This window comes from Gobio gobio (genome assembly GCF_949357685.1).
Source record: "Gobio gobio genome assembly, chromosome: 16".
NCBI classification, from domain to species: domain Eukaryota; kingdom Metazoa; phylum Chordata; class Actinopteri; order Cypriniformes; family Gobionidae; genus Gobio; species Gobio gobio.
Genome location: NC_137109.1, coordinates 8,240,342 through 8,528,699, shown reverse-complemented (window position 1 = coordinate 8,528,699; position 288,358 = coordinate 8,240,342). Strand labels below are relative to the sequence as shown.

General features: G+C 40.1%; 3 protein-coding genes and 1 long non-coding RNA gene across 4 annotated transcripts in view; 3 read left to right on the top strand and 1 right to left on the bottom strand.

The window, feature by feature from the left end:
• zdhhc15b (zDHHC palmitoyltransferase 15b) overlaps positions 1-12,459 on the top strand; it is a 17,779-nt gene extending 5,320 nt beyond the window's left edge. Inside the window, exons 6-12 of the mRNA XM_079838647.1 lie at positions 58-90; positions 1,785-1,905; positions 5,431-5,563; positions 5,753-5,879; positions 6,047-6,159; positions 8,305-8,368; positions 10,328-12,459. Coding sequence (XP_079694773.1) covers positions 58-90; positions 1,785-1,905; positions 5,431-5,563; positions 5,753-5,879; positions 6,047-6,159; positions 8,305-8,345 — 568 coding nt within the window. The 3' untranslated portion in view covers positions 8,346-8,368; positions 10,328-12,459. The remainder of the gene's footprint in view (positions 1-57; positions 91-1,784; positions 1,906-5,430; positions 5,564-5,752; positions 5,880-6,046; positions 6,160-8,304; positions 8,369-10,327) is intronic.
• Positions 12,460-52,304: 39,845 nt separating this feature from the next.
• On the bottom strand, positions 52,305-55,926 carry LOC307139674. The gene is made up of 7 exons (XR_013818156.1): positions 55,087-55,926; positions 54,423-54,496; positions 54,133-54,180; positions 53,966-54,049; positions 53,610-53,815; positions 53,283-53,442; positions 52,305-53,184 (listed from the first exon to the last, which is right to left on the bottom strand). It is a non-coding gene; the product is annotated as an uncharacterized lncRNA (long non-coding RNA).
• Positions 55,927-62,061: 6,135 nt separating this feature from the next.
• abcb7 (ATP-binding cassette, sub-family B (MDR/TAP), member 7) lies at positions 62,062-130,803 on the top strand. Its single transcript, XM_079839800.1, has 16 exons — positions 62,062-62,241; positions 66,600-66,680; positions 66,814-66,888; positions 69,946-70,065; positions 75,205-75,337; positions 85,883-86,151; positions 92,091-92,179; positions 92,274-92,361; positions 101,324-101,498; positions 105,327-105,484; positions 107,302-107,465; positions 110,158-110,287; positions 113,213-113,384; positions 113,515-113,618; positions 116,665-116,772; positions 130,121-130,803. The coding sequence occupies exons 1-16, from the start codon at positions 62,092-62,094 to the stop codon at positions 130,334-130,336; spliced, it is 2,232 nt and encodes a 743-aa protein (XP_079695926.1). The 5' UTR covers positions 62,062-62,091; the 3' UTR covers positions 130,337-130,803.
• A 17,193-nt stretch (positions 130,804-147,996) lies between these two features.
• On the top strand, positions 147,997-275,901 carry nexmifb (neurite extension and migration factor b). Its single transcript, XM_079838165.1, has 3 exons — positions 147,997-148,394; positions 245,141-245,262; positions 269,659-275,901. Exon 3 carries the CDS (start codon positions 269,936-269,938, stop codon positions 273,626-273,628), a length of 3,693 nt encoding a protein of 1,230 aa, XP_079694291.1. The 5' UTR covers positions 147,997-148,394; positions 245,141-245,262; positions 269,659-269,935; the 3' UTR covers positions 273,629-275,901.
• The last annotated feature ends 12,457 nt before the right edge of the window (positions 275,902-288,358 follow it).

The window sequence follows — 288,358 nt, the reverse complement described above, 5'->3', positions numbered from 1 at the left end:
AGGAAGCAGTTGAACATGACCTGGATTCACTGTGTTTTTTACCCTGTGTTTTTACAGATGTGTTTTGAAGATGGATCACCATTGTCCATGGTATATTCAATTTTATTATATTATGAATCAATTAATTTATTGTTTTCGGTTCTGTTAGGTACACTATGTAACTTTTTTTTTGTTCAAAGTTAACAAAATGTAAATGAGTCAATACATCATATCAGTCCTTCTTTAGGCCTTCATGAAATCCGTTTTATTTTTCCCAAATTTATTTTTTCTCTGTACATTTTTTGGACTCCATTTAATGTTTAAATTTAAATGTATAATTAATTGAAATCATGAAACTAATAAAATGTAACAACAATTTATTAAAAGTTTAACAAAAATGACGAGCGGGCCTTATGAACTAAGTCCAACCTCAAAGTCCTCATATTCAACCGGTTTTTTTTTTTTATACCAAATTCTGTGTTTTCTGGATTAAATTTGAATGGTTTAATTACATTTTAATAGTCATAAAGCATGTCTAATTAATTGAATTCATAAAAACAACAATTTATTCATTTGAAAATAAAATTTCATTACTTTTTCAGAAATGTTGTGTTGTGTATTTAACATTTTCTGGCAATCAAATGAAGGCATAAAACATTCATTTAATTTATCTTTTAATCATATGAAATTATTTATTATTTTAAGAATGTATTATTATTAGGGTTAGTATTATTATTACATTGAGACGTAGCAAAAAAAGTTAAACCGAACTTTTATTTTGATGGGTTGCCGTGAATACCTTTTGATTTCTGTGCGTTTACCCATATTCTTCATGCCGATTCGAAAGACCGCTGTTCGCCAGCTTCTTTGTTTTCCAGAAGCACGCGGAACCGCCGTAACTCTGCCGTCATTATGTTAAGCCGGCACACCGACTCTATACATGATGTGATACAGCTGGCACGCCAACGGAGAGTTGCTAGACTACCCTGGCTGCAAATAAGATTTGCTGCCGCTAGGGTGTGTCTAGATTTCTAGGCTATATTTTAGTTGGTTTTCATGAGAAATTGTGTATATGCGTCACTCGCCTGTGTGTCTCGCTAATTCCGTAAATAGAGAAAAGTTGCTTCGTCTACTTTGACGTGTGCCTGGTGTGAGAGTGGCTGAGGTTAGTTGTCACAATGAGTGAGAAAGGTTGACATGGAGCCGCTAAATCTCCTTCAGGAAATCACCCGTTTTAAACAAACGCCGAACAGAGAGTCTGCTGGCAAAAAGAGAACGCGACAGAGCTCGTAATAAAACAAGAATCAACATTTTTATGGTGAGAACTGAGAGATTTGAAATGTTGTAAAAGGAGATGATGGTGTTTTTATTACTCAACAGACGAGTAAGGTGTTTTATTGAACAGATAAACTGCCATAAGTAGCTCTTTAGGATTAGTAAAGTATTATCAATTGTGACGGCTCATTTCATCATGGTTATTGTAGTGCTGTGCTGGAATTTACTGCATCTATTAATGGGTAAAGCTACAGTAACGTCTTCAGCTAGTCAGCTTGAGATCCTTTCCATCTAAACTGGTTATATCTAGTATGAGCCTAGTATGTTTTATGAGCAGTATGATAACCAAAATCATCCGTACAGTCACACAAAACAATGTTCTTCCGCAGAATGCAGGCAGTTTTGTTTTTTACGCTGCTTAAGGGCTGAAAGTTACATAGTATACCTTTGAATGCATCTCATAAGCAACATTATATTAATGATTTGATTTTAAATGTATATGTGGCGTTTTTGTCGTCTGTACTCTTTAGGGTAAACAACTGTGTCGGATTCTCCAACTATAAGTTCTTTCTGCTGTTCCTGTCTTACTCCATGATCTACTGCGTCTTCATCGCATCAACAGTGTTTCAGTACTTCATCAAGTTCTGGGTGGTGAGTTTCAGCAAGCAGATTTCGCATATTTCACACATTTGCAAAATAACCACAACAATGCTGTTTTCTAAATGAAAGGTTAAATGTTTGGGCATGGACATTTGGTTTTAGTTGGTCAAAAAGAGTGTGAACCCTGTAGAAAACTAAGAGTTCACAATTTGAAGTAATAAGGTGGTTAAACTTAAAAGGCCCAGTATGTAAAACAAAGGCGGATCTTGATGACGCCGCGAATGAGTGTGGGAAATTATTGATTTTCTCCCTCTCATGTCATTCTGAAACTTTATGCATTCCTTTTCTCTGTGGAACACAAAATCATTTTTTGTCCATTCAATGAAAGTGTTGTTTTGGACACTTGCTAGCTCTACAAACGAAAAATAATAATTTGAATGATATCTGGTTGTTTGTTAGCGTGAAAAAAATACAAAAAGTCACACTCAATGTGTTCGGGGTCTCCAGAGACCCCAGACAATAAAATGTGATTTTGAATCATCATAAAATTATGAAAATTAAAATTATCGAAAATTAAACAAATGTAATTTCACTCACTGTGTTAATGTTTTACTCTACATTTGTGCAATGTCATGTCGAGACTATAAAAATAGCTTTTTGTAACGTAATTTTTCAAGAAAAACCGATACAATGCAGAAAACTGAAAATGAAGGGGCGATACCACAACTCTAACCTGGATGCCAGCTGAACTTAGCCCCGCCCACAACATTTGAGGTCGGGCAGTTCGGTCTGGACTTGATCCGTTGTGGAGGAACTATGCTGGAACCAGAGCTGTTCAGACCAATCAAATTATCAGGGCGGGCTTTATACGATGATGGACAGACGATCAACGTTATCATCCACGTCACCAAAGAGCGCTTGGGTTGAATTAGTTTACTAAATGGAGAACTTGTTCGTATATGCATTCACCTTTGCTATTTCTCTCAGAAATGATGATGGTGTTTGTAAATACTCTGTGTATCCTTAAATTCTTTTTTACAACACCGGCAAAGCTCGTTTACACTCATCTTCTTCTTCTACTTCGTCCAGCGTGTGTGCAGTTGAGTTCTGCTGACAACTATGCGTCGCTCAACATACGTCACTTACTCCGTGGCTCTGATTGGTTGTAGGTCTATCCAATTGAGTGCAGAGGCATTTCTTTCCTGGTTCAGTTGAAACACGCCCCATAATCACAGCCCAATGGAGCAGGAGCAGACTCATATTCTGACTAGAATCTAAGTATGATGAAGTCAGGCTACCACAACACATCCCTGATGGAGTAAACGCATCCAACAACCCCGACCCACAAAATCACTGTGAAAATGAAAATAGGCTGCCATAAATTGCTCTCTGTTACATAATTTGTCAAAAATAAATCAGCTACAATGCAGAACACACACAGAAATGATGGAGTGACACCAAACACATCCAAGATGGAGAACGAATGCAAACACGCATGTAACACACATATATAACACTGTGTTCAGTTTTGACTGTAATAATGTGTCACAGCAAAAGATCATACTTCAAAAATGCTAAACGAATAAAAACAAAAAAACATTTAACATTTTTGTTATAATAATTATTTTAAGAATGTCTAAACATAAAGCTACATAAAAAAAAACTTGTGAAAGATGTATACTCATGAGGAAATGGCAAATGAGCCATTGAGTAATGCTTTGAGGCTGCAGTTGAAAGTGTTTGTTCTCCCGTAGATGGCAGCAATCTTCCATTAAACCATGGCACATTGTTAATGTTATCTCCATGAATGGAAATGAGGATCTTTTTTAAAGTGCAATTTACATATTTTTATTTTATTTCATAAAAACCTACACTATATTGCTATGCCACATTTGTATAAATCAAGCACTAGGCATGCAGACGCTTCTACAGACATTTGTGAAAGAACGGGACGCTCTCAGGAGCTCAGTGAACTCAAGCGTGGTATGGTTGTCAGTGCATGTGACACTACATATCATTTTGGTTTAAGATTTTCCCAAAAATAGGGAAGAACAGACCTGGTGTCCTCCATGATTCCTGTTCATTCTGACAACAAAGCACTTGAAGCTTGTAATCACGACTTTTGAAGTGGGATTGAAATTTCTGATAGGACAGGAAGGCAGCATTCATGAAATTTCCTCACTACTAAATATTCCACGCTCAACTGTTAGTGGTATTATAACAAAGTGTAAGCAATCGGGAACAACAGCAACTCAGCCACAGGCCACTTAAAATCACAGAGCGGGGTCAGCGCATGCTGACGGTCACAGTGCGCAGGAGTCGCCAACTTTCTGCAGAGTCATTAGCTACAGACCTCCAAACTTCATGTGGCCTTCAGATGAGCTCAAGAACAGTGCGTAGAGAACGTCATGGAATGGGTTTCCATGGCCGAGCAGCTCATCCAAGCCTTACATCACCACGTGCAATGCAAAGCATTGGATGCAGTGGGGTAAAGCACGCCGCCACTGGACTCTAGAGCAGAGGAGACGTGTTCTCTGGAGTGACCAATCACGCTTCTCTGTCTGGAAATCCAATGGACGAGTCTGGGTTTGCCGGTTGTCAGGAGAACTGGACTTGCCTGACTGCATTGTGCCAAGTGTAATGTTTGGTGGAGGGGGGGTTATGGTGTGGGGATGTTTTTCAGGGGCTGGGCTTGGCCCCTTAGTTCCAGTGAAAGGAACTTTTAATGCTTCAGCATACCAAGACATGTTGGACAATTTCATGCTCCCAACTTTGTGGGAACTGTTTGGGGATGACCCCATAGGTCCATAAAGACATGGATGAGCGAGTTTGGTGTGGAGGCACAGAGTCCTGACCTCAACCCGATAGAACACCTTTGGGATGAATTAGAGCGGAGACTGAGAGCCAGGCCTTCTCGTCCAACATCAGTGTCTGACCTCACAAATGCGCTTCTAGAACAATGGTATGAAATCCCCATAAACACACTCCTAAACCTTGTGGAAAGCCTTCCCAGAAGAGTTGAAGCTGTTAGAGCTGCAAAGGGTGGGCCAACTCCATATTAAACCCTACAGATTAAGAATGGGATGTCATTAAAGTTCATGTGCATGTGAAGGCAGGCGTCCCAAAACTTTTGGCAATATAGTGCATTTAAAAAAGTATTTTTAATTTATTTATATACATTTTAAAAAGTAACTTCCATCCCCCAAACACTGCACAAATGTAGAGTAAAACAAAGTGAGTGATATTTCATTTGTTTAAAAATCTAAATCACATTTTATTGTCTGGGGTCTCTGGAGTGCACATCCCAAACGAATAGCTTATAAGGGTTAAGGGCAAGTAGAATGATATTGGCTTTTCGATGATAGCCAGTTTTTGCACTGGAATGAAGTTGTGGTATGTGCACTTGTACAGGTTGATGCAAAGAGATGCATTGAAACCGTGCTTCGTCATTATAACCTGGGGAAATTATTGCAGTAAAATAAACATATTTATCTTTTTTTTTATAATAATAAACATGTGCATTTGTTAGTTTTGTTAAACGCATACATTTCAAGTCTCTTTGCATTTGTTTGTTAGGGAGATCTACCCAACGGCTCTGCCAAATTCCACGTGCTCTTCCTGTTATTTGTGGCGCTCATGTTTTTTGTCAGTCTCATGTTCCTGTTTGGCTACCACTGTTGGTTGGTGGCTAAAAACAGATCAACACTAGGTGAGGAAGCCTTCACTTCTTTTTGTACCGAATTCCTTGATTATCATTTATCCTTACATTGTGTTTCTGCAAGATGTATAAAGGTCATACAGCTTATACCGCTTGCTTGACCTTTGGTTAGCAGATGTGATATATGTGGCTCATGATTTTGGTGTCCGTTTGACCTCCGTGAACGTTTCTGTTTTCCAGAGGCGTTTTCTGCACCAGTGTTTCAGAACGGGCCTGACAAGAATGGCTTTAATGTTGGGCTCAGTAGAAACCTCCAGCTGGTGTTTGGGGAGGATAAAAAGCTCTGGTTTATTCCAGTGTTCACAAGGTGAGCAAAACTGATCGCACTGAAAGCTAGTTTGGCTCAAGCACAGATGTCACACTGACTAGATGTAGAAATGGATACAAATTTTCAGAATACATGAACAGCAACCGCACTATGAAGTACGCCTTATGTAAATATTTTCCATATTTCCATCTGTTTGTATGTCATAGTCAGGGGGATGGGCACTATTTCCCGCAGAAGACCCTGCGCGAATCCGAGAATCCGCTATTGGCCAATGAGGAGAAATGGATGGAGGATGGTGGATCAGATGAAGAAAGCGCAGGTGAGATCAACATTGTATCTAAGTGGTTTTAATTGTGTGTTATACATTTATGGCCAGATTTACTAACAGCGTGCACCAGCGCAAACTCTTTTGGCGTAACTCTCTTTTTAAAAAAAAGACACGTTTTGCGACTGATCTTATTGCATATGCATTTGTAGGAGTTTCCCTTTCAGGCGCAAAATTAATGGGAGGAAAGTATTTAAATGAATTATGCGAGGTGATTTACTAAGGTTCGTGCTCGTCAGTTTACCGGTGTTTACGCAATTTACTGCCCAAAAAAAGCTTGTCTTAAAGGGGGGGATCACACACAGTTTCAGCCAATCTCATGTTAATCTTGAGGACCTATAGAGTAGCATTGCATCCTTCAAATCTCCGAAGAGTCTTTCATATTTATATTTATAAAAGACAGATACACTTTACCGATTCTTTCTGAAAACGAAGGAGTGCAGTGGGCGGAGTTAAAGAGTCACGAGCGCACACACACATGCCCAATACACTCTTGGTATTATCCCTCCCTGGATAACTTTCGATTCACTATATGTTGGTGTTGTTCATATTATATGCACTTACGCGCTGGTTGCCAACAAAACACAGACATTTGATGCAGTTTCACTCACTGCCTGCGGTTTCGACTCGTGACCGGGAACAAACAAACACACTTGCAGAACTCCATTGCTGCTCCAGAAAAACAAACTGCATCCACTGTTTGATGCTACGTTCACACCAAACGTGAATAGAGCGGCAGGAGCGAGTGTTCCTTTAATTTGCGTGTCGTCAGTAGATCACGCTCTGAACTTTCCTCTCCCATTGGTGCTTTTATGGGATTGCACTCACACTAATTCACCCTGTTTAGTAAATCAGGCCCTTAATAGAGATGAAATATCTTTATATGCAGTAACTAAAGCTCAGTGCGTAGTTTTGTACTTTAATGTACTATCAGGTTCATCTGATATACTTTGGTGCCAGTAAATGTCAGTTGTTCTATAACTTTGTTATAACTTAAAATAGTTCATTCAAAACTGAAAATATTGTAATCGTTTTTTTCACCCTCATGTCGTTCCAAACCTGTATGATTTCTTTTTTTATACAAAACACAAAAAAAGATACTTTTAATTTTTCAACTGTTTACGTCCATACAATGAAAATGAATGGGGTCCAAAATTACATTAGACACCATGGAATTCATGGAATTTTTTTTATTTATTTTTTTTATCCTTGTATCTTGTAGGAACCAAACTTTCCTAATATTTTGAGTTAAAAGAGCTTCTGCTGTGCAAACAAATCTGTCCGAACTGTGTAAAAAAAAAAGATTGGTTATTAAAACTATGCTGCAAAAACAACTTGTTCTGAACTTTTTGACATGTCAGTAAATCAACACATATCCAATGGGGGGTCAGAAACATGGCCCACCCAGCCACTGTAATGTAATAGGAAGAAAGCAGGATATATTCTATTTATTCGTAACATCAGAAGAACTAATGATTTGAACAAAAATGTGTCGAAGACGGTAAAACTTTGCACTGTTTCTTGCTTCCGGCTGTGTTTAGCACCTGCTGCTTTGCATGTTCTTCATATGAATACCAGCGTTAGAAACGAGCAGCTGGGTCCAAAAATGAAAATGAAGTCATCATTCACTCACCCTGGTGTTATTCTATAAAACAGCACCATGCGGAGTAGATGATGAGTTCATTTTTGTTTTTGGGTGAATTAACCCTTTAACTATATGTATTATCATTTCAGGCAGATTGGCAGATTGCATTGAAAAAAAAAAAAAATCTTTATTAAATGTAATAACATTATAAGTGGACTAAAATGGATTAAAAAGCCATTTAAATGACTCTCTTTAAATTATTTAAATGATACTGCCTAAAAAAACAGGTAATTATAAAAATCTCTCAGTGCTGGGTCGTGTCAAGAAGGCATTCGGTGTAAAACCTGTGCCAAATCAAAATGTGTGTGTGAAGCGGACCCTACAAATTAGCGGGAATAACCCTAGGAAGATGGATATAATGCACTTCTCAAGGTTTAGGGATGTGTGGGTTCAGAATGAATTGACATTTAGTAATTTATTCCCAGGTCAGATTGTTCAAATAAGTGTGAAAAATATTGCGTCAAATTAATCTCTCCAATCCAATGTTGTTTCAGATGAAAATGGACCTTCAGTCATTATCAGGACTGAATCATAATCCCTGGAGTGGACGAACCCTTGGTGAGTAGGGATTTTAGCGTCGCTATCACAATTACTGTCGCTCATATGTGGTTAAAGAGTGTTGAAGTTAAGTGTGTAACTCCTGCACAGTGTGTACTATGATACCTCAAAATGGGAATTAAATATAGTAACAGCAACACTCAATGACTACGTTTACATGGACCGCAGTAATTTGATTATTGACCTTATTCTGAATAAGACAATATTCTGATTAAAGTGTTAACATGAGTTGCTTTTAGAATATTCCGTTCATGTTCCTGTTTTACATGTTATAGAACATAGCTCAATTAATGACATGTCATTGCTGTCCGATGTCCAATCGTAGCGCGACTTTCGTGGGTCTGTTAAAGTCAATGGGCTCAGGCAACCCGCTGTAACTTTACCTGCAGGTGTCGCTGTTGGACAGTGTTACTTTATAAAAACGAGTGATTTTTATACTTTTTAATATATATATGCTGTTTGGTCACAATTATGAATATGGGTTTACAGATACAAACATATTATATTTTACTTTTACAATGAGCAGAATTATTACAACACAAAGAAAAAAATATAGAGGAGGCAGTGTCAGAATGAGCAGTCAAGCAAGACACGCACCATAGTAACGCGTCATGGCAACGACATTTCAGACTGACAGATACGTAAAGGATAAACAGGAATTTTCAGACATTTGAGCGCTTTGTTACTGTTTTGTATGCGTTATTATATTAATTATAATTCAAATTCTGTTTTATTGGCCACAATATTATTGATGATTGTTGAGAGGGGCACTTTTGATAAATTTTTAAAAAGGGCAGGGGCTCGAGCCCCAAAAGCCCCTCCCCTCTGCACTTGCCTAGTGTGTGTCCTGTCACAAAATGCGGCGAAAACTCCTACACAACGTTTATAGTTTGATTAAGGTGTGTACATGTCTGTAATGATCTCCGATAATGCGACTAAAATAGGCATACTCCACATGTCTTAATTCGATTTGCGTTTACTTCGAGTATGACTTTAACCGGATTAAGGTCGCTGTTTACATGGAAGCTTCTTAATCAGAGTATTGTCTTAAAGGGATAGTTCACCCAAAAACGAAAATTTGATGTTTTTCTGCTTACCCCCAAGGCATCCAAGATGTGGGTGTCTTTGTTTCTTCAGTAGAACACAAATGAAGATTTTTAACTCCAACCGTTGCCGTTTGTCAGTCAAATAATGCATGTGAATGGGGTCTAATTCTATTAGAGTAAAAAAAACATGCACAGACAACTATATATTAAACCCTGCGGCTTGTGACGACACATTGATGTCTTAAGACATGAAACGATCGGTATTTATGCTATTATTTCACCTCATATCAGACGAATGTCATCAGCTCTCCAGACCGGCATAACTTCCTGTGAGTGAGGTCAAAATACCCGCAAGATCATAAAAATATATACGTAGATTCCTCATTCGAGCGATCCACGCATGCACTAATGAGGAATCTATGTATATATATCTATGACTGCGCCGGTATTTTGACCGTGTTCACAGGAAGTTATGGCGGTCTGATGACATTCGTCTGATATGAGGTGAAATAGTAGCATAAATACTGCTTCGTGCTATCGTTTCGTGTCTTAAGACATCAATGTGTCGTCACGAGCCGCAGGGTTTAATTTGAAGTTGTCTGTACATGTTTTTTTTTACTCTTAATAGAATTAGACCCCATTCACATGCATTATATGACTGACAAACGGCAACGGTTGGAGTTAAAAATCTTCATTTGTGTTCTCCTGAAGAAACAAAGACACCTACATATTGGATGCCCTGGGGGTAAACAGAAAAAACATCAAATTTTCGTTTTTGGGTGAACTATCCCTTTAATCAGGTTAATATCGGAGTATTGTTGTCCATGTAAACGTACTGACTGAAAAACTCTAGTAAACATCTAATCTATTCACTGTTTCTACACTAACATTGGTTTCTTATTTATTTTACCAGTGGGACCCTTAATTGACTTTAGCATCAAGAACGGTTTAAGAAAGCACCAATCGTCGAACGAGACGACTGCATTCCAAATCCTGGACCATGCCAGAAAAGCATGTTTTTAGAGAGCCAAATATATTGGGAACAGTGAGGACTTACCTTGCAATGCTGAATACGTAGAACTTATCACGCTGAATGTTATCAAGTATATTTCTCATCTTTTATGAAAGCCACAGGACAATCACTGGCGTTTGCAGATGTCATAGACCTGTTGGACTGTTTACTATCATGCTTTGATGACAACATACGGACTCATCTCTGATCAAATATATCACTACCCATTTGGAGGTATTTCTTGGATGTTTCTGATTGCGGTTTTCTGAGTTTTTATTGTTATTCTTTTTAAACCTAGAGAACCTGTCCAGACCATATTTCACCCAAAAACAAGTATGTTACATATCAAACATTTGCGCAAAAAGAAAGACATTTATTTTCAGTGGTTTAAACTATATTTATACATTTTGGTGGTATTTGTTATCCTGTCTTTAATTTATGCTGATTTTAATTAAACACATTTTATTACAATAAAAATGTATGTATAGCAACAATGAGAAACCATTGAGAATATTATGGGTTAAAGCAAAACTCAAAATTAAGATGGCTGGACGCATTACAATGATGAAAATTGGGATGTCACAAAGTAAAATAGGTTTCTTGTTTATTTATGCACAATATAATTCCTTTAATGAATTTCCCTTTTCTTTTGTTTTTGGGGCGAATGTTTTATGACATTCACCTTATGGTGCAAACAGAAGTACAGAGTTCTGTCTGTCTGTCTGTGTGTGTGTGTGTGTGTGTGTGTGTGTGTGTGTGTGTGTGTGTGTGTGTGTGTGTGTGTGTGTGTGTGTGTGTGTGTGTGTGTGTGTGTGTGTGTGTGTGTGTGTGTGTGTGTGTGTGTGTGTGTGTGTGTGTGTGTGTGTGTGTGTGTGTGTGTGTGTGTGTGTGTGTGTGTGGTTTATGAGGACACAAATGTTTATAATGACATGGGTATTAACCAAATGGCTTACTAAACTGTGTTCATTTTTGTTTGTCATTCCAAAAATGCCTGTAGTTTTGTATGATAGGTTTAGGGGTAGGGTTAGGGTTAGGGCAGGGGTGTCCAAAGTCGGTCCCTGCAGAGTTTAGCACCAACTTGCCTCAACACATGTCTGGAAGTTTCTAGTGTGATCAGATGGTACAGGTGTGTTTAATTGAGGTTGGAGCTAAACTCTGCAGGACAGTGGCCCTCCAGGATCAGAATTGGACACCCCTGGGTTAGGGGATAGAATATACAGTTTGTACAGTATAAAAACCATTACGCCTATGGAGAGTCCCTGTAAACCACAGTCAAGAGTGTGTGTGTGTGTGTGTGTGGCCACCATCAATACGTGTTTCCATATTCAGTTGGTAAGAAATCTATCCTATGCATTTATCCCCTTTATACTTTGGCATTTTTATGAAGCTTTTTTAATCCTTAATGACTAATTCAGACTGTTTTCTTGTGGTCAGTAGAGAGTAGTCTGGATTCAGCCGATTTCTTTTGCATTGTGATGCAATATGAACACGTTTTGATACCTCTCTCTGTATATATTTAGGAAGAGACTGCTGAGGTTGGTATTCATTAGGACTTCTAGCATGTAAAACCTAATACGGGATATGTTTATTACCAGGCTGTTTTCAGAGTCTTGTGAGATGTTGGAAAAACAATTGTTTTCCTCTAGTACAAAAAGAGTAAATCTGGAATAGCAGTATCGTATTGTAAGTGGGTGAGTAATCCTTTTGAATTTTGTCTTCTTTTAAAGTTATTGTATGTTTGAGCCCTGTCCGTGTGTCCCTTTTCAGATACTGTAATTGTATACATAATTGTGATATGGTTCTCTCTTACGAGGATCCTATTAGCCAATGGTTATTGTTTTATTTGCACTGACCCTAATTTTGGGGTGATCATTGCTTCCTTTGACTGTGTATGTGCTCAAACACTTTTATTGAACTCCATATCCACTACGTGTTCAAAGTCATTACATGCCAATGTTTTTCCAATGGTACAAAATATGTATTGTTTGAAAGTTCTGTTCGCTCATTAAATATCAACAATCTTTATATTCTTTACTTATTTGGTGATCTTCATTTCTTCATTTTTTAAAGATTTTGCACTTTATAATTGGAATATTAATATATTTGTCTTTCAAAATGTTTCAGGTTTTAAGGTCAAAGCAAAAATGGCTGACAACAGTCTTAACTAGCAAAGATTATCACACCACATGGTTTATATGCTACACTCGTTCTTTTTGCCAATTCTTATCAGAACTGAAATATTATCAAACCCATGTACGAGTAACCAAAATTAACTAAATCTATCTACCAAAAAGATCAAATAATTATTTTTAAAAGGGCAATTTAATAAAAAAGCATTAAAAATAGAAATAGCTATAAAGACTTAGTCTTTTATTTAGAGTTCACTTTAGTAAGCTGGTGTTCTTATTTTTAAAATTCACATGCCTTCACATGCACATGAACTTTAATGACATCCCATTCTTAATCTGTAGGGTTTAATATGGAGTTGGCCCACCCTTTGCAGCTCTAACAGCTTCAACTCTTCTGGGAAGGCTTTCCACAAGGTTTAGGAGTGTGTTTGTGGGAAATTTTGACCATTCTTCTAGAAGCGCATTTGTGAGGTCCGACACTGATGTTGGACGAGAAGGCCTGGCTCTCAGTCTCCGCTCTAATTCATCTAAAAGGTGTTCTATCGGGTTGAGGTCAGGACTCTGTGCGGGCCAGTCAAGTTCCTCCACACCAAACTCGCTCATCCATGTCTTTATGGACCGATGCAGGGCCGGCCCAAGCCCTTATGGGGCCCTAAGCAGAATTTGATTTGGGGGCCCCTCGGCGCCACCAATACGATTTACTATTGTCAGTTCTTGATAATTCGCACATCAATGTTAGTAGTTGTAGCTGTGCTGCTTGCATCATGTCTGGCTGTCATGTTTTTACCCTTATACGGTTTTAAATTGTGACCGTAGCAAACCCACAAGAGTTGTCAAGTGTTAATATTCAAAGCCTTATAGTACTACAGTTCAGACTGGGATATGAATATTTTTTATTTATTTTTATTCTTTTAAGTAGCCAAGTCTCTTATGCTGAATATGCTCACTTTTCCCCAGGATTCTTTGATGAATAGAAGGTTCAAAAGAACAGCATTTCTATGAAATAGAAAGCTTTCAAAAAACCTAAAAATATTGAACACCACTGTTTTTAACACTGATAATCATAAATGTTTGTTGAGCATCAAATCATCATGAGAATGATTTGTGAAGGATCAAGTGACACTGAAGACTGGAGTAATGATGATAAATTCAGCTTTGATCACAGGAATAAATTACACTTTACTCTATATATTATATTTTAATCAAATAAATACAGCCTTGCTGAGCAGAAGATACTTATTTTAAAAACAAGAAATGTTGATTTCTTTCAAACATTAAACAGAGCTTTTATTTTGGCTAAAATAAAATTTTATTTTTTGCATTCCATTCGACTGTGTAGAAAGAACCTTTTAATTTTCTAAATAAAAATTCCAAAATGTACACAACTTATAATTCCAAGGGGACGATATAGCACTCGCAGAAAAAATATTTACTCTTAGAAACTGGAAGCTATGCTGTACTCCGTCCAAAACATGCAGCACGTCAGACAAGATATTCACACTAAACCAGCGCATTCTCAAACCCATCCATTCATAAAAAGGTTACCGGACAACTGACGAGTACGTTTTAGCGCTGGTTTTCTCGCACTTTGACCCCTGGCTAACAAGCGAATAGTGTCCGGCAGATGGCGCCGCCAGCTCGTGCAGTGCTGTCAGAATCAATCCGTGCTTATATTAGGAAACTTAACTTTTGCTGTTTATTTAGTAATTGTTTAAGGCCATTTCGCGATTTCAATAATCATAAAATAACATATAGGATACAGCAATAAGTCATTTCATGTGCTCTCGGGGGCCCCCTGCTGGCCCTTAGTTCGCTTATGCCTTGGGCCGGCTCTGGACCGATGCTTTGTGCACTGGTGCGCAGTCATGTTGGAACAGGAAGGGGCCGTCCTCAAACTATCCCCACAAATTTGGGAGCATGAAACTGTCCAAAATGTCTTGGTATGCTGAAGTTCTTACAGTTGGTGGTGGTTGAGGAGATTCCCCCCTTCTATGTAAAGCGCTTTGAGTGCCTAGAAAGCGCTATATAAATGTAACAAACTATTAATTATTATTAGTTCAGTGTAGAATATTTAGTAGTGAGGAAAATTCACAAATGGACTTATTGCACAGGTGGCAACTTATCACGGTACCATGCTTGAGTTCACTGAGCTCCTGAGTGCGACTCATTCTTTCACAAATGCATGTAGAAGCGTCTGCATGCCTAGTGCTTGATTTATACACCTGTGGCCATGGAAGTGATTGGAACACCTGAATTCAATGATTTGGAGGGACGTCCCAATACTTTTGGCAATATAGTGTGTGTATATTTATATATACCATGCCAACTATTAGTACATATGTTAAATGATTTGAAAGATTACTGAACATTTCCAGACCTGCAGAGTTTGGCTCTCTGACGCTAATAAAACATCTGAAAAAAATGTCACCAAAGTTCTCAGGATTACCTGAATATTACAGACAGATGTTGTTCTTTAGGGTTGGAGCTGAACTCTGCAGGACAGTGAGTTTCCCAACCCTGCATTACTAAGTAAACACCATCAGTAACATCTCTAAGTACAAACTAAGATTTCAGCAATTAATGTGATTGTTACCTTTCCTGCGTGTACAGTATTGTGCACATGAAAGTGTCTAACCCTTAGTCATATTTTTAATTAAATTCATTTTTTTTAAAGGAGAAGCTGAAGGACGGAGCGTTTCAAATCGAATCCTCACAGAATTATTAGGTGGAAAAAATGACAGCCGTAGAATGTCTATTATTGTGCTATTTTGGAGGACCATCTTTGTACCATTCAACACTTGTGACTTGGCTAGCTACCAAGCACTGTGTAATTTGCCTAGGAGGTCTGCAATTATCACTGATGGGTGGATGTTGAATGAGTTTGAAATGTTGAACAGAATGCAAAGGTCAGCAGGAACAGAACAGAGAGGTGGAGGCTTTCTGATTTCACATTTTTAATGGCAAATAATTACATGACTTCTCAGCAGGCCACAATGGACAGAATATTCAGAGAAGAATACCCCCCTTCACTTTATCTGTCTATCTTATCTATCAAGATGGATCGTCTAGGTTACTAAGGTAAGTGGCGAGTGACTGACGAGTAACAGAACAGGCCAATGGAGCTAATCCCCGGCAGGAAGGCCCCCACTGTAGGCCACAGATCACCCTTACCCCTTTTCCACCAAGGCAGTGCTGGTGCTGGTTCGGAGCCAGAGCCTAGTTTCAAATCGGTTCTTTGTCTTTCCACACCCAAAGCACCAGCTCTTAAGTAGCACCAAAACATTGCTGGTCTAGAAGTAAGAACCGCTTGTGTTAGGGGCTGGGGGCGGGGTTACCATGACCAACAAAGCCAAGTTTCCAACCAAAATTACCCGGAACAATTTGTACCAGGAACTTTTTTTACAGGAACTTTTTTTCACCCAGACCTGCTGCTGTCTGCGTTTCCACTGCGGTCTAAAGTACCGAGAAGATTAGGCAAATTAGTCTGATGATGTAGGACTGCGCGCGGCGCGACTGCTCCTCCAAGTCAGCGACGGACAGTAATAATTTCTGTGCCACATTGTCTGCAACAATAACAAGTATGGAGGAGATGCAAGCAGCGCTGCTTTTGCTAGTTATGTATTGGTTTACTAAAGATGTAATTAACAAAACGGCGGAAAAGAGACAAGCACTGATACTAAAGCGTATTCTGACAGCTCGTAAAGCTAGATTTAAAACAAGACAACGTATGTTATTATCAGCTATTACGGACATTGACCGTGCGACCGTGCGATTGCTGAGGTCAATGCCCAGGTCAGGAAGCAGACAAACTGGCTAAACCGACCGTCTGCTAGCTGTCTCACGTTACCGGAGTCAGATAAATCCCAGCACATAGAGACTCTTTCACCTAGATATTATCATATAGAGACTGTGTCTGTTCCCCGAATTAGTAAATACAAAAAAACATCAAAACCATTCAACAGTAAAAATTTAATTGACGTCCAACAAATAAACAAAATATATAATACAGATGAACAATTGATAAAGCTTGGGTTGCTGAATATTAGATCCCTTTCCCCAAAAGCGCTTATTGTTAATGATATTATTACAGATAATAATCTAGATGTGCTCTGTTTGACAGAAACCTGGCTAAAACCTGACGACTACATTACCTTAAATGAGTCCACCCCCCAAGATTATTGTTATAAACATGAGCCGCGTCTGAAAGGTAAAGGGGGAGGGGTTGCTGTAATTTATAATAATATCTTCAGTATTACTCAGAAGTCTAGTTTCAAATATAATTCCTTCGAAGTTTTGGTGCTTTATGTAACGCTATGTAGTGTACATGATAAAACCCGTTCAACATTTGTGTTAGCTACTGTATACAGGCCACCTGGGCATAATACAGACTTTATCAAAGAATTTGCTGATTTTCTATCAGAGTTAGTACTGGCCGTAGATAAAGTACTAATTGTTGGTGATTTTAATATCCATGTTGACAACGGAAAAGACGTATTGGGATTAGCATTTAAAGACACACTAAACTCTATTGGAGTTAGGCAACACGTGTCAGGAGCCACTCATCGCCATAATCATACTCTGGACCTAATATTGTCACATGGAATAAATGTTGATACCGTTGAAATTCTGCAGCAGAGCGATGACATCTCAGATCATTACTTAGTATCATGTATACCTAATTTAGCTAAGGTTGCAAAGCCGCCCCCTCGCTTTAAAAATGGCAGGACAATCACTGCCGCTACTAAAGATTGCTTTTTAAATAATCTCCCTCATCAGTATCATCTGCTCAGCATCCCAGATAGTATAGAAGAACTCGATGTTGCAACAGAAACTATTGACTCTCTCTTTTGCAGTACTTTAGACACAGTTGCTCCTCTGCGCTTAAAGAAGATTAAAGAAAATAGTCCAACGCCGTGGTACAACGAGCACACCCGGGCCCTTAAAACAGCAGCCAGAAAAATGGAGCGCAGCTGGAAGAAAACAAAATTAGAGGTATTTCGTAATTCGTGGAAAGAGCACATGATCACATACAGAAAGGCTGTAAAAACTGCTAGATCTGCTTATTTCTCAACTCTCTTGGAAGAAAACAAACACAACCCAAGGTATTTATTCGATACAGTGGCTAAATTAACCAAAAATAAAGCTTCAACTTCTGATGATTGTAAACAGCACAGCAGTAATGACTTTATGAACTTCTTCACATGTAAGATTGATAATATTAGGAAAAAATTTTTAACCATGCAGCCGTCTAATACAGCATCACATCAGACAGAGCATTGTAGTGTCACTGAGGAAAAATTACACTCATTCACTGCTATAGGAGAAGAAGAATTGGCTAAACTCGTTAAATCATCAAAATCGACAACATGTATGCTCGACCCTATACCAACTAGGCTATTAAAAGAGATGCTACCAGAGGTCATAGATCCTCTTCTTAATATCATTAATTCATCTTTGTCATTAGGATATGTACCGAAAACTTTTAAGTTGGCAATTATTAAACCACTTATTAAAAAACCGCAACTTGATCCTACAGATTTAGTCAATTATAGACCAATCTCAAATCTACCCTTTCTGTCAAAAATACTTGAAAAGGCAGTGTCTTCACAATTATGTTCCTTTTTAGAAAGAAATGGTATCTGTGAGGATTTCCAGTCAGGATTTAGACCGTATCATAGCACTGAGACTGCTCTCGTCAGAGTTACAAATGATTTGCTCTTATCATCCGATCGTGGCTGTATCTCTCTATTAGTGTTACTCGATCTTAGCGCTGCATTTGATACTATCGACCACAACATTCTTTTGAATAGACTCGAAAATTATGTAGGTATTAGTGGAATTGCATTATCATGGTTTAAATCATACCTATGCGACCGTTATCAGTTTGTAGTAGTAAATGAAGATATGTCACACCGATCGCAAGTTCAGTATGGAGTACCGCAAGGCTCAGTGCTAGGACCGCTACTCTTCACCCTGTACATGCTACCACTGGGAGATATCATTAGGAAGCATGGCGTTAGTTTTCATTGTTATGCTGACGATACTCAGCTCTATATTTCTTCACGCCCTAAAGAAACTTACCAATTCACAAGATTAACGGAATGCATAGCTGATATAAAACATTGGATGACTGGTAATTTCCTGCAACTCAATTCAGAAAAAAATGAATTTTTAATTATTGGACAAAAAAGCTCCACAAGTAGTAACCTAGAATACTGTCTAACACTTGATGGCTGTTCTGTCAAGTCCTCGTCGTCAGTGAGGAACCTGGGTGTGCTCTTTGATACCAATCTTTCGTTTGAAAGCCACGTTTCTAGCATCTGTAAAACTGCTTTCTACCATCTTAAAAATATATCTAAATTACGGCACATGCTCTCAATGCAAAATGCTGAACAGTTAGTTCATGCGTTCATGACCTCAAGGTTAGATTATTGTAATGCTCTACTGGGTGGTTGCCCTGCTCGCCTAATAAATAAACTCCAGCTGGTCCAAAACGCAGCAGCTCGAGTTCTTACTAGAACCAGGAAGTATGACCATATTAGCCCAGTTCTGTCAACACTGCACTGGCTGCCTATTAAACATCGCATAAATTTTAAAATCTTACTTATTACTTACAAAGCACTAAATGGTTTAGCTCCCCAATACTTGAGCGAGCTCTTAACATATTATACTCCATCACGTCTACTGCGGTCTCAAAATTCTGGCCAGTTGATCATACCGAGAATATCCAAATCAACTGCAGGCGGTCGATCGTTTTCCTATTTAGCACCTAAACTCTGGAACAGTCTTCCTAACATTGTTCGGGAAGCAGACACACTCTGTCAGTTTAAATCTAGACTAAAAACACATCTCTTTACTGTGGCATACACATAAAACACTTTTTCAATGAAATGATTGTTAGGCTGCATTAACTAGGTCAGCCGGAACCGGGAACACTTCCCATAACACCTGATGTACTCGTTACATCATCAGAAGAATGGCATCTACGCTAATGTTAGTCTCTCTGTTTTATCCCGAGGTTTACTGCAGTCAGCTGGATCCGGGCCGTATCCAGATCAGATGGTGGACCTGCGCCCAGAGAAGACCAACACAGGACCCAGAAGTGTCTGGGAGACCGTGATTAGACTCCCCCTGAAACTGCCTCATCGACACGGCATCTCAATAAACCCGTCTCCTGCGTGTTGCCTCCGATCATTCGAATATTGCACTTTAATAATTATTTAATCAACATCATCCTCAATAAACCCGTCTCCAGTATGTTGCCCCCGGTCCCTCGAATATTCTGATCTATTATGACCTCCGAGCTGTAAAACTGCCAGAATAATAATAATAATACGCTGTTTGTTAATTGGCCAGAGGAGAACTGGCACCCCGACTGAGCCTGGTTTCTCCCAAGGTTTATTTTTCTCCATTAGGTCACCTAATGGGGTTTTGGTTTCCTTGCCACTGTTGCCTCTGGCTTGGCGTGCTCAGTTGGGGACACTAAATTTTTCAACTAAACATCGAAATACATCTAAATAATAAACTAAATTAACCATTTAAACTAAATTACTGATCAAATTATTGATCTAAAGCCCACACTGTCACTGTATGATACTTGAAATTTTTCCAGAATGGCTATACAGCTGAATAAAATTATGCTGCATTATTTTCCTATTTAACACTGTAAAGCTGCTTTGAAACAATCTACATTGTTAAAAGCGCTATATAAATAAAGTTGACTTGACTTGACTTGACTGAGACGAACGCACGCCACCGGACAGAAAGAGCAAGACGGATATTTGGTGAACGCAGAACGAACCTCGCAAAAGACTTTTAAAAATGCCAGTTGAAATAAAATGCTGCGAGAGCTCAACTAATCAGCATGTTCAGCGCACAAGTACCACCCCCGAAAGTTCCCGAACTTTGAAAAAGTACCACCTCGGGAGCAGGGCCGTTCGGAGGGGGAAATATTTACCCGGAACTTCATTTAGACCCTGGTTCCTGCGGTCAAAACACACCTAGTACCACCCAAAGTTCCTAGGGAAAGTTCCTGCGGTGGAAACACGGCTCAAGATGAACACAAACTTGAGATCCGCCATTTTTGAAATAGCAGCTAATGGAGCTAACAGCTGCTGCTCGTTTGTAATCTCTGTCTATACAAATTATGGCGAGCTGAACAAATGCGTTGGATTCGCTGTGTTTTTATGCCGATGTAGGATCGTAAAGCCATGAGCATCAATAGTAATGCAACGTTCGCCATTGTAGAAGGAAGGCTTGTTCGAGATGCATCGGTGCTGTGCAGACCAATCGCCATATGACAACGAGAGCATACAACTCATGTTTTTGAATTGCTCTTGCGGTGTTTTGATATCATGGCCTGATCGGTCTGCGCAGCGCCGATGCATCTCGGACAAGCCTGGTGTGTTTCTGTTTCCCGCTGCCTCGCTAGCGTTGCTGAAAGATGAGATGTATACAGTGACGTAAGACTTGGCTCTGTGGCGGCTCTCTAGCCCGTGGAAAGGCAAACCGGTTCTTAGAAGACTTGTCAGTCGAACCAACTAAGAACTGGCACTAGCACTAGCTCTGAACTAGCACCCGGTTCATTCTGGTGGAAAAGGGGTACCTGTGTATCAAACAAAGTAGCCCTCTCCTGGGGAAAGGAACTAGATTGGGTGATGGTAGAGGGGACTCCACCTGTTTCATGGGTACTAGAGTCTCGATCTCAGCATCGCGTTTGTCATCTTCCCGCAGTGGGTACATGACTCGTGTCCGGGGCGGCAAACAGGTCTACCTGTGCGGCCCCGAAATGACTCCAGATCAGCTGGACCGCCTGGGGATGGAGTCTCCACTCTCCCGGGTGCACTGGCAACCATGACAGCTCGTCGGCCGTACGATTGAGCAGGGCCGGAATGTGAATGGCATGAAGCGACCTCAGATGCTTCTGACTCCATAAGAGGAGATGGCGGGCGAGTTGTGACATGCGAGGGGAGCGTAGACCACCCTGTTTGTTGATATACGCAAAGGCCACAGTGTTGTCCATACGGACCAGAACGTGCCTGCCTAGTAGCGCCGTTTTGAAGCAGCTCAGCGCAAGACGAACTGCTAAAAACTCCAGGCAATTGATATGCCATTGCAGTTGGGGCCCCGTCCACAGACCCGAAACTGCATGCCTGTTGTACGTGGCACCCCAGCCGGTGGATAAGGCATCCGTGGAGACAACAGCATGCCTGGACACTTGTTCTAGGGGCACTCCTGCCCGTAGAAATGAAGGGTCCGACCACGGGCTGAAGGTTTGGCGGCACCTCTGTGTCACTGAGACACGGAGGGAAGCTGCTGTGCCACGCCCATCTTGGGACTCGGTCGTGCAGCCAGCGTTGAAGCGGTTTCATATGAAGCAATCCGAGCGACGTTACTGCGGCTGCGGATGCCATATGCCCCAGGAGCCTCTGAAAATGTTTCAGTGGTACCGCTGTCCTGCCTTTGAACGAATTCAAGCAGTTCAACACCGACTGGACGCGCTCCTCGGTGAGGCGCGCTGTCAGGGCAACTGAATCGTGGGGGCAGAGTTTGCTCTTCTCCAAGTTGACTTGAAACCCCAACTGGCTGAGGTGCCTGAGCACCATGTCGCTGTTTTCGCACAACTAGTAATGGCCGCCTCTGCGACTTTCGTGAAGACACGGGGCGACAGGGACAGCCCGAAGGGTAGTCGACTCTGTACTGATATGCCCGTCCCTCGAACGCAAACCATAGGAACGACCTGTGTCGAGGGAGAATCGAGACATGAAAGTACGCGTCCTTCAGGTCGATCGCTGCAAACCAATCTTGGGGACGGATGCACCTGAAGATGCGTTTTTGCGTTAGAGATCGGTCGTAACCCGCCACCTTTCTTGGGTACAATGTACTGTAGAACCCGGACTTCATAGCGGCTGGATGGACCGGCTCTATCGCGTCCTTCGCCAGTAGGACTGCGATCTCCGCCCGGAGCACAGGAGCGTCCGCCTTTGCCACGGAGGTGAAGTGAATGCACCTGAACTTGGGGGGACACCGGGCGAACTGAATCGCATAGCCGAGTCTAATGGTATGGATGAGCCAGCGAGTCGGGCTGGGGAGAGCTAGCCAGGCTCCCAGCGACCGCGCAAGCGGGACCAACGGCACCACCGACGTACCCGGAGCGGGGCAGCGTAGCGGCGTGCAGGGACCCGACTCGGACGGCATGGGAGCGGCCCGAAGTGGGGTCTGAATGTGCTGTGCAACACATACCTGCTTCCGCTGAGGGGGTGTGCGAGTGTGCCCAGGTGGAGGATGCTGCTGGGCTTTGGCGGGAGCGGAGGCGGCGGCGGGTGGACGTCCTCGGTGACGAGCAGCCGGAGGCGCTGCGACCGACGGCGGGGTGGAGGCAGCAGCAGGCCGCCGGGGCAGGATGTGTTTGATCGTCTCCGTCTGCTTCTGGGCGGCCGAGAACTGCTGGGCCGAACAACCCGGCCGTGGAGATGTGGGAGTCCAGGAACCGATATTTATCGGTCTCCCTCATGTCGGCCAGGTTGAGCCAGAGATGACGCTCCTGGACCACCAGAGTGGAAATCGCCCGGCCGAGGGAACTTTCGTCGCCCGTAGGGCAAGGTCCGACGCCGTCCGGAGTTCCCGGGGGAGCTCTGGGTCAGGCCTATCCTCGTGCATGTCCATGAGTGCTTGGGCTTGGTGCACCTGAAGCAGTGACATAGAATGCAAGGCAGACCCGGCCTGTCCACAGGACCTGTAAGCCTTCGCGGTCAGACCGGAAGAGAACTTACAGGCCTTGGACGGGAGATGCGGGTCACCAAGCCAGTTGGAAGCGGTCGCCGGACACAGCTGCATCGCGACAGCCCGCTGTCGCTCAACTGGTGGGATTCCCACGTAACCCTTGACCTGCCCGCCGTCGAGGGTAGTGAGGAGGAGTGGTCATACCAAATGCCATAGATATGCTCCTCAAACATATTTATACAATTTTATCTATACATAAATAGATATATAGTTTTACCTACCTTTGATGTCGCTGATGGTGCGGCACAAACGTGGCCGTCAGCTCTGGTTTAGACTCGGACAATGTTAATCTCCCCGGAGGAGGTAATACAGCTGAATCTTCATCCCTAGAGGACTCTAGGCCACCCTCTGATGCAGCAAATGAGATGCTGTGTCCCCTATGAGAAGGATCAGCACCAAAACCTGGAAACTCCTCAGCATGCGATGTGATAGAGTGTGGGGGCTATCTATCTATCTCACCTACCTACCTACCTATCTATCTACACCCTCCTCCTTCACTTGGAAGGACAATATTTATCTGTCTGTCTGACTACCTACCTACACACCTACCTACCTACAAACCTTCACTTGGAAGGACAAAATCTATCTATCTATCTATCTATCTATCTATCTATCTATCTATCTATCTATCTATCTATCTATCTATCTATCTATCTATCTATCTATCTATCTATCTATCTACCTACACACTTACATACCTACCTACACAAACTACCTAACTATCTATCTAGGCCCACCACCACCCCCTTCACTTGGAAGGACAATATCTATCTATCTCACCTACCTACCTATCTATTTACGCCCACCACCACCTCCTTCACTTGGAAGGACAATATTTATCTGTCTGTCTGCCTACTTACACACCTACCTATCTATCTACGCCCACCACCACCTCCTTCACTTTGAAGGACAATATCTATCTATCTGTCTACCTACCTACACACCTATCTATCTATCTATCTCACCTACCTACCTATCTATTTACGCCCACTACCACCCCCTTCACTTGGAAGGACAATATCTATCTCACCTACCTACCTACCTATCTATTTATGCCCACCACCACCTCCTTCACTTGGAAGGACAATATTTATCTGTCTGTCTGCCTACTTACACACCTACCTATCTATCTACGCCCACCACCACCTCCTTCACTTTGAAGGACAATATCTATCTATCTGTCTACCTACCTATCTATCTATCTATCTATCTATCTATCTATCTATCTATCTATCTATCTATCTATCTATCTATCTATCTATCTATCTATCTATCTATCTATCTATCTATCTATCTATCTATCTCACCTACCTACCTACCTACGCCCACCACCACCTCCTTCACTTGGAAGGACAATATCTATCTGTCTGTCTGTCTGTCTACCTACCTACCTACCTACCTACCTACCTACCTGTCTGTCTGTCTGTCTGTCTGTCTGTCTGTCTGTCTGTCTATCTATCTATCTATCTATCTATCTATCTATCTCACCTACCTACCTACCTACCTACCTACCTACCTATCTACGCCCACCACCACCTCCTTCACTTGGAAGGACAATATCTATCTGTCTCTCTGCCTACCTACCTACACACTTACATACCTACCTACACAAACTACCTAACTATCTATCTAGGCCCACCACCACCCCCTTCACTTGGAAGGACAATATCTATCTATCTCACCTACCTACCTATCTATTTATGCCCACCACCACCTCCTTCACTTGGAAGGACAATATTTATCTGTCTGTCTGCCTACTTACACACCTACCTATCTATCTACGCCCACCACCACCTCCTTCACTTTGAAGGACAATATCTATCTATCTGTCTACCTACCTACACACCTATCTATCTATCTATCTCACCTACCTACCTATCTATTTACGCCCACCACCACCTCCTTCACTTGGAAGGACAATATTTATCTGTCTGTCTGCCTACTTACACACCTACCTATCTATCTACGCCCACCACCACCTCCTTCACTTTGAAGGACAATATCTATCTATCTGTCTACCTACCTACACACCTATCTATCTATCTATATATCTATCTATATCTCTATCTATCTATCTATCTATCTATCTATCTATCTATCTATCTATCTATCTATCTATCTATCTATCTATCTATCTATCTAAGACACCCCCCCCCCCTCCTTACCAAATGCCATATATATGCTCCTCAAACATATTTATACAATTTTATCTATACATATATAGATATATAGTTTTACCTACCTTTGATCAGGGTTACTGACTATGGGAAGTGAGCACACAGGAAGATACCGGCTCTACACGGAGGCTATAGAATCTAGCGAACGTGTTAGGTGTCGCCCAGCCCGCAGCTCTACAAATATCTGTCAGCGAGGCGCCACAAGCCAGCGCCCAGGAAGAAGCTACACCCCTAGTGGAGTGGGCTCTTAACCTGAGCGGGCAGGGCACGTCTTGCGTTTCATACGACAAGACGATGACATCCCCTATCCAGTGGGCCATCCTCTGCTTGGAGACAGCCTTTCCCTTCTGCTGGCCTCCGTAACAGACGAAGAGCTGTTCTGAAGCTTTGCATTCTGTCCACGTATGTCCGCAGGGCGCGGACGGGGCAGAGAAAAGCTAGGGCTGGGTCTGCCTCCTCACCACCTGGTCCCGGAAGGGAGTGGTGGGAACCTTGGGCACATATCCAGGCCGGGGTCTCAGGATTACATGAGAGTTACCAGGCCCGAACTCCAGGCACGATTTGTCGACCAAAAATGCCTGCAGGTCCCCTACCCTCTTGATAGAGGCCAATGCAGTCAGGAGTACTGTCTTCAGAGACAGAATTCTTATCTCTGCTGACTGCAAAGGTTCAAAGGGCGCTCTCTGTAGTGCGGTTAGCACCAGAGTTAAGTCCCAAGAGGGTATAGAGGGAGGGCGAGGCAGATTTAGTATCCTCGCCCCCCTCAGGAACCTGACGATCAGATCGTGCTTTCCAACAGACTTACCATCTACCGTGATATGGTTTGCGGCGATCGCGGCAACATAAACCTTGAGGGTGGAGGGAGACAGCCTTCGCTCCAACCCATCTTGTAGGAAGGAAAGCACTGAACCGATCAAGCATCTCCGGGGGTCTTCTCGGTGAGAAGAACACCAATCAACGAACAGGTTCCACTTCAACGCATAGAGGCGCCTCGTAGAGGGAGCTCTAGCGGAAGTGATGGTGTCTACCACATTCTGTGGTAGGCCACCTAGAACCTCCGCGTCCCGTCCAGGGACCAAACATGGAGTTTCCAGAGGTCCGGACGCGGATGCCAAAGGGTGCCCCGTCTCTGAGTCAGGAGGTCCTTCCTCAGAGGAATGGGCCAAGGAGGTGCTGTCGCGAGGAGCACTAGTTCCGGGAACCAAGTCCTGTTGGGCCAATACGGAGCGACCAACAGGACAGGACCTGCTCCTCGTCCTCCCTGACCTTGCACAGAGTCTGTGCGAGAAGGCTCACTGGGGGAAACGCATATTTGCGTAGGCCCCAGGGCCAGCTGTGTGCCAGGGCATCCGAGCCGAGGGTCCCCTCGGTCAAGGAATAGAACAACTGGCAGTGGGACGTGTCCGGGGCGGCAAACAGGTCTACCTGTGCGGCCCCGAAATGACTCCAGATCAGCTGGACCGCCTGGGGATGGAGTCTCCACTCTCCCGGGTGCACTGGCAACCGTGACAGCTCGTCGGCCGCACGATTGAGCAGGCCCGGAATGTGAATGGCATGAAGCGACCTCAGATGCTTCTGACTCCATAAGAGGAGATGGCGGGCGAGTTGTGACATGCGACGGGAGCGTAGACCACCCTGTTTGTTGATATCCGCAAAGGCCGCAGTGTTGTCCGTACGGACCAGAACGTGCTTGCCTAGTAGCGCCGTTTTGAAGCAGCTCAGCGCAAGACGAACTGCTAACAACTCCAGGCAATTGATATGCCATTGCAGTTGGGGCCCCGTCCACAGACCCGAAACTGCACGCCCGTTGTACGTGGCACCCCAGCCGGTGGATGAGGCATCCGTGGAGACAACAGCATGCCTGGACACTTGTTCTAGGGGCACTCCTGCCCGTAGAAATGAAGGGTCCAACCACGCTGAAGGTTTGGCAGCACCTCTGTGTCACTGAGACACGGAGGGAGCTGCTGTGCCACGCCCATCTCGGGACTCAGTCGTGCAGCCAGCGTTGAAGCGGTTTCATATGAAGCAATCCGAGCGGCGTTACTGCAGCTGCGGATATCATATGCCCCAGGAGCCTCTGAAAATGTTTCAGTGGTACCGCTGTCCTGCCTTTGAGCGAATTCAAGCAGTTCAACACCGACTGGACGCGCTCCTCGGTGAGGCGCGCTGTCAGGGCAACCGAATCCAGCTCCATCCCGAGAAAAGAGATCCTCTGCGTGGGGGCAGAGTTTGCTCTTCTCCCAGTTGATCCGAAGCCCCAACTGGCTGAGGTGCCTGAGCACCATGTCCCTGTGTTCGCACAACTGTTCTCGCGACTGGGCAAGAATCAGCCAGTCGTCGAGATAGTTGAGGATGCGAACACCACGCTCTCTCATGGGAGCAATGGCCGCCTCTGCGACTTTCGTGAAGACACGGGGCGACAGGGACAGCCCGAAGAGTAGTCGACTCTATACTGATATGCCCGTCCCTCGAACGCAAACCGTAGGAACGGCCTGTGTCGAGGGAGAATCGAGACATGAAAGTACGCGTCCTTCAGGTCAATCGCTGCAAACCAATCTTGGGGACGGATGCACCTGAAGATGCGTTTCTGCGTTACCATTCTGAACGGTAGCCTGTGCAGGGACCGGTTCAAGAACCGCAGGTCCAAGATCGGTCGTAACCCGCCACCTTTCTTGGGTACAATGAAGTACGGGCTGTAGAACCCGGACTTCATATCGGCTGGAGGGACCGGCTCTATCGCGTCCTTCGCCAGCAGGACTGCGATCTCCGCCCGGAGCACAGGGGCGTCCGCCTTTGCCACGGAGGTGAAGTGAATGCCCCTGAACTTGGGGGGACACCGGGCGAACTGAATCGCATAGCCGAGTCTGATGGTACGGATGAGCCAGCGAGGCAGGCTGGGGAGCGCTAGCCAGGCTCCCAGCGACCGCGCAAGCGGGACCAACGGCACCACCGACGTACCCGGAGCGGGGCAGCGTAGCGGCGTGCAGGGACCCGACTCGGACGGCATGGGAGCGGCCCTAGGTGGGGTCTGAGTGTGCTGTGCAACACATACCTGCTTCCGCTGAGGGGGTGTGCGAGTGTGGGAAGGCCGCTTGTGTGCGTCCCCATAGCCGGCACCCCCTGCTGGCGATTGGAGAGCTGCTTGAGGGTGACAAGGCATGAGAGCGTCGAACACCGCCAAGCACGCTATTGGAAACTGCTCTTTTATTGAGAATTTGGGAACAGAACTCAATCAAGAAACAAGGATTCTCCCCCGGCCCTCCTCCGGGGGAAGGAGTGGAGCTGCGGCCATCTCCTGAAGAGCAGTTTCCTCCATCTCTGGGCGGCCCGTCTCAGGGTCGCTTGCAACGGCACTTGCCACCTGGCTTGGCAGCGGCCTGAGCGGGCTGGATGTCCTTCCCACGACCGACTCCACGCCGACGCCCAGGTGGAGGATGCTGCTGGGCTTTGGCGGGAGCGGAGGCGGCAGCGGGTGGACGTCCTCGGTGACGAGCAGCCGGAGGCGCTGCGACCGACGGCGGGGTGGAGGCAGGTGGAGGCAGCAGCAGGCCGCCGGGGCAGGATGTGTTTGATCGTCTCCGTCTGCTTCTGGGCGGCCGAGAACTGCTGGGCCGAACAACCCGGCCGTGGAGATGGGGGAGTCCAGGAACCGATATTTATCGGTCTCCCTCATGTCGGCCAGGTTGAGCCAGAGATGACGCTCCTGGACCACCAGAGTGGACATCGCCTGGCCGAGGGAACGGGTGGTGACTTTCGTCGCCCGTAGGGCAAGGTCCGTCGCCGTCCGGAGTTCCCGGGGGAGCTCTGGGTCAGGCCTATCCTGGTGCATGTCCATGAGTGCTTGGGCTTGGTGCACCTGAAGCAGTGACATAGAATGCAAGGCAGACCCGGCCTGTCCACAGGACCTGTAAGCCTTCGCGGTCAGACCGGAAGAGAACTTACAGGCCTTGGACGGGAGATGCGGGTCACCAAGCCAGTTGGAAGCGGTCGCCGGACACAGCTGCATCACGACAGCCCGCTGTCGCTCAACTGGTGGGATTCCCACGTAACCCTTGACCTGCCCGCCGTCGAGGGTAGTGAGGAGGAGTGGTCATACCAAATGCCATAGATATGCTCCTCAAACATATTTATACAATTTTATCTATACATAAATAGATATATAGTTTTACCTACCTTTGATGTCGCTGATGGTGCGGCACAAACGTGGCCATCAGCTCTGGTTTAGACTCGGACAATGTTAATCTCCACGGAGGAGGTAATACAGCTGAATCTTCATCCCTAGAGGACTCTAGGCCACCCTCTGATGCAGCAAATGAGATGCTGTGTCCCCTATGAGAAGGATTAGCACCAAAACCTGGAAACTCCTCAGCATGCGATGTGATAGAGTGTGGGGGCTATCTATCTATCTCACCTACCTACCTACCTATCTATCTACACCCTCCTCCTTCACTTGGAAGGACAATATTTATCTGTCTGCCTGCCTACCTACCTACACACCTACCTACCTACACACCTACCTACCTATATATCTAGGCCCACCACCACCCCCTTCACTTGGAAGGACAATATCTATCTATCTCACCTACCTACCTACCTACCTACCTATCTATCTACGCCCACCACCACCTCCTTCACTTGAAAGGACAAAATCTGTCTGTCTCTCTGCCTACCTACCTAAACACTTACATACCTACCTACACAAACTACCTAACTATCTATCTAGGCCCACCACCACCCCCTTCACTTGGAAGGACAATATCTATCTATCTCACCTACCTACCTATCTATTTACGCCCACCACCACCTCCTTCACTTGGAAGGACAATATTTATCTGTCTGTCTGCCTACTTACACACCTACCTATCTATCTACGCCCACCACCACCTCCTTCACTTTGAAGGACAATATCTATCTATCTGTCTACCTACCTACACACCTATCTATCTATCTATCTCACCTACCTACCTATCTATTTACGCCCACCACCACCTCCTTCACTTGGAAGGACAATATTTATCTGTCTGTCTGCCTACTTACACACCTACCTATCTATCTACGCCCACCACCACCTCCTTCACTTTGAAGGACAATATCTATCTATCTGTCTACCTACCTACACACCTATCTATCTATCTATCTATCTATCTATCTATCTATCTATCTATCTATCTATCTATCTATCTATCTATCTATCTATCTATCTATCTAAGACACCCCCCCCCTCCTTACCAAATGCCATATATATGCTCCTCAAACATATTTATACAATTTTATCTATACATATATAGATATATAGTTTTACCTACCTTTGATCAGGGTTACTGACTATGGGAAGTGAGCACACAGGAAGATACCGGCTCTACACGGAGGCTATAGAATCTAGCGAACGTGTTAGGTGTCGCCCAGCCCGCAGCTCTACAAATATCTGTCAGCGAGGCGCCACAAGCCAGCGCCCAGGAAGAAGCTACACCCCTAGTGGAGTGGGCTCTTAACCTGAGCGGGCAGGGCACGTCTTGCGTTTCATACGACAAGACGATGACATCCCCTATCCAGTGGGCCATCCTCTGCTTGGAGACAGCCTTTCCCTTCTGCTGGCCTCCGTAACAGACGAAGAGCTGTTCTGAAGCTTTGCATTCTGTCCACGTATGTCCGCAGGGCGCGGACGGGGCAGAGAAAAGCTAGGGCTGGGTCTGCCTCCTCACCACCTGGTCCCGGAAGGGAGTGGTGGGAACCTTGGGCACATATCCAGGCCGGGGTCTCAGGATTACATGAGAGTTACCAGGCCCGAACTCTAGGCACGATTTGTCGACCAAAAATGCCTGCAGGTCCCCTACCCTCTTGATAGAGGCCAATGCAGTCAGGAGTACTGTCTTCAGAGACAGAATTCTTATCTCTGCTGACTGCAAAGGTTCAAAGGGCGCTATCTGTAGTGCGGTTAGCACCAGAGTTAAGTCCCAAGAGGGTATAGAGGGAGGACGAGGCAGATTTAGTATCCTCGCCCCCCTCAGGAACCTGACGATCAGATCGTGCTTTCCAACAGACTTACCATCTACCATGATATGGTTTGCGGCGATCGCGGCAACATAAACCTTGAGGGTGGAGGGAGACAGCCTTCGCTCCAACCCATCTTGTAGGAAGGAAAGCACTGAACCGATCAAGCATCTCCGGGGGTCTTCTCGGTGAGAAGAACACCAATCAACGAACAGGTTCCACTTCAACGCATAGAGGCGCCTCGTAGAGGGAGCTCTAGCGGAAGTGATGGTGTCTACCACATTCTGTGGTAGGCCACCTAGAACCTCCGCGTCCCGTCCAGGGACCAAACATGGAGTTTCCAGAGGTCCGGACGCGGGTGCCAAAGGGTGCCCCGTCTCTGAGTCAGGAGGTCCTTCCTCAGAGGAATGGGCCAAGGAGGTGCTGTCGCGAGGAGCACTAGTTCCGGGAACCAAGTCCTGTTGGGCCAATACGGAGCGACCAACAGGACCTGCTCCTCGTCCTCCCTGACCTTGCACAGAGTCTGTGCGAGAAGGCTCACTGGGGGAAACGCATATTTGCGTAGGCCCCAGGGCCAGCTGTGTGCCAGGGCATCCGAGCCGAGGGTCCCCTCGGTCAAGGAATAGAACAACTGGCAGTGGGACGTGTCCGGGGCGGCAAACAGGTCTACCTGTGCGGCCCCGAAATGACTCCAGATCAGCTGGACCGCCTGGGGATGGAGTCTCCACTCTCCCGGGTGCACTGGCAACCGTGACAGCTCGTCGGCCGCACGATTGAGCAGGCCCGGAATGTGAATGGCATGAAGCGACCTCAGATGCTTCTGACTCCATAAGAGGAGATGGCGGGCGAGTTGTGACATGCGACGGGAGCGTAGACCACCCTGTTTGTTGATATCCGCAAAGGCCGCAGTGTTGTCCGTACGGACCAGAACGTGCTTGCCTAGTAGCGCCGTTTTGAAGCAGCTCAGCGCAAGACGAACTGCTAACAACTCCAGGCAATTGATATGCCATTGCAGTTGGGGCCCCGTCCACAGACCCGAAACTGCACGCCCGTTGTACGTGGCACCCCAGCCGGTGGATGAGGCATCCGTGGAGACAACAGCATGCCTGGACACTTGTTCTAGGGGCACTCCTGCCCGTAGAAATGAAGGGTCCGACCACGGGCTGAAGGTTTGGCAGCACCTCTGTGTCACTGAGACACGGAGGGAGCTGCTGTGCCACGCCCATCTCGGGACTCGGTCGTGCAGCCAGCGTTGAAGCGGTTTCATATGAAGCAATCCGAGCGGCGTTACTGCAGCTGCGGATACCATATGCCCCAAGAGCCTCTGAAAATGTTTCAGTGGTACCGCTGTCCTGCATTTGAACGAATTCAAGCAGTTCAACACCGACTGGACGCGCTCCTCGGTGAGGCGCGCTGTCAGGGCAACCGAATCCAGCTCCATCCCGAGAAAAGAGATCCTCTGCGTGGGGGCAGAGTTTGCTCTTCTCCCAGTTGATCCGAAGCCCCAACTGGCTGAGGTGCCTGAGCACCATGTCCCTGTGTTCGCACAACTGTTCTCGCGACTGGGCAAGAATCAGCCAGTCGTCGAGATAGTTGAGGATGCGAACACCACGCTCTCTCATGGGAGCAATGGCCGCCTCTGCGACTTTCGTGAAGACACGGGGCGACAGGGACAGCCCGAAGAGTAGTCGACTCTATACTGATATGCCCGTCCCTCGAACGCAAACCGTAGGAACGGCCTGTGTCGAGGGAGAATCGAGACATGAAAGTACGCGTCCTTCAGGTCAATCGCTGCAAACCAATCTTGGGGACGGATGCACCTGAAGATGCGTTTCTGCGTTAGCATTCTGAACGGTAGCCTGTGCAGGGACCGGTTCAAGAACCGCAGGTCCAAGATCGGTCGTAACCCGCCACCTTTCTTGGGTACAATGAAGTACGGGCTGTAGAACCCGGACTTCATATCGGCTGGAGGGACCGGCTCTATCGCGTCCTTCGCCAGCAGGACTGCGATCTCCGCCCGGAGCACAGGGGCGTCCGCCTTTGCCACGGAAGTGAAGTGAATGCCCCTAAACTTGGGGGGACACCGGGCGAACTGAATCGCATAGCCGAGTCTGATGGTACGGATGAGCCAGCGAGGCAGGCTGGGGAGCGCTAGCCAGGCTCCCAGCGACCGCGCAAGCGGGACCAACGGCACCACCGACGTACCCGGAGCGGGGCAGCGTAGCGGCGTGCAGGGACCCGACTCGGACGGCATGGGAGCGGCCCGAAGTGGGGTCTGAGTGTGCTGTGCAACACATACCTGCTTCCGCTGAGGGGGTGTGCGAGTGTGGGAAGGCCGCTTGTGTGCGTCCCCATAGCCGGCACCCCCTGCTGGCGATTGGAGAGCTGCTTGAGGGTGACAAGGCATGAGAGCGTCGAACACCGCCAAGCACGCTATTGGAAACTGCTCTTTTATTGAGAATTTGGGAACAGAACTCAATCAAGAAACAAGGATTCTCCCCCGGCCCTCCTCCGGGGGAAGGAGTGGAGCTGCGGCCATCTCCTGAAGAGCAGTTTCCTCCATCTCTGGGCGGCCCGTCTCAGGGGCGCTTGCAACGGCACTTGCCACCTGGCTTGGCAGCGGCCTGAGCGGGCTGGACGTCCTTCCCACGACCGACTCCACGCCGACGCCCAGGTGGAGGATGCTGCTGGGCTTTGGCGGGAGCGGAGGCGGCGGCGGGTGGACGTCCTCGGTGACGAGCAGCCGGAGGCGCTGCGACCGATGGCGGGGTGGAGGCAGGTGGAGGCAGCAGCAGGCCGCCGGGGCAGGATGTGTTTGATCGTCTCCGTCTGCTTCTGGGCGGCCGAGAACTGCTGGGCCGAACAACCCGGCCGTGGAGATGGGGGAGTCCAGGAACCGATATTTATCGGTCTCCCTCATGTCGGCCAGGTTGAGCCAGAGATGACGCTCCTGGACCACCAGAGTGGACATCGCCTGGCCGAGGGAACGGGTGGTGACTTTCGTCGCCCGTAGGGCAAGGTCCGTCGCCGTCCGGAGTTCCCGGGGGAGCTCTGGGTCAGGCCTATCCTGGTGCATGTCCATGAGTGCTTGGGCTTGGTGCACCTGAAGCAGTGACATAGAATGCAAGGCAGACCCGGCCTGTCCACAGGACCTGTAAGCCTTCGCGGTCAGACCGGAAGAGAACTTACAGGCCTTGGACGGGAGATGCGGGTCACCAAGCCAGTTGGAAGCGGTCGCCGGACACAGCTGCATCACGACAGCCCGCTGTCGCTCAACTGGTGGGATTCCCACGTAACCCTTGACCTGCCCGCCGTCGAGGGTAGTGAGGAAGAGTGGTCATACCAAATGCCATAGATATGCTCCTCAAACATATTTATACAATTTTATCTATACATAAATAGATATATAGTTTTACCTACCTTTGATGTCGCTGATGGTGCGGCACAAACGTGGCCATCAGCTCTGGTTTAGACTCGGACAATGTTAATCTCCACGGAGGAGGTAATGCAGCTGAATCTTCATCCCTAGAGGACTCTAGGCCACCCTCTGATGCAGCAAATGAGATGCTGTGTCCCCTATGAGAAGGATTAGCACCAAAACCTGGAAACTCCTCAGCATGCGATGTGATAGAGTGTGGGGGCTATCTATCTATCTCACCTACCTACCTACCTATCCATCTACACCCTCCTCCTTCACTTGGAAGGACAATATTTATCTGTCTGTCTGCCTACCTACCTACACACCTACCTACCTATATATCTAGGCCCACCACCACCCCCTTCACTTGGAAGGACAATATCTATCTATCTCACCTACCTACCTACCTACCTACCTATCTATCTACGCCCACCACCACCTCCTTCACTTGAAAGGACAAAATCTGTCTGTCTCTCTGCCTACCTACCTAAACACTTACATACCTACCTACACAAACTACCTAACTATCTATCTAGGCCACCACCACCCCCTTCACTTGGAAGGACAATATCTATCTATCTCACCTACCTACCTATCTATTTACGCCCACCACCACCTCCTTCACTTGGAAGGACAATATTTATCGGTCTGTCTGCCTACTTACACACCTACCTATCTATCTACGCCCACCACCACCTCCTTCACTTTGAAGGACAATATCTATCTATCTGTCTACCTACCTACACACCTATCTATATATCTATCTATCTATCTCACCTACCTACCTATCTATTTATGCCCACCACCACCTCCTTCACTTGGAAGGACAATATTTATCTGTCTGTCTGCCTACTTACACACCTACCTATCTATCTACGCCCACCGCCACCTCCTTCACTTTGAAGGACAATATCTATCTATCTGTCTACCTACCTACACACCTATCTATCTATCTATCTATCTATCTATCTATCTATCTATCTATCTATCTATCTAAGACACCCCCCCCCCCTCCTTACCAAATGCCATATATATGCTCCTCAAACATATTTATACAATTTTATCTATACATATATAGATATATAGTTTTACCTACCTTTGATCAGGGTTACTGACTATGGGAAGTGAGCACACAGGAAGATACCGGCTCTACACGGAGGCTATAGAATCTAGCGAACGTGTTAGGTGTCGCCCAGCCCGCAACTCTACAAATATCTGTCAGCGAGGCGCCACAAGCCAGCGCCCAGGAAGAAACTACACCCCTAGTGGAGTGGGCTCTTAACCTGAGCGGGCAGGGCACGTCTTGCGTTTCATACGACAAGACGATGGCATCCCCTATCCAGTGGGCCATCCTCTGCTTGGAGGCAGCCTTTCCCTTCTGCTGGCCTCCGTAACAGACGAAGAGCTGTTCTGAAGCTTTGCATTCTGTCCACGTATGTCCGCAGGGCGCGGACGGGGCAGAGAAAAGCTAGGGCTGGGTCTGCCTCCTCACCACCTGGTCCCGGAAGGGAGTGGTGGGAACCTTGGGCACATATCCAGGCCGGGGTCTCAGGATTACATGAGAGTTACCAGGCCCGAACTCCAGGCACGATTTGTCGACCAAAAATGCCTGCAGGTCCCCTACCCTCTTGATAGAGGCCAATGCAGTCAGGAGTACTGTCTTCAGAGACAGAATTCTTATCTCTGCTGACTTCAAAGGCTCAAAGGGCGCTCTCTGTAGTGCGGTTAGCACCAGAGTTAAGTCCCAAGAGGGTATAGAGGGAGGGCGAGGCGGATTTAGTATTCTCGCCCCCCTCAGGAACCTGACGATCAGATCGTGCTTTCCAACAGACTTACCATCTACCGTGATATGGTTTGCGGCGATCGCGGCAACATAAACCTTGAGGGTGGAGGGAGACAGCCTTCGCTCCAACCCATCTTGTAGGAAGGAAAGCACTGAACCGATCAAGCATCTCCGGGGGTCTTCTCGGTGAGAAGAACACCAATCAACGAACAGGTTCCACTTCAACGCATAGAGGCGCCTCGTAGAGGGAGCTCTAGCGGAAGTGATGGTGTCTACCACATTCTGTGGTAGGCCACCTAGAACCTCCGCGTCCCGTCCAGGGACCAAACATGGAGTTCCCAGAGGTCCGGACGCGGGTGCCAAAGGGTGCCCCGTCTCTGAGTCAGGAGGTCCTTCCTCAGAGGAATGGGCCAAGGAGGTGCTGTCGCGAGGAGCACTAGTTCCGGGAACCAAGTCCTGTTGGGCCAATACGGAGCGACCAACAGGACAGGACCTGCTCCTCGTCCTCCCTGACCTTGCACAGAGTCTGTGCGAGAAGGCTCACTGGGGGAAACGCATATTTGCGTAGGCCCCAGGGCCAGCTGTGTGCCAGGGCATCCGAGCCGAGGGTCCCCTCGGTCAAGGAATAGAACAACTGGCAGTGGGACGTGTCCGGGGCGGCAAACAGGTCTACCTGTGCGGCCCCGAAATGACTCCAGATCAGCTGGACCGCCTGGGGATGGAGTCTCCACTCTCCCGGGTGCACTGGCAACCGTGACAGCTCGTCGGCCGCACGATTGAGCAGGCCCGGAATGTGAATGGCATGAAGCGACCTCAGATGCTTCTGACTCCATAAGAGGAGATGGCGGGCGAGTTGTGACATGCGACGGGAGCGTAGACCACCCTGTTTGTTGATATACGCAAAGGCCGCAGTGTTGTCCGTACGGACCAGAACGTGCTTGCCTAGTAGCGCCGTTTTGAAGCAGCTCAGCGCAAGACGAACTGCTAACAACTCCAGGCAATTGATATGCCATTGCAGTTGGGGCCCTGTCCACAGACCCGAAACTGCACGCCCGTTGTACGTGGCACCCCAGCCGGTGGATGAGGCATCCGTGGAGACAACAGCATGCCTGGACACTTGTTCTAGGGGCACTCCTGCCCGTAGAAATGAAGGGTCCGACCACGGGCTGAAGGTTTGGCAGCACCTCTGTGTCACTGAGACACGGAGGGAGCTGCTGTGCCACGCCCATCTCGGGACTCGGTCGTGCAGCCAGAGTTGAAGCGGTTTCATATGAAGCAATCCGAGCTGCGTTACTGCAGCTGCGGATGCCATATGCCCCAGGAGCCTCTGAAAATGTTTCAGTGGTACCGCTGTCCTGCCTTTGAACGAATTCAAGCAGTTCAACACCGACTGGACGCGCTCCTCGGTGAGGCGCGCTGTCAGGGCAACCGAATCCAGCTCCATCCCGAGAAAAGAGATCCTCTGCGTGGGGGCAGAGTTTGCTCTTCTCCCAGTTGATCCGAAGCCCCAACTGGCTGAGGTGCCTGAGCACCACGTACCTGTGTTCGCACAACTGTTCTCGCGACTGGGCAAGAATCAGCCAGTCGTCGAGATAGTTGAGGATGCAAACACCACGCTCTCTCATGGGAGCAATGGCCGCCTCTGCGACTTTCGTGAAGACACGGGGCGACAGGGACAGCCCGAAGAGTAGTCGACTCTATACTGATATGCCCGTCCCTCGAACGCAAACCGTAGGAACGGCCTGTGTCGAGGGAGAATCGAGACATGAAAGTACGCGTCCTTCAGGTCGATCGCTGCAAACCAATCTCTGGGACGGATGCACCTGAAGATGCGTTTCTGCGTTAGCATTCTTAACGGTAGCCTGTGCAGGGACCGGTTCAAGAACCGCAGGTCCAAGATCGGTCGTAACCCGCCACCTTTCTTGGGTACAATGAAGTACGGGCTGTAGAACCCGGACTTCATATCGGCTGGAGGGACCGGCTCTATCGCGTCCTTCGCCAGCAGGACTGCGATCTCCGCCCGGAGCACAGGGGCGTCCGCCTTTGCCACGGAGGTGAAGTGAATGCCCCTGAACTTGGGGGGACACCGGGTGAACTGAATCGCATAGCCGAGTCTGATGGTACGGATGAGCCAGCGAGGCAGGCTGGGGAGCGCTAGCCAGGCTCCCAGCGACCGCGCAAGCGGGACCAACGGCACCACCGACGTACCCGGAGCGGGGCAGCGTAGCGGCGTGCAGGGACCCGACTCGGACGGCATGGGAGCGGCCCGAAGTGGGGTCTGAGTGTGCTGTGCAACACATACCTGCTTCCGCTGAGGGGGTGTGCGAGTGTGGGAAGGCCGCTTGTGTGCGTCCCCATAGCCGGCACCCCCTGCTGGCGATTGGAGAGCTGCTTGAGGGTGACAAGGCATGAGAGCGTCGAACACCGCCAAGCACGCTATTGGAAACTGCTCTTTTATTGAGAATTTGCGAACAGAACTCAATCAAGAAACAAGGATTCTCCCCCGGCCCTCCTCCGGGGGAAGGAGTGGAGCTGCGGCCATCTCCTTAAGAGCAGTTTCCTCCATCTCTGGGCGGCCCGTCTCAGGGTCGCTTGCAACGGCGCTTGCCACCTGGCTTGGCGACCGACGGCGGGGTGGAGGCAGCAGCAGGCCGCCGGGGCAGGATGTGTTTGATCGTCTCCGTCTGCTTCTGGGCGGCCGAGAACTGCTGGGCCGAACAACCCGGCCGTGGAGATGGGGGAGTCCAGGAACCGATATTTATCGGTCTCCCTCATGTCGGCCAGGTTGAGCCAGAGATGACGCTCCTGGACCACCAGAGTGGACATCGCCTGGCCGAGGGAACGGGTGGTGACTTTCGTCGCCCGTAGGGCAAGGTCCGTCGCCGTCCGGAGTTCCCAGGGGAGCTCTGGGTCAGGCCTATCCTCGTGCATGTCCATGAGTGCTTGGGCTTGGTGCACCTGAAGCAGTGACATAGAATGCAAGGCAGACCCGGCCTGTCCACAGGACCTGTAAGCCTTCGCGGTCAGACCGGAAGAGAACTTACAGGCCTTGGACGGGAGATGCGGGTCACCAAGCCAGTTGGAAGCGGTCGCCGGACACAGCTGCATCGCGACAGCCCGCTGTCGCTCAACTGGTGGGATTCCCACGTAACCCTTGACCTGCCCGCCGTCGAGGGTAGTGAGGAGGAGTGGTCATACCAAATGCCATAGATATGCTCCTCAAACATATTTATACAATTTTTTCTATACATAAATAGATATATAGTTTTACCTACCTTTGATGTCGCTGATGGTGCGGCACAAACGTGGCCATCAGCTCTGGTTTAGACTCGGACAATGTTAATCTCCCCGGAGGAGGTAATACAGCTGAATCTTCATCCCTAGAGGACTCTAGGCCACCCTCTGATGCAGCAAATGAGATGCTGTGTCCCCTATGAGAAGGATCAGCACCAAAACCTGGAAACTCCTCAGCATGCGATGTGATAGTGTTGGGGCTATCTATCTATCTCACCTACCTACCTACCTATCTATCTACACCCTCCTCCTTCACTTGGAAGGACAATATTTATCTGTCTGTCTGCCTACCTACCTACACACCTACCTACCTACACACCTACCTACCTATATATCTAGGCCCACCACCACCCCCTTCACTTGGAAGGACAATATCTATCTATCTCACCTACCTACCTACCTACCTACCTATCTATCTACGCCCACCACCACCTCCTTCACTTGAAAGGACAAAATCTGTCTGTCTGTCTACCTACCTACCTACCTATCTATCTCACCTACCTACCTACCTACCTATCTACGCCCACCCAGGGTTTTTCCTGGGTCAAAAATGGTCTTCGGTGGTGGCTGACAGACATGGTCATCCATACACACACACACACACACACACACACACACACGCACGCACAGTAAAAAAAGTTCCCTACCCACGTGATCTGCAAGTGCAATACTGACAAAACATTTTAAATAAATTCAAAGAAAATTTGTAATTTTTGCTTATCTTATTTTGATACCTTGATGTTTGTTTTTGTTCCTCATTTTTACACTATTTACTGATAGTTGTTTTGGTATATAATCATATCAATATTAAAAAGTAGTATTAAAAAATGAACAAATAGCCTAATTTTCTGCTATATACAATTTCATAAAATTATCAGCTAGCTAACCACAACTTTGTTCTGGGTTCACTCCAGTCTAAACTAAATGATTTTAGGCTATTTATTTTACTACACATTGTCCAAATAAATAAGCTGAAAGACTGTGGATGATTAAAGCTAATTCTTTCTATCCACTCTTGCTAAAGTGGGTAAGCACACTTGTGTTCTCATTTCAAGTGTTCTGAGTAAATGATTCAACTGATTCATGAGTTCAGTGTTGGACTGATCCGTTCTAACCAGTCGTTAAAATGATTCGGTTCAAAGGAGTCATAATGTGGCGAATCGGACATTGGCTGACGCGCTGTGTGTGAATCCCTTCTGTTAGAACATCGCGAAAGATTTGTCAACACACAGAAAACACTTCATAACCGGATAGGATTTGTTTCACGTTTATTGAAAGTATGCTTTATGTCAGCTGGTCAGAGAATCAGTCAATGTTTTTTGAGCGCATTTCACACCCAGCGGTAATTAAAGGAAAACATCGTCTGATAGCGCCACGTGCAACATGGATTCGGTCTTCCGACCTTTTGATTTTGATTAACGTAATATGTGAAATATTAGAAAGCTAAGAATGCTTATTTTGAAGACAGAGAGCATGCGAGCGGGGGAGGAGCTCTCTGGTCGTTCTCTCTGACACTCATTTAACGCAAGGGCAGCGGTCATCTATTCTACATCACTCCTAAATCACAATAACTCATCAAATAAGGCTTTGGCGGGACAACAATTTGTTTTGGCGACCACCACCTCCTTCACTTGGAAGGACAATATCTATCTGTCTCTCTGCCTACCTACCTAAACACTTACATACCTACCTAAAAAAACTACCTAACTATCTATCTAGGCCCACCACCACCCCCTTCACTTGGAAGGACAATATCTATCTATCTCACCTACCTACCTATCTATTTACGCCCACCACCACCTCCTTCACTTGGAAGGACAATATTTATCTGTCTGTCTGCCTACTTACACACCTACCTATCTATCTACGCCCACCACCACCTCCTTCACTTTGAAGGACAATATCTATCTATCTGTCTACCTACCTACACACCTATCTATCTATCTATCTATCTATCTATCTATCTATCTATCTATCTATCTATCTATCTATCTATCTATCTATCTATCTAAGACACCCCCCCCCCCTCCTTACCAAATGCCATATATATGCTCCTCAAACATATTTATACAATTGTATCTATACATATATAGATATATAGTTTTACCTACCTTTGATCAGGGTTACTGACTATGGGAAGTGAGCACACAGGAAGATACCGGCTCTACACGGAGGCTATAGAATCTAGCGAACGTGTTAGGTGTCGCCCAGCCCGCAGCTCTACAAATATCTGTCAGTGAGGCGCCACAAGCCAGCGCCCAGGAAGAAGCTACACCCCTAGTGGAGTGGGCTCTTAACCTGAGCGGGCAGGGCACGTCTTGCGTTTCATACGACAACAATCTGGCAAGAATCAGCCAGTCGTCGAGATAGTTGAGGATGCGAACACCACGCTCTCTCATGGGAGCAATGGCCGCCTCTGCGACTTTCGTGAAGACACGGGGCGACAGGGACAGCCCGAAGAGTAGTCGACTCTATACTGATATGCCCGTCCCTCGAACGCAAACCGTAGGAACGGCCTGTGTCGAGGGAGAATCGAGACATGAAAGTACGCGTCCTTCAGGTCGATCGCTGCAAACCAATCTTGGGGACGGATGCACCTGAAGATGCGTTTCTGCGTTAGCATTCTTAACGGTAGCCTGTGCAGGGACCGGTTCAAGAACCGCAGGTCCAAGATCGGTCGTAACCCGCCACCTTTCTTGGGTACAATGAAGTACGGGCTGTAGAACCCGGACTTCATATCGGCTGGAGGGACCGGCTCTATCGCGTCCTTCGCCAGCAGGACTGCGATCTCCGCCCGGAGCACAGGGGCGTCCGCCTTTGCCACGGAGGTGAAGTGAATGCCCCTGAACTTGGGGGGACACCGGGCGAACTGAATCGCATAGCCGAGTCTGATGGTACGGATGAGCCAGCGAGGCGGGCTGGGGAGCGCTAGCCAGGCTCCCAGCGACCGCGCAAGCGGGACCAACGGCACCACCGACGTACCCGGAGCGGGGCAGCGTAGCGGCGTGCAGGGACCTGACTCAGACGGCATGGGAGCGGCCCGAAGTGGGGTCTGAGTGTGCTGTGCAACACATACCTGCTTCCGCTGAGGGGGGTGTGCGAGTGTGGGAAGGCCGCTTGTGTGCGTCCCCATAGCCGGCACCCCCTACTGGCGATTGGAGAGCTGCTTGAGGGTGACAAGGCATGGGAGCGTCGAACACCGCCAAGCACGCTATTGGAAACTGCTCTTTTGTTGAGAATTTGGGAACAGAACTCAATCAAGAAACAAGGATTCTCCCCCGGCCCTCCTCCGAGGGAAGGAGTGGAGCTGCGGCCATCTCCTGAAGAGCAGTTTCCTCCATCTCTGGGCGGCCCGTCTCAGGGTCGCTTGCAACGGCGCTTGCCACCTGGCTTGGTCCGTCGCCGTCCGGAATTCCCGGGGGAGCTCTGGGTCAGGCCTACCCTCGTGCATGTCCATGAGTGCTTGGGCTTGGTGCACCTGAAGCAGTGACATAGCATGCAAGGCAGACACGGCCTGTCCACAGGACATGTAAGCCTTCGCGGTCAGACCGGAAGAGAACTTACAGGCCTTTGACGGGAGACGCGGGTCACCACGCCAGTTGGAAGCGGTCGCCGGACACAGCTGCATCGCAACAGCCCGCTCAACTGGTGGGATTCCCACCTAACCCTTGACCTGCCCGCCGTCGAGGGTAGTGAGGAGGGAGTGGTCATACCAAATGCCATTGATATGCTCCACAAACATATTTATACAATTTTATCTATACATAAATAGATATATAGTTTTACCTACCTTTGATGTCGCTGATGGTGCGGCACAAACGTGGCCGTCAGCTCTGGTTTAGACTCAAACAATGTTAATCTCCCCGGAGGAGGTAGCGCAGCTGAATCTTCATCCCTGGAGGACTCTAGGCCACCCTCTGATGCAGCAAATGAGATGCTGTGTCCCCTATGAGAAGGATCAGCACCAAAACCTGGAAACTCCTCAGCATGCGATGTGATAGAGTGTGGGGGCTATCTATCTATCTCACCTACCTACCTACCTATCTATCTACACCCTCCTCCTTCACTTGGAAGGACAATATCTATCTGTCTGTCTACCTACCTACACACCTACCTATCTATCTATCTATCTCACCTACCTACCTAACTATCTATCTAGGCCCACCACCACCCCCTTCACTTGGAAGGACAATATCTATCTATCTCAACTACCTACCTACCTATCTACGCCCACCACCACCCCCTTCACTTGGAAGGAAAATATTTATCTGTCTGTCTGCCTACCTACACACCTATCTATCTATCTACGCCCACCACCACCTCCTTCACTTTGAAGGACAATATCTTTGCATTCACACACAGTGATCGAACAGCAGCGCAAAGGCACCAGAAAACCAGCGAATGGCCACCAGGCTAAAACTTAACGAAAAGGAAACAAAAGTATCACACAATCATACAGTGAGACGAGCGCCATAATATGCAAAGTGTTCAGGAGGCATACTATAAGGTTTTGCGAGAAAAAAAACTTATTATTCAGTCAAAATACTTAACGTTACTCTGTACGCGTTCTGTGAATGTGCGAGTCATCAGCAGCGCTCATGTTTACTATAAACTCGCACTGTTGTCATGGTAACGTTACCCAGCACACACACCATTTTGAGAAATCAGGCTCAATAGAAACAAACGCGACTCTCGTCTTTTCTATAAGGTATATGATAAGAAATAATGCACTAATGCTAATAATAAGGTAAACCTCTTGAAGTGAATGTTGTGTAGCGGTTGTCATGACAACATTGCGTGAGCAGCTGCTGACGGCTCACGCACTCACTATCGATCTTCTATAGTGCAGGGTAGAGCCCTGCGCGGGACTGTTTTCTTCATCCCGCTCCCGCCCGCACCCGCCGAATTTCTGACCATTACCGCCCGCTCCCGCAACGTATGTGTTACACTCCCGCCCGCACCCGCAAAACTCCGAGAATTTATTCCCGCACAATAATAGAGATGAATTGATTTTGTGTCTTCTCCCGTCCCGCAGGGGGAAAAAAACACGTATTTGTATTGATATTATTAAAGAGATTCATGGGGTTGTTTGTTTCGTTTCCCTGGCCTGCATGTAAAAAAAAAAAAAAGACAAATACATTCAAATATAATTTCGTTTTTATCAAAAACTTTGCACATAAAAATAGACTGCTTTGCAAAACAGAAAACAGAAAACCAGATTGAGAAACAAAAAACAGATCCCAATTCCGTCGAACGTGACCGACTGAAAGGAAACCTGAGAAAACATGCTTCAACAGAACGTAATGTGAGCACAAAATAGCAAACGGACATTTAGAAACAATCCATTTCCACTAAACTTCTATGTATTGTTTGTCAAAAACACCAAACAGTCAACTTGACCTGCAGGGAGTGCTGAGCGTTTTTGGTGAGGTATGATCAAATACCTATGTATTTGCCAGCTGCGCAATATGTGGATACATATAACGTTATACCGCATGACTTTGCCTACCAAAACAATTGAGAAACTTCTCCAAATGTCAGACTTTCCTTGCTTAGCTTTTGTGCTGTAAATACCTCGTTTGAGGTTCTTTTCTACATCATCTATTGACATCTTCTCCATCATGTCGTTAGGCAACCTCCCTATCCCGCCGATTCCCGCTGTGTTTTTTTTAGCCGCCCATTCCCGCCGGCAGCAAAATTCAAACCGCCCGCTCCCGCGAGATTTATGTTGGGTCACGCGGGACCCGGCGGGACTCAATCCCAATGCAGCCCTCTAGTGCAGGGCTCTCAAGTCTCACCACACACGCATTTCACACGCTCACACACCACACCTTGTATTTCTCACGCAGAGAAATGTCCAGGAGAAGGATTCCAGGATTAAGAGGAATCAAGTGAATTCCACATAAAGTTCAGAAGGCCCTGCCACGCACCAGCCAATCAAATAAACAAATATAGCTACCGAACAGCCAATCAGAAAATAGCATTGCTGTATCCGGGTAAGATTTAGATATTCCCGCAACAAGGTTTACATTCTGCCACCTACTGGTGGTTTAGTTTCATGTTTTCTTTCCAACATTTCTTATTTGTATTTTCAAAAATATTTAGAACAATCTCAATCATTTTTCAGTGTAAATGATTTGATTTGATTGACAACAGCCCTACAGTGTCTTATTCTAATTTAATTTATAGATCAAATTTAAGAATATAAAATTAAAGCTGAAGCATAGCCTATATTTAATAAGATTATGGGAAACTGCCCTTCATAAAAGGTAAAAATATCAAAGATATGCAGATTTAAATATCTCAAAACTGATTGAACACTGTGAGACTATTGCTTCAGAATACATTATGTTTACAACACAGTAAATTCTGGAGAAAAAAAAAATATATATATATATATAGGCTATTCCAAATTATTGTGGATTATTAATTTGCCTCTTCCCTGACATCTTTGAAATAGAGAAATACAAGAATTAATACTATGCACACACACACACAGAAATGTTGAAATAAATAAAAAAATATATTATTATTTATTTATTTATACAAATTAGTGTAATTTTTCAGATCAGAACCTGGTCCCCGCCCAAACCCCTGCTGCCGTCGCCAAAACCTCACTCTGAACTCAGTTCAAAACTTGAGAGCCCTGATAGTGCCTTACAGCAATATAACAATGCAATTAATAATCTGACAGACATAAAAAAGACTAAATCTATTAGGAGCCTGAAGGAAAGTGCCCAGAAACAATATAGCCAGGCCTAATATGCAATTATTAGCCTAATACGAGAAATTGTCCTTTAATAAATTATAGTCAGCAATTATAAATGCTAAACATGATATAACATCAGGCTTCTAAAAATAACACATAAAGCAATAATCTGCGGTATATTTATTTATGTATCAAGTCGACAGACTGCAAACCAACAACCTCAACATATGTAATAATCTGCAATAACAATATGCAGTAGGCCGATATCCATCTATCTAGAGTGCCATGGAAGCAATTAATATAATAATATCCTCCTGAGACCCAGATGTGTGTGTGTGTGTGTGTGTGTGTGTGTGCGCGTGCGTGCGTGCGTGTGTGTGTTTAGTTAACTGCAATGAAAAAAGAAGTGTAATAATGGGATTAATAAATTGTAACGTGAAAGTCATATTCTGATTTGAAACCTCATAACGTTTTTTTCTGCGATGTTTGTTTACTTGGTCAGAAGTTTATTTATTAAAATGGGAATTTCAAATTATTATCATATTTTCGTGCTACATTTGATCATTAAGTCAGAGTCAGTCATTTTTAAAGACCAATGAGAAGTCGTTGTCATGGTGAAACGCCCAAACATTTGATAAAGCCCTGAAAGTTCATGCTCTTTATTAAAACTGTGACATGTATCGTCTCAGAGAAATTCGCTAACATGTAAGTTCCTCTACAAAGGGAAAAGGGGATATAATGCGAGAGAAATTGCTTAAATATCAGCTAAACAGATTCAGGTTTGGCATTTTATAAAGACACGCCCCTTTACCGAATGCCATATAGGATAAAGATGCTCCCCAAACATATTTTTATAAGTACAATTTTATCTATACTTATATAGATATATAGTTTTACTTACCTTCGATGTTGCAGATTCACTTCTCGGCACTGCATTCCCTCAGTCAACGAGTGATTATATGACGTCATAATAGCGGAATTATGGAGCGGATTAAACGAACGATCGACTCGAACGTTCGATTTTCTTGATTTCTCATCTCTGAACAACACTTCCAAAATCAATTGGATTAGACAGTTTTTGTGTAATCCAAACTCAATTTGGAATTTTATCCCTAATTATTTATTTTTCCCAAATTAGGTGGTCTCCCTTTCCTATTGATCTGCAATTATAATATTGCTAGAATCCCTTACAATTTATCTAAATTCCATAAGCAAGCATTACTTGCATGGTCATTCATTTTTAAGCACAACTTTTCCCCTCACCGGTACTTTATTTGGAACAATCGAGATTGCAGGGCTCGACATTAACGCTTGTCCGGGACAAGTGGATTTTTTGAAGGGGCAAGTGAAAGAAAATTTTACTTGCACGACGGAAGTAGCCTGATAAAACGTCATTAACAAAAAATAACTAGGGAATCACCCAAATGCAAGAATGATTCTGCATTCATTACTGTAAGTGGCGATTGACAGTGAATGATAATAATGTATAATGACCTGACGGTAACTAACGTTGCACTGTTGACGCTCGCGCAGCCTCTCACAACAAATGTGCGCCGCTCACACAGAGAAACTCAGTTAACACTGCCGTAAAAATGTAGAAATGTGGAGTTTATTTATATTTATAACATGATACAGTTGCAACGTCACATTACCAAGAGTGCTGTTTTCCTGAATAACATCACGACTGAAAATGACACTGATTTCATATGACAGTTCCATAAACAATTATTAACATTAAGTCACTTACATTTTAGATGCAATATTGAGTGTTTTTGTTCTATTTCAGCAGCGAAAATAGTTCCAAAAGATGACAGCAGAACGCGAGTCACAGCAACAGCGTGTGTTAGTGAATGATTCAGCGTTTTGAATGAATCGATAGAATCAAAGATTCAATGAACTATGCGTAAACGACCGCCTCATTCTTGAATGAATCAGCCGTTTGAACGAATCGACTCAATGACTCACTCATTCAGACGGTCACCTGCTGCCACCTACTGGTGGTTTAGTTTCATCTTTCCAACATTTCTTATTTGTATTAAAAAATATTTAAAACAATCTCATAACAATATTTAAGCAAGTTGTCATTTTTCAGTGTAATAGCCAGTGTCGTCTTCTAATTTAATTTATTGATCCAATTTAAGAATATAAAAGGAAATCTGAATCATAGCCTATATTTAACAAGATTAGGGGAAAAATGCCCTTTATAAAAAGGTAAAAATATCACAAATATGCATATGTCAAAGCTGATTGAACACTGGTGAGAATATTGCTTCAGAATAAATTTTATTTACAACACACAAAAATTATTATTTTTTTTTTTCCGGACAAGCACATTTTTTACTCGGACAAGTGGATGACAGATTTACTTGTCCGAAGGACAAGCATGTGAACATGCTTAATGTCGAGCCCTGTATTGTATATAGGAATAAGTCCTTGTTTTTTGTTTGAGGACATAAAATTGACCGTTTTCCAGTTATTCAATTCAGAAGGTCGTATTTTAAATTATGAAGAATTTGTATGTAAATCTAATTTCCCAGTAACTCCCAGGGAATTTTCCATTGTAATGGACGCTGTTCCTAAAGGAGTTATTATGCTTCTAGAGTCTGTTAGATCATCTCAGACTTTACCTTTATCTTTAGACCCTTTTGAACTTCCAGTAGGAAAACTGTGCTTTCTGTCACATCCTTCATCACGTAATTATAGAATCAGATGATCTCTCTTTCAAAAGGAGCTTGTAACAGTTCCATATGTGGCATCATATTGGAAGAATTTGGTCGATCATATTGATTGGACAAAAGTATGGACTCTGCCTTTGAAATACATAATCACTAATAAGGTTAGAGAAATTTAATTCAAATTATTACACAAATTTTACCCTGCTAAAGTTTTTTTAAAAGTCAGATATAGACACAACTTGATGAAACTTCTTTTCATATTTTCTGGGATTGTCCTCACACACACAACTATTTTGGGACGAATTCTCTAAATGTATCAACTGCAATGTGCTTCCAGGTTTCTCTTTGTTTTTAAAGGATTAGTTCTCTTTTAAATAAACTTTTGCTGATGATTTACTCACCCCCATGTCATCCAAGATGTCCGTGTCAGTCGAAAAGAAATGAAGGTTTTTGATGAATGGCCACTAGGCTAAAACTTAACGAAAAGGATACAAAAGTATCACGCAATCAGGGCCGGCTCTAGCTCTTTGGTTGCCCCCCCCCCCCCCCCCCCCCCCCCCCAGATCTATAGTTTTTAGTATAAAACATAATAAACATAACATAATAAATTTGATTATGAATAAAGATTGATCTGTTGAAAGCAGTTATTTTGAGTTAGATGCTAAATGTTCTCCTCTTATTCATATTTGACATTGAAGGGGTGCATACAACATATTTGCCCACCGGCAACTATAGTTGCCACAGATTCAAATACGATTTTCAAGAAAAAATACAAAAACCTGGGGAAAATAAATGCAGAACATGCCATTCAGAAAAACTTGGGCACAAATGGGTTAAGTATTTATAAAAACTATATAAACAAACATGCTCCTATTGTTACTCCAAGACTTAAAAAGCTAATTATGACTTAAATGATACACTCTAATAAATTGCACATACAAAAATGCTACAAAGAAAGTTGGAGGATATTTAACTAATTATGACTCAAACTATGGATGAACAAACAAAAATGCTTTTATAGTCACTCCAACACTTAATCAAGAAAATTAAGACTTGAAGGATCAATTGCAATAAATTGGTCATACACAAATGCTAGAAAGAATGTTCAACGATATTTACCAAATATTAACTACATAAACTGTGCAAAAACTCTCTTAAGCACCTGTAAAGACACTTAAGCAAATTATGACCCATAAACTGGATTAACTATACCCTCTACAAACAAAAGTGCTATTATGGATACACTGTACTTACCACTACAAAATTAAAATATATAAGTTCTTGTTGCTCTATCCCTATCTTAAATAATAAAAGATGAACAGTTGTTTCTGGCATTTCTATTCACCTTCAAAATTGACGCAGCATTAAAATTTGGCTCGTCTGGATTTCCTTATTGTCAGTGAAATGCGTAGTAATATGTAGATAACTAGCTAGCTAGTGATAGCTTAGTGACAGCAATAAAATGTCCAATGCCGTCCAATATTATTAGTTGATAATATCGATAATACGAAGTAAATTTACTTAGTTTGACACCTTTATGGCTGAGATGAGAAGACTTACCTCTATACTGGGCTTTCTTGTGATCGTCTGCCTTTCTCTTTTTCCGTCCCTGTGCACTCGAGGGTTTAGACCGCTTCATTTTTGAAGAACGCGCCATTGATGAGCTCTTGCCTGACCTAACGCCTGAACGCCTGTGCTCGACAATACTCACTATCAATTCAATCTAATAATCAGGTTAAGTAATTAAACGTGCGGCTGAGGGGGCGCCCAAGGATGATCATGTTTAATAAACAGTATGTTTTATTTCGCTTGTTTTAATTCTATGCTTAATGGGAAGTAAGTTTAAGGGCGCCACTAGAGGGCGCCTGGCTGCGCCCCCAACACATTTGTCGCCCTAGGCAACCGCCTAGCTCGCCTATAGCAAACGCCGGCCCTGCACGCAATCATACAGTGAGACGAGCGCCATAATATGCAAAGTGTTCAGGAGGCATACTATAAGGTTTTGCGAGAGAAAAAAAACTTATTATTCAGTCAAAATACTAAACGTTACTCTGTACACGTTCTGTGAATGTGTGAGCCGTCATCAGCGCTCATGTTTACTATAAACTCGCACTGTTGTCATGGTAACGTTACCCAGGATAAGCACACACACCATTTTGAGAAATCAGGCTCAATAGAAACAAACGCGACTCTCGTCTTTTCTATAAGGTATATGATACGAAATAATACACTAATGCTAATAATAAGGTAAACCTCTTGAAGTGAATGTTGTGTAGCGGTTGTCATGACAACATTGTGAGCAGCTGCTGACAGCGAGACACACGCATTTCACACGCTCACACACCACACCTTGTATTTCTCAGGCAGAGAAATGTCCAGGAGAAGGCCCACCAAGTTGTGCCTGAGGAATCAAGTGAATTCCACATAAAGTTCAGAAGGCCCTGCCACGCACCAGCCAATCAAATAAACAAATATAGCTACCGAACAACCAATCAGAAAATAGCATTGCTGTATCCGGGTAAGATTTAGATATTCCCGCAACAACGTTTACATTCTGCCACCTACTCAGGGCCGGGCCCGTGGCCCCAGATAGCAATGAGTCGGCGGACCACCGGCGGTGATCCGGCGGCTGTAGAAGCGTCAGAATTGCGTAATCGCAAACATGTTTGACGGCGCACCGCCGGCGGCAGCCGCTTTTTAAAAGCGGCAGCCGGCTTCCTACCGCCTTCGTACCGCCGCCGGCCCGCAGGCAAACCGCCGTTCCGCCGCCTTTATACCAGAAGGCGGCCCGGCGGAGGCAAACGCTTTTTTCGAACGATCTGCCTCCGCTTATTGTGTAATAAATAATATATATATTTATTTATTATTCATATATTTGTAACATGCAGTTTATGATGGATAATAATTGAACAAACCAGATAAATTCCCATTTGGCATTTTTATTCCACATTTCAAAGTACATTAACTGTCAATGATACAAGATAATATAAATTAAATATAACAGACAATAAATAAGCTTAAATAGGCCTATAAATAACAAAAAACATTTACTAAAGAACCTGCATGTTTCCAATTAAATTTTGGTTTAAAAAAAAAAAAAAACAGCCTTACAAGCAAATTATAACACTTACAATATTTGTTAATAACAAATAGGTCAGCTCTGGGATGAAAAGAATTACCATTAAATATTATATCAAATAATGAGGATATTTGGTACCAAAGAATGTGCAGGATACCAAATAAATCGAGGTATAACATCACATTTAACAAGCCATTTCTAACAATAGCATAAATGGTAATAATTTAGAGTAAAGCTCTGGAGAAGAATAGAACAGTAGTAGAACAGAACATTATAACAAGCCTGACTATGGGTTCTCCGGTTTTCCCCGACCTCCAGAATGAGGCAGCGCAAATTGGCTTATCTTCAGTGATTTCTTGTGCGCCTATATAAAGGACAAACAACCTCGCCATCCCATATCTATCCAAGGAGCTGCCTTCAAGGCAGGGTCACAGGGAATAAAAAAAAAGTAATTTCCACAGTGAACAGTGTGGATTGGGTGAGTGTAGCCTGAAACTTCTGGCTTCTTTAGGGGTCTTGATGTTACTGACTGCAGGATAAAGAAAGGGTTCCAGGTGTCAGTAGTCAGCCTAGGTGTAAGAGGTCGGCTGTGGGTCCCTCTCAGCTGTGCGGCGTCTTTTTCCACCTTCACGATCAGATGCTCCTTTCAGGTAACGCATAGCGCTAACCTGGACCGCCTCATCAGTGGCATCCTGGGTCGCCGGGTTCTTCCGGATGGCTCCTGTAGAAAATACAGATCTGTCATTCCATGTGAATGTCATAAGGCCACACACATCTACTTAAATATATAACAAATTTATATATTTATATATATATTACTTTGAACAATGGTCTTCAGGAACATGTCTCTAAAACATGCTTTATCCCCTACACCCGTCCAGGTTGTATTAATGGAAAGGTGATTAGAGAAGATACTCTAAAGCATTCGCCACACGGTTGTCTTTAGGTCCCTCCCACATTTGATTGCCAAAAACCGAAGCTGAAAATACAAAAAAGTGTTACAAATTACATATCTCTGAAGCTTCTCATACATAAATATAAAAATGTGACAGGCTGTGATTCAGACTGTAGAATATGCAGTGTACAATCTTAAATTTTACTTTTTAGATTACCCTACAGCATTATAAACAAAATCAGCACACTTACTGGAGCTCTTTATCCTGCCTCAAACTGTTGTCAAGCAACGCCAAATGGGTTGTCTAGGGGGAGTAACAGACCCCCTGGCAGGGATAACTCTCCAAAAGACACATTGGCACTGAAATGTTGCAGCATAGTGTCCATTTTGTTGTCCATGCTATGCACAACATCGCCAAACTCTCCAAGACGTCGCAGCATTAGGGTCTGATCTGCACCTACAGGGGTTCACAGAATAAAAGAATAAAGCAGTCAGTCCTGGTCCCTCAACTACTAAACTATGACATTTACAACTAGGTCTACTACATGTACAGGTGGCCCCAGTGGGAATTAAACCAACAACCACAGGTGTTGTTTGCAAGTTGTACCTGATTGCCCAGTACGAGCAAACGTCGTCAACATTGTCCCAACTTGCTTCACCTGCTCATGAAGTGAGCCGCTGTCATCCGAAGCTACAAAATGAAAGGCATTTGGTAATTTTGGACCTACATCACAGTCAAAAAAGTAAAATTTAAGAAAGAGTGCATGTTCTCACCTGCTCGTGCATTGCTTTCCCTCAGGGCTTGGTTCTCATTCTGGAAATCTACATAAAAAATATTTTATTTTATATATATATATATATATATATATATATATATATATATATATATATATATATATATATATATATATATATATATATATATATCAACAACTACAGGCACAATTTTCCATACTGTTAAAGTTTCCAACATCTGCAATTTCCTGTTTGTCCATCTCAACTCCTTTCAATATTCTTCTCCTTATAGCCCAGTAACTAGACATTGTGACTAACAATTTATTTACCTTGAAAGCCGAAACGATTGTCCAACAATAGGTCTCTTGGATGAAGATAACCGATTGTGCTCTGGTCAAGGTATCTGCAAGAAAATGTGAACAAAACCGCATTAACGTTAAATACAGAATATACAGTAGCTATGCTGTGGGGGGAAAAACTGGTCAGCCAAATGTGGAACAGTAAAATGTATTCATTCAGTGTAGTGATTCAAGTAAACTGCATTGTCCTCAAACATAATAAGTACAGCAGTTCAGAGAAATAACTCATAAATGACCTTAAATGCTAGAAGAACAGTAGCAACACAGCACATGTTAGCTAACACTTGCTAAAACTGACCTAACGTTAGCAGCATGCTTGTTCGGACTAACAAAATAATTTAAATAACCTATATACATCATTCTGTTTTGTTAGAAAACACCAAAAGTTAAACTTAAGTCTTTCTAGATGTAAAGCTTTGGCTAACTTACCTACAGTAGCTAGATACATTTTAACATGTAGAACATGCTTGAACTCAGTGTGTAAAAAAGGCGAAACAGCACGTGTTAGCTAACACTGTGTATTGTGCACTATATCAGCGTGCGTGTCTGAACAAACTAATTAAAACAACCTACCGGTATATACATCAAAAATGAACATAATATTGTGTGACACAAAAAGGAAACATGTACTTACTTAAACGCTCGTAGTCGAGGATATTTTCTGATCTCCTCTCTTCAAATACTAAAACCATGTGATGAGCGGCCGCTGTTGGTAAATCTGTATGTTTTACCGGTTTGTCTTCCGTCTTTTTTAAGTATACTGCCCCTCTCGGCCGGTGGAGGTACTTCTCTGTTTTTTTTATTTTATTTTTATTTAAATTAGTACATGTATAGACAAGTACAATACAAAAAGTACAATGAGAGAAAAATAAAAATAATAAAGCATTGTGGTACAGTTCCGAATATGTAGAACAAAGAATAACAACAAATGTAACACTGTATATAAAATAAATAATAAAAATAAGAATTCTGAGATAGAAAATACTTTATAATATTAAGGCAGTCACATGAAATTGAAAAGCTTTCAGGTTTCTGTTTTTGTAAGCTTTTTGTTTTGCGACCTCATGTTTGAGAGGGTTTCAAATATTGTAAAAATCAGCTTTATAAGAGGTAATATTAGAGGGCTTCTTTTGAGTTATTCTTGTCTTATGAATGTAGAATTTTTCCTAAATAATTAATAATATATTTTTGTTTTTCAGAAAAATATGGGTTTTGAAAACAAAGTAAAATGTCATGAAGTTAGTTCTAATTTTTTGTCATGTCTATTTTAAAGTCAGTCCAAAAAGAAATAGAAAAAAGGCCAATACAAAAATAAGTGTTATCCTAAAATGAACTTTCAAACTTTCTTAACCCTCCTATTATGCTAAAAAAAAAAAAAGTATTACATCCATTATGGGTCAAATTGACCAACACTGTTTAAACACACTCGACATGCAAATAATCAAGTGAAAATTTAAATGTAATTTCCTAAACCTAACCTTATCATGGAATCAAGAGTCAAGAATCTGTTATAAACCCTAATGGCTTTGGAGCAAAAAAAACTAATATTTGATATAATTCACATATAGGCTATTATGATTTTATAATCGCTTCAAATGTGAGAACTAGTTAAAATGCTGTCAGTTCCACTCTATTTCCCAACAAGCCAAACATAGCCAACGTGGCTGGTCGAATTTGAGAGTAGAAATCCTTGTATTTCACAGCGGCTTGCCGCCAGCCGGCCGCGGTCCATTAGGCGGAGGCAACCGCCAGAGAAAATGAAGCCGGCGGCCCGCCGGCTAGTCGGCCGCGGCATCTCGCAAGAAATGGGAGTGACGTATTCGGCGGCAAACGTTTCATCACCGCCAGCGGGACGCACCTATAGCCGACAGCTTAGGGCCGGCGGCAAAAAGAAGCCGTGCCGATATTTTTTGCTATCTGGGGCATAGGCGGAATAGGCAAATGCTAGGGGTGCCACTCATCCATAGGGGCACCAAAATGTATTACTGATAATATTTTATTAATATTCGAAATATTACCAAATAAAGCGCAAAAAACTTAACTAAGTCCACCGCCTCTTCTCGATCCGCCTCATCGATCTCCCCCGCCGAGCTTGAAGTGCGTCAGAAACAGAACGCGCGATCAGTTTAACGTTAGGGGAATGTGTTGTGTCGCGTCGCCTCTCGCCGCATCCAACAGATCCGCAGACAGCTTTGCTTTCATTTTTTAGGGTGCTTGACCGCTCGCGCCAGGTGTAGACACAGTGAAAGTTGCCTGATTATTTATGACGGATGGCCGGATAGTGTCAAAAAAGACAGAAGCCTCTGATGCAGGAAGGATACGGGATACATTGCAAACAATGCTCTTCTTACTAAGTATTTTTGTCTTGTTTCTAGTCTAAATATCTAAAAGTTCTTAAATCAAGATGCATTTACTATAAGTAAAATGACATAAGATATATTTTCATTGACCAAATTGAGTGAGTTTATGCTTAAAACAAGCTAAATTATCTGCCAATGGGGTGAAAAAAATAATCTAGTTTCTGTTTGAAATCTTGTTTCTTGTTTCTGTCCAAACAGAAATAAGATAACTTTTCTCACCCCATTTGGTAGATAATTATGCTTGTTTTAAGATATAAAATATTGTAAATACATCTTGATTTAAGAATTTTTAGATATTTACTAATTAATAAGAGCATTTTTTGCAGTGTAAAGACAGGTAAAGTGATGTAGGCTAATGAATAAAGCAGAACTAGGCTGTAGTGTAGAAAACAGTCTTTCTGACCCATTTTGTTTGTTTTCATAAATGGCTCCGAAATGTAATAGGCCTACTTAATTTTAAACTACAGTTTTAGTAAATTTATAAACTGTTTAATAGGTTAAAGAGTGAAGAATAATGTTAAATAATTGAATAATATTCTCTGGAATATTGGAATAGCCTATAACAAACAAAACATCGTATTTTATTGCATTTCTCAAATGGTATGTTAAGTTATATCAGAATTATTAATGTTTTTGTCGTTTTTGTCGTGTCTGACAAACTGATGTTTATCTATGCATTTACACAGAACTACTCAAACTGCGATCGTTCGCGGAGATCATGAATAATGTCCATAGAGTTGTTTACTTCGATGTTTATTAGCGAATTAATGGTTAAGTAAATGTTTATATAATTAATTACGGTGTTTTAAACAAGTGAATCTTGTTTCACACACACATGATCTTATTATTTAATTGCAAATACTATCACTTTTTTAATAGCCTAATGTTTTTACTCTACAGTAGTGCAGTTTTAAGGGGACATATGGACATTTTAAAATGTATTTGCCGAAATTAGTAATGATATTTATATAGGCCTATACAGACCAATGAGAAGTCGTTGTCATGGTGAAACGCCCAAACATTTGATAAAGCCCTGAAAGTTCATGTTCTTTATGAAAACTGTGACATGTTTCGTCTCAGAGAAATTCGCTAACATGTAAGTTCCTCTACAAAGGGAAAAGGGGATATAATGCGAGAGAAATTGCTTAAATATCAGCTAAACAGATTCAGGTTTGGCATTTTATAAAGACACGCCCCTTTACCGAATGCCATATAGGATAAAGATGCTCCTCAAACATATTTTTATAAGTACAATTTTATCTATACTTATATAGATATATAGTTTTACTTACCTTCGATGTTGCAGATTCACTTCTCGGCACTGCATTCCCTCAGTCAACGAGTGATTATATGACGTCATAATAGCGGAATTATGGAGCGGATTAAACGAACGATCGACTCGAACGTTCGATTTTCTTGATTTCTCATCTCTGAACAACACTTCCAAAATCAATTGGATTAGACAGTTTTTGTGTAATCCAAACTCAATTTGGAATTTTATCCCTAATTATTTATTTCCCAAATTAGGTGGTCTCCCTTTCCTATTGATCTGCAATTATAATATTGCTAGAATCCCTTACAACAGTGGTTCTCAAACTTTTTATACCAAGTACCACCTCAGAAAATATTTGGCTCTCCAAGTGCCACCATAATGAACCACCATAATATATACAGTAGCATAGGCCTAACTATTCAGTTACAGCTCAGCACAGTTCAAAAACTAGGCAGTTTACTCCTAATAAGAATATTTATTGTTGTCAGCCACTTTAACATTGTCAATACACTGTTTGTACATTAACACTGCACTGTGCTTACATACAGGTAAATAGAATAATTCAATAATGATAACTTTTTTTACCGTTTTTCAGTTATTCAATTCAGAAGGTAGAATTTGTATGTAAATCTAATTTCCCAGTAACTCCCAGGGAATTTTCCATTGTAATGGACGCTGTTCCTAAAGGAGTTATTATGCTTCTAGAGTCTGTTAGATCATCTCAGACTTTACCTTTATCTTTAGACCCATTTGAACTTCCAGTAGGAAAACTGTGCTTTCTGTCACATCCTTCATCACGTAATTATTATAGAATCAGATGATCTCTCTTTCAAAAGGAGCTTGTAACAGTTCCATATGTGGCATCATATTGGAAGAATTTGGTCGATCATATTGATTGGAAAAAAGTATGGACTCTGCCTTTGAAATACATAATCACTAACAAGGTTAGAGAAATTTAATTCAAATTATTACACAAATTTTACCCTGCTAAAGTTTTTTTAAAAGTCAGATATAGACACAACTTGATGAAACTTCTTTTCATATTTTCTGGGATTGTCCTCACACACACAACTATTTTGGGACGAATTCTCTAAATGTATCAACTGCAATGTGCTTCCAGGTTTCTCTTTGTTTTTAAAGGATTAGTTCACTTTTAAATATACTTTTGGTGATGATTCACTCACCCCCATGTCATCCAAGATGTCCGTGTCTTTCTTTCTGCAGTCGAAAAGAAATGAAGGTTTTTGATGAAAACATTCCAGGATTTTTCTCCATATAATGGACTTCAATGGCCTCCAAATGGTCCAAATGACAGTTTCAGTGCAGCTTCAAAGGGCTTTAAACGATACCAGACGATGAATAAGGGTCTTATCTAGCGAAACTATCAGTCATTTAATTTTTTTTTTTTAAAGTTTAAGTTTTAAAAAGCACAAATTACGTCACGTAATACGCTATCATGTTGAAAAGGTCACTCTTGACGTACGCGGAAGTACCGAATCAGTGTTTACAATTGTGCGGAAGGAGAACCATATACTCATATTCAAATGTCTTTGTGTCAGTTTATCATTTAAAATGCCCATTTCGTGTGCGTATCCTGGGTGGTTTAATATTAGAAAGCCTAAAAGAACATTTTCGTCAGGACAGAAATTTGTGACTTTTCATAGATTTCCTAGAAACAATCCTGAGCGATTGAAACTGTGGTTGCTCGCGCTGCACTTGAATGACGTCACGGACGCGCATCGCAGAACACAGCAAGGCGAGCATTTGTGCTTATAATATTTGTGCTTATTTTTTTTTTATTTCGCTAGATAAGACCCTTATTCATCGTCTGGTATCGTTTAAAGCCCTTTGAAGCTGCACTGAATCTGTCATTTGGACCGTTTGGAGCCCATTGAAGTCCATTATATGGAGAAAAATCCTGGAATGTTTTCATCAAAAACCTTCATTTCTTTTCGACTGTAGAAAGAAAGACACGGACATCTTGGATGACATGGGGGTGAGTAAATCAGCAGCAAAAGTTTATTTAAAAGTGAACTAATCAAGGACATACTGTTTGGCTTCTTGAATGCACACAAAGCTCAAAGTAATGAATACTTTATTATTAACCTATTATTGCTCCTTGCAAAATTTCACATTCACCGCAGTAATTTACTAATAAAAAATCCTTGATTCATTGTTTTTACAAAAGAGGTCCAACAATACATCCAAAATATTTCATCATCTAAGAATCTTAAAGCTCTTAAGACAACAAATTTGTTTCAACCTTTTAATTTATTTCATTAACGTTTTCTGTTCTGTTTTATAGGCCCTATGTATGTATGAATTTTGTTTTACTTTTATTATTATTTAATTGTAAGTCCTTTGCAATTTTGCTTTGTACTTGTGTTTCTGATACCTTGGCATTTAATTAAAAAAGTTGCGGAGCAAACCACATGGAATCTCCTATTGGTCAAGGTTTATTGGACTGGCTGTTACCTAATAAATATATTATTACATAAGGTCAAGGACATTTCATTTAAGATATTGCAAAACTTTTACCCTGCTGAACATTTTCTATCCAAGTTTAACAAAGATACAGATGTAAATTGTTCATTTAGATTTTTGCAACTCATATTTTTTGGCACTGTCAATATACAAAGAGATTATGGTGGGAAGTTTCTAAATGTATTAATGACAAATTGGAATGCAACTTTATTTTGTTATACGAACATGTCATATTTGTTTTTTTGTTTTGTTTTTTCAAATATGAAAATAATCTGGAAAATGAAGCATATATTATTAATCTTGTGATTATACCTGTTAAGTTTAATATTGATCGGTGTAGATTTAGTAATCAGAAACCTCTTTTTTTATGTGGTTTTGAAAGAATTAGAAAAATCATGGTTTCTATTAAGGACAGTACAAACAAAAAAAGCTGTTCAAATTGAATACATTTAAGATTTTGTGAAATATAAGTCTTTTATTGTTTGTCTGGTCTATTATTTATTTATTTTTTTACTCACTTTCTTGTATTTTATATTTTTGTAGACATTTGTAATGTTGCAAACGCTTTATATGCTGTTTGAACTTTCTATTTATTAAATAATCCTGAAAAAAAATTTGAACATTGATAATAATAATAATAATAAATGTTTCTTGAGCAGCAAATCATCATATCAGAACGATTTCTGAAGGATCATGTGACACTAAAGACTGGAGTGGCCTAAAGATGCTGAAAATTCAGTTTTGATGACAGGAATATATTGCATTTTAAAATATATTCACATAGAAAAAAAGTTATTTTAAATTGTAAAAATATTTCACAATAATACTATTGTTGCTGTATTTTTGATCAGATCAAATAAATGCAGCCTTGATGACTTCTTTCAAAACCATTTGTAAAATAATAATAATAATAATACTACACGTAAAAATATATTAATTTGTAAAAAAAAAAAAAAAAAAAAAAAAAAAACTACAAATAATACAAGAATATATTTGACAACACAGCCTTTATGTCTTTTATTTATTGGAAAGTTTCACATCCATAAATGTAAATATATTAAAACTAAACCCCACTTTAACTTCTTCAAAGAAGAACTGAAGATGTATTTAAATACAATTTCAACTTCTGTTAACAAAAAAAGCTATGAAAACATCCAGAATTTGTGCCATGTTTAATATTCATCCATAATACTCTTATTTTGGTGCCCTCTTCCTTTTTCTTTTCATCTCTTTTCTCTGTTTCCTTTTTCTTTTAGGTTTATTGTTCAGGTGATTTTTTTTGTCTTCTACATTTCTCTGTAAAATTATTGAATCATACTTTCCTTTTGTCTTTGAAAGATTGTTATATTTGTTATATGTGTTGATTTATTTTGTTTATTAATATTGCAAAAAAAACAACAACAACACAGCCTTTATGTATTTTGATGCTTACGAAACCCACGGTGGTGTTTCTATTGGCTACCGGAGGCGGCTGAGCGGAAATGACGCCTCGCAGGACGTTCCCCCAGCCCTTCGGTTCAGCATGGCGCCGCTCTTGGTCCCGCTGAAGTGTGGATTTCACATCCAAAGGCGTAAATTGTCACTCTTGCTCCAGCAGAGCATCGCGGCTCACGCGTGGATCTGTCACGAGCACCGAGCGGCGAACAAGCGCAAACAGCGGAGCACATATCAGGTACATTCACCTCTGTCACACACACTTATGACACGACACCGGCACACAAGGACAGAGCCGCAAACTTTAATAACACAAATGCAACTGTGTACACTAGTGGCACATACAGTAGAAGTATTGACAATACTCCTTTCAGTTGTGTTGTGTTGTTTGCATGCTGTTGTTTGTTTGCTTAAGTAGGAAGTTGACGTGGTTCACCATGACTAATGAAATTGTCACTAGTTCTGTTGTGTAAATGTGATACTGTATGAACTTGATCCAGTATAATTTCTGCTTCCTAGTATGTAGGTGCGTACAGTAAATGCTGATATATAATGTCACGTGACAAGTCGACTAGTTCGTAGATGAGTGTTGGTTTTAGCTGTTGTTTTGGAGTTCACTTCTTCAGCCTGTAGGTCATATGATATATAGACAGTCGCACACACAGCATGTTTGCGTAGATAAGACTCAATCCTGCCCTCTTTTTAGCTCATATCAGGGTGACACGTGACACGAGACTCCACTTACACCGGTTTCTGAGCCACAAACACTCACCATATATTTTTGCTAAATATATGATTTACGGTCAAGACATGGATATTATAGTGTCACGGAAAACTCTTTTTGCATATGCATTAAAAAATTAACCAAGTTTGCATGATGTGAATGGTTCAATACTAGGGTCTATATAGAGGGTGTGTGTGTGTGTGTGTGTGTGTGTGTGTGTGTGTGTGTGTGTGTGTGTGTGTGTGTGTGTGTGTGTGTGTGTGTGTGTGTGTGTGAACTATAGATTACTCTCACTAGTTGGTGAGTTGTCTGAACAATCTTATAGGGATCACAAACTGATTTTTTTACTTTATTAGGTGTTCTGAGGTGCGCGTATTATGTCAGTACACAGAACAAATGGTCAAAATTGTACCTTTAAGGGTACAGGAGCTTGTCACTTGGGACAGTACCTTTTTAAAATGACATCTTTGTACCTTTTTTACCTCAAAAAGGTTCAAAGTAGTACCTTAAGCCAGTGGTTCCCAACCTTTTTTACTCCAAGGACCCCCTCCTCTCCGAATCAATACCGCAAGGACCAGTGACAAGCTGTTTTACCCCTATAGCTACAATTTTGACACTCTTTTTCTCTGTGTTTATGATTTTATTTTACTACAAAATCTGTCATAATTTAGAAATAAAAGGCCGTTTTCTAAACCTCTCTTCACTATAAAGAGCGAATGAAATTACGAGCATGCAACGTCATACTTGCATTGTCAGTTAGTATATCATGGAATTACCAAAAAGTACCAATAAATTGCGTAACTTGTACGTTGTGTGTTAGCTGGGAAGGATTTGCATGCAGGTATGAATTCTTTCGGATCAGTGTCCATATGTTTTATTAACACAACCCTCTACGCACAGGGTGCGAAAGCAAAACGGCTTTTGCTTTCAGAGTTTAATCAGCATTCCAGATTTATTTACAAAGCTGTTCCTGAGCAGTACAACCCAAAAGTGAGCTTATCTGCATGAGGCATTTTACAGAGGAACCCGGGAGAGCACAACGATGGCTATAAACATACCTTGAATGTCCCGTGCTGTTCTCAAGGATCGGTATCAGGGCCGATAAAGCATTTTTTAAGCTGTCCTGTGTCGGCTATCCTAAGCCTGATCCTTTATTTTGCATGATCTGTCATGCAGGTATCGTGGAGTAGGTGGCACTGCCAGTGTGCTAATTGTGACCACACAGTCTGTTTACAACATCTACCAATGTCTTTATACAATGTGTGTGTGCGTATATATTTATGGTCAAAAGTTTTGGAAACATTAAAGGGTTAGTTCACCCAAAAATGAAAATTCTGTCATTAATTACTTACCCTCATGTCGTTCGACACCCGTCAGACCTCCGTTCATCTTCAGAACACAAATGAAGATATTTTAGTTGTAATCTGATGGCTCTGAAAGGCCTCCATTGGCACAATGCACTTTACACTCTCAAGACCCTTAAAAGGTACTAAAGACGTCGTTACAAAGTCCATCTCACTACAGTGGTTCTACAATAACTTTATGAATCGGCGACAATAGTTTTTGTGCGCAAAAAAACCCTAAATAACAACTTATATAGTGATGACGATTTCAAAACACGGCATCATGAAGCTTCAAAGCGTTATGAATCAGTGAGTCGATTCAGCGGTTTGAATCGCCAAATTTCAGCAGTTTGGTGGTTTGACACGCGATCCGAATCATGATTCGACTCACTGATTCATAACGCTTCGAAGCTTCATGATGCCTTGTTTTGAAATCGTCATCACTATATAAGTTGTTATTTAGGGTTTTTTTGCGCACAAAAACTATTGTCGCCGATCCATAAAGTTATTGTAGAACCACTGTAGTGAGATGGACTTTGTAACGACGTCTTTAGTGCCTTTTAAGGGTCTTGAGAGTGAACCGTGCCATTGTGCCAATGGAGGCCTTTCAGAGCCATTAGATTTCAACTAAAATATCTTCATTTGTGTTCTGAAGATGAACGGAGGTCTGACGGGTGTCCAACGACATGAGGGTAAGTAATTAATGACAGATTTTCATTTTTGGGTGAACTAACCCTTGAATTCATTTGAGTATTGAGTATTTTTGGATAAAATAAATGCAGCTTTAATGAGATTAAGAGACTATTTTAATAAAAAATAAAAAAAAGCTTGATGTTTCCAAACGTTTGACAAACTCACAAAATATTTGATCAGGACATTCCTACTACTTTCCACTGTGAAATAATCTGCTCAAGTTGTGCTGGGAAAATTGGTTCGATTCGATTGACTTGATCAATTAGGCTAAATATATACAAATCATTTATATCATATTTCACAAAGCATGACAGTTCCAACTTTCAGAGAAATTGATTGTGTTTTGAATCCTGAACAATTAAGCCCCGTTTCCACCGAAATTACTCAGAACAATTTGTCCCAGGAACTTTTTTCCCCTCAGACCTGCTGCGGTCTGCATTTCCATCGCGGTCTAAAGTGCCGTGAAGATCAGTCCGTTGACGTAGGACTGCACGCGACTTTCCAGAGCCCATGTATTTCATCCTCCGCAAATACACTTAATAAAGCATGAACCTTGTCATCGGTCGTATTTTTTAAACTCCATTGTTGAATAGCAAACAGCTCTTACTGCACGCATCGCAACACACTTTTAGGTTGAAATAAAATGCTGCGTGTGAACTCAACCAATCAGCATGTTCAGCGCCCAGGTCCCACCCCCAAATGTTCCTGAACTTTGAAAAAGCACTGTAACAATCGGTCTTCCTGGTTGAAGTTACATGTATTAAAATGGGGTCAGATTCTACTGTGTGAGATAATGAAGTGTTTAAAAGGATTAGACAAACAACAGTAGTAAAGTGGAAAACCAACGGTGTATTTACAATGTACACAAGAGACTTAAAACAACACAGTAAAACTAGGAAACTTCAGTCTGTTAAAAGCATAGAATCCATAATACCCTACCCTAAAACAGTCCGAATGAGTCCCAGTGCGCTGATAGTCCTTATGCAAGTGTCCAACCGTGTATATACAATCCAAGTGAGAGTGAATCCAAATGCGTGGAACTGGAAAGGTGAGACAATAAGAACTCCACAGTCCAGGTTAGGTGATCACCAGTGCATTTGTAGCCCCCCTCTTGGTTTTCCATGCTGCCACCTTTATGCTGGTCTACTTCCTGTTTCCTGTCATGGGATCAGTCACATGACAGGTGGACCCCGTAACATTTAAAGACATACACACATTAAAACAGATAAGAGGACTAAAATGGACTAAAATGACTAAGACAACATGTAAACCTATTAAAACTCTAATATACATAAAATCATTATAATATATAGAGTGGTAAAACAAGCGTCTTGTGTGACAGTGTCACAGTACTACCTCGCAAGCAGGGCCGTTTTGAGGGGGGAATTTTTACCCGTAACTTCATTTAGGAAGCGTCCTTAGGTTGAAACACACTGAGTACCACCCTAAAGTCCCTAGTTCCTGGGGAAAGTGAAATGCGGCTAAGGCCTGGTTTCACAGACAAGGCTCAGATTAAGCCAGGATTAGGCCTTGGTTCAATTAGGACATTTAAGTAGCTTTTATAAACGTGCCTTAGAAAAAAGCATTGCTGGTGTGCATCTGGAGACAAAACAATGGCACTGACATATTTTAAGAGATGACAGTGCAAGTGTCTTTCAGTTAAAACAGCTCAAACATGCAATTTAGTCTGGGACTAGTTTAAGCCTTGTCTGTGAAACCAAGGGTAAATGTGCTTATGAGCTGATTAGGGTGAAGTAGAGATACATTGTGAAATAAATCTTATTGATTCACTTTTCTTTTTTCATATAAATGTACAATTTCTTCACTCTCATTTAGCTATCAAGTCAAAGAAGTGCGTCATCATCATGGACCAACAGCAGAGGTCAGAACAGCAGGCAGATCTTAGAAGCGGTGAAAGTAAGTCTTTATTAAAATAGTGGATAATTTGGGCATTGTGATTGATTTTTTTTTAGTGTGAAATTGATACATGTTTAATCTCAATAACTTAAATATTAAAATATACTAAAATATTTGAGTTGGTGTGTTCCAGCATTTACATCTTCCAGAGAGACCGTGCTGGCATGGGAATGCAGGTGGAGGGCTCAATGCAGATCCCAAAAATGTGGTAAGGTTTTTTCTTTTTACTGAAATCATGGAATCCAGTGCAATTTATTGTCTAACATGGAACGTCAAAAACTCAAAGGTCTTCATGGCTTAATCAAACACAAAGTTTGATTAAACATGAAGAAATTTCACTGGCCATTTTATTAGGTCAGGGCCTGAATTTCATTTTGGAAAATGGGGGGGGGGGGGATTTCCCCCTTAGGTGATTCTTATAGGGGGTTGCATTTTTAGACTTCATCTTTTTTTATTACATTCATCTCACCTAAATGTTTTTACAATGGGCTATTTTTGTTGCTCAAGAGTTTACACAACACAAGGAAGCTTAATTTCAATCTTTGAATAAAATGTAATCAAATGTAAAATAACACTGGATAGTCTTTTAGTCCTGTAATAATTAAAAACATTGGCGGATTCCTGAATCCTGAATCCTTACAATTAAAGGTATCTTTATCAGCATTAATGACATGCACATATTACACATTGCTGGGTTAGTCCATTTTCAACCCAACTTGGGTTATTTTTAACACAGCATTTTTTAGAGTGTTGGCTGCTGTCACTTTAAGAGTTGTAGAAGTTTAAGGTAAAATATATACAAATATAATATTATATATTAACATGTTCAACTCTAAAACTACAAGAAAATCTACTTGAAACCAAGTGAACCATGAAGTTCTGTGGCAAATGTTAGGATGATATCTAAAATGAACTTTTAGTCAGATTTTTTGGGCGCAGTACAAAACATTTCCATTAGATAACATCCAGGCTCCACTGGTGACGATACAAGGACACACTCATTTCCATATATGATTTGAACCATATATTTCCATCACTTTCATGATTTTTATGAAGTAGACATCCTATTCAGAAGTAATGTTAATATTTGATTTGAATTCAACCCCTAAAACCCACATAAAAACATGGAAAGAACCAGAGCGTGCGTTGTAATTCGGCACCACATCACAAATGGAGAATATTTTTCTATCTATCTATTGCTCTGTCATTTCTTTTCAAAATCACCAAATATGAAAACTAGAGTCTGAAAGCTTTCAAATGATATATAGTTCATCAAGATTACTTTAGGTTTAGACTAAGGGCTTAGTCAGCATGTTGTCAATTCGGCGGGTAACTTGTCAAGAATAAATGAACAGATGCATATCATTTCCACTAGTGAACAGTGCGCATTGCTTGACTATTTCTTTTAGTTTCTAGCTTTCTATACACATATTTCTCATGTCTGTGAGGCAAGTAGTCGGGAACAATGTTTGTCTGCTTTAGCCTATTTGCTTCTTATTTATTAAATCCAGGCAATTATCTGATTAAACGTTGATTCAAATTAAGATACAATTTATACAAAACGAAATTCACTTTAAAGAAAGGCTTTCTACAAAACTTAATGAAGTGGTCAAAATCATTTCTGACCTTTTGTATTCTGACATATTGCGCATCTTTACACTTTTCATAAACAATATAGCCTAGATGAAATTTAAAAATAACATTATAATATTTAAACATCAACAGGAACTTCCTGTAAATGGTCTGAAAGTCCGAACCATACAGAAAATGCTTTCACACTAGAAACGAAACCGAACCTTTGTTCAGTTTGATCTGGACCGAGACTACCTCTTTTCGTTGGACCAAATTTCGTCTGTTTGGTCCGGACCGTTGTAAATTTGATTCGGACTGAACTGAAAAGTCCGAAAATCCGGACTAAACAAGGTAGGTGTGAAAGGGAACTACTATATTATTGTTCTATATGTGTAATGGAAAACATCTCACACGTGTGGAAGAGGGGCCGTCTTAAAAATAGTGCTTAAAAAACTTTTTATTAAGCATAAATTCAGATATTTATTATTTGTAATGTGTGAAAAGTATTGATATTAAAAGTTTGCGCCTAATCATTTGCACCTGATTCAAAAAAATGTTTTCATAGTGTGATTTTTGGGGAATTGTATTGAATCCGGTTGGGGTCAATTTGACTCACTCCAACAAGATCGTATGCAGAATTCAAACATAACATGAGGGTTAAGCGCAAATGGACAATATTTTTTTCAGCTAAAAAAAACGTGTCTCTTCCTCTTATAGCGTTGAAACTATCCGAGTGCATTTGCGTATGATTGGATCATTTGGATATGGTAAAGCTCAGATGTAGCTTATTTTAAGTGGATTTTCATGTTCCCATACCATACTAGTGAGAACTTACCTCACAGGTGTCCGTGGTTTATGCTTTTCTTTGCATACAATAACCTCATCTTCACTTCTAGTCAAACGTGACAAACTAGAATTAGTGTGCTTGCAGAGAGCTTTGATTGTAATGTGGACAGTCTGGTTTTGTCCATTGTGCTGCTCTTTTGACGTTTGGATGGGTTGAGTAACTTGTCATTAGGTTGACTGAACTGACCAGTCATGAGCACCGAGCAGGAGTTGCTTTGTGGATCTCTGCTGCCCCCTCCTGCAGATGTTGATACAGCGCCACATAATAATGTACATTCACCAACATTACAACTTGAGTATTTAAAAAAATGCTTGGGATGTTGAGATGCACGCAATTTAAACACGCAGGTTTTAAGAGTTTTAAGCTCATTTTAGGTTGAGGGCCAGATGGGAAAAAATTTAACCATGTGCCCAAATTACCTTTTTTAAACCTTAGTTTGCTGACAATTAGCCTACATTAATGTTAAAGGCACAATATGTAAGATGTTTAGATTAAAATGTCCAAAAACCACTAGAACATTGTTCTCCTCTGTGCGCCTGTCTTCAGCGTGTCCCGTCTCTGGCCTGTGTTAATGTCACGTTTACAGACTTTGCAATCATTTCCCAAAATGTCATTTGTGTGGGAATATTACAAAGCAGTTTGTGCACGTCTGGAATAGAGATCAGCCAAAATAAAACTTAAAACCGTTCCAATTTATGGCCGGTCGACTGGTGCTTTTCTGTTTATTTAAGATAATGAAATGTATGAGCTGTATATGTAACCTTTTCTTTCTTTTTTCAGGTTTATTTTAAGATTTATGATTTTTAATCTGGGAAACCGTTAAAAAAAATATTTTTTTGTTTCCAGCTGAAGGAAGTGAACTCATCGAAGATTCTTAGAGCCATGTTGATGTATGTTTGGCCCAGGGACAGACCTGACCTCCGTGCTCGAGTGGCCATATCATTGAGTCTGCTCGCTGGATCCAAGGTGTGTTCACTTATCATACCACCACATTATCTCTTAATGCCTCAACAACAACAATAATACATTATTATAAAAAAAAAAAAATATATATATATATATATATATATATAAATTAGTGCTGGGTAAATTAACGCGTTAACGCAGGCAATTTATCAGGGAGTCGGCCACATTCATGTACACGATATACTGATTCACCACCTAGGAAGCTAGGGAGCTGACATACACACACACACAAACTCGACGCATGCGCCAGTCTAGTGCACACATCGAGTTCTCTTTCGCTCTTGAACAAACAATAACAACAACACAGAGAATGTTGCCAAAATGGCAGTTTTGTCGAGTATTCTCATAATGGGAGTCTTAAATTAGTTAAATAACGAGAAAATTAGATGCGCGAGACCGCGTCATGTTCGGCAGCAGCTGATCTTAACGTGACAGCAGCGCTGATGATGTCTGTCATTAATGTTCATCAAAGAACAACGGGAACAGAGAAAAGTGTAGCTTTAATGATCATCTATATTTCATTTATTATTTGTGCAGTTAAGAAAGGTGTTTGATAACTTAATTCAATTTCTGTGTAGACTATGTCTAACAGGGAAGACCATGGGTAAATATAACATTTATTATAATGGGTTTATGTAAAGATTATTTTAAGTTCAATTAAATTAAAAGTTATTTTTTAAAGCCTAATAAATGTTGAAATTGGTAGCTTTCAGTTATACTGTAGTGTAATGTCATTAATGTTTTTATAGAGACATTATCAGTGATACTGGCCTTCATTCATAAAATACTCCCAGGGCATCCAATATGTAGGTGTCTTTGTTTCTTCAGTAGAACACAAATGAAGATTTTTAACTCCAACCGTTGCCGTTTGTCAGTCAAATAATGCATGTGAATGGGGTCTAATTCTATTAGAGTAAAAAAAACATGCACAGACAACTTCAAATTAAACCCTGCGGCTCGTGACAACACATTGATGTCTTAAGACATGAAACGATCGGTTTCTGCGAGAAACCGAATGTTATTTATGCTATTATTTCACCTCATATCAGACGAATGTCATCAGCTCTCCAGACCGGCATAACTTCCTTTGAATACGGTCAAAATACCGGCACGGTCATAGATATATACATTGATGCCTCATTAGTGCCTGCGTGAATCGGTCGAATGAGGAATCTACGTATATATTTCTATGATCACGCCGGTATTTTGACCTTATTCGCAGGAAGTTATATCAAATTTTTTTTTTTACGTATTTCACAGGACCCTAAACATGTAATTTTTGTTAAACTTTTAATAAATTGATGTTAAATTGTATGTTTCATGCTTTTTGATTACTAAAATTTTATTTTTGTCAATTAAAATTAATTTAAAATTAAAATGGAGTAAAAAAAAAAATATTTAATGAGGAAAAAAAATGGAATCCAGAAAAATTATTAAAAACGGAATTTGGGGAAAATTAAAATGGATTTCAAAAGGCCCTACAATGGAAAACAAACTATCGTATACACATAGTTTACAAATGTAGACATCTCATTCATGTTATCTGTGGTGCTTTATGAAAGTGGTTTGTCACTTCTTAAAAATATTCACTAAAGAGATTTTATTTCATCATAATTTTTTATATAGATACAGTATGCTCTGCTTCTGCAGCTTTTTGCACTTATCCAGTTTTCATGAATGCCTGGAAATGTTTTGTACACTCACTGGTCAAAAGGTGCAAGAACTGGAGTTTGGGTTGAGGGGTTTTAGAAGCACCCCGGCATTTGGATGGGTCTCTTCTGGCAGTGATTTGTCCTGCCCATGTGTGCCTTATCTGCCCATGTAGGTCACCAGAGGTCACACGTGGAGACACTCTATAAACGGATAACTCCCTGTTTTATCAGCTTGTCTGATCCTTGTCATGTGAATTCAACATGGAGGGAATTATCCACTATTATTGAACCAAAGGAGAAAAGCCTGACTAAACTTCATCTTCCTTGCAAACAGGTTTTGTTAGCCTCTTGCAGTACATTAGAGGCTGCTTTTGTGTCATCCTGTGTGTGAGATTGGTAACTAAAGCTGCTTTATAACCACTTGCCTCCTGACTCTGTCCTCTTGGAAAAGGGCATTGCTATGGATGCGTGCTGTTTGAATGCGAATTATCACTGAGGTGTTGGCAGCTCATTTTTATCTTCCACAAATGAAGCTTCTGTGTAGTAATTAGTATGTTACGGATCCCTGATTTGCTTTGCAATGTTATTATTACTTCCTGCAAAAGCAAACCTGCATTACTTTCTTTTTTTTCTGCAGAAAACACAAAAGTTATTTTGAAAGATCTCAGTTTTTGTACTTTCAATGAAAGTTAGCAGGGTCCAATGTGTTTAGACCCCAACCGTTTTTTTTTATTTTTTAATTTAGCCGTTATTTAACCTGGAGAGAACCTCACTGAGATTAAAATCTTTTTTACAGAAGTCTCCTGGCCAAGATAGGTGGCCCAATTATACAGAAACCCATATAACAAACAACAATACAACACACAATCAAATATCATTAAAGGTGCAGTGTGTGAATTTTAGCAGCATCTAGTGGTGAGGTTGTGCAACCGTCTACCGTTCACCCCTCCCTTTCGGAGCACATAGAGAAGCTACGGTGGCCGACACAGGACAAAGATGTCGTCGTCTGAGACAGCAGAGAGTGACTAGCGCTCTGTAGAGAAGTTTGTCCGTTTAGGGCTACTGTAGAAACATGGCGGCGCAAAATGGCGATTTCACTGCAAGGGACCTGTGGTGTGTGTAGATAAAAATGGCTCATTCTATGGATATTCTATTGCATTTCTGTCAATAGATCCTCATAAATACTACACACTGCACCTTTAAAAGTACAGCCTTAGAAGCATTTGTAAATCACTAAATATTTTTCTAATGCGTTTTCTAATAAGTGTTTTAAAATTACTAAAAGGTAACCGATTTAGCCTTAAATTCATTTGAAGAGAGTTCCAGTCTGAAGGGGCAGCATATTTGAAATTAGTTTTACCTAGGTTAGCTCTAGCAGGACAGAGGAACCTGGAGCAGTGTTAATTTTGACAGCAAATTTTGATTTAGTTTTAGTCATAGTCTTTGACTAAAATGCTGTTTAGTTTTAGTCATATCTTAGTCACCTGAATTGTTTTTAGTTTTAGTCTAGTTTTAGTCGACTAAATCTACAGTAGATTTAGTCTCCTAAAATCTAATGAGTTTAGTTAAATTGTAATACATTAAGCATTTAAGCATTACATAACCGACTGTCACTTGAACTGACATTTTGACATCATTTTGTTTTTGACATTAAAAATACACGAAAGAGCTCAATTCACTTTTTTGTTTGTTTTTTTAAAAACATCTATATAGTTTTTATAACTTTGTATTTCTGTTTTAGTTAGTAGGCCATATCAGGTTAAGCTAAAGCTTCAAATAAGTGTTTTTTTATTTGATTTCAAATAACAATTTATTTAATTTCAAGTAATAAAGGTTTTTTTAATGGTTTTAGTGAACTATTATAATCCTGATACTTTATTGAATATGTGTCAAATACAGTTTTTTCCTCCTGACTATGAATTCAATGGGAATTCAATTAAATACAGTTTGTGTAACAAAAAATGAATATATAATGCGTGCCTTTTAATGATAAACAAGCTCGAAATACACCGGGACTCTTATTTTGAAATGCGCCTTACTATTGCAGTTGCAGGAGCTCATTCAAGTTCAGGAGATAAAATATGCATTGTTACAACCGTCTAAAACATATTACTATATAAACATGGTAAAGTAAACATTGTCATTACTCATCAGCAGTAGTTCATAAACAATTGCCAGGCATAAATGTGCGCTATTCAATGATTGTGAGCCGCTCTGGAGCGCTGGATTTGGGATGTGTGAGCCTGTAGAAGCGCAACAGCGCCATGTTTTCCAGCGGTTGGATCAGCACGTTCAAATCAAATGTGCGCATCTGTTACACAGGACATCAGTTCTGACTGGATCTCCTCCCTAACATTTTCGTCTCGTTTTTATTTGTTGCCGAAAATGACAGTTGATTTTCGTCATAGTTTTTGTCATCCAACACTAGTTTTTATTTAGTTATAGTCTAGTTTTCTGACCTGGAGGATAGACTTGGTCGGCGTCGTGGCGTGGGGACGAAGTCGACGTGGGGGAAAATTCCCCCACAATGTAAATGCATGTGGTTAACCCAGTTTAGCCTGTGTGAATCACTTGAATCACCGTCCTTGTGCCGCGGCGCGGCTGGTATAAACAGTAGGATTGACTTGAGTGGATGCGATCAGCTCCAGTAGCCGTGTCGGAGCCGTAATGCGCCGCAGACGGGGTTACACATTACAGCCTCACGTGTGAGCCATGTCCCTGGGTGTAACCGCCGTAAATTACTGTTTTTTTCCCCCACAGACAATCATGCTGCATGCATATTGGCCCACTGACGTTGACGAGACTAATCCCTTAGGTATCGAAATTTGGTATCGAACGACAAGATCTTTTATGATTCTCGATAGTATTGAGGCAATTCGGTACTCGATACCCAGCCCTAGTTGTACCCTAATGATATTTCCTACTGACACACTACAGCAAAAGATATACATAACTGGCTTAAGACCGTTTTTGTGGGTGTGTGTGAAAAATACTAACGTGCCTAAGACTTTTGCACAGTACTGTATGTTTGGGAATTGGGCTATAAAATTCTAAATGACTTCCTCAGAGTGTTTTTTTCAGAGTAAAGTACAACCAGGACTTGTTTCGTGAAGTTCGCCTTTGAGATTCATCATTGTGTGGTGTAGAAGTGTGTAATTCACCTAAAATGAGTCGTATAAGATAAAAAAAGGGGTGAGCAAAAGTGAGGCCAAATTCAAGGGAAATGTTGTCCGGCTAATGTGCTGCTGTGTTTATTGGCACGACCCAGCAGCTTTCCGCAAGCTTTTAATTAGCTTTAATAACCATTTCAATTCCATTAGCGGATGCATCAAGCAAGTCATTTTCAGACCTGTCTGCAGGAGGACACGCAGCCTGCTGTTAATGCAGTGCCGCGGCGCTGAGCTTCTGCCCATCAGTGCACTCACGGACATACAACAACATTTGGTGTGCTCAAATCAACCTTTCCTTTTTTCTGCTTGTCCTCCAGATAACCAATGTGATGGTGCCCTTCATGTTTAAATATGCGGTGGACGGCCTGAACCAGATGTCGGGACACATGTTGAACCTGAACGATGCGCCAAACACGGTGGCGACCATGGCAACGGCTGTTTTGATTGGCTGTAAGTTCTGCCTGCTCCTGTTTGGCAGGTGTTTGACTTTATTTTGGGAAGCGTGCTGCATATTAAGTGCCAACTGACCTTTCCTGAAAAGTTTGTGTCAATATTGCTTTTTAGATTCATTGTAATGTGTTTTTTTTAATGCACGCGTCTGCTCTTGGTTTCATTTGCCCCTCACTTTGGCAGCACTGACCTGAAATTCCTGGCTAAAATATAACACTATTTCAGCCAAGAGAAAAACTGATTCACATAGGACTGTAAAGGTAGCAGCTTTTTTTACCACTGCGGTGATAGAACAAGTCCAATACTTTCATTTAGGGCTGCCCCCTAATAGTCAAGGCTTCGCCGACCAAGATTTTATAAGTCGGTTAGTTACAGAAAAAAAAGGACTGAACATTAACGGCAGATCCTTGTGGTAATTACAGTATGTCGGCCAGGAAATCCAAACGTTCACCTATCCCCCATCAACCTCAGATATGGCTTTTGATTTGAAACATACAAGTAGCAACTTTACATGGACTGAACGCTCTAACGTTAACCTCAAGTCTCAACCCTTTCCACTACAGAGTAGCCCAGAGGGCTGTACATTAAAGGGTTAGTTCACCCAAAAATGAAAATTCTGTCATTAATTACTTACCCTCATGTCGTTCGACACCCGTCAGACCTCCGTTCATCTTCGGAACACAAATGAAGATATTTTAGTTGAAATCTGATGGCTCTGAAAGGCCTCCATTGGCACAATGCACGGTTCACTCTCAAGACCCTTAAAAGGTACTAAAGACGTCGTTACAAAGTCCATCTCACTACAGTGGTTCTACAATAACTTTATGAATCGGCGACAATAGTTTTTGTGCGCAAAAAAACCCTAAATAACGACTTACTTAGTGATGACGATTTTAAAACAAGGCATCATGAAGCTTCGAAGCGTTATGAATCAGCGAGTCGATTCAGCGGTTTGAATCGCCAAATTTCAGCAGTTTGGCGGTTTGACATGCGATCCGAATCATCATTCGGCTCACTGATTCATAACGCTTCGAAGCTTCATGATGCCTTGTTTTGAAATCGTCATCACTATGTAAGTCGTTATTTAGGGTTTTTTTGCGCACAAAAACTATTGTCGCCGATTCATAAAGTTATTGTAGAACCACTGTAGTGAGATGGACTTTGTAACGACGTCTTTAGTACCTTTTAAGGGTCTTGAGAGTGAACCTAAAAAGATCCTGAAAGATCAGTAGTAATGGAAAAAAATAAATCAACAGTTAAAAGCCATAGAGAACAAGTATGTTTTCAGTCAAGCTTTAAAAGTACCTATTGAGGGTACAGATTTGATGTCAGATGGAATGGTCTCGGACCAGCAATAGAAAATGCCCCATCTCCTTTAGTTTTCAGGCGTGTTTTAGGAATTGTGAGTAGTAGGCAATTTAATGATCTTTGAGGTCTACTACTAGAATTCATATCAATCAGATTCATAATATATTCTGGGGCCAGACCATGGACAGCTTTACAGACATAGAGCAACACCTTATAATGAATCCGAAATTTAACTGGAAGCCAGTGCAGTTTTTCCAATACTGGGGTAATATGCTCCCTTTTCTTTGTGCTCGTGATAAATGTGCTCTATTATTAGTGTTTGTGCGGAGTGTGGAAGCTGAAGTATAAAGCACTTACTGCACGACATGGAGGCGCCGGCGCGATCACTTGCATTTTTTCAACTTAATACTCCACCATTTTTAGTCAAATAGATAAGAGTAATACATCATTCCAAATGGTAAACTTGTATCTGTGTACTCTCCCGTGTTAATTTCATTGACGAATAATTTTCGTCATAATTTTCATCAACGTCCTTTTTTCACTGACGAAAACGAGATAACTAAATAAAAGCTAGTTTTGGATGACAAAAACTGCGATGAAAATCTACTGTCATTTTCGTCTAGGAATTAAAACGAGATGAAAATGTTATGGAGGGACGCTTAGGGAGATCCAGTCAGAACTGATGTCCTGTGTAACAGATGCGCACATTTGAATTGTAACGTGCGGATCTAACAGTGGGAAAACGCGGCGCTGTTGAGCTTCTACAGGCTCACGCGACAGCGCTTCAGAGCGGCTCAATCAATGAATAACACACATTAGTGACAGGTTATTGCCTATGAAGTAATGCTGAGGAATAATGACAGTGTTTACTTTAAGATGTTTATATAGTAATATGTTTTAGACGGTTGTAACAATGCATATTTTAACAGCATATTTAATCAGATTAATCTAGATTAATTCCCAGATTACAGTGAGATTAATCTAGATTAAAAAAATTAATCTATGCCCACCACTACATTTTACCCATCACTTCTGTCTACTGATACTCAAGTTATGAACAGAAGACAAATTATGTTATATTGAATCCAGTTTTGAAGGTCATTTTTGTTTTTCTCTCAAATATCTAAGATGATCAAGCCTTATTCACCCATGCATTAGAAAAGAAAGGTTGTATAATATTAAGCGTCACATTCCAGCAAGCATATTCATAGACATTTGCTGTACACTTGGTGGCCAGAGCATTTAATGTCTCAGCCTAAAACAGGCAAGGGAAGGGAATTCACTACAGGTGTGATCTGAAATTGATAAACATGAAGAACTTTTCCTGTCATGGAGTTTGGCCATTTCAGACTAATTAGGGCCCAAAAAATGATAATTTTTCATCAGTCGATATTAGGGCTGTGCGATATTGAAGAAAAAGAAAAATGCGATATGCGATATCCTTGTTAAATAATGGGATATTCGATATGCGATACGATATTGCTTTAATTGTGTAAAATCTATTTCTTTCCCCAACTGATATCTTCAAGCATAACCGACTTTGTTTACATGAACACTCATCAAGACAGTAATTTTGACATAACTGTGTGTGTATTTGACAGTTCGAGTGTGTAACAAGACACGAAAAAAAGAACGGCTTGTGCGCACGTTTCGGTGTGTGTGTCAGACAGCAGACAGCGCGAGACTGCAAGGAGTTGTTTTTCGCAAGTTATTGCGTTTAATAACTCTTTTTAACGTCAAGCAAGTCACATAAGTAACCGTCGTATGCTCAGTCTATTCTCTGCTAAATGCATCAACCTAAAATGTACACTTTTCACAATGTTGTTGAAGCAGCTTATTAAAATCATTCAGATATTGCGTGCCCTTGCGATATGCATATTGCGATATGTACATTTGCGATAATTTCGATATATTGCACAGCCCTAGTCGATATCATTAACTGTCACGATAAGTGTCAAGTCTTTATTTCTTTCAAGTTTAAAAGCAGACGTTTGAACCTAAGTGAAAGTCATAGAAACCAGACTGTTAATTGGTTTTAAACTACTCTTTAGTCAGAACGTGTCAAGCGCTTCATGTTTTTGAATTCTTTACACTTTTCAGTAATTTTCCCCAACAAATATGTTAAAAGAAAAGTAAATTTCTTAGTTTCTGCATGTGCTAATGGATGACATTGTTTCAAATCATGAAACAGGTTTGTGTCGGCTGACTTTAATGCGTACCTTCAGCACAGTTTGCAGTGCAGGCTGCAATGTCAATAATATTGTTTTAGGGATGCACCGAATGTTCGGCAACCAAAATTATTCGGGCGTAAATAGCAAAAATTGCACTTTTGGTGTATAAGTGAAAAGGCTGAATAAATTTTACCGAACAATTACGTTTTTGATGACGCGATCAAATATAGCAACCAGCGCGTGTGAGAGGCGTGCATGCTTCTAAATGCAGCAATGCAGCACATGTATGTGTGAAAGCATTACGTGTCCGAGATTGTCTGCAAACGGCCATTTTTGCGTCTCTGTTCTGCTGAATTGTCTAAGCACCCTCAAATGCAAGCAAGAGCATCCTCAGTTGATAGTGTAATAATATATTGCCAAATGTTCCAGTGCATATTTGTGTCTGTAGAACGTCAAATGTATCCATTTACAATGTGTTTCTGCAGCGGTGACATAGTTGTTGATCTCTTGTGCGCAATGACCAATGTGTTTAAAGTTAGTCAGACTCCACTCACTGCTCAAACCGCCAGAGTTTTTATTCAGTGCTGAGTTATACAAGCTCGCAAAACCTCTCATGAAAAAACAAAACGAGTGTAGACACGAATCGACGTAAGTAAGATATTTATTGTGCATTGTTTGCAGCTTCATTGTAATTTGTGAGATTGTGATGAACTGAGATAGCGACAGCGTTTAGTGATCGTGAATGGAGCGGTCTTGGCTCACTTTACAGTCTACAGTCTAACACAGTCTATAATACATTGAATAAAACTATTGTTTTTCATGTTGCAAAAAGGATTAACGGCCAATTGCAAGCTGCAAAGTTTTGGAAGTGACAGTGAAATAGTAACGCATTAAAGTAATGTAAAGGCAGACTAATAGATTAATAGAAAAATATTAATTGCAAAATATTTGTGAAAATGTAAATATTATTAAATGTCAGACTGTACACTCAGTGCTGTGGTGGAGCCATTGCTTAGTCTACATCTGCACTTTAATAGAGCACCCTCAGTGATTAGATTTTGATTTAATTATGATACCTGTAGCCTTAATAGGCCAAAGATCAGATAAGATGACATAAGAAACTTTATATATATATATATATATTAGGGGTGTAACGGTTCACGGGGTGAGTTCCAAATGGAATCAGTATTCCCTATTTGATCATCCCTATGTGAGCAGGACACGCGTGTGCCGTGCCGTATGTAGCAGTTTGGAATGCACTTGGCAAAGGGAGCGGAGTAATTTCCTCATTATCTTCAGCTGGGATTTTCCTGTGACAACGCAGCGCCGGCATAAATAAATATATAATTCATATTTTTAAGAGTTATATTACTTTTTATATACAGCAGCCTATTACAAAGCATATTTTTATAAACTCTTTAAAATAAAAAAATATTTTTATTTGCAACAGTTAGGCTAAAAAAAAGAAAAGAATTATGCAGATTAGTGATGCACCGAAATGAAAATTCTGGACCGAAACCGAAAATTTAGTATGCACTTGGCCGAAAACTGAAACTGAAGCCGAAAATGTTTGAAAATCCCAGCTGAAGATAATGAGGAAATTACGCCGCTCCCTTTGCCAAGTGCATTCCAAACTGCTACATACGGCACGGCACACGCGTGTCCTGCTCACATAGGGATGATCAAATAGGGAATACTGATTCCATTTGGAACTCACCCCGTGAACCGTTATATAATATATATAATTTTTTTTTAAGTTATATTGTGCTTTGTTTGTATAATGTCTGCTGGAATTGTTTTTAAATTGTAGTTTTGTAATGTATTTTTCTTTTTAAAAGCAAAACAAAATGGTAAAAAGCTAATTTTTACTATTTAATTTATGCAATGGCGAAAAAATTGCCAAAATAAATGGAAAAAATTCGATTTGGTATTGGACTTCGGCCTTCGGCCAAGAACTTTAATTTCAGTGCATTCCTATTACGTTTTGTCACTTAGAAATGCACTTTTGACAGTGAGTTGGCAGTGGTCGTAGCTTGAGTTTGGATGCAGATATAAATTTATGTTCATTAACAAACCTTGACATCTGTAAAAATTGTAATAACCTAATTTTTATATGGTAAATATTCGGACTGTTTAAAGCTGCAGTCCTTAACTTTTTGCGCTCTAGTGGTTAATATGGTAAATGGTAAATGGACTGCATTTATATAGCGCTTTTAACAGACCTACGGCCATCCAAAGCGCTTTACATTTTGCCTCACATTCACCCATTCACACACCGACGGCGGTGTCAGCCATGCAAGGCGCCATCCAGCTGGTCGGGAGCAGCTGGGGTTAGGTGTCTTGCTCATGGACACCTCGGCACTTGGTCTGGTGGAACCGGGGATCGAACCACCAACCTTCCGGTTTGTAGACAACCTACATGAACCACTGAGCCACTGCCGCCCCCTAATAAACAGAACTGCATGCGTCGTGCGGAAGAACATTGCAGCCGGAGCTACTTCTCTCTGTTTATGTCTATAGCGAGTCCCGCAGGGACTGTGCTCCTCCGCAGCGGCTCCTACCAGAACGGCCTGAAATAGTCCCAATATAAACACTTATTATAAGTGTACCATAATGATTCAGGGTAAGACAAAAACACGGTTTGGAAAATGGATTCATGTTTTACATTCTCATTATATAATTTTTGTAAATCTTGAACACAAAAAAAGTTATGGACAGCAGCTTTAAGTTTTATTAAAATTAACCATTGGTCTTCCACAGTAGCATACATTTAGATCATGATAAGGTAAAACCACACATAACACCCCAGTATCATGGTGAAATGTCACTATATGGTTTCTATGGTGTTTGTATGAAAAACTAGCCTAAATAGGTTACATTTAGAATAAATGCACAAATGCTATAGTTTAATTACAAAAAATACAGTAATTATATTCCATTACTCCTTTATTACATGTCTACATTAAAAATATAATACAAATCGATATGAATATCCCACATTTCTGCCATAATACCATAGTGCAGTTAGTGTTACTACAGTAAATCCATGTTAAATGATGGTAATTTGTAAATTGAAAGGCCTTGTGGCTGTATCATTGCACACAGTGTTTGTCAGCTCTGTTTCATCTGGCTTTAAACTAGTCACGTGTTACAAAATCACATTTGAGTTCTTCACTGAATTCAAGCTCATCTCACTGGATCTCACAATGCTGTTTAGTGATCACGTGACGAGACTGATCGTTTAAAATGAGTAGCGCTGTTTCGTTTCGCTTTTGGCACATAAACATTATATCAAACATTTATCGAACTCTTGTAATTGTTTTATCAAGGAAAATTATATCTCGATTTTATCGCCCAGGCTAATTTATTCTTACAATATATTTTAGTCAGTTTGCTTTTGTTGAGGATGTCAGTGTGCAGAGTGTACCACCGAATGGAGCCCAAGTGCATGTTTAAATAAAGATTAATGAAGATAATGACTAATGGAAACTAACCACTTAGCAAGTCTTTGTGTCTTAAAATGAAAATTCACTGTCTTCCCATAACTGCGTATTTTAATGAGAGCCATTATGTCCTGTGCACACAGACCATTAAATGCTTCTCCGTGCTGCTGCTTGTGTGATTTGTGCGCGCTGCAAGGCACAGATTATCTGTTCAGAATTTCTGTTGATTGATATTGTATTCAAGGCACTATTCATCCTGAAGCTGAGAATTTGATGCACTTGGAGCAGTTTTGTATGCCACAAGCAAATGGATGTTCATGTCAAGTTCATTTTTGACCCTTAAAATCTCAGTTGTGACATCATTTTACAAATTAACTAATCAATAGTCATAAACAAGCCCTGTGTAAGTACACAGCTTTAGGGTCATATGTCTCTTTTTTTATTCACAAAAAAAAAATCTTATTTACTTGCATATAAATCAACTGACTAGTTAACCTCATTAGTCAACTAGTAGGTTGTTGGATGACTATTTCACCATCCTGACTCATCCATAGTAAGTGTGAGCTATAATAGAAGGGTATTTTATATTTATAGCTATTCTTCATTGATACACACAACTGATTAACCTCATATAGAATATGGCATATAATGGAATATTTTACGGCTTTTATGACGTATTGCCTATTTTGAGACGGAACTTGCCAAACATCCAAAACATTGCTGTGTGCTGGGATAAATGCGCTCTTTGTACGAGCGTAGCTACACATGATGGTATTTTGACCAGCTGAGAACTCATGAAGAGTCAAAACAGAGACAGGAATCCCTCCGTCACACACACAAACCAAGATCTGCTGCGAGGAGATGCAGTTCTGATGCCTGTACCGAACTGTGTTTGGCAAAATCACGACTATGATGAGAAAAAACAGGTGTGCTTGAGAATTCTGTCCTTTTTAGGGTGTAATTTTCTTCCTTTTTTTAGTTTGTTTACATGTCTTTGGTCAGTGATGCGTTCATAAATCATTCGACCCGCACCAGAGTTCGTTTTGGAAGCGGAGCTAGACCCATCTTTCCAGCAGTCTCGGTCCTGGTGCGCACCAGGGTCCGAATGGCAGCGTTCACACATGTTCAAATGAACCGCACTAACAGAGCAATCGCACCAGAGTTTGTTTTAATTGAACCAAACATGCCAAGTGATAACGTGATCACAAACATGCCAAGTTTTCGAGAAAGTTTGCAATGGGGGAGCAATTTTGAACAACCATCACAAACTCCAAATGGACTTCCTCAATTTTGCTTGAAGTTATATCAGGCACTTGTTACCTAAGCCACTTTCCCACTGCGTGGTACGGCTCGGCTCGGCACGACTCAGCTCACTTTACTTTGGCTTGGTTTGCTTTTTCACTGCAGTTTAGTACTGCTTCAAAGTGGGTGAGATTATAGACTGATCGTTATAGTTGCACCTTGACTACAGACCACAATACAGCTATTTGTTTTTTCAAGTTGCGTGTGTCAAATCGTTTCAAGCAAGTGGTTTCAAGCAGTTATGCAAACAAATGATTTTGTTTGCTGACTATTTAAATCTAGCGGGTTTGGTGTCTTGTGTTGCGAATCCAATGACGCTGGTAGTGACGATTCTCTCTGACCAATCAGTGCAGCGTTTACACGTCACATTTTAGTATCGGTACGCCTCGCTTGGAACCGACGTGGCACTAAAAAAAGTACTAGGTACTGTACACAGTGGAAAACCCCCCACAATTTTGTCATACTGAGCCGTACCATGCAGTGGAAAATTACCACTAGACTGTGTTGATGTTGGAAAGCTGCTATACAGATTAGTGTGTTTAATAAAATTAGTAATAAAATCGTGATGTGAGCATGCACGATTTCTAAACCGTAGAACAGAACGGAGCGGGTTCAGCGTTGGAAGAAAGCACAGAAACACGGACGGTGAATTCAGGAAAGGGTCTGTGGTTTGGGAATATTTTGAATACAGGAGAGATGATGTATCATAGATCCAGGTAATTTGCAAGACCTGTTAAACTATCGTTGCAGCAAAACAGGGTAGGAGTCATTCACACAGAATTAAAAACAACATTAAAATCGAAAACACAATATTGATCAAAATAGTATTATTTTAAATCGTATCGCACATCCCTTCTATACAGTAGCTATGTTCCCATCACTTTATTTTTATGCACATTTTGCACAAGTATCAAAGCAGAAACAAGTGATGGAAACAGCAAATTTCGAAGGAAAAAAAATCCCTTAATTCGCAAAAAAGTTTTAACGCTCGTTTGACTTGTGCGAAAAAGAGTTAATGCGAATAATGGGAGATGGAAACAAACATTAAACCCTCATGACTAATCGACTGTTTCCGCTAATGGTGTTTTGTTTACTGTTGGTTACCAGGTTCCCAAACCACCGTCATCCTCTCGAACAACTTGATTGAAACGCACCTAATTCACTTTTCTTTTTTGTGGTGAACTTTGAAAAGATTTGCTTCACGTTTGGAGGGAAACCCAGCTAGTGAGTCAGATATACTCATGGGTCAAGAAGAGTTTAAACGGTACGCAGGTGTGATGGCATGCTGGCTGTTTTAATGAGCTTTAGGTGCTCTTGAGTGAAGAAGTACACTGTTGTCATGTAGACTGGTGTGTTTCCAGCCTCTGACTGTGTGAATATATCCCCTGAAGCTTGTTAACATGCATACATCCCCTGAAGCTTGTTAAAGGGATAGTTCACCCAAAATTGAAAATAAAGTCAGTAATTACTCACCCTCATGTTGTTCCAACCATGTAAGACCTTCGTTCATCTTCGGAACATAATTTAGTATATTTTTGATGAAATCTGAGAGCTGTCTCACTCCTCCATAGGCTTTCAGAGGGAATGAAACTTGATGGCCCAGAATAGTAAGTAAAAACGTCATTTAAGGAGTCCAAATGACTACAGTGGCTCTGTATTAAGTCTATCATGCGACGAAAATACTTTTTGAGCGGAAAAACAACAAAAATAACGACTTTATCCCACTATTATTGTTGTTCAATTTTAGCCTCTGACGAGAGTTCGCGGGAGTGCCACGACGCATGCGCGAGAACTGAGATTACGGCGTTCTTCTTCTACTACTTGTTACTGGCTGCTCACTCTTTCGGAGTAGGGTTAATCTCAGTTCTCGCGCATGCGTCGTGGCACTCCCGCGAACTCTCGTCAGAGGCTCGTACTATTCTGGGCCATCAAGTTTCATTCCCTCTGAAAGCCTATGGAGGAGTGAGACAGCTCTCAGATTTCATCAAAAATATACTAAATTATGTTCCGAAGATGAACGAAGGTCTTACATGGTTGGAACAACATGAGGGTGAGTAATTACTGACTTTATTTTCAATTTTGGGTGAACTAACCCTTTAACATGCATACATGCAATGTTAGGCTCTTCATTTTTGTCACTGAAAAGAGTGCTACGATATATTAGGATTTATTGGAAGCAGTCGCAGCGCTCTCAGTGGCGCCCTCTGTTTATCCAACTATGTGAATGAACTGGCACACACTTGATGTAATTTTTCTTTTCTGTACTTCTACGTTTTTATTCTGTTGGCAGAACTTCAGTGAAAGTGTGTGTGTGTTTTCAGACGGTGTTTCCCGTGCCGGAGCAGCTCTCTTCAATGAGCTGAGGAACGCTGTGTTTGCGAAAGTGGCTCAGAGCTCCATCAGGAGGATAGCCAAGAACGTGTTTCTACATCTACATAACCTGGATCTGGGCTTCCACCTGAGCAGGCAGACTGGAGCGCTGTCCAAAGCAATTGACCGTGGCACTCGAGGAATTAGCTTTGTGCTCAGTGCTCTGGTCTTTAATCTGGGGCCTACGCTCTTTGAAATGTTACTAGTCAGCAGCATTTTGGTAAGTCCAAACTAAATCTTCATATGTTTGGAAATGAAAAAAAGCCACAATTTTACCACATATAAAGGCTGTTCTTGGGCACGAAATGGGACCTGTGCTGGCAAAATGAGTGGGACTGCGCACGGGCTAATTTTGAGCTACAGCCAAAACAAGTGAAAAATTAACATTTTGGTTGAATTTGAGGTTTTCACAAAATAGTTTTCATTAAGCTCTCGTCTAGTGATCCCAATGCTCCACATAGCAATTAAACATCTAAAAGTATCTTTATTTGTACGTTTTCTGAGAGGAGTATCTTTCCTTTGTCCATGAAAAATGCAGTTTTTCTTTTTTTTTCTTCTTTTTTCACAAGTTGGGTATCGTTTTAAAGCGCAACATCCCAACTTTGTGAATATTCATTGTGAATTTTTGATGGCATGAGTCTCTGAACCAATAAAATGTGATCTTCAAACTGATCTGACACGTGCGCACAAAAGACGCCTTTACACGACAAAAGCAGAGAAGAGGGCCTGTTTACTCCAGCAAGTGATCACATTTTTTTTTATTTTTTTTTTATGTATTAACACCACACAGCTGCTTATACAAAGTGAGAGACAAGGCACAAACATATACACACAGTTTGGGGGAGAAAAAAATGCACATATATATATAAAAAATAATTAACAATAAGAAAGAAAAACAGCACAATATATAGATGTATAGATATTATATTTTATACAGGTACTTTATAAGTTTAGGCAGTAGGTTCATCTAGTGTGATTTGTTATTATTAGTGACTTAACTATTTATTTATTGAATTATTTTTATGAATACAGGGTCACTGACTGAGAAATCAATTTCGAAACAATGTAAAACAATACAAATAATAATAATTGTAGTAAAAGTAGTTCTAATAATAATAATAGTAGCAATGGTACTTGCAGCAGCAGTATTAGTAGTAATAATAACAATAACAGCAATAAAAATAACAATATTATTATTCATAATAATAATAATAATGATGAATCATCAGTTTTATAGTTTTTGGATATATATCACTCTCTGGGTCTGGGAGCCACTGCTCCACCGACGGAGAGAAAACCAACACCCCCCCCCCCCCCCCCCCCAACACAGATGCCATTCTCACCTCTAATCAGCCTGACCTCCCTCCCCGACACCGGCAGAACCCATCCCCCATGCCAGCAGTTAACCTTCTGTGCTCTGCTGCCTAGTGTTGTTTTTGGCGGCCTGTTTTAACGATATTTAGTCATATTTTTTGTTGACGAAAACAACACTACTGCTGCCTCTTCCTCCACCAGGGATGCTGGGGCACCACAACAGGCACCTACAAGCCAAGCTCACCTGCTTTGACTGTGACCTGGGAGATAGAATCATTTGGTTGCCCCTTTGTTTTTGTTTTTTTTGTTTTTTTGTTTTTAATCTGTGGTTGAAATCATGGTGTACCCCAGTCGACTCCCCGGCCAGAGACACCACATCCAACCCAGACAGCTCTCCTTCACCGTCACTTTTAATGGGAGAATGGCCCGCCGGCAAAGATGGCCAAGGGAGGGACCAGGCAAACCAACAACCAAACCGGAGATACCCATGCCGAAAAGACCCTCCAGTCACACCCACCGACAGCATTAGAGTCGCCGCCAGACCCAGACAGCTTATCGAGAGTATAAATTATAATTGTTTATATATATACAGGGAGTGCAGAATTATTAGGCACGTTGATTTTCTGATTTTCCGTGCAAAACGGACTTCAGGATGGACTAAAATGAACTCCCAAAACGTACTGCCAGATTCTGAAAGATGAATTCTTCAAACAGTGGTACTAGAGGATGTGGTGCTGGTCCTTCAAGAGTCACTCTCAACCTATCTGTCCATAAAGCCTATAAAAAACCTTCTTCATGTATTTTACAACACTTCAGCTTGTGATTCTTATCTAGTGGGGGTCATTTTTTAGGATTCTTTTCGCTAACTGAAGTCTCTGAGATCCTGACACCTTGCACTTCTGGAGACTCCAGGTAGGTTGCAGCTCTGGAAAATGGTGGCGCTGGAGACTAAAGGGTTCCTGATGGTTTCACCCTTAATTCTTCACCTTAATTCTTAATTCTTTTGCAGTTAACAGGTGTATATATACAGGGAGTGCAGAATTATTAGGCACGTTGATTTTCTGATCATATTTTTTGTCCAGGCACATTTGACCAATTCCAAATCACAGTAATCCTAATAACTAATATTGATATATATACATATATATATATATATATATATATATATATATATATATATATATATATATATATATATATATATATATATATATATATATATATATATATATATATATATATATATATATATATATATATATATATATATATATATATATTAGGGATGCCACAATTCTCAATATAATATTGAACCGTTCGGTACGGCATTCACGGTTCAATACGCGCTTGTGAATTGTGTTTTTTTCGGTTTCGCATTTAATTAATTATTTTTCTACAAATTCTATAATTTGCCTCCATCCCAATACTGAACAACGTGACATACATTCACATCACACGTTAGTGGTGGAGTTATACTCACGGAACACTATAGTTATTCACAATCACGAAAGTTCATTATCTGCATGCGTTTTAAAGCCTTGTTGGTTTCATTCGCGTGCGCGGTTTTAACATGCGCTTTTCAGAGCGCGCGCACTAAAAGCCTGTCAAACACGTGAATTCTGAACTAAGTAGTCGTCTTACTGCGTTAATACTGTCAAATACACACAAGGTTAACATAAACACAGTCGGTTATGTCTAAAGTGAAAGTAAAATCGCAATCGTGTCTGTATATTAGATGTGTAGAGGTCTTAAACTGACAGCAGCGCAGCCAGTGAACACGCGGTCCTTATAGATAGATAGAGACAAATATGTTTTATGTTTTTTATGTCTGATATGTTTAGTCTATAAAGCTTGGGTATTTAAAACAGAGATGTTGTTTTTAGTGGAGATGGACAAGCATTTCTCTGCCTGTGCATTATGTATGTGACAAAACACTTTGAGTTTGTGTTTACAAGCACACTGCAACTGCACAGATGCTATGAGACAGTCAAGTACAGATGTTATGAATACTATCTGGAAATGACTGTTTTTGTTGACATTCACCGGACCATGTATACATTAAATCACAGTGAATATATGGAATGAAAATCAATCTGTTCCCAGGGCTAATGTGAGACATCATCATTAGTATAACACTCTTGAGTATAACACATCATTATCCCTCATGCTATTGCATTTGGCACTTCCATGTTCAAGAATGCGCTCGGAAGGCCCGCTCGGTTTTCCTAATCTAATGAAGTCAAATGATTTGTGATTTGAGTAAGGAATAGAATGAAATGCAAGTTATTTATTCTCTGATAATCATCTCCTTCAATGAACAGTTAATTTGAATATTGAATATTTTCAATATAAAAAGTGGACTAGATATTTTTTTTTACCTTTTATCACAGTATTGGAAATGTGAAAGATTACTCCATATAAAAGCCAGAAACTAAGCTTTTTTTTAGCACAGGTCTATCTAAAGGGTTAATGGTGCCACCTGGTGATCAACAGTAAAAATTACAAATTTTACCTCTTCCCAACAGGGAAAACCACCAACAATCAGAATGCATGATTATATGGTGTCATGGCTTTGCAATCAAAAAATGTTGTTCTAATGGAAGTCAATGGGGCAAAAACAGCCACAAACAGTAAATGAGGGAGAAAAAAATAAAATCTAATGCTGCACAAAAACTAACAATGCATCAACGCCAATGTTGTTACTAATCTTTCACATGTCCAAGACTGATAAAAGGTATAAAAAAAATCCAGTCCACAATCACTTTTTTTATATTGGAAATAGGTCATTTTGTGTGCCCCTCCCCACCAAATCAGTTTTGAATCAGTTTTTTTTATTTATTATAATTTATGAATTTTGCAATTAAAGAGTAAAAATCCAGAATTTTTTAAAAACATTTAGTAGTTTTGATCAGGACTGAGGTTGATTTAATAGATTTATGCAAAACAAATTGAAAAAAATATTTATCTGATACATTTTACAGCAGTTTAATTTAGTGGATGTTTTCATCCCGAACATAACGAAAGGCTAGTGAATTTGCCCACAGTGTATTAAGTTTTTGGACCTTTTCAAAGCATTTTCCCAAAATATGTGTCAATAAGACTCTAACACACGCACACGCATGCACGCACGCACGCACACACTGAAGCACGCATGACACTCACTGTGTTTTTAGCCTCTGCTGCCTCACTATGAGAACATGAACGCATTAACTTAATCTCCAGAGCCACTCTGAGAGTCACTTCATCAGCATTTTACCGGGCATATAAACGCACAGAATTCAAAGGTCTTCACGGCAACCTGTCAAACTAAAAGTTCGGTTTAACGTGAAAATTACTATTGTTTTGCATTTTGTTAATAAGTGCAGTTACTAATAATTAATGAAATTAATATTTAGACATGCTTTTTCGATTATTAAAATGTAATTAAACCATTAAATTGGAATCCAGAAAACTTAACTTAAAACCAGAAAACACAGAATTTGGTTAACAAAAAAAACTAAACAAAAATAATAGTGCCCGAAACATTACATTTTTGCTTATCTTTTTAATAAATGTAATAATTTTTAATACGTTTAATAAACTTTTAATTAATGTTGTTAAATTGTATGTTGCATGATTTCATTTAAATAGACATGCTTTTTGATTACTAAAATGTTTATTTAATCATTAAAATGGAGTCCAAAAAATTAACGGGGAAAAAAAAACCTCATCCCAAAAAATTAAATGAAAAAAACGGATTTTGGGAAAAAAATTTATGGATCTCATAGCACATATAGAGAAATGTACAAAATGTCAACTGTGCATTGATGTTAGGAGTACTGAAGATGTCAGTCATGTGACGTGAAGCGCACGCATCCAAAGATCAGCTCACTAGCTATGTTTCCATCCAAAGTTGCGAATGTAATTTATGCGCAAAAATGCAATATCGCTTAAAACATTTGCGAATAAAGCACCGTTTCCATCCAGTGAGTCGAAGAGAACATAATCGTCACTTCCTGATAAACTACAGCTAAAAAATCTGTAAGAAACATAGGAGAACCCACCATATATAATCATTTTCGTGTATATAGTAAATTATTTGTGTCTGAGAGAAATGCGTGCGTCTCAATAAACTTGTTGTCATGCTTTCAGAGGCAGACGCTGCTATTTGGGAATGCAGTTATGTAAGACAGGAGGGAAATATACCAAGCATCTTTGATAACAGACTTCTGAATGACCAAAACAGCATTTCAGATGTTTTGCAAACAAGATTTTTCTGCTGGTTAGTACAGTTATGCTGTTACATCGCGAAAGTCGTATTATAATTTTTTTATGCGCATCAAGGAATTTATTCGATAATGCATTTCCATCGTAGTTTATGCACGTTTTCGTATCGGATAGAAAATGTATCCGACTCAAACGAACGTATACGTTTTTTTAATGCGCATTTTTAGAATTTATGCGCATCTTGGCGTTTCCATTCAGCATTTGTTAATGCGATATCCCAGAATGCGCATAAAAATAGGTGGATGGAAACATGACTATTGACACAGATTTAAAAGTCATGTACAGTATGAAGTCAGAAACCCTCGCGCAATGAAGGTATTGTCAGCAGGAGCCTTGATGATCTACATGCTGATGTGCCTGAGTTTCACCTCCGCAGGTCATTAACGCCAAATCCTTCAGAAACACCAGCTCTAACAGAGCATTTCTCCATTTGTAACACTCCATTAGATGGTGAAATGGTGAAAATTAATATGAGTGCAGATTATGAAGATGAATGTAGCTGCTCTCCAGAGATTCAATGTATGTCATGAATATAAAGACATGTCGCTCTTTCAGTAACCCACTGCTGTTTCTTTGCAGTATTATAAATGCGGAGGTCAGTATGCCCTGGTCACTCTCGGGACCCTCTCAGCGTACAGCGCATTCACAGTCGCTTTTACACAATGGAGGTACTGTATTAGAAAAAGCTATTGCCTTAAAAAACTGCATTTTGTCCTCACTTGATTACTACTGCATTAATCACCCGTCTTTGTCTTTGATCAGGACGCAGTTCAGGATCGAGATGAATAAGGCTGATAATGAGGCTGGAAATGCTGCTATCGACTCTCTCCTCAATTATGAGACCGTTAAGGTGGGTCACATCATAAACTGCATTGTCACTGCAACATTTGTGATCTGCCTGAGTAAAGTCTACTTTTTGTCATGTGTTAGAGAGGCACATACGAGTGTCTAGTGAGAGTTGTGGGTTTTCATGTGTGGTTTCGGTTACTTACAGAGAAGAGCTGTATGCATCATTCAGAGGTTTCATATTCATGCACTCTCTCCACTGGAGCTGCTCCAGTCAGTTTTGTGGTCTGCACGCAACTCAAATCCTCCACTAAGATTAGGGCTTAACTGATTATTTTGCTCAAATTATAATCGCAATTGTTCTCATTTGAACAGGGCCGTGCAGAGAGTTCTTCAGGGGCAGGGGCTCAAATGTAAAAAAGGGGCAATATTTAAATATATATATATATATATATATATATATATATATATATATATATATATATATATATATATATATATATATATATATATATATATATATATATATATATATATATATATATATATCCTTATGCTCATCAAGCCTGCATTTATTTAATCAAAAATACAGAAAAAAACAGTAGCCTAATATTGTGAAATTTTATTACATTATGTTCTTTTTAACTTTTTATTAATCAAAGAATCTTGAAAATAGTATCACAGTTTCAATCATTGACATTAAATCCTCATATTAGAATGATTTCTGAATGATCATGTGACACTGAAGAGTGGAGTAATGATGCTGAAAATACAGCTGTGATCACAGGAATAAATTATATTTTAAATTATTTTAAAATAGAAAAACATTATTTTAATAATATTTCACAATATTGCTGTTTTTTATCAAATAAATGCAGGCTTGATGAACATAAGAGACTTTCATAATGCTGCATAATATTCAAAAATGGTAATATAATAAAGTCCTTTCACGTATCTTCACATAATAGGCCTGTATGCCGGTGGCACTTGGTTTTTGTTAACTTTGATAGTTTCATGAAATGGTAAACGGTGTATCAATATACATAAATACAAGTGAATTTAACACTTACCATTAATGCGACGTTTGCTGCTGCTGCTGCTGTGGTTTTGTGCAGGGATTTGTTTGTTGTCTGTTAAAATCCATTTTGTCAGTGATGCAATTTATAAAATGAGACAAACCGCAGGAAATCGTTCCAGAAACGTTAGTTCTTCTGTCCATGTAATTTTCAACCGATTTATGAATAAGAACAGAAAATTACCGCTCCACTTCACATCGCCCAATGGAATTTGAACTTGCTTTGCCAGATCACGATTGGTTGGTGTATATACATGACAAACGGGCATTGGTGAATTGTGTAATACTTTAAAATATATAATATATAGATTTGTAATTAAATCAACACATTAGCTCTGATTATGGATGAAAAAAAGTATTGGTTTACTTTTTTTCCGTAAGGCCACACACTCTCTGAAAGGACCATATTTGGCTAGAGAGCCGCTTCCGAACAGAGGAAAATCAGCTGTCAATCAAAACGCACGCGATCCATAGCAACGCGTTATGGCAACGCCTCAACAGAAATTGTCCGACTTTTGAGCCGTTCGTTACTATTGTATACATTGTCATGTTATAATAATCACATTTATTTAGTTTTGTTGACCACGATATTATCATTGATATTTGTCTGAGAGGGGCACTTTTGATTCATTTTGAAAAAGGGCAGGGGCTCGAGCACCCAAAGCCCCCCCCTCTGCACGTGCCTGCATTTGAATATACAGTTGCAAATCAGGTTAATTTTCAAACTTTACAGACTTTCAGCTGTTTGCAATCAACAAATCAAACAAAAGTAATTGAAATGGCTCAACACAACAAATGTTTCAAGTGGTTTCCCCAAATTCAACTGAAAATGCAAAGTCGCGATTCCACCTCAGGAACTTTCCCCAGGAACTAAAGACTTTGGGATGGTACTCGGTGTGTTTCGACCGCAGGGACCAGGGGCCAGTTGCATAAACTAAGCCATTATGTTAAGACAGTGCGCGAGTGAAGTTGAACTGATACACGTCTATCCGTCACGTCACATTATAGAGCGTTAAAACGGCATTTATCGTTTTAATTTCGTGATAAAATGGACTGAATACTCAATATGTTCGTGTGGGAACTAGGATTGAAGTGTGTTCAACACTTTAAACAAGCCTACTGTTAACTGTTAAAGATTGCATTCATAACCGTTCGGTATCTTTTTTATAAACAATGTTTACTTTTAAACAGCATACAGTCTTTTAAATGTTTTTATTATTTACTTATAATGATTATCGTCATAAATAATAAACTTATTGAATTGAATAAAAAAAAAAAAAAATTATAATAATAATACTTTTGCTGTGGTACCGAAATTGGTACAGAGTACCGTAACATTTTTATGGTATTGGTACCGACTGCTGGAATTTTGGTATCGTGACATCCCTACTTCTAAATATCTTCCTTTGTGTTAGGCAAAAGAAAGAAATGTATACACGTTTGGAACAACTTGAGGGTGTGTAAATGATGAGAGAATTTTAATTTTTGGGTGAACTATCCCTTGAAGTTGCATTTTCAGTTGAATTTGGGGACACCACTTGAAACGTTTGTTGTGTTGAGCCATTTCAATTACTTTTGTTTGATTTGTTCATTGCAAACAGCTGAAAGTCTGTAAATTTTTTGCCAATAAACCCGATTTGCAATGGTGGTTGAATATAACTGTATACTGTATATATTCAGTTGCAAATATGAGAGCCCTATTTGCATTTGTGGAGCGATGTGAATCTGTGGTTTGTTACGATTCCTGTGTTGAGTAACCGGCAAAATACCGAAAGTGGCACATTCCACGGATGAGGAAATGCTGCTCCACATGAACGTTTATCATTATACTTATTGTCTTTTTTTTTTGTTGTTGTCATTTTCATAATAGAAATGGCTAAACATTACAAGCAGACGGCAGCTATGTAGTTTTCAACTGCTTTACATTATGAAAACTGCTAAAAACTAAAAGAAGCTTCTTTCAAAAGCTAAAACGTGAAACATTTAATTGCTGATATTAATTCCAATAACTCCAAATGGTAACACTTTATTTTACATGTTACATGTCCTTTTTACATGTTACATGTACTTACCATAGTAATAACAGTAAATTATTCATAATTACATGCAACTAACCTTCAACCAAACCCTGTAGTAAGTGCATGTAGTTAATCAATATTACTCAATACTTAAAAATATAATTACACTGTAAGAATGACACGTTAAAATGGTGTACCCTCGACACCTTGATTCATGTTTGCATTTATTACAGTTCGTCAGAAAAGGTTACGCAGATTTAGTAGCAGCGAATCACATGAGGCATCGTGAAGGGTCGTATGGTACTTTCATTCGAGCAGAATTTTACAATGAACATCGCTAAACTCCAACATGTTTGTCAGTTTCATCAGATCATTTAGCGTATTTTTTCAGCGCAGAGAGAGCATGCGTGTGCATGGTTGCCAGATTATGAAGAATAAGTAAAACCCGTGGCAGAAAATGTATCCTTTTATGAAAAAAGGATGAGAAAAAAAGCCCATTTTAGGCATTTAATCTCTTAACATCACGCAACCCCAAGCAGGAAAGATAGTGGATAGTGCCTTGATCCCAATGCAATATAATGTAAATGTCTAAATTAGAAAACCTTTTCAGGACAAATAATCAGCGGGGCAAATATCGCGACAATTCTTTTTAATTAATCGAGAAACAGAAATCAATATCACGATTAAAACACGATTGATCACGCAGCCCAAACTCGGATATAAAAGCTGCTCTTAATTAAGATTTGACTGATGAACTTGTACCTTGATTGGACTCTTGAGTCTTTTGTGATGAGGCTTTCCAGTTTTATGGATGTCTTCAATACTACTGTAGTCACCTATGATTATAAACTATCCCTTTTTAAATGACGTCAATGCAATTTTACTTTCTAATTTAATGAGTGTAAAACGTTACAAATATCAGGTTTGCAGATGTAGCCTAAATGTATGTAGTCACGTAGCAGGGGCTTGATTTAATTTGGGGCTACTTTTACTTGCATGTTTTAAATGCTTAAGCTGTCAACATGTGTGGTCATGTAAACGTGTTAATCCCTTTTCCGTTATCGGAGCAAGGTCATAACACAGCTAGATTTTTGCTCATTGTCCCAATTTCGCCCTGCCTTTCAAACGGCATTCTGTTGAAATATTGAAGTGCGCACGTCTGACTATGAAAAGCATCCTTACTGCGTATTTGAGTGCAAACAAAATGAGAGGAGTATATAGTAGTAGAAGTTTCCCGCTCACATTTTGGAGCACACTGTTTTTAATGGATTGTCTAACATCGCAACTCGCCAAACAAGTGAAACACTAGCAGTCGGATTCATGGATGATTATTCATTCATGTCACTAATAGGGAATACAAGTTTAAAAACAGAGTTTTTTTAAAAGTTTTTTTGCATTACCAGGTTATTGGTTTGCACTTAAACCTGTAAAACATTATTTCAATAAGCACATTTTTAGTCATTCTCACCGTATTGGTGTGCATGTAACTGTGTGGTGTGTTTAAAACTACTGTAGCCACTTTTCATGTATGTATGCTGTATTTTTATTTAGCATTTTTAAAGAAGTGTCTTACAAGTTAACACCGCTTTGGCAATGGCACATAAAAGGCAAACTAGAAAACGGCACTCTAATTTTTGTATTAAAATATCCAAAAACCACTAGAACAATGTTATATATTTTGTTGACTTGTGTACTAACATTATCCCAAAAATTTCCAAGAATGTTTAAATCCAGAGAAATAAGCAATTGTCATCTAAGCAAAGATGACAACTCCTGTGATTCTGTGAAATCAAGCCGTCATCAAGCTACGCCTTTGCTTTGAATAAGCGACCTCTAGCGAATATTACATATTGTGCCTTTAACAGGACATAAGTCAGTGCAGGTTGTGAAACGCTGGTTTTTTTTTGTAAATGTAGTCATATATAATATGTGCTAATCAGCTAAATGTGCTGTCAGGAATACTTCAGGCACCTATACATACAATCATCTTATTTCCTAACAGCTGTTTTGCTTGGTTTCTGCCTCAACACTCAGATCTTCTGCCCTTCAGCTCAATCTGTTTTGTGTTCATGTTAAGAGCTGGTATATTTTGTGCCAAGCTTTGTTTTTTCGTCACTGGTGTCATTGAATGGGGATTTAATGTCACTTTAAGCTAGTGTGCATGCATAATGAGATCTCCACCCACTCCAAATCCGTTACACTAGCACATATGTCTGTCTGTTTCTCTCTAAACACACTTGCTGACAGCACTATGCACGTCTTTAAAGCAGCCACACTCGTGAAACAATCCTCCAAACATTTCGCTTGCTCTGATAATTGGCACAGGAGTCTTCACTGAGTTTGATGAGCTGTAATGTGATGTTTTTAATGTCATGGCAGTCCAGGAGAGCTGTCCGTTACGTGTTCATAAAGGAGTTCAGATTATCGTAATGCTAACACGATGCACCATCGTTCTCATTGACACCACAGGGGGAAAAAATATTGTTGAATATATGCCTCATGCGCTGTGATATTCAGACTAAACACAATTGCGAGCGATATTGCTATTATATAACAGTCGATAAACACGAAGTTAGTATTCGGTAATTTACATTTTAGACATAACTTTAACAGTTACTTTGTCTATTTTTGTTTGTATGAAAACCAAGCTCTGCATCTTCAAGCTACACACAGTAGTGGGGATTTGTAGCTAAATTACAGTTGAGTAAAATTGATATAAAGAGGTCGACCGAATTCTCCCGATAACAATAACTAGGTTGGACGTATTAACCGATTTAATAAACTTGTACTAATAAAATAAATATATAAATATTCATATGTGAATTATACCTTTTACACGTTTAGCTCATATCTCCTTAATGTTAACAAAATGTAAAAATGCATTATTAAATGTTAAAATTAATGATCCATCAATAAACAATACTTAATGTTACAGATGGACTCTTATTGTAAAGTGTTACCATTTCATATACAGTCATGCTTAAAGATGGCCATCTTTTTTTCATATTTAAGAGCATTGAAGCTAGACACACATGTATATTGTATGTTATTTGATTCTATTTTAGAACACTTGATTATCTAATCAATATAACAAATTATGTTACAGTGCCGATAAAACAAGAACTGAAATCGGATGCATTTCTGATTTGTTTCTGTCGGCTGCATGAACATACAGTGTCAATTTGCTTTCTCACGTCACTAGCTTTTAAAGGCACACTATGTAAGATTTTTGGATGAATATATCCAAAAACAACTAGAACAATGTTATATATTTTGTTGATTTATGTACTTGCATTATTCCAATAAGCAATTTTAACCTGGACACGGACCTTGTCTGTGCGTCGCCTACCAATGGCATCATACCCATGTTACCCTCGATTTTGTTTTGTAGAAACCATGGAAACACCAAAGACGCTTTAAATATATCATGTGTTTTATTAGACATTTGAGCAACTGTTTGGATACATTCATCGACAGATAACTAATCATTGTTATACAGCTTAGTTGTACAGTCTTATTTAGGTCTGCAACAGTCGATAAAATCAATAATAATCGATAATGAAAATCATCGATAACGATTCTCATTATCGATTAGTCGGGTCGGCTCTCTGCACACAAAGCTTCCACCAGTCGCGCCAAATGACAGCACTGAATATCGCATTTCTATGGACAAAATGTGCATGTAGAAATAGTGGAGGAAGCCGAGTGATCTGATGCAGGAAAGGTACGTGATTCAAGTGCCCAAAACATGAGAATTGTTTATTTTAAGCTTCAAAAGAATGCATTAGCTCTTAACATACCCTGTCATGCACTTAAACAGATATGTGTGTGTGCGTCTGCATCCTCGGCGCAAAACGTTCATTTTACAGGTTATAGCCACTGATCTATATAGAGAACAGCATTTATATCCTCATCTGTAAATGCTACTAATTCACGCGAGTATTTCCAGTTAGCATGAAAGCGCGTCCTGACAGTCTGTGGCAAAAATTACCTATTGTGTAAATTAAAATGACCTATATAAGGGTCAATGACAAATAAGAAAAATTATATTTTTTTAAGACAAAAAATTATAATTTTAAGCAAAAGAGTTTTAAAATGCATTTTTATGTCCAAAAAATGTATGGTGTTGATTCATATTGGTTTTTACAGCTTTTAAGACAGCATTAATGAATTATTAAACAAGATTTCTGATTTTACCACCCAGAAAATGTCAGGTGGTGTGACCATATATTCATTTAAAATAATATACATATGAATTATTGTAAAATGCATATCACATGGTAAATTCCCTTTTCTGTGTATTGCCCTTTTAGTCCAATTCATATAAACGGACACTTTTCTATGTTTTCAGAACACAATTTTCCATAATGAGTTTTTTTATTTATTATTATTATTATTATTATTTGTATACATTATATAATGGTTTACATTTATATTTCTTACTTCATTTTGCAATTGCAGTGGGAATTTATACTTTTAAAAGTAAATTTGCTGGTCGCACCACCTGACATTTTAGGTCTTTGAAACGCCACAACTCAAAAAGTTAATTGAATTTCAAAAAAATTTAAAGAGTATCTTATAAAGGAAATATTGTAGATCAATTTGATATGTGACATGTATTTATTACATTTTTTGTGTGGAAAATAATGAATTCGGACACAAAAAATACATGTCATGTCATTGACCCAATAAACTAATGCAAACAGATGGTAGCTAGCAAGTGACATTCAACATTTGAGTCGGGCTTGCGTGTGTTTTTGTCACATTGTTTAACCGCTTGAGGTACTAATGTTAGCGCCCTCTCAGCCTCGGCGGCAAACATACTGCTGTTCTTTCTCCACTAATGCAGCATCTAGTCAAAAAATGAATTACTTTATAATGATATGAACACATGTTCTGTAGTGTTCTGGATTCATAAAGTTTCGTTGTCCGTTTTAAATCTGCATCTGAAGAGTCCCGCTCTGTGCAGCGCTCAGCCTCACGTGTCAAAACAAACTCCACGAGGCATCAAACCCTTCTAAGCCACTCCAGCAATGGACCCAACCCGGATCGGTGTGGGTTTTTGCCAACTAATCAGCAAAACCGATCAAGTATAAACTTTATTGTTAGGCCAAATCTATGGGCATATATTTATATGTTGGGGCGGGGAAAGTAGTGCTCAGTTATACATTTTTTAAAATCTTTTTTGCTCTGGTGCTCTTTATAATCCTGTCACTGCCATCCACACAAACAACAGTCGCTGTTTATCCATGCACCCTTCTTTGTCACATTTCAGAGCGAATTAATTGCGGCACACTTCCTTTTCAGAGCCACGCGCTCTCTGTGCAGCTGTCTTCACTCCCATCATTCTCCCTGCTCAAGAGTCTCAGATGTTTGAGCCACTCTGTGTCATCTTTGAGCCTGTGAAGGCATTAGCCTTTGGTTTACTCAGCTGGTGATGTTTGGAGAGATGCAATTGTATATTTAATGACATCTGGATATGTGATTGAGGCATCAGCAGCATGTGGCATGGGTGCTGTTACACGCTCGATTTCACGTCCCAGAGGCCTTTAACTGCTTATGAGAAGACAGACACTTAAAAAGGTGTTGTTTTGTTAAATAAACAAATTGTCTCATGTTACTTGTAGCACCTTGGCATGTAAATGTCAGTATACGAATGAATATAATCATATTCTATGGTTATCATATGGTTAATGCCATATTACCATTTGATATCACCACTGCAGTTTTTTTGTAATGGGCATTGAATTAATTGTATGTGATTCCAGTCAATTATACAATATCAAGTACATTTTAAATGAATGATTTTCTTTTACAGATTATGCCTTTTTATTTGATCCCTTGTTCAAACAGGTCATTGTCATGCCCTTTCTTTAGTAGCCGTTCTGTTCTGCTCTTTTTCCAATGTCTTTTTCTGTTTCTCTCTCTTTCAGTATTTCAATAATGAGAAGTATGAGGCTGAGCGGTATGATGGTTTTCTGAAGGTGTACGAGTCGTCCTCGCTGAAGACTACCACTACTCTGGCCTTGCTCAACTTCGGTCAGAGCGCCATCTTCACCGTCGGCCTTACCGGTATTATGGTGCTGGCAAGCAAAGGCATAATGGCAGGTGAAAATCAGTGAAGTTATATTTTTATTACAAGTTGCATGAAATAGCTTTAGGGCTATAGTGAATTATTTTACCTTCATGGCGTCAAATTCTAGACCCTTGTAGCTTTGATGTTCCCGATCCGACCAATAAAAGCAGGTGTAAAAGTCTCAGCTGGCTCAATCAGTTCTTCAGTATTATCTTCTGCTGGGTTCCAGGTCATGTTGGACTTTCAGGAAATGAGCAAGCTGATGCTACTGCTAAAGAAGCTCTTAAATGGATAGTTCACCCAAAATTATCCCATGATTTACTCATCCTCAAGTCATCATAGGTGTATATGAAATTCTTCTTTCAGACGAATACAATCTGAGTTATATTAAAAATGTCCTGGCTCTTCAAAGCTTTATAATGGCAGTGAATGGTTGTGTTGTTTTTGAAGTCCATAAAAGTGCATCTATCCATCATATAACTGCTCCACACGGCTCCGGGGGGTTAATAAAGGCCTTCTGAAGCGAAGTGACGCGTTTCTGTTGGCACGTTCAGGAGCATATCAAGCTTTGACGCCTCTCATGGATTGGGCTGGGCAACAAACTCAAGCCCCTCTTCTTATATCGAAATTCTCTGCCATTTCTCTTTGAAAATTCACGTTTTAGACTCTAATTCATGACCGGTGTTTTGTTTTGCTCTTTCCTCTGCGCTTCTGCGTTCGTCAATACGCATGCATCAAGGGTCAAGGGTTACTCTTTCACCGTAAAGGCTGATTTATACTTCTGCGTCGGAGCTACGCCGTATCCTCTACGCCGCAAGTTACGCGTTGGTTTTCATTTATACTTCTGCGTTGTTGTCCGCGTCAATGTGCAGTTACACATGCAGATGCTAGTAGGCATCTCCAGTTGATTAGTAGAGTTAAATAAGAGGCGATCTGGTGCTGGAATGCGTTTTTGAAATCATGCAGAGCTCGTGGTGCTGTTTTCATTATCAGTAGCTCGTGCACAGACAAGCGCTTCAATCGATTGCTGTTGCGGAGACTTTATTCACGAAATCCTAATGTGTCCATGTTCTTGATATACAATCACTGATTAACATCTTTAGTTTTAATGAGAAAATAAATAAAATATGCAATGGTGGATTAGAGCCCAGAACCACTGACACGCTTAACAAAAATTCTTCCACTAGACCAGGGGTGTCCAAACTTTTTTTAACTGGGGCCGGATTCGATATTGTGGACATACCCGGGGGCCGGTCCCTTTTCTAGCCTATTATATATATATATATATGACATGTTTTGTTTCTTTGAAACATGACAGATTTAACAAAAGCTTGAGCTGACAGTAAAGTAGCTTGAGATAGGACACAGGAAATGTATAGATATTTAACAATATCTGTAAAACTTTCATCAACCAAAAAGTTTTAATGGGTGAAATGTAATAATATTAAAAGAGTTAGAACTCTATTCTTATTTAAATTTAATAAGTGCTCTATTTAGATCACCACAGGTAAAACTACACTACAAAACATGCTTTTGTTGTCTTTTTTCCAGTCCAAATATCTAAAAACTCTTAAATCAAGATGCTTTTACTAAGGAAAATTACATATTTTTTCTTGATTCCTGGGGGAAAAAATCTAAATGAATTGAGTTTTTGCTTGAAACAAACTAAATTATCTGCCAATGAATTAGAAAAATAATCTTCCAAAATCTTCCTTAAAGATTCCAAACAGAAACATTATTTTTCTTACCCCATTGGCAGATATATTTGCTTGTTTTAAACAAAAACTCACTGCTATTTAATTTTATTTTCCAGAAAACAAGAAAAAATATCTAATGTCATTTAACTTATCTCGTAACATCTTGATTTAAGAATTTTTTTATATATTTAGACTAGAAACAAGACAAAAATACTAAATGACAGCATTTTTTGCAGTGCACACAAGGCAAAAACTAATACATACATATACATATACATATACATATACATATACATATATATATATTTCTATATCTAGAATGGTATTTAGTCTACATATAAATTCAAATGCAGAAAACGGCAAGTTTATGACAAAAAATAGTCTGCAATTTGGCCTTTATTACTCATTTAATACATGTCAACATTACAAATTAAATAAAATTAGATATTAACCTACATTTCTGACAAATTACCATGGTTACAGGTAGTGTTATTACCACAGTAAATCCATGATAAATTCGAAATAAGAATTGTTGTTTGAAAAGTATTTTGAATCGGCTCAGCTGATTTGCACGTTAGTGTTGTTGATTAAGTCAGTGCTGTTTAACTGGAAATTAAATAAAATCACCGAGAGATTCGCAGCTCGTACCGGAGACCTCTGCGCCGGACTCGAACACTTCTCACGGGCTGTTTAGTGGGCGCGTGATCGAGACACTCAGCAGGTAAACACATTTGTTCAGAGTCAGAGCTCGCGAGTTGCGCAGAGCACAAGCAGCGCTGTTTCGTTCTGCTTTGGCCGCTGTTTCCCTGGCCTAAAATCTAGTACTGCCACCTCGCGGTGACATCGTGAAACTGCATGATTTGTAAATGATCCGTGGCGGGCCACATATAATTCATTTTAATAAACGCGCTGCAGGCCGTTTGAAATTCATCTCCGGGCCGCATTTGGCCCGCGGGCCGGACTTTGGACACCCCTGCACTAGACCATCAAGAGTTTACACACTCATAGCGGATCTATGTATTTATTCACTAACATAAAGAATCTCTGGACTACAAAATATTGTGTTAGATAGCAGATGTATGGATGAAACTATCATCCCATTTCCGGACACACACACACTTCTATCGCAGATTTTTATTTATTTTTTTATTCTGGCAGACCAATCACAGCTCTTGCAGTCCGCTTAGCATTGACGCGGTGTTACATTTTTGGAGAGGTACGCGTCAGGGTACGATGTAGGCTATGCGTGCAACACAACCTATGACGTAGCTACAGCGTACACTCGACGCAGACGCATAAATTGGGCTTAAGTTGACTTGTGTACCACTGACGGAAGCTAGTTATTTTAGTATATAAAGTTTTATATATGGATATTTTTCTCACAAAATTTTATTATTTAAATTAATTTAACCTTAATTAAACCCTCGGAGCCATGTGGAGCAGTTCTATGATGGATAGATGCACTTTTATGGACTTCAAAAATTACCCAACCATTCACTGCCATTATAAAGCTTGGAACTTGGAAGAACATTTTTAATATAACTCAGATTGTGTTCGTCTGAAAGAAGAACATCATACACACCTAGGATGACTTGAGGGTGAGTAAATCATAGGATAATTTTCATTTTTGGGTCAACTAACCCTTTAATCAGGAAGTTAATGAATGTCAAATTCCTCCCTCAGATATCAGACCTATTATTAATCGGTATATATTGGATAAGTGGCAAGAGGAGTGGAAAACATTTTTAATGTCACTCTTAAAACTAGGACTGATCAAGTGGTCTTCACCAGATGTTGTATAGGTCATACAAGTTTGACTCATGCTTTTTTGCCTAAAGGTGAATGTGCATGTTTTGTAAGATTCCCCTCTCTGTTAAACATATTTTATTGGACTGTCCTGGGTTTGATACAAGTAGAATGCTCTTTTATGAAGTTATTTCACTTAAGGACTTATTTAGTAAGATTATGCCTGAAAAGGTTTTGGATTTGTTAATTTAACAAATCTTGTATAATATGACTTGCTTGGTTTTATTGTATTTATAGATTTGTATTTTTGTGATTTGATTTTTGCCATGAAAATAGCCTTATCCTTAAATAAAACAATCTGAATCTCAGCTGGCTCAGCTTTTGTGTTATAGGTACTTTGCCTTCTTTCTCCTGTAGGGACCATGACTGTGGGTGATCTAGTGATGGTGAACGGGCTGCTCTTCCAGCTCTCGCTGCCACTCAACTTCCTGGGCACCGTGTACAGAGAGACCAGACAGGCCCTCATAGACATGAACACGCTCTTCACGCTGCTCAGCGTGGACACTAAAATAAAGGTGTGTTAGGCTTTTCCTGCTTTGTTGCTTTACAGAATGGACTGCTTGGGAGTTTCCCGGTAACAGCGTTCATTGCACCTACATGCGATGCAGATTATCACTACATTTTATCTCTGCCAATTAGGGCTGGACAGTTAATCGAAAAGTAATCGAAACCTCTAACCAACGTAGTTTTCCCATGACGATTATTCTGTTTTTTAATCCTGTTAATACTTTCCCCTTAAAAACATACTACCGCATGTGTCGTCAGCGCACAATGCCCAAAGCGATTTTTACCTTGTACTATACAAATTAGAGATGCGCTAAGAAATCTTATCTAATAAGATATGGTTACATGCACTACTTTTCCAATCCGATTTCAGATTCTTAAAGGGTTATATATTAGGGGTTTGTATAGTACAAAGCACTGCACATGTTATCATGTTTAAAGCTGCACTATGTAAAATGTTTGCAGTAAAATATCCAAAAACCACTAGGCCAGTGTTATATATTTTGTTCAATTGAGTACTTACAATATACCAAATGTTTCCAACTATTTGTAAATCTTGAGAAAATCGCTATTTTAACTGAGGAACCGGGACGTGTGAGGGAGTGGCCTGTCGATGGCGTCATATTTGCGTTCCCCTCGGTTTCCGGTTTTATTTTGCAGAAACGCTTTACTCTCACTGCCATAGTCATAGCAGCCGCAGAGCGAACGCACAGAGTAACGTCATAACTTCCTTTTCAACCCACTCAGATGTGTCTAATATGATAAACAGAGCTGCGTTACCTCATATTCATGACCGGAAAAGCGGAAATTTCGCCGGTGACTGTGGCATAATAAAAGTCCTGCAGCTCGCGAGGCATGTGTTGTGTTCATCTCATTAACAATCGCTCCAGCGGCCTTGCTCAGCTCCACAACACTCGGTCCTGCTTTGCTTCACACTACAGTAACGTTAATAATCACATCCATCAACATGATTTCTGCCCGATTCTTTCCCACCGGCTGTGAGGTGAAGACCACATGTCCCAAGATTCTGTGCTCAAATTTGGCGTCATCAAACTACGCCTTTGTTTTGAATAGGCGACCTCTAGCGGACAGAAAAGTTACATAGTGCACCTTTAACACAGCTGTAATAACTCATCAGCTGATTAGTTTAGTACTCCATGACCTGAGCTGGGTGTGTCCAATAAGGGAGGCATCCAAAATGTGCAGTGCTGGGGATGCTTTGAAAACCCCTGTACGAGTTCAAAACAGATGTGTGTCACCAAGCTCAGTGCAAGTAGTCCATTAAGTATACAGAGTTATTTTAATGTGAAAATAATACCCTGTGAATGGTGTTGTATTATTGGCTTTAGCCGTTGTAAAATGTCAGAGCTTTTTAAAATACCATGACAAGAGCTTCCTTTTGGATTTGAATATTACAAATTGAAGCTTTAAAGCATGTCATTTGTCCTAGTATTTGTTTTAATTCTGAAAACATTTGACAGTTTCGCAGTCTTTAATAGCGTTAGTGGGGGAGGTTGATGAATCTCATTCTTCGTTTGGCTAATTTTGAATGCGGCTTGTAATTACGGTGTATAAAATCTGTCCGATTGTTCGCCGTGATCAGTAATGGTTTTCACCGCATGACAGCACTGCCCATCAAGCCATTATAGTGAGACCCTAATTTGATTTCTCAAATAACGCATCTGTGTGTAGAATGGTGTAAATGTGCTGAGTGCTATTGTTTTGACGCCATTACAATCGATTGTCGCCGCCATTCTTCTGTTTCAAGCCTCACGTAAGCGTCAGACTGTTAAATTTGTTTTCCTTTTTTAACCTCTGTGTACCGAAGGAGAAAGAAATGGCCCTGCCGCTGCTCGTTGCACCCCAGGAAGCCACCATCAGGTTCGAGGATGTGTATTTCGAGTACTTGGAGGGACAAAAGGTGCTTGACGGGGTTTCCTTTGAAGTACCTGCAGGGAAAAAGGTGGCCATTGTTGGTGGCAGTGGATCTGGGTAAGTGCTCCAGGAAAGATTTACTTGCATTATATTACCTTCAGGTTTCACTGAACTTGTGACCTTGGCACAAAAGGGTACAAATTGTAGACCTGTTACTTAGAAATACAGCAATAAAGGCAAAAGTTCTGAGAACTATTAGATAAGTTTGATTATTGCCTTTTAACACATATTTGAACCTAGGGCTGGGCGATAAAATGATAATTATAATTTTTTTTCTCGATAAGTTCGATATAATGTTTATGCACCAAAAGTGGAACGCAACTCATTTGAACCGCGGACCATTAATCCACTCGGCTCGAAGTTCAAACGGCAACGCGAGCTTACAAGAGCAGATGCGTTTACTCTGATCGGTCTCTTCACGTGATCACTAAACAGTGCTGTGAGATGCGCTTGAATTCAGCGAAGAACACATGTCTTAGTGATTTAAACTAGTTTAAAGCCAGATGAAACAGAGCTGACAAACAGAAGAAACACTGTGAGTAGGGGTGTCGCAATATACCGGTATTGACGATAACCGTGATATTCAAAGCACGAAATATTGACATCGTGTTAATTTAGGGTGTGGCAATATACCGGTATTAGCGATAACCACAATATTTAAAATGAACAGGACCGGTATGATAACATGACGCGTAAGTCCGACTGTAGCCGTGTTTTTTCCTCTCTCTCTATTACACACTGTTGCAGCCATAAAAATAATTCAGCTTTGTTTGTAATGTCAAATTTGTTATATCTCGTTTCGTTTCTTTATTAAGTTAATTTAGAAAAAATGTTTGGGGCAATTTTTGTTTGTTAAATTCAAGTTTTATTTTTTTGAAATGCAGAAATGTGGGATATTCATATCGAATTGTATTATTTTATCAATGTAGACATATTAAAAGGGTAATGGAAAATAATTAGTGTTTTTGTGATTTAAGCTTTAGCATTTGTGCATTTATACTAAATGTATTTAGGCTAAACATTTTCATACAAATTCCATAAAAACCATATAGTGGCATTTCACCATGGTATTGAGGTGCTATATGTGTGGCTTAAACTGTGGTTATCATGATCCAAGTGTATGATACTATGGAAGACCAATGGTTAATTTTAATAAAACTCAAACAGTCAGAATATTTACATTTTACCATGTAAAAATGAGGTTGTTACAATTTTTACAGATGTTACCGCAGTGTGCTGAAGATGCACAAAGTCAGGAGACACAAACCTGATCATGATTTGAAACAAAATCACTGTTAACACATGCAGAAACTAAGAAATTAACTTTTCTATTAACAAATATATTTTGTTAAGGAAAAATTATTAAAGAGTTTAAAGAATTAAAAAACTTAAATAAAGAGTAGTTTAAAACCAATTAACAGACTGGTTTCTACAACTTTCACTTACAGGAGCAAACATCTGCCTTTAAACTTGAAAGAAATAAAGACTTGACATTTACCTTGATAATTATCGATATCAAGCTTAAATGGTTAGTTCACCCAAAAAATGAAAATTGGCCCATGATGTACTCACCCTCAACTCATCCTAGGTGTAGATGACATTCTTCTTTCAGACGAATAGAATCAGAGTTGTATTAAAAAATGTCCTGGCTCTTCCAAGCTTTATAATGGCAGTGACTTGTTGTGTAATTTTTTTATGAAAATGTGAAAGTGCATCTATCCATCATATAACTGCTCCACACGGCTCCGGGGGTTTAATAAAGGCCTTCTGAAGCGAAGCGATGCGTTTGTGTAAGGTAAGTCGACTTACGGTGAAAGAGTTACCCTTGACCCTTGATGCATGCGTATTGATGAACGCAGAAGCGCAGAGGAAAGAGCAAAACTAAACACCGGTCATGAATTGGAGTCTAAAACGAGAATTTTCAAAGAGAAATGCTGGAGGATTTCGATATAAGAGAAGAGGGGCTTGAGTTTGTTGCCCAGCCCGATCCACGAGAGGCGTCAAAGCTTGAGATGCCCCTGTACATCCCGTCAGGGGTCACTCTTTTAGAGCAAGTATCGCTGACCGCCGGAAGCGAGTTATTTTAGTCTATAAAGTTCGAAATAGGGATATTTTTCTTACACAAACACGCCTCTTCGCTTCAGAAGGCCTTTATTAACCCCCCGGAGCTATGTGGAGGAGTTGTATGATGGATAGATGTACTTTTATGGACTTCAAAGCTTTATAATGGCAGTGAATGGTTGTGTTTTTGAAGAGCCAGGACATTTTTAATATAACTCAGATTGTATTCGTCTGAAAGAAGAATGTCATATACACCTGGGGTGACTTGAGGATGAGTAAATCATCGGCTAATTTTCATTTTTGGGTCAACTAACCCTTTAACCCTGTTACCAGAGTTTTGAGAAAAAAAAAATTAACTAATGTATTTATTTAATTTGTGGGAAATTAAGTTTATCAGGAACTGCCAACCGACATTTAAAGCTCTGATATACTCTCTGCAAAGTTCAGGGATGAACAGAAGTTTGAAACAGACTGATTATGCATTTTCACAGTTAATAATATCGTAAATTTGTTAAAAATGTAATGTACATTTAAAACTATATGCTCATAGCTAATATAAAGTACGCTGACCCTTTGTTGAAACAATAGAACAATAAAAAAAAATCCTAATTTGTACCCAGTTTGTGTGAACTGTCTTTGTTGGTCACAGTTGAGACGGTGCTTTAAGAATGTTTTTCATTTTCTCTAGGAAGAGCACAATTGTCAGATTGCTCTTTCGTTTCTACGAGCCACAGCAGGGCAACATCTACGTCGCAGGCCAGAACATCCGTGATGTTAGCTTGGAGAGCTTGAGGAAATCTGTGGGTGTCATACCGCAGGTGAGGGTTTGGTTCTGATTCTATTGTCCCGTTCACACCGCCATCGACAAAGCCAAATGATCCCATTCATTTCAATGTAGAGCTGCCGATTTCTGCCGACAGGATGTAGGTGTGTCCAGCGATGTGACAAAGTTGAGATATTTATGCAAATGAAGAGCGACTTCTGGGACCGACAACCAATAGGAGTGAAGTCAGTGGAGCGCCATATCTGTTTCGAAACCCCAAGATCCAAATACGAATTCCCCAGTCTACTTCACGTCTGAACGGTTATTCAAATAAAGAGGCTCTGTTACTTTACAGCCTTATAAACTTATGACAATGTCAGATGTATAGGCTATTATGGACATTATGGCTACATGATTGCGCGGACAACATTTTATTCTATTATACAAATTACACCCTTTACAAACAATGCTACATACAAACTATGCGAGGAAAAAACTAGGCTAACATACTACTGTTCTTTTTGTCATTGTATTTTTCAATTCTGGAGTAACAATCAATAAAACTGTGTGATATTTGTAGAACATAGTGTAACACTGGCTAATTTACCTGGTCGGTGGGTATGGTTTCCAAACGAGGTTTCTGCATTCGCCGCTTCCGTGAGCTTGGTTAATAAACTCACATGTATTGCACTGCCCACGCGAAGCTTATACAGCGACAGTGTTTACGACACTAGTAACAGACAATAGCGCTTATCAACCACATGGTGGAACCGTGAGCAAATGTTACATAGTGTTGCTTTAAATGTAGTCCCAGATTAAAATGCATGTTTAAGCTGTTTTAATTGAAAGCAACTTGCACTGACAAGATGCACACCAGTAATGTTTTTTTTCTAAGGCATGCTTATAAAAGCTGCTTCCTAATTGAATTGAATTGAGGCCTAATCCCGGCTTAATCTAATGCCTTGTTTATACTTTCGCCTGCCTCCGCTGACATGAGAATAAAGTGTATGTACACATGTATACAACTAAATTAACAATCTCTTAAATATTTCCTAATTTCATTAAACGTTTTCATTTAGTTTTGTGATTTTTTTTTTATTAAACATGGATCTTTATTTTCAATAAAAGGGCTTATTTATGCTTTTGTAGGCTCATTTTGTAAATATAAGCAACTAATTTGTACGTGCAAACTAGGTGCCGGTGTGATGAGACGTCATGCTCTGCTAGATTCGCCTAGAACTCGTTCATCTTCGGATGCGGAGCCGCGCGGAAATGTACAAAAAATGCACTGCACACCTCCACGCGAAATGGGGTCTCGCGCACTACTGCCCACTGCGTGATGACGTCATTTTTGCTGCGCGCACCCATGCGCTCGTGCAGACGCGTCGAGTATCAACAAGGCAAAAGCCCCGTCTGTTAAACCAGGGGCCAGTTGCATAAACATAGCTGATAAGTTAAGACTATGTCTTAAGAACTAGTCTATTAGCAACTAGCAATTAATGTCTTTAGAACTAGTCTATTACCAACTAGCAAGTAATTAGGGCTAATCGGTCTTACTTTTGGGATTCAAATTAGACCAATCTACCATTTTATGTAGCTTATTTTTTAAAAATAAGAAAAAAATTAGATGACTAACGACCAGTCTAAGAAGTTTATGCAACCAGCCCCAGGCCATATTTGACCCTACACTTGACTAAACAAAAACAGGACAAAGTTGAATAAATATGATACAAACTAAAAACTACATTTTATACAGACAGGACTAAGACTAAAATACAACCCCAAATCAGAAAAAGTTGGGACAGTATGGAAAACGCAAAAAAAAAAAAAAGAAGTGATTTCTAAATTTACTTTGACTTGTATTTCATTGCAGACAATATGAACACAAAATATTTCATGTTTTGTCTGGTCAACTTCATGTCATTTGTAAATATGCATCCTTTCCTGTCATTCAGACCTGCAACACATTTCAAAAAAAGTTGGGACAGGAGCAATTTAGGGCTATGTTTAAAAACAATGTTCCTCAAAGAAAGATAGGAAGAGATTTGGATATTTCATATTGATATTGTTTTTAAACATTTCAATAATTTTCTCAAGTATTTGTTGGCAAACTGTCGATCCTCGGCCCATCTTTGCTCCTAAAGGATTAGACCTTAAACACATGTTTATAGCCTGGTACAAATTGTGGTTTTGGTCTATACGGCTAATTTTGCCCTTCATGACGACTGTGAGGGGGGTGAATTGTTTTATAACTAATTTGTTTACATTATATTAAGCCTTAAAGTTCTGCATAATTAAGGGCGTGGCCAGCTCGTCCCTACTTTACGCTTCAAAACTGCTCTTCAGAATCCTATGGGTGACGTCACGGATACTACGTCTACGCATGCCCATGATGTCACCAGTTTCACAAATACATGTTTTTGTTGTTTACATGGAGACGTATGTAACAGTATCGTTTTCAAAAGCTTGCGTTTTCAGGCCACCAAAACGCTGTTGTCGTGTAAATGAACTTCCAAGACGCATAACAAGTTTTTCGTTTTTAGCTGAAAATGGTGTCATGTAAACGGCCCCTTACTCTTTTCCCTCCAAAATGTTTGTTTTTAGCGGCTTTAAAACTTGATTTGATGTCTAATATCCTTGAATGTCATACACAAACATTACTACGCAACCAGGAGCGAGAATGCCCACTATTGACATCACCTCCAGCCGCGGGGGACATGCAGCGGCAAAGTTGCTGGCAGTGTGAACGCAGCTTAAGAACTATCAGATGTAATTATCACCTACTTAAAAAAAAAAAAAATTCCCTTTATTAAAATAAATCTCTATTACAATTTTTTTTAAAGTAACGTACCATGGGAACCAGAATCTTAATCTTAAGACTTAATTCGAGGCTTTGAAAAAATAAACTCATCAAACTTGTATTTATGGCATGTTGGTTAAAAAGCATTTACTGAGAAATCAAATGTAAATGTAATTTCAGGATGCTGTGCTTTTCCACAATACCATATTTTACAATCTGCTGTATGGTAACATCAACGCCACAGCAGAGGACGTGTACCGTGTGGCCAGACTCGCTGGAATCCATGACGCCATTCTCAGAATGCCTCATGGGTATGAGACGCAGGTCGGAGAACGAGGCCTGAAGCTCTCAGGTACACTCCTCATTCTGTCTCATGAGTATTTCAGAAAAGAAAGTGAATAGCATTAAAGAACACCTTCAGTTTAGAGGAATAGAACGGCTTCTTTTTTGAGTGATTTGGTGCATGTTTTTTCTTGTGACAGGTGGAGAAAAGCAGCGTGTGGCCATTGCACGGGCGATCCTTAAGAACCCTCCCATTTTGCTTTACGACGAGGCCACATCTTCACTAGACTCAATCACTGAAGAGGTAAGTTCTGTCACCGCTCGTCAATGTCAAAATATTTGAGAAAAGCAATCAAATCGGAGTAGGCGGGCTTTATGCTGACACAGAAGCTACTGAGGCTGAGTGCGAATTTTAGCAGCAGGACTCAACGTCAAGTGAGAGATATGTAGCGAAACTAAACATTTCATATTCGACAGCTGCTTCTTTAAGTCAGAAATGTTAAACAAATGACAAAAATATTCAGCCAAATTAATAAACTTTTGTCTAATTTCGCCATTTTGATTTGAAATAGGCCTATGTAATGTCATTTATATAACAAACAAGAAATATTAACAAAGCCGTTTTCTTCAGATTAGGCATAAGATTAATAGTAATGAATGTGTGCATATTGTAAATTAATAAGTCCATTTGTAGCTCTCAGTAAATAAAAAAGTTCAGCTTTTTTTCAGCCTCTATTGGGCATATGATTAGTAATGAATGTGTGCATATTGTGAATTAATTTAATACATTTAGTTACCTAGCTTTCCCGTTAGCCTTCGAAAATGGACCAAATCTGAGGTGTGGTCATATTTTGGCTTTTACAAAAGTCCTAAGGGAAACTTAATCAAGGACTTTTGTAAAAGCCAAAATATGACCACACCTCAGATTTGGTCCTTTTAGAAGGCTGAAAAACCTCCGGGCGCTGTCACTGCCTTCTGCCTTTTATTCTCATAAAAAAAAAAAACAGCGTTGTGCGCTGCGTCTGCACTAGACTGAGGCTGACTGGACAGGATTTACTGCGAGGTTTTCAAAATCTTGATAATCACGTTTAATGATCATTTTTACCAAGGTAGCGTTAGGCTACTGTGTCATATACGTTTTCACATTACCATAATGGGCGTGCAAATGTTGTTTTCCTCAGCGTCTCAGCATAATGACAATTCAATGACCCACCTCCTCCATATGCGCTAACCTAACGTTATACTTTGCACGAACATGCATAACTTTTTTCGACTGTCATGAATATTTGAAATGTCCATTTCAAAAACATTGTTAGCCAGATGAACCTTACAGTTACCTGTCCATGAGGAAATTAGCAACGTTGGCATCTGTCTTCAAATACTTCTCCGTTTTCAGCCGTTTCTCCATCTTTCAAAGGCATCTCTTATACAAATCCTTGTTTGATCTCGGACATTGTCACAACGTTTTTCTGATTCATAACGAGGTCTTTTAGGTTTCGTAAAGTTAGACATTTTATATCCAAAAAGTTTAGCTGCAGCTGTGGTAACTAGAGCTGGCAACCCGGATGCCGAAACACTACTGACTTCGTGATTGGTAGATAGGCGGAGGGTGGCGCTTCAGGCCAAAACACAACATGTCAACATCAACATCAGTTGAGGGCTGCAACTTCACTTTTAAAATGACAATATCCTGGCCGGACAACTGTTGTCAGTGATCTAAGTATTTGAAATTAACATGATTTCTTAATGTCTAGTGACATATCAGGGCCATTTTATGATTAATTGAGATACATTTCTTACATACAGTTCCTTTAAATTTCAAACGATGTTACTAACCGTCACTACATTTTACCGTGGTTTATCGTGAAACCGGTAATCGTCCCATCCCTAGACACATCTCCTGAAAGAGTACGGAATCTCCTGATCAAAACACATGCGAAGAAGATGCCGAAACCAGCGATCTCATATGTAATCATATGTAAAATAATGCAATCATCAACATTTAAACCCCATACAAAACTGCCTAGTGTTACTGAATGAAATGCCCACCCAGGACGAGCTACAGGACTGTGAAGCTTTGGGGGTGTTGATGGACTCGATCTACTCCATCTGTGTAAGATCATCGCTCTGAATCTGATCCAGACGTAGTCTTTGACAAATGTGTGATTTTTCTCAACTTTTTGCTCAAAATGTTGCTTTTTTTTAATGAATCTTACCCAACATTAAAGTGTTGATAAAAAAGAATGCTTGAATTTGTTTTGAGATGTTGCATGTTCATGCAAAAAAATATTCTGGGGGCCATGACATTTTGTGAAAATGATCAAAAACGCTGGCGGTGGCTGGCAACTTTTTTGAAAAACGTTTGCGGGGAAAGAGTTAGCTATTTTGGATATTTTGGGTCGTAAAGGTTAAGTTCACCCAAAAATGAATATTCTGTCATTAGTTACTCACCCTCATGTCGTTCCCAACCCGTAAGATTTTCGTTTATCTTTGAAACACAAATGAAGAACTAATCCAAATGAATCGAGTTTCTGAAGAGACTCTATCGCTTTAAATGATGAACAGATTTAATTTAGGCTTTTATTCACATGTCACATATGTCTTAAAATGTTGGTGTCATACTAAGTGTATTTATTAGAATACAATGGTACAATGAAAACCACCATTTCATTCACTCACACATTCACTCACTCTCACGCAATCTCTTACTCTCACTCACACACTCACTCGCTCACGACGACTTTGCTCTTTGGTTTGTTCTTTCCAATGCTGCATATATGTCAATCACTCACCAAGTTAAATTTGTTTCCTCGAGTCGTGACATGACCCCTTAAAAGCCAGCCAGTCAGACAGGATATTACCAGATCGAGAAGGTTCTTGCTCCTTTTGTGCGCTGGAAGACTAAACCCATTTAGTTTATCTGCCTAGTTTTTGAACTATTTAGCAGTGTAGATCACAGATCTTTGATGAAAGAATATCTGCTCAGTACTGCTAGTTTTCCCCTGATGTTTTGAGAACACTTTTCATTTGATATTTACACTAAGCTTTTTCATTTTCATGAGGCTTTATGCCTTATTATAGCCAAGGAAGTGTTTGCTCTGTTGGCTTTCTACCGTTTTAATGTATCTTATTGTCAGAAGGTCTTCATATAAATCCTGTCAATCATATCAGCGCTTGTTATTGCAGAGAAATGTTGCTGTCATGAGGCAGACGGTTTCTTAATGAAACCTCTCAAAAATATCACTAAAGCTTTTTCAACCTTGCAGACTCATTCAGAGTGAGGATAAAAGAGAAACAACACTTTTCAAACGCACCATGATTTATTTTTTTTTGCCTCATCTTCTTTGCAGAATATTATGACTTCCATGAAGAAGATGGTGACTGACAGAACATCTGTCTTTATTGCACACCGGCTGTCCACCATCGTGGATGCAGATGAGATTATTGTACTAAATCAGGTAAGCTCGCCTGAAACCTCTAAATGTGTGTGACAGGTGGTGAAGGGTACAGAAATCATGTAATTCAAGAATAAAGTGTTAAATCCAAAATGCGATAACTATATCACTATATCACATCAACATTTTGTAATGCATTCGACTCTGAAGCTACAGCGTTACCCCCCCAGTTCAAAAGTTCAGTCAATTTTAAACTTTGACCCCAGTGGCTGCTGACCTTTTAAAGGGCAGCCAATGATTATTGGTCAATTTATAACCATCACCTAAATAGCGAGTTACGAGTCATTATTATGTACTTTACAATCTGTATGTTAATATTATAGCTATAAATGAATATAAATGTCCACTCCTTTTTATTATGTGGTTTGAATGTATGATGGAAATGTTTATGTGACAAAGTGATATGAGATTAGTTGAACAAAATAAACTGTGACGTCACCCATAGGTTTCTCGAGAGTTTTTGAAGCGTAAAGTCGGACGTCACTCTCGGATAACTGACAATGGGCAAAGAGGCAGGATGTGGGTGGAGCTGAGGTGACGGGATAACTAACAGACAGCAGACAAACGGCAATCCACCTGTCACTCAAAGTGACCACGCCCTTAATTATGCAGAACTTTAAGGCTTTATATAATGTAAACGAATGAGTTATTAAAAAATGCACCCCCCTCACAGTTGTCATGAAGGGCAAAATTGGATATATAAACCAAAACCACAATTTGTACCAGGCTCTAAACATGTTTTTTTCTGCTGTAAAGTTGGGCATTTTAACATGGGGCTCAATGAGATTCTGCTCCCTTCTGGAGCCTGCCTCTCGACGCGGCCAGTCGATGAATTGCAGTTTAAATCCCTTCCGTATTGGCTTCAAGAGAAAATGGGGGAGGTTGCTGCTTTGTTGAACCCAGAGGAAATGTTCATCTGACGTGTCAATACGAGGCCTGTGCCGAAAGTCAAAACAAATTGATTTATGAAAGCGGGACTGGCATTTATTAGGGATTGCATGACTATTGAGTGTTATTTGTGTGCTAGTTGTAGTATTAACATGCAGCATCAGCAGTCTGTCCTGTTTCTGGTGAGTCCAGCATGGCGTTGATGGAGAGTGTGTTAGTGGAGAGATGATGCAGGCGAGAAACAAAAGCTCACGTATCTCCATTGAAGGATTCATGCTGCTTGTGTTGTCATGAACATTGCAAAGAAACAGCCATGTGCCACTCGCTTATTGTGTCTATCAGCCTGTGGGCGTGTTTGTTTCAGGGCGGTTTGCAAGAACCCAGGCTTGCTTTGTATGTTTGACTATTTCAGGTTATTATAGAAAGAGAAGGACATGCATTTACATTGGGATGGGGTTTGTGAACAAATGGTGTTACTTCTGCCGTCACCTTGTATAGAGCAAGTGTGTAGTATTTATGATCCTCATAAATACTACACCCTGCACCTTTAACATCAAGGGCTTTGTTTACATGCAACCAAATTATCCATTAGTAATCGAACTGGCGGCTCAATCTGACTGAAAAGCCTTGTAAAAACCTTAATCGATCCGATTGAGCTCGATCCGAATTAAATTTAGATTGGATTGAAAGGGGTGGTTTTATTTATTTTCTAATCCGATCGAGGGAACATATAAACACTTGATTGGATTGAAAACCAAAACTGAAAGTACTGTGCATGTGCAGTGACGAAGAAATAGCATAATGACGCGTGGAACGAGCTGTTCTTCCTGTTGAATAATCGAAATGAGTGTCACCTCATTGTACAATTCTCCTTTCACTCAGCATCTGTGAAGTGGAGCAGGACAACATTTGTCTGGCTATCATCAGACCAACCTCAATTTAAGATTGAACATTGGTCTGGGGAGTCTGCTCTGTATTTTCTACTGCACAAGAGGCATGATAAACAAGCATAAATTAAATGACTCTGTATGCAATTGGATAGTCCATCAACCAATCAGACCGCAAGAGGCGTGATAAACGAGCATAAATTAAATGACTCTGTATGCAATTGGATAGTCCATCAACCAATCAGACCGCAAGAGGCGTGATAAACGAGCATAAATTAAATTACTCTGTATGCAATTGGATAGTCCATCAAGCAATTGGATAGTCCATCAACCAATCAGACCACAAGAGGCGTGATCAACGGGCAACGACCCATCGCTTCTCTATCCGTCATCGTGTTAAACCCACCAATGGCGCCAGGTGGATGAGCCAGTCTGTGATTGGTTCCTGCAAAAGTGTAACAGAAGCAGTAGAAATGAGTGTACAGGTTTCCAGACTGAGCTGCAGGGCGAAATCAAATTGCCGGCAGATCAGGCTGGATTTTCCCGCCCTAGCACAACGTCCCATCAGTCCTTGTTTCAGATTCTCATCCACAGACGACAGCGGGATGGGGCATTTATACTGCGTGATAAATACAAGCAGCACGGCAAAACGGTTTATATGCTCATTGTACCCAAACGATGACCAGAATTGGATAAATATTAAGTATGCTGTTTAAAGCAAATAAAGAACCAATGTAGGAGAATGGTTATTATGCACAAACAGTCAAAAAATCTATTCTGATTTGAATCTTGTGACTAGGCATGTGCCGGTATCAAATTTTCATGTTGCGATTAATTGCTGAAGCTTTTATCATGGTATACGGTATTATCACGATATTGAAATTTGTTGCAAAAAAAGTGTTGTCATACTATAACAGGTTTAATAACTTTCTTATTACAAAAGAACCAAACATTTAAATACAATAAAGCAATACACAAAAATGTATAAAAGTAAACAAATATTTAAAACAGATTAAGTGCAAAAGAATTATAAAGAACAATAGGTAACACTTTACAATAAGGCCTCACTAGTTAATGGATTAACATCAGCAAAGAGCGAATAACTACATTTTTACAGTTATTATTCTTTGATAATGTTAGTTAAAAAAGCAACTGTTAGTCAGTGTTAGCTCAGGTCCATTAAATAATACAGTTACAACTTTTGATATTAATAATGTGTTATTAAATGCTGGCTAACTAAGATTAATACACGTTTTAGAAGTATTTTTCATTGTCAGTTTGTTAATGAATGAACTAATGTTAAATAATGGACCCTTATTGTAAAGTGTTTGACTGAACAAAAATCAGAACATATTCAAACAATATCTAGGGCATGTAAGATTAAAATATAAAATGTTTAAGTTTGAAAATGAATAGCCTTAAGTCTTTAAGTATTAAGTATTTGGTTTTGTTTCCGAGAATTACCGGGGAAATGGCTGCGTTTCTGCTGTTCCGTCAGCGCCATCTGCTGTCAGAGAGTGAATGTGCATTTTCATACAGCACATCTCCTTCACTCATTCCGCCATGTGCTCGGCTCATGCACGTTGAGTTTTGTGTAAATCAGTGCGCTGTCCTCTTTGACGTATTGTTCATTTTAAATGGTTGATGGGTAAAGTATTCTTAATGCATTCTAAAAATCTGAATAATTCGTAAGAAATAATTATTCACAATATTTTGAAGTGCCCACGATAACAATATTGTGCATGTTCATTATCGCGATATATCGTATTACCGTTTACCGGCACATGTCTACTTGTGACAAATAAATGTGCACATCAACCCTGATTACTCACTTTTATTTAGAGTCCATGTAAACTACATTCAGATTTATTAGTCAGAATGAATTCAGTCCGATTGAAACAAAAGTTTGGCATGTAAACTAAACAAGAATCTATTTAAATACCAACAACTCTTTGCTCAACTTGGTAATATATAGTTATATCAACATGGAAACGTATCAAGCACATCCAGGAAAACAAAAACCCTTTAAGAAGTCTTTATTGTGCTTTAACTCGTTTTAACATCAAGAAAGTCACACGTAAGTAACATTTGCGTGCCCTCTGTCTCTGCTATAAATGATTCGACCTAAAACTTAGATTTTTCGCAACGTTTTGAAGTAGCCTATGAAATTTATTCAGATATCCGTTGTAATATGCATATCGCGATATGTACATTTGCGATATTTCAGTAATATATCGTGCAGCCCTACCTCTTTTCACATGGAGGTCAAAGCAGCTCGTGTTAAAGCCTTAAAGGCCCCCTGAAATCAAAATGGAAGTTGTTTAGCTTTTAGTATGACTATGTTAGCCTCAAGGTTATGAATAAGCTGGTGTGTTCCAAAATTAGCATTTAGGAGATATAAGCATTCAAAACTTACAATCTCTCACTTCCGTTAAAATGATTGTAAGTTTTGATGACATCATCGCAGACTTCATCTTCTCATCACATTTTCTGTCCAATCAAATGCTCTCTAGAATCTGAAGCCCCGCCCCTACACTATAAATAGATGCTGAAGCTGAGCTGAAATCGGTCAGCTGTTCACACATTTACTATTTTCTACATGGTGAAAGGCACATGGCGCACTATATATGCGATAGGAAACGATTCAGACAGTGTAAATATGTTTTCAGTTGAGGCGAACGAAGTCTGGTTTCACGCGCACCACAGCAGCGCACACACATAGCCTAGACCAGAGCCGTTGACGAGATGAGAGCGCAGAGCGCGATTTGGCGCAGACAACAAAACATATCGGACCCATTTAAATTCTGCACAGAATGCTGTATTTCAAAGCGATATGGAGGAGATTATGTAGTTAAACAATTAGAGATTAGGAGGAAACTCTGGCTTTACCAAACAGAAAGGCTCTAGTCAAACTGTGGTATTAACGAAACGCTATTGGCAGTTTCAAAAAAGGGGAGGAGCTGCTAACAGCTGGAGCCGTTTCAGGGGAAACCACGTCAACACATTGAATAATGCTGCATGTTTCAAGGCACTTCAGTGGGCCTTTAATGTGAGTCATGTGACGGGGATCCTGAGAAACATTAGCATCCTTTGCATATACTGTAATATTTTGCATTGAGGTGCAAATGTTTTTCGTGGTCCTTCTTGAATTGCTGATCTTCATGGAAACAATTGGTGTGATCCGTTTAGTTTCAGATGAACTGGACGAAAGCATTCACATCATTTGAACGTCTCTTCTGTGTCCTTCATTGCACTGAAGAAGAAAGCTCTCTCGCTGTTGTCAATGCCCACGTGACTTTGTACATTCAGTCTGTTTGTGCAAAAGAGCTCATGACACAGACTTTATCCTTCAAATGTGCCCTTGAAATGGGTGTGGAGTTTGTCAATGATGTACTGCATTGTCTCTTATGTCTTTTCGAATCAACATCAATGCATTCATGGGAAAAGAAGGTTCCCACTTGAAATAATTGGTGCTACACAGTTAGGGTGACCAGATGAGATTGGCTGGTGATATTAGACTGCCTATAATAAAAGATAATGAATTTCAAACCTGAACCAAACATATTTTTATTCAAAGATCAACAGTCTGTCATTAGTCTTTAGTCTGCCACAAAAGAACAACATTAAGATCATGAACTCAAATGTCATTGTGAAAAGAAAAAAAACCAATGACTGTTGTAAGTAACAGTGCGTAAATCAGACCTTTCTGTATAGCCTACCGCTAATAAGCTTAAACGAAAATAATGAAATAATTGTGTAGTGAAGTATTTTTTTGTACACAGTGCCACGAACAATCAGTCACTTCTTTACGCGTGCATCACTGTCCTCCTCGCGGCTGCAGCAACTTGCGCTCTCTTCATCAAGGCTTAAAACAAAAAGGGGACAAAAAGGTCGTATTGTCTTTACTTTCATCGCTTAAGGCTGTGGCAATCCATGGATACTTCCCTGATTCTTCCCCACCCACTCCTCCCGATACCTGCAGAGGCGTTTTTAGCTTTTTAGCAGCGTGTTGGGGTTCACACTACACCAGCCATGCCAACGGAATTAATGAAAATTAGCTTATCAATGCATATCTAAATTCGCGCCTAGCCAGTATTTTTTTTTTTACTTAGAAAAAAGATGCTGCAGCCAATGAGCAGCCGGCGGGGGCTGGTTGCAGGACGACTCAACCTCTGCAGACAGTTTTTAATGTTTATCAGACAATAACTACTCAAGATTTTGCTTTAGTATAATTTTCGAGACAATTAGGGCCAGATTTGGGATTCGGGACAACAGTTTAGATTTCGGGACTGTCCCGAATTTTTCGGGACGACTGGTCACCCTATACGCAGTACTGGGTAGTAACTGTTTATATGTAATCAGATAAAAAAAAAAATGAAGTACATTTTCTGGGGGAAAAGTAACTTTGCTTTTCCTTCATTACTTAAATCTGGGGCTTCGATACCACAGCAAAACTCTAGTTTTTAATATTTAAACATTATTAAAGGCAAGTGAACAGTCCATAACAAAATAAGAACAAATACACAAATTACAAGCATAGATAAATACAAAATAACAAAGTTACTAATAAAGTAAGGTCTAGCAGTAGTATTCACAAAAATGTAATCATTAAAGGGTAACTAAACCCCTGCTCAGAGCTTAACTCCACCCACTGGCAATTTTCAAAAAATGCTGGAAAAGTGGGCAGAGCCCGGCGGAGACAGAGGGGACGAACCGAGGGCGGGGCTGAGCGGAGGGCGTGCACCAGAGACCCGCAGTGACGGATTGATTGACAGCTGTCAGACTCGCGAGTCGCAAAGATGGAGAATGACTGGAGTGACGCCAGCTTTGCAACAGAGCGGTCATTCTCCTACCTTCACCTGAAGTGGAGGAGGGTGGATTGTCTGTAGACATAAACCCGGAGCCTTATCAATGCGAGCCGCTGCTCAAACTGCGTTAACTCCCGATGCCGACGATGCCAGTGAAGCAGCCGCGCAAGAGAACTGACCTAATCTATCTGCGTCCGCGGCAACCACTTGTCAGGGTTTGAAAGCGCGTCTCATGTATGAAAATTATCTGTACACATGACGGGCGACAATAATATCGCAAGAAAAGCCTGACGTGTACTGACAACTTCATTATTTAACCGTATTTTCTTCAATACAATGTTAAAGCAAGTGTCAAGTCAGTTTCATTCATAATGTTTCTACTTCATGTAACATGACAGTTCATACTGGAGTGAAGCCGTTCTTATCATGTGATTGGGGGAAACATTTCTGAGGGCGTGGTGAGCTCGTGCCAGGGGCGCGGATAGAGAGCCGTTGGAGGTACCATCCTACGTCACGATGTACCACAACGTACAATGGGAAAATTCATCTGCAGTAGCCACCGTTCAACCTTAAGAGGGCAGCACTTTGGCGGTTTTACACCATATTTTATAGAATTAAAACACTTTATACTCAAATGTCAAAACATTTACTCGAATCAATGAACAGCATTAATAAAGCCCCAGTATTACAGATCATTAACTAAAAAAAGTTGGTTTAGGGTTTAGTTACCCTTTAAATGTAATCAGTAAGATTAATAACTTATAGCTGCTGTCACTTTAAGCCCAGTATAATAATACACATCCGATTTCTTTCTCAACTGTTTGCGTTCAGGTAACACGTAACTGACTGCGTTTATGAGAGAACTTGCAGAGACGGGTATTTTAACATAATTTTGTGTATATGTCCGTTCAAGTGCAAGGAGATGTGAACGAGGAATCTCTCTCTCTCTCCCTCTCTTTTTGCACTTAGGGCGTATGTGGCAGTGCACACAGATAACAGTGTTAACACACAAAATTATGTTAAAATACCGTCTCTGCAAGTTCTCTTTCGCCTCTTCTTCCACTTGAATAGTTTAAAATCGCTTAAATGTGTAAATTGTCAAGAACAAACACTTGCAAATGATAAATTTTCACTCTATGATGGTTAAAATTCATAATTAATCCGCAAATCACCTGCGTCCGTATGGATCACGGATCAACTGCATTCGTTGTACAGCATACCCTAAAAAGATACATTCACTATAATTATATTACACATGGTTTTGAGGACAACATTGGGCAGGATGTGGAATAACATTGTTTAAAATAATTCATTTTTATTAATATTTTAATGTATAATGCATTTTAGATTTTTCTTCTGATTAATCAAAAAATATTAGACAGATTAATTATCAAAATGATCGTTAGTTGCAGCACTAGTTTCTTGCTGCTGTCTTGTTGTCTGTCGCTTTAAAGCTGCATTATGTAAACATTTTTAAGTAAAATATCCAAAAACCACTAGGCCAGTGTTCTATATTTTGTTCAGTTGAGTACTTAAAATATCCCAAATGTTTCCAACTATTTGTAAATTGTGAGAAAATTATGAAATATTGAGAATATTTTAATCAGGGAACCGGGACGTGTGAGGGAGTCGCCTGTCGATGACATCATATCTGCAGTCCCCTCGTTTTCCGGTTTTATTCTGCAGAAACGCTTTACTCTCACTGCAGTGTGAACAAGTGTCATAGCAGCCGTTGAGAGAACACACAGAGTAACGTCAGAACATCATCAACACACTCAGATGTGTCTAATATGATAAACAGAGCTGCGTTACCTCATACTCATGACCGGAAAAGCGGAAGTGGTGCCGGCGACTGTGTCATAATAAAAGTCCCGCTGCTTGTGAGGCGTGTGTTGTGTTCATCTTATTAACAATTGCTCCAGCGGTTCCTCAGCTCCACAACACTCGGTCCTGCTTCTGCTTCACTACAGTAACGTTAATAATCACATCCATCAACATGATTTCTGCCCGAGTCCAGCGCCCGATTCTTTCCCACCGGCTGTGAGGTGAAGACCACATGTCCCAAGATTCTGCGCTCAAACGTGGCGTCATCAAACTACACCTTTGTTTTGAATAGGTGACCTCTAGCGGACGGAAAAGTTACATAGTGCAGCTTTAAATGCTCAAGCTCTTAAAAAAACTGAATGGATTCTGATTGGTTGTCAATGTTTTTAGCATTCATTAGCTCGTAAAAAATTGTTCTGTGATTCCGACAATATCGTTCAATTGTGCAGTTATCGTTATAGTTGTGGACTCTGCTATTCTGTTACATTTAGAACGTTTTTATAACTATATCTTTAGGCCGTGGGTCCACCAAAGCGTTTTTTGACGTGGGTGGCGTATTTTACCAATTGTTTTCAATGGCAGCACCGTTTTTTTAGAACGGCATGAGCATAACGAGACGCTGAGCATCTATTTCACGCTGAAGCGTTCGCAGTTTTTACCAGTCGGCGAGGGTTGAAGAATGTTCAACTTTGAGTAAAACGCAGAGCTCATCACTGTCACCGTTTACCCAGCCGTCCAATCACAGTGGAGGAGGGGCGGGACAAATACAACACCGACCAACCGCCACATTCTGCTTGTACAATGTCATCAGATGAAAACAAGCAGTATAATAACAGAACAAAATCATTAAAAACAAGAGCCAATACTTTATATTGTATCTGTATTTTTGTATAGGATCAATACAGAAACAAACTCTATGTGAAATGAGATACTAGTAACACTTCCGCGGATATTACTGATCATAACAAAGAGTCTCAACTGGAAAAACACTGAAGCGCCCACAACAAGGCTCCTAGCATTTCCAGCTGGCTAAAAACGCTTTGGTGGACACGCTGCCTTATTGTCCTTGGTGTGAACGGGCCTTTACCGTGGAAAGACTGGTTTGGTACTGAAGTTCCAGCATCCCTTTTCAAAAGTAGTATTCCTCCTGTTAGTGTGTAGTAGAAGTATACAAGTTTACGCGCTCTTCTGAAGCCCGGCGTTGTGCGCTCATGACTATAAAGAGCAGTCTCTCGGCGTCTTCAGCTGTGTGCGGGGGCTGTGCCGTTAGGTTTTTAGCTCATTAACAGTGGAAATACCTTTTGCCCAATGCTCAGCGACACCTTTGTTTGTCTCCCATGTGTGGAGACCTTTTCAATCTGGATGCGGGTGGGGGGTGGAGCACGTGATGCAGTTGCAGCTGGGAAAAAAAAGCACTTTAAACGAACCTCCACTGAACAGAAGCAAATATTGTTGTGAAACGTCGCGTTCGCCCAGCAGTATCTAAAATGGGTTGTAATTGCACCGCATCCAAGCTGTAAACGACACCGCTGCTAAAAATACTATCGGTGTTTGAGTCTTGCTTGGCAAAAGTGCCGTCGTAATTGATGCAAGTAACTAGCAAACAGCCGGGAGACACATTCGCTTGTCATTGTTCAAGCTCATTTCATACTTTGCTTTGTTGCTGGCAGTCTTTTAAGAGCCAGTGCTGCATGTACGCCCACACCGCTCTGTGTCTCAGCTCTCTTTAGACCTTCCTCAAACATACACACGCTCTCTCTCCGTCAGTGCCCCTTCATGGCCCTAAATCTCTTGTTTTGCCCAGTTCTTCCAATTTGGATGCAGCTGCACAGTCTTTCTGTCTGCAGGCAGCGTTATGCTGGTGAATATCAAGGCATCAATAAAAGAAACGAAGCTTTAAATGCTGAATAACACCCTCTGGCCTCATGAAACAATCCTAAGGCAAAGCCTGCATGAACGCTCAGGGTTTTTTCCTCGTGTGTGTGTTCTTCAGAACGTTGCTGTGCATCGGTGCTGTTCTCACACAACGACCCTGGTGGAAAAATAGATATTTTTATTGTTAACCTTGTGGGGTCTTAACGAGTCTCATTGAAAGTTAAATGAATGTTCTGGGTTCAGAACTGGTTAAGCTGCATCTGCCGATTGTCAGGCTTAACTCTGTTCGCAAAAACAAAGAAATGTTCATTTATAGTAATGAAATAAAGTAACAGGATGAAAAGACTTTCAATTCGGCGAGCGAGTCATATGTTGATTTGTCAATGGCTTTAATGGTTTCAGTTCAGTGAAATAATTCAAACTCATCCTTTTGAATTATTCATTAAAGGGGCCATGAACTGCATTTTTTTGTTTTATAATGTGTCCTTGGGTGTTCTTATAATGTTAGTATGATTTTTACATCAAAAATTGTCATCATTTAGAAATAAAAGGCATTTTTCCTAGCCTGATTTCAGCCTCTGATTTGAACGCTCTATGTCTGAAGGGGTGTGTCTGCTGTGAGACTTCAGTGTAAACGCCCACTGCTGTGATTGGCTGCTTTGAGCCTTCAGTGTAAACACCCACTGCTGTGATTGGCTGCTGTGAGTCTTCAGTGTAAACGCCCACTGCTGTGATTGGCTGCTTTGAGCCTTCAGTGTAAACGCCCACTGCTGTGATTGGCTGCTTTGAGCCTTCAGTGTAAACGCCCACTTCTGTGATTGGCTGCTGTGAGCCTTCAGTGTAAACGCCCATTGCTGTGATTGGCTGCTGTGAGTCTTCAGTGTAAACACCCACTGCTGTGATTGGCTGCTGTGAGACTTCATTGTAAACGCCCACTGCTGTGATTGGCTGCTGTGAGTCTTCAGTGTAAACGCCCACTGCTGTAATTGGCTACTGTGAGTCTTCAGTGTAAACGCCCACTGCTGTGATTGGCTGCTGTGAGTCTTCAGTGTAAACACCCACTGCTGTGATTGGCTGCTGTGAGACTTCAGTGTAAACGCCCCCTGCTGTGATTGTCTGCTTTGAGCCTTCAGTGTAAACGCCCACTTCTGTGATTGGCTGCTGTGAGTCTTCAGTGTAAACACCCACTGCTGTGATTGGATGTTGTGTAAACGCCCACTTTTGTGATTGGATGTTGTGTAAATGCCCACTGCTGTGATTGGCTGACATCTTTGCATATGAAATGGCTAGAATTACATGTAAACTGTCTCAAACTTTTAGCACAATTTTACTGTTACAGCTCTCAAGGTTAACTAATGGTGAAAGGTGTTAATTATAGCATTATATTTAGATCGTGGCATACTTGTGCAGAAATTGCGACTGATTTACTAAAGAATCCACAGTGAAAAGTACTGAATGCAAATAAATAGGCCTAATGCTCACTTGAGACATTCACATTGTTGAAAATAAATAAGCACATTCCTAGCATAAGGATCCTTTGGAAGGTAATGCTATTTGTAGTCCAGTGATCCTGTTGCTCTTCTCTCCTCGTCATCTCACTAACACGCCAGTAGGCGGGGCCAAAGTTGCAATAATGAAGTAGGCACATTCCACAATGAGTCGTTGGCTGGGTTTTGTTACAATAAAAGCTGTTTTTGGGCTAACAAGGAAGTTTTTAGTTCTGAAACTTACAGGATATTCTTATAGTATGATGACCTCTTATGCTGCGTTCACACCAAACATGAATAGAGCGGCAGGAGCGATGGAAAGGCGAGTTGACGCGCGTCTCCTGCGGCGTGATGGACGCGAATCGAGGCTCTTGTGCGATACGCGTGAATTTGCGTCTGATGCCCGAGTTGAACATTTTAAACTTTGGCATCAATTTGTGCCGTGTTAACCAATCAGGAGCCTGCTTGCTGCTGTCACGTGGTAAAGTGACGTGATGAGAAGCCCGCATAATTTATAAATACAAAATGTAGTTTTAAGACTTTTTCAGGTGAGAATGTAGTAGTTTAAAGCTCAAATCTGTGGTTTATTTATAAAGAGAGCGCCTATTTAAAAAAATGATCTTGCGTTTTTGGAGTTGTGAGATCCAGGCGTTCACCGGGCGCTCATTAACCCCGGCGAGAGCAGCCTTTCCTCTGCCAGTCCTTCTGCCGTCTGCCGCTGGCTCTGATGTCCTGCAGTGGTTAAACATGAGAGAATTCGTCTTGTGTGGATCTAACGGGCGATCTTTGGTGTCCTGAATCTATCATTTGTTGTCTGCCAAATCGTTTTGACTGAGGGCAAAGAGAAGTTTCATAACTTAATTTTTTTAAGGATATTTAAATATACATGCAGTGAAGGTAATGTCGGTAGTGCGTTGCCTGGACCACATTTGTGTGGCTATTAATGTTTAATATATATTTTTAATGAAAATGAAAAGAGTCAGAGTGGTGTTTTATGACATATTTCTCCTGGAGCACCTTAAACGCGCATCTATTTCACTTCAAACACTCGATTTATACACGCGTCCACAGCGAATTGATTCAAAATGTTCAAGCGTCCAATTAGACGCGATTTAGGCGCTACATTCGTGTTTGGTGTGAACGCAGCATTAAATGTCGAAATTTGATTTCTCACTTCATAACCCCTTTAATACATTAGCTCATCTATCAACATGATATCATCCTATTGGATGACGACAACTCCCATGATTCCACGCGTCATCAAGCTAAGTTGTTGTTTTGAACAAGCAACCTTTAGTGGCGATACTTCAATACTTTGCTTTTAACAAGGATAGCAAAAGGAGACGTGACATAAAACAAACGTAACCAGAACCGTCTCTGTAGATGCTGTGATCCAAGTAGCTTTATGTGAAGAACAGACTGGAATTCAAGTCATTGTATGTCACAACCAATCGAGGTTGTTCTTGCAAACCGAGGGACAACTGAGTTATTTTATTCTGTGGTAATCGAGAGCATGCCACACATTTCCCTCCTGTCTTCCTCACTCAACTCTCCCTTTTCTCTTCTCGTCCACGTGACACAGGGGAAGGTGGCAGAACGCGGCGACCATCAGACTCTCTTGAACACACAGGGCAGTCTGTACGCCGAGCTGTGGAACACACAAAACAGCAGAATTCTGTCTGACGGAAGCAAGCCTGAGCCTGCAGCCGAGCGCGTGTCGCAGAAAGAGGAGGAACGCAAGAAACTGCAGGAGCAGATCATGAACAGCGTGAAGGGCTGCGGGAACTGCTCGTGCTGAGCTCAAGCCCAGACCCGCTTCAGAAACCACCTGCCAGCCTTTAAAATCACCGGGACTGGACTGTTATTTAATCCTAAACTGAGGGGGGTGTCCTTCCTTTTTGTGATCTTTGCATAACCTCGAGGGCCAATGTCATGCCTTTATTTACACACGCCATCATGGTGATTGGAACCCCGTTTTAAAAGATTTGTGTGTGTCATCTGGAACTCTTGTTTTTATTATGGGTATGTACATATTACTAATGCAATATTTTTGTCTCGGAGTGCTAAGCACATTGTATAAAGCACACATATCATCAAATAGATTTTTTGTCTGTTGAAATATGTTAGATTTGGACCATTTGGGATTTTTTTTCTGTGAACATTGACGCCTTTTGATGTCTCATATTTAACCAACATTAATTTATACCAAATCTGAGTCTGAATGTACATTTAACAACTTGTATGAAATAAACTCACTTCACTGAGTGTCTGAGGATCGTTTCTTGCAGCTGATCATGCTTGGTTTCATCTACAAAACTTCTAATTGTCAAATTGGCTGAAGCGTTCACTGGATTGTTTCAGGCCACAGGATGTCTGGAAATCATCAAAAAGCTGCGAGTCGTTATTTGTGGGATGTATATTTTTGTGTAGAGGTGTATTTGAAAGAAGTTGTAACATTTCTACTGCCAATAAATGTGTTTCACTCAAATACATTCATTTGTAAGTTTGAGATGAATAAGGTACGTTGGGTGAATAAATGGGTCAATGATGACTTGGAAAAATACATTAAAATGAATTTCATACATACAATATCTTGAATGGACCTCTGTAATGAACCTTTTATCATTATAGAGTTTTTATTTTTGCTAGCATTTTAGTTTAGGGTCCAATTTTCACTATTAACTAGCTGCTTATCATGCATATTACTAGGATATTGGCTGTTTATTAGCACTTATAAAGCACATATTAATTAGCCTGACAAGCCAGACCCACATCAAGATGTTGGGTCTGGAAACTCACCATTGGCAGGACTCAATCTGAGGGGCGGGATAAACGCTTGTCTTTCAAATTCCCTCTGCATGCAATTGGATAGCGCCATGAGTGCCACAACCAACCAGAGCAAAGAAGAAGGTGAAGCCGAGCTAACGCTAGTTGATAGACTTTCACCGTATCCGGTCTGCAAAACTTCGAACATATCTTTTCTTAAGAATGACTTCAGTGCCGTTCTTTGTTCTTTTCTCAAAGAAAAGCTTAACTCCAAGTCTTCCAGAGTCGCGGCCAAAGCTGATTCGAAAGACCGCTGTTTGTCAGCATCTTTGTTTACGAGTAGCTCGCAGAACCTGTGCCGTCATTATGTTAAGCCCGCCCACCGACTCTACACACGCTGTGATTGGCCTGACCAGAGTTTTTTTTTTCCAGTTCTCGGGTCTACCGAGAGTTGCTAGACTACATATTAATGCATTATTCAGCATGATCTTATTCTACATCCCTTAATTAGGCCTGTCTCAATAATCAATATATCGCACAATATATGTACATTCCCTCAATCATTTTTTGTGATGCAATATATCGGCCATTATGTTTACATGATAATGAATATCGCCAACATTTTACTCGATTGTGCTGTCATCTTGTATGTTTTCCGTGACGGAGGCGAAAGTGGTTCTCGGGCAGTTCCTTCATACACAGAGCGGTTATCGACAGGTGAGGAAAAGGCGCCATTTGAGGCGTTTTAGTGTTTTCCTGACAACTACTGACAGTTTGGAAGAATAAGCCCAAATGGACTCGATTTCAAAGCCGCAATCCCCTGATCCGGTGCACATATAAATGTCAACGCAGAATGACGAGTGTTAAAGCCGTTTCACAAGGGAAAATCTTTATTTACTATTTATTCAATTTTTTATTTAGGATAATTTTTTTTTACCCTTAATATCCATGATCTAAAGAATTAAAAGCTTGTCATTTGAAAGTGTGTAGGTCTACTTGCATTATTATGCCGTTATATTAGGATTATATATTCAGTGGCATAAAATAGTCTTAAAATGACAATATCGTTTTTCGCAATTATTTCTGGGACAATATATCGCGAAACAAAAATTAGTTATCGTGACAGGCCTACCCTTAATCCACTCAATATCTAAACTTAACAACTACCTCACTAACTATTAATAAGCAGTAATTAGTTTATTGATGCAAAAGTCGTAGTTAATAGTTAGTTTATAGTGAGAATTGGCCCCTAAACTAAAGTGTGACCTTATTTTTTTTGTTTAAATTGTGGGCTGGAGCTGGTTGTCATATTGTCTTATGATTTCATTATAAAGGTATGTGTCAAAGTAAAATCCACATGGATGGAAGGACCCAAGGTTTCCCAGCAGAACATTGCCCAAAGCATCAACACTGCCGCCGCCGCTTTGCCTTCTTCCCATAGTGCACCTGGTGCCATGTGTTCCCCAGGTAAGCAACGCACACGCACCCGGACATCCTGATTCATCAGACCAGGCCACCTTCTTCCATTGCTCCGTGGTCCAGTTCTGATGCGCACATGCCACTGTTGGCACTTTCTGCGGTGGACAGGGATCAGCATGGACACTCTGACTGGTCTGCGGCTCTGCCGCTCCATCCGCAACAAACTGTGATCCACTGTGTATTCTGACACCTTTCTATCAGAACCAGCATTAACTTCTTGAGCAATTTGAGCTACAGCTCATCTGTTTATTTGGACCACACGGGCCAGCCTTCGTTCCCCACTTGCATCAATGAGCCTTTGCCGCCCATGACCCTGTCGCCGGTTCTCCACTGTTCCTTCCTTTGAGCACTTTTGATAGAGACTGACCACTGCAGACCGGGAGCACCCCACAAGAGCTGCAGTTTTGGAGATTAAATTAGATTTTTCCTGCTTCTAACACGTCAACTTGAGGAAAAAATGTTCACTTGCTGCCTAATATATCCCACCAACTAACAGGTGCTGTGATGAAGAGATCATCAGTGTTATTCACTTCAGCTAAACTGTAATAAGTTGTAAAGCATATGTAAATTAAAACTGAAATAAAATTAATTAACCTGAAATGGCAAAATTTAAACATTTAATTTAAAGGGTTAGTTCACCCAAAAATGAAAATTCTGTCATTAATTACTTACCCTCATGTCGTTCGACACCCGTCAGACCTCCGTTCATCTTCGGAACACAAATGAAGATATTTTAGTTGAAATCTGATGGCTCTGAAAGGCCTCCATTGGCACAATGGCACGGTTCACTCTCAAGACCCTTAAAAGGAACTAAAGACGTCGTTACAAAGTCCATCTCACTACAGTGGTTCTACAATAACTTTATGAATCGGCGATAATAGTTTTTGTGCGCAAAAAAACCCTAAATAACGACTTATATAGTGATGACGATTTCAAAACACGGCCTCATGAAGCTTCGAAGCGTTATGAATCAGTGAGTCGATTCAGCGGTTTGAATCGCCAAATTTCAGCAGTTTGGTGGTTTGACACGCGATCCGAATCATCATTCGGCTCACTGATTCATAACGCTTCGAAGCTTCATGAGGCCGTGTTTTGAAATCGTCATCACTATGTAAGTCGTTATTTAGGGTTTTTTTACGCACAAAAACTATTGTCGCCGATTCATAAAGTTATTTTAGAACCACTGTAGTGAGATGGACTTTGTAATGACGTCTTTAGTGTCTTTTAAGGGTCTTGATAGTGAACCGTGCCATTGTGCCAATGGAGGCCTTTCAGAGCCATCAGATTTCAACTAAAATATCTTCATTTGTGTTCTGAAGATGAACGGAGGTCTGACGGGTGTCGAACGGCATGAGGGTAAGTAATTAATGACAGATTTTTCATTTTTGGGTGAACTAACCCTTTAAATATAATGATATTTAAATATTTAATAAAATGACAAAAGCACATAAGGAAATTACAAAAAGTGAAACTAATATATATATATATATATATATATATATATATATATATATATATATATATATATATATATATATATATTTTTTTTTTTTTTTTTTTTTTTAACTAATCAAAATATTAATAAAACTAACATAAAAACACTGATACGCCAGCAGTCAGGGAAGATGTTAAATGTGAAATTGTTTTAGTAAAATTTAATAAGGAAAATTCATTTGATTATCAAATTTATATCTGGATTTTTTAAACATTTTAAATTTTCATCATCTTGACATCTTTGTTTCTCATTGAATTCTTTTTTTAATAGTATTTTAAGTCTTTGTGACAATTTATTAGAGTTGATGAATTTATATCACCTTATTTAATGACTGATTGTGCTAATATTCCTGATAACACGAGCTGTGATTGGAGGCGGACGCTGTGCGTAGGTGCAGATGTTCTGTGCTTAATCAAAGCGACCTGCTGGAATCCATATGTTTACAGAGCAAAGATGCGCTCCATGAAAGAGAGAGGGGAAAAAACGCAAAGCAAAATAATGTGATAAAGGCCGACAATAGGGAAACGATAAGCATATCTTCATAGCATGACATGCATGCAAACATTGACATGGGTTCGTGGAAATTACACTGCATTACAATGTAGATCCTGTCATTAGGAGTTCATTATGGAAGCTGCTTTCCTCTTAAATGCACAGCTCCTCATTAGATGAACTGAACTGTCCTTGTGGTTGAGCGCCATTTGGTCTGAACATTCTCACTCGTGCTCTCACTTGTTTTTCACAAATGGAATCTGCAGGTTTTCCATTGTGGCGTCTCTGGGCACGTAAAAGCCTGACGAGGCCCCCCTCTCAGCTTTTGTGCGAGCAGCACAAATAACACATCCTGCTTTACGTCTGTTCAAGCTGTTCCCATTAATGTCCTCACCACAGCATACATCCTGTTCATGAAAAAAAATATGATGAGCTACACTGGAAATATATAGCGCGAGACGAATCATATGCAGATTCAAATTTAGATGGCATATACGTGGTCCATTTGAGCATTAGCAGCTGAGATTTCTGGACATTCTGTGACCGGCTGAGTGCGTTCTTTGGGTTGTGCTTAGCCCGGGCGAGCTCTTGTGTTGTCTGAAAGGAAATAAGAGGCTCTCAGCATCTACAAGTGCCTTAACTAGAACGGCCTTCCTCAAATCCTGCTGCCACTCAGATGGGGGGGGTTTGGGGACGTGACCGAACCTAATGTGCTTCGGCATCATATTCGCTTTCGCCTTCTCTTTAAAAACAAGAAAAAATGCTCTGCTTTTAGTTTCCCGCTGTTCAGGGCATTGCAAAAGACAGGCTTACAGAACTGTTGCATATTACGGGTGCTAAAAAATGATTCTGTGATGAAGTCAATAATGAAAAAGTTAGTTCATAAACAAAGTAAATGCTATTTTAGTGCTCAATTCAAGCTTTTAGAAATTAAAGTGTAAATATCAACGTTATAAAATTGAGTAAAACTACTCAACTTTTGTGATTCTGGTGTTCCCATCATGCACTGGGGCTTGAATAGTTAATAAGGTGCATTTTTCACTGTTTTCCAGTTTTATCATTGCTTTTGCTTTCAAGTCACTTGCCATTTTGTGAGATTTGGAGTATATTTTCCACTCAAAGTGACACATTCATACTCAAAAACACGATCCATTGAATGTTACCATCACTGTGTTCAGATTCTATTATCTGCGTTACTTCTATTATATAGATATGCTATCTACACAATAACTATTGTATTATTTACTTAGATGTTTCTAAGTAAAGCATACACTTTAAAAGCGTGGTTTCATTTGCAAAGTAGAAATTACTCAAGTTACTTATGTTCTTTATTAAATTTACTTAACCCCTTAACTGTCACCTGCTGCTCTTTTTTTTTGATCGCCTTTTTTTCGTATCATATATTTTAGGAATTATCTAAATTAGATATAGAGTAAATATAAATAAGGTATCATTCGAAAGATTACTAACTCAAAATTCATCCTGTGGTTTTGAAATCGGACGTTGCGTTACCATGGCAACGGTACTCTAAATTATTATAGCGGGCTCCTCCCCTAGTGGGCGGTGTCATATTACAAAACTTATTTGAACTATTGTCAAAATCTTTTCTAGTCTTGACAAAACACACATCGTCGGAAAGAGTCTCAAGGTTCCATATTTGGTGACTGTTTTGTGATGGAAGTGATATTTGGACAGAAATTTTGTAATTTGTTACAGGAAAATGCATTTAAAAAAAAGATATGGAATGTGTGACACCCGGTGGCTATTTTTGGTTCAGCGCTTAAACAAAATCACATGGGAACTTCAATTTTTGTGATATAAACTTCAAATTTGGAACACAACTTGGTTAGACATATGGCTTTGATTTTCATTATCATGTCTATTCTCAAAGGGGGGGGGGGTTAAGGGGTTAACTTAGTTAAGTAGAGTTTACTTAATTCCATATGTGACAAAAACCTGCGTGCAAAAACTTGCAAAGTAAATTTTACTTAAGCCCCGTTTCCACCGAAATTACCCGGAACAATTTGTACCAGGAGCTTTTTTTTCCCCAGACCTGCTACTGTATGCGTCTAAGATTAGATTAGGCAAATTAGTCAGGAGACGTGGGACTGCGCGTGGCACGACTGCTCCTCCCAGTCAGCGGCGGACAATAATAATTTTTTTGCGATACTGTCTGCAACAATAACAAGTATGGAGGAGATGCAGACAGCGCTGCTTTTGCTAGTTATGTATTGGTTTACTAAAGAGGTAATTAACAAAACTGCGGAAAAGAGACGAGCACTGATACTAAAGCGTATTCTGAAAGCTCGTACAGTTTGATTTAAAATAAGACAACGTATGTTATTATCAGCTATTACGGACATTGACCGTGAGATGGCTGAGACGAACGTGTACCATCGGACAGAAAGAGCAAGACTGATATTTACTGAACGCAGAACGAACCACGCAAAAGACTTTTAAAAATGCCGGTTGAAATAAAATGCTGCGTGAGCTCAGCCAATCAGCATGTTCAGCGCCCAAGTCCCACCCGCGAAAGTTCCCGAACTTTGAAAAAGTACTACCTCCGAGCAGGGACTTTCGGAGGGGGAAATATTTACCCGGAACTTCATTTAGACCCTGATCCCTGCAGTCGAAACACACCGAGTACCGCCCCAAAGTCCCTAGTTCCTGGGGAAAGTTCCTGCGGTGGAAACGCGGCTTTATTGTTTTTTTCAGTGCATATGCAATTTCCAAAGTCACAACCAATTTGTACGTATTTTACGAGGTGGCTAATTCGTACGGATTTGTACTTTTGTCTAAACCCCAGTGACGGGTAGGTTTAGGGGCGGGGTTAGGGAGAGGTCATTCGTACGAATTTATATGAATTTGGCAGCTCGTCAAATACTTACAATTTTGCAAAAATCGTACGAATTTGTACAACCTCACTCATAAAAATTTGCCACCTTGTAAAATATGTGCGAATTGCAGTGAGATGGGATTGTTTCCAGTTTTACAGAGCAGCCGTGCAATAGCATAAGCATTGGTAAAATAGTTTTCACATTCAGAAAACAGAAAGCAATATAGGGCATAAATCAACATGAATTCATTGGTCTGATTCATCAGTGAATGTTATTGAAAATCGAAATGTTTTATTTCTTATGAAATGTTTTCCTTTACTACCACGTCATTAAGCTCCATCAAAGGACGTCTCAATGATCCTTTGAAAGCAGCCTTCGTTTCGCCTTCTTCACTCGGCTTGTTTTGAAGCTACATACTTCACCTTTAATTAATTAAAATTAAATCCATAAAATGATGATCCCATGATGGAGCCTCTAAAAGGTTCTATATATGAAGACTGAAGTGCCTGACAGAACCCTTTAAGGTTCTTTTAGAACCTTTTCTTCTAAGAGCTCAACATTAATGCTCCCTTCAAGTGCACCTGGGAAACTCGTCCCTCTTTGACGTCACGTATTTAAGTCGGAAACATAACATGGAAGGAGATGAAATTTGTGGTCTCGATATGCCTGATTTTATTGTACATTTAATAACACTCTTAAAATTAATTGGGCCTAACTTTATTTTTAAATCTCTCCTCTGTCTGGAAGTCCCACACTACATTTTCTCTCAATTTTGTTCACTTTATTTTTTTGTTCATTTGCAATTATAATGTTGAAAAAAATACCAGCTAAATTATTTAAATTTCATAAGCAGGTACTTCTCACCTGGTCAATGATATGCAAGAAAAACTTCTCTCATAAATATTTTATTTGGAACAACTGCATTCTGCCGCAGTAGCGAACCATGACTCTTGAACCTTGGCCCTCTCACCCCCTTCCCTCGTCGGGAAAGAGGTAAACAGCCTAAAATCAGCCTAGCTTACCGTGTCCTCTTCGACTGACAAGAATGCAGCAAGCAATCACCACAGTGAGTTTGAGAGTTATCACCACAATAAAACAAAATGTAATAAAAAGCAAATCCTCATTACAAATAATTGCATCATCACACAATCGGCGTGTGCATTTCAGCGGAATATGGTGACAACAGGCAACCGTTGCAAAACGTATGACACACAAAATGTAACGTTAGCTGACACATCATGACAGCACCCAGACCAAAGCAAATTAGCGACATACATGATAATAAATAATATCATTAGACTGGCACAGCAGACGATTAAATGAATGCAGACTGTGATATACTTATGGTTTATTAGGGGAAAATGTAGTTATTATGCAAAATTACAGCTAATGTGCATAATGGTCGCTGAGTTGGTACAGATTGACTGATAATACTGCATTTTGAGCCCATACACTCATTTTCCTTTAGGGAACCAACTTGTACCCACATAGCCCATCTGGGTTTTTGCATGTAACTGTCATAGGCCAGTAAGAGCTGTGCATGTAAACCTCACTCCACTGGCCTCAAGAGGTGCACTGGTGGCTGCAGTCTTTATTGTCCTTGCTAGCGCACCTGCCTCACACGCCGGAGAGACCCCGGTTCGAATCCTGCTCGGAGCGGGTCGTGTAGGACCGGTTACATATGGCGCCGTGACCCGGATGGGAGTGAGGTTTAGGGTGAGTGTAACGGACGTAGTCCAATAAGAGCTGTGTGTGTAAACCCAGTGACTGACGCTAGCAGCTGTGGTCTTAAGCATCCTTGCTAGCGCACATGCCTCCCACGCCGGAGAGACCCAGTTTGAATCCTGCTCGGAGCGGGTCATGTAGGACCGGTTACATTTGGTGCTGTGACCCGGATGTGAGTGAGGTTTAGGGGGGTGAGTATAAAGGACGTAGGCCAGTAAGAGCTGTGTGTGTAAACCCAGTGACTGACATTAGCGGCTGTGGTCTTAAGCATCCTTGCTAGAGCACCCACCTCCCACGCCGGAGAGACCCCGGTCGAATCCTGCTCGGAGCGGGTCATGTAGGACTGGTTACATGTGGCGCCGTGACCTGGATGGGAGTGAGGTTTAGGGGGGTGAGTGTAACGGATGTAGGCCAGTAAGAGCTGTGTGTGTAAACCTAATGACTGACACTAGCGGCTGTGGTCTTAAGCATCCTTGCTAGCGCACCTGCCTCACACGCCGGAGCGACCCCTGACGAATCCTGCTCGGAGCGGGTCATGTAGGACCGGTTACATGTGGCGCCGTGACCTGGATGGGAGTGAGGTTTAGGGGGGTGAGTGTAACGGATGTAGGCCAGTAAGAGCTGTGTGTGTAAACCTAATGACTGACACTAGCGGCTGTGGTCTTAAGCATCCTTGCTAGCGCACCTGCCTCACACGCCGGAGCGACCCCTGACGAATCCTGCTCGGAGCGGGTCATGTAGGACCGGTTACATTTGGTGCTGTGACCCGGATGTGAGTGAGGTTTAGGGGGGTGAGTGTAACGGATGTAGGCCAGTAATAGCTGTGTGTGTAAACCTAGTGACTGATGCTAGCGGCTGTGGTCTTAAGCATCCTTGTTAGCACAGCTGCCTCACATGCCAGAGAGACTCAAGTTAGAATCCTGCTCGGAGTGGGTTGAGTAGGATCGGTTACATTGGTGCCGTGACCCGGATGAGAGTGAGGTTTAGGGTGAGTGTAACAGACGTAGGCCAGTAAGAGCTGTGTGTGTAAACCCAGTGACTAACGCTAGCGGCTGTGGTCTTAAGCATCCTTACTAACGCACCTGCCTCCCACGCCGGAGAGACCCCGGTCGAATCCTGCTTGGAGCGGGTCGTGTAGGACCGGTTACATGTGGCGCCGTGACCCGGATGGCAGTGAGGTTAAAGGGGGTGAGTGTAACGGACGTAGGCCAGTAAGAGCTGTGTGTGTAAACCCAGTGACTGACATTAGCGGCTGTGGTCTTAAGCATCCTTGCTAGCGCACCTGCCTCACACACCGGAGAGACCCGGTTTGAATCCTGCTCGGAGCGGGTCATGTAGGACCGGTTACATTTGGTGCTGTGACCTGGATGTGAGTGAGGTTTAAGGGGGTGAGTGTAAAGGACGTAGGCCAGTAAGAGCTGTGTGTGTAAACCCAGTGACTAACGCTAGCGGCTGTGGTCTTAAGCATCCTTGCTAGCGCACCTGCCTCACACGCCGGAGCGACCCCTGACGAATCCTGCTCGGAGCGGGTCATGTAGGACCGGTTACATTTGGTGCTGTGACCCGGATGTGAGTGAGGTTTAGGGGGGTGAGTGTAATGGACGTAGGCCAGTAATAGCTGTGTGTGTAAACCTAGTGACTGATGCTAGCGGCTGTGGTCTTAAGCATCCTTGTTAGCACAGCTGCCTCACATGCCAGAGAGACTCAAGTTAGAATCCTGCTCGGAGTGGGTTGAGTAGGATCGGTTACATTGGTGCCGTGACCCAGATGAGAGTGAGGTTTAGGGTGAGTGTAACAGACGTAGGCCAGTAAGAGCTGTGTGTGTAAACCCGGTGACTGACACTAGCGGCTGTGGTCTTAAGCATCCTTGTTAGCGCACCTGCCTCACACGCCGGAGAGACTCCGGTTTGAATCCCGCTCAGAGCGGGTCGAGTTGAACCGGTTACATTTGGTGCTGTGACCCGGATGAGAGTGAGATGTAGGGTGAGTGTAACAAACGTTGGCCAGTAAGAGCTGTGCGTTTAAACCTCACTCCCCTGTCCTCAAGAGGCACACTAGCGGCTGTGGTCTTAAGCATCCTTGTTAGCGTGCCCAAGCATGTGTTGTAAAACCTAGTGTGCTGCCATTTTGTGCACCACAGACTGAAAACCTACATTGACAGCATTTTGAAACATCATAATCTCTAGAGCTGCCTAAATTAACATTTTTGGGGGACATCATATGGTGTCAAAAAACAGCCTACCTTGAAAAAATTTTTTGGACATGCCATTGGACATTGGCATTTTTGGAAGTCTTAGTTGCTTACCTAGACAGCATTTTTGGGCAGCATGGACACATAAGTGGACTGCTCACTTACATGGCATGTTTTCCCCACCATAGGCACAGTTTTAAATGATGCTATAGGTAGGTAGCTCATTAGGTTTTTCGAACCCAAAGTGTTGGATCATTCAAAAGTGTAGATCAAACAAACAAATCTGAGGTCATTTTCAAAAGAAAAACTGTGAGCACTAAAATACATTATGCTTGTGTCCCTTCAAGATGCATAATATCTCATTAACTTATTGTCATTATTCAGTAACAGTATGGACATTAGTGTTTGTTTCATCAACCTCACATTCTTTCGGTTTCAAGAACAATCTCATGCCTGACAATTAATGACTGACCTAGACAGCATGTCCTTGTTAGCGCTCCCGCCTCCCACGTCAGAGACCCCGATTCGAATCCCACTCAGAGCGTGTCAAATAGAACACCCATTTGGGACCTACCCAAGTAGCCCCAAATAAAATGCCCATTTTGGGCCCATGCCAACTTGGTACCCATGTAGCCCAAGAATAGCCCATACACATGTTGGCTGGGACTAGAGGTGATACAATGCCCTGTATATCAACCCATCTCAACTCTGAACTTACTAAAATCTGTGATTAAATCATTGGAATGTTAATTTGGACATTTTGCAGGATTTAGCTTGTCTTCTAGTCTAGTTTTCTGACAATGAAAATGGACATTTCTAAATTGGTTGGGCTGATTCTTATTCATTTGTAATTGTGACGAAGAACAACGTCCTCGCCATTTCTCATAGTATATTTGGCAGCGTGTCACACGCCAAGCTGAAGTAGAAGCATTTGTTAGTTGTGCTGGATTGTGATGGAAGGCCAAATGAACCTTAGCATCCACAGATGTCCATGTCTACAGTGATGTGTGTGTGCTGCTTCCAGAGATCAGAGCTTAATGAGGACTGTATTTCACTGTTTACCAGGATAATGTCTCTACGTAGGCTGGGAATCACACAATGGAAAAGGAGACGGCAGGAGGGCAACGCTTACACAAAACGCAGCTTTGAACAATTCCCTCAAATATGCTGCTTTGCTCAACACCACAGATTGGTCCAGAGACACGATAGATAGCACAGAGTGGATCTTATGCGCAAGTCGGCGCAGACCAGAAAACATATCGTACCCATTTGAATTCTGCACAGAATGCTGTGTTTTAAAGTGATATTAGGAGGTGAGATGGTTTGAGATTAGGAGATAACTGTGGCTTTACCGAGCTCAGCAGCTGTGTTGCCAGATTGAATCGATGTTTTCCAGCCCAAAAGCTCACCAAAACCCGCCCACGCCAAGAAAAAGACACCCCAAATTTTAGCTGCCAAAATAATGATATAATTTTATTGCCATGTCTGTCAAGGTTGACAAAATAAAATAAAACTAAATAAATTTCCCAGGAAATCGGATCAAAACAGGGCAAATAAATTAAAGAGAATTAGCAAACATGACTCAAATGTCCAGGTGGAAACTGTCAAAACTGCAATCAAGTAATTAACCGATGACTTTAACCCTCGGAAAAACACATGCATCCTGTCCACAGTAAGAATGATTCAATGTAAGTGCAAAAAGTGCCCAATATAAGTGATCGGAACAAGCAACATAATGAGCAGGCATTTCACACACAATGCACACACCACAGCCAAAATGTGTCATTCATTGATGAATTCAGATACAATAATCTGACAATGAAAAATAACAACAACAGCGTCCTTACTTTTGTTACCTTACCTTACTGTGCTCTCAGAGTTAGCTATATAAAGAGCCTTCAAGTCATCTCCCACCACAGGTGTAGGGTCACTCTCCCACTGTTTACTGTAGATACAACTGTATATTATGCCACTTTGGCATATCGATCACTTGAATATATCGTCGCTGTCCGATGAAAACCACGTATGTCCATTTTGCCGATTTTGAGATTTTTCGACGGATTGAATGTCCAGGTTCATTTCCGTATACAGTATGCTTCACATATCTAAATGGCCAATGAAAAGTTGTGAAATCATGTCATCTGATTTTCACGTAAATCCATTTGGTGTCAAAGCTGTCAATCACGCCGCGTATCTCCCGCCCTGTGGAAGCATCTCGCCGGTCTCGTGAAGTTTCATCGAAGCTCAGCACTGGATAGCTGAATAACACTGTGAGGTAAAGTATCAGCAAACGTTTGTTTTTGACAACTGTTCTCAAGTTTATTATATATTCACAACTATTATTTATCGGTAAATGGTTCTAGACGAAGTAATTGTCACCAAATATTTTAATTTATTTTTATATTTGTGAACCTGGCTGACGAAAGTACGACATTGAAGCTCTCCACAGTTTAGTTCTAATCTAGTTCTTCACAGATTAGTTTTTTTATCTAGTTCTTCACACGTATTCCTCTGTCAATATGAAACGCGACTTGGCCATTCTAATTAATGATCGGAAGAACGCGTATCGACCACCGTCACTGTAAAATATGCACATATGTCCATTTAAACTCAATTTTGGTCAAATGTGGATCATATCATTACACTGGCAAGAATATGGTTACATGTAAAGATGCCGTACCAAGTATGACAACGCTACATTCAACTGCTTTTGAAATACTGTGTTTTTTTCACTTCCTGAAAAGTAACCGTTTTGGACATACGTGAGTTTATCGGGCAGCGACGATATGTAACGGAGGCCAGCTAGTAGTCGCTGTGCGATTAAACCTCACTCCTCTGATCTCAAGAGACGCTCTAGCGACTGACACTAGAGGTTGCAGCCTTTAACCTCATTGTTAGAGCGTCTGACTCTCATGCCGGCGGACCCGGGTTCGAGTCCCGCTTGGAGCGGGCGGTTCGAACAGGAGGGGTTACATTGGTGCCGTAACTCGGATGGGAGTGAGGTTTTGGGGGGTGAGTGTAACGGAGGCCAGCGAGTAGTCACTATGTGAGTAAACCTCACTCCTCTGATCTCAAGAGACGCTCTAGCGAATTACGCTAGAGGTCGCAGCCTTTAGCCTTCTTGTTAGAGCGTCTGACTCTCATGCTGGCAGACCCGAGTTCGAGTCCTGCTTTGAGTGGGCGGGTCGAACAGAAGGGGTTACATATACAGCTACAAATTATCGCGCTAAAAACCTGCCGTCAATCATGAATGATCACGTCTGCCTGCTGATCGCTGATTGGCTAAAAGTGCATGCTCGTTGGCGACGTCAACACCAATGCCAGCCTACTCTGCGTGGCCCTGTGTAGTAACGTCATGATGACTTTATTGAGTACATCCAAACATGAGTTTTGTTTATTAGCGAATTAGACAATACGGTTTGAAAACCACTGAACTGACCCCAAACCAGCCCAAATTTTGTCCACTCACCCAAACCCATTTTAAGCCACACAATTCAATTCAAAACCGCCCAACCGGCCGAGCTGTGATAAAAACGAAATGCTATTGGCAATTTTTTTAAAAGGGGAGGAGCTGTTCGATATATGTCCCGCCCTGTCTTTCAGTGGAAATTATGTCAAAATATTGAATAAGGCTGCGTGTTTCGGTGGGCCTTTAATATAAGCACGCGCTGCAATTTTATCTACTGCTTTAAATGATTGGCTGTCAATGTTTTTATCATTCATCAGCTGTAAAAAAAAATTCTGGAAGTGATTCCATCGATATTTCAGGGTCATTATCGTTATAGTTGTGGTATAGCTATTAATTTATATGTAGAACAATTTTTACATTTAATATCGTTATTTTTATAGTTATCATCCTTGGTGTGAAAGGATCTTAAGAGTAATTTATTTGACAAGGTTTCAATATTGTTATATTTGCAATTAACACGTGTTCTGCCAAGTAACATAGCATTCGATTTTGGAAAGTAATTTTCATTAGTGAAAACTCACCCCTGTCTGACCTCCCAATAAAACCTTAACGTTATTAAATGCAAATCTAATCAGAAGATTCATCATCTGCATGTCACTGATTCTTGAGATAAGGGACAAAACATGTCCCGCACACAAAAGCCCTATTTATGTTAAAAAGTAAGAATGTCAACACAATTAAAATCCTTAAAAAGTTACATCTAAGGGAAATTTGTATACTCAGGATATTCATTGCTTATTCTTTTAAATAATTTATTTAGTATTATATAAAGGTTTTGTCCTCACTTTGCGTCAACTCAGGATATTTTTATAATTCTGAATAAATCATGCAGTGTCATGGGCAGCTTTAACTCTGAGGAGTATTTGCTATTTCCTGCTCATTGTGGATCTCACAATAGAACTCACAATAAACTCAGTTATAGATTTTTTTATATTTTAAACAAACAATATTGAAGTCTCTGTGGTCACAGCCTTAAAGGTCCCCTGGCATGGATTTTTATTTAATTGTTTATGTTTTCTGAGGTGTACTTATATTGTTAGTATGTTTTTTACATTGAAACATGTCATAATTTAGAAATAAAAGGCATTTTTTCTATACTGATATTAGCCCTCTGGCTTGAATGCTCTGTTTCAAGGGGCGTGTCTGCTGTGAGACTTCAGTGTAAACGCCCACTGTTGTGATTGGCTGACATCTTTGCATTTGAAATGAGTATTAGATTATGTGGCAGAGGGGGCGTGGTTTAGCGAGATCTGCAAACACTGCCAGAGAGACGGACTGCAGAGAGACGGACTGCAGAGAGACGGAGAGCAGGAGAAAGATTGCTGAGAAGGTTTTATTGTACTGAGTTGTTGAAAGCGCAAGTTATTTTGCTTGCATTATTTATATCACATGAAAGGCTGCAGTGATGAGCATTGTGTAGACAGACAGTCTGTTGATCGCGTGAATGCAGTGATCTCGTCATTGCAGTGCTATTTCTCTCACAAAATCTTTCACAAACGATGTGAAGTTGATCGTTTTAGTCACTGGCTTGATTCACGGATGCATTACGCTTAGGGCATCAAGACGGCCAGCGGCGGGACTGACAGTATTAAACGATTTAGAAAGAAACTCTATGTGAACTTGAATGATTAGCTACACATCAGAAATCACTGATCACAGATCAGGCATTAATGAACACTGTTACTCACTGTTTGTGGCGGGGCTGTCGAATCCATATGGTAAAAGTCTGTTTGTAAAGCCTGTGCTGACGTCCATTTTCTCCAAATTCACTGGGCGGGCAAAGCAGAGAAAGGGGAGGTAACCGTTCCCCGTATGACGACATACAGGGAAGATTCCAGATCGGCTCGTCTGAGCTCTCATTTTCTCAAAGGCAGAGCAAGACAGCCAGAACTCGGTTTACACATATCGAAATTTTTAGCCACTTTGGGACCAGATACAGGCAAGGGGAACTCATATTAATGTTAACAAACCTCATAAAATGAAAATGTCATGCCATGGGACCTTTAACATGTCAACTCCGTCAACGCAGCGTAATAGTTTCTGTAAATAGTTGTGGGATAAATCTTGCCATTTTGATATGTTTATTAAGGCATTAAGGCAGCTACAACTGAGGAAAAACATTAAATTGCTCCACTGTGATTAAGGTGGAAAAACATTCAATTTTGTCAACTCATTTTATGTCTGATAGTTGACAAATGCTCTCAAAAAGTCTGTATAATGTGATTTAATACGGGTTTTTTTGCAAATTGGGAATTCTTCTAATGCTGTTTTATGATTCTATTCTGGTCTCAGCTCAACCTTTGTCAACTCCATCAGTATTTTACACCGTCAGGTGAAGGTTTTTGTTCGTTTGGAAAAAAAAATCGCTTATTCTTTTTTCAATTTATTGTGTAAATATGTTAAAACATCAATGGAACTACAGGATGATATGTCTTAATTATCTAAAAACATTGGTGATATATGTTTAATATTAAAAGGAGGGAGGAGAATTAAGGAATTTTGAAACTGGGTTGTTCATAATAGTGTGAAAACAAACAAAAAAATAAACAGAGAATGTATTTTATGATTTAGCTCCTTTACTGAACACTAGTATTAGCTACATAACTGAAGATTTGACATTGTTTTTGGATATTAGCATGCTTATTAGTGTGTCTGACGGAGTTGACACAAATTAAGTTATGGACTGAATAAATATAATTTTTCAGAAAAAAAAAAAAACTGTTCCCTTACATGGTACTGAGATCGTTGTCTACAAAAATACCAATTTTTAATAATGTAGTGTTCGTTTTTTATTTTTTAACATTTTAAAACACGTTTTGTCCCTTATCTCAAGAATCAGTGATGTATCAGAATTATGTTTATGTTTATGTATTGTCTTTATGGTAACGTTACATTTGGCTAAAAGGAAAAACAAAACTTTGTGGCCTTTTCACCTGTAGCACCTCCCCTTCACGCACACGTCACGAGCCTCTGAGCTCCGAGGGCGCGCGCACTCTCACGAGCCGGAGAGAGACGCGCGAGGGGAGCAGCGAGTCACCGAGCGAGCGCGCTTACGAGACTGCGCCCATCACACCGAGACCCAGCAGCCCGAACAATGGCAGCATCCAGCAGCTGATTTGCTGATGGAGACACGCTGGAGCTGATGAGTGGTCTTCAGCGGAGATTTTAAGACGCGGTCCTGCTGTCCATTAGAGATGGAGCGATAGAGGAGAGAGAATCACGGGCTGTTCTCCATCACTGACGGGAGGCGCGTCCACCTGCGCTCTGACTGGAGGCCCGGGATGCGCGAAAACATGCACAAGTGCCTCTGATTAAAGGAAATTATTGCAACATATGAGCTGTTTGGTGGTGAAAAGCACCCGGCGTTCAGAAATAAACACCAACTGGCTGCACAAAGAATGGGTAAGTGCTGTTCCGCATGAAACACGGATGAAAACGCACCACTTTGTCAATATGCATTGCATGACTGTTCTTATACAGTGCACATTGGTGTTATGAGATACGATGAGGAGGTGTTCATTATGTTACTTTTGGCTTCTTGAATCCCTGCTCACTTCGGACACTTGTCTCAAAACCAAGCATTTTGGGGGGGCATGTGTCGTAAAACCCAGTGCGCTGCCATAGACGGCACGTTTGGGCTCCGGCTGAAAACCTTCATTGACTGCATTTTGGAAGATTAAAATCTCTAGAGCTGCCTACATAGATTTTTTTTATTGGGGGTGGACATCATATGGTGTCAAAAAACAGTGAGCAGCCTACCTTGAAATCGTTTTTGGACATGGTTTCCTATATCATGGTTTCATATACCCAGAGGGCATTTTTGGGGGACTTAGTTGCCCACCTTGACAGCATTTTTGGGCATCATGGACTCATAACTCACTCAGACAGCATGTTTTCCCCATCATAGGCGCAGTTTTAAATGATGCCGTCTAGGTAGGTTAGTGTTGGATCATTCTTGCCAAATACTCTTAATTTCTTGTGCCAAAAAGTGTATATATGAGGTAATTTTCAAATGTCCCTTCGAGATGCATACTAGTTCATTAACGTATTGTCATTATTCAGTAACAGTATTGGAAATGCAGTGTTTGTCTCATCAACCTCAAGTTCTTTGGGTTTCAAGAACAAACTGTGACAATTCATGACTGACCTAGACAGCATTTTTGGGCGTCCAGTTTCTGCCTGAGATATCCGAATGGATGTGTCAAAGATGCTTGATTTGAAGAATTATACGGACGGAGGGCCTCAAATCTGGTGACGGCTGTGTTTGTTTGTAGTCATGTAAAAGAACTGAATCGCATTCGGATTGAATACATTGGCAGTTTTGAGCACTATGTCAGTCCAATCTGTGCCGCTCACTCACTGAGTCACAAGTCTATCAATGGGCTAGTGTGTTTCTTTCCTTCTTTTTTTCCCCAGCGTTTAGTCATAGCGTCTGCTGGTTTTCTTCCCTATGGTCATCAACACAATGCCCTCTGAGATGATGGCTATAAGGATGAATGTTTTCGAGGTGACCAGATGGCATCACAAAGTATTTGTTCTCAATCATTTTTGATTTAACGGCATTCCAGTTCTGCTTTCTACATTTTGGTGTACCCTTCATTTTGCAGCGTTCCTTTAATTCCACTCTTTATGATGTTTTTTCATGCATCTTTTCACAGCTCACTTGCGTTGATTTGCCTTGGACTGCAAGCGCTGTCGTTGTGAGCGTATTGTTTTTGTTCGTTTAATTGAAAGACCTTGGCCTAAAGGATTTCTGAAAGCTTCTTTATTACTAAGCCACTGCAGTGGGAAAAATCCCTTATTAGCCACATTACAATAACAGTTTTGCTGAGTGATTATGTAGTGAGAAGAGAACATACCTTGATGATTCACGGGAAACTTGAGTATGTTTCAATTAGCGAGACTAAGTTATAGCCCAGGCAGATTAACCGGCTGTGGTTTTGAGATTATCAGCATTAGCTGGTATTTGTGCCTGATTAACTGATCATTGCACCGAAATGTTGTCCGTTCCAATAGGGTCGTCTAATAAACGGGATTTCTGTTTTTCAATATTTCGAGTGGAATTTGGCATAAATATTGTGCAAAATACTGTTCATTTAAATTCAATATTTTATTATTTGATCATTTATCTGTTATCAGCTATCTATATTAGGGCTGTCATTGTTAAAGCATATTAAAACTAATTCAAAACCCTGAAAGGAGTCATTACACACACGGTTTCTGCCAGTCTCATGTTAATCTTGAGTGCCTAAAGAGTAGCATCGCATCCTTCATATCTATATATTTATAAAAGACAGATCCGCTGTACCGATTCTTTCAGAAAACAGCCGAGCTTGTGTAGGCGTGCAGTGGGCGGAGCTAAAGAGTCACAAGCACACACACACCTATGACACACACAATACATCACGGCATTATAACTTTCTATTCACTATACATCTGTGTCGTTCACATTATATTGCCAGCAAAACAGACATTTGATGCACTTTCACTCACGGCCTGTGGTTTCGACTCGTGACCAGGAACAAAAACACACACACACACTTGCAGAACTCCGTTGTTGCTCCGGAAAAACAAACTGACTCCACTGTTTCCTTAACGCTGGGTTATGTGGGAAGCTGAACAAGGTTATCTTTCCCTCACAACCGGAAACACACTTCTTTAGTGACATTGTTGATTTTGTGGTCTAAAAACAAAATGGCAGCGCTGCCGACGGCTTCCGTAACCTGAGCAAAGCTCGTTGATGGGCGCGCTCTTGCTCTCACTCTGGTTGATGTGTGTGTGTGTGCGCTCATCCGGGAGAAGTGCCCATACAAGGAATTCCACACTTTATGACATCATACAAGACCATACTCTAAAAAAAACTTTACGAAACTTCTGAAGGAGTGTATTTGGCACAGAAATACTTCATCATACGTCCAACTCGATTTTTAAAATGTTTGGAATGGCAGCTAGTGGTTGAAATGGGTACTGCAGTCCACTTTCAAAATATTGTTTGCCCCGCCCCCTCCTTCTCAGACTAGTTGATGAGTTGATTTATCCGTGATTTAGGCCCCGTCCACACAAAGCCAGAGCTTTCCCTATCCGATCTTTTTCCGATCTATCCGAAGAAATATCTGCGTACACACGAGAGCAATGAAACCGACTCAAAGCGATGTAGTTTACATGCCAGGCCAGTATGTGGCGCTGTAACTCTGCCACAGAAATACACTGAAAAGTTGTGGCTAGAAGGGGTACAGCAACAGCTGGACGTGAGGCAAATTCTCACAATTCTCACTTGCTACATACCAGATTGTGTTTTATTAATGCCTACACCCTAAACCTACCCTAAAACAATAATGCAAATACAGTAATTAAATGACGCAATATTGATGTGTGCATGTCCAGTGCCCGTTGCTGTATCCCTTTCTAGTCTTTACCGTGCGAGACGTGGTGTGACGACATCACCGTTTCACAAAATATACGGATTGGCTGTACATACAAAAACGCAAAGCTGTCGTTTTCATTTATCCACTCTGGGACCCGGTTTAAAAAAATATCGGTTTTATGCTCCCAAAACGGCAGATCAGTGTGGACGAAACGCTGATACAATACAAAATGTTTACGTATACAGCTAAACGCGTCTCCATGTGGACGGGGCCTTAATGTGCCAAGGCTTTTTAGGTCGGGTAGAAACATGCAATCTCTGACCCAGTTTGTTCGCTGGCTTCCGTGTCAGCAATACGCTGGGTTTTCCGCCAACTGGCAATCTGTGCTGTCGAAATACTATTGGCTAAACTGACAACGTGCAGACAAAAACAAAAATAAAACGATTTGGGTGGGGTAATTGGGGTTGGTGATAGGCACAAAAATCGATTTTGATCTTGATTCAGTATCAATTCATATGTACATAGCCTACTGTACATAAAAGGAAAAATAAGTTCCATTTTAAATTATATTTCCTCGCATTCATTAATATTCACTTGTGTGTGCTTATATAGGTATCATTAAAAAGTTATTTACGTTTTAAAATTTCACATTTAAAGAAATCTAGTGTTTGATCATGTCTAAATATGTATTCAAATGCAAAACCTAAAAATAAGTAAGCAGTTATGATCTGCAATATTTTTTTGAGCAACCAGACTAGATACATGTATATTTAATAATGAGCCATACAGGCACCCATAGTGGGTAAACCATGGCATTACAAATGAAATCTATTATTTAGGGCTGGGCAAATGAACGCGTTAACGCGGGCGATTAATTTTTTCAGCTTAACGCATTAAAAATATTTAACTCAAATAACGCAGCGTCCGTTTTTATATCCATTTTTGCTTAGCGTTACATGATCATCACGACACAAGAGAAGGCGCTGTATGCCAATGTCCTGTCTGTGTGGATGCGTCTCATATCAGCTACACACACACACACGACGCACAGACACACTCGATGCATAGATAGACTTGCGTCAGTTTCCTGCTCACATCGAGTTCTCTTTTGCTCTTGAACAAACAATAACACAGAGGATTTTGAGTATTCACATATTAGGAGTCTTAAATTAGTTAAATAACGTCTTAAATGAACTTAAAGAGTTGTGAGGAAATGAGATGCGCGGGACAGCGTGTCAGATCCGCGGCTGTTCTTAAAGTGGCAGTAGCACTGATGATGCCTATCATTAATGTTCATCACAGAACAACGGGAACAGAGAAAATTGTAGCTTTAATGATGATTCATCTATATTTCATTTATTATTTATGCAGTTAAGAAAGGTGTTTGATAACTAGTACATTTCTGTATAACAGGGAAGGCCATGGGTAAATATAACATTTATTATTTCGGGGTTTATGTAAAGATTGTTTTAAGTTCAATTAAATTAAAAGTAGTTTTTTTAAAGCCTAATAAATGTTGAAATTGGGAGCTTTCAGTTATACTGTAATGTAACGTTATTAATGTTTCATAGAGACTTTAGTATCAGTGATACTGGCCTTCATTCACAAAAAGATGACAATACAACACATATTTAAATAATGCTGTCTTTAAATTGTTTATACATTAATTTGGAGAGTAACTGAAATTATTACAATATCAAAATATTAAAAACTTAAAATATTAAAAACTTGTGATTAATCGCGATTAATTACAGAAAAAAATGTGATTAATTAGTACCCATTTTAACGATGCCCAGCACTGCTATTATTTTTCCAGCCACATAATGACTCTAATTTGCATTGGATTTCTCCATTTTAACCTTAATTACTACACTAATTGTAATATAAAAAAGAAAACATATTAGAAGAAAAATATTTTAATTCATTAAATGGTAATTAATGGACCATAATTATTGCACAAATAGTAGGCCTATTTAGTACCAAAAGATCTTCTCAAAATATTCAATCAATATTATTAAACTAAAATATAGAACATTTATTTAATTGAAAAATAGTTAAGGTATATGGTCACATTTGACCATCAATGAGTGAGGGTGACCAATTAGTAAGGAATAGCTGAGGGCTAAATACAAGAAAAACATTAACATTAATGTTATCAATGTTGAATCTCCATCACTCTCCATAATAACATGATACTGTAAATATGGTTGACGTAATAATCAATGCACACTATGCTGTCATGTTTACCAAAAATAGCTGCAAATACCTGTATAGTGAAGCTGTTGTCTTATCCACTGAAGCCATTCAAATGCATTGACACAGCGCTGGTTTGTTTGGAACTATGGAGAGCTCCGTGAACCACGTGACCGCGCGCCGCCGGGAGAAGAGAGCAGGTCGCAACTCTGTTTTTCAACGGCTCTGGGTTTAACTGTTATGCCACATTAGCACCAAAACGCTATTTATTGCGTTAATTTATAACAAAAGCAATTTATTCATAACAAAAGCCAGTTTGGCCATTTGAGAGCGAGAGACGCACGTGAGTGACAGAGAGACGGAGGGAGAGCAGGGAAAGGAAGTGCAGCTGAACGAATACGCTGCGTGCTTAAAATAGCGTAAAACGACATAATGACACGCAATATGTGGCGGCTGGTGTTGATTCTGTGGCGCACCGCAACGAATTAGTCTATGTGTGGGAAACACTGACAGAGATGATAACGGTATCGGTTTCAAAACTCGTTTTAAAAAAATGTGCACTTTCAAACCTATTTCAAAAGTTTGCGTTCTCAGGCAAAACAGTTTTCCTCACTCGAAACATTAAAAGTCTGTTTTCAGTTGAAAATGGTGTTGTGCAAGCGGCCCCTAAGTTAATAACTAATTAACGGAAATGAATCAATTAAAAACTTCCTTGAGCTAGACTAGAGCTGCTGTACAGCCATCTTTGCTGCATTAATTTCCTGTTATCACTGTAAAGCTGCTTTGAAACCATTTGTATTGTAAAAGCGCTATAAATAAAGGTGACTTACACTCACCTAAAGGATTATTAGGAACGCATACTAAAACTGTGTTTGACCTTCAGAACTGCCTTAATTCTACGTGGCATTGATTCAACAAGGTGCTGAAAGCATTCTTTAGAAATGTTGGCCCATATTGATAGGAGAGCATCTTGCAGTTGATGGAGATTTGTGGGATGCACATCCAGGACACGAAGCTCCCGTTCCACCACATCCCAAAGATGCTCTATTGGGTTGAGATCTGGTGACTGTGGGGGCCACAGTTTAGTTCAGTGAACTCATTGTCATGTTCAAGATACCAATTTGAAATGATTCGAGCTTTGTGACATGGTGCATTATCCTGCTGGAAGTAGCCATCAGAGGATGGGGACATGGTGGTCATAAAGGGATGGACATGGTCAGAAACAATGCTCAGGTAGGCCGTGGCATTTAAACGATGCCCAATTGTCACTAAGGGGCCTAAAGTGTGCCAAGAAAACATCCCCCACACCATTACACCACCACCACCAGCCTGCACAGTGGTAACAAGGCATGATGGATCCATGTTCTCATTCTGTTTACTCCAAATTCTGACTCTAGCATCTGAATGTCTCAACAGAAATCAAGACTCATCAGACCAGGCAACATTTTTCCAGTCTTCAACTGTCCAATTTTGGTGAGCTCGTGCAAATTGTAGCCTCTTTTTCCTATTTGTAGTGGAGATGAGTGGTACCCGGTGGGGTCTTCTGCTGTTGAAGCCCATCCGCCTCAAGGTTGTGCGTGTTGTGGCTTCACAAATGCTTTGCTGCATACCTCGGTTGTAACGAGTGGTATTTCAGTCAAAGTTGCTCTTCTATCAGCTTGAATCAGTCGGCCCATTCTCCTCTGACCTCTAGCATCAACAAGGCATTTTCTCCCACAGGACTGCCGCAGACTGGATGTTTTTCCCTTTTCACACCATTCGTTGTAAACCCTAGAAATGGTTGTGCGTGAAAATCCCAGTAACTGAGCAGATTGTGAAATACTCAGACCGGCCCGTCTGGCACCAACAACCATGCCACGCTCAAAATTGCTTAAATCACCTTTCTTTCCCATTCTGACATTCAGTTTGGAGTTCAGGAGATTGTTTTGACCAGGACCACACCCCTAAATGCATTGAAGCAACTGCCATGTGATTGGTTGATTAGATAATTGCATTCATGAACAGGTGTTCCTAATTATCCTTTAGGTGAGTGTATATCATTTGGTGATTTGGCGTCCTTTTGGAGTCTCCAAGTGAACTTTTTTGGGAAAACACCTTAATTTACCTTGAAAAAACCTTGCAGAAAATAGTTTTGTGAGAATCATCCTTCAATCTGATAGTTAGCGAGAAATAGCAAATGATGACAGAATAAATGCGTTAAACAAGATAAATGGTGTATGCTTAATTTCACGATAATTGTGCGATACAATTTTTTTATCTATTGACAGCCCTACTACATATAATTCCATAACACTGGTATCAGTACCGCTACCATCCTACCACTCGCTCGGTACATGTTTCATTTTCAACGACTGTGATTTTCTGTGTTTGACTCATATTGCAGCATGTCTTTCTCCTGGAGCGTGGATAAGCTCGGTGAGGCAGCTGCTGCGGTGAGACGGCGCTGTAATTAAACTGCGAGGTGAGGTCCAGGGGAGATTGTTCAGCTCCTTGATTGCTTTTCATGGCCGGAGGGGGAGAGAGCTCAGGCTGCTCCTGAGGGACAGAGCCGGTGCACAGGCCTCAACGGCAGGCTTCCTGAGATCTACACACACCGATAGCGCAAGACACTCTCCTGACGGCTCACCTGAGGCCAGAGTTCAAGAGCCAGTCTAGCGTTTCAGCTCAGTGAATGAAATCACAGAGATAGTAGTAATAATGAATGCTTGGCCTGTTAAAAATGTCTCCTTTTTGATTTGACATGTTCTCTAACTGACAATATAGTGCAACATTCGGGCTCCGGACGTTAAAAAAACCCTCGTTTTTTAACCATAACTTTACAAAACCTTTAAAAGACAGAACCTGTCAATCAATGATAAATGCTTTTCATGAAGCCATCATTCTTTCAACTTAAGTTTAAAATAATCGTGTTAAACAGTGGAATTTGTGGTGGAAAACTACATTATCCATGATGCTTTACAGAAAACTCCACCAATGAGTCACGACGAGCAAATCGCGCCAAAAGAGGAGATTCCCTCTCTCATGATGCACTGCAAATGATGTGAACCCCGAAGACTAATTCACTGCTGGTTCCTTCAAGATTTTTCCTGTGGGGTTTTATAATTGCACTCTAAAAAATATTGGTTTCTTTTCTACCCGAATCCTGGGTTGCGCATTTTGGGTAATTTTTTTTGGTTATTTTTTCAGTGTTTGGAAAGTGTTTGTGTTACCAGATCCTGGGTCAGACATAACAACCCAGTGTTTGGATAGTTTTTGTGTAACCCAGATCCTTGGTCAGATGTAACAACCCAGTGTTTGGGTAGTTTGTGTTACCCAGATCCTGGGTCAGATGTAACAACCCAGTGTTTGGGTAGTTTTTGTGTTACCCAGATCCTGGGTCAGACGTAACAACCCAGTGTTTGGGTAGTTTTTGTGTAACCCAGATCCTGGGTCAGATGTAACAACCCAGTGTTTGGGTAGTTTTTGTGTTACCCAGATCCTGGGACAGACGTAACAACCCAGTGTTTGGGTAGTTTTTGTGTAACCCAGATCCTGGGACAGACGTAACAACCCAGTGTTTGGGTAGTTTTTGTGTAACCCAGATCCTGGGTCAGATGTAACAACCCAGTGTTTGGGTAGTTTGTGTTACCCAAATCCTAGGTCAGATGTAACAACCCAGTGTTTGGGTAGTTTGTGTTACCCAGATCCTGGGTCAGATGTAACAACCCAGTGTTTGGGTAGTTTGTGTTACTCAGATCCTGGGTCAGGTGTGACAACCCAGTGTTTGGGTAGTTTTTGTGTTACCCAGATCCTGGGTCAGACGTAACAACCCAGTGTTTGGGTAGTTTTTGTGTTACCCAGATCCTAGGTCAGATGTAACAACCCAGTGTTTGGGTAGTTTGTGTTACCCAGATCCTGGGTCAGATGTAACAACCCAGTGTTTTGGTAGTTTGTGTTACTCAGATCCTGGGTCAGGTGTGACAACCCAGTGTTTGGGTAGTTTTTGTGTTACCCAGATCCTGGGTCAGACGTAACAACCCAGTGTTTGGGTAGTTTTTGTGTTACCCAGATCCTGGGTCAGATGTAACAACCCAGTGTTTGGGTAGTTTTTGTGTTACCCAGATCCTGGGTCAGACATAACAACCCAGTGTTTGGGTAGTTTTTGTGTTACCCAGATCCTGGGTCAGATGTAACAACCCAGTGTTTGGGTAGTTTTGTGTTACCCAGATCCTGGGTCAGACGTAACAACCCAGTGTTTGGGTAGTTTTTGTGTTACCCAGATCCTGGTCAGACGTAACAACCCAGTGTTTGGGTAGTTTTTGTGTTACCCAGATCCTGGGTCAGACGTAACAACCCAGTGTTTGGGTAGTTTTTGTGTTACCCAGATCCTGGGTCAGACGTGACAACCCAGTGTTTGGGTAGTTTTTGTGTTACCCAGATCCTGGTCAGACGTAACAACCCAGTGTTTGGGTAGTTTTTGTCTTGCATACATTTTTATGATTTTATTCAAAAAGATACAGAATATAAATACTTAAGATGTTAAAATATGTTCTCAGGGATATCAACCTATACGTGTATATAATCAACTTAATAATTCAATGTCCTTTACAGTGCTTCATGGGATTGCAGTTCTTCTCATTAAAGCTGTTAAGTTCACAGTCTTGTACCTTTTTCCTTTTGTCTGATTTTCAAAAACTTTTTTGCTTCAAATCAAAACCTCATAGCTGGTTTGGGTGATTTGTGGCTTATAATGCTTTTACAAAGACTTTCATTAAAATCCCTCTGGGAAAACTGAAAGGGGAAAAATACGGAAACAATGCCACTGGAAACTAATGCACCAATGCACTCTGCTGAGATGCTTCTAGTAGTTTCGGGCATTAGCCATGCTTTTCTTGTGGTGTTGCAGTGTAAGTGAACCCTTCAGTAGAGCTGCCTAATTGGACAGTATTTTAGGGAATCACGGTCTGAAAACCTAGTGAGTTGTCTAGACATCATTTCTGGGCATTTTTAGTATAAAATACCATGTCAGCTCAGCTGCCTATGTAGAGTGGATTTTTGGGGATCACAGTCTCAAAACCCAGTAAGGTGCCTAGCTAGACTGCATTGTTAGCTGCCAACATAGACAGCATTTTGGGGCATCATAAAGTCTAGTGAGCTGCCTACTTAGAGGACATTATTGTGCGTCATGGTTTAAAATCAAGTGAGCGGTCAATGTATATGGCATTTTTAGGGATCATGGTCTTAAAATCTAGTGAGCAGTCAATCTAAACCACACCTCTGGACATCATGGACTCAAGACACAATCTGTTTGTCTAAACCACATTTTAGGGTAACCTAGGTGGGTTTCAAGTCAGCTTAGCCATGTTCTGATAGTATTTTCAGTCATGCTTGACTTTTGCTGCAGTTTCCCATGCTGTTACAGTGTAAGCTTTTCTCTTTCTGGCACACAACACACGTTTCTACTCATTCTTGGCACATGCTAATGTGCACGTCTTTGTTTCCCTCGCATTTAAAGCCATATTAAAATGCGATGCTCATGGAATACACTCTCTCTGGTTTGACTATACTGCACTGAACAGAAAACACACATCTTTCTGCATGAAATGGTAATTTGGTGTGGAAGCACACATCTGAATAAGCAGAGCTGTTCGGCTGAAGTAGCTCTTGATGGAGCGGGGGTTTTTTCCCATTGTGAATGCTGTGGTGGTTTTACGCTACATGTAAATTGCTGGGTTGTAGTGGCTGTGGTCAAGAGCTCTTTGATGAAATCATATTCCAGCCATGTGCGACTCAGACAGTTGTCAACAGTGCGGTGATTCACAGAGGGATGACTGCAGGTGCAACGCTTGATTTCATCGAAGCAGGAGGCAAAATCACAAAAGGAACGGTCCTCTCCACACGAAATATTATTGTAATTGCATTTTTGTCGAGATAAAAACAGTCGACCAAATAAAAGTTCAATGACTGCTGTGCGGTTTGGGGAAACGTCACAAACTGATGTTTAGCTAGGAAGACGAAAGTGTTTTTTATTTTGTTTCTTTGTCCTAACTGTTATAAATTGGACCAATGCCTCCAGAGCACATTCTTGATGTTATGCCACCAAAACAAAACTCAGTGAAATATTAGCATACAAATGACAGTTTATTGGCCAGCAGGAAGTATTAATGTCTAGTACATTTTCTCAATTCAGAAGATTTTGGACTTGTACATGTTCTGAGGGTAATATATTCATTCAATGCTCACCAAATAATAGTTATAGTTACACCCAGATCAACATTAGTAGTCGAGCTGTATAGGTTTTTTTTGTATTTATTGTTGGAATTTCTTGCAAAAATTGTCTTACATCTCTCAGCGTTTACTCTCACATTAATTCACATCAATCCAATTCAAACTATATATCTGTCACAGTTCTGTTTGTGTTTTGGACTTTTTTGATTCATTCCTTTGTTCAGTTTCCCGCCACTCCTTGTTTCCATGGTCACCGTCCTTATGAGTTCATTTGGTTCAGCTGTGTTTAGTTAATTATCTCGTTTCTGTCTGCTATTTAAGTTCCTCTTGTTCGCTCAGTCTTTGTCTAGTCACTGTTATGTTGGGTCGTGTTTCTGTCTGCGTGTTCTTTATGAAGTTTGTGATCCTCTGAGTCTTCAGCCTGTTCCTGGTTCACCCGACCGTTACAATATCCAATTTTTGGTTTGATATCCAATTCCAACTGTAGAGCTATCTATATTTCCTCAAAATTCTTTAAAATCCAATTGTTTGTTTTCAGTAATAAAATAAGAGCAAATAATCAAATTACGAGTAATAACACAAATACAATAGCCTGACAAGCCAGACCCACCTCAAGATGTTGGGTCTGGGAACTCACCATTGGCAGGGCTCAATCCCAGGGGCGGGATAAACGGTTGTCTTTCAGATTCCCTCTGCACGCAATAGGATAGCGCTACAACCAACCAGAGCAACGAAGCTAGTTGATAGATTAAACTTTTGCCGTATCCGGTCTGCAAAACTCCGAACACATCTTCCTTTTTAAGAATCACTTCAGTCCTATTCTTTGTTCTTTTCTCAAAGAAAAGCTTAACTCCAAGTCCACCAGAGTCGCGGCCAAAGCCGATTCGAAAGACCGCTGTTCGCCAGCTTCTTTGCAGGGATGTGACGGTGAGGAAATTTTCCCACCGGTTAATTGATGTGACAACACCGGTAATACCGGTATCACCGGCGGAGGCTTCTAAATCACTAATTCTATCTAACCGAAAGTAACATGACCGCTCTGAACTGAAAACGCACCAGTGCGCACACACTGTGAATGACAGCTCGTCTGTAAATGCGCGCTCTGTGAGGCCATGGGTGCGTCTCAATCAGTTCCCTAGTTCAGTAGTCAGGGCACTGATCAAGCATTGATCAGTCTATGATTGAGATGCACGCCATGAATGAATAACAGTTCATCCGTAAAGCCCTGTTTATACTCGACGCGCCCGCACGAGCGCGAGGGTGCGCGCGGCAAAAATAAATGCGCGCAGTCAGCGTAGCGCGGAGGCTCGCACTGCGGAGCCAGGCGAAAGTAAACAATGCGCGCTCTGTGCGGCCGTGCACATTTTACTTTCGGTTTTGAATTAGCGCCAATTCGGCTGCGGGTTGCTTGAATTGTGGGTTCATTAGCCTATTATTTTTAATGAAAAACACAACAATAAAACAAATGACAAACTCCCTTAAATAGGCGCTTTTACGTTTCGCTTTGAAACCAAATCTTCCGCGATCATCTCAGTCTGCTCCTCACTCTTAAATCTGATGAATGACTTCTGCCGCTGCCGAGACTCACGGTCGGATTCTGCTTTATTAAGCAGATACGTTCAGTTTTTATTTCTATTGTCTGTTCTCTAACTGAACTAAATTATTTTATCACAAAAAGACGGTTGGCGGTAACACGGTGGGCAAGTGATGTAACCGGTGTTGAGTCTGGACACCGGTAACACCGGCAACACCGACTATCGTAGCAAGCCTACTTCTTTGTTTTCAAGTAGCATGCGGAACCGCAGCAACTCTGCCATCATTATGATAAGCCCGCCCACCGACTCTATACACAATGTGATTGGCCTGACCAGAGTTTGGTTTTTCCAGCTCGCAAGCCGACGGAGAGTAGCTAGACGACCCTGTCTTCAAATGACATTTGCTGCCGCTAGGGTGCGTCTAGATTTCTAGGCTACAAATACAATAGAACAAACATCATAAAATAAACACTGCTTTTCATGTTTTTCAGGTAAGTCTACCAGTGATTTTCAGGTAAAGAAAATTAATAATCAAATCATGTAAAATAGCACCCGATATATTGGCCGATAAATCTAAATCCACATTTTTATAGAATTTTTGAGAGCCTAATTACAAAAACAAAAGTCTCACCATTGAAATCTATGTCCCAAGCACACAATTAAAATGTTTCCATTATAATGTTATGTAGTCTATATGACAGACTTGTGGTGTGCATGTATAATGTGATTTCAATCATATTTCAAGCAATGTGACGAACAGTGTGCATTTGAAGTGTCTCAGCTGAAGGAAATAATCCATTATTTATCGGCTTTAATATATCAGCCAAATTTTCTTATCGGGCTGATAAAAAATGAACATATATCATCCGATATCGATATGGTGGCCGATATATTGTGCATCCCTACACCGTTTCTAGCTGTTCTGACGCCCTTGGCGAAATCCTTATTGGTGCCCCCAGTCAAATTTTAAAAAGCAAAATTGGTATTATTGGTATTAATTATCAAATACATGCATACATTCTAAATATAATTGTCAATAAGGATTAAAATTAATACCAGTAATACCATTGTGTAGCCAGATGGCTGTATAGCCCTTGGCCTATATAATATATATATATATTTGTGCAATCCCTAGTTGCTAAGAAATTGTTCTCAGACATGACTACATAATTATTACGTGTTATTTTTACATTTCACATGAAAGTATTAAGGATAAATACTGATTCAGTGCGGTTTTTATTACTCATTGATGCTTGAACGTCCCCTTTAAATAACACAACGCTATGCCCTCTGTGTTTATGACACTGAATCGATTCAGCATTCAACACCATCCGTAAAGATACGTTAAATTTGACAAAGGGATTTAATAAAGGATGTATTAATGTTGTGAATTAGCACATTTTATTATACCATTTTTAAATGGGCCGTTAAAGTTTTATATGGGACAATTACACAACACACTGATCCTTTAACAATGCATTGCCGCAAAAACCTTTTGGAGGTGCAAGTAAGAGAAGAAAGCTTTATAGAGTCAAAATAATACTGCACACTCACTTCATCGTGAAATGCTGAAGTGAGTGTGCAGTTAGATTTTACCTCTAACAACATACACACCGAGCAATGCCATCTGTCCATTTCACAGCGTGATTTCTCGGCTACCACACAAAATACAGATTTGTGCACTTTTTACTGTACCTGTTTTTTAATTGACCTTTAGTTTGAATTTAGCTTTATTGCATGGTTAAAAAAGCGTAACCTTGCCAAAGCATTGATCGAGCTCTTTGATCTAACGGTGTTGTTGAGCGCTCCAAACGCAAACTTTTTGACAGTAATTGACAGTACTGATCCAATGGTCAGATTGACAGTACTCTGATCCAGGGTGGGGGCGGTAATAACATTTTAGGGTGGCCATGACACCCTTCGCACACAAAAATCTAGTGCCAGATATGTGCTTATATGTGCCCCCCAACTGATGGTGCCCTAGCCTAGGCGATCGCCTAATTTGCCTATGCCTAAAAACGGCCCTGCCTAAACTGCATAGTCTTCTTCACTGTATAAAATAAATATAGATTAATCTTTATTACAGTTTTGTCTTTGTCCTTTGTTGTTTGTTGAACATTAAAACACAGACAACAGCAGGGATATTAGGCTGCTGTCACTTTAAGAGCTGCACGGATCCGATATACTGATATACTGTTTATGTTCACTTAAGATATAACACTGTGTTTAGGATACTCTCTGCGACTGGCAATTTTGATGCAATTAGTAAGAAGTCGTAAAAGAGAGCTTAATTCAGCATTCGCGCGCTGTGTGAGAAGCTGCTTTCTGGTCACGCACTATGGGATGTGCACACACTAACAGGGTTTTTCCTGGGTCAAAAATGGTCTTCGGTGGTGGTTGACACACACGTGATCTGCGTGCGCAATTATGACAATACATTTAAAAAATGTTAGTAATTTTGATTATTTTGATATCTCATATTATGTGTGATCTCTTACATCGATGTTTGTTTCTTTTGATCCTCATTTTTTACACCATTTACTGATAATTGTTTTGGTATATAATCATATTAATCATATAATCAATATTAAAAAGTAGCATTAAAAATGAACATACTATGGCCGTTCATGTCGAGTGCGACGAACTGCTTCCCGTTTTGAGCTTCTCTCTTCCAGAAATGACTTATAGGACTCCTGAGAGTCCCTGCGGCCGTTGTCAATTGCTGCACGCCAGTTGGGTCTGTCAATTGCAAGTGCCTCCCAGTTGTCCAGGTTGATGGAGAAGGCCTGAAGATCCCTCTTAATGACATCTTTAAAACGTAGATGGGGGCGACCATGTTTGCGGGGGGCATTTGCCAGCTCGCCATACAGCAAGATTTTTGGGAGGCGGGTGTCCTTCATTCGATAGATATGTCCAATCCAACGGAGGTGGCGTTCACGAAGGATGGTGTACAGGTCACTGGAACCAGTTCTCCCAAGTATGACAGAGTTTGGCACATGGTCCTTCCAGCATACACCCAGTATGGAGCGGAGGCAGCGAAAATGGAAGGCGTTGAGGCGATGTTCGTGCCTCCTGTAAGTTGTCCATGTCTCACTTGCATATAGCAAGGTGCTAAGTACACATGCACGATACACACGGACTTTGAGGAGCAATGAGAGGTTCTTGTTGTGCCAGACACGCTTGCTCAATTTTCCAAACACCGATGATGCCCTCCCAATGCGCATGTCAAGCTCTGCGTCAAGGTTATTGTTGTTTGATACTGTGGAACCCAGGTAGGTGAATTTGTCTACCACAGATAGAGGTGTGTTGTTAATGTATACTGTAGGGTTCAGGGTTGCAGGTTGGGCAAGGATAACTGTTTTTTTTAAGACTGATCTGCAAACCAAACTCTAGACATGCAGCGGCAAAAGATGAGCAGAGTAGTTGTAGATCTACCTCTGAGTGGGCAACAAAGGCAGCATCATCAGCATAAAGCAGCTCACGTACCAGAACATGGCGTACTTTAGTCTTTGCCCGCAGTCTGGCCAGATTGAACAGCTTTCCTGAGCTGCGGGTGTGTAGCAGGATACCTGAGTCATCAGGGAAGGCACGGCGTAGTAGGGCAGAGAAGAAAATTCCGAAAAGGGTAGGAGCAAGGACACATCCCTGCTTTACTCCACACCTTATCTGGAACTCTTCAGAGCAAGTGCCTTCAGAGTGTACAGTTGCCTTCATGCCCTCATGAAACTCAGTGATCACCTTCAGTAACTTTGGAGGGCAGCCAAGTCTTTGTAGGATGAGGAAAAGTCCAGATCGACTAACGTAGTCAAAAGCCTTGGTCAAGTCTACAAACACCAAGAACAGAGGTTTATGCTGTTCAATACACTTTTCCTGTAGTTGACGAACACAGAACACCATGTCTGCTATGGAGCGGCCAGCACGAAACCCACACTGGCTTTCAGGGAGGATACGGTCAGCAAGGATTTGTAGACGTGGTAGAATAGTGCGAGCAAATATCTTCCCAGCAAGACTGAGCAGAGATATTCCTCTGAAGTTGTTACAGTCTGCACGGTCCCCCTTGTTCTTATAGATGGTGATGATGTTGGCATCTCTAAGGACATCTGGGAGATATCCACTCTTCCAGCACATCACAACCAGATGATGTAGGACAGAGGCAAGAACATCACCGCCTGCCTTATAAGCCTCAGGGGGGAGGCCGTCAGCTCCAGGAGACTTGTTATTTTTTATTGCTTTAATTGCAGATTTGATTTCCTCAATGGTAATATCTGCATCCAGATCAGACATAGGGGGGAGCTCAGGAACAGCCGCGGTTATTGCCAGTGTGTTGGCTGTGACAGGCTGAGCATAGAGAAGGCTATAGTGCTCTGCCCATCTCGCCAATTGAGATTCCAAATCAGTCAGAAGTTCACCTGATAGGGAACAGAGTGGAGACGATTTTTTAGGGATTGGGCCCAAGGCTTCTTTCAGTCCTTCAAAGACTCCTCGAATGTTTCCAATGGATGCACTTGACTCAATACGGTCACACAGTGTGCTCCAGTAAGCCTGCATGGCTGTGCGAGTGACCCGCTGGACATTGCGGCATGCCTGCTTCAAAGCTGCCTTATTTGAGCGAGTGTTATGCTGCAGGTAGGACAGTCTGGCTGAGCGCTTAGAGTCAATTTCAGGTAGGAGCAGGCTGGCATGGGTTTTGAACCAGTCAGGCTGGGATCTGGATCGCTTTCCAAAGATGGAAAAAGCAGCCTTTGTGGTAGTAGAGTGGAAGTGCTGCCAGGCAGCCGTGATGTCTGCATGAGGAGGTGAGGAGTCAAAGCTGGAAGCAAGTAGTTCAGTAAAAATGAACAAATAGCCTAATTTTCTGCCATATGCAATTTAATAAAAATTATCAGCTAGCTAATAACAACTTTGTTCTAGTTTCTCCAGTCTAAATGATTGTAGGCTATTAATTTTACTTCAAATTGTCAACAGAAATAAGCTGAAATACTGTTGATAATTAAAACTAACTCTTACACCCACTCTTGCTAAATTGGGTAAGCACACTTGTGTTCTCATTTCAGATGCGTTCTGAGTAAATTAATAAACTGATTCGTGAGTTCAGTGTTGGACAGATCAGTTGTTCTAACCAGTTGTTAAAATGATTCGGTTCAAAGGGGTCATTAGGTCACGAATCGGACATTAGCAGACGCGTTGTGTGCGAATCCCATCTGTTAGACCATCGCGAAAGATGTCAACACACAGAAAACACTTCATAACTGAATATAATTTGTTTCCCGTTTGTTGAAAGTATGCTTTATGTCAGCTGGTCAGAGAAGAGTCAAGGTTTTTTGAGCGCTATTCACACCCAGCGGTAATTCTAGGAAAAATTGTCCGAATGTGCCACGTGCAACATGGTTTCGGTCTTCCGACCTTTTTGATTTGGATTAATATGTGAAATATGAGAGAGAGTTAACAGCTAACACAGTGAATATTATGAAGACCCAGCGAGTGTGCGCGGGGGAGGATCTCTCTGATCATTCTCTCTGTCAATTTAAATGCAGGAAAAACCCTGACTAAACCTCCCACACCATTGAATTGAGTTCTCTTTCACGTCTTCTTGCGCTTGAATATTTAAATCGGCAAGGCTTAAAAACACATGCAAATGATTTCGTGATGCAGCACTGGCCCGATCGGGACAGTTACAGTTGGGTCAACTGTCCCGGCAGTCCTTATTACAGAGCCCTGGTTCACGTCTACCAATAGGAATATGATGCCCATCACAGCGTGCATATATAAGCTCCTTCAGTATCATCAGCTGCTATCGCGTTTCTCCGGAGCGAATTACCCTCCTCCATCCCCAGCTCCTCCTCTAGTCAGTCAGGATTTGCCATTCTGATTCCCCCTGAATCAGACTAAATTCCCGAATTAGGTTGTATCTGTCCAATCTAAACTGTATGCAAATTGTCTATCACTTTGACGATAGTGATCCTGACAGAACGTGAAAAGGTTATTTTTCAGTGTTATGATAATGGTTAGATTTGTACATAATTCCTTTCATAAAAGGTATGCATATGCTATGGCCTCAGAACACTTTTACCATAGTGATTTGTGAACGAATACATTTTGATGTATTGCAGTACATCACATAATTAGCTCCATATGTGTGGCTTTTCTACTGTAGTAAACTTACTCGAAAGCTCACCTGGGACAGCATTGCGCTGTGAAGCGAGTCCTTTGAAACACAAATCACATTAAAAGAGCTCAAAGCTTTATAGAAGCAAGATAAAATGGCATGGTTGCTCCAGCAAATGTGTTGTTTTTATCTCTCGTTTGCTTTTGTTAACACTATGGGTTAGGTTTAGGGTCGGGTTTAATGTAGGTGGTATGTTATTTCCCGATGTAACAGAGCTTTAATCTTTTAGAGCCACTTAACCAGACGTTTCATTTCCTAACTGCAGCAATACTTGCAACAACCAACATAATTAGTGTAATGCATGCTATGTGCCATCGTAATATATTAAAATAGCTTTATAATGCATTATATATAGATGCTTCGCAGAAAGGCATCGTGCTTTATCTTGGGGGTTTTAATTGTGTGCTCGGTGGCGTTTTCATTACCCCACCCCCCATCATCAGTGGACCGCAGTGACACTAGAGTCTTTGTGTCTCTGGCGGCTCTGGTTTCAGGATCTGCCACTGGAGCAGAGAGGCCGTCTTTAAACACCACCAAATGAGCGGCAAAAAATGAGTAATGTAACAATGTTTCATGCTTGTTTCTTTCATCAAGTTTTTAAAAGGCATGGGGCTGTTAACTCAAGGGTACTAGGTTCAAGCCCCCATAGGGTAAGTTTAAACAGGTTAGATTTTGTATGTAATTATTAGATGTCAATCAAAAAATGGGAATTAGTGACCATTTTAGATTTATTTAATAGGTTATATTTTCAATGCATGTAAAGTATGATCTTCCCATTGGTGGAAGACCAAAAACAATCAAAACCTTGAACAGAACATTGTTTATTTTAGTATATATAGTAAGATTATTGGGTCCAACTTTACATGAATTGCTATACACTAACATTTAAATGAATTATATGATACAATGCACTTATTGTATACATGCATGTTTTTGCTTTGTACTTATATATAAACTTACCCATACCACCACACCTGTCCCTAACTTTAGCCTTGAACTTACCCATACCACCACACCTGTCCTTAACTTTACCATTAAACTTACCCATACAACCACACCTGTCCCTAATTTTACCCTTAAACTTACTCATCCCACCACACCTGTCCCTAATTTTACCCTTAAACTTACTCATCCCACCACACCTGTCCCTAATTTTACCCTTAAACTTACTCATCCCACCACACCTGTCCCTAATTTTACCCTTAAACTTACTCATCCCACCACACCTGTCCCTAACTTTACCCTTAAACTTACTCATCCCACCACACCTGTCCCTAACTTTACCCTTAAACTTACCCATACCACCACACCTGTCCTTAACTTTACCCTTAAACTTACCCATACCACCACACCTGTCCCTAACTTTACCCTTAAACTTACCCATACCACCACACCTGTCCCTAACCTTACCCTTAAACTTACCCATACCACCACACCTGTCCCTAACTTTACCCTTAAACTTACCCATACCACCACACCTGTCCCTAACTTTACCCTTAAACTTACCCATCCCACCACACCTGTCCCTAACTTTACCCTTAAACTTACCCATCCCACCACACCTGTCCCTAACTTTACCCTTAAACTTTAAGGTTTAGGTTAAGCGTTAAGGCCAGGTGTGGTGGGATGGGTTAGTGTAAGGGTAAAGTTAGGGACAGGTGTGGTGGGATGGGTAAGTTTAATGGTAAAGTGAAGGACAGGTGTGGTGGGATGGGTAAGTTTAAAGGTAAAGTTAGGGACAGGTGTGGTGGGATGGGTAAGTGTAAAGATAGGGACAGGTCTGGTGGTGGGATGGGTAAGTTTAATGGTAAAGTTAAGGACAGGTGTGGTGGGATGGGTAAGTGTAAGGGTAAAGTTAGGGACAGGTGGGATGGGATGGGTAAGTTTAAGGGTAAAGTTAGGGACAGGTGTGGTGGCATTTACCCTTACACTAACCCATCCCACCACACCTGTCCTTAACTTTACCATTAAACTTACCCATCCCACCCCACCTGTCCCTAACGTTATTCTTAAACTTACCCATCCCACCACACCTGTCCTTAACTTTACCCTTAAACTTACCCATCCCATCCCACCACACCTGTCCCTAACTTTACCCTTACACTTACCCATCCCACCACACCTGTCCTTAACTTTACCCTTAAACTTACCCATCCCATACCACCACACCTGTCCCTAACTTTACCCTTAAACTTACCCATCCCCCCACACCTGTCCTTAACTTTACCATGGAACTTACCCATCCTATCCCACCCACCTGTCCCTAACTTTACCCTTAAACTTACCCATACCACCACACCTGTCCTTAACTCTACCCTTAAACTTACCCATCCCCCCACACCTGTCCTTAACTTTACCCTTACACTTACCCATCCCACCACACCTGTCCTTAACTTTACCATTGAACTTACCCATCCTATCCCACCCACCTGTCCCTAACTTTACCCTTAAACTTACCCATACCACCACACCTGTCCTTAACTTTACCCTTAAACTTACCCATCCCCCCACACCTGTCCTTAACTTTACCCTTACACTTACCCATCCCACCACACCTGTCCTTAACTTTACCATTGAACTTTCCCATCCTATCCCACCCACCTGTCCCTAACTTTACCCTTAAACTTACCCACACCACCACACCTGTCCTTAACTTTACCCTTAAACTTACCAATCCCACCACACCTGTCCTTAACTTTACCCTTAAACTTACCAATCCCACCACACCTGTCCCTAACTTTACCCTTACACTTACCCATCCCACCACACCTGTCCTTAACTTTACCATTGAACTTACCCATCCTATCCCACCCACCTGTCCCTAACTTTACCCTTAAACTTACCCATACCACCACACCTGTCCTTAACTTTACCCTTAAACTTACCCATACCACCACACCTGTCCTTAACTTTACCATTGAACTTACCCATCCCACCACACCTGTCCCTAACCTTACACGTCAACAATTACAAATCTGCAGGGACCAATCACAAACCGGCGTATCCACCTGGCACGCTATTGGCGGCTTTAACACGATAGAGAAGCGACGGCAAGCAGCTTTTTGTTTACATTCAACATGGCGGCCACTGAAGTGCAGTAACTCGTTGATGCTGTTTTAAAAGATTTCAAAGGCAAGTTTTTGAAACAGAAACTTTCCCTGGAACAATTCCTACAAAAGAAGGATGTGTTTGCCTTACTACCGTCTGCTCTGCACAGTACGTCACCTAGATCGTTGGTCTGATTGGTTGAAGAAGGACTATCCAAATGCGTACAATAATTTTAACTATGCCCATTGATCACGCCTCTTTATTATATAAATATATATATATATAATTCCACCAAATCAGCTTATCCTTGTTAATATCTGAATGTACACTTAACATCAAGCATTATATAATGATATTATGTTAATCAAACATTATTTAATGATATAACTTTAGTAATTGCAACTAAAACTTGGAGACCATGCATATATGTCATTTTAACTGAACTTAGGACTGGTGGTGGTGCTCATTCAGTGTTTCTGTAAAAAAAAAGAAGATAATAATTATTAAAAGATAATAATACTGTGACGACTCCTCTGAGTGGGGTTTCCCCAGGCTCAGGTGGATGATTGGCTGGCTCCGCCCTTTCAAGTGGTTATTCCGTACACCTGTGGTGGACTTCCTGTCGAGCGTGTTGAAAAGGAGCATGAGGAAAAGGCCAAGGAGGGCGACAGACTGGACATGATTTTCATTTACGTTTGGGTTCCTTTAAAGTTGTTTTTCCTTTGACACATCCAACACTAGCAACAGCACATTACTTTTCCATGCATTCATTACATTACACCACTGATTCCTGACTGTTACATTTATATAGTGTTTTCTTTCTGTATAGGTCTATTTTTGTTAATAAATTTGGGTATTTTTTCGACATTCTTGTGTTCCTCTTTTTGTTGTGTCCCTTTTTGAGCTACGGGACGTAACAAATACTACTATTCATTATAATGCAAACAACAATATACACCACACCAAGGAATGATGTGCTGCTGGGTTCATGAATATTAATCACTTGAACACAATGAATGTGCATTGCACCAAAAAATAGTTTGATGTAAGTATAAAGACGCCTAATATATTAGTGTGACTGAATACTGTGTATTCTTGGTATAGTTTAATGATAGTATAATGCTATGTATTGTAGTGTGGAGCAGAAGGAAAGTGTTTTAGTCTGTTTCATTTGGTATGGCTGTCAGATGATAAGCTTTAAACTCGTTTATTCTCAGAGAGGTTCGTGTTTTGAAGTCCTTTGACTCTTTACTCAGTTCTGAATGACTGAAATCATTTGAGGCATAGAGAACTTTGAAGGATGTTTGGATTTCCATGAGGTTGAAGCCTTTATCATTTTAAACACTTTTAACACAAGACAAATGCTTTCTTCATGTTTTTATCACAGCTGCCGATGCCAAACGCAGCGAGAACGTTTCTTAATGGCTGTAAAACCGCTTATGCGTTGTATCGCATTATTTGTGTACTTTGCACTGCCCATTTTTCCTTTCCAGTATATAACGGCACAGGTTATGGGATCACTTGCAGCCGCATGTGGGTGATTCTAGAATTGGAGATAAATCTGGCTTTTCAAAAAGTTAAGGAAAAAACTGTTCACTCACAGAAATTCCTTCCAGTATCCTATTGAAACACAAGTTACTTCTTTTTTTACTTTTAACAAAAAAGTAATTTATTCATAGCATTGTTTGTCAACTCTGTACAGACAAATTAGGCAACATTGTTACTCTATCATGGTAACAGAGTTTGACGGTAACAGAAATGACAACTGTTTAGCCAAAATGTTCTATTTGCTAGCATAAATGCTAAGAGACATTAATGAAATCATGATTAAAAGACTTTAAATAACCCACTGTGTCATCAGTGATACATTCTGATGTCGTCCTTTTGAAATTGTGGGAACAATTTTGACCATTTACGACATAACTATTGGTGTAACAACTTTTTAGATTACAATGGCTGTTTCCGAAATCGCCCCCTATACCCTCATTCACTATTCCCTACATTAGTCCACTGATATAGTCCACTTCGAAAACGAGTGAGTGATTTCGGACACTAAGTCGCCGGAAAGGCAGCCGTTTTTGCAGTTTGTGCTTGCTGTTTGGCAGCTCCAGTAATAATGAAAAGATTTATCCTGAACTAGCATGTAACCTTAATCAAACAATATAATAATCATCTTAAATAGGATCATTTATACCTGTATGCATGATATTGGGCTGGACCAGTGCGGTTCGGAAGATGGATGGATGATTGATTCAGCTGTGGGCACTATTTGAGGGAACAGCCATTTAGTGGTGTCCGAAACCATAGTGGACGTTATTAAGTGCACTCATACAATCCCACAATGCACCACAATAACGAGTTTGCAACCGATGTATGCTCGACGGCTAGAGAATACCCATAATGCACTGTGAGAGTCGCGCCGTGCATTGAATGAATTCCCGCGTTTCGCCAGGAGATGGCATCGACTCACACACTTTTTAAGACCAATGATATTGGGCCAACTCACTTATCGTCTCTAATTGAGCACGTCTGTTTACATACCCTGATAAACACTGATTAAACGCGTTAGTAGCTTTATTTTCACTTTTCTAATATTTTCTTCATATTCATAGAAAATAAAATCCTTTCCGATCTGATATATGATGGAAAAAAGGATCAGTGCGAGTTTGGCAAAAGGCGAATTCGAACCTCTGATCGATTTGCGTCAAATCTTATCGTCAAGCCTCTTACCCCTACACTATTGCTGCTGATGAAGATTGTGTATCCCGTAGGTGTGTCTTCCTCAACCAGACGTTTAAACAAGCCGATATATTTAAATATATTTTTTGTAAATTGCATCTACTCCAGTAAAATGTTTCTGTTAAAGGACCCACCGACATTTTTTTTGCTTCTGACGCCCATAATATTAATAGTAGCCTACTATAAAGTATGAAATATATAGGCCTACTACAAATATTATTATTATTATTTTTAATTAAATGCTTATTAGTTACTTTATTATTCCCCTTTCCAAGTAAGTTCAGTGCCACACAAGTAAAGAGTTATAGGGTTAACTTTAAGCTTGTTGGCTCGTTTTTGGAGTAGTGGAGTAATGGAGAATGAGGGTACATAGGGCGAATCGGACAGCGGTAAGTTCATTCATTCAGTGCGCGACTCTCAGTGCGTTGAGAGTACACCGTCTGGTTGAGTGAGAGAACGTTTCAAACGCATAAGGAGTTGTTTCTCGTTTGCTCTCGAAATGCTCTCGCGGGACTTTGCTGTCATACGCCGATCGGGCATCGAACAAGCATATTCTCCAGCGCGTACATCTAATGTACACTCGTTATTGCGGTGCATGGTGGGATTGAATAAGTGCACTCAAAGACGTCCACTATTGTTTCGGACACCATTAAAAATGGATGTTCACTCAAATAGTGCCCTATTTAAGGGTATAGGGGGCGATTTCGAACACAGCCAATGTTTTCTCAGAGAGAGCAAACACACATGACATCATGACAAGTGACATCATTTCCTGTATCTTACATAGTTGTGGGAGATAATTCCACCAAATTAAAGGCAAAGTATGGTACGATAACAGAGTTGACGCTAGATTTATGGACACATTTTTAAGATAAAAGTTATTTTTAAACAGTTTAATGTTGTATAATTAGGTAAATGACTATTTAGAGCTTGTATAAATCAAATTAATGAAATATTACCAAAAGAAAAGTAAAATTAATTGATTACACAATGATACATGATGGAAAAATAAACTTTTTTTCAGCTATATAAGACACTTTTTACAGAAAATATTATATTGTTATGGCCTGTAACATCTTGTGATCCATGACAATGAGTAACAAATGATTAAAATAATAAAAAATATAACCATTTGAAAAAGCATATTTGGACACCAAATCTACCTGCAATTATAGAATCGCCCATATATGAAATGAGCCAGCCCACATCTCTCAGACACGTTGTGATTTGTTTCCTCATATTTGGTGGTTTAATGAAAAAAATAAAAGCATTGATTTCAGACTGATTGCACAGCATACCCTCATCGCTCCTAGTCCCACTGTGAACCTTTTCTGTAAGCCGCGTCTCATCGCTCAGTGTAGGCAGAGAGACGTTCACCTGTTTGTAGACTCATTCTTGGCCAGGAAGCTTGAGCCAGCTGGCAGACAGGGCTGTCATCAGCATGCGGTGGCACGCTGGGACCTGTCAAGCGTTTGTTTCTCCACCTCACTGGCACAACCTCACTGGACTCGAGACATTTCAGACACAGCACCAGATCCACACAGGATTTTACCTGAGAGGAAGAGAAGGAAAACTCCTTTTTATTCATTATTAATCCACGTATCTGCTCCAGCGCCACCAATTAATTTTCTATTAAGGTCCAAATTTGCTTAATTTCTACATTTGTAGAGCATTGAGGAATCTGTAGGAAGTCAAATCACTAAGACGTGGCATATTTAATCATAATTGTATTAATAACACCACTCTAAATTCGTGTTCCTTGTAGTTAGTGTGACTCACACATTAACCCGAGTTCACGGCAAGCTTTAGTCACCGACTGATTCCGTTGCGCCAGCGATGACAATGACTCTGTTTGACACCCTAGTGAGCTGCCTACCTAGAGCGCATTTTTAACGCATGCTTCCAAATGTGAGGGCTGTTTCATGATGCCCTGCCACGTTCTGGCCAATATCTAAGGTAGTACAGCATGCGTCCTTCATGAGAAAGACAGTCCCAAATTGGTGATTAACATATTCAATTTAATATTGAAAGTTATTGCTAAAAACATTTCATGCTACTTAAAAACGATTTTTTTTGTTGCACTGTTTATTTATTGTGCTTATAAGAGCATTGTTAGCTTCTCAACATCACTATTGATGAGTAGAAGTGGTCAGTATGTTAGACAGTGTTGCAGATCAAGTAAGTACAGATACTTCGTTACCTTACTTAAATGGTTAGTTCACCCAAAAATTTAAATTCTGTCATTAATTACTTACCCTCATGTCGTTCGACACCCGTAAGACCTCCGTTCATCTTCGGAACACAAATGAAGATATTTTAGTTGAAATCTGATGGCTCTGAAAGGCCTCCATTGGCACAATGGCACGGTTCACTCTCAAGACCCTTAAAAGCTACTAAAGACGTCATTACAATCCATCTCACTACAGTGGTTCTACAATAACTTTATGAAGCAGCGAGAGTAGTTTTTGCGCGCAAAAAAAACCTAAATAACGACTTATATAGTGATGACTGATTTCAAAACAATGCATCATGAAGCTTCGAAGCGTTATGAATCAGCGAGTCGAATCATGATTCGGATCGCGTGTCAAACTGCTGAAATCACGTGACTTTGGCGATTCAAACCGCTGATTCGACTCACTGATTCATAACGCTTCGAAGCTTCATGATGCATTGTTTTGAAATCAGTCATCACTATATAAGTCGTTATTTAGGTTTTTTTTGCGCGCAGAAACTATTCTCGCTGCTTTATAAAGTTATTGTAGAACCTGCACTGTAGTGAGATGGATTGTAATGACGTCTTTAGTAGCTTTTAAGGGTCTTGAGAGTGAACCGTGCATTGTGTCAATGGAGGCCTTTCAGAGCCATCAGATTTCAACTAAAATATCTTCATTTGTGTTCCGAAGATGAACGGAGGTCTGACGGGTGTCAAACGACATGAGGGTAAGTAATTAATGACAGAATTTTTCATTTTTGGGTGAACTAACCCTTTAAGTAGAAATTTTGGGTATCTATACTTTACTGGAGTAATTCTTTTTCAGCCCACTTTTTACTCCTTACATTTTAAAAATAGCCTTGTTACTCCTATTTCATTTTGGCTTGTTTTCATTCCGGCTTGTCATCGTTCAAAAAAACAAACAAACCCTATCCAGATAAACCGCGCCATCCGGATAGAGTGAATTTGATTGTGGTTGGATGAGAAGTATAAATATATACAATTCCGACACCCTATTGGTTTGGAGGTGATCCATCGCACATGACACAAATCACATAATGCTCGTTACACATACTGAATATGGTTCTTTAATGTATTTGCACTGTACTAAAATGCGTCCATTTTCCTTGGGCATATATGCGGCTGAAACAAGTAGCCTATTGCATCCTAGTATAACATTATAGTCATTATGGACAAATGTTTTTTGAGGAGGTGGGGTAGTGCACTATAGGCTCCTGTGGCGCGGCCTAAGCTTTTGTCCTTAATGGCATTTTTTTCCCCTTACATTACTTTTACTTTTACACTTTTACTTGAGTAAAAAGCTTGAGTTGATACTTCAACTTCTACAGAAGTCTTTTTAAACCTTAGTATCTATACTTCTACCTGAGTAATGAATGTGAATAGTTTTGACACCTCTGGTGCTTGCAGGGTAAACAGTTTTCTTGATTTTAATGGGAACACTTCAGGTTTGATGCATCGTGTCACTCTAGTCCAGTCTAGATTCGGTGTAATTGCAGGTAGTTTGTAGTTGCTGAGCAACTTGCTGCATCAATATAGAATCCATCTAATGTGTGTATATAAGCTATCATCAATATCCATTTAATTATATTAGTTTTTAATTGTGTTGTCTTTTGTTTTAACTCACTTTACACTTTTGGCTTGTTTGCATCATGTTTCAAGAAAAGAATCTAGTGAGATAAAGAACATTTCATTTGTGAAAGGTGACACTTTGAATTTTCTTATAATTGATTTATAAATATGCACAATGAGGTTTCATTTCAGTAGCCGCATTTCCACTGTCGAGGCCAGAGCTTTCAACGGGCCGGGATGGGTTAATAGCCTCGGACCTGTAGCACCGAGCCCAAAACCACACTGCGTTTCCACCGTCAGGCCAGAAGCTCAGCAGAGCTTCCCTAAAACCAGCCCATAACAAGCCTCTCTGGAACAGCATCACACAAACCCATCATTTCACCAACAAATTTGATCACACATAGGCAGAGTTTCACTGCCTGGGGGAGCACCTTGGGGTATAATTTATATTATTATAAATAATAATATTAATAAAGAAATTAAATAGTTAAAGGATTAAAAGGGTTTTTAGGGTAATAAATAAATAAATAAGAACGGTAAAGTAGGCTAATGAAGTAGCTAATTTAGGGTGCTTTCATATTTGGTTCGATTGCTCCCCCGTCCCCCTACCCTCGCTGGACTGTGTTCATATTATATTATTTGGGTCTGAACCGGGGTGCGTTTGCGTCATCAAAGCAGCAGCTGTTTACCTGGTTGCTTAGTAACGACAGCGAGCGTGAAGGCGGCAAAATGCATAGCGTTACTCACCTCACGTTTATATTTTAGTTTTTAAACCGTTGGTTTTGTTTCCAAAGCTTCAGTATGTAATGGCACTTGTGTCTGTCTGCTGCGAATGTACTGCAAATGCTCTAAAGAACACTGGAGACGAGCAGAAATGAGATCTACAGCTCTCTGCTTGCAGTACATCTGTCACGCTCCCCGGAAAATGAGTGAAACACACACAAACACACGTTTTTATCAAATCATACGTCATTAATAGCGGTTCACTTCCGCGATTTAGTACGATAGAGACAGAGCGACACGCGTCATAATCTGAAGACCACGCCCACCGGGGGGGAAACAATCGAACGCCCTCCATTGACTTTGCATTGCATGAAGCGTCATCCTTGTCATTTCGGACTTATAACAAAAAACAGAACAATGTCTAAAAGCGGATATGTGACAAAGTGTACAGCAAACAAGCTAAGCAAAACCCACACCCAAAAACCCAGACGTTTTTATAAGCTATTGACCCAAAAAACGAGCGTTTAAGGACAAAAAGTGGATACAGGCAATTGAGACGTGTTATATTACACTGAGAAGTACACCCACTAGAGGGGAACGTAATCAGCGACAGGAAATATCACATATAAAACTGACATTTGGATATTTGACTTAACAGTGACAACATATTTACTGCACACATAGGTATACTGAGGCATACTGAGTGTCAGGATCCCAAAATTGACCCATTCTTCCTGCTGAAGCGTCACGTTTTATTGCCTTTATCCACTTTTGTCTCCTTATAAAAACGTATTTCTGTGTTTTTTAGCTTGTTTGCTGTACACTTTGTCACATATCAGCTTTTAGACATTGTTCTGTTTTTTTTATAAGTCCGAAATGACAATAAGGCAGCCTCATGCAATGCAAAGTCAATGGAGAGCGTTGGATTGTTTTCCCTCCCGGTGTGGGCGTGGCCTAAATACGCTCTGTCTCTATTGCGTTCGCATCAGCAGCGAACCGTACCGGAGTTCACATGAACCGAACCCCAGACCACCCTTTTTAAGCGTTCACATCATCCAAATGAATCAAACTCTGACGTCAATCAAACCCGGGTGCGCAACAAAAGTGCTAGTGTGAAAGCACCCTTAAACTATTTGCAAATAATATTTTATTTTAAAATGCACAAATTAACTCTGATTCATATGTCTAATATGTAGATGTAACGAGGTATGTAAGTTCGGGGAAGAAGGAGGCGGGAACCGGCGAACAATAAACATACTTTTAATAAAATAACTGAACACAAAATGAAAGTAAAAGCGGCAGCCCCTCACGGACGACTGCCGCGCACATACATAAACAAAACGTAAACAACAATACAAATTAAAGTCCAGGCCTGGTCCTCTCTCGTCCTTCACTGTCGTCGCTCCTCCTTTATACTCCCGTCACTCCTCCATGAGACACGAGGCCAATGCGGCACGCAGCTGGCGCTCATCATCATAGGCTGCGTTCACACTGCAGGCTGAAACGACCCAATTCCGATTTTTTTGCCCTTATGCGACCTGTATCTGATCTTTTCATGACAGTCTGAACGACACAGATCCGATCTTTTCAAATGCGACCCAGGCCACTTGGGTATGTGGTCCAAATCCGATACATATCCGATCTTTTGAAATGCGTCTTCAGTCTGAACTGCCAGGTCACATGTATCCGACCCGCACGTCGTTGATACGCGACAAACGTCATCATTGTAACTCCCGTTCCTTACTCCAGTCCAGTGGTGGCGGTAATGCACAAGAAATAGTTGCTAACCGCCAATAAAAGAAGAAGTACGCACCTGTTGCTAGCCAATACACTCCAACTCCAACGCGTTTCTGCACTGTTATGGGCCGCCGCAGACGTGTCTCTTCCCGTGACAAAGTTAGTTGAAGGCGCTCGCAAACATAATTGAAGGTGGATCTGGTCATTCTGAAGTTACTGACGAATTCGGTATCAGTAAAGCCACTCACATCAGTATCCCACCACTCCTGGCTGCGACTCCGCACACACACGTTTCTCTGTACCGACGTTGCTACCACTGCTCCACAAAACGCCATGGCCAAAAACCTTGCTCTCCTCCTCTTTTTTAATTTTCTTCTTAACATGAGAAGGTTGTAATGGTGCTGGCTCCGTTGCGAAAATAACTTTAATAAAGCTAAACGAACTCCAATGCTGACACCCATATTTGGCTACTTCCTTAAACAACAAGTGACGTTGTTGACCGTTGAGTACTCTTCTGCGCATGCGGGTCACTTCTGGGTCATTTCACGTTCACACAGGAGATCACAAAAGGTCGCATTTAATTGGAAATGTGAACGGCCTTGCAAAAAAATCAAATTTTTTCAAAAAATCGGAATTGAGCATTAAGCCCTGCAGTGTGAACACAGCCATAATAATGACCGCGGCCTCGTCCCGCTCTCACGGTCCCTCAGCCTCGCTGCTCGCCACAGTAGAAAACGCAAACGTTTTTTTGCCTCATCACATTCGTTTATGAATTACATGAATCATGATTGCATTTTTTCAGTTCAAAACGTTTTTTTTTTGCATCACAAGACAGTCTATTACTGTCGGTAGCTGAACATTTCTATCATAAAACGGTTATCTAAGACTTGCATCCACTTACTTCTTTCCACTAACTCTCATGGTATTGTGACAGTGACAGTAAGACCCACCTTCTTTGATTTGATTGGCCTGCTGAGGTAGAGCACTCAAAAAAAAAAAAAAGATTTTCTTAAAAAAAAAAGGGTTCGTTCACACTTGTCATTTGATTAAAACTAGCCCTGGTGCGATTGCTCGGTTAGTGCGGTTCATTTGAACATATGTGAACGCTGCCATACGAACCCTGGTGCGCACCAAACAAGCGGACCGAGACCGCTAAAAAGATCGGTCTCAGTCCGCTTCCAAACGAACTCTGGTGCGGTTCGATTGATATATGAACGCAAAACACGGACCAAAGACATGTAAACAAACCAAAAACAGGACATGCTGTCACAAGATGCGACGCTACAAGTCAGCTGATTTGACGACACGGGAAAATCGGTGTATCCAAAATTAGTAGAGGGCAAGCGTGGTGCAACGAGGAGGTAAAGTGCCTCATCAATATAAGCAGATCTTCGTTTCTACATACAACGGAGGAAATCCTGCTGCTGTTTTGAATGTTTTGAACATTTTATGAGCTCTTCATGAGTTCTCAGCTGGTAAAAATAAAACCATATGTGTACACGCATAAAATGATGGCGTTTAATCCAGCACACAGCATTGTTTTGAATGTTCGGTAAGCAAGCTCAGTCGTGAAATATACGTCATAAAAGCCGACCAATCAGGTTGTGACCGTATCCCTATGCCTTTGGTTCGGTAACTTTAGGTTCGCTGTTAAAAATGCCAGTGTGAACACTGAGCGGAGCAGGACTATATGTTTTGTTTTTGTTTTTTGGTCCGGACCAAACAAACCGAATTAAAAGTGTGAACGCACCCTAAAAGGAAAAAATAAGACAAATAAAATCTGAATTTTTTTTTTTTTTATTCATAGCTCAGACAAAATCATTGGCTCTGGTCTGTGGGGGCAGTGCCTAACCACTTGTCAAGCCCAAGATGTCCCACTTTGGACCAAGGTATTCAAAAACCCCTGGCCGTTTGCCCCGAGGAAGCCCCGACGAGGCCCGATCAAGCCCTGGAAGTGACGGTGGAAAAGCGTCTGGCCCTGGCACGCACTAGCACGCTTGCTTTTAGCCCCACAGTGGAAACACGGCTAGTTAGGATGCTGCCTTAGAAGTAGACCTATTTAGAGCATACACTGAAGCAGTGCACTAGCCTTTGGAAGAAACCTAATGCATTTACAAGGACAGTTGATGTTTAGAGAAGAGTTAATGTAGCCACACCAGTGATGAACAGACTGTGTACATGCATCTCTCGTGTTTTGTTTTTCAAAACAAGCAGGCGTATTAAATCAGCCGCCCCTGGGGCTTTGATTCAAGAATAGGGCTTATGGGAAAAGCCAAAGCAGAACAACACTCAGGCCTACTCTTATTTGTCAGTTCAGTACTATAATGAAGATGCACTGAGCCGGCCACATTGCTTTTTAAAAATTATATACGAGTACGAGATATAGTTGTTTGAGACGTTTGTGTACGTGGGGAAGTGCAAGAAACCTGGATGAACACTTCTGCTACTGATTTGTCAAACCAGACAAATAACCGCCGGAAGCTAGTTATTTTAGTCTATAAAGTTTTAAATATGGATATTTTTCTTACACAAACAGACCACTTCGCTTCAGAAGGCCTTTATTAACCCCCCCCGGGGGTGTGTGGAGCAGTTATATGATGGATAGATGCACTTTTATGGACTTCAAAAACACAACCATTCACTGCCATTATAAAGCTTTGAAGAGCCAGGACATTTTTAATATAACTCTTATTATATCCGTCTGAAAGAAGAATGTCATCTACACCTAGGATGACTCGAGGGTGAGTAAATCATGGGCTAATTTTCATTTTTGGGTGAACTATCCATTTAAGTGTGTATATCTAGATGTTTTGCACAGCACTTTGGTCAGTCTTGTGGCTGATTTTAAATGTGCGTTATAAATTAAATAAACGTGAAACTGTCGTAAGGCGTCACGTCCTCAACACATTTTTTTTCTTGCTAATGTCTGATTTAGCAGAGTATGTATATTTAGTAGATGCTCCTGTACATCCCCTCAGGGGTCACTCTTTCCCGTAAGTCGACTTGTGTACCGCTGACCGCCGGAAGTTAGTTATTTTAGTCTATACATTTTTAAATATGGATATTTTCCTTACACAAACGCATCACTTCGCTTCAGAAGGCCTTTATTAACTCCCGGAGTCGCGTGGAGCAGTTAAATGATGGATAGATGCACTTTTATGGACTTCAAAAACACAACCATTCACTGCCATTATAAAGCTAGGATTAGCCAGGACATTTTTTATATAACTCTGATTATATCCGTCTGAAAGAAGAATGTCATCTACACCTAGGATGACTTGAGGGTGAGTAAATCATGGGCTAATTTTCATTTTTGGGTGAACTATCCATTTAAGTGTGTATATCTAGATGTTTTGCACAGCACTTTGGTCAGTCTTGTGGCTGATTTGAAATGTGCGTTATAAATTAAATTAGGTAATAAATTAATATAAATCGTAAGGCTTCACGTCCTCAACACATTTTTTTTCTTGCTAATGTCTGATTTAGCAGAGTATTTAACACTGCCAGAGTCTTAATTGTAATCTTCCTAGAGCCGCGTTCCACTGCCATTTCCGCTGCGACGAGCTCTGCTTTTCTCTGGAGACCGTGGCTTCCCCCATCACATTTGAAATCAATTACATCTCATTCTCTCCGGCCTATCTCACTTTCTCACTTTCCCTGGCCTCTCTTCCTTTCAGGTTCTTCCTTCTACGGAACATTTTTAAAGGCCTTCTAGGGGCAATTTGCGATAAATAATTAACTCTCCTGAGACTCAAATATCCATACGTGCCTTCCGTGTGCTATTGACTCTGGTTTAATGCTTCTGTAGAGATTCATATTACTGCGTCTTTCCACTCTTGGACGTAATGAACAAGTCTCGCCCATATGTCTGGTTGCACAGAATGCTTCTTGTACGGAAAACGCACGGGCCGCAACACAGCAGATATAATGGCCATTAGGTGTCTGAAGAGCTCGGCACGCCGCCTCAACACAATGCACCGGTTGTGCACACGCTTCCGTGCACACGGTGCGATGCGTGCTTGCCGAGCAGAATTAACATGTATGTTCTTGATGGCTCCTGCCTATTTTAGAACACGCCAGGTAGGCGGATAGCTTGAACTGCGGAGGATCTCTGTGCAGCGAAGACTGCGTCTAATTAGTTTGTCTAATTATGTCTTTGTGCTGGAAATTTCTCAAATTAGTGGTATCGTACAGAATGTGAGGATGTTCATTAGGGTTGTCAAGGCGAATGTGAGGACGGCTGCTGGGGTCACCTCGCAGCGGGACATGCAGGCAGACATCAGCTCTTGATTAACCTGTTGAGATTCTCCATTACCTGTGCTAAACCAGCTGTTTACAAGATACATGTAATGACCATGCGGACCTATAGGCAGCTGAAACATGGACGGACCGTGTGCAGTGGGTGTCCTCTAAATGTGCTTTTTTTTTATGTTCCTGATCACCTGAGCAATTATTTGTAACAAAACATGCGGCGTACGGTTTTGCTGTTCATATCTAAGAATTGTAGTCACAATAGGGTTGGGAACCGATAACTGACTCTTGTCCAGAATCTTATTCAGAACTGATTGCAAAAATACTGGAGTACATTTGCATGAATTAATTAATATTTTTTTATTCAACACCATTCTAAATACTACCATTCAAGAGCACTGGATGTACAGCATGAAACATGAGCAGTGTAGATTCATGAATGAATGACCCTCCATTAGTGGAGCATAAACTTTATGAATAGATTTAGAAGTTAATGCAAAAACTGCCTTATGTGAAGTTTACATGTTTGCATACAAAGGATGCTTCTCTATTCTTATTTGTGCATCCTCGTTTCCTTTCCTAGCTCCTAAAATTAGTGGATGTTACCTACCACATTTTTTTTAAACATAATAGTTAATCCAAAAATTTCTGTCATTATGTCCTCATTCTCATGTCATTCCAAACCTGTAAGCTTTCTTTTTTCCCCAAAAAAGCAGGAAGAATGACTGACTCGGACAGAAAAACAAAATTGTTCCCAATGGAATGACCTTTTTAATTCCTTTAAGACCAAATACTAACAGGTCTGACAAAAGTAAAGAAATGCACTGGATTCCTTTTTGATTAGTCAAATCTGTTCAGTCGAAATTTAATCATTTCGCAGATGCTCATAAAAGAATGCTCGTAAAAGCAATGATTGTTTTTTCCTCTACATATTTTTCCCCACAAACAAATAAAACACAGAGCCATTACTGGAATTGTTAACGAACCAGAATCTCTATGTGGAATCAAACAAGAATCACTAATTCTATCTATTTGCTAAACAAAGACAAGTCTTTATTATTTTCCAAAAGAGGAAACACTCATGCAGCAGCATTAAATTAATGAATAAAAAGTAAATAAAAAAAGTAAAGTAAATAAAATTCAGACTGACGGCAGAAGGTCTGGACTCCATATTATGGAATGCCAAAGCTGCCGAAATAAGAAATAAATAAACTAAATATAAAAATAAAGGAATAAATATACAAAGAAATGTAAAAATGTGTATTTATACTTTGATTTCCTGGTTTATAATAAAAAAAATCCACATTTATTTATTTATATATTTATTTGTATATTTATTTATTATTTTGGCAGCTTTGGCATTCCATACATAGCAGCTTTCATTAGCCAAGGACTGTCCAGAAAAAAAACTATCACAGTTCGTTTTGTTCCGCGCCATGTTTAGGGGCGTGAAAATGTAAAGTTGACGTCCCTACAAATAACAGACCGATGTGTAAAACCCTTGGATGTATTTTAAAGAGTCTATGCCACAATAATCCTGATAAGCGCTCATTGTCACAGCTGTAAACTCGACGGCGTTCTTCCTCCATGAGGGCATCACAGCGGCCTTGTTTCCAGGCGGACGTTTAAAGAACATGACACGTCTCCCGGAAATCCTGTAGAATTCAACCAATCAGATGACAGACTTCAAATTGTTTCCGATTTTGTGTGCCTTATGCATCAGTCATTCAGACATTCAGCCAACGGCCATCAGACTCTCAAAGATGTATGACTTTTGTACATCCAGTATTTTAATTTTGGATGGGCGACTTATTTCTGACATTTTGCACATTATCAGCGGTTTCCCAACCCTATATACTGTACTGTATATCCCAGTAAAGATGACATGGGAATTGACCTATCGGTAAGCCCCGCCCCCCTTAGTTGCTAACTCTGATAAACAAACAGAGTTGCTATATCTTACAATAACAGCTGTCAGTGTGAAAACCTTATCCCAAGATGTTTTTGGACACAGAATGTAGCGTATACCCCGTCCGAATGATGGCCAAACTTTACAGATGGTTTATGAAGTTTATTACATCGTTTTTCACTCCAAAAAATCATCGTAAGAGCTGAACAAACAGAGCATAAGAAGTGCGCATTAACGTCTCATTCACAAACTCTCTCTCTCTAGCCCTCTCTCCGTGGTACCATTAACATACACAGCAAATTACACAAAAACACTCACAGTAAACAAACATATACACAGACCTTATGCTTTTCGAGGGTGCAGTTAATAACTGGGGAACTTTGTATCTGCAAAACAACTCCGATAAACTGCGAGCGAGCTCTCCCTTTACTACCCGTAGACTATAACACCCGTCAAAATAAGAGTCCTCCTTAGTAGGACAGATATTGCGGACCTTTAAACATTTCTAAACTCACAGAAATAAAATAAATATGGTGAGAGATTAATTTGGAAGCGATGGTTTACAGATCTCAATGCAAACGGGAGAAGCCTCTTAGTTACGATCGCAGATGATAACATCCAGGATCAACAGTGTTCATGTACCGCAGGGTAAGATTACATAAATTCACATTTAATCAGTTTAATATGGAGAGATGCACTGAAATGTAGACCTTCGTGTTTCTGACCTAACGTTACACCGTTGCATGGGAACAGTTAGTTATAGTTAGTCAGTTTGTACGTTAGCAGGGAATTACTAACTTTAATCGTAACTTAATGAGAGTATGACAACCAGAAAATCCTCTCAGGATCCCTGGAATCAGTGTTGCAGTACCTCAGGCACGACGTTTACCATTTTTGCAGCATAAACACCATCAAACCGATGACAGCTTCGGATTTTCCAATGTTTCTCTATGGCACTGACACCTAAAGATGTCCGAGTTCTGGTCCCAGCGTGACTGATACTCAACTGCCATTGGCTCATCGGCTTTCGATGGGAGGGGCTTACCGATAGGTCAATTGTGTAATCCATCAGAGACAGGACTTGTTTCAGATCCTTTATACATAGGGGCAACAGCATCACAATCAAGCTGGTTTTAGTATCCATTAGGGGTGTAACGGTACACAAAACTATACCTTACTTGAACATTAGCTACTACAATATAACAACAGAGCCCAAATTAGCCTAAATTCTGTATTTTTAGATAATAATAATAATCAACACTCTAATAACATTATGGGTGCTTCTCAATATCCCTCCTCGTTTCCTCGCTCCTCCGTCCTCCATCCTATGACCCGGAAAGCGACCGAGCTCTGCCATCTTGTAGGACATCTCAATTCTCTAATTGCATTGCGAGGAGGCGAGGATCGAGGAGGCTTCCTGAGGAGTCAGGAGCGAGGATACACAGGTGTATCCTTTGCGGAAGTGTTTTATCGACTAAAAGTGGCGCATGTATAGGCCTGTCACGATAACAAATTTTGCTGGACGATAAATTGGCCAAGAAATTATTGCGATAAACGATAATATTGTCGTTCTGAGACCATTTTCATCTAAAATAATGATAATGGCATAATAATGCAGGTACACCTTTTCAAAGATCAATCAACTTTTATTTCTAAAAACTATTTAACACTGAAAACGGAAAGCATTTTAAATATCCACAATAAATGAACAAATCAAAAAAAGCAATGGACTCAGTCTGTTAACAAAAAAATGCACAGCTGGGAAAACTGCAGCGGATGATTGTGTTTTAGGTAGTGCTGGGAATCGATACAAAAAAATATTTGTAATTTTTCCTGTAATTAATCACGATTAATACGTTTTTAATGTTTTGATATTGTAATAATTTCAGTTACTCTCCAAATTAATGTAGATCAATTTATTGACAGCATATTTTAAATATGTGTTGTTTTATTGTCATCTTTTTATGAATGAAGGCCAGTATCACTGATGTCTCTATGAAACATTAATGACGTTACATTACAGTATAACTGAAAGCTACCAGTTTCAACATTTATTAGGCTTTAAAAAAATAACAACTTTTAATTTAAATGAACTTAAAACAATCTTTACATAAACCCATTATAATAAATGTTATTTTTACCTGTGCCTTCCCTGTTAGACATATACAGAAATGTAATAGTTATCAAACACCTTTCTTAACTGCCTAAATAATAAATGAAATATAGATTAATCATTATTAAAGCTACAATTTTCTCTGTGCCCGTTGTTCTTTGATGAACATTAATGACGGGCGTCATCAGTGCTCCTGTCACTTTAAGAACAGCCGCAGCCGAACATGCGCGGGACAGCGCGTGAGATCCGCGTCATCTCATTTCCTCATTTAAGACGTTATTTAACTAATTTAAGACTCCTAATATGAGAATACTCAAAATTCTCTGTGTTATTGTTATTGTTTGTTCATGAGCAAAAGAGAACTCGATGGGAGCAGGAGACTGCGTCGAGTGTGTGTGTGTGTCAGACACACACACACACACACCCACACACACCCACACACAGACAGGACATTGACATACAGCGCGTTCTCTTGTGTCTTGTCGCGCCTAGAAGCATTTACATGTATAAGAGCGTGATCATATAATGTAACGCTCGGCAAAAATGGATATAAAAACGGACGCTAGAAATTATTGCGGCCGGAAAAATTATCGTGCGATTAATTGATTTATTGACTATCGCGACAGGCCTACACATGTATACATTCTCCTACAGTTTTTATTATTATGTTTACATGTACAAGACTCAAATGTAGGTCAAATAACAACAACTGACAGTTGCAGAATTATATCAAAGCACAAGAAAATGTAAGAAACAAACTGTAATACTATAAACAACAAATAAAAAGCAGCTAATAACTGGGAATAATTAGTTGTTATTAATAACTAGTAATATTAAATAAAATATGGACAAATGGGGTATTTTGTAGGGGTTGAAACCGTCCTCGCGTCTTTTTCTTGCATCCTTCCCTCGCATCCTGAAGGGGTGGAGATAAGGCGCGAGGAAAGGAAGCTAGGAAAGGAAACGAGGATGCACAAATAAGAATAGAGAAGCATCCTTTGTATGCAAACATGTAAACTTCACATAAGGCAGTTTTTGCATTAACTTCTAAATCTATTCATAAAATTATGTTTTTACTCCAATTCGTTGTTGAAATATAGTCATTTATACACAGTGGCTGTCATTTTCATGACAGATTTATTTAAACATACATTAAATAAACAAGATCTCACTAACAGGTTCAGTAGAATTAATATAGGCTAATATAGGTCATATATTTAGTGAAAGAGTTGATTTCTCTAGTGAACTCACAGCTGTGGACACTGAATGACTCCTGAGGTAAATGTGATGCTACATAATATTGTTTACAAGCTGTTTTATTGACGTCTGTCCGCTTAAAACACTGATTGAGCAATTACACCACATGTACGTTTCATTAAGCTCAATGTATCCTCAACATACCTTCAGATGTTCATTCATGATTATTCTTTGACTAGGAAGAGATGATCACATTCACCCGCGCGCCGCGCCGCCGCTTAAACTGACTCAAATATCCAGTTATGATTCTGTCACATCAAATTTAAGAGCATCAACACGGCATTTATCGTTTGAATTTCCTGATAAAAGGGACTGAATACTTCATATGTTCGTGTGGGAACTTGGATGGAAGTATGTTTCACGCGTAAAACAAGCCGAAAGATTGCATTCGTACCGTTTGGTTCACACGTGCACCGTCCCGGAAGCCCTGTACCGAATACGTGTACCATTCCACCCCTAGTATCCATGTACTAAAAACAGACCCCCAAACAGCTCAGCTGCTCGTCAAATAGCTACACTGATTCAAAATAACTTCTTCTCGGAAGCTGCAAACACCTTGTTGTTTTGTGTTTCTTAGTGTCCTTTCTCACAGAACCTTTCCCGGCATCCATCTCTCTCACTGTAAAGGAAGCACTGATCTAGCTGTGTTTGGCCGCCTCCCTCCCCCCTCCCCCTCCTCTGTAAGCACACAGTAATTGGTATTCAGAGTGGCAGCTGGGAGCCACATAGACATTTTAGACCGAGCGCAAATTCAGTGAGTCAATACACTGGTTCATTAGAGCACTGAGTCACTGCAAGCTGCCTCATTTGTTTGTGTTTGTCCAATACTTGCTCTTAAGAAGCACCCGCTGCCCATTGACATGAGAGACCTGACAAAAGGATAGCTCTGTTTCTTACTCATATCGTTCTTGCGGTCAGCTGAATAATATCACACCGACATTGCGCTCGGATGGAAGCGACGAGCTTATTTTGTGATTATTGTTGCGTTACCGCTGCGTCCGTGAGCTGCTATTGTACTGCGCACGTGGGATCAAAGGGAACACATTTTAGGGATGTGCACTCGCTATTAGGATTGACAAATGCATCCTAAAACTCATATATAGAGGGGTCCTGTTGCTAGATTGGTTTAGAGGAAGCGGGACTTTATGTTTGGCTGCGAGCGGCTTGTTTGTTCCAGGAGCTTTCAGTCGTACACATGGACCAGCGTGACCCTCATTATGGTTGCTTGAGAGAGCGTGTAAATGGAGTAGTTTTCGCCACAACTCCAAAGGGCAGCTGAGTAGAGGCGCCTAACCTTTCCAACTCATAGAAGACGTCAACCATACAAATAACTCATTAACCTTATCCACTTAATGGGATGCCCGCACCCCACACCCACTATCATTGATTGGGGGAGCTCAATAAGAAGCAGCTTTTCATCACCTCATTCAGTAGTGGGATTGTCTTAGAATAACGCCCCTAATGCTCCAGAGGATGCATGCCCCCTTCTCCTGCACAAAGACCTCTAGAAGCATCTACACCCACCAATCAATACTCTTGATTACTACAGGGCAAATAACTACAGCCTGCCGTTTTCCTTTTGAAGAACTGCCCAGAATCCTCTTTGCCCGTAGCACTTTCTTTTCTGTAATGTTGTGGACAGACAATATAACGTCCCGTCTTCTAATAATGATCTGCATAGTGTGTAGATATTGATTAACATTGACTGGTTAAGCTTGCAAATCCATGGCTGATGCTGTGCTTTGATCATATGGGAAATAATGCCAGAAATATGCTCAACACTTTGCCTATGCATTGCAAATACATATTCTATCCTCTAGTCTAGTCCCAGACTAAATTGTTTGAGCTGTTTAAAGTCAGCTCTTAAAATATGTCAGTGCCATTGTCTCCAAATGCACACCACTAATGTTTTTATAGGGCACGTTTATAAATCTACTTAAATGCCCTAATTGAACTAAGGCATAATCCTGGCTTAGTAGTACTTAAATGCTTAATGTAGTACTTAAATATTATTCAAGTCACTAGTTTGAACCATGTTGACAGTTAAACTTAACTTGCTCAGCAAGAATCTCTTCAACCTGTTGCTTCACTATGACTGTCCTTGACCTGAAAGAGAAAACACCAAAAAACAACGATACATGTGAACATAATGGATATTCATTTTGTGATTTGCTAAAGATACATAGTTATTAAAGGATTAGTTCACCCCCAAAATGAAAATGTCCTGATAATTTACTCACCCCCATCTCATCCAAGATGTTCATATCTTTCTTTCTTTAGTCGAAAAGAAATTACGTTTTTTGAAGAAAACATTCCAGGGTTGTTCATCATATAATGTTTTTCAATTGCTGAAGGTCCAAATCAATGCAGTTTCAAAGCATTTCGATGGGCTACAGAGGCTCTGCGTGATCCCAGGTGAGGAATATGGTCTTATCCAGCAAAACCATCGCTCATTTTAAAAAATAAAATAAAAACAAATCAACTTTTTTACCCAAATTGATCATCTTGTGCAGCTCTGCAAGATGCTAAGGATGACGTAATTACGTCGGAACGGTCACGCTAGACGTTGGCAGAAGTACCGCCCCGTGTTTACAAAGCGCTCGTGTGAAGACTAATACAAACGCCCTTTAGCAAAAACGCTAAATTTTCAACTTCAAAATCGTCCGATATCGTTGTTTTATCTTTTTTTTTGCTAAAGGCCGTTTTTATTAGTCTTCACACGAGCACTTTGTAAACACGGGGCGGTTCTTCTGCCTACGTCTAGCGAACGAAAGAAAGACATGAACATCTTGGATGTGATGGGGGTGAGTAAATTATCAGGAAATTTTCATTTGGGGGGAACTAATCCTTTAAAGTCTCCCTGTATTAAATAATTTAATCCCTTAAAACTCATCTTCGATCAAAATAACTTTTATTTCCTTGAAAAAAAACCCCTTCATGCCTTAAAATAGCTTGAATGTAACTCATTTAGTATACGCGGTTCTATGAATATGTAAATTAGCCCTGCCTCCACTCACTCGATTGGTTACAAGGTAGTTTGTGACGTCAGAAACACCAGCGTTTTAAACCGTGTTTTTGAGATGGTGGTTCACTGCAGTTTTAAAAAGAAAATACTCAGCAATGGTGTTGACTTATGAATTTGCACATTGTTTGTCTTAAAGGGTTAATTCACCCAAAAATGAAAATTATGTCATTAATTACTCACCCTCATGTCGTTTGACACCCGTAAGACCTCCGTTAATATTCAGAACACAAATGAAGATATTTTAGTTGAAAGCTGATGGCTGAGAAAGGCTTCAGATAGGCCTCCATTGGCATTCAGTACATTTACACTCACAAGACCCATAAAAAGCACTTAAAACGTCGTTACAAAGTCCATCTCACCACAGTGACTCTACAATAATTTTACGATGCGACGACAATAGTTTTTGTGCGCATAAAAAAAATCTAAATAACACCTGTATCCAACTTGTTCTTGTCTTCCGTGTGAGCCTCCACGACGCATTCGCGAGAATATGACGCAGATCCGGCGTTCGGACAGATGACCCAGAAGCGATTTGTTTACAAGCAGAGGAAGACGCGCGTGTCTAAGCTGTTGAATTCTACATTGATCGTGCTTTAGGTCTCGGCGTAGTTCTCAAAATGGGACTAAAGTGTGCATTTCATGGATTCCCGAACGCTGGCGCTACGTCATATTCTCGCGCATGCGTCGTGGAGACACACACGGAAGACAATAACAAGCTGGATAAAGGTGTTATTTTGATTTTTTTTTGCGCACAAAAACTATTGTCGTCGCATCGTAAAATTATTGTAGAGCTACTGTGGTGAGATGGACTTTTTAACAACGTTTTAAGTGCCTTTTATGGGTCTTGGAAGTGTCAATGTACTGAATGCCAATGTAGGCCTATCTGAAGCCTTTCTCAGCCTCAGCTTTCAACAAAAATATCTTCATTTGTGTTCCGAATATGAACGGAGGTCTTACGGGTGTCGAACGACATGAGGGTGAGTAATTAATGACAGAATTTTCATTTTTGGGTGAACTAACCCTTTAAAGCATATTCAAAACACCACATAGACACATAAAGAACATTAAAAACTTGATTTTCACCAAATTTTTTATTTGAAACCAGTTAATTTAGATGCTACCCTTTTTTTTCCGGGGTTGAAACAATAAAAAGACCAGTTAGCAGGGTAAAATACGCTCAGATTTAGACGGAAAAAAGATGCAGTCAGTCATATGTTACTGTTCGTGCTTCAAAACCATGTGGGTTATTTGCTGTTTGAGTCAGATTTCAAAAATAATCCCAGTAGGCGCGTAAAGGCATGTCAGCGACAGAGTGGTGACGCGAGTCGCTGGTATTTGTATGGATTTCTCAATAACACTGTGGCAGATATCACACCCTATATACACCGCAGGCAAGTGACGCAGCACAACTACAGCGCTCACGTGTTAATCGCCGTTGCAGGCTTGCGTTGTAGACTTAGTGTTGAGAGTAAACGGTAGATCTGATTGCCGAGGGATGTCGTTGGTCTGTATCAAATCGAGCCAGTCTCTGTTCGCTGCAGCACAGGACTGAACCCAGAACAAAAGCAGAAGTGCCTTGTGAACTGAATTGAATGGTTGAATATGACTTGGCAAAATATATAAAAGAAAAGAAGTCGTCCATAATGGAGAGAGGGCCGCAGACAGCAGTGCCCACAAGACACAAATTAAAGGTTGTACGTGATGGATGGCATTAGTTATGCAATTATGTGTCCTGAATTTTTATATTCTGCTGTTATTTGCGTTATAATGGGAGTCCTTTGGAGAGTAATTTAGGCTCTTGACCCAGAGTATGCACATTCTGCAAACATTGTGACACTTAGTAAACACAAATACAAGATCAGTCCCAAGTCCAAGGACAGACAACTGTAGGGGAACTTACAAGACCCGAGGACCAGATATGATAAATGAAGACCAGGAGTCAGAGATGACACCAACTGAAGAAAAGATTTACTCAAGAATAGTTTGGAGTTTCATCGGCAGATTGTCAGCTTCACGTCCGTAGGCCGCTCAGCGTACGCTCTCAAAACAACAGCAGGTATACTCGAACACAGGTCACTAAACTATGTCATCACGTCAGGTTGAATGATTCTGATTGGTTAAGACAAAGATACATGTAGAAAATGTCCTCATATGGGCTGTTAGTCAGAAGTTTTTCCTAAATTCGATTAGATTTTTTCCAAATTCCGTTTTGTCTGATTTCATTTGTCTGGATTGTGTTTTAATTTTTCAGTTAAAAATAAAATAAAAAAATGAACTCCATTTTAATGGTTAAATTAAAATAATAATCAAAAAGCATGTCTAATTAATTGAAATCATGAAGCTTATACAATTTAACAACAATTTATTAAAAGTTTAAAAATTACATGTTTAGGGCCCTATTTCTGGATTACATTTTAATGGTTTAATTTAATTCTAATTTAATTAATAAAAACAACAATTTTAATAATTTAACAAAAATTCTATAAAACCCCCCCCCCCACAAATTCTGTGTTGTGTATTTTATGGTAATCAAATAAATACATAAAACATGAATTTCATTTAATGTATCTTTATTTATTTACAGTGAGCTTTACTGTAAACTGTAAAGTTAAACCAAACTTTTATTTTGACAGGTTGCCGTGAAGGCCTTTGATTTCTGTGTGTGTATGATATGACGATAGTTTTTTCTCAAATTAAACATTAAAATGCCTCTCAGAGCGGCTCTGGAGGTGAAGTTCATGCGTTCCTGTTCTCATATAGTGAGATGACAGAGGCTGAAAACACTGCAAGCGTCATGCGTGCTTCAGTGTGTGTGTGTGTGTGTGTGTGTGTGTGTGTGTGTGTGTGTGGGAAATTAAACCATTCATTCACACAGAAACATGCAGGTTTCATATTTCAATAGTCTTTTTGTGGTTTAATAGTCACACACACACACACACACTATTCATAATTTTTTTTGACAAATTCTGTGAAATTCCACGTTATACAGTAAATTCCGTTTTCCGAATCGTGGAAATCATAGGGCCCTAAAGAAGCATATCTCCATAGATTATCAGGTTTATGCACAAAGAGACCCACTGTTGTCACCAATCTGACTTTCTAGGCTCCAGTCTGTCCGATGGTCATTTCACCTCCCCCTGTGTGCCAGTTGTTCCCCTCAGAACATCAGGACCTGTAACACAAGGGTACCAGAAGCTGTTGGTCGAGCTCTATCTCTGACCAGTAAACACGAACACGAGCTCTTGAAGCCCCGCCCTCTTCTAGAAAGGGGGTGAGAGCAGCCGCTCATTTGCATTTAAAGGAACATACACAGAAACGGCATGTTTTTGCTCTCCCTCAAAAAGTGACAATTTCAACATGCTATAAAAAATCATCTGTAAGGTATTTTGAGCTAAAACTTCACATACACACTCTGCGGACATCAGAGACTTATTGTATGTCTTGTAAAAAAGGAGCATTATAGAACCCCTTTAACGTTTTACTAAAATCAAGCTTTATCCGAAACAGATGAGTGTGAATCTGGCAACGTTTTAAGTTGGTTTTGTACGCATCACCTCATTTCTGAATTGAAATGTCCAGTGAGTGGCGCTTAAAGGTTAATTGCGTTGAAAATGCAATTGCTGAAGCAACCATGCCATTTTTATTTGCCCCTGTAATTTTGTATGAAAAGGATTAAAAGTGCTTGCTGTTTTTCTGCCCCTAGTGTTAGTTTCTGTTGGAAACTGCAGTGATATGTATGTATTGGTACATATTTTGCGTTTAGCCGAAATGTTGCCACAGGTACATTTTCCAATGAGCCTGTGAGTCGGTTTAGTCAAGTGAAAAAATGTCTGAATTACTCTGTAGTTTATAATTTATAGATCGTATATCCTGAATTACATGCTGTGGTCTGTGTGATGGGATGAGGATGAAGGATGTGGAGGAGAGACCATTGATCCCTCTCACTGGAGATCACAGCAAGAGCTCTGACACGAGACTCCTCACACACACTTTTCTCTCCGCTTGTCACTGCGTCACGAATGACAGTGAACCCAAGACAGCTCTAGCTGTGTACATAAATCTCCATGATTTAGATATGAGCTTGATGATACCATTCTTGTCAATCCTGTCTTCATTTCTTCACCCTCATATTGTTTCAAACAATTTCTGGTTAAGTGTCTTTAAATACGTACTAACATTTAAATTAGCCATTTGAGACAATGCACTTATTATATACATACAACCAGCCGCGGCTCATCTGTGTGGGCAGGTGAGGCAGAGCCCCACCAAAATATTCATCCAAAACCTCTATATAAACTGAATCAATAATAAACTGTAAATGTGTTCAGCATTTTGTAACAAATATTTTCAAGACTATTTTAAGCCATAAAGTAAGCAAGATTCGGCGGACATGTCAGAGCCTAAAACTTTTTGCCACGCCTGCCAATGGCCGGTGACGGGGAAATGTACCAGCCATACATATTTTTTACAGGCAGTAATGACACCAAAATATTAGATACCAGTGAAAATGCACAATTCTCTATTCCAATTTCCATACCACAGCTAAAACTACTAGCTAATATAAATTTAAAACACTATTAAAGACATGTGGACCACATGTGCACAAAACCAGTCATAAGGGTTCATTTTTGGAAATTGATATTTATACATCACCTGAAAGCCGAATAAATAAGCTTTCAAGCTTTCAAGCTTTCAAAAATCTAAATATTGAGAAAATCGCCTTTAAAGTTGTCCAAATGAAGTCCTTAGCAATGCATATTACTAATAATAATACATTTTTGATATATTTACGGTAGGAAATTTACAAAATATCTTCATGGAACATGATCTTTACTTAATATCCTAATCATTTTTGGCATAAAAGAAATGTATCATTTTGACCCATACAATATATTGTTGGCTATTGACACAAATATACCTGTGAGACTTATGACTGGTTTTGTGCTCCAGGGTCACAAATAAGAACAATACATAATTGTTCATCATAATTGACATAATTTTGTGTGAAAGAGAGCTTGGTTAAGTATTCACGTGTGAGACGCAGCTTTCTGGGCGAGCACTTTGGTTTTTACTCACACTTGGCGCTTGGCGAGTGTTAATTTAGGCTTGATTATGACACTAAGCGGGGCAGGTGGTGCTCGAGCCTCCCCAGCTCTACAGCGCCCCACAGTTTTCCAATGTAAACCTGTGGTGAAAAATGGAACTGCAGCGCGCTCTAATTCAGAGTCACTGGGGCAGATTTCAGACTCAACCACTTATTTTCACGTTACGTCATGTAACGTTGTCTCATGTTTTATGTTGGTTCTGTGAATATAAATTACTTTATTTTCCTCGCAGGAATTCCTCCACACTTTGTAACAATTTAAAACAACATTACGAGGCATTAAGGGCTACTTTCAGGCAATTCTAAGATGGCATTCTATGCGCGTGTCTAGGGAATTGGCATATTAAAGGAACACTCCACTTTTTTGAAAATAGGCTCATTTTACAAGTCCCCTAGAGTTAAATAGTTGAGTTTTGATCTTTGTATCTGGCGGTAGCACTTTTAGCATAGCTTAGCATACATCTTTGATTCTGATCAGTCCATTAGCATCTCATTCAAAAAATGACCAAAGACACTTTCAATATTTTTCATATTTAAAACTTGACTCTTCTACAGTTACATCGTGTGCTAAGACCAACTGAAAATTAAAAGTTGCGATTTTCTACACCTATATGGCTAGGAACTACTTTCTCATTCCTGCGTAATAGTCGTGGATCTTCGCGGCCGTACCATGGCTGCAGCGGCGCAATGATATTACAGCGCCTGAAAGTAGCCCAGCTAGGTAACTTTCAATGTGACCGGCACTAAGTTCGTGTAGTTGCAGAGAAAGTTTCAGGCTTGCAGTCGACAAATTGTGTTGTGGATTTAGCTGTGTGTTTAGCCATGGTTCTGTGTGTTGTAAAGGGCTGTGATAGTAAGTCGAAGGTGTAAACTACCACCATGTTTCACAGAATACCAACGAATCATTGCGCCGCTGCAGCCGTGGTACGGCCGCGAAGATCCGCGACTATTACGCAGGAATGAGAAAGTAGTTCCTAGCCATTTAGGTGTAGAAAATCGCAACTTTTAATTTTCAGTTGGTCTTAGCACACAATGTAACTGTAGAAGAGTCAAGTTTTAAATAGAAAAAATATTGAAAGTGTCTTTGGTCATTTTTTGAATGAGATGCTAATGGACTGATCAGAATCAATGATGTATGCTAAGCTATGCTAAAAGTGCTACCGCCAGATACAAAGATCAGCTGAATGGATTCAAAAAGGTAAAACTCAACTATTTAACTCTAGGGGACTTGTAAAATGAGCCTATTTTCAAAAAAAGTGAAGTGTTCCTTTAATGCGGAATCTAGTGTTAACGCGGAATTTCCCGGAATTAGACATATTCGGAATGAAATGCTGTTTTGTGTGGGAGAAGAACGTATGTCTGGGGAAAGTGCAGACCGGGGGGAAGCAAATCTGGGCGACACAACCCCTCCCGTCATTTCAGCTCCCCCTTCAAAACAATGAAAGCATGGCGAAGCGGCTCATCACGGCTCTGCTTTCGTCGGAGAAAAAGTTAAGAAACTCAACGCTAAGCCCTCAGTACCGAGCCGAGCAGTTCCCTCACGGGGATTGCTTGCTGTATTTTACCTTTTTTTTAATGCACTTTAGTGTACTGTATGGAAAATAATGCCTTAAATGAACTTGAGAGAAAATGAGATGCGCGGGACAGCGTGTCTTATCCACATCATGTTTGGCTGAGGTAGATCTTAAAGTGACAGCAGCACTGATAATGTCTGTCATTAATGTTCAAAGAACAACGGGAACAGAGAAGATTGTAGCTTTAATGATGATTAATCTATATTTCACTTATTATTTATGCAGTTAAGAAAGATGTTGATAACTTTATTCAATTTCTGTGTAGACTATGTCTGACAGGGAAGGCCATGGGTAAATATAACATTTATTATAATGGGTTTATGTAAAGATTGTTTAAAGTTCAATTAAATTAAAAGTTGTAATTTTTTTAAAAGCCTAATAAATGTTGAAATTGGTAGCTTTCAGTTATACTGTAATGTAACGTCATTAAAGGGTTAGTGCACCCAAAAATGAAAATTCTGTCATTAATTACTCACCCTCATGTCGTTCGACACCCGTCAGACCTCCGTTCATATTCAGAACACAAATGAAGATATTTTAGTTGAAAGCTGAGGCTGAGAAAGGCTTCAGATAGGCCTCCATTGGCATTCAGTACATTGACACTTCCAAGATCCATAAAAGGCACTTAAAACGTCGTTACAAAGTCCATCTCACCACAGTGGCTCTACAATAACTTTACGATGCGGCGACAATAGTTTTTGTGCGCAAAAAAAAATCAAAATAACACCTTTAACCAACTTGTTCTCGACTTCCGTGTGTGCCTCCACGACGCATGCGCGAGAATATGACGCAGATCCGGCGTTCGGACATATGACCCAGAAGCTATTTGTTTACGAGCAGAGGAAGACGCGCGTATCTCAGCTGTTGAATTCTACATTGATCGTGCTTTAGGTCTCGGCGTAGTTCTCAAAATGGGGTTAAAGTGTGTATTTCATGGATTCCCGAACGCCGGCGCTACGTCATATTCTCGCGCATGCGTCGTGGAGGCACACACGGAAGTCGAGAACAAGTTGGTTAAAGGTGTTATTTAGATTTTTTTTCGCACGAAAACTATTGTCGTCGCATCGTAAAGTTATTGTAGAGCTACTGTGGTGAGATGGACTTTGTAACGACGTTTTAAGTGCCTTTCATGAATCTTGGAAGTGTCAATGTACTGAATACCAATGGAGGCCTGTCTGAAGCCTTTCTCAGCCTCAGCTTTCAACTAAAATATCTTCATTTCTGTTCCGAAGATGAACGGAGGTCTTACGGGTGTCCAACGACATGAGGGTGAGTAATTAATGACAGAATTTTCATTTTTGGGTGAACTAACCCTTTAATGTTTCATATACAAGTAGACATTAATATCAGTGATACTGGCCTTCATTCAAAAAAAAGATGCCATTACAACACATTAGGCTTGCTACGATAGTCGGTGTTGCCGGTGTTACCGGTGTCCAGACTCAACACCGGTTACATCACTTGCCCACCGTGGCACCGCCCACCGTCTTTTTGATTTTTTTTTTATAGTAATAAAATAATTTAGTTCAGTTAGAGAACAGACAATACAAATAAAAACTGAACGTGTCTGCTTAATAAAGCAGGATCCGACCGTGAGTCTCGGCAGGAGTCATTCATCAGATTTAAGAGTGAGGAGCTGACTGAGATGATCGCGGAAGATTTGGTTTCAAAGCGAAACGTAAAAGCGCCTATTTAAGGGAGTTTGTCATTTGTTTTGTTGTTGTGTTTTTCATTAAAAATAATAGGCTAATGAACCCACAATTCAAGCAACCCGCAGCCGAATTGGCGCTAATTAAAAAACGAAAGTAAAATGTGCACGGCCGCACAGAGCGCGCATTGTTTACTTTCGCCTGGCTCCGCAGTGCGAGCCTCCGCGCTACGCTGCTACGTGCGGGCGCGTCGAGTATAAACGAGGCTTTAATGACGAACTAACAGTGTGCATTCATGGCGTGCATCTCAATCATAGACTGATCAATGCTTGATCAGTGCCCTGACTACTGAACTAGGGAACTGATTGAGACGCGCCCATGGCCTCACAGAGCGCGCATTTACAGACGAGCGGTCATTCACGGTGTGTGAATACGCAACACTGGCGCGTTTTCAGTTCAGAGCGGTCGAGTGCATGTTACTTTCGGTTAGATAGAATTAGTGATTTAAAAGCCTCCGCCGGTGATACCGGTATTACCGGTGTTGTCACACATCAATTAACCGGTGGGAAAATTTCCTCACCGTCACATCCCTACAACACATATTTAAAATATGCTTTCTTTAAATAGTTTCTTCATTCATTTGGAGAGTAACTGAAATTATTACAATATCAAAATATTAAAAACTCCAATGTTTTTAATTGCAATTAATCATGATTAATTACAGAAAAAAATGTGATTAATTCGTTTTTTTTTTTTTTTTTATCAATTCACAGCACTAATATCTAGTTGTGACTTGCAGTGCTTAGAGTGCAGTGTTATGTTGCATCATGCAGTATTTGTCCTGAAAAGTAAATGTGATGTTTGTCAGTCCTTCCAGAAAAATGCGGCTTTTTTTTGTGATTGTTGCGGGCAAAAATCCTTGATTATGCGGCACGTTTTCTTAAAAAATGCGATGAAAAATGCGGGATATTTATGCAATTTTATGCGATAAAATTGCGGGAACTTGCAAAAACTGCGGTTTGATGAGAAAGAGAAAAAAAGCACTACATCACAGAAAGTGCTGGAATATTTAAGTTCTCATCTTGTTTTATTGAAGACCTTAATAATGGCTCAAATTTACAAAACATTTAGTCAATCAAGTTCTGTAGCTTTACAAAAGGAATATGCTACAACTTCTGAAAAAATTAATAAATAACTTCCTGTTTTACAGATGTCGCTATACAAAACAGACATTTGAGTGCTTCCAATGCACAAAGTGCAATCTCTTAAAGGGTTAGTTCACCTAAAAATGAAAATTCTGTCATTAATGACTTCCCTTTATGTTGTTGGACACAAATTAAGATATTTTAGTTGAATTCCGATGGCTCAGAAAGGCCTCCATTGGCACAATGGACACTCTCAAGACCCATAAAAGGTAGCCTACTAAAGACGTCGTTACAAAGTCCATCTCACTACAGTGGTTCTACAATAACTTTATGAAGCGACGATAATAGTATTGTGTGCAAAAAAAACTAAATAACGACTTATATAGTGATGACTGATTTCAAAACACAGCATCATGATGCTATGAATCATCGAGTCGATTCATGATTCGGATCGCGTGTCAAACTGCTGAAATACGTGACTTTGGCGATCCAACCCGCTGAATCGACTCATTGATTCATAACGCTTCAAACCGCTGAATCAACTCATTGATTCATAACGCTTCAAACCGCTGAATCGACTCATTGATTCATAACGCTTCAAAGCTTCATGATGCTGTGTTTTGAAATCAGTCAGCACACAGGGAAACTGCTTTGCTCTTTTGCTGTTATTTTTGTTGGCCAATGGGAGTTTGTGCTTCATCATGGTTTCACCGGTATGTTTCTCCACGGGGTTTGAAGCTTTTCGATGACGTTCGCGTCGGGTAATCACGTCACTTCAAAACGTTCCCATGGCAATTGGCGGAAATGGCGGCTCTTGTGTGAAGTAAACGAAAATGTTTCAACTTTCTGCTAATATATATGACTTTTTTTGCAACGAAAATGCGGGGATTATGAAATCATGATAGCCCCACATATTTTCCACGCGGAAATAGGCAATTTATGCGGCGAAAGTGCGGCGTATTTGAAAAAATGCGGCCCCCGCATGAATATGCGGACTTTGGCTGATTATGCGTTAAATCACGCGATCGCATAATCGCGTTTTTCTGGAGGGACTGGTTTGTTACCTCAATAAATTTAAGGTCATTCCTATTTTATGTTTTATGTTCTATTATATTAACATTAAAAAACACTCTTTTTACGACTAAAATAACAGTTAAGGGTAAAAAAAACGGAATTCCCAAAAATTAAAACGAAAAAAAAAGGAATTAGCAAAAATTTACACGGAAAAAATGGAATTTGGGAAAAAATAAAAGGATTTCATAGGGCCCTACGTGTCTTGTTAAAGCCTGTCCATCAACATTAGAGCGCCACCCTCATGCTGAATAATGCCTAATGCAAGGATGTTAGACCTCTGCCAAAAGTGTGTGCAGCAATTAGAATACAAAGCTTATAAAATGTTTCTCATAAAACACTAAGACCCAGAATCTGCTCTACATAAATTTGCGGTCAGTAGCCGCTACTGCAAATAACTACTCCACCAAACCTGTCCCTAAACTTACCAGTATCCTACATTAATACACTGGCAGAAAAAAAGGTACAAATGCTGTCACTCAGGCGGTACCTTTTCAAAAGGTACACTTTTGTTCCTTAAAGACCCTGTCCCAAATGGCACCTTAAACCCTCACAGTCTTCCTCTGTGTCACAAGTGCACGTGAACAGGGCATTAGATATATAATATGTACACTTTAGGTACTAATTTAGGTACTAATATGTACCCCTTTGGTAAAAAAGTGTACCTTTTGAAAAGGTACCAACCCAGTGATAGCATTTGTACCTTTTTTTTCTGAGAGTGTTGCAGCTAAAGTGTATTGCACCTAATAAAAAGTACATTGTACCTAATAAGTACATAGTAGTTAAAAGACACCTAATATACCGAGTAATACAAAAGTGTGACCGAATTTTGTCTTTCCACCAAAGAATCTGTTTGTGTTGGCGCTGCTCTTTGCCATGCAATGAAGGCATTAAGTGACCAGTGGCTGAAACAGACTGAAATTTGTTATTCACTCAACAGAAAAACCTACTCTTTGTGTAGAAGAAAGAAAGTCATACCGTTTTGGAACAACATGTAGGTGATTAAATAACAGAATATTTATATTTTTGGGGTGTAATATTCTTTTAATTGATATTTGATCATTCGGATATTATGTTATGCTGTTTATATTCCAATCCTGTGTGTTTTTGCACATATGCCAATGTGCATCCATGCAAGGAGGGCAGATTTAGCAGAGCTTTTGCCCGTGTCAGTATGTCATTGCTGGTGCAGGTAGCAGATCTTCAGTGTTGTGCAAGGCTTTGTTTGGCTGTGTTCAGCTCTCACACACACTGCACCCCTCCACACCCCCGGCATAAACGCAGCCAGCTGCTTCAGTATCACGAGAATCACAATTAGCACCGCTTTCCTCTCTCTAGGCGGCACCTGGAAATGTACTGCCACACACTGCCTTCTTGTGATTATCTATCTTTACAGTTTTTATCATTTCATGTTGAGGTACAGTAGTGAACAGACTCTACAGTATTCAGAATGTACCGCACATGATACAATAAATACAGGACATTAAAATCTCAATACACAAGCTCTGTTTGACATTAGCATCTTTCTAAGATAATGACATGATACTCTAATAAGCTTAATATGTATGGAGCACACACACAAATATTGGGTAAAATAGCCCATTTGTAAATAGATGTTTACAAATGGAATATAACAACTTATTGACAATGGAAACATTATATATTTGGAACAAATATAAGTCTCACAGGTATATTTGTGTATATTTGAAAGAAGTCTTTTATGCTCAATAAAAATACCGTAAGAATAGTAATACTGTGTAATAGTATTACAATTTAAAATAAATTGTTTTTTACTATAATACATTTTAATCATACTTTTTTTTTCCGCCAATCATTCTAACATATTCGGGTCTTTAGTGACCCGGCTCTAAATCTAACACGGATGGATCTCCGTGATCCATATAAAACTCTCCTGATATTAGAGTAACAATTACAGAAGAATCAAATAAAGCATATTTTGCGACCTTTTGAAGCTTGGAATGGTTCAGTTTGAGCAGATGTTTTATACCATCATCACTGTCCTCGTCAGAGCTCATTTCCCAATACATTCAGCTCATATTCGCCATCTCAAACATATTCTCAAAACTATCATTTTCAACAGCTTTAAATCAATATTTTGATCGCTGACAGCTTCTTCACCAGATCCACCATCAAGTGACAGTGACACTAATATATGATTGCGTTCGGTTCTTGATCTGCAGTAAATCTCTGAGCCATTTCAAGTTTTGCTGATCATACTTCCTGTTCTTTTGTTTTCTACCTGCGGTGACTACTAGTGAAACGTCACTTCATCATTGTGTATCAGACATCAAGGTGCTTATTCAGTCATCAAAGATTCAATTATTGTTGTGCAGAAAAAATATACTTACACCAGGGGTCTCAAACTCATTTTACCTTGGGGCCGCTGGAGGTAGACTCTGGGTCAGGCTGGGCCGCATCAAGTATTCCAAAAAAAAGTAGCACAATTGATTCCAATCTTCTCAATCTTTATTATTAAGGGTTGTTCAACATGAATGTTTCTTCTAAACATGAACTGTTCCTCTGAATTTGAACTAAATATAGCCTATAGAAATTAAGTCATGTAATATGAAATAATGAATGATTTTAATTTTATTTTAAATAATAGACTAATTCACAGCAAGGCCGTAACCAGGTCAAACAGAACAGTGAGTCGAAATTCTAGTTGGGAAAAAATCTTTTTGGGACTATTTGTAAACAATATTTGCATTAATTTGTGTCAAATATATTATCAGTCCCGATATTCTTCGCATGAGTGAGTGAATAAATCGAATTCTCTAGTGGTCTGGTGGTAGAATTTTCAACCGTGTCGAAGGTTCCGGGTTCTAATCCGCCCTCATATAGTTTTTCTTCATTAAAATCAAAGATGTTCATCAATGATTGGATAATAAGACCATGGACACGTTTGCATTTTGTTTTGTGATTTCACCGGAAAGAATAGAGTCTCTCTCAGCAATGGCATTAAGCGATAGATTGACGCGCTCGTCTGTGTGTGAAGACTGTGCAGTGTGCACGAGCCAAAAGAGAACGTTAACCCCGCCTACTTTGATTTGATTGGCCATCTCAATCATTTTCACATTGAAGAGCGCTGTTAGACCACATTCACTTCAACTGTCTGATCAGCTTCGTTCGTCTGTTCCTGTCAATCACGCGCTGTCAACCAATTATACTGAACGAGGGAGGGGCGAGCCAACTCTCTCTCTCTCTCTCTCTCTCTCTCTCTCTCTCTCTCTCTCTCTTTCTCTCTCTCTCTCTCAGCAAAAACGACTCAGCAAAAAGGTGCTTTTCAGAGCAACGCGCGGGCCGCACTAACACTAAACTTTGATGTCAAGAAGGAGGCCACAAAATATCATTGTGGCCCTCAGGCCGCGAGTTTGAGACCCCTGACTTACACTCTTACACACCTCGGGTCGTTAGCGACCCTAGACAATTAATGGGAAAACAGGCATTCTCTTATAATTTTATAATTTTTTTCCTGTTATATTGTTTATAATTAACTGATTGAGGAATACTAAGAAGGTTGATGTCTAACTTTAAAAAATGATTTAGGAGGAGATAGTGAATGACATCCCGGGTCCCTAAAGACCCGAGGTATGCGTTTAAGGGTTAAAATGTAATTTATTCTCACCAACAACGGTACAGGGAATAACGCTAGACAAAAGAACAATGAAACATGAGGGTTATTTATACACAGAGACTAATGATTAACAAGAAACACCTGAGCATGATCAAGAAATTGAACCAATAGGCTTGTTCGACTTGGCACTGCACAGACCGATCGGCAGCTGACTTGAAGCAGTGCATACCGGTTAGAAATGTTGTCGACTGTGTCACTGTGACTTAAGCCATCAAAATACCGCAAGAGTGATTTGAGAGCAGACGGCTGACTCAGTTGACACAACTGTTCCAAGATTGGCCGGATTCACCACATGGCAACGGAAACATGTGTTTCATGTTTATTCTGACTAATTAACATAATCAACCATTAATTCCTGACTACGTCTCACAAATCTGTATTTTTATAAAAGCAAAAGCACTTTCCATGTAGTCGAGATGTTATACTGTGTCATGTTTATTGATGTAACCCCTCCTGTTCAAAGAGCGACTACTAGCTGGCCTCCATTCAACTCAAAACTCACTCCCATACGGGTCACGGCACCAATGTAACCCCTCCTGTTCAATCCGCCCGCTCCAAGCGGGACTCGAACCCTGGTCCGCCAGCATGAGAGTGGGACGCTCTAACAAGGAGGCTAAAGGCTGCAACCTCTAGCGTCAGTCGCTACAGCATCTCTTGAGATCAGAGGAGTGAGGTTTACTACTAGCAGCGACTACTAGCTGGCCTCTGTTACACTCACCCCACTAAACCTCACTCCCATCCGGGTCACGGCACCAATGTAACCCCTCCTGTTCAATCCGCCCGCTCCAAGCGGGACTCGAACCCTGGTCCGCCGGCATGAGAGTAGGACGCTCTATCAAGGAGGCTGAAGGCTGCAAACTCTAGTGTCAGTCGCTAGAAAGTCTCTTGAGATCAGAGGAGTGAGGTTTACTCGCACAGCAACTATAGCTGGCCTCCGTTACATTGAAATAAAACAAAAAACATAGACCCCACTTCAATGCTATTTAAATAGTATATGCTTATGTTGAACTTGCTGAACCAGTTCATCAATTCAGACTGTTTCGAAGATGAACAAAAGTCTTACAGGTTTGGAATGATGTGAGGGTGTGTAAATGAAGGGTCTATATGTCCACATGATTTCAAACTTTTGACCAGTAGTGTATATGTTTAATCAACATTGGACAGTATGGTGATTGCAATGCATTCTGGGATTACATTTTCTGTGAAAGATGCATGTGGCCAGTACGGACAAATATTGTTATCTTAGAAGGGAACGTAATGTTGCTTCTTACCTTTTGGAAGAGCGAATTTCATCAACGTTGCTTTAATATACTAAGTATGCCGTTCACTATGTTTTGGGACGATCCAAATAGGCTGTATTCTGCTCAATATACCAGTGATTGAAAATGCACAAAATGAATGTCAGATGGTGTTGCCGCTGACTGCATACGCAACAGCTCTGCCGGCAGGGTGTTCTCGCAGTGTTTTCTTTAAAAGCATTCTCCAAAGTGAGAGGGCTGTCTGTCACAGTCAGAGCTGCTGGATGAAGAATGTGGAGAGGAGACAGGGCCAGTGTTCTGGAAACAAAATGCACAGCACAAGTGTCTATTTAATAGGGCTGGGTATTGACACAATTTTCACGATTCAATTCAATTTCGATAGCTTGCGATACACCTGTATGACTTTCTTCTGCAGAGCACAAAAGAAGACATTTTATTTGAATGTTACTACTTTTGTTTCATACAAGTCCATGTGGTTCATGGGGTTTAAAACAACATTGGACCTCAATAGCCGCGTTTCCACTGTCGGGCCAAAAGCAAGCATGGTAGTGCGTTGCAAGGCTAGTCGCGTTTCCAATGTCACTCCCGAAGCTTGATCGGGCCTCGTCGGGGCTTTTGGCCAGGGTTTTTTGGCTCACAGAGGACCTTGGAGTAGCCATGATGAGCAAAGGGGGAGTTCAGGATCCTCCTGAAAGGGGGAGATGGTCAACAACGCTGCTCATTTCCAATGTTATTATAACAGGCTACCAGCTAAATTTAACATTTAAAATGTTTTTTGTCTCTGGCATGCTTAACAAATGTTCTACCACCAGACCATTAGTACACACTAAGGCTGTGTCCAACAAAGTGTTTTTTCACACGGCTGGCTTGCGTATCCAATTGTTTTCAATGGGAGCACCAAATTCTTGGAACGCCATGAGCGTAATGAGGTACTGAGCGTCTGTACACACAGCGTTTTTTACCGGTCGCCGAGAGTTGAAGAATGTTCAACTTTAAGTAAAACGCAGCACTCATCACTGTCAGTTTTTACCCAGCCGACCAATCTCAGAGGGGCTGGACAAATACAACACCATCCAACCGCCACATTCTGCTTATACAACGTCAACAGATGAAAACAAGCAGCATAATAACAGAACAAAATCATTTAAAGCTACACTGTGTGATATTTTCCCCCATCTAGTGGTGAAAAGGTATATGACCATCCAGTGAATTTTAGTTTCTGTTCCTCTCAATTCCGATTTCGTTTTAACTCCTACGGTGGCCGATTTAGTCCAAGATTAACATGGCTTCCAGTTCGACCTCGTCCACATTCGACACGGTGCCTGTGGGATATTCTGTGCGCAGTGGGATGGTTGGAACTCAACTGGCCTAATTATTCGGCTAGAAAGAACTGAAGCTAATCCAGAGTGAACTTTGATGATAGTAATGTTTATTCAGTCATCCAGTTGCAAGGCATAAACAGGTTTGCGTGGATATGTACATAAATGTGGTTTCTGTGAGAGAACAAATAAGGATGGTAAATATACATGATAATGACATGACAGAAGATACACAGTTAAGAACTGTATAACTATACTTATAAGTTACATTTGTATAATGTAACCGTAAACCAGAGCTTATTGTACCATATATAGGCGCTAAATGCAGCTGCATTAAAAGGAGCGGATCTGCCGCTGCTGCTGCTAACAAGCATGTCGGATTATAAAAGTGTGTGCGCAGATTTAGCACTGCAGTGCGCTCTGTATAACAATTGTTAATATGCTGATCAGACCTGATACATATTTCCATCAACATACATTACAAGCATCTATAAACGAATAAACATTGTTGAAACAAAATAACTGAATGATTATTCAAATAGGTGAGCATTACGCTATTGTATGTTGACACAAAAATACTTCTGAGGTGACATCAACTGAATTACGCGATGACACACTCTGAAACACATCTACAATGACAATAACTATTATTACTTACGGAGTTATTAACGCACAGAAACACCACACAAGGAAAAACAGACTTTTGAGGAATAAACAAGCCAGGAAAACTCTGTATAACTCTGTTACTGGAGCTGCTGAGATGAAAACTCTCTGCGCATGCACCAGACAAGTCTGAACAAGTTGACGCGCACATGCGCGAGGCAGGGAATTTTGAACAGTGCCATCGAGTGTTAAAACGCGAAAGGCGAAGCTTGAATTTACGGGTATGTCCCTCTTTGGCTAATGTACTTTCAAGATGGAGGGGCAACATGGCGACCTGCATTCGAACCCCTACCCGTATGTATTTTAAATGGCATATTATAAACTTACGAGAATACTTTATTACTTGAATGAAGTAAATATACATTAATGAGCACATATATTTTTGAAAGAACGAAGTGTTTTTAGCTAAGAATAAACTAAAAAAGTTACACAGTGTAGCTTTAAAACAAGAGCCAGAGCAAACAAACTCTCTGTGAAATGAGATACTAGTAACACTTCCGCGAATATTCCGTACCATAGCAAAGAGTCTCAACTGAAAAAAATGCTGCACTGCCAAAACGTTCTCAAGTGTTTTCTTACACAAACGCGCCACTTCACTTCAGAAGGCCATTATTAACCTCCCGGAGCCATGTGGAGCAGTTTTATGATGGATAGATGCACTTTTATGGACTAACAAAACAATTCACTGGCATTATAAAGCTTGGAAGAGCCAGGACTTTTTTAATATATTAAAAAATATATGAATATTTTTAATATTCCCCTTTTTTTGTATTTCAGTTTTACTCAGTTTGACTTGTATTTGAAGTGGTGGTGCTAATAAATCCATGCATCAGTTCGAAGTTCTTGTGGAAGGAGTTATCTGTCTGCCTAGTTGTAGAGGAACTCTTTTACGAGAGTAGAATAGTAGTCAACAATGTACAATTCACTCATGAAAACAACAACTACGTTTTCACATTTTTTTCATCACTCCCACTGTGCACTTGACAGCAACACTTGAATTCATGAATTATCTCATGCCAGGCTTTCGTGATGTGTGTTTCTTTTTCCATCTTCTTTTAAAAGAATGGCTTTTTTTGTGCCCTTGTTCCAATTTGGTTTGCGTTTCTTGTTTCCAGTGCTGTAAAGCCGGTCACACAACAGACGAGAAGCGCAGAGCCGCAACACCAGATCACCAGACGCGTCATTCTGTGCTTTAGTGCTCAAGTTCAAAGCAGAAGTCAAAATCTGTAAATCTAATCAGATAAAAATTCACTTGAGCTTGACATTCTGTGTGTACAAAAACAGTTCAACAGTGCAAACGTAAGAGAGGCGATATATATTATGCCATTTAAAGCTGTCAAACACAAAGTAATAAACTTGTTGCTGTAAAAATGTCTAGAAGCAATGCATCCTTAAGCATAGGGTGAAGTCAGTGAGTACAATAACAACAATTTGGGACAAATATCATTTATTTGAAAATCATGGAAGTGTCATGGAAGGATTTTGAGCAGCCTCCAGAGTCGTACTGGGCGGATGAGTGCACATGCATTTGTAGAAAATAATGTGTTTGGATTTTAGGACGCTCTGGGGCCCTGTTTACACCTGGTATTAAGATGAGTTTTGGTCGATCGGATCACGAGTAGACGAGGGAGACACATTCCCGTTTACACCTGGTGTTTAAATCCGTCTCTTTTGTCCACTTTCAGCCACTTCTGTCCTGATTTCTTCAAGGGGAGGGTCTATGGGCGGGTAAATGTACGGGCTTTTTCAGATCTTTCTTGCTAATGGATGCAATTTACATATGAACGCGCCCGGAGATGACGGGAAAACAACATATGGAGAGCATCAGCGTTAATTTCTGCTCTGAGAGACACAAGACCAGCCGAACGCTGTGAGTGTGTGTTAGAAATCAGGAATGGTGAGAGAACATTGTGATTGGTAGGTTTTTCGTCTTCAAACCAAACTTGGGTCTCCAGCCGATGAAGTTTAAATCCCGTCTGGCTAGCGCGCGTCCCATAATGTTCACGCATTAGGTCAGTCAGAGTCTTTTGTGGCTGGTCGAACACATTTGACCACATGAGCCCCGGTCGAATGTGTTTTCGACTTCCTCTGGAAGTGGTCAAAAGTGGACAAGCTCAAAATGTTTTAGACCCCGTTTACACCTGTATTTAGTGTCGCCCACTTGTGATCCGATTGACCAAAACCAGGCCCGGTTTTACGGGGGTGCTAGAGGGTGATAAGCACCCTCAAACGCAAGCAAAAGCACCCTCAGTTGATACTAATAATATTGGCGAAACAGATTTGCAAATTTGTGTCCGAGCTCTGGAAAGCGTCAAATGCATCTGTTTACTGCGAGTTTTTGCAGCGGTGAGTAATGTAGCCAATCACAGATGATCTCTTGAACGCGATCAGAGGTGTTTAAGTTAGACAGAATCTTACCGTTCAAAACGGCAGGTTTTTTTAGTCGGTGCTGAGTTAATGCAGGCTCGTAAAGCCTCTCATTATCAAACAAAGTCAAGACACGATGTAAGTAAGAGATTTATTGTTGACATTTTTATAACAGAACTTTGTGAGATCGCTGATGAATCAATTATCAGTCTAGTCTATACAATTCATTGAATTAAACTAATAAAGTGACATCTAAATATAAATGCCACTCTGCACGAGACAGAATTATCCTCCTGAGACCCAGAATAGAGGTTTTGCCTTTATTTGACATTATTTTGCTAATTTCTCTGGCAACATTCACAGTTTTAATTCTTATGAAATATGAGACATGTTTACGTCTTTTTACATGACATAGTGTCCCAAAACACATTAATATGGAAATTAGAGAAAGTGTATAGAGGCATTGCATAGAATGGGAATGGCATTTATGGCCATGTTTACTCACATATTGCGTAAAGTAAAACGGTATATAAAATTGTTCTGTTATCTTTCATAACATTAAGAATCATCTTTATATAAAGTTTGAATTAAAAAAAAAGCTTGAAGCATAAACATTGATTGGTGAATGAAAAAATATCCCTTTGTTTTTGTCTATTTATGTCTTTTAATTTTCTCAATAAATAGTTCTGGTGTCCTCTACATAGCATATAACATAGGATTTTTTTTTTTTTTTAAATATCCAGTTGTTTTTTATGCTCCAAACAATGTAATGACCTAAAAAAAATCACATTAAATAACTAGGGCTGTTAAAAGATTAATCGCGATTAATCGCATCCAAAATAAAAGTTTGTGTTTACATAATATATGTGTGTGTACTCTGTTAATTATTATTTATATATAAATACACACACATTCATGTATATATTTAAGAAATATTTGCATGTATATACTGTATATACATTTATATAATCTATAATATATATATAAATATAAATGTTTTAAATATGAAAATAATATTTTTTTCTTAAATATATACATGCTTGTGTGTGTATTTATATATAAATAATAATTAACAGAGTACACACACATATTAGCCTGGGAAAACCCAGACAACTTCCGGCAAATTTAGATTTGCTCTGCAAGTAGTCTGGCAAAGAGCCCATTCAAACCCATTTCTAAACCCCAGAAATCGAGGCACCAATCAGAAACGTTGAGGCGGGCTTTACACGATGACGACAGCGCAGCGACAGTGAAGCAGATTCTGTACACTGACTACAAAGATGGATGCAGCAGTGGAACATCACTATCAGCTATCGCGGCTGTTTTAAGCGATTTAAACTTTTCCATTCCGTTTAAACCAGAGCAAAGAACAACACAAGAAGCCTTCATATCTAAAAAAAGATGTTATCGCTGTCTTACCGACTGGATTCGGCAAAAGTCTGATATACCAGCTTGCTTGTCTTAGCGAGAGCCCTCTGGTAGTGTTAATGTTTCACAAAATATAGTTTTAAGTCCTTTTCAGGCGAGAATGTAGTTGTTTTTAAAGCCAAAATCGGTGGTTTATTTATAAAGAGAGCGCCTTTTTGAAAATTTGATCTGCCGTTTTTGGAGTTGTGAGCTCCAGTGGGCCAGCGGCGCTCAATTGCTCATAAACCCCACCGAGAGGCGCCTTTCCTCGGCCAGTCCTTCTGCCGTCTGCCGCTGGCTCTGATGTGAAGATATATGATTTGTCTTGTGTAGATCTAACGGCTGATCTTTGCTCTCATTAATCTATAATTTGTTCCCTGACAGATCGTTTTGTCTGAGGGCAAAGTGAAGTTTCATAACTTTATATTTGTAAGCTATTAAACTTTACCGTTGTAGTCTCCTAGCGCTGACTTTCTTTGACGGAATTGCTTTATGTATTGTATAGCTTCTTATACCTTTTACTTATACTTTTAAAATGGATATTGATCACGCATTAAACTAACATTTAACAAAAAGAGACTGGATTTTGTTTTATGTCATATCTCATTGTATTACAGTGATAATCATAGGCTATATTATGCACACATGATATTACATGTTTTTATTTTTTAATGTAAACGAAAAGAGGCCGGGTTTTTTAAATATTTCGTTTTGTTATATACATGCATTGAAGATAATATGCATTGCCTTCACTACATTTGTGTGGCTATAATATGTTTAATATTAACTATTACCGTCATCGGGAGTTCATTCTCCGGAGTCAAACTTGGTAAGTCACGGACGCAAGTTAGAAGTTCGCGTACAAAAAATGTCATAAAACACCACTGCCTCATTTCATAAAAATAAAAAAAAAACTTAAACATAACATATTAGCCACACACATGTGGTTCAGGCAACGCGTAGTTAGGCCTACATTCATTATCTTATATATTTATAATAAAACGAAGTATAAAACACCCTGCCTCTTTTCGTTTACATTTTAAAAATAATTAAACATTAATATGTGGTTTAGGTAAGGTGACCAGATTTCTGAAATGGAAACCGGGGACATTTCCTATTTGAGAACACAAGTACAGACAAGTACGCATATTGAGAAACGGCCAGAGTCTCAGATGTTTCTCCGTCGCTCTGCATACGTCATCTCCCTCATCGCTCTGATTGGTTTGAGGTCTATCCAATTGCGCCGAGAGGCATTTGAGCGACGCCCGTTGGTGACGCCCCTTTGGAAATGATTTGTCTGTGAAGCTTTGCCAGACCATAACTCAGTTACTACTGAGAATGGTCTGGTTTTAACCAGGCTAAACACATATATTATACAAACACAAACTTTTATTTTGGATGTGATTAATCACGATTAATCTTTTGACAGCCCTATAAATAACGCATTAAAGCAATGTAAAGGCAGATTAATAGATCAATAGACAAACATTTGTAGCAAAATATTTTTGAAATTCCAATTACTGGTGTGATGACTTGTAAATAAATAATCGTACATTTCTGTACACTGTACACTGCTATGGTGGAGCCGTTGCTTAGCCTGCACTTTACTGGAGCACCCTCAGTAATTTCAGAAGCACCCTCAGTGATTTGATTCTGGATCTTAATACCTGGTGTAAACAGGGCCTAAGTCATCCGCCCGACCCCCTTTAATTATCTGTATAACTCAGATATTGTAGTACAGCTGTATAGTTGTTGTAAAGGTCAGCGGCCCGTTATGTTCTGATTATTGTGGGAGATTTTTTAACTAGAGCAACCGCTTCTCCATCGCCGTGTTTTGCAAAATGCTAAATATAAACCCTTAGGGTGACAGTTAAGATGAGTGGTGCAACGCTCCTAAAGAAATCCCTTACCTCAGGGATTTTTCCCCCCTCGGGGATACTCTTAAGTCAAATCACTTATAGGTTTTCATGCAAGCAGGCACAGTACTTTAAACGTCCTTAACTGTAACGTTTAACATTTGCATTAAATAAGGTTGCCAGCCATGGATTCTCACATGTCATAAAGGCTTCATAGGAACAACTGCTTCATGAAAGATTACTGAATGTATGTACAAGCGTGCATCAAACGATTATAAAACAGATATTGCTTTTAATTGTCTTTTCTCCTTGCCAGCAGCACAGGTTTGTGCTCAGGCGTGTAGATGTGGCTAATGATGCAGCACAGAAGGAGAAGAGCCTGCTTTGGATCAAACCCGCCTTCATTCACACATCTCTGGCTTTCACACGCACACATTCGCTTGCTTGCTTTATCTCTTATTCTTCACACACATGTGCATACTCAGTGGATTAAAATACAGCATATTCACAGTGCAGTGAATATACTGTAGCCTAATTTAATCCACCGTGTGCTTTCCTATAGAGGCTTGATGTCTAACAATACAAGTTCAGAAGTTTCCATATTAAACCATGTTAAATGGAGTATTTTTCAGCACAGTTACAGTGTCGTGATGTATCTGTTGTGCTGCAGTGGTTGAGATTCTTTAAAAGGTCTCATTGATAGAATTGATTTTCATTAGTGTAGGTTCCTGAACTGAAAGCCTATCCCTGTACAGCAAATTGGTCGGAGTAACAAGAGGGACATTTTATTCGCCCAGAGGTTGTTCTTTCATTTCTCAGGTATGTTATCATCTCAGATGTTTCTCCTACAATTCCCAGAGAGACACTAAGAGTGTAGAGCTATGAAACGAACGAATGTGGATGGCATAGATTAGATAGTTTGTTCTTGGAAGAATTTGATAAAAAAAAATGTTTGACTTTATATTGAGATCTCTGACATGGGAGTTTATTTAGGGTCTTCTTCTCAGGAGAAAAATCTGCTACATTTGAACCGGATCATGTTTCGGTACGTCAGATTTTTGTGTATTTGTTTTTGAATGATCCAACATCCATACATGGTGACTGTGTGCGTGTGTGAGAGAGACAGAGCGACAGAGCAGAACATGTACTTGGAGGTTATGTTTTCCTATTAGCCCTCAATGAATACATTTTTGACCAATCAGCTCATTTGTTTTGTGTGCAGCGAGCAGCAGAAAATTAAAGGGGACATATTATGCCCCTTTTCACACTATATAATATAAATCTCTGGTGTCCCCAGAATGTTTCTGTAAAGTTTCAGCTAAACCCCCCCCCAGAATATTTATTATAGCTTGTCATATTTGCCCCTATTTGGGTTTTGGTATTGACCCATCCTTCAGAAACAACTCTTTCACAAATCCAGCGTTGTAATGATCCTTGTTAGTTAAGCAGTCATACGTAAAATGATTTGCGCAAATATATAACATTTTACCGACATTCTTCGGCACATTTCCTTAAAAAATTATCCTCAGTGGCTCGGATGCTCGGATGACTCGTATGTTTGTTGGTACATCCAACAGCAGAATTTGTAATGTTTTGGCGCAGACATTGTAATTCTCTAGCGCTGATACAGTGAGTAAACAGGAATGGCATCTCTCTTAGGGGTGTGTCTATGATAAAAGGGCAGATCCTCAACAGTCATTGGGCAGGGTTTCCCTACTCTTGCGTAAGAGTTGAGGGGAATCTGAAACAGCGTGTTATGAGGGATTGATAATTAATTGATGATGGGGATTATAAAAAAACTGTATTGGGTGGATTTTTACCATTATAGGCTGGTTGTTTACACACACTAAATATCCAAATAAATGTAATTACTAAACTAAATTAAATACATCAACTAATTTACTGATCTGCCCACATTGTCACTGTATGAGAATTGAAATGAGCTGGATAACATCACCATTTTCTCCGGAACGGCTGTACAGCCGAATCAAATTCTGTTGCATTATTTTCCTGTTTAACACTGTCAGGGCTCCAGACTAACTTTTTTCACTAGGAGCACAGTGGCCCCCAACTGAAAATTTTAGGGGCACAACCAGAAATTTTAGGGGCGCACACCGTAAATCAACATGCTAACCAAATCTACTAATTTCCACTGTATTAATAATAGGGATGGGTATCGTTAAGGTTTTAATGGTATTACTACTCTTACCAATACTGCTTATCGATCCGGTACTTTAACAGTATTCTTACCGGTTCTTTTTATTATACTTTATATATTTTTTTTATAAAAAAAAAAAACATAATTAAGAACATAATTAACATGGCTTTATAATCTGAAAAGTAAAATATCTATAACAAAAGAAACCGCAAAGTTTGAACAAAATATAAAACATCTATGTGTAAATGGACCAGTTGCAGGCATTCGGAAGGTCTGCTAACATTAATATTACAGTAAAGAACAAACCTACAAAGAAATCTAATAAAGTAATGAAATGTAAAATAACACTGCATAGTTTTCACTGTATAAATTGATAGATTAATGCTTATAAAAGCTAAAGTTATTAATTCAAGAGATGTGAATATTTTCTATTTGCCTTTTGTTCGATTCGAATCAATGGCTCAATCGTCAGCAGGTTTATTAGACGCTGCCCCTTTAAGACCGATCGAATGTAGAACTAATAATATCATATTCTCCTATTTCTCCAAACTATTTACGCCCATTTAAGATATAAACTGTTAAAATAACTACTCTCCAATCCGGTCATTTTGACACCGGCTATTTGTTGTTTATTTGATGGTTTAGACGCGCACACGAAGCCTAAAATATAAAGTGCAAGTCGGTCCATTTCGCAGCACACACACATAAGCCGCCTTGAAGTTGGAAACAGCGTCTCTTGCGCGGATTATTGAGCATTTAATAGCTCTTTATTATCAAACACATCCCGCAGTTTAGCAACAGTAGAGACTGCAGTTTACAACAATCACTGAATCTGACGTTTAGTTTAGGTTTGGGGAGAAATGACAGCGCAAGGATGTCGCGCGCGACGGAACACGCTATAGGAAAAGTTTTACCTCATACCATCTTTTTATAATTCTTGGAAGCCAAAATCGAAAATAAAATCACAGCACATCCCTAAAGTTTAAGCAGACTAAACTTTTGTTTAGTTCTTGGCCATCGTCCCTCATTAAGCTGACTGTGGTGTTGTGTTCGCTGTAGCTCCACGCGAGAGAGCTCTCACGCTATTTACGCTCGCTTTCTCTTCTGGATTGCGAATGGCAAAAATGCATCACGGACAAATGATTTAATATTCTCTCATATGGAAACGGCTGGCAAAGATAGAATTTGCCAGACATAATGTCTATCAATTATAATTAGTAAGTGTATTTTCTTAATTTCTCCAGTGCCGACAGCAGCCAAATTTACTGGTCGCACATGTGTGACTGGATGTAAAATTCAGTCGCACACTCTCAAATTTGAGTCGCAAAATGCGACCATTTGGTCGCACTCTGGAGCCCTGACTGTGAAGCTGCTTTGAAACAATCTGCATTGTAAAAAGCGCTATATAATGAAGTTGACTTGACTTGACTTGACTGTGGACACACATCTGTGTTCAAACCTTATAAAAGTGAATTTTACATATTAGGTCCCCTTTAAAAAATGACACGTCTTCTGAAAGAGTACAGCATCTCCGGATCCAAAAACAAGTAAAGAGGATTAGCATTAACTAGAAAGAGTGGATAGAAGCTAAAGTGAAATTAAGCTAATGTGATCATCAAACATTCAACATATACAGTAAATCATGAAGGGTTAACTACTGTGCAAGCTTTAGGGGTGTTGGATTCGATCGACTCCTATGGCCCTGTTTACACGTGGTATTAAAATGCGTTTTGGTTGATCAGATCACAAGTGGACGACGCTAAATGGGTGGGGGGCTTGCTCGTGCCTCAAAAGAGGACTTACAAAGATACATAACAGCTACAAGTGTATGCAAGCACTATATAGGATAAATCACAATACAGGATTTACCCTATTATACTTAATAAACGCAAATTGATTGTTCAAACAGCCACCCACAAATATAGTCTATAAACAGCTGTCTTTGAGTTCACTTGAACAACAGTTAAAGTTACTCATCATCAGGCTACAGAAGAATACCATAATTCCTCCGTTCAATTAGGCCTAAGACATCGAGAGTCACGCAGACCTATATCAACCCAGCCACAACATAATTGGGAATAACAAGCCTTACCTTAACAAAGAATCGACCACAGAGGCCTAAGCTCAGCTTCCTTTGCTGTTCGTCCAAAAATCCAAGAATCTTTGGGTTAACATGTATGAAACATAAGTGGAATTTGCACCGCAGCGCCACTACACCTTGACGCTCATGACAAGAATAGCACGTATAGTTATCTTTATGTGAATTAGGTTTAAATCACCGTCATGCATGAATGAATTATATTTTTGCAAATTTACACATAATAATCCACGATGATCACATTACACAAAACTGAAATTGCACTTCAAAATAACACAATATTGTCAATATTTTTTGAGACCCCCCCTAAATGTCACAAATCACGTTTTCATGGGAGCCCATGTCTTAATAAGGGGAGCCGAGCTCCCCCGTAGTTCCCCCGTAGTTCGCACCCTGTGTAAATTGCGTCTATTTGATGGAAAGATCTGAAAAAGCCCGTACATTTACCCTCCCCTTGAAGAAATCAGGACAGAAGTGGTCGAGAGTGGACAAAAGAGACACCAGGTGTAAACGGGAATGTGTCTCCCTCGTCTACTCGTGATCCGATCGACCAAAACTCATCTTAATATCAGGTGTAAACAGGGCCTGTGTTTTGATCATCGTTCTGAATCCAATCTGGATGAAGTCTTTGACAAAAACGAGATTTTCTCAGTTTTATGGTCAGAATGTTGCTTTTTTAGCCTGGTTAAAACCAGACCATTCTCAGTAGTGAGTCGTGACTGAGTTATGGTCTGGCAAAGCTTCATAGACAAATCATTTCCAAAGGGGCGTCACCAACGGGCGTCGCTCAAATGCCTCTGGGCGCAATTGGATAGACCTTAAACCAATCAGAGCGATGAGGGAGATGACGTATGCAGAGCGACAGAGAAACATCTGAGACTCTGGCCATTTCTCAATATGCGTTCTTGTCTGTACCACTGTCTATGGTCTGTACTTGTGTTCTCAAATAGGAAATGTCCCCGGTTTACATTTCAGAAATCTGGTCACCTTACCTAAACCACATATTAATGTTTAATTATTTTTAAAATGTAAACGAAAAGAGGCAGGGTGTTTTATACTTCGTTTTATTATAAATATATAAGATAATGAATGTAGGCCTAACTACGCGTTGCCTGAACCACATGTGTGTGGCTAATATGTGTAAGTTTTTGTTTTGTTTTTTTATGAAATGAGGCAGTGGTGTTTTATGACATATTTTGTACGCGAACTTCTGACTTGCGTGGAGAATGAACTCCCGATGACGGTAATAGTTAATATTAAACATATTATAGCCACACAAATGTAGTGAAGGCAATGCATATTATCTTCAATGCATGTATATAACAAAACGAAATATTTAAAAAAACAGGCCTCTTTTCGTTTACATAAAAAAATAAAAACATGTAATATGTGTGCATAATATAGGCTATGATTATCACTATAATACAATGAGATATGACATAAAACAAAATCCAGTCTCTTTTTGTTAAATGTTAGTTTAATGCGTGATCAATATCCATTTTAAAAGTATAAGTAAAAGGTATAAGAAGCTATACAATACATAAAGCAATTCAGTCAAAGAAAGTCAGCGCTAGGAGACTACAACGATAAAGTTTAATAGCTTTACAAATATAAAGTTATGAAACTTCACTTTGCCCTCAGACAAAACGATCTGTCAGGGAACAAATTATAGATTAATGAGAGCAAAGATCAGCCGTTAGATCTACACAAGACGAATCATATCTTCACATCAGAGCCAGCGGCAGACGGCAGAAGGACTGGCCGAGGAAAGGCGCCTCTCGGTGGGGTTTATGAGCAATTGAGCGCCGCTGGTCCACTGGAGCTCACAACTCCAAAAACGGCAGATCAAATTTTCAAAAAGGCGCTCTCTTTATAAATAAACCACAGATTTGAGCTTTAAAAACAACTACATTCTCGCCTGAAAAGGACTTAAAACTATATTTTGTGAAACATTAACACTACCAGAGGGCTCTCGCTAAGACAAGCAAGCTGGTATCAGACTTTTGCCGAATCCAGTCGGTAAGACAGCGATAACATCTTTTTTAGATATGAAGGCTTCTTGTGTTGTTCTTTGCTCTGGTTTTAACGAAATGGGAAAGTTTAAATCGCTTAAAACAGCCGCGATAGCTGATAGTGATGTTCCACTGCTGCATCCATCTTTGTAGTCAGTGTACAGAATCTGCTTCACTGTCGCTGCGCTGTCGTCATCGTGTAAAGCCCGCCTCAACGTTTCTGATTGGTGCCTCGATTTCTGGGGTTTAGAAATGGGTTTGAATGGGCTCTTTGCCAGACTACTTGCAGAGCAAATCTAAATTTGCCGGAAGTTGTCTGGGTTTTCCCAGGCTATTGCTTTTTAAAAGTGTTGAATGAATGATGCTAGAATATTTTTTTAAGCAGAGGCTCTGTTCTTTCTTTGTGAAAATGTTTTAAAAAATGGCAACTTTTATAGAAAATTATGGCGAGGATAGAGTTGCAATTCATACATTTTGCTTTTATGTGCATAACCATTATCATTATCCACTTGCACATTATCACAAACGCATTCTCTGCAAACCGCTGTATGAACGGAACCGCACTGGACCGCCACGTCATATAATGTGAGAGCCACTCTGAACTGTATAATAGGGTTAATCAGTAGTGATGCACCGATCATGATTTTACATGGACGATTCCGATTTTTTTCAAGAAAACTGGCCGATTCCGATACCGATTTCCGATTGATTTTTTTACACAATAAAATAATGAAAGTATACATGAACAAGATGTTTATTTGGTATTTAACAGGCTAAATTTGCTTTTGGCTAATGAAAACAAGTCCGCAATCTGAAATTAACGGGAAATTGAATTGGAAATGAAAAGGCTGAAAGGCGAAATTAAAGGCAACAACTGCATATTCTGCAATCCAAACAAAGACGTTACTTAAATCAGCATTTGTTTTTAAATTCAGTGTAAATAAAAAAAGTCTTTACCAGTGAAATTCAATAAAACCAAAGTATATAATTGTTCCAAAATGTTAAATCAAATAATGTTTAGTGCAACGAAAAAAACTAAGATGCTACAGCAGATGCTTTTTAAATCAAATTAAGTCAATGTAATTTTAAGGTAAAATAAAAGGTAACACTTTAGAATAATGGTCATTAGTTAACATTAGTTAATGTATTAACTAACATGAACTAACCATGAGCAGTACATTTGTTACTGTATTTGTTCATCTTTGTTAACGTTAGTTAATATAAATCCAGCTGTTCATGGTTTGTTCATGTTAGTTCACAGTGCATTAACTAACGTTAACAAGATTTTAATAATGCAGTTATCTCTCATTAGTAAATGTTGAAATTAACATTAACAAAGATTAATAAATGCTTTATAAGTGCAGTTCATTATTAGTTAATGTTAACTAATGTAGTTAACTAATGTTAACTAATGACCATTATTCTAAAGTGCTACCAAATAAAAATGATCATCCTATAGGCTACAGCACTGATAGGATTTCATTTCTAAAGTGCATGCATGTTCTTCTTTAGGCTACAAAAAGAAGTATTTCGGCTTTGTCACAAGTTAGTCTGTTTCGTTCTCATCCGATCCAACAGGTGAGAAGCTGAGCTGAACAAACGCTCACTATCTGTGCTTGTGCAGGGTGGAGAGGTCAGCTCGCGCAACTTCAGCTCGCGCAGGAAATGGCTCTTCATTCCCTTCAGCGTATCTCGTCTCTTCCCTCAGTTCTCCAGGTTCCGTTTGTAACACAAGTGACATGTTCGCGAATGATTGGACACTTCCGGATAAATCGGCAGTAAAATACAAAGAAAACCATCCGTTTGCCGATCGCGCGCTAGAAGCAATAACCGTCCGGTTCCGGTTTTTGGCCGGTCAACCGGTGCATCCCAATTAATCAGTCCTGTGTTATTCAGTTGAATGAGATGATGGAGGAAGCCATGCCAGGGTTGGACTCGTTTGTTCAGAAACGAATGGTGTTGTGGATAAAACTTAAAACTTGTGTTATGGACGTGGCCAGCTTTGATACTGTCGTAACGGTAGAGTTGTGACTTGTTTACATTGTTTCAAGTGAGGGGGCATGTCTGGCATCTGTTATTATTTCTGAACAGCCATTCAGATGCATCGCCACTATTCATGCTCAAAAAACGGAGATGACATAACCTCCTCTAACACTGGGAAACTCTGCACCCACAAAATGTCCCGCAGCAGATTTTGCATGTGTGGCACAGTAAAGCCTGTTTTTGACTCAGGCTGCTCTCTGATGCCATCCAAGTATCCGAAGGCAAGGCCCGCATTAGCACACTCCATCAGCAGTATTTCCCAGGCCTGCCAGCTTCTTTGTGGCAAATCTCGCTCCGACAAGTAGGCGATTGGCATGAAACCAGAGGCTAGTGACAACGGGCGTAGTGGAGATGCATTCGGAGGAGCCAAGTCTATTCTTCTGCATTAAGAAGCGGTGCCAAGTAGAGCTCACCTCCCTATCTATAACGCATGTATACTCGCACTACGTGAGAAAACGCTGTTTTTCAATTGTTAATTGTCTTCAATGATTTCACGTGTGCCAGCTTGAACTGATTATCTGCCCTCTGGTTGCTCTTGGGGAATTAAAGTATGTTGCAATAGTTGCGTGGCGCTGTAACCAGCACCTGTGTCGTGTAAAGACAGCTCTTCCAGTTCTATCAATCCTGTCACATTCTTGAGGAAACAACAATTTTCTGCCTATGAAAAGCGAACAATCTTCCCCTTCCCCCTGGCTGTGTGTCACAGATGGTGGGAAAACCTTTGTAATGCTAATATAATATCAAACTGTGCAGGGACAGCTTAGCAGCGCATTTCGTGCACCAAGCGCCCTTTTCCATTGAGTGATTTAACTGGAGTTGGATGAAGAAATGGCCACCCTTGGACCCGAATGAAAAGCCAGTGTTGTGAGTGGGTTGTTTCACACAACATAACATGCGAAGGCCTGATTTCCCTCATTGCTAAGTGCAGTTAATTAATGTCAACGCGGGATACGCACCACAATGCGTAATGCGTCAGCCTGACATTTTAAAAACGTTTCTTAAAGGAATACTCTGGGTTCAAAACAAATTAAACTCTCCCGGCAACATCTGTGACACACTATCAATTACCACAGAAAATAATTTCGACTCTTAGTTTGTAAAAACAAATAGTGTTAAATGCACTTCGGATGGGAAATAATGAAGCAAGAGGGTTTAAAAGCAGACATGTAAAGCTTTGATAAAGCACTTATAGGGCTGTGCGATTAATCGTAATTGATTTTCGCTTCCGACGATTATGAAAACAAGACCATCGATGTGAAACGATTGTCGTGCCGCTGCCACATTATGTCCCACGCACCTTCCTTTCCTTCGCAGCGGTGTGCTTTCATTCCTCCCTAAGCCAAACGTAGCATCCAAATCAGCCGTTGTAAAATGCCGTCTACTGTTGTTAAACTGTGGGACATGCTTGATATTAAACAGTGTTATTAAAAACGCATTAAGCCGCAAAAGAGATAATGTTCCCTAGACGGCCTCCTGTGCGCATGCTCTGAGACGGGGCAGAACGTGCATTTGCAAAGCATAGTGTGGGCTTCAGATACGCGCCTAAAGCCTTGTTAAGCCTCCGCTGACTGTGCACGCTCCTCCCAAAACGGACGAGGCGTTTATACTTGACGCTCTCGCTGTTGTACTATTCTTTGAAACGACAAAGGGGAACTCTGAGTAATTGTCCTGTAAACCACCAGTAATCAACAGTGAGAAGAAGTAAGGTACACACATGACGGTGTTCATTTTAGTACACTTCACCAAAACCACGCTAATTCACGCAAAAGAATTGTGTAAAACCCAGTAAATCTTGAAATTATTACTTGTGACATTCGAAAATACAAAATATACGGATATGAGAACATGCAACTAAATTAACAATCTCATCAATATTTTCTAATTTCACTAAACATTGTGATTAAACATGGAGCTTTATTTTAATTAAAAGGGCTTATTTCTGCTGTAGGCTCATTTTGTAAATGTAAGCAACTAAAGGTCAAATAGCCTACACGCAAATATATTGAAATGCCGTATACTCAGTCGGTTATGTCTTAAAGGTGCCCTAGAATTAAAAATGTAATCAAGCATGGCATAGTTGAATAACATGGACATCGCATACAGAGAGTCTCAAACACCATTGCTTCCTCCTTCATATGTAAATCGGTAACACTTTATAATAAGGTTCATTAGTTAACATTAGTTAAAGGTGAACTATGTAGGATTTTTGCAGTAAAATATCCAGAAACCACTAGGCCAGTGTTATATATTTAGTTCAGTTCAGTACTTAGAATATCCCAAATGTTTTCAACTATTTGTAAATCGTGAGAAAATTGCTATTTTAACCAAGGAACCGGGACGTGTGAGCTATGCGTGTGAGGGTGCGTGTCACCCTCGGTTTCCGGTTTTATTCAGTGAAACACTTTACTCTCACTGCAGTGTGAACAAGTGTCATAGCAGCCGCCGAGCGAACGTCATAACTTCCTTTTCAACACACTCAGATATATCGAATACGATAAACAGAGTTACGTTACCTCAAACTCATGACTGGAAAAGAGGAAGTGGCGCCGGCAACCGTGTCATAATAAAAGTCCCGCCAGCGACTATGCCATAATAACAGTCCCGCTCTTCAATCGTTCCTGCGGCCTTGCTCAGCTCCACAACACTCGCTCCTGCTCTGCTTCAGATTACAGTAATGTTAATAATCGCATCCATGAACATGATTTCTGCCCGAGTCCTATCCTGACTGTTTCCCACCGGCTGTGAGGTGAAGACCACATGTCGCAAGATTCTGCGCTCAAACGTGCATCATCAAACTACGCCTTTGTTTTGAACAGGTGACCTCTAGTGGACGGAAAAGTTACATAGTGTAGCTTTAACTACATTAGTTAACATGAACTAATAATGAACTGCACTTATAAAGCATTTATTAATCTTTGTTAATGTTAATTTCGACATTTACTAATGCATTGTTAAAATCTTGTTAACATTAGTTAATGCACTTTGAACTAACATAAACAAACCATGAACAGCTAGATTTTTATTAACAAACGTTAACAAAGATGAACTAATGCTGAACAGAGGTGTGGTTCATGGTTAGTTCATGTTAACTAATGCATTAACTAATGTTAACTAATACAACCTTATTGTAAAGTGTTACCTGTAAGTCTCCTTTGTGAAAAACACCACGGAAAAATAGGCGAATCTCAACATAACACTGACTGTTGCGCAACAGTCGGGATCATTAATATGCACACCCCCAACATTTGCATATGCCAGCACATGTTCAAGGCCAAGCGGAACTGCACAGCCGAATCATCGGGAGTTGCGTATCTGCAGGTATTTTGAATAAACAAGCGTCACGCGAGGATAGCGAAAATGGCAGATCATGGAAATATATGTTATGTTCCAGGCTGTGCAGGGGACGTGAGCACTTTTCATACCCTTCCTACAAAACAAAACTGTCAACAGGCATGGTTGATGTTTATCTTTAACCGCGACAATTTAATTCAAAGTTGTTCGTTTGCTCGGCCCATTTCACCACGGACAGTTTTTCTAACCTGGGACAATATCAAGCAGGCTTTGCTCAGCGTTTGATACTGGGGAAGCGGCAATTCAAACTATATTGCCACGAGCAGTAGTAGTGATTTTATCCACTTATTGACTGTCTGAACAATTTCTGATTAAATTGAAAGTTTCTTAGTGAGAAAACATTAACGATGATATCCCCTATGTTGTCTAGATCCAACGCAAGATGCTAGTACAGTAACAATTGGAAACTCCAAGTAGCATACATAACAGTTTGACAAATGACAAAGGTTAATATTATTTCCTGCCAGTGTTGTCATATAAATCTACAACAAAATACACCCATAGATGCATATGGCAATCCCTTTTGTCGGATAGAATTATAATTTAGCCTATATTTCATCAACAACACATAACTCAGGAGCTAACTATGTTAGTTTAGATGCTTATAGCTCACCCAATCCTTCTAGCTAACGTCACCTTCTCCACCACTTAAATTGAAACTATAGTCATTTGACAAGGCATCTAGTCAATTTGTTAAAAAAAACATTACGGTACTGTACAAACAACATATTTACGTGCTAACGTTACCCAGTTCACTGTTTAGAGTTTGTGACTCAAAGTGAAGAAGCTATTATTGTAAAATCATACGGTGACGCATTACAATAGTTAAAATATTTTCAGAATGATAAAAACAAAAGTTGTGACTGCTGACGTTATGAGATAACATGTAATGTTATATGCTAGTTCACATATAGGCTGTAGTTATAGTACTGAGGTTACGTTTTGCAGGTCTTACTGAAAATAAAGACTAGACTTACCACTCAGAAGCGTTCATTTCCAATCTCAAAACTAAAAATCTGTATCTTCGTCAGAAACAGGATCAAACATATAAGGTTGGATGCATAATCTCTCCATTGCCATGATGAGTTTGTTGGCACTGAAACTACTGAAATTAGCCACGCAGTGAAACAGCCAATCAGAGCAGAACTCCACATTAATATTCATGACCCGTCCAAATAAGGCAAAAACAGACCATTTCATTCTAGGGACAATTTCTAGGGTTGTAAATGGACCTGTAAAACCGTATCTGGACAATTTTTGCCCTTAAATAAGTCACATACCCTCTATGTAGATATCAGAGAACAATTGAAAATATTGTTTCAACTCATTCTAGGGCACCTTTAAGTGAATGTAAACACTGAGAAAGAGCACGTGTGTAACAGTTTATTGGATCCGTGCTGCTCTTAAAGTGACAGCAGCCTAATAAATCTGCTGTAGTAATTGTTAATCAAACAACATAAGACAAAGAGAAAATCTTTCACTGACCTTGAATGAATAAACTGTGGTTTTAATAAGGATTAGTCTGATTACTTTATTCAGTTTCTGTTGTGGGCTATTACTTGTGTTGTATTTTATGTCGGTTTTGTTTGTAATAGCTTCTTTTTTCTTATTGCATTGCTGACTGTTTAATTGTCTTCCGTATCTTTTTTGAGGACTTTTACTTACATTAATTAACCCTAGTATTAGTTTTTGCTGAAGTATTGAAATCATTCACATTTAAAATACCCATATCATGAAATAAGTCTTTGATCACATCACCCATCAATAATCGTGTTAAGTAAACGTGATTCGAGCAAAATAATCTTGATTATGATTTTTGCCATAATCGAGCAGCCTTACTTATATATTTATATTTGATGTTTAGTGCCAATTCTCCCTTACAGAAATGTGTTATTTGGGGTGTAAAGCTGTTCAAATGCTCCTTTTAGTGGTTGACGAAGAAATGTGGATTTTTGGGGCCGATACGGATCTATTTGAATTTTGAAGCCTTCTCTTTATCATGTAGTGTTATTTATTTAATTAGCTATTCTTAACAACAATGTCGTATTTATTTAATTAGGAGATTAGAAAGTATCATGAATTGTTATTTCAGTAAAATGCATTACTGTGCACACAGTACATTTTTGTTTGTGACCAAAGGAAACTGTAGTTAAGCTGATTTCGCATGTGTCGATGATTCGGTGGCCTGTTGGAGACAAACTGGCAGAGCCGCCCACATACCAGCAATACCTTTTCTGTTTCTCCTTGTCACTTGCGAAGAGTTCAAAAGATAATGAGGAAAGCCAGGGACGGAGCGCTAGAAGTGCGGCGTGGAAAAACGAAAGGTTGTTAGGGCCGTGTCAGCAGCAGCAGGTAAACACCGAGGCGACAGACGTCCTCTGAGCTCCTTCAACTCATGTGCCACATCGCTTTAAGATCACTCATGACTTTCACTGACGCGACGCCCGTGTGGAGAGTCACTGCGTCACTCTCGTTTTGTTACTTTTCCTGCTATTTGAATCATAAGCGGGGGGGGCTTTCATATCCTCGCTGGATGAAGCCCATTGCCTGTCAATGTAATAGTGCATGCTGGATTACGGGGTTATTTCCCTGGAGTGCAGATATGAGAGAGCGTGTCACTCATCCGCTCTCTCCCTCTCTTGCCGTCTCTGGCTCAATCGTTGCCAGGGAGCCTCCTTGCACCAAAATTTCCGAGGCTGCGTTGCGGACCCCGTGCCATGCGGCGAAGAGCAAGATGAAATATGCCATTTTGAGAATTGTTGTTATTCCAGTCACACTTCAGATGCAGCAAGCTCCAATAAAATTCCCTCTAATTGGCAGGCTGCAGACTGAGCCTCTCCAGCACACGTGGGGTTTACACTAGGGTTTATTAAAATGCCTCTTTCTTTAATTAGCAACTCTAATATGTGTGTTAATCAGTACAGAGCTCTGATTGAAAGAGCCACAGATTGCAAATGTCAAGATTAAACATTAATTACAGTTTTCTTGATAAGACATAACACATTTTATTTACCTTTTGTGACAATCATCGGTTTCTTCACCTCTCATTATCTGTGATTCTTCTTAAGTTAGTATAAATATAGAGGCAGAGGAAGAAGTTAAGCAAAGCGTGAAGTTTCCCCTTTTATCTAAAATAGCTTTTTTCATAAGTACAATGTATGAAATTACTTCGACAAAATCGGCCAATTAAATTTAACAAATCATGTAAAAATGTATATCAAATGCTTCCTAGAGGGGGCGTAATTCTTTGGCAGGGGGTCGAAATTGGTGTTTTCACTGTTATACGGTAGGGGGCGCTGTTACACATCTTCTGGAAGAGTACAGACTATCCAGATCCAAAAACAAGCGAAATTACCAGGCCAGTTGAATAAACATAGCCATTATGTTAGGACAGTGTCTTAAAGTGCCCCTATTATGCTATTTTAAAGGCTTCTAATGTTGTTTTGTAGTCTCCTACAACTGGTTTACTTGCATCAAAGGTCATTTTCTCATGATATACATTGCACATCCCCACATTTTTCAATGATTTTAAAACGACTCGTTGGATGAATCAGTCTCTCTAAATCCTTCCTTTCTGTGAGCTACTCTGCTCTGATTGGTCAGATGACCCAGTGTGTTGTGATTGGTCTACCGCTTACAATGCTTGTTTCGGAAGATAAACACCCATTACCATAACTGAACTTCAGCTCCGGAGGCTTCCTAAAGCTCAGTGATTGTACACACTGTAAAGACGGCGTTGATTTTACCGTATCAATCCGAGCGCGAGTCCGATGATGAAACATTGGAAGAACTAATTATTAAACCTGAACCTCCATCGTAAGAACGAATTAAGCAGGAAGTGTCTCAATGATACGCTACTCAGTTTGAGGTTCATTATGAGATGTTGCAGCGTAATTCCTCACCATCAGCATTAACAAGTGTGTGTCCATCAACAAACCCATGTGTGTGTTTCTAATTTATTGCGATGCACATGCGGGAACTGTAACAATAACAGCGCATACGTTAGCCCAGCATTAACGTGAATGACTGATGTAACATTAAAGTTTGCAAAACAAATCTTGCTCCATCCTTTATCTTTACTCAATGTAGTAAGAGCGACAGACAATCTGCATTAATAGACTCAGTTTTAGGTGATGGTGGCCCACAGCTGATGAGCAGAAGTATTTCAGTAAGACAGTAATAACGTGAGTTAGCCGGAAACTTACACAATATAAAACTGCGTATTTTGAACACCCGGTAGAAAATATATACATCAAAAATTATTCATACTTACAGGTTGTAATTCTGAGGAGCTGGGCCAAATAAACTGAGTACTGACCCATCTTTCAAGAGCAAGTGTTTCGCAAATCCCGCGTTGAACTCTGAGATTTGAGAAGCAGTCGTCAAACAATGACGTGTTTGAGGGTCAAGTTTAGGCTGTTCAGAGACGATTCTTTCTTTTGTGAGACAATAAATGTATTTATCGTGCACTTCCGATCCAGTATGACCCACTAATAGTTAGTCAAGGGACAATCAGACTTACTTTTTGGTATCAAATTAGGCCAATGTACGTTTTTAACAGTCTTAAAGGGTTAGTTCACCCAAAAATGAAAATTCTGTCATTAATTACTTACCCTCATGTCGTTCGACACCCGTAAGACCTCCGTTCATCTTCGGAACAGAAATGAAGATATTTTAGTTGAAATCTGATGGCTCTGAAAGGCCTCCATTGGCACAATGCACGGTTCACTATCAAGACCCTTAAAAGGTACTAAAGACGTCGTTACAAAGTCCATCTCACTACAGTGGTTCTAAAATAACTTTATGAATCGGCGACAATAGTTTTTGTGCGCAAAAAAACCCTAAATAACAACTTATATAGTGATGACGATTTCAAAACACGGCCTCATGAAGCTTCGAAGCGTTATGAATCAGTGAGCCGAATGATGATTGGGATCGCGTGTCAAACCGCCAAACTGCTGAAATTTGGCGATTCAAACCGCTGAATCGACTCACTGATTCATTACGCTTCGAAGCTTCATGAGGCCGTGCTTTGAAATCGTCATCACTATGTAAGTCGTTATTTAGGTTTTTTTTGCGTACAAATCTATTGTCGCCGATTCATAAAGTTATTGTAGAACCACTGTAGTGAGATGGACTTTGTAACGACGTCTTTAGTACCTTTTAAGGGTCTTGAGAGTGAACCGTGCCATTGTGCCAATGGAGGCCTTTCAGAGCCATCAGATTTCAACTAAAATATCTTCATTTGTGTTCTGAAGATGAACGGAGGTCTTACGGGTGTCGAACGACATGAGGGTAAGTAATTAATGACAGAATTTTCATTTTTGGGTGAACTAACCCTTTAACGAATATAATTTGATGACTAACGGAGCAGTTTATGCTACCGGGCCTAGAAGGAGCAGAGAGAAGCATTGCTGTTGATAAAAAAACAAAAAAAAACAAAGCTAGAATAAAAAACATTTGTTTGTTTGTTTGTGGTTTAACAGCAGAGGCTCTGTTCATTCTTTTGATATATTGTATGTTCAGATATTCATGGGGCCATGAAAGTTTTGTGAATATGATCAAAAATGCTGGCAACCTAAAAATAAAACGCTGGCAGGGAAAGAGTTAATGGCACAAATATTTAATGAGAACTCTATTGCACCCTTGAGTACTGAGGTTTGTTACCACCACAGCAACTCATGAATACATGTTAATATGTCAAATGTTGGCCAAGCATTTGTGTCTGCGTTCTGCGTATTTCTGGCCAAAGACAGCAGGTCCCAGAAATTGCTTTAATTTCTCCTCTTCCTTCTTCTATTTAATCGCTCTCTGTTCTGAAATGGTGTAGATTCTAAAACGCTTTGAGCAATAGAGCAGCTAAAAGATAAAAGGTAAAGATTGACCAAGGCAGGATGAGAATGTACTTCAGGACCATAATGCACCAGTCGAGCAGATACATACCAAAAGGCGGAATTAGTCAAGGCTTCTGTCAGATCAAAAGTCGCTGGAGGAAAAAGCACCAGACTAATGAAGATCCTTTGTCTCTTGAGACAAGATGATAGATTCGAGTCTCAGGCCACATCCTGATGTACAATTATGAACAGAGCCGAATCTTTTTATTTTTCAGAGCAGATTTCATCACTGTCAGACCTGACACGTGGCACATCTGAAACGAGGAAACTCCCTGGAGAACGTGGAGGCTAGCTGAACAAAACAATGATTGTGTTGTTTTGTTGCACCCATTGTTCTTAACTAATGTAGACAGGCAGATACCTCCTCGTTTTGAGAGCGCTGACCCGACTGCAACACCAGTTTGACGGTCAGGCGTGATTTCACACCCTCAATCCTGAATGCTGATGCCCAGTCTGTCTGATTCATGTGAGCCTAATTACCAGGGCTTGCAGTGGATACAATAAAGTGCCGGTACTCCCCCTTGGGGTGGGGGTTGTCAAATCAGCTTAGGTTCTGTTGAACAAACGTAATCTCTTTCTTTGTATCAACTCAAATTTTTAGTTGAATGAAAATAACATTTTATAAACTGTCTTGACGTTCAGTTTTCACTGGAGAAAAACTGTGATGTGATGGGTGTTGAACCATAAACTATGGACGTGACGTCACCCATTGTTTTCTGAAGAGCATTTTCGAAGTCCAAAGTGGGCTGAGCCGGCCGTTGCCATCTTGGCAGCGCATCACTCCCGGATAACCTAAAATGGGCAAAGAGGCGGGACATGGGTGGAGCTGAGGTGATTGTTAGTGCTGAAACCAGCAGCAACCAATCTCAAGTGGCCACGCCCTTACCCCCGGTTTCACAGACAATGCTTAAGCTAATCCTAGACTAAAATGCATGTTTGAGCTGTTTTAACTGAAAGAGTCTTGCACTGACAAATCTTAAAATATGTCAGTGGCATTGTTTTATCTCAAGATGCACACCAGTAATGTTTTTTTCTTGGGCACGTTTATAAAAGTTACTTAAATGTCCTAATTGAACTAAGGCCTAATCCTGGCTTAGTCTAAGCCCTGTCTGTGAAACCGGGCCTTAATTATGCAGAACTTTAAGGCTTAATATAATTTAAACGGATGAGTTATAAATAAAATTCACCACCCTCACAGTTGTCATGAAGGGCAAAATTAGCCGTATAGACCTAAACCACTTTTTGTACCAGGCATATTTTATTCTGTTGTAAAGTTGGGCATTTTAACATGGGGGATATACAATGTTGGGGAAATTTACTTTGACATGTAATGCATTACAATATTGTGTTACTGATTGCGTTACTTTTTCTCACCTGGGCTGGGCTTGTTTTTTGTTAAAATTAAAATATTTATATTTTTGTGTAAAGAAACTCTTCATACCAAAAGGTAAAAATGCAAATTCACGCATGTACAGTAGAGGGCGCAGCTCAAACAAACCTTTCATCTGTGCTGCCATTCTGGATAATGGAAGAATAGTACGCAGGAGAAAAAAGTTTTACCAATAAAAACTAAAAATCGAGTAATTTTCGCTCATGGTTTAACTGAATCATTGAAGGTCAGCAGCAAGACATTGGTCAATAAAGGTAGATTAAATGCATACAAATATTTGTTTTAGTTAACATTTAATTATTGGAGGTTTGCATAGTACTCTGATTTTACATTTGACTGATTTTATTCATTTTGAGGAGTACTGAATCTTTATTGTGCAAGTTAGATTAATAAATGCTCACATTTAGTCTAGAACTACAATAACATGTTCACACAACGGGGGGGGGGGGGGGGTGGGGGTTGTCACAATTTGTCACTACACCGGCAACTTGTGAGAAATGCCGGTACACTAGAAAAAGTGAGGGTACGCTACAGCTTAAAAGATAGAGGTGCCTACCGGCCCACGGCTAATTACTATAATGAGTTATTGTGTAATCTTGGCCAACAGCAGTCTGGTTGGCCAACAGCTTGGCTTCAAAAATGTTTCCCTCAAAGATGACACAACACTGGAGTATTTAAAACCACGCTTTTACATTTAACCAAGAGTAATGCTTGCCTTTGTAAAACTGACTGCCGAGATGCAAGGGGGTTCTGGAATAGCAATGCAGGCCGGAGTATTTGTTAGCATGATGCTAAGCTAGGTCTCTTACTGACCCGTGTCAACAGGGCCGTCTGTGATATTCTGCTCTCTAGATATGGTTTTATGTAAGTCTGGGGGTTTTTTCATCCACCAGATGACAAGCTGAAGTTCATTTATTTTGAAAAGTACAAATGGTTCAGGAAGAGTTACGTGACAGTAACCCTATGTGCAATAGCAGTGAGGGTTGCGTGATTATTCAAAATAAAACCCAAAATATGACATGGCTTGTAAATTAAGAAATTAAGATATCAGTATTAGACTAATACTAATATTACTAATGATTTTTTTTGCATAATTAGTAAAAAAAAGAATATATTAATTATTAGCTGTTGTTTTTTATGTTTATTTATATAACACATTTCTTACAGTGGTAATTAAAAGTGATTTACATAAAAATGATTAATTATGAATAGTAATCATAAAAAAGTTAAACAAAACAATAAAAAAGAAGTAAAATTGGAAAAAAAGGAAAATTAAATAAAGGTAATGTGAGAAAAAGGGTTTAAATGAAACAGTACAGTGAGATCAGTACATTATGGTTATTATTATTAACAATAATATAGTTATTATTCAGGACAAGGCAAGTTTATTTATATAGCACATTTCTTACACAGTGGTAATTCAAAGTGCTTAACATAAAAATGATTAATAAATAGTAATCATAAAAAGGTTAAATACAATAAAAAAGTAAAATTGAAGAATAAAAATGAAATAAAGGGTATATGAGAAAAGGGGTTTAAATAAAACAGTACAGTGTTATCAGTACATTATTATTTTATAGCCATATTGATATATAATCACACTATTTGGTCTACATTTCAGAGCCCTAAAAACAAGCTACCAGGATTGTTTTTAATGCAATCAGAAAAAACACAAATAGATGTTTTCCTCAAATCGTGCAGCCCTAGGTAGTAGTGATGCTCGACTCGAGCAAACACACCTCATAAAAACACTGTTACTCGGCAGCTGATGTGTTAACGGGTGAACAGAAAAAAAAACAGTAAGACAATATTGATGACACTGAGCAATAGCGTGTGAAAGTAATGTTGTGTGACACGTTGTGGACATTGACTGAAGGCCTGCAGGACTGATCTCTGCGGTTGAATTGGCCCCATTACTTTGTTACATACATACTTCATGCATTCATTTACATTGCCTCAAACATTCAAGAGGACTGTGTGCATGATTAGTGCATTCCAGACTTTTTTATCACAGGGATGTTGTAACCGTAAGATATCACGAAAGATTCGGATCTACTCGCTGCACTAGCTGTCGATAATCTTCCAGGCTAGGGTTTTTGTCAATTAGAGCATTTGTCGCTACAGCGGTTCGTCTCCAGGCCCGTATGGCCAATGTGCCGGGGCTCCATTAAGTAAATACAGCAGGATTCGGCTCATTAAGTCTGTGACTGCGGTCCTCTGGGATAGTGACAGCTTCGGCTATATGACCTTTAGACACCTAATCAACTTTTAACACCTCGCTGGATCTCCTCAGCAGAGAGACCGAGAGGAAGATGACCAATCGCCTGAAATCACCCAATCTGCTCGATACGAGTGCGTCGGCCCCCGAGGTGTCACTTCAGTGAGAAAAATCTGTTGAGCAGCAATCTCTGTGAAGCAAGAGGCTTTTTATAGGAGATGGGAAGAACAATCTGATCTGCACAACAACTAAACAGACAAATAAAGATCTGCGCACTTGCACGATTTATCTGTATAAACTGTGCAGGGTCAGCTGCGTTCAGTGTCACGTCTCTACCTATTGTTAGTACGTGCGTCAGTTTCTTTACCTCTCTTTAATTGCTCGTCACAATCTTTCAGCAGTGTTTCTCAATATGGAATGTGGCGAAAGACAGAAGGTTCTACAGAAGAAAATCAACGCCTACTTCATCATTGCAACTTTAGCCCCGCCCACTGGCATGTTAGTGAGATGACGAGGAGAGAAGAGCATTATTTATTTGTATTCGGTACATTTCACTGTGGATTCTTTGGTAAATCAGTCGCAATTTCAGCGCAGGCTTTGCAAACAGACTTTTATGATACAGACGCAACAGTAATGCCACAACATGTGAGTAAGCGTGTTAATTCTAATGGCTGATCAGAGACCAGTGATTTCTGATATGTAATGATTCATGAACAGTCAGATGTTCTTTGTCTGTGTGTCAGTAAATCAATTAGAAAGCTTCCTTTACAGTGCGAGTTTATCAGTGACTGAGTTCTGGACTCGAGCCGAAACTCCCATAATTCCTATATGAAACACAATTAGAATTTGCAGTCTGAAAGATGCTGTAGAAACTTTAAATGTCATTATTTTGCCGTTTTATTTTCATGACACTTAAGCACATTTTAAACGGATAGTTCACCCAAAAAATAATATTCTGTCATCATTTACTCACCCTCAAGTTGTTCCAAACCCGTACGAGTTTCTTTGTTCTTCTGAACACAAAAGAAGATATTTTAATGAATGCTTGTAACCAAGCAGACAGAGCAACCATTGACTACCATAGTAGGGGAAAAAATAAATCTGCTTTATTACACACATTCTTCAAAATATCTTCTGTGTTCAGCAGAGCAAAGAAACTCGTACAGGTTTGGAACAACTTGAGGGTGAGTAAATGATGACAGAATACATTTTTTTGGGTGAACTATCCCTTAAAGGCACTGAAATTGCATTACTGCAATAGGTCTGGATGTTTTACCTTTTTTTAATGATAACTACACTTTTTTTTTAAATCCCCGTAAAATTGACGTAAAAAAAAAACAGCAGCTGCGGTTGCCAGAACTTTACCGTAAAAAATACGGTAGCAACATTTCAGGTTTTACAGATTTAAGTTAAATTTACAGTAAATAACCGTATTTTATTAACTGAAATAATGTTAAAGGAACACGCAGACATTTTCCTATTTACATGTTGTGATGTGTATAGTTACATCGTGTACTAAGACCAATGGAAAATTAAAAGTTAGGATTTTCTAGACCGATATGGTTAGGAACGATACTGTATACTCCTGAAAATAATCCCCATCACGCTCTCTGTGCAAGCAGGTTGGTTATGTTGACGGAGGTTAGCCTATTTTCAGGGGCTGCGTAATATTATTGCGCCGCTGCACTCATGGTACGGCTCAAAGTTCCTTGTTTATTACGCAGGAATGAGAGTATAGTTCCTAGCCATATCGGTCTAGAAAATCGCAACTTTTAATTTTCCGTCGGTCTTACTACACAATGTAACTATACACATCACAACAGGTAAATAGGAAAATGTTGGCGTTATTTTGTCACTTAGCAGTAGGCTAGCTGGAGCCATTTACCTCCAGTCTTTGTGCTAAGCTAGGCTAGCGGTGGGTGCGTCAGACAGAGTTATGACACGCACGGAGATGAGAATGGTATGTATGGACTTATCTATCTCTGGGGGATACGGTGAATAAGTCGGCGTGCTCCTTTAAATTACCAACCTATTGAAATACCAATATCTGTTATGTACCTTTGATACTGACAACCACCAATCACAGTGGAGATGAGAGTCACATGATGAATCAAAGCTTTGAGGAGGACAATACTAATATATAGAAGGTGCACAGTGTCATTCACACAAACACTAAACACCATCACGGTAACACACATGACATTTAAAAAATGCAATAAACATTAATTTAACAATGGTAGATGTAACATAAAAACCTAATGTACATAACTGAATAGAAAAAACTAAGAAGAAACAGTTATTTCAACAAAAATACATCAAATGTGAAGTGCCACGCAGGAAATTCTGAGAATTCATTTTTTTCACTTCCAAAAACTGTACATTTAATGGCATTTTACTGTAAAATTACATTAAATGTAAGGTTAGATTCACCGTATATAGCATGTAAACTTTCTGTTAACAGTAGCATAATTTTTTACAGTCTTTAACCGTCTTTAAAAATCATGATAATTTTTACAGTCTCACAGTACTGATAATAATAAAGTATTTTAGTTTAACTCCCATTGCCAGTCCCACTTGCATAATATGGAAAATAATGGGACATTTTAGTGCCCTTTAGTGCCCTTTAGTACTCAAACACATAAGCAGTTGGTTTTATTGAGCTTCTGAGGAACAATGGACTAATTCACATGTGCTAAATCATATGAAGTGTTTTAAAATGCATATTATGGAGTGAGATGCTGAAAGCTCGTCTAAAGCAGCGAATGTCAGCAGAGGAATAATGAGAGGTGTATGAGAACAGATGGTTAATTCAACCCTTCCCGTCCGTCCGCCTGCCTCCAGCTCTCAGATCAACAGCACACAACATTCACAGCTTTGACTCAGTGGCGATTTGTCTGTGAAACACAACAAGAGGTTTTTCTGTTCAGACATTATTATTTATTTATTATCTTTTTGGAATAGATGCTCTGGTGGTGTAGGGGTGATCGGATATCACAATACGTGGAATGTTATTTCACTATAGCAGTATATTTCACAATAAAGCTATTTTTACCGGAAATAAGGTTGTCAAGCTTACGGAAGACGTCCTAAATTAAATATTAAAGAAGTTTGTCTTTAGTTAGTTATTTGATGCTTAAAAAATGAGGTATGACATCATGATTGACAGCTTCTCTGAGCGAAGTGGTCACTGAGGCACCAACGGACATTTTCGGGAGGAGATTGGACCTTTAATTTCTACATTTCCATATTTCACAAAAAGTTCAGGGGTGTGTGATTGATTACGCGGGAACTTGATATCGCGGCTCCACTTCACGTCAGCGCCATATTTGAACACTGGCGGCTTCACTTACTTCAATAAAAGACAGTGAGTGTCCATCTTTTTTGCACTGAACTAAACTTTATATCATCTATCCCTCACAGCCTCGTTTTCATTCATATCAAATTAAATTGCATCATCTACCCTGACTAAAGGTCCAATAACGGCTGTAAGGAAAGAGACCTCAGTCTCAGTCAATATTAGGCCTTCCACTACAGTACCGTGTACTGAGGCAAAGCTGCATTCAACACATTACCGGATACAGGTTTACTCTTAAATGCATAAGCCGGAGATATTCAGTACAATCAACATCCGTAAGCTGACATTTAATTCAACAGGAGCATAATAGCTCAACTGTTTCTTTTCCTCTCAAATGCTTCAGGCAGTTTCTGCTGCCAACTAACCACAGTCCAAACGTTAATGCAGGCTCGCTTTTTTTTTTTAGAGAGAGAGAGAGAGAGATTTGACAGTCTTTCTTTAAGGACAAATTAGCTCTGTTCCACTATGTATGAGCTCCTACCTAACCAGTGTTTTAAAGCATCAAGGCATGATCCTGACATGAAGGGTCTTTCAGAAGAAAGGCATCAACATTAGGGCCAAAATCAAAGGCAGCTAAGGCTTTAATGTGTAAACCTACCATGAACTCTGAGGCTGTTCAGTGATGATATATGCTGTCATAGAGAAGCTACATAAAAATAACTACATTACCCATAATTCTGAGGAGAGATTGACCAATCAGAGAAGTCACTTGCTGCATACTATCCGTCAAATTTGAATAAGTGTGTCCCAAATGCTGAAATGAGTACCCCAAAGGTACACTGATGGTCCTTTTTCTGGTATAAATTCTGATATTAACTAATATTAATATTAACCCTGTTGCACTTTGAAGGAGAATTCGGTTCAGAATACAAACACAAATAAAAAGTACTAAAAAACTAGGCATGCCGGATGTGCTAGACTGTCGGTTAGGGAAGAGAGGTTTAGATAAAAGGAGTGATTAATAATCAATATATGGAAGCTTTAGCGTAAGTTCTGCCAGGAAGACTTAATCGTCATGTCACTTTAATTTTATCTATCCAATCACATGCTAAATACCTGGGTATAAAAGATCGGTACTTACTCATGTCTGAGTTCGCAGATGCTGACGCTCCCATTCACCGCCATCCTCCCCACCACCTCCAAGTCAAATCCTTCCCTACATCCACCCCACCACCACCAGGATGGTCCCTTCCATACCTCACGTGGGGGTCGGCTGCGCCTCTGCCTTCGTCTTCAGGCAGGATATGCAGAGTCCGGACCCTCAGATTGCGAGCTACGGACGGGGCCTATGCCAATATACTTTATTGCTTGCTGGGTTGTTAATAAATGGATAATTGTCACAGTATTTATTCTCCCGAGTCTTTCTGGCAGAACTAAACTTGACCTACAAATAGCTAAATATATGTGTTTGGCCATTAACATTTAAATATCAGTATGCAAAAAAAAAAACACAAGGAGACTTTTCAGCATTAAAAAAGACTGATTGACATGTTACTTCTTTTCTCTCCAATATGTTAGTCAGAATCATTGAGTATTGAGTATGAAGTTAAATATGAAGAGGAAAGACTACATTATGGTGAAAATAGTACGTCTAGGCCTAGGGCATGGTAGAAGTAGGCGAATTGGGACGAACCAACTGTTACCGTTGATTGAGAACCATGTTAATAGATCTGAAAAGTGTCTAGTCACTCCTCTGAAGCATTGAAAATTATGTAATACTTTCCCAACACCACCAATCTTCAAATATATTGCATTTTATTAGTGCTGTCAAATTGATTAATCTTGATTAATCGCATCTAACATAAAAGTTTGAGTTTATAATATATGTGTGTGCACCAAATATTGATGGAAATAAATGTTGTAATGTTATTTCCATCAAGAGGTGTGTCAATTTTTGGTCAAGATCTTGTATTGACAATACAAGAGTCCAGCACTCTGTAAAGTCTCCTCCAGCACATACCAAAGACTTTCAATGAATTTAGGGACTCAAAGGTGCCGATTCATGTGTGAAAATTATTCTTCATGCTCCGTCCCAAACATTCTCTCACAGTTTGAGCCTGATGAATCTTGACATTTTCATCCTGGAATATGGCCATGATCATCCTACATGATCATGAACTGCATTGTTTTGTTTCCTGTGGTGCACTAAGTATGATTTTTACATCATAATTTAGAAATAAAAGTAATTTTTCCTACCCTGATTTTAGCCTCTGATTTGAACACTTTGTTTGAAGGGGCGTGTCTGCTGTAAGACTTCATTGTAAACGCCCACTGCTGTGTTTGGCTGCTGTGAGACTTCAGTGTAAACGCCCACTGCTGTGATTGGCTGCTGTGAGACTTCAGTGTAAACGCCCACTGCTGTGATTGGCTGCTGTGAGACTTCAGTGTAAACGCCCACTGCTGTGATTGGCTGCTGTGAGACTTCAGTGTAAACGCGCACAGCTGTGATTGGCTGCTTTGAGACTTCAGCGTAAACGCCCACTGCTGTGATTGGCTGCTGTGAGACTTCAGCGTAAACGCCCACTGCTGTGATTGGCTGCTGTGAGACTTCAGTGTAAACGCCCACTGCTGTGATTGGCTGCTGTGAGACTTCAGTGTAAACGTCCACTGCTGTGATTGGTGTAAATAAGAGATTTGGTGATTATTATGGGAGTTTCGGCTCAAGTCCAGAACTCAGTCACTGATAAACTCGCACTGTAAAGGAAGCTTTCTAATTGATTTACTGACACACAGACAAAGAACATCTGACTGTTCATGAATCATTACATATCAGAAATCACTGGTCACAGATCAGCCATTACAATTAACACGGTTACTCACATGTTGTGGCATTACTGTTGCGTCTGTATCATAAAAGTCTGTTTACAAAGCCTGCGCTGAAATTGCGACTGATTTACCAAAGAATCCACAGTGAAATGTACCGAATACAAATAAATAATGCTGTTCTCTCCTCGTCATCTCACTAACATGCCAGTGGGCGGGGCTAAAGTTGCAATGATGAAGTAGGCGTTGATTTTCTTCTGTAGAAGCTTCTGTCTTTTGGCACATTCCACAATGAGTCGTTCTCTGGGTTTAGTTTTTGGACGAACAAGAACATTTTCAATTCTGAAACTTACAGGATATTCTTATAGTATGATGACCTCTTTTATGTGAAAAGCTCAAGGAAAATTAGATTTCTGAGTTCATGACCCCTTTAAAGGCCCTTTCACACCAGAAGCATAAAGAAAAAGCGAATCGTAAAAGTGAATATTTCGTGAGCGAATAGTCAAAACCATTCACATCAGCCGCGACTCGAGTTTGCGACGTCTGTGACGTTTCAGAGCTCCAACATTTGTGGCGACAGCTGAGAAAACACGGACACTTCCTCATCCAGTGAAGACGAGCTTTTCATTTTCTTTAAAAGACCGGTTTTGGGTGCACCCAGTCTTAAAGAACATAGAGTCTGAAGGGGAGTATGCTAATCTTGTACAGTAGTTAAAACTTTATCATGGCCGGTTCCGCACTTACTTTCAAATGTCCGTGGGACAATTTGAGGAGCTCCTCTAGAGACCGTATCAGCGCATCTGACGAGACAAACACACACTTCAGGAACCAATCGATCCGGAGCTGCTCTGTTTCCAGTTGAGTCACGATGTAAACATTCAAGTGCCATAGTCATACTGATGGAAACACATTCACTTTCTATAGTCGCGGACACAAGGTTTAGAAAAAAATCAACGAGTTTTAACTCAAAAGGTTATGATATTGTTGTCTCTACAGTGGGCAAACACAGCTGCATCTGTACACCTGTAAACACAACTACAGCTGTAATCTCATGAGAAATGCGATGCCTGGCAAAGGTTAATGTTGATTGAATAGCTAAATGACATCAACTGGACATTTCGTGACCTTTGTTTCTTTGTATGTGATTGGTTTTAGGCTTTTCTGTCAGATTTATCAATTTGTTGATAATTAGGATTAGAAGAACTGTTGGCAAAAATATAACATGCTAGAAACATAATAATCACTGCAATAATGATCCAGTCATGGACTCTTAAAGCTACACTGTGTGATATTTTCCCCCATCTAGCGGTTAAAAGGTATATGACCATCCAGTGAATTTTAGTTTCTCTTCCTCTCAATTCCGATTTCGATTTAACTCCTACGGTGGCCGATTTAGTCCAAGATTAACATGGCTTCCAGTTCGACCTCGTCCACATTCGACACGGTGCCATCGAGTGTTAAAACGCGAAAGGCGAAGCTTGAATTTACGGGTATGTCCCTCTTTGGCTAATGTACTTTCAAGATGGAGGGGGAAACATGGCGACCCGCATTCGAACCCCTACCCGTATGTATTTTCAATGGCATATTATAAACTTACAAGAATACTTTATTACTTGAAAGAAGTAAATATACATTAATGAGCACATATATTTTTGAAAGAACTAAGTTTTTTAGCCTCTTTTGGCGTTAAAAAACTAAATTGCACTGAAAAGGCGTGGACAGGGTTATTCTTACGGCTGACCTCATTGCATATGCATTTGTAGGAGTCTTCCTTTCAGATGCAAAATTTATGTGAGGATAGTATTTTTTTTTGGCTTGGCAGTGGGCAGTGTATATAATATATATATACATTTAATAATAAATACACACATATATTATATAAACAAGCTTTTATGTGAGATCATGCGGTTAATCGATTTGACAGCACTACATTTTATACTTGCAATCACTAACTTAAAGTGAATAGTTTAACATTGAACTGCTGTTTTTGATTTGATTACGTCATTCGCAATGATTTGTGATCAGTCTTTTTCTCTGAATGTAGTGATTCATCTCAGAGCTTGTTTGTTCGGTTCAAGAACTCTTGATATCACAGGCCAGGTTGTTTCCTATGTAGTGCGATTTTAAATAAGTCACCCGTGTTCAGTATGGTGTAGGCTTAGTCCAGATCGCCATGATCTTTTACACCACTAGCGAGCGGAGAGTCATTGTTCAACACTTATATGTCCTGTTTCTTTCTGTACTTGTATGCAGTTAGAAATTACACGGTCATTCTGCACCATACATTACTGTTACTCCACTTATCTTGGTTTCAGTCACAGCTAGAAGTTGATTTATTTCACCCAGTTCCTTTTGCCTGAAGTGAAAAATCGTGACGGCTTGAAGTAATTACCATAAACAAATATGTTGAGCGCTATATATACACATAGAAAGTTTCCAGGGGTTAACAACTGTAGTATGGGTGTTAAATTGAGCCTAAAATAGTAGATTGTTGCATGCAGTTGCCGTGGTGATGGAAGCGCTGGTTCTTTACTTACGTCTTGCCTTGCAGCTTTCCAGTTCAAACAATTAGTTTATAAGAGAGAAATCATTACCCCTTGATCTGTTTGTGGCTATAACAGAAATTATTTATGGTGAATCCTTTACAATTTACCCAGAAGAACTCACCCTCATGTCATTCAAACTTCACATCATTCAAACTTCATCGTGTTTCTTTATGATCTGCAGGTCGTAGCGATGTAATGAAGCCCCACACGAGCAGGACAGACTCCCATTGATGGACAGGGAACAGGCCCGTATCATCTTGCAGGCTTTGGGCTCAACAGACACCAGCGAACTGGACCAGTCGGGTAAGAAATTCAAACTTGGTATTTCTTCTTTATAATTTCACGTCACTTTGATATTTGATTATAGGAACACAAGGTTTGGTTAGGTCCATATTGCAACCAACTAGGGCCAAATATATTATTATCACAATATTTTTTTTCCATATCATACAATAACGATATTTATCACTATATTAATTTACCATTAATGGGGAAGAAATGCTTTCCACATATTTGTTGCTTGAGAATGAATGTAAACTTGTTTGTTCACAATTAGGGATGCACCGAATCCAGATTTTTGGAGTTGCTGCATTTTGCCTGCTGTCTGTAGATTCCCTCATTCACAACTTGTAATCTTTTGGATGTTTCATATGCAAAAGTTTTAACAGCGGCTATTTTTTAGGGTCTTTGCCACCACGAGACACATCGGCATTGCAAATTGAACATGTAGCTCGACTTGAATCGCCTTCTTTTGACTGAAAGTACTGCCAAACAACACGTTTTCTGCTCACGATTTCCATTTTCACTTTCTCACAGCCGACTGCAGTCGAACGGTCCACCTAGTCAGCATCTTCCCAAAATCAACGGTGGTGCCATTACGTCAACCAGCGTAGTGCAAGCCTAGGGTTCGGTTCGGTGGAAAAAAATTCTAAGGTTCGGCAGAAACCGAGCCCCGCCAAAAAGCCCAATATTCGGCTGATATTCGGTGCATCCCTATTCACAATTAAACTCCACAGAGTAGCTATCTTTTAATTTAGAGCCACATGAAATCCATCTTATTTTCCCCGAAATTCTGTGCTTTCCATTTTTTCTGGATTCTGAGTTTATGTTAAATAAATGGTATTAGTAAAACTTTAACAATTTAATCAAGCTTTTAAAATTAAATCAAAATATAACAAGTAATTTTTCAACAATACATTGCATATTTTTTTGTCAAATAAGATGCTGCACAATAGAACAGTATAAATTGGATTAAAAACTATCTTGGTTGTATGATATTCTTTAAAAAAATAATAATATTATCATCATTACTTTCAGAATCAGAATTACGTTTTAGTATACAATAGTGATACTTCTGTCATCATTTCTTCACGTTAAACCAACAAAATTGACGGTTTGTCGTGATGCTCTTTCGGTTTCATTGTGTATTTGATGGTAGTTTTTCACAAATTAAACGGTGTAAAGCTTGTGAAGTGACTCTCAGAGCGGCTCTGGAGAAGAAGTTAATGTGTTCACGCTCATATATGGAGACGCAGACGTTAAAAACATCACATAGTGCTGGGCGGTATGACCAAAAATGTTTGTGATATTGGTTTTGCGGTATTTGACGGTATTTTTTTCCCCTGTGCATGATAGGGTGTTAACCACATTTTCTACTGATTGAGAGAGGAAATACTGCAGTAGACTGACTAGAATGCCCTATTTTACTGTCATGATGAGTGAAAATTGTAGAAAAATTCCACACCATAATTAATACAATGACAAGGCTTAGATTAAGCCTTAGTTATTTAGGATATTTAAGTAGCTTCTAGTCAAGTCATGTCAAGGCAACTTTATTTATATGGCGCTTTTAACAATGCAGATTGTTTCAAAGCAGCTTCACAGTGTTAAACAGGAAAATAATGCAACAGAATTGTATTCAGCCGTATAGCCGTTCCGGAGAAAACGGTGATGTCATCAGCTCATTTCAAATTATCATACAGTGACAATGTGGGCTTTAGATCAGTAATTAGATCAGTAATTTAGTTTATATGGTTAATTTAGTTTAATAATTAGATTTATTTGGATATTTTATTTTAGAAATGTATTTATTTATTGTCCCCAACTGAGCAAGCCAAGCCAGAGGCGACAGTGGCAAGGAAACCAAAACCCCATCAGGTGACCTAATGGAGAAAAATAAACCTTGGGAGAAACCAGGCTCAGTCGGTTAAAAAACAGTGTATGATAATTATTATGGCAACTTTACAGGTCAGAGGTCATAATAGATCGGAATATTCGAAAAATCATCGAGTCATCACGCCGGAGACGGTTTATTGAGGATGACGTGTCGTTTAAACAATTATTAAATACAAATATTCGAAAAATCGGAGTCATCACGCCGGAGACGGGTTTATTGAAGATGACGTGTCGATTAAACAATTATTAAATACAAATATTCGAAAGATCAGAGTTATCACGCCGGAGACGGGTTTATTGCGGATGATGTGTCGATTAAACAATTATTAAATACAAATATTCGAAAGATCAGAGTTATCACGCCGGAGACGGGTTTATTGCGGATGACGTGTCGTTTAAACAATTATTAAATACAAATATTCGAAAGATCAGAGTTATCACGCTGGAGACGGGTTTATTGAGGATGATGTGTCGATTAAACAATTATTAAATAGGAATAATTGAAATATTGGAGTCATCACGCCGGAGACGGGTTTATTGAGGATGCCGTATTGATGAAACAATTAATAAATTGCAATATTCGAAAGATCGGAGGCAACACGCCGGAGACGGGTTTATTGAGGATGTCGTATTGATGAAACAATTATTAAAGTGCAATATTCGAAAGATCTGAGCCGTCTATAAACGTGCCTTAGAAAAAAGCATTACTGGTGTGCATCTGGAGACAAAACAATGGCACTGACATATTTTAAGAGATGACAGTGCAAGTTGGGTTCAGTTAAAACAGCTCAAACATGCAATTTAGTCTGGGACTAGACGTAACTCTTTCCCCGCCAGAGTTTAAAATAAAAAAAAGTTGCCAGCCACCGCCAGAGTTTTTTGATCATTTTCACAAAAATGGCCCATAGAATATTTTGTTGGATGAATATCTGAGCATGCATCTGTTTTATTCTAGTTTCATGCATTCCTTCTTTATCAACACTTAAATATGGGTACATTTCATTAAAAAAATTGAGCAAAAAGCTTAGAAAATCACATTTTTGTCTAAGACTACATGCAGATCAGATTCAGAAAGATGATCAAACAGATGGAGTAGATTGAGTCCATCAACACCCCTAATGCCTTCACAGTCCTGTAGCTCATCCTGGGTCATCATTTCATTCAGTAACATTAGGCAGTTTTGATTTATATCATGTTTAATGTTGATGATCACGTTATTTTACATATGCATCTGCAAAAACTCGGATTAACATGGAAAAGACGCCTTTTATTGCGTGCACTCGTCACGTCTGGACATGGTGTAAGCAAAACTTTCAATGTCTTTCAAAGACACTAACCTGACAAACCTGGCAAATGCAGTAATTATTTCATCAGCAGAAGCGTTTGCTGCATCATGCCTTGTTAACACAACTTTGTGTCCAGGTAGACTGATAAAAAAAGACACATGGGTCTCCTTACTAATTATATTATAGGGTACTAGATCGAGAAAGTGCTGGGTTTATGTTCTGTGTGCCATATGCCTCAGACGGTCAGTGAACAGAATGTGGGTGTATCGTGGGTGTGACATTGGCTGGTTAGTGAAATGGCTGGTTAAGGATAACAGAAAGGGATGTGACGTAACAATCTGCAAAGTGTTGTTTACACAGAGAAAATTCCACACACTGGAATTACACGCTAAGGGCCAGATTTACTAACAGCTTGCGCCAAAGAAACCCTCTTTTGGCGTTAAAAAACTAAATTGCACTGAAAAGGCGTGGACAGGGTTATTCTTACGGCTGACCTCATTGCATATGCATTTGTAGGAGTCTTCTTTTCAGATGCAAAATTTATGTGAGGATAGTATTTAAATGGATAGTTCACCCAGAAATTAACATTTGATACCCCAGGGCATCCAAGATATAGGTGACTGTTTCTTCAGTAGAACACAAATGAAGATTTTTAGTCGTATAATGCATGTGAATGGTAACATGAAAAAAAACATGCACAGACAAATCCATATTAAACCCTGCGGCACGATATGATGTAGAGATATGTGCGAGGGATCACTTCCGGCACTTGCATAAACTACGGCATTTCGTGTAGACAGGCCCGTCGCAAGGGGGGTGTGAGGCCCGGGGGGCAGTGAACTGGGCAGTGCGCACATTTTGACAGTAAAATTATGTTCTAAATTATGAATGGGTCAAACGTGTTTGCAAAACGGCCTGAATGCACTCAAATGAGTTTGGACTGCTCTCTCACTGAATCATCAGAAGCCATTTCTCAGTCAGTAAAATAACCAGACAGTATTGAGAGGACCAGCGCTGTTTTTCAGTTGTTTTCCTCTGTGAACATGCGCTAAATGCGCGAAAAAACAATTTCGTTGCTTTTTGCAGTTTTCAGATTTAAAAACGTTTAAAACGTCTAGAGATAGAGTAGGCTTTACTCGTTCTGCGGTGCCATCGCTCTTACTGATGCTCTGAAAGGTGAGTAATAGTTAGGCTACGCTTATTTAACTTTAATATAAAACCTTTTGTGCGTAGCCTACCGTCAGATGAAATGGAGGCGTCCGTTCTTTCTCAGTCCATGCAATAAATGCATATCCTTGAATGAGCGTGCATTTCTAGCGTATTTACTTGAACTTCTTAGGTAATGGTTTGACCCATTTCAGAGGCGGCCAATATCAGAGTTTGAATGGACTGTGAGTAAAGCTCTACGGGCCTGACGTGCAATCCCCGCTGACTGACATGTATGCGCATGAATCACTGTCACACGCACAGAGAAATAGGCTATTGGCTATTTAAGTTGCTGCATAATACATTTTTAAATAGCAGAATAATAAAGCATCACGATACAAATTATTAGCTATGTTTTTTAACTATTAACTATTTTGAAGGACAAAAACATGAACTTTAACCCTCTGGTGCTCTTCGTTTAGGGGTTGCATTGGTTGTCTTCCCGGTCATAAGTGACCGGACACCTAAAAAATGAAACTTCCTCCACCCCAGTAAAACCAATGGAATTTATTTTTCTTCAATAATATTTTTTCTTTTTAATTTTGAGATGATTTGATGGTATTTTTTAATATTTATGCAATAATTATGGTCTATTTTTGCCATTGAAAATCATACACATTTTTTTTGTTGTAATTTAAAAAAAAAATTATTATTGCAATATTTCAGGTTAAAATAGAGACTAGGCCTTCAAAATATTTTTTTTTGAAGGCAGATTAGCACCCTCTTTTGGAATTATTGAAGAAATCATGCAACCATGTCTGTAATCACTAGACGTCTCTATGGAGAGGCTTGAGAATTCCCTAGTTCTGTTTTGAACACATTTAATTATTTTTTTTATGGATTTGAATATATATTTAAAAAATCTCAAAGACTATTTATTATAAAGTTTTAGTTTTTTTGTTTTGTTAGAAATATAGATTTACATACCTAATGCTAGAAAAGTCACCAAGTTTCATATTCTGATGAAGCTGTGATTTTTAAAAATTCAAAATGTGGTTCATAGGTTCAGTTTTTCATTGGTGTGTGTGTGTGTGTGTGTGTGTGTGTGTGAGTGGATGTGTCAATATCACACTCTTGATGTTTTAGAGTGTCACCCTTTTACTGCTGTGTACTTTTTTTCAGCATCGTGGCCGATTTGTAGATTGTACACACAAATGTTCTGAGAATTTTTGTGTTTTTGCCGATTTCCCATTCATTTCCTATGGTCTGTCATTTATGACCGAAGACAATGAATGCTACTTTTTTTTAACGACCACTGAGCATGCTCAAATCATGACCCCAATTTTTTTGTATGTTTACATACCTAATGCTAGAAAAGTCAGAGAAAAGTTTCATATCATTCCGATGAAGCAGTGATTTTCCAAACAGAACATTTTCTGGTCAGAAATGACCAAAGAGCACCAGAGGGTTAACCATCAAGTCAGCTGTCACTTTACATTTGCGCGAGGCCCTGTGCGGTCGCTCACTTGGCACAGCCCTTGCGACGGTACTACCTGTAGAGACCTCACTCACCGGAAGTGATCGCACGCTGAAGGCTGTTGGACATAGTGGTGTATTGGTGGTATAAAATTATATAAATACTATTCTGTTTCTTGCACAAACCGATCGTTTCGTGTCGTAAGACATCAATGTGTCGTCACACGAGGGGGGGCAGATAAACATCAAATTTTCAGTTTTGGGTGAACTATCCCTTTAAATCAGGGATGGGGAACGTTGATCCTGGAGGGCCACTCTCCTGCAGAGTTTAGCTCCAACCCTGAAAAAAGCACTCACCTGCCTGTAACTTTAGTTATCCTGATGACCTTGATTAGCTTCAGGTGTGTTTGATCAGGGTTGGAGCTAAACTCTGCAAGACCTTCCCCACCTCTGCTTTAAATGAACCACACAAGTTGATTTACTAAGGTTTGCGCTCGTCAATTTTCTGGTGTTTGCGCCATTATTTCAATCTTAAACCATACGCTAGTTTGCGCTGCTCTTGGTAGATTGCATAGGGCATTGTGGTGATGATCCGCCTGCATCTGTGTTCTTGAATTTGTGCGTCGTCAGTAAATTTAAGTACAATTGCTCTAGACTTCCACTGAATGTACTGTACATGTTGCTTGATAATATATATATATATATATTCAGTGGTATGTCACAGATGCTGTTCATATTCTCTGAATTTCTGCTCTGTTAACCATTTTTCTGCAGTCTTGGATCAGTGACTTGCCCATTCAGTGGTTCTCAGAGCAGGTTTCCGTGTGTGCTGTGACTCAGGGCCTGTCAGCGGCAGTGCAAGCTGTAGTTTATCATAACCACACTCCTCTCAGATCCAGCTCAGGGAATTGAGGCCCGCAGCTCAACCGGCTACAGTCACAATCACAAAGATAAGTACTGAATGAAGGCCCACTCTCAGGGACTGAAAAACAGCTTCATTGAGCTCTCGGTTTACATGGAGGGCCAATAAATCATCCAGCGTTTCTTTTACTTTCATTACCAACATCCGATGCAGATAAATTGATCCTTTGCCTCCATTCACATATGCCAGAGACCATTAAGCACTGGACTTGCGTCTGTAAGCTGATGGATTCTCCTATTATGCTATTTTCCAACCTCAGGTATTGAAATGCCTCTGTCTGGCTTTGAGATGAGAGGGTGGAAGGGACACAAAAATCAGTTTTCAGTACATGATGCAATAGTGGTGCGCAAGTAATCGAAATAAAAGCAGAATGGCATCTGCACACAGGGCCGGCCCTGACCAATTTGCTGCCCTAGGCAAGATTTTACTTGGTTCCCCTTGTATCAAGGTTTAGCACTACATGTTATCAGTCTTAAGTTGTGGAAACCCTCGCACTGTTTTATTTTTGTAATGCATTGATGTTTTATTTTGATTGTTGTTGTTTTATATGATGTCCAGTCCATTCTACCCCGTCATTATGTTCATGATATTTTTATTATTTTTTTATTTTTTAAATGCTGATGATAGTAAAACTGTAAAAAAATTGCACCTACGCCACATTACAGCCTAAAAACAAAGAGCAAGAGTGCATCTAACATTCATGCACAAACTATTCATTGAGAACTAGCTAAAGTGTTTGTTTTCCAGTAGATGGCAGCAATCTTCCACTAAACTATGAGCATTCATGTTTTCACCAGGAATTAAACTGAGAAATTTTGATATTTAATGTGAATTTTACATAAAATGTTGCTATTTTAAATAAACCTGTATATAAATATCTTTACTAATTTCGGCAAATACATTTTAAAATTTCTATACACCCCCTTAAAACTGCACAACTGCAGAGTAAAAACATTAGGCTATTAAAAAAGTGATATTACATGCGTTTAATATTTTTATATTATTTATTGTTTACAAAATCACACTGGCTGTGGCCTCTGAAGAACCCAGAACAGCTGCTTGCATAAAGTTTAAAAATAACTGGAATTAATTAGCAAACATTAGTATTTTACTACTATGCAATTAAACAAACTGTTCATTAATTTGCCTACATCACTTTACTTCTGTCTTTACACTGCAAAAAATGCTCTTCTTATTTAGAATCTTTTTCTTGTTTCCAGTCCAAATATCTAAAAACTCTTAATTCAAGGTGCATTTAAATGTAAGTAAAATGACATAAGACATTTTTCTTGTTTACTTGAAAATAAAATCAAAATGAAGTGAGTTTTTGCTTAAAACAAGTAAAATTATCTGCCAATGGGGTGAGAAAAATAATCTTATTTCTGTTTGGGACAGAAACAAGATTTCAATCAGAAACAAGATTATTTTTCTCACTCCATTGGCAGATAATGTTGCTTGTTTTAAGCAAAAACTCACTTCATTTTGATTTTATTTTCAAGAAAACAAGAAAAATATCTTCTGTCATTTTACTTATCTAGTAAATGCACCTTGATTTAAGAATTTTTAGATATTTAGACTAGAAACAAGACACAAATACTAAGTAAGAAGAGCAGTGTATCCCTTATCTTCCATGCATCAGAGGCTTCTGTCTTTTTTGACACAATTCGGCCATCCGTCATAAATAATCAGGCAACTTTCACTGTGTCTACACCTGGCGCGAGCGGCCAAGCACCCTAAAAAATTAAAGCAATCCTGTGTGCGGCGAGAGGCGACGCGACACAACAAATTGATCGCACGTTATATTTCTGACGCACTTCAAGTAGCTCGGTGGGGGGAGATTGATGAGGCGGACCGGGAAGAGGCGGGGGACTTATTTACGTTTTTTTTTTTAATTGGTAATATTTCAAATTAATATTAATAAAATAGTATCGGTAATACATTTTGGCACCCCTATGGATGAGTGGCGCCCCTAGCAGTTGCCTATTCCGCCTATGCCACGGGCCGGCCCTGTCTGCACATGCTGAGTTTGAGGTGGTTTAAGGTGCATTTGGGAGCGCAACTGCAGCAACCATCTTCACAAATTTTCCAAAAACAAGCGCTTCTCAACAAAAAGAGAAGCCTTTTCTTCAGCAAATTAATGCTTCCATACATGAATTATAGCCTGACGTCGTCATACTCAGAGTCTAGACAGAAATATGAGTCTGCTCCTGCTCCATTGGGCTGTAATTATGGGGTGTTTCAACCGAACCAGGAAAAAAATGCCTCTGCACTCAATTGGATAGACCTACAACCAATCAGAGCAACGGAGGAAGTGACGTATGTTGAGCGACGCATAGTTGTCAGCAGAACTCAACTGCACGCACGCTGGAGGAAGTAGAAGAAGAAGAAGATGAGTGTAAACAATCTTTGCGAGTGTTGTAAAAAGAATAATTTTTGAGAGAAATAGTAAAAGTTAATGAATGTATATACGAACAAGTTCTCCGTTTAGGATTAGAATGAATTCAACCCAAGCGCTCTTTGGTGAGGTGGATGATTACGTTACTGTTGATCATCTGTCCATCATCCTATAAAGCCCGCCCTGACAATGCGATTGGTCTGAACAGCTCTGGTTCCAGCATAGTTGCTCCACAACGGATCAAGTCCAGACTGAACTTCCCGACCTCAGATGTTTACGAACAAAAGTTTTTAAAACATTTACTAAGAGAGAATGGTATGAATACACATAACAATATTAAACAACAACAACAATAGAGAGGACATTTGAAAAACATATTCTTGGTCTCGAAATGTCATAACCTGATGTAACGTCAACCAAATGGGAACTCATTTTATTTGAAACCAGTTAAAACCAGTATCATAATAAGTCTCATTTGATTTACCTTCTTCCCCCAATTAAAACTATTAATAAAATAATTATGAAATATATAAAAATAAGTATATGCCTCCATTTTTATATGACCTTATTGAAGTATTGAAGTAAATGATAAAATATGAAGACTATTTAATTTTGCTGTTTAATAAAACTATTCAAGTGTAAATTATATCATCATTTTAACTAAAACATACAAAATAAGGTGAAATCTAAATATAGGCACAATATACCCTTTGGTGCATGACGTCCAGTGGAGTGGACAGATGTATTTTCTGTCACTTTATTCCTGAGGTACTTGGTGCATCTCCTCTTTCCTGCACCATTTTGAATGGACGATGCAATATCTCAAAACAACAAAGATACAAAGACAATAATTAAATGGAATCGCAGACAACACTTTGTGGTTGGGACATGGTACTAAAACTGAAATGGTTCAAAATGGCTTCCAAATATCTGTCCACTGTAGTGGGCAACATGCATGAAAGGGTTAAACGTTTGATGGTTTAACACAGGGGTGTCCAAACTCGATCCTGAGGGCCACTGCCCTGCAGAGTTTAGCTCCAACTTGCCTCAACACACCTGCCTACACGTTTCTAGTATCCTTAGAAAGACCTTGAGTAACTGGTTCAGGTGTGTTTAATTGGGGTTGGAGCTAAACTTTGCAGGACAGTGGCCCTCCAGGATCAGGATTGGACACCCCTGGACATTTGAAAATGAAGAAATTAAAACAGCCATAAATATTAGTATTGTAATGTAACTCCAGGGCAGAGCAGTTGCCATAACATACAGTGATATAGATGAGGATGTGCTCTCAGTATGTTCAAATAATGAGACTATCCTTCCATTCAGAAGTAATACGAGAAGAGTTCAGATGCAAAAGGTCTGACATGTTTTCTTTTAAATGAGCATTTTTTTAATCAGGCTCCTATGTTTAGATTCAGTAATTTCACTTTCAAGGCAATGCAAATGTTATTAGTCAGTTTAATGCCTTGGTTTCAAAAATGTCACTTTAGTAAATTCATTGGTATTTTACAAATGTGGTCTTCTTTGAAGTCCATGTGTGCCATGAGTCCACCTCTTTGGACAATGGGCGCAGATTACGCGTGGGACGTGTCCCCTTCCCCACTTTTTTTATCAGGGCCGGCCCAAGCCCTTATGGGGCCCTAAGCAGAATTTGATTTGGGGGCCCCTCGGCACCACCAATACGATTTACTATTGTCAGTTCTTGATAATTCGCACATCAATGTTAGTAGTATCTGTGTTGCTTACATCATATCTGGATGTCATGTTTTTACCCTTATGACAGTAGCAAACCCACAAGAGGGTCAGGTGTTAATATTCAAAGCCTTACAGTACTACAGTTCAGACTGGGATATGAATGTTTTTTATTTTATTTATTTGTATTCTTTTAAGTAGCCTTGTCTCTTATGCTGAATATGCTCACTTTTCCCCAGGATTCTTTGATGAATAGAAGGTTCAAAAGAACTAGAAAGCTGAAATAGAAAGCTTTCAAAAAATCCTAAAAATATTGTACACCACTATTTTTAACACTGATAATCATAAATGTTTGTTGAGCATCAAATCATCATATTAGAGTGATTAGTGAAGGATCATGTGACACTGAAGACTGGAGTAATGATGATAAATTCAGCTTTGATCACAGGAATAAATTACACTTTACTATATATTCACATAGAGAACAGCTGTTTTACATTGTAATATTATTTCACAATATTTCAGTTTTTATTGTATTTTTAATCAAATAAATACAGCCTTGCTGAGCAGAAGAGTGTTCTTTTAAAAACAAGAAATGTTGATTTATTTCAAACATTAAACAGAGCTTTTATTTTGGCGAAAACAATTTTATTTTTTGCATTCCATTCGACTGTATAGAAAGAACCTTTACATTTTCTAAATAAAACTTCCAAAATGTAGGCTACACAACTTATAATTCCAAGGGGACGATATAGCACTCGCAGAAAAACATTAACTGAGAAACTGGAAGCTATGCTGTACTCCGTCCAAAACATGCAGCACGTCAGACAAGATATTCACACTAAACCAGCACATTCTCAAACCCATCCATTCATAAAAAGGTTACCGGGCAACTGACCAGTATGTTTTAGCGCTGGTTTTCTCGCACTTGGACTTTGACCCCTGGCTAACAAGCGAATAGTGTCCGGCCGATGGCGCCGCGAGCTTGTGCAGTGCTGTCAGAATCAATCCGTGCATATATTAGGAAACTTCAATCATTTCAATCATCATAATATAACATAGGCTACAGCAATAAGCCATTTCATGTGCTCTTGGGGGCCCCCTGGTGGCCAAGGGGGCCCTAAGCAGCCGCTTAGTTCGCTAATGCCTTGGGCCGGCTCTGTTTTTTATAAAATGTAAATTCGTCCCATGCACTTTTTCAGTGGGCAAGTGTGCTCACAACAAGATGAGGATTTAAAATTCAAAGAGAGTATATCTATATACGTGACTTTCAAGTTTATCTAAACAGCCCACTGCAAACACGCTTGTAATTCACTTAAACCCCTTTGAACTTTATAAATGATTATTTTCTAGAAAGTTCAAGTGGTGTGTGTAAGGAATTGGAAGCAGAGCCAATTCTAAATCACACAGTGCCATCTGCTGTTCAAAAGCTCAGAATCGATTTGAGAGAGGATCGCGGTGCATTCGGAAAATAATAGTATTAAACACACACACACACACACACACACTAGTTTTGTGTGTGTGTGTGTGTGTGTGAGATATGGAACATCCTGTGCATATTATCCACTGAAGTGTTACTAGTATCTCACTTCACAGTTTCTGTGTAAAAATGTCGATACAATGTTGCATGTTGTTGCATGCAATGTTGCTCTGGCCTTTGTTTTTAATCCTTTTGTTCTGTTTTTATGCTTCTTGTTGTCATCTATTGATGTTGTACGAGCAGAATGTGGCGGTTTGTTCAGGGGTGTATTTGTCCCGCCCCACCTCTACTGTGATTGGACTGCTGGGTTAAAAGTGACAGTGATGAGCTCTGATTGAAGTCAAAGTTGAAATGTGTGTATGTCGTGTGTGTTTGCATTTGTTCTCCATCGTGGATGTGTTTGGTGTCACTCCATCATTTCTGTGTGTGCTCAGCATTGTAGCTGATATATTTAAATTATGTAAATTATGTAACAAAAAGCAATAGTCTCCCATTGATGTCTATGAATTAAAAAAAATATATATATAATTTTTTTTTAAATCCTTAAATCCCCCCAACACTGAACAAATGTAGAGTCTAGTGCTGTCAAATCGATTAATCGCGATCACAAAAAAAAGTTTGTGTTTACATAATATATGTGTGTGTACTGTGTATAATTATATATATATATATATATATATATATATATATATATATATATATATATATATATATATATATATATATATATATATATATACATACATACACACACACACACACTCATTCATGTATATATTTAAGAAATATTTGCATGTATATGATGTGTATATATTATATAATTTATATTATATATAAATATTTTATATATAAATATTTAAAAAAATTCTTAAATGTTTACATGAATGTGTGTGTATTTATTAGTGCTGAGAATCGATTAAAAAATAACGAATTAATCCATTTTTTTCTGTAATTAATCGCGAGTTTTTAATTTTTTTGAAATTTTTAATATTGTATTAATTTCAGTGACTCTCCAAATTAATGTAAAAACAATTGAATGATAATTTAATTATTTTAAATATTTGTTGTAATGGCATCTTTTTATGAATGAAGGCCAGTATCACTGATACTGATGAAACATTAATGACGTTACATTACAGCAGGGGTCTCCAACCTTTTTTCATTTGAGACCTACTTTTTAAAAATGAACGTCACAGAGAGCTACTCATGTTATATAATACTTAAAACTCTTAAATAATGCATCATAAATCTCATATTAACAACTATCCAAACTCTCTGAAAGCGTATAGTAGTAGATCCAGTAGTCGGTACCAATACCATACAAATTTTACGGTACTCTGTACCAATTTTGGTACCACAGCAAAATGTTTTATTTTATTTTTATTTTATTTAACTTTAAATCAATGTATATTATTTATGATGATAATTATTATTATTAGTAGAGACGTATTATTATTACATAGAGACATAGCTAAATTTACTGCAGGCTACAATCTGTAGTCAACGTTTCTTCACGTTAAACCAAACTTTTATTTTGACGGGTTGCCGTGAATATCTTTGAGTGTCTGTGTTCATGATATATGACAGTGGATGCGCGTCTCAATCTCCCTAGTTCAGTCAGGGCACTGATCAGGGAGTCAGCCCATTGACTTATGTCCTGATCAGTGTCCTGACTACTGAACCAGGGAGCTGATTGAGACGCACCCAGTTTTCTCAAATGAAATGGTAAATTCTCATGAAGTGACGGTTTATGCGTTCGTGTTGGCAGAGAATACACACGGCAGAGACTACAAGAGCGAGTGCGCGCGCGCCCGCGCATCTGCGCTCATCATCCACACAGACGCAGAACATGCTATTTAAATAGTATTTTGCAGTTGAATTTTTACAGACACTAGTATATATTCGGCTTAAGTCTGGAGCCCTGCTCTTAAATTAACACGGAAGCGACTGAACGCAGCTGCTATGGTGAGCTATTTTTAGAAAAGACCCACGGGCAACTCATGTGGTCCTTGCGGGCACCATGTTGGTGACCCCTGCATTACAGTATAACTGAAAGCTACCAATTTCAACATTTATTAGGCTTTAAAAAAACAACTTTTAATTTAATTGAACTTAAAACAATCTTTAAATAAACCCATTATAATAAATGTTATACTTGCCCATGGCCTTCCCTGTTAGACATATACAGAAATGTAATAGTTATCAAACATCTTTCTTAACTGCATAAATAATAAATGTAATATAGATGAATCATCATTAAAGCTACAATTTTCTCTGTTCCCGTTGTTCTTTGATGAACATTAATGACAGACATCATCAGTGCTGCTGTCACTTTAAGATCCGCTGCTGAACATGATGCAGATCTGACGCGCTGTCCCGCGCACCTCATTTCCTCAAAACACTTTAAGTTAATTTATGACGTTATTTAACTAATTTAAGACTCCAAATTTGAGAATACTCGACACAACTGGCATTTTAGCTAAATTCTCTGTGTTGTTGTTATTGTTTGTTCAAGAGCAGAAGAGAACTCGATGTGAGCACGAGACTGACGCGAGTCTGTCTGTGCGTCGAGTGTGTGACAGGACATTGACATACAACGCGTTCTCTTCTGTCTTGTCGCGCTTAGATGGTTTAAAAGCATTTACATGAATAAGAGCGTGATCATATAATGTAACGCTAGGCAAAAATTTATATAAAAATGAACGCTGCGTTAATTGCGTTAAATATTTTTAATGCGTTAAACTGAAAAAAATTTATCGCCCGCGTTAAAGCGTTAATTTGCCCAGCACTAGTATTTATATATAAATAATAATTCTACACAGTACACACACACATATTATGTAAACTAGGGATGCACCGAATCCAGATTTTTGGGGTTTGGCCGAATACCGAATCCACTGGTTAAGATTCGGCCGAATCCGAAACCGATTACCGAATCCTTCTCCCATCCTCAGTCCATTATCACAGTAAACACATTAACGAAGTAAACAACGTCCACAGCAGTGTAGGGATGCTATTGACCATTTAACCGTTAACCGAAAGTAAGAACTTTGACCGATTAATACTTACCAGTTAAACGGTTTAAATGTTTTTAATGCTTTTTTGTTTGTTTGTTTTTTGATGCATGGTTAAGAAAAAGATGCGGTAGCGTTATTTGTTCACTCACAGAGCGCGTCGACATGTGCAACCACAAACCAGATATATCTCGCAAAATGAAGCAATGGAAAAGCTTACTGGGCCCTATCTTGCACCCAGCGCAATTGACTTTGTACACCGACGCATGTGTCATTCCTATTTTGCACCCGCGCAAAGCGCGCTTTTCCCTCCACAGAAGCACGTCGCTAAACTAGTGAATGAACTTGCGCTCCCTGGGCGGTTCAGCGCAAAAAAGGAGGCGTGTTCCGGCGCAAACAATCCCTGGTGCTATTTTGCTGTTCCATTAAACAATTGCGCCACTGACCAGAAAAAACCTAGTCTAAAGTCAGTGGCGCGTTGCGCGTTGTTCATTATGCTATTTTAAGGGCGCATGCTTGACCATAATGTATAGCGTGCACAACGCGCATACACTTTGCTCATGTAATCTACACAGATGCAAGTTATTTTTGCAAATCATAAATTGTTACACTAAAAAAATATTAACACATGAGATGACGGAAATCATTGTGGTGTGCCACGAAGATGTGAAAAAATAGGCATAAATCTAGCTTACAAATGATTCAGGCTAATTGTAATAATTAAGGATAATACCTGTTTGCCCAATAGTGGCAAGACATATATGTATATAAGGACATCTGACAAATTGGTTTTCCCGTCAAGACAGGAACAAAAATCGACTGAAAAACTGAAAAAACTGAAAGACTGAAAAAAAAAAAGACTGTGAAATCACCTTTACCATAATGTACAACATTACAACTTCACTTCTCTGTCTTTCACTGCTCTTACAAGCACATCAGTCTCCTCGGCTGTGAACCGCTCCTGGCGTGCGCCTGGTAAATACGCCATAATAATAGCAATCCATAATGGAACTTGCTCACCTGCTTTTAAAGGGAATGTTGGATGACGCTCGGATTGGTTTATTCACGTTACGCCCAAACCACACCTATGAATAATGAAGCTACTTCAGACCAACCCATTTTAGATTTGCGCCGGGCGCAAGAGCCATTTATCCCGCCGGGAAAATAGCAACAGCGCCGAGACCCGCCCACAAAGTTACTTGCGGTTCGCGTTTTGACACTTGCGTTTCAGATCGTTAAAATAGGGCCCAAAGTGTGGGACCATTTCGACCGAAAAATACAGCAGTAGTACAAGCTCCTGACTGGTGGAACGCAAATGAAAGGCGCTTCCCGAGGCTGGCCACTCTAGCGAGGCGTTATCTCTGTATTCCCGGGACATCAGGTCCATCTGAAGCCTTGTTTAGGGCTTTTAATAGTGTGGTTTTAGTCAAGTTTACTAAAGTAAACATTGTCGCGTATGTTCTTCTCACCGCTGTTTCCTGATGGTTTGTAGAAAAATTACCCCGAGTCCTCTGTCGTTTCAAAGAACAGCACAACGGAGAGCGCAGGAGGCACATGCGCTGTGGAGACAGAAGGACTGAGAGGGTGTTTTCTGCCGTAGGTTTAACTGTCAACAGGCGGCTCCAGACTAACCCACATCACTTAGACATGTTACTTAAAAAACGAACGAACAAACAAAAAACATACAAGGTGTGGATTGAGGTAACGGATTCAGTGTATTTTCGTTTTGTCATCTTAATTTGGCAATTATTTAAGTGAAAAATATTTAGTGTAGGCCTATGTATTTTATTATTTTTATTTATATTTTATCTGATCTATATGCGCCTGTTTGCACGGTAAAATAAAATACATTTCGCCTACTGTCTGTAGATTCCTTCATGCACAACTCGTATTCTCTCGGATGTTTCATACGCAAATATTTTAACAGAGGCTGTTGTTTAGGGTCCTTGTCATCAAGAGACAAATTGGCATTGCAAATTGAACATGTAGCTCGACTTGAATCGCCTTCTTTTGACTTAAAGTACTTTACCACGTTTTCTGTTCATGAGTTCCATTTTCACTTTCAACGGCGGCATCATTACGTTCGACCAGCGGGGCACGCATAGTGCAAGCCTAGGGTTCGGGTACGGTGGAAAAAAATTCTGAGGTTCGGCAGAAACCGAACCCCGTCAAAAAGCCCAATATTCGGCTGAATCCGAACCCGAATCCTGGATTCGGTGCAACCCTAATGTAAACACAAACTTTTATTTTGGATGCGATTAATCGCGATTAATGACAGCACTAGTAAAAACATTAATTAATTAATATTACATTCGTTTTTAAAAATTACATTATTATGTTACAAAATCACATGTTATTGTCTTGGGTTTCTGAAGACCCCGAAATGTTCATGCTAACATACAACCAGATATCGTTCCAATTCATTTTTTGTTTGTAGAGCTAGCAAATGTCAACCACCACATCCAGTTTCATGCCATTTAAATTATTATTATTTTTTATTTCCACAAACGTCATTTGCGGTCAAAACGACGCTGAATAGCTTACATAAATAGCATATTAAGCCAATTAAGCAAATAGATTAGATACGATTAAAAATAAAACCCACAAATTAGGTCAGAAAAAAACTAGTATAACACTTGACATTCTGTCCCCCTCACTTTTGAAATGATGACTACGCCCCTGAACAAGACATAGCAAAATCACTCGAGATACAACTGGAAACATTGCAAATGATGAAAGCAGAACTCAGAATGTAACAATGAAGAAACTGATCCACACAGCAGGGCGAGCTGTGATGCAAGACGCGAACAATTCTGTCAGTTCTACCAGTTCTGCCATCAAACTGGTATTTCTGAATGGGCTGACGCTGGGATTTATTGGGTTTGAAGCGAACGTATTTTCTGAACCTATACTATGAGCATTCGCTCAATATCATTATCTCATTTTTTTGCGGAGGTGGCGTTTAGCGGCATTTGCATCTGAACTCTTCAAGTATTGATGAGTTGACAGAAAACACTATACAGTTGACTTTGAAGATATCGTTTTTTACTTGCAAACAAAATTCTTGAATATCTTTGTCAAATCCAGCAACTAGTTGTTCCTCAGAAGTGCTCATTGTAGCAGAAGCACATATGGTTTTGTCCCAGTGGGCTGATTAAAACCTGTGACTCCTGAATACTGTGTAAAGCAGAGGATGAGGTCAGAGCTTGCAATTTCCATTTTGCGTGCAGCATATGTAGTTTACCCAAAAATGGAAAATCTGTCATTGTGGACCTTGATAGTCAGAGTCGTTGACATCTCCACTGACAATACCTTTTTTGTTCCATGACTAGCCTCAAAAGATGTCCAGGATCGGTGGCTTTCATATTTGAAAAGCAAAACTGGCTTATAATCATATTCATGATCCAATTTCAGCATCTGTGTTCCTCTTACAGTAATGTAGTTATTGATGGTTATGTGTAGCTCAAGGCCACATGAAGATAATAAAGCAGAACTGAATCTTTGGTAAACAGGAATCCCATTTGGGCATATTTTTCCCTCTTCTCTAGTGCACGTTAAGCCTAGGGGTGGGAATCTTTAGGCACCTCACGATCCAATCCGAGAGTTACATTGTTTTTCTGTATTAATGAATTCATTTGTTTACCAAGTTTAAATCTTACATTTATTTGTAATTTTGTATTTTATTTAGGGGTGAATTCAGGTGATTGGGGCAGTTTTTGCCATTAAAATGACTAGGAAAAAATGTCCCAATCTCCCTGAATTCACCCTAATTCCTTATATTTCACGTACTTTTTAAAAATAATTACAATTTTTTGAAAAGTAATTTAAAACAATTGCATGTTAAAAAAAGTTCAACTGACTAAGCTTCAAAACGGACAAGTGTCACACTCATGTCGAAGAATAAGGAGCTAGAGACACTTCAAATAGTCTTTTCTGGAAAACAAAGGAGTAACACGACATACTTCGAGACAATATCTGACAAAGGAATGAACAGATCAGGGCAGAGCCGCCCCAAGGCATAAGCGAACTAAGCGGCTGACTCAGAGTCGACTCTTACTTTTGAAAGAAAATAACTATATATACGGTGCACTGTCATATTTCAAACTTTGCAGGATGTTTTTGTTCTCTTAGATCTATGTTACACACTACATGAATGGTAAATTTCAAAATTCCATGATAGGTGCTCTTTAAGACCAAACGCACGGATACATTATACTCATACACATCCGGTTTACACCCAACTGTTTACTTTCACCCGAGACATAACAAAAGATGACTCGAGTAACAAAATAAATACGGCTGTTTACATGAATACTTCACACGATGGCCATTTTGACCTAATTGCGTGTGTATTCGACCATTCAAGCGCAATAAGACGTGAAAGAGAACTGAATTCACGATTGCATGCTGAGAGACGCAGCTTTCTGTGCACGTGCTTCACCTGTGTGTCAGTCAGTGTGTGCGCCGCTTTGAGTTCTTTCTCACTGCTTATTGTGCTTAATAACCCTTTTAACATTGAGCATGTCCCAAATTCGCGATCACCTTCTTCATGCCAGAGCACTGAGTTCCTTTTCAGGATATATTGTGCTTATAACTCTTTTTAACATGAAACATGTCCTGCTCTTTACATTCTCATTCATGCATTTCATCCCTCTGAATCATCAATAGTGCTACATATTTATATACCGCGATATGGCAAAATCTCTAAGGACAGACATTTTATACTGTGGTAATGATATACTGTATATCATCATAGCACCCAGCCCTAGTTCTACTGCATTCCAAATAGAATAAATAATGCCTTTGGTGCATCCAATGTGTAAAACGCTGATATAACTGGAAGGCCACATTTTGTAAACGTAACATCTAGCAAAGCTCACTTTTCTCACAGTGCATATCATGTGCAATGAAGCCTGCGATTGCCCTTGTAATTTGCGTCAACCTTTTTGAACTTCATGGAAGATTATTTTATGGAAGGTTTGAGGGTGCGTGTGTGTGTGTTTGTGCTTGGAAGCAAGCAGAATGCGGCTGTTTCTAGAGCACACTTAGTGCCATTGTGCATCTGAGGTTAAAAACTACACTAAGAATCACTGAAGAGAGAATCATGATGCATCAGAGAATCGATTTTTTTTCTCCCACCCCTAGTCCTAATGCTGCAACAAGGCAGAGGATGTTCACTGAGTCTGGCAGAGGTTAGGTGTAGGAGAACACTGACACTTGCTAAAAGAGAAGCCCATATGCTTTCCTGTACTTCCCCATGGATTTATGTGATCCTGTCAGTTGTCTAATACTGATAGAACACATTATCCTAGAAAAGTCTAATAATATTTCACTCATCTGATTCACAGCGGTCAGAGATTCCAGACTTATATGTGGTGGCTGATTGTGAAGTCCATCATATTCCATAGCAAATTGAAAATTAGTTTCGCCCGATGTCAGAAGCAATTAGTTAGCATACAAGAACATCCTATAATTCTCCGCTTAGAGCAGTATAGATCTGTTGAACAGCTGAGGCTTCTGGACCAGCATGCAAGTCTAGACTCAGATATAATTACAATCCTAGCAGAAAAATACAATGCCTTGCAGAAAACAGACGCAAAATATATGGGGAAAGCTATTTCTAGCTATTATTCTAGAGCTAATATACTTTGAGGTCAAATATGGATACGAAAAACCTTTTCATAGGTAGTTTCTAGGAATGCTCCAAATGATCAGACACTGATCAGAACAAGTTGATAAGTACTGACTTTGATAGAGTTATTGTCGCTTGTTGGGTTAGAACTGGGGAATGAAGTTTACAGGGTTTTATACAAAGAGAATTATGTGAGCCAAATCAATGGCTATATGAATATTATAATGGTTGCGGTACAAAAAAGCTCAATAGGAGAACGCAAACATAAAAACATGAGAAAAAAACATAATCATTGTGGCAAGCGGGGTGGGGCAGAGAGCCGTGGGAATGGAGCGAGGCCGGTGGAGCAAGTGTTAATGAGTGTCACCTGTGCGCCACACCGGTCTTGAGTCCCAGGGTGGAGCTATGGAAGGATAAAAGGAGGGGTGATGACAGGGCAACACGAGAAAGGACCAGGGGCCTGTACCATGATAGTGGTAAAACAACTTTTTTTTTACAGGATTAGTTTCGAGTTGACAAATCCAAACCAATCTATTCAGGCTTTGCTGGTTCCATGATGCTGATCATCAGCTTTCTCTGTCAACTCTAGGGTGACCAAACGTCATGTTTTCCCAGGGCATCTCCTGTTTTTAAGTCCTGTCCTGGCCCCAATATAACAATTTTCTATCCATACAGAGGGGCATACTTTAAATGTATTGAAATTAATAAGGAATCTTTGAGTAAACTTTGAGTATCAATTGAGTATCTCTTGTAGTGAACAGCCAATCACATGCTATTGAAAAATGTTAAAGGTCCTGTTCTTCGTGATCCCATTTTTCAAACTTTAGTTAGTGTGTAATGTTGCTGTTAGAGCATTTATAATACCTGTAAAATTATAAAGCTCAAAGTTCAATGCCAAGCGAGATATTTTATTTAACAGAAGTTCCCTTTCAAAGCCTACAGCGAACGGCTGGTTAGGACTACATCCTGGTATTTCCTGCTTTAATTACGTCAGTAGAGCAGTATGTCGACTAACCTCCGCCCACAAGAACGCGCAAAAAAGGGGGCGTGGTCTTGTTGCTCCCGCGTGGAGAATAGGAAGTGTTGCGTTCGGTTGCGTTCGTATAGTTTGTTTGTTGCCATGTCGTCGAGACGCTGTTATTTTCATCCCGGAGTCAAGTCACCTTTGTTTGGCTTTCCCAGGGACGCTGTACTTAGAGATCATTGAGCGCATGCATCCCCGTTATGGTGAGAGGCGTGACCTTTCCGGTAACGTGCGCTCTGCGTGCCCTAAGCTGCTGTCCAATCACAACACGGGAACCGCTGGCACAATCAGAACTCGTTACGTGTTTCTGAAGGAGGGACTTCATAGAACAGGGAAATCTTTCAAGCCGTTTTGAGGACAGTGAAACAGCAGTATACAGATAAGTAAATTGTGTGAAAAATACTGTGTTTTTTTACACGCGAAACATGAACACATGTTATATTGCACACTGTAAACACAATCAAAGCTTCAAAAAAACACGAAAAACGGGACCTTTAAGAAGTTTAACAAATTTTCACAGCAAGAAGAAAAGAGCTGTCTATGAAAGAGGACAACTTAAAGAAAAATCTTATATGTCAATGCATGTAAAAGTTATGAAGTTAGTTTAGTTGATATATAGAGAGAATTGAACATTTAAGCTCATATGTAGTAATTTGCATAGCTTTATTTATTGATTTTAAAGCTTATTTGTATGACTTTATATAGACTATTTATATTAATTTTAACTAAGTGCCTATTAATGATTGATTAACTAAAATGTGTAATTGATTAAGGGTATAATAATTACATAAATTATATCTAAATCGTTCAAAAATATTATTATTATAAATAAGCATTGTTCAAATCCAGATGCTTTAGTCTTTAAAAACCATTTGCTATGTAGTGACCTTTAATTTGGAGTAGAAACAGGGGGAGTGACTTTATTGCATCAGAGGTGTGTCACTTTGCTCACAGCTGATTGGTCCAATTTCAGTTTGAGATGTCTTATCCAGAACATAACCTGCCCTGGAGCAGGTTAGCCGTGGAGCATAAGTTACTATGGAGATGAACACTGCTAAAAGCCAAACCACTTTAATGGTACCTAAAACCCAGGATTGGACAAACTAAGCTTAAACATATCTGGCTAGCCAGCTAAACCGGCTTCACGGTATAGGCCCCAGGCCTGGGACATTTATGTTGGTGTTTTTGTTTTAGTTAATGCGTCAGTCATCCATGAGGGGTTGGCGCTTTACTTTCGCTTTTGTTGTTTATGTGTATTTTATTATTAAAATTATGTTTAATGTTTGCCGGTTCCCGTCTCCTTCTACCCTAATAAACAAACCTTTGTTACAATCATGTTTTAATTTAATAGATCTAAGTTTAAATGCTTCAATTTGTTTTCTTATTAAGTTTGAAAAGAAATATTTGAAAATGTGAGGCCAAAATCAAGCTGCATTTCCACTGTCAGGCCAATAGCCGCGCAGTGCTACCCTTAAACCCGCACTTAAAGGGTTAGTTTTCCCAAAAATGTAAATTCTGTCAATAATTACTCACCCTCATGTCATTCCATGAAACCCATAAGACCTTTGTTCATCTTCGGAACATAAATTAAGATATTTATGATGAAATCTGTGAGCTTTTTGACCCCACTTATATTGCAACACAACGACCACTTTCAAGGCCCAGAAAACAAACAAAAATAAGTGTCACTTTCCTACGCAATTCACATAAGCACCACAACGCATGCATGTGGTAGAACCCGGAAGCGCTGCACTGTGTGAATAGCCCAACAAAATGAATAGCATAAGAGAGTTGCAAGGAAGAGAAGACATTGCTGAATAAAGTTTTTTTTTTTTTTCTTTGTGCAAAGTATTCTTGTCGCTTCATAAAATTACGTTTGAACCACTGTAGTCACATGGACTATTTTAACGATATCTTTACTACCTTTCTGGGCCTTGAAAGTGGTCGTTGTGTTGCTGTCTATGTGGGGTCAGAAAGCTCTCGGATTTCATCAAAAATATCTTTATTTGTGTTCCGAAGATGAACAAAGGTCTTACGGGTTTGGAGCGACATGAGGGTGAGTAATTAATGATTAATTTTTGGGTGAACTAACCCTTTAAGTCATAAGTATACATTTTTATGTTTTTTACTTGTACGCTAGCGTATGTGTATAGTTGAATGCATAGACTTTTAAAGTGTACTCCATTTGATGGCGTGCATGAACGTTTCATGAAAGTTTCATCTTTGTCCAGTATCTGCACTTTTTTCTCCAGAAGTTAGGACCGATAAAAATGTACTTTTCTGATGGTTAAAATCATACTTACTTAATTACCACCGTTCCACTTCTATGTCACATTAAAAAAGTTAAATGCACTGATGTCGTCTTTATAATATTACTGTTTTTTATATCATGGATTATTGTAGTATTCATTAATATCATACACAGTATTAATTTGGTGCTTGTTTTTCTTTGTCTAGGATCACAATATCTGAAGAGTAATCTAAAGCTGCATGTGGCTGCAAAGCTGAATGGTGTCGCAGATGCTGCCTTACACACATCCTCCACAGCTGCTGCAGAGAGCACAAAGAGAGGCAATCCGTACTGCTACAGTGTTACATTGGCCTTAAAGAAGCACTACTTACCACGGCCACTGTCGATACGGACTCCTTTAGAGAACCACCCAACTGATGAGTCCTCAAACTACACAATATCCTTCACACCCTGTGCTGCCAAGGGCTTGAGACCCATTTCACCATGATAGAACCTGCAAGCATCCCTGGGCTCACACAGGACTGTTTGATTCAGCAGAGTCGCACCTGTCCGGGCTGCTTTGACACCAAGGATTTGTCCAATGTAGAGGCCACTATCAACCTCAAAATGGCTGACATGAACCGAGACTACACCACCTGCCCTATCTCTGACATTAGCATGCAATGTATGAGCACAAGTGAGACAGTAAGTTATGGAGAAGAGCTCCTATCGGATCAGCTTCTGAGCTTTCCCGTTCCTAAAACCCAGCTGGTGGAGAAGAAGGACACAGAGAAAATAGACTTAGATGATTCAGCCTCCAAAAACCTGTATGAGGGCCTGCTATTAGACAAGTGCAACGGAGAGGATGGCTTGCTTACCAATCCAAATCAGGACTGGGGCTATTTTGAGTCCTTCATTAGCGAGAGTAAGATGGAATTGCTGGATCTCTGCTCCAAGAACGAGTTATCCGTAAATCTCTTCTCTGAGGAGGACGTGGGCAATTACATGTTTGATGATGATGATGATTCCACTCTGAGCAGCGACGTGTGCTCGCTAAAGATCCGCTATGAGTCCTTCCAAGACAACATGAGGGAGAAAACCAATGTTCTGCAAGAAGAAACCCAGTTCAACTTTTTCCCAAGTGTCTTGGTAAACTGCACAAAGAAAGAAAGTAGTGTGGTAAAGCGAGTTATGGATGATCTACCACCTAAATCAGAGGAGCTTGGATTTCAAAATGACAGCAAAGGGGATGGAAATGAATGCTCCACAGAGCAGACACCCGATTACAGGCCCAAAATGAACTACTTCATTGATTCAAGCAACTCGGCTGATGATTCAGGGGAGTATAGTGATGACAGCTCCTCCACCATTTCCTCTCTTGACACCTTCCAAGACAACAGGCCTAAAAACTTGTTCTCACGAAAGAACGCAAGCTGCTCGAACCATCTGAACTATGGATTACGGGCCAAGAGAAAAGTTAGGTATAGTGATGACTACTTGTATTATGTTGAGTCCACTGATGGGGAAAGAAACATTGAAAAGCAAGAGAAACTACCGATTGGTCCAAAACAAGAAGAAGATCTTGACTGGTGCCCTAAAAAGAGACGAAAATACTCTCGCAAGGATCCACCTGTAATAATCAAATACATTATTGTCAACAGGTTCAAAGGAGATAAATGCATGGCTGTGAAGCTAGGCAGAATCGGTTCAGCCGACACGTCAGTAAGCTTAAATGAGGATACAATCAACAAATACGAGAAACTTGCACCTCTGAAAGATTTCTGGCAGGAGAAACAGAGAAAAAGAGAGGAACAGCTTAAGCTGGCAGCAGGAGATAAACACAATTCTCACCATCATGCCTTTAGTTCGAGCCCCTCCAAAAGGAAATACAAGCTAGCAAACAGGCTTAGAATTCAGAGAATTCAAACTGTGGCGCAATCACCTAACACCCCTGGCTCCTTTGCCTCTGATCCCAAGCAGGAGGTTGCTTCTACAGATGAAACTGCCTCCATGGGAATGCCATTAACAATAGCCACCAGCTGTGAAGGCACATTAGACCCAAATTACATCATACACACTGCCACCCGGAAGAGCAGATCACAAGAGAGGGAGGAAGGGAGAAAAGGAAATAAAATATTCAGAATACAAAAATTCAGAAGTGAAGCCAGACTTAGGAGCAAGAAAATGAGGGACCTTGTGGAGAGTAGCGAGAGCGTGACAGACCTGACAGAAGTTTGCTCGCTGCATAAAAATATGGACGCAGTAGGAGGTGCTGAAGAGAAAAACGTCAGCCCAGCTGCACACAGTCCCCATTTGTGTGAGAGTCAAGCAGCTAATGCCTCTGAAAAATTTGCTTTTGTGACTACCACCTGCTCCCCTAACAAAGAGGCATCGTCTGAGAACATGGCTGCAAGTGTTTCCGTTATCCCAGGGGGCTACCTGCAAACATTGTTAGATGCCTCTGATTCTTCAGGTAGCACTGGTATCCCGTTTTTCCCTCAGCAGACCCAACACTCACTGGATCTCTCTTTGGAAAAGCAGCAGTTCACCTCAATTCAGCTAGCACAAAGTTGTGTCCTTTCTCCACCATCAGAGTCGGAGCTCCAACAGTCACCCCAGAATTGTCCAACTCTTACCCAGATGTGGCACTCCCAGCTTGGTCCCAGCCAGCAGTTTGCTGCCGCTGATATTGTTGAATCTGCGATCCAACCCAATGGCTTCATCGGAGAGATGGCCATTCCGATGTCTGAGAGTCTGACTGTGTCAGGCTACAGCCAGCTGAGTCTGGAGGGCAACAGAATGCTTTATGAAAAGAATTACATGGCTGAGCAGCCACTGCCTCCTGATGCTGAGTTTCAGGCATGTCAGGGGCAGCCACAGTTTCAAAGAGCCACACTGCACACCGACAACGGCCGGCTCATCAGTTTCGACTCAGTTGGCTCACTGTCAGCTACTTCGAGCAATTACAGCTCTCTGAGTCTTAAGTCCTGCGAGAAGGATGGCGAGGATGATGTGAATGAGAACTTTCTGGCCCACTGCAGTCCAAAACTGGTGATTCAGCAGAGCATCGAAGCAATCACACCTCTGAGGGAGTCCACAGACTTGCTGGATATCTCCAACTTCACTCCAGATAAATTCAGACACACATCACTGTCAGAGCTTTCTCCTCCAGAGACACCTAATTTATCCCCTCAAGTTATGGGCCGTGAGATGAAGATCGCTGGGAAGGCCACTGACCTCCAGGATGGGGCTAAGATGCCATGCGCCAAAGACGGGGACTGGAACCGCAAAATGATTGAGCAGCGAGATCTGTCTAGATATTCAGTCGATGGTCACGAGAATCAATTGCACATTTTTAACGGTGAAGACAACTTAAGCCTGGGGGCGAAGGAGGAAAATCGAACTGACTTTGATGGTGATATGATGAGTGCTATTAAGGGCACCAAGACAAAAAGGAAAAATAGCAGCAAACAAACTGCAGGGCAGGGTACCAGAAAAAGCAAAGCCCCAAGAGCTCCCAAGGCAGAAAAGGGCAAAATTCCACGGCAGACTTCACGAGCATCTAAAAAGTTAAAGGCTTTACTGGATGAGAAGGGTGGTAAAGGCCAGACTGAGGGCGCTGCTCATCCACTGAAGGACAGTGGCTCTGAGGAATGGACAGGAATGGTCTGCTCAGAGAGCCAAAGTCAAGTCCACGATGACCAGCGAGAGTTTGAAGAGCCATCCAACATCTTGTCAAATATTGTCTCAGGGATGGCCGAAGTACAGAGATTCATGATGGCCTCTGTTGAGCCGATATGGGGCCCTGCAGCAAATGTCTGCTTGCCCTCAGAGGCTAACAGCCTCAAGTTAAAAACTCTCAAAATCCTGGCCGGAACTTCATCTGACCCCAAGAAGAAAGGCACTTGTGGGGCTAATGGGGGCACAAAAGGCAGAAAAAGTGGGACAAAAGGTGGCAAAACCCAGGCAAAGTTCAATGCCTCCCTGCCTTTTTTCCCTCAGTTGGCTTTGGGCTGCAACATGTTTGACAAGCCCAGCCTAGCCGTTCCCGGTGTAAATGGGCCCGCGCACAAAAAGATGTACCGTCACAAAACCAGCGCAAAATTCCCTCGGATTGAAAATCTAAAGGGCACGCGACCAGAACGAGACCCAAATAAGGACATATCATTAATGGCATCTTTTGAGAAACTGAGGTAATATTTTATATCTAGCTGCTGATGCACGTTCCTCACTTTCCCACTTCCTCCTCATTTCTTGACTCGAGACCAGAGATGCATGGATTTACGTTATCCTTTAGTACCCCCCTCCTTCTTTTTTGCCCCCGAAGAGGATATTGATATCTTGCATGAGAAACTTCTTGTACTCGCAAACTACCTATTGATTGATTGTGCAAGGCTTGATTGAGATTTTAAATGACCATGGCTGCATTTTTTTCTTCTGCATTCTTGTTTTTGCTGTTTTTCTTTTTTCCTCGCAGTTGCTGATTACTTTTTGTCTGAAGAAAAGGAAAAAACTTCGATAAGTGCGAATTCTCTTTTTGGACCTTTTTTTGTTTTGTTTTTGTTCAGTTCTCAGTGAATCTTGCTGCCCTTATGTAATTATATTTCTCTCTTCAAACATGTAGCTATTAAAAATGTCTTTGTGTGAAACAAGCTCCCCATTTGATTATGTATGCCGAAAACAGACGCCCTCCTTTTTACCCTTTTACTGCCTGACTTTTTTAAGTGTGAAATGCTTCGCCCCCTTGTCTAAGAAATAGTACGTCCCTAAACATTAACAGCACACAATGCGACCATTTTGTATTGAAGACATATCAGATTAATGTTGTTCTAATTACTTTCTTACTGTTGGAATGTACTTATGATTTTCTCTTATCTACTATGCTTTTTACAGGAGTTGTACTGGAAATTGTTTCTATGCCATGGAAATCCCAAAATGCTTCATTTTTGCTCTTTTCTTTTTTTTTACTTTCATTTAAATAATAATGATATTAATGAATTTGACGGGACGAGATATTATAATACTACTAAGAGATTATAAATACGATTATTATCATTATTATACAGTATCACTGTACAGAAATGCACTGTCCCAAACATGTGCACATTTATGATCTGTATGAATACTGGCTGCTCCAGTTACTGTCCTGATGAATGCTGGCTGTTCTCTCTCTCTTTTTTTTTTTGCTTAGTTTGGTCTGTTTTCTTTGCGGACCCTATCGTTTGAAGAGCACCTGCAGCTGACAGTGGTACAACCACTCAACCAAAACAACTCAACTCTGAACTTTTGTTACTTTTCTCACCTCGCTTACCAAATTCAATGTACCTCAGCATTACGTGGACTCTTCGAAACACACAAGGAAGAAAGGTGGACGCGGATAATGTTACTAAATGTCTGGTATCAGTTGGTAAGCAATCATTTCACGATCTACTGTAACAAGGACTGGGGACATGATGTTCCATATTTCCTGAACGGAATACTCTAGATGGTTAGGAAACTGTAAAGGACGCACGCCTCTTTTCCTTGAACCCACTTTTAAACATTTTGCCTTCCTGTTTGCCAGAAATGTTTAAGTAGTATCCTGTGCTAACAATTTCATCTGACAACAACCCACATATTTTGTTGAACATGCTCATTTGTGTTTTATTTAATTCGTTTTGTTAGTGGCACACAATTAGCACATTTGCTTTGCTGACGCAACCTAACCAAAATTGGTCCTTTCAAAAGCACTGAACACATTGGCATTTACCACATTTAGATTTGTAGATGACACCTTTGATTTGAAAGAGTTGCTCTAGGAGGATATCTCAGGTAAAGTAATGCCTTACCTATAGCTTTTACCTTAGAAAGATTTCACTCCGCCCCCTTCTGCCTCTAGCCGGCCATGTTTAGCACCAGGATGATGCTGATGGGAAACTGCACATGGGCCGCTCGCCCGACTTGCCTGCCTTCTCTCATTTCTGCCTGTTGTCAACTGAATGTACTTCAAGTTTTTTACAATGTGCCACTGTTAAGCTGCCTCCTCCTACTGGTGCTAAGAGGGTAATCGTATTCTCCCAGAAATGATGAAACAAGGATTATTAGAATTGAAAACCCTACTCCTCTCTTTATGAATGTACAATATATGGTTCCGTTTGATGTATTCACGACACAATTCTTTGTCATTTAATTGGAATTGCTTTTGCCTTTTTGTTGGAGAAATTATCGAGCTTTATAAATATTGTCTAGAGTTGATACCAGAGGGATTCTTAATTAACTCTCGACATCACAAAAAAATTGTATATTTTTCTCTGTGCCAATTTGTAAGATATTTTGTAAGTGTATATTTTTCTTAGAAAGTGCTGTGAAGTATTAGTATGTGTGTGTATGTGTGCGTGCGTGCGTGCGTGTGTGTGTGTGTGTGCGTGCGCGTGAGTAACCTTTTTTGTGCCTCTGCGGGCAGTGAAAAGGATGAATAATGATGAGCTTTTGGTTTTAAAAACCAAAATATTAAGAAACAAAAAAGGAAAAGGAAAAAAAAACCTACATTTTGTTGCAAGTTTTGTAAGAGGAAAACTATCTTGTCGTGAGAGTGTTGTGTTATTGTGAAAAACACATATAGGCAAAAAAGTTCAGACAAAAATTGTGAACTCTTCGCTGTTTTATAGATTTTCATGTAAATTATTCTTGTATTATTTTATGTTGTATCTGTTGCAAAGGTTTTAAATATTTGTGATCAAGCCTGTATGGTGAAATGTAATATTGGTAACTTGCTGAGTTTTGTAATAATGTTTATGGAGTACATATACAAATTAAAAGGAGATTTTGAATGCTGCCTCTTGAATGTTGTCACATTTCTTCCGTGACTGTGCATAAATTCAATGTGAACAAAGATGATAGCCATTATTTTAAGTGTATTTAAGTAATAATCTTATATACGTATATATGATATATTTAAATAAATATATTAGTGATAAGTTAATGCATTAACTTAATTAGTTATGAGAAAAAACAAGGAGCCTATAGAATGCAGACCTCATTTCTAATAAGTGGAAAAAAAACGATGGCCAGTTCTTACAGGGGACGTCCCATATGCGGCTATCTCAAATGAAACCGTTTTACTGTCGCGTTTTGGAGATATATGACATTATTCCACTATACATCTATAAAGACCTAATTTCTAACATTTCTAATCAGTATGGGGGGGGGGGGCAGTTCTTATAGGGGGACGTCCCATATTATATGCATAGGCTACCTCATACTGCAGCGTTTTGTCAAATTATTCCACTTCAGAGGCCTATAAAGACCTCATTTTTAATCAGTAAATAGACAATGGACAATTCTTATAAGGGACATCCCAAACTATATGTACATCTCATATGAAACCATTTCACTGCAGCATTTTGGAGATATGTCAAAATATATTTTGGCATATAGGGCCGTATTCACAAAACATTTTATCTTAACTCCTAAATAGCAGTAAAAGTCTAAGAGTTCTCTCTTAAAAGCTATTCACAAAGTTGCTGAGACCAACTTTTATTAAGGAATAAAGAGAAGTCTTAAAGGGACAGTTCACCCAAGTCATCCTAGGTGTATATGACGTTCTTCTTTCAGACGAATTCAATTTGAGTTATATTGAAAATGTCCTGGCTCTTCCAAGCTTTATAGTGAATGGGAGTCCAAAATTTGAAGCCCATAAAAGTGCATCCATCCATCATTTAACTGCTCCACACGGCTCCGGGGGGTTAACAAAGGCCGTCTGAAGCGAACCAATGGGTTTTGTAAGAAAAATATCCATATTTAACACCTTATAAAGTAAAATATCTAGCTTCCGGCAGACCGCTTTCATATTCAACTAATAAGAGGTATTTAGAAAGAGTAAACACTTTATGTTAAGTGTGAAAATTACCAACCATTCTTTCACAATTTGAGCTGATGAATTTGATCTAATATCCTGGAATATGGCCATGATGTGTCTTCTTATATGGTCGTATAAGAAATGAAAAGCTACACACTCCATCCATTAGGGTTAGAAGAACTGCTGCCAAACATATAACATGCTAGAAACAATAATAACACTGCAATAATGATCCAGTCATGGACTCTTAAGCATTTGCCTATTTAAATACAAATGTATTTTTATTTGTTTATTTTTTGGCCGGGCAGTGTATCATGTGCCAAACTGCCTGTAACTTCACATTTCCTGCACAGGGGTTTGAGCCATCGCGTTGTCAAAATATCTTTTGAATGGAAACACTGACATCAACATCAAATGATATGGAAAGCAAAGCATGCACACTGTAGTTATGAAATGTCTTGCATCGATTTGCCTGCTTTCTGTGACCCAGAACAAATATGCAACCAATGTTCAGAGGAGTCACAAACCTAGAGAAGCCCCGACAAAGCATTCAAATCATTTTAATTCAAAACAACAACAAGGGAAAAAAACAGGTGAACCAGTTGAACAACAAGGATATGCTTTTATGTACATGTATTTATTGAAACAACAGAACGTTCAGGAATTTATGTTTTTAGATCTTTTGACCCTCATCTTTCCCTCGGGTCATTTTGACTTTTTATTTTTTATTGAGAGTTCATCGGAGTGGTCCAAGCCCCTAGGACTTTTGTCGCACTTCAACCATGAATGCACAAACAAAAATGACTGGATTTGAGGAGTTTTGTGGTTGAAACAAAAAAAAAGTAACAAATTCTTCCCTTACGGGTCAATTTGATCCCCTTAGAAATGAATGGAAAGTGCTCATAGAAAAACCTAAAAATGCTAAAACTTTGATGATTTGTTAATTTCTACACGTGTATCTGAATACACACTGAAGAACTGACTTTAAGACCCAGCAAAAACAGCTAATTTGCTCCATATAGAGCAGGGGTGTCCAAAGTCCGGCCCGCGGGCCAAATGCGGCCCGGGGATGAATTTCAAACGGCCCGCAGCGTGTCTATTAAAATGTATTATATGTGGCCCGCCACGGATCATTTACAAATCATGCAGTTCCACGATGTCACCGCGAGGTGGCAGTACTAGACTTTAGGCCAGGGAAACAGCGGCCAAAGCAGAACGAAACAGCGCTGCTTGTGCTCTGCGCAACTCGCGAGCTCTGACTCTGAACAAATGTGTTTACCTGCTGAGTGTCTCGATCACGCGCCCACTAAACAGCCCGTGAGAAGTGTTCGAGTACGGCGCAGAGGTCTCCGGTACGAGCTGCGAATCTCTCGGTGATTTTATTTAATTTCCAGTTAAACAGCACTGACTTAATCAACAACACTAACGTGCAAATCAGCTGAGCCGATTCAAAATACTTTTCAAACAACAATTCGCATTTCAAATTTATCATGGATTTACTGTGGTAACACTACCTGTAACCATGGTAATTTGTCAGAAATGTAGGTTAATATCTAATTTTATTTAATTTGTAATGTAGACATGTATTAAATGAGTAATAAAGGCCAAATTGCAGACTATTTTTTGTCATAAACTTGCAGTTTTGTGCATTTGAATTTATATGTTGACTAAATACCATTCTAGATGTATATATATATATGTATGTATGTATGTATATATTATATGATATAATATATGTATGTATTACTTTTTGCCTTGTGTGCACTGCAAAAAATGCTGTCATTTAGTATTTTTTGTCTTGTTTCTAGTCTAAATATATCAAAAAATTCTTAAATCAAGATGTTACGAGATAAGTTAAATGACATTAGATATTTTTTCTTGTTTTCTGAGTGAGTTTTTGTTTAAAACAAGCAAATATATCTGCCAATGGGGTAAGAAAAAACGTTTCAAGCAAAAACTCAATTCATTTAGATTTTTTCCCCCAGGAAAAAATATGTAATTTTCCTTAGTAAAAGCATCTTGATATAAGAATTTTTATATATTTAGACGGGAAAAAAGACAGAAATGCCAAGTCACAAAAGCATGTTTTGTAGTGTGGTTTTACCTGTGGTGATCTAAATAGAGCACTTATTAAATTTAAATAAGAATAGAGTTCTAACTCTGTAATAATATAAAAATTTCACCCATTAAAACTTTTTAGTTGATGAAAGTTTTACAGATATTGTTAAATATCTATACATTTCCTGTGTCCTATCTCAAGCTACTTTACTGTCAGCTCAAGCTTTTGTCAAATCTGTCATGTTTCCAAGAAACAAAACATGTCATATATATATATATAATAGACTAGAAAAGGGACCGGCCCCCGGGTATGTCCACAATATCGAATCCGGCCCCCTTTAAAAAAAGTTTGGACACCCCTGATATAGAGCTATAAGGCCATCTAGTGGCAAGAGTCATGAAATATCATGTTATATTATCTTTTTTCCACAAGAGGTTGGCAGAGACACCTAATGTAAGCAGGGCTCGACATTAACGCTTGTCCGGGACAAGTGGATTTTTTGAAGGGGCTAGTGAAAGAGAATTTTACTTGCTTGACCGGACAAGTAGCCTGATAAAATGTCATTAAAGGGTTAGTTCACCCAAAAATGAAAATTCTGTCATTAATTACTTACCCTCATGTCGTTCGACACCCGTTCATCTTCAGACACAAATGAAGATATTTTAGTTGAAATCTGATGGCTCTGAAAGGCCTCCATTGGCACAATGTGCTTTACACTCTCAAGACCCTTAAAAGGCACTAAAGACGTCGTTACAAAGTCCATCTCACTACAGTGGTTCTACAATAACTTTATGAATCGGCGAGAATAGTTTTTGTGCGCAAAAAAACCCTAAATAACGACTTCTATAGTGATGACGATTTCAAAACACGGCCTCATGAAGCTTCGAAGCGTTATGAATCAGTGAGTCGAATCATGATTCGGATCGCGTGTCAAACCGCCAAACTGCTGAAATTTGGCGATTCAAACTGCTGCTTCGACTCACTGATTCATTACGCTTCAAAGCTTCATGAGGCCGTGTTTTGAAATCGTCATCACTATGTAAGTCGTTATTTAGGCTTTTTTTGCACACAAAAAATATTGTCGCCGATTCATAAAGTTATTGTAGATCCACTGTAGTGAGATGGACTTTGTAACGACGTCTTTAGTATCTTTTAAGGGTCTTGAGAGTGAACCGTGCCATTGTGCAACTTTACACATACATAGCGAGACAAATTTGCATTTTGCCTACCAAACAGGGACAGCACAGGTCAAGCACTCAGTTCAGAATAACAGAGAATATCCCAGAGGACAGTGTGTGTGTGTGTGTGTGTGTGTGTGTGTGTGTGTGTGTGTGTGTGTGTGTGTGTGTGTGTGTGTGTGTGTGTGTGTGTGTGTGTGTGTGTGTGTGTGTGTGTGTGTGTGTGTGTGTGTGTGTGTGTGTGTGTGTGTGTGTGTGTGTGTGTGTGTGTGTGTGTGTGTGTGTGTGTGTGTGTGTGTGTGTGTGTGTGTGTGTGTGTGTGTGTGTGTGTGTGTGTGTGTGTGTGTGTGTGTGTGTGTGTGTGTGTGTGTGTGTGTGTGTGTGTGTGTGTGTGTGTGTGTGTGTGTGTGTGTGTGTGTGTGTGTGTGTGTGTGTGTGTGTGTGTGTGTGTGTGTGTGTGTGTGTGTGTGTGTGTGTGTGTGTGTGTGTGTGTGTGTGTGTGTGTGTGTGTGTGTGTGTGTGTGTGTGTGTGTGTGTGTGTGTGTGTGTGTGTGTGTGTGTGTGTGTGTGTGTGTGTGTGTGTGTGTGTGTGTGTGTGTGTGTGTGTGTGTGTGTGTGTGTGTGTGTGTGTGTGTGTGTGTGTGTGTGTGTGTGTGTGTGTGTGTGTGTGTGTGTGTGTGTGTGTGTGTGTGTGTGTGTGTGTGTGTGTGTGTGTGTGTGTGTGTGTGTGTGTGTGTGTGTGTGTGTGTGTGTGTGTGTGTGTGTGTGTGTGTGTGTGTGTGTGTGTGTGTGTGTGTGTGTGTGTGTGTGTGTGTGTGTGTGTGTGTGTGTGTGTGTGTGTGTGTGTGTGTGTGTGTGTGTGTGTGTGTGTGTGTGTGTGTGTGTGTGTGTGTGTGTGTGTGTGTGTGTGTGTGTGTGTGTGTGTGTGTGTGTGTGTGTGTGTGTGTGTGTGTGTGTGTGTGTGTGTGTGTGTGTGTGTGTGTGTGTGTGTGTGTGTGTGTGTGTGTGTGTGTGTGTGTGTGTGTGTGTGTGTGTGTGTGTGTGTGTGTGTGTGTGTGTGTGTGTGTGTGTGTGTGTGTGTGTGTGTGTGTGTGTGTGTGTGTGTGTGTGTGTGTGTGTGTGTGTGTGTGTGTGTGTGTGTGTGTGTGTGTGTGTGTGTGTGTGTGTGTGTGTGTGTGTGTGTGTGTGTGTGTGTGTGTGTGTGTGTGTGTGTGTGTGTGTGTGTGTGTGTGTGTGTGTGTGTGTGTGTGTGTGTGTGTGTGTGTGTGTGTGTGTGTGTGTGTGTGTGTGTGTGTGTGTGTGTGTGTGTGTGTGTGTGTGTGTGTGTGTGTGTGAGAGACAGGGACCGCACTGATGAGGAGTGTGTGCCGGCAAAGCCCAGCCCATTATTGCTACTAGGTTTCCACATATATGTAACTAGCCTTATAGTTCCTACACTATGTGTTTTATCGTTGTTATATTGTAATATTAATGTTTTAAATATCTGAGCTGCTATGCATAGCATAAAATGATATAATAAAAGCTCAATATTCCATATTGTCATCTGTGGCTTTTTGTCCCATTTTATGCCCTTTGTTGCATGGTGTCCACATACAGTTAAATATTTTTTTAAATAAAACAGAATTTTGTAAAAATTAAAATGGATTTCAGTTTTAGCATCATATTAAAGTAAAAAAAAGAATCTTAAAAAAATCTAGATATGTTTTCCATAATTCATGCATGAAAGGGTTTTAATGTCCTGGCTCTTCCAAGCTTTATAATGGCAGTGAATGGCTGTTTCTGTTTTGAAGTCCATAAAAGTGCATCTATCCATCATATAACTGCTCCACACGGCTCCGGGGGTTAATAAAGGCCTGAAGCGAAGTCGTGCGTTTGTGTAAGAAAAATATCTATATTTAAAACTTTATAATCTCTAACGTCCACTAACTGTTGTCCGCGCGTTCACAAGAGCCTGGCGTTCCAGCGTGAGACGTCGGATGCAGGTGTAGCGCAAGTTCCAGTGATGAACACAGCATATTCTCACCAGAGCGTCCTATGTCAGAGTCAGTCTCTCGTGAACGTGGAAGTTAGCGGTAGTTAGAGATTACAGTCCATAAAGTTTTAAATATAGATATTTTTCTTACACAAACACATCACTTTGCTTCAGAAGGCCTTTATTAACCCCCCGGAGCCGTGTGGAGCAGTTATATGATGGATAGATGCACTTTTATGGACTTCAAAAACGACACAACCATTCACTGCCATTATAAAGCTTTGAAGAGCCAGGACATTTTTAATATAACTCAGATTGTATTCGTCTGAAAGAAGAACATCATACACACCTAGGATGACTTGAGGGTGAGTAAATCATGGGGTCCTTTTCATTTTTGGGTGAACTATCCCTTTAAAAAGGTTTTAGTTATTTGAATTTAAGTTGAAAGAATGTGCTTTAATTACCATTTATTTATTTATTTATTATGTATTGATACAATCTAGTAATTTAAAGGTAAATACAATTTAAAAAAATAAAAAATTGCATTAAACTAGAAAACATATTATCAAAATGAAATTAAATAATTATCTTATTAAATGAAAATTCTCTTATTTCTTTTCTATATAAAATTCATGCATAGAAAAAAAAAAATACTTTTACTCCCTGATCACACATATATTACTCACAAATATTACACAAATATATAGCAGCACTATCACTTTAAAATGTACTTGTTTTGTTTTCCTGTACTAGTTTTGTATATCCAGGTCTACTTCTGAAATGTGTTACGGCACTGCTAATAATATTGACTGCTTGAGAACATTAAAGCTGCACTATGTAACATTTTCTCAGTAAGATATCCCAAAACCACTAGGCCAGTGTTGTATATTTGGTTCAGTTGAGTACTTACAATATCCCAAATGTTTCCAACTATTTGTAAATCGTGAGAAATTGCTCTTTTACCTGAGGAACCGGGACGTGTGAGGGAGTCGCCTGTCGATGGCGTCATATCTGCGTTCCCCTCGGTTTCTGGTTTTATTTTGCAGAAACGCTTTACTCTCACTGCAGTGTGAACAAGTGTCATAGCAGCCGCTGAGAGAACGCACAGAGTAACGTCAGAACATCATTATCAACACACTCAGATGTGTCTAATATTATAATCAGAGCTGCGTTACCTCAGACTCATGACCGGAGAAGAGGAAGTGGCGCCGGCGACTGTGGCATAATAAAAGTCCCGCTGCTCGCGAGGCGTGTGTTGCGTTCATCTTATTATCAATCGCTCCAGTGGCCTTGCTCAGCTCCACAACACTCGGTCCTGCTTTGCTTCACACTACAGTAACGTTAATAATCACATCCATCAACATGATTTCTGGGAGTCCTATCCCAGATTCTGCGCTCAAACGTGGCGTCATCAAACTACGCCTTTGTTTTGAATAGGCGACCTCTAGTGGACGGAAAATTTACATAGTGCAGCTTTAAAGTCAGCATGAAATGTAAGTTGCAATTGTCTTTTCTTCCCTATTGTGAGGTATTTGAGGGCGGGTATAAATGTAGGACTCAAAATAGCAGTAAAACAGCTTAATAATAATGATTTTATTTGACCTTACTGAACCTAAATAGCAAATCTGTTGACAATGTTAAAATGATTTTCCTTGTTGATGAACATTTTGATGCTTTTGTTTCTTCCGGTGTCTCTTTTACGATTTCAAAATGTCTTCTTCAAAATATAATTTTTTGTGTTCAGCAGAAGAAAGAGATTCATGCAGGTTTGGAACAACTTGAGGGTGAGTAAATGATGACACAATTTTTCATTTTCGGGTGAACTATCCCTTTAAAACTGCATCTGTGTCATTTTGGACAGATGTGGATAAACACATTTCAGTGTAATTGTGTGTGATATTGACTATATTAAGCAGTATTACTATGGGTTTGGTATATTTGATATTATTTATGAGACATATTCACTACTAAAAGAGATTCGGATAGAGGTCGTTTCAGCCAAAATGAGAAATAAGCCACACTGTATACTGATTTTACCACGCAAATAATTCTATAATTGGAGATTATGACATATGACAACAAAAAGTTAAGGGGAAAAAAATCTTTCCAGTATCTTATTGAAAAAATATTCAATTTTAATAATTTAGTGCTTGTCAAACACGTTACTTACAAAATAACTCTTGGTGTAACATTTTTTAGATTAAAATGTTTTCTCAGAGAGAGCACACACACACACACACACACACACACACACACACACACACACACACACACACACACACACACACACACACACACACACACACACACACACACACACACACACAATTTTAAAGCACTATGTAGAGGCATGGTTTTGTCTAAATAGAACAAATTGATTATACATCAACCTACAGCATACTTTTACAGGGAAGAAAAAGGAAAATAACTGTCTGTCCTGTCTGTTGCTCTTCTGTCTGTTGTGTGGTTCTTTTTTGCTGTGGCTGATCTAAAAAAACAGTGTTGTAGTAAAAACTACTTTGAGTAGTTAAGTTATATTCAAGCTACCCTTTTGAAAATAGCTACACTACAAGTTACTATCAAAAAGTAGCTGGCTACATAAAACACTGCATCATGAAGCTTCGAAGCGTTATGAATCAGTGAGTCGAATCATGATTCGGATCGCGTGTCAAACCGCCAAACTGCTGAAATTTGGCGATTCGAACTGCTGATTCGACTCACTGATTCATAACGCTTCGAAGCTTCATGAGGCCGTGTTTTGAAATCGTCATCACTATGTAAGTCGTTATTTAGGGGTTTTTTTTGCGCACAAAAACTATTTGTCGCCGATTCTTAAAGTTATTGTAGATCCACTGTAGTGAGATGGACTTTTTAACGACGTCTTTAGTTCCTTTTAAGGGTCTTGAGAGTGAACCGTGCCATTGTGCAACTTTACACATACATAGCGAGACAAATTTGCATTTTGCCTACCAAACAGGGACAGCACAGGTCAAGCACTCAGTTCAGAATAACAGAGAATATCCCAGAGGACAGTGTGTGTGTGTGTGTGTGTGTGTGTGTGTGTGTGTGTGTGTGTGTGTGTGTGTGTGTGTGTGTGTGTGTGTGTGTGTGTGTGTGTGTGTGTGTGTGTGTGTGTGTGTGTGTGTGTGTGTGTGTGTGTGTGTGTGTGTGTGTGTGTGTGTGTGTGTGTGTGTGTGTGTGTGTGTGTGTGTGTGTGTGTGTGTGTGTGTGTGTGTGTGTGTGTGTGTGTGTGTGTGTGTGTGTGTGTGTGTGTGTGTGTGTGACAGGGACCGCACTGATGAGGAGTGTGTGCCGGCAAAGCCCAGCCCATTATTGCTACTAGGTTTCCACATATATGTAACTAGCCTTATAGTTCCTACACTATGTGTTTTATCGTTGTTATATTGTAATATTAATGTTTTAAATATCTGAGCTGCTATGCATAGCATAAAATGATATAATAAAAGCACAATATTCCATATTGTTATCTGTGGCTTTTTGTCCCATTTTATGCCCTTTGTTGCATGGTGTCCACATACAGTTAAATATTTTTTAAATAAAACAGAATTTTGTAAAAATTAAAATGGATTTCAGTTTTAGCATCATATTAAAGTAAAAAAAAGAATCTTAAAAAAATCTAGATATGTTTTCCATAATTCATGCATGAAAGGGTTTTAATGTCCTGGCTCTTCCAAGCTTTATAATGGCAGTGAATGGCTGTTTCTGTTTTGAAGTCCATAAAAGTGCATCTATCCATCATATAACTGCTCCACACGGCTCCGGGGGTTAATAAAGGCCTGAAGCGAAGTCGTGCGTTTGTGTAAGAAAAATATCTATATTTAAAACTTTATAATCTCTAACGTCCACTAACTGTTGTCCGCGCGTTCACAAGAGCCTGGCGTTCCAGCGTGAGACGTCGGATGCAGGCGTAGCGCAAGTTCCAGTGATGAACACAGCATATTCTCACCAGAGCGTCCTATGTCAGAGTCTCTCGTGAACGTGGAAGTTAGCGGTAGTTAGAGATTACAGTCTATAAAGTTTTACACAAACACATCACTTTGCTTCAGAAGGCCTTTATTAACCCCCCGGAGCCGTGTGGAGCAGTTATATGATGGATAGATGCACTTTTATGGACTTCAAAAACGACACAACCATTCACTGCCATTATAAAGCTTTGAAGAGCCAGGACATTTTTAATATAACTCTGATTCGTCTGAAAGAAGAATGTCATACACACCTAGGATGACTTGAGGGTGAGTAAATCATGGGGTCCTTTTCATTTTTGGGTGAACTATCCCTTTAAAAAGGTTTTAGTTATTTGAATTTAAGTTGAAAGAATGTGCTTTAATTACCATTTATTTATTTATTTATTATGTATTGATACAATCTAGTAATTTAAAGGTAAATACAATTTAAAAAAATAAAAAATTGCATTAAACTAGAAAACATATTATCAAAATGAAATTAAATAATTATCTTATTAAATGAAAATTCTCTTATTTCTTTTCTATATAAAATTCATGCATAGAAAAAAAAAAAATTTTTACTCCCTGATCACACTTACTCTGAATTTACCAATATATTACTCACAAATATTACACAAATATATAGCAGCACTATCACTTTAAAATCTACTTGTTTTGTTTTCCTGTACTAGTTTTGTATATCCAGGTCTACTTCTGAAATGTGTTACGGCACTGCTAATAAAATTGACTGCTTGAGAACATTAAAGGTGCACTATGTAACATTTTCTCAGTAAAATATCCCAAAGCCACTAGGCCAGTGTTGTATATTTGGTTCAGTTGAGTACAATATCCCAAATGTTTCCGACTATTTGTAAATCGTGAGAAATTGCTCTTTTACCAGAGGAACCGGGACGTGTGAGGGAGTCGCCTGTCGATGGCGTCATATCTGCGTTACCCTCGTTTTCTGGTTTTATTTTGCAGAAACGCTTTACTCTCACTGCAGTGTGAACAAGTGTCATAGCAGCCGCTGAGAGAACGCACAGAGTAACGTCAGAACATCATTATCAACACACTCAGATGTGTCTAATATTATAATCAGAGCTGCGTTACCTCAGACTCATGACCGGAGAAGAGGAAGTGGCGCCGGCGACTGTGGCATAATAAAAGTCCCGCTGCTCGCGAGGCGTGTGTTGCGTTCATCTTATTATCAATCGCTCCAGTGGCCTTGCTCAGCTCCACAACACTCGGTCCTGCTTTGCTTCACTACAGTAACGTTAATAATCACATCCATCAACATGATTTCTGGGAGTCCTATCCCAGATTCTGCGCTCAAACGTGGCGTCATCAAACTACGCCTTTGTTTTGAATAGGCGACCTCTAGTGGACGGAAAATTTACATAGTGCAGCTTTAAAGTCAGCATGAAATGTAAGTTGCAATTGTCTTTTCTTCCCTATTGTGAGGTATTTGAGGGCGGGTATAAATGTAGGACTCAAAATAGCAGTAAAACAGCTTAATAATAATGATTTTATTTGACCTTACTGAACCTAAATAGCAAATCTGTTGACAATGTTAAAATGATTTTCCTTGTTGATGAACATTTTGATGCTTTTGTTTCTTCCGGTGTCTCTTTTACGATTTCAAAATGTCTTCTTCAAAATATCATTTTTTGTGTTCAGCAGAAGAAAGAGATTCATGCAGGTTTGGAACAACTTGAGGGTGAGTAAATGATGACACAATTTTTCATTTTCGGGTGAACTATCCCTTTAAAACTGCATCTGTGTCATTGTGGACAGATGTGGATAAACACATTTCAGTGTAATTGTGTGTGATATTGACTATATTAAGCATTATTACTATGGGTTTGGTATATTATTATTTATGAGACATATTCACTACTAAAAGAGATTTGGATAGA

Bases quoted from the DNA above. Each gene is read 5' to 3' on its own strand.
- nexmifb (XM_079838165.1), top strand. From the start codon at position 269,936: ATGATAGAACCTGCAAGCATCCCTGGGCTCACACAGGACTGTTTGATT.
- abcb7 (XM_079839800.1), top strand. From the start codon at position 62,092: ATGGCGCCGCTCTTGGTCCCGCTGAAGTGTGGATTTCACATCCAAAGG. The intron at 92,362-101,323 runs GTGGGTCACATC...TCTCTCTTTCAG, and splicing joins TCAATTATGAGACCGTTAAG to TATTTCAATAATGAGAAGTA. The intron at 113,619-116,664 runs GTAAGTTCTGTC...TCTTCTTTGCAG, and splicing joins TAGACTCAATCACTGAAGAG to AATATTATGACTTCCATGAA.